This window comes from Oryctolagus cuniculus, chromosome 19, assembly GCF_051225735.1.
Source record: "Oryctolagus cuniculus isolate XC-2025 breed Fujian yellow rabbit chromosome 19, ASM5122573v1, whole genome shotgun sequence".
Taxonomy (NCBI): Eukaryota; Metazoa; Chordata; class Mammalia; order Lagomorpha; family Leporidae; genus Oryctolagus; species Oryctolagus cuniculus.
In genome coordinates this window covers 10,323,596-10,547,376 of record NC_142885.1, presented here as the reverse complement: position 1 = coordinate 10,547,376, position 223,781 = coordinate 10,323,596, and the positions used below count along the sequence as shown (strand labels likewise).

The window sequence follows — 223,781 nt, the reverse complement described above, 5'->3', positions numbered from 1 at the left end:
CAGCGGGACGCCCCTGCAGCCCCCTCTGTCCCCAGAGCTCTGACATCTGGACCCCAGCCCTGCTCCCAACCTGGCTGGGCACATGGCACTTGCCAGCCGCCCTCCCTCCCCAGCCCTGCTCTTCCTGACCCCGCCCCCCCCCACTGCTCTTTCTAGCACAGGGTCCGTGTCCGTCCCACCCCCACCCTGGGACACAGAACAGATGGGGCGAGGGCCACCATCCACACAGAACCTCACCGGGGGTGGCTGCCAAGTTCCATGGGTGCTGAGTGGTGGGGGTGGGGGCAGCCATGCCCCAGAGCCCGTGGCTGCAGCAGGAGTCCCGTTTCACCAGCAAACAAGCAGGCTGGGTCTCCCTCTCTCTCCCTCCTCCCCGCCCCGTCATCTTGGGGCCTGGCCCAGGGCAGCCTGGAGTCCCCTGTGCCACCTGCCGGCTGCTGTTGTCCGTCCAAGGCCTCAGCTCCCTGGATTCCGAGCCCCAGGCCGGGGCTGCACTCTGGTTTGGGTGGGCACTGGCGTGGGGCCGGCGGCTGGGGTCCAGAGGCTGCTGGCTCCCCTGGGGTCCCGGGCCTGGGCAGCAGAGAAGTGGTCCCTCTGTGCACAGCCCTGGGGCTCAGAGCTGGGTCTCCCTGCCCAGCCTGGCCACTGCTGGCTCTGGTTCCCAGGGGACGCCGCAGCCCAGCCTCCCCGTACCTGTCACCACCCCAGGAACGCGCACACAGTGGGGACAGCACCTGTATTGTCAGATACAGTAACAAATGTGACAGCACGCGGCCGCAGAGAGATGCACTCCGCAAGGAGCCACAGCCTCTCAGGAAAACCAACAGCACCAGGGAGGGACCGGCGCTCCGGCCACGGAGGGAGTTGCGCCCCAGGGTGGCGCCAGCACCTTTGATTGTGAGCCCCAGCACGGCCCAGCGGGAGAGGGACGCCAGGGCCAGGCGGGGCGCGGGGGACGCAGGGCCCACGAGGCCTTGAGGACCATGGTAGGAGCTGCCCGGGGCGGTGGGCCTCAGGCACTGTCCTCTCTCCAGTCTGTGGCCGACCTGGCACAAGGGGCAGACCCTGGGGATTTCCCAGGGGGAGGGGCGCCTCCCACACGCAGTCCCCTCCTCTGGGGTGGGAGGAGCTGGAGGGGGAGACTGGGAAGTAGCGGTGGGGACGCCAACTGGGCCTGGGGGACCCTTGCGCCCCCAGTGCCTGTCTCCCGTGGCCCCCAAGTCCACACGACTGTCTATTTAGATTCTCCCTGCTGTAGGCCTGGCCCCCCAGGCCCGTGGAGCAGACCCCAAGCCGGGGAAATGAGCCCACGGTGCAGGGTGCCACCAACCTTCTCCAGGGAAGATGGGAATCCAGCAGGGGCCGGAGGACAAGGCTTCAGGGGGCCCGAGTTCGAATCCCACCCCGGCCATCCTCTGTCCAGCAGCCCTGGCGGGGCGCGTGAGCCTGTGAGCCTCGCCCCGTAGAACACGAGGGCTACAAGGATTAAGTCAGGCGACTCGGCCAGCTCCTGGACAGGCCGGAGCAGCTGCGACTCCATAAATGACGAGAGTTAGGACGGCCCCCCACCCCGTGCCTCCCCAGGCCCCCCTCCCTGTCGCCTGCAGGGTGTGGGGGGACAGGGGGAGGGAGGGGCTCTCCCTGGGATGCTGTCCCCTCCAGTCCCTGTGCTTGGAGGCGCCGTCCGTCCCCAAGGCCCCAACACTCCTCGCAAGTGTCCACGCTGGAGCCCCAGCCCGCACGGGGTCTCCGGCCAGGCCCGGGGCTGCTCCTGGGGCGTGGGGCTCATTTCCTGCTGCTTGGTGGGTCGGCGCGCTTCTGCCCAGGGTCCGGGCCGAGCAGGGCAGAGAGGACGCCGTCGGACGGGGGGCCACCCCGCTTCATCTTGAGGCTGGCTCTCAGGGCCGCGTCCTGGCCGGAGCCGCCCTCGGGGGACGCCAGGGGATCTGCGAGGAGAAGGGGGGCTGCGCTTTCAGCACCCCGCATCGGTCCACTGCCCGATCCTCCCTACCCTCACCCCTCCACCCCTGCATTCCCGCATTCGCCCAGCCACACCCCGCAGGGCGCTCACCGTGGACCCCGATCATGTGTTCCAAGATGAGGACCCTCTCGGCCAGGATCTTCAGGGCCTCCCGCAGCTGCTGTACCCCCTCACCCTGGGGGGCAGGAGGCGGGGCGGGCATGGGGCCACCCTACACAGCACAGTCCCGCCCTCCCTTCCACCTCCCCCACCAGTCGCAGGCTGAATCCCTGCTGAGTGTGCCAGCCCGGGGGTCCCACCTCCGTCCACTGCCCAGGAGGCACCGGGAGCGTGATCCATGGCCCCATGGAGGAGCCCACGTTCCCGCCTCCCCTCCCACCACCCCGTGAGCCAGGCCGTGTGGTTACCTCGCTGGCTGCTTTCTCCCCGCCGTCGGCCTTCGTGGCAGGCTCGCCCTGGGGAGCAAGGGGGGCGGTCAGCACCATAGGGGGCGGCAGGTGGCTGTCGCCCTGCCCACGGCTGAAGACTTCAGGAAGTGCGGGGCACACAGGGCCTGCGGACAGGGCCCGGCCATGGCCTGGGGGTCCCCGCGTCGGTGCAGCCCGAGGCGGGAGCAGTCGCACTCGGAGCCCCGGGAACCTCATGCCTGGTGGGGCTCTGCTTCCCCGTCTCTGACCCGGGCCCAGGAAGCAGCGCCAGCGTCCCACGAACTGCCCTCCCTGTGCCTCTGTCTTCCCATCTCTAGAATGGGGACAGCGGCACCGAGCGCACACTTCTGAGGAGGCACACTTCTGAGGAGGTGTTAAGTCAGTACTGGGTGAGGAGGCGCTGTCCCAGGCACTGTCCCAGGGCTCCCCGCTGGTGGCTGTCCCAGGAGGCAGTGAGGCGGCGGAGGCTGGCAGCCCTGGGTGGACCTCCCGGCTCTGTCCCTGCCACGAGCTGCAGCCTCGGCCAAGGTAACTGACCGCTCTGAGTCTCTGGCCAAGGCTGATAAGGAGGTGCAGGCTTGCTGGTGGCCGGAAGTGAGGCCTAGGTGGACGGCAGTGCTTGCGGCCTGGGGCCTATCTCCAGGAGGGGCGGTGGTCCCAGGTGGGCTGTGTTAACCCTCCGATGTCTGGGTCCAGAGGAGGATGGGGCAGCCAGGGGGCATAGCCCCTTCACCCCAGGGGGGAGGAAGAGCCCTGGGAGCCATCACCCACCCCTCCACGGGTCTCCACCCCCCACCCCGACCCCCAGTTCCCAAGCAGCAGCTGCTTCAGGCCTGGGCGCAGACCCTGACCCACCTGGGGACACTGGGCTGAGCTCTGGCAGGGCTGCCCAGGTAGACCCCCCCCGGCCCAGCCCTGCTAGCCAGCGCCCTGGGCTCGCCTCAGAGTCCCCCTGCCCTGCCAGGGACCCCAGCGCCAAGCCCTCCTGCATGGCCCACGCTCATGGCTGGCACCACCCTGTCACAAGGGGAGTGATGCTGCCAGCCCCCTGGCAAGGGGACGGTGGGCAGGAAGGAGACACGAGTCCCCTGGCACTGTGCCAGGGACAGCCAAGGCCTCACCTGGGATCCGGGTGCTCCTGGGGGTCCCGGGGGGCCGTGGGGGCCGGGTGGACCTGTGGGACAGAGCTGCCGATGGGGATTTGCACCCTGTGGGCCTCTCCCACAAGCACCTGCCAACGGGGGTTCCCCCGGCCAGCGAGTGGAGGCTTAGGACAAACGGGGTGGGTATGGCACATGCCCCCAGGGAGAACAGCCCCCCCACCCCGGACCTGATCCTCCTATGGTCCTGTTCACATGGCTATGCCACCTGTCACGCCCATCCCACTCAGGGTCAGGACCCAAGTGCCTCCAGCAGCCTCTTGCCTGGACCCTCTGCATGGCCCCCTTGGAAATGCATGCCCGGCGAGGCCTCTCTCAAGGCCTTGGGCCCTCAGTCCAGTGCCTCTGAGCCCTCAGCCCCCAGAGCCCCCTGGGAAGCTCCCCTACTCCTGCTGCTGCCAATTGGACCTTCTCTGTCCATCTACCTTCCAGGCTAGCTCTTTCCTGTCGGTCCCAGGCTGGACGACCCCTCCTCCAGGAAGCCTCCCTTGCACCCACCCCCAGGCAGATTGTCCACAGTCCCTGTGTCTGTCTCCCCCAGAGGCCGGGCGGGGCGGGGCCTGCAGGGTCAGGCCGGGTCTCCTGCCACGTCTGCAGGCTCTGCACAGAGAGGCCTCTGTCCCCAAGGGTCCCCAGAGCTGCCAGGCTACGGGGAGCCCCTGCTGGGCTGCGCTCCATGAGCCACTCCCAGACTTGGGGAAGACACTGGGGATGGGCAGCAGGGCAGGACCCCCCTCCCGAGACACCACTGAGTCCCGAGTCCCGGGGGGGACCTCCAAGCACAGCACCCTCCTCCTCCCTCTGGGCTCACGTTCCAGACGAAGCCCCGCCCCCTCCCCCTCCCCCTCCCAGCCACTCTGCCCATGGAAGTGACTTTGCCCTGAGATGGAACTGCAAGATCACACGTGCTCCGGCACCCCGGGACCCCGAGAGCCCGCCCAGCACACAGGCGGTGGGGAAGCCGCCCCCGGGACACTCAGATCCCCCTCCGGAGGCCTGGGATCCAGTCCCGGCTCCCTGCTAGTGTGCACCCTGGGAGGCAGCCGTGATGGCTCCGGCACTCGGGTCCCCACTGCCCACGTGGGAGACCCGGATGGAGCTCCTGGCTCCTGGCTTTGGCCTGGCCAGCCCTGGCTGTTGCAGGCACCTGGGGAGTGAACTAACAGGTAGAAGACTTCTCTCTCTCTCTCTCTCTCTCTCTCTCTCTCTGCATTTTAAGTAAAATGAGAATGACTAACAATTGAAGAGTGAATGAGTGACGGAGTGGTGGCTAGGCCCGCCCACTCATTGGCCCGTGGGTTACCCAGCTGTGCACCTGCACAGGTGGTGCTGGGAGGGACAGGGGTCCAGGTTCCCCCCACCCTCCAGACACTGACCCCACATTGCCCCCTGGCCCAGGCCCCAGGAGGAGCTGTCCCCAGGGAGCTGGGGCCTCCTCTCGCACTACACAGGGAGCCACGGCAGGCCCAGGCCCCAGGCCCCAGCACCCTCTGGGGGATGGAGACCCTCGCCCAGCCACGTCCTTGGCCCCAGCTGCTGCCCTGTCCACTTGCCTGGGGGGCCAGGGGGGCCCCGGGGGCCGGGGACACCGGCCAGCACTGTGTCCATGACCGCAGGGGTCAGCTGGGAGTCGCCATCTGTGGAGAGAGCAGAGCGCCCGGCGATGGGGGGACGGCGCTGGCCGCACCGGGGGGGGGGGGCGGGGGAGGCAGGCCAACTGTCCATCAAGCTCCTTCCAGAACATTCCAGATGCCCCAGCCTTGCCCCAACGCCCTGGACCTGTGCTGTCTCCCAAGCCCCACCCCAGGACCTCAGCTTGTCCCACGCCCAGAGCCAGAGCACAGGGTCTAGGTGAGAGTGGGACCCTCCACACACAGAGGCCTGGCCCGGGCCTGGGCTGTGCCGTGGGCTCAGGGCCCCCAGCTCCCCTGCCTCAGCCCCCTGCCCCTCCCTGAACGCCCCCAGCCCAGTTCTCCAGGAAAGGGGCAGTGTAGACGCAGGGGGCTGAGCCCAGCCAGGGCAGCACTGGCCCCCAGACCAGCATTGCCTGTCGCTTCCCACGAGCGATGCTACGCCCACCACCACCCAGGGCGGGAACCCCGCCTCACCCCGCCCCTCCCTGCTGGGGTCAGCCCTGGCTGGGGCTGAGTTTCAACTCCACAGTAGCTTCCTGTCTGTGCCTTACAGACGGGGAAACTGAGGCAGAGTGGGCGGGGGGGCTTCAGGCTCAGTGTCAATGCTCAGCTCGGGGCCTTGCTGCCTGGCGGGAGGGGCTTGGGGGTCTCTGGATTTCAGGTTGATCCTGGGGCATGCACTTAGCCTCTGGGGCAGGGGTCAGGCTGCCTCCGGGGACCCCCACAGCCCACATGGGGGTGCCCAGGTCCCAGGCCCAGCTCGGCTTCCGATTCCATCTCCCCGTGATGCGCGCCCTTGGGGGCCCCGGTGCTCGGGTCCCCGTCCCCCCCGGAGCTCCCCAGAGGACAACCTGGCTCCAGCCCCCGCCCCCGGGCCCGGCACTGACCGTCGCTGTCGGGAGAGGGCTTCAGGGAGTAGAGGACGCCTTGGGGGCCGTCTGGGGGGAGGCCCGGGCTGCCTGCTGGGCCCGGGGGTCCTGGGGGGCCGGGGCGCCCCATCTCTCCAGGAAGCCCCCGGGGCCCCGGTGGCCCCAAGAGCCCTGTGACAGGGAAGAGAGGGAGGTGCCATGAGGCCAGGGCTCGGCGAGTTACCGACGGGGAAACTGAGGCCCTGGGCAGGTCAGGGCTCCACTCCTGGCTGCAGGGGAGGGAGGAGCGACTGTGGAGCCAGCAGGGGGCGCCCTCCCAGGGCGGGTACACTGAAGCTGGCAGCCTGCCTGGGCCAGCCCTGTCCCTGCCTTGCCCGGGGGCCACTCCCCTACAGGACCCAGGATGGGTAGGCAGGGGGGCGGGGGTCCTGGAGGTACCTCAGTGGCTGGAGGGAGCCCAGACCCTGGTGGCCCCCTACCTGCAGCTGCCCCAGGTGGGGAATGGGCCACCCCGCCCGTCCCCAGCCTGCCCTCCCCGTTCCCCATGGGTGCCGCCAGGCGCATGTGTGTCCATACCAGGAGGCCCCGCCGGGCCCTTCTCTCCTGTCTGACCTCGGTCACCTTTGGAGCCTGGGGGGCCTGCAGGCCCTGGTGGTCCCGTCTGCCCCGGGGGCCCTGGGGAGAGAGAATATGAGGCCCAGGCCAGCTCCCCATGTCCCAAGCCAAGGCCCCCGACTGCCGCCCGGTGCTGTCGGTCATGATGGCTTCCAGGCCGCCAGGTCTGCTCAGGGCCATGGCTCGGGTTGATGACTCTGCTCGGACCGACCGCCTCCCCGCTGGGTCAGGAACGGGCCTCGGGGCACAGGAGACCCCGGGAGCCCCAGAGGATGCATCCGCCCAGCCCCGCGCTCCGGGTCCCAACGGTGGACATGTGAGGGCCGCGCAGTGGCCTGGGGACAGCCCCTTGTCACTCTGGGTTTGCTGATGTGCTGGAGGGACCTGCGCCGGCCCTCAGGGTGCTGCTGGCTGGGACTGTGCCGACTCAGGCCTGGGAGGAAGGGCCAGCCAGAATGGAACCCAGGCGTCACCATTTGCAGGGTATGTGCGCCACCTGGTGGCCACTCTGAGAACTGCACTTTCCCAGTGGGAGACAACCCCCCCCCCACCTGGGGGGTTTTGGGATATCCCCCCCCACTTCAGCCAATTTAGCGGAACGAGAGACACCTGCCTCTCCTCCCCCCTGCCCTGGTCCCAGAACCCAGCACCAGAACCGGCAGACACATACAGGACTGGGGAGGGGGGGACTGGCCCGCTGACTCTGGGGGCAGAGCTAGGGGCCTCTAGTACAGCTGGGGACCAGGCAGGTGACAGGCCCTGGCTGCCGGACAACCCGAGCGGAGCCACTCATGTCTTCGAGCCACACTCGAAGGTGTCCCCAGACTTCAGAGCTGTGCTTGGGGGTGCTATAAAACATGGGCACAGCACAGGCGCCACCAGGTGCATCCCCACCGGCCTCCACCCCCGCTGGACTGGCAGGTGTGAGCCGGACACGTGCCTGGGGGCCAGCGCCAGCACAGGCCTAGCACGAGGCCGCGAATGGACGCGACCACTACTCGGTTTGCAGGGTTCATCGGGGGACCCCAGGAAGCATGTGGCGTGGGGACAGTGAGCCCCAGTCCCCCGCAGGGGTTGGGGCAGACCAGCGCCAGGACTGCACCTACAGAGGTGCCGGTGACTCAGCTGTGGCCGCCGGCTTCCCCCAAGGACCGCCAGCCACGGAGGCCATGACTGCCGCTTTGTAAGGCCTGGGATGTGTGTGCGTGTGTGGCCCCAGTGGGCAGCCCCGCTCACCGGCTGGGCCCGTGGGCCTTCTCCTGGGGGACCCCGGGTAGGCGAGAGGGATGGCGCCGGGGAGAAAGTCCTGGTTCCAGGGCGGGGCCGTGCTGCCCACGGCTGGCAGGTCGTTGTCCGGCTCTGGGGACCGCTCGGCCGCTTCTAGAAGCAGAACCTGGGAGGGAGAGGGGTCGAGGGTCAGGCCAGTGTTCGGGGCCACGTGTGTGCGGGGCCATGCGTGTGCAGGTCACGCGCCCGGTGATGCCTGCACTGCCCACGGCTGTGCCTGGGCCCTTATGCACCCCAGTGGGGTCTCAGCGCCCTCTGCCAGGTCCCTCGGGTTCTGTCCCTTGTACCTGTCAGGGGGTGAGAGCGACAGGGTGAGCAACCAACACACTTGCCCAGGTCCCCGCAGGGAGCGCTCGTGTGGGCATGGGCCCCTCGCTGCCTGGCTCAGGGCATAAACTCCGTGGCTAGGGCACATTTGTGTCTGGAAGGCAGGAGGGAGGGAGAGAGGGAAGAAGAAAGAGAGGGAGGAGGAGGGGAGAGATCAAGTGTCCTAGCCCCTCCCCTCCAGGGGGCAGGGCTCAAAGCCCACCAGACCCACAGCCTACACTCATGCTTGCTGGGGCCTGGGGTTCCCTGCTGCCCCCACATACGCCAGCAGAGGGCGCTGCGTGCCAGCGATGGCTGCAGGGCCACTCCATGGGCTGGGGGGTGGGGGGACAGAGGGGTCTGGCGGCCCAGTGACTCCTGCTGACACAGGGGACAATGAGCCACCTCACAGCCCTCAGACGCAGGCCGGGCCCAGCTTCTGTGGGTGCGCGGGGTGCAGGGCCCCTCTGAGCACCTCTTCCACTGACTGGGGTCTCCCTCTGCCCACCCATACCCGGGGCCACCTGAGTCCCTCTCCTTTCTGGTCCTCGTAGGGACCCAAGGGACAGGAAGGGTTCTGGTGGCCACATCATAGATGAGGCAGACCCGGAGACAGCCAGCGGTCACCCAGTGACGTGTGGACCTGGCCAGTGACCCCTAAGATGCCCGGGAGGAAGGGACGGCTCTGATCCCTGCCCCAGGCCCTGGGCAACGCTGGCTGGCCACGACCAAGACTGGGGCTGTGGGTGGTGGAGGAGCAGCCGGGGATGGGGGGACCCAGGGCAGTGGGTGGGGGCGGGGAGGAGGGGCAGCCACAGGTGCGGTCAGGTTGAGCTGCAGCGGGGGAGGGGCTGAGGATGGGGGGGCAGCAGAGGTTGGCTGGGGAGGAGGGAGGTGTGGAGAGCAGCCTGGAGGTCCTGGGGAGTCAGCCCTGGGAGGGCCCCCCCGTGGCCCCAAAGCCTGGCTCCCTTCTTCCTGGGCCCCCTCCCACGGAGCCCAGGGACCTGGGCAGAGGGGCCCTGGCCCTCGCCAGGGTCCCAGCCCTCTGGGCCCGGCTCTGGCCAGCCTCTTACTCCCACCCGGCATGAGCTCACCAGGGCGGGCAGCGTGGGTGTGGGCACTCAGGCCGGGAGAGCCAGACCGCAGCCTTGGAGCGGGGGCAGCGGCCCCAATGACGTCACTGAGGCGGGACAGCGCCGCCCTGCGCCAGGGAGAGGCCGAACTCTGCGGCTCGGGTGATGGCACGCAGGGCAGTCATGAGGTTGGGGGGGGGATAGGCAGGGAATGTTCCGGAGCCTGCTGGCTCAGGGGTCAGAAGTCCCTGGGGGACCAGCAGGGGCCCTGCTGGTCACCTGTCCCCACCTGCCCCTTCCTGCTTTGCCCCAGAACCCCCTGTTGTGCACCTGTGTGTGTCGCTCAAGCCAGTCACCATAATGTTTGCAACCGGGAGAGTCCCAGGGCCCAGTGCTGGCCCTGGGGACACAGGGAGTCTACTTTGGGAGTGCCTGGCTTTACATACTTCCTGCCTTTGAACGAGGAACACAGTGTGAGGATGTGGTGCCTTGAGGGGCAGCAGCCACTCTGTAGCCATGAGACATGGTCCAGGAAGTGGAGGGGAGGGAGGTGGAGAGCTCGGTGGCTGAGCCGCCCCCACCCCCCACCCCAAGGCCACCTGCCCCGGCTCCGCCTTCACCTGCCGGCTCCCCAGCCTCTGTGCTGAGCTCACCCTCCCCCCCAACCCGCTCCCAGTCCTCCTGGACTCCTGCAGACCCCCGCCTGCCCCCTGCTCATGGCCCCACCCCCTCCCGGTGGCCCCGAGGGTGAGAAGCAGGCAGGTGGGTGGGTAGGGGGGCGGCTCCTCTATGTCCCTGCCACACAGCCGAGGAGACAGACTGCAGGGGGAGAGGACCTGCCGGGGCGGGCATCCGGGCCCCTCCCCCACCCTGCTGACTCTGCCCCAGCCCGAAGGCCCCCAGCAGGGACAAGACCTCCCTTTCAGGGTCCCCCACCTGTTGTCTGTGCAGGATGCCAGGGGCCCCGGGCAGGGGGAAGCGTCAGGGCTGGAGGCAGGAGGGCACGGGCCAGGGCCAGGCGGGTGGGGCCAGCTGGCTCAGGGCCCCACCCATTCCCCTGGAGCTGCGACTTCTAACACCCACGGTGCTGGGCCGGGGCCAGACCAAGCTGTCAGCAGCCGCTCCAGCTGCTCGGTGCCAAACCACGCACGGCAGCAGGTGTGCGGCAAGTGCCAGGCCGGCCCTGCCTGCTCTTGGAGCTCAGGAGCCAGGAGCCCACGCCCACGCCGCTCCCAGCAGCGGGGGCGGCCTCGGCCTGAGGGGCGGCGTCCACCCCCTCAACCTCCCACCCCCCATCCCGGGCCCCTGCCCACTTGTACAAGGGTGACTGCCAGGACTTGCAGGAGCAGTCCCCTCGGTCGTCCAGAGCAGAGGGGGCCCAGGTAGCCAGGCCCTCGGCCCCGGGGCCGGGGAGCCCAGCACCATGCAGCCCGGCCACAGCCGTGCCCGCTGGCCCGGGACCCTCAGGTGTCTCCCTGTGCCACTCTCCCCACCCAGAGCCACCCTCAGCAGCACCCGAAGCCTGGGGCCCCCAGCAGGTGTCCGAGCCTCCCGGCCCCGCCCCCAGCCCGGCTGACCTTGGCCTCCAGCGTGGTCAGGCGCTCGCTCATGTCACTGAGCCGGGTGCAGTTCATGCATTCTGGAAGGGAAGAGAGCCCCAGCGTCTTCACCGAGAAAACTCCTACTCAACCTTCAGGGCCTTGTCCTCAGGACCCTCTCCTCCCCTCTGCTGTGCCTCTAAGCCTGCTTTCTATTTCAACTTTTGATTTGAATGTCAGAGAGACAGTGAATGAGAAAGGGAGATCTTCCAAAATGTCTACAACAACTGGGGCTGGGCCAGGCTGAAGCCAGGAGCCAGGAACTCCATCGGGGTCTCCTACATGGGTGGCAGGGATCCAGGTCTCTGGGCCATCGGCTGCTGCCCCCCAGGGTGTACATTAGCAGGGAGCTGGACCGGACGCTGGAGCTGGGACTTGAACCCAGGCACCTGATACGGTAAGCAGGCGTCCCAAGAAGAGGCTCAAACCACCGTGCACACGCCCGCCCCTCGGAGCCTCCGGCCTGAGCACCCATGGCTGCATCACCCATCAGTCAGCAAGGTGTCTGCTCCCCACTGAGCGCCAAATCAGCCCTGGGTGGCGGCAGCCTGGGGATGGCGGTGAGGGCGGGGTTTGTGCATTTTGTTGGCGGGTGAACCCTGGTGCCAGGTATGGAGCAGGGACTCTGATGGGCACGTGGCAGATGGGACTTGGAGAACCACGGTCAGGGGGAGGTGACCCGCACAGAGAGCCGGGCTGGGCTGCAGGGGGCCAGTCCGGTGGGGGAGGCATTGTGGTTGGAGAGAAAACACGCACCCATCCCTGCGTGAACAGGAGTGGAATAGGGCCAGGGCTGCCTGCCTCATGGCAGAACTGGGGCCCACTGGGGGGCCGCCGGGAGTGGGGGAGGGGAGACTGACGGGCAGCTGGTCGAAGGTTTCGGTGGGTGAAGGTCTAGGCCAGACATGCCTTTTTTCTCAAAGCGCTCCCCCGCAGCCACGGGTGCGGTCGGTGGGAGGGAGTGGCGGGCGCGGGGAGGCGGAAGATGAATTAGCCGGTGGGGCTGGTGACCCCTGAGGCGCGCGTGTCCCAGAGCTGTAATTATCTGATGAAGAAATAGCTACTTTGTAGAGACGCCGGCATGCCTCTCTCTCTGCTGCTCATCTCAAAGCTTCAGCCCGCCAGGACGCCCCCCCAGGCCCCCCCAGGCACGCAGCGGGCATGGTAGGGTTGTGGGGGACTCAGGAGCTCCTACTTGGCTTCTGGGGACTGGGGGGGTGGCTGTCACCCCCCGTGCTCCTCCTCCCTGCCCCCAGCCATGGTGATTCTTCCTCGAAAGACCTGGGGACCCAGGAGGGCTCTTGGTTGCGGGGGGCCAAGGCTGTGTCCCCCCCTCCCCGTTGACCTGGGTGCTGGCCACAGAGCCAGAGCCCTCCGTGGCTTGCTGGAAGTGGCTGGTGGGCTGCAGAGGCCCCGCCTCCCTGACCCCCTCCTCCCGCCCCGCCTCGCTTCTACCCTTGGCTGGGACAAGTCGGTGGCTTAGGAGCGTGGACAGAACTGCGATCCGCGAAACAGACCACAGACGGGGCGAGGCCTGCATGGTCCAGCGGCCGGAGAAACGGAGGCGGCGGCTTCCTGGCTTTAACACCCCTGTGTCCCCCTTGGCTTCGGATCCACAGGGCACAGAGGGAACGGCAGGTGCACGAGAGAGGCTGGTGTCCACCCAGCCAGCCCAGCAAACCAGGGGAGGCCAGAATCCCCGGGATCCCCTTAGCAGGCGCTCCAGATCCGGATCCGGCCGGCTGGGTTTAGGGCTCCCTCACCCCCACCCCCACCCCCACCCCCGTGGGTGGGCCCTGGAGACAGCACCAGAGAGGCAGCTCCTGGCCCCACCGGGCTCTGTGACCGGACGAGGCCCTGCCTGCCCGGCTTGGGGCCCTGGCTCCCCTCACTGAGACGCCGGCTGGAACTGCCCGGGACTCCGGATTCCAGCAGCCTGCCCCCGACCCCCGCAGCACTTGTCCTAACACACACGGGTGAGAAACAGATCCTTGCCCATATGGGTGTCTCAGACGCGTGGAGGTACCAGGCCCCCCAGCATGTGTGACGGGGCCGGGGTGGAGAGGGGGAGAGAGAGGGAGAAGGGGCTGTGCATTTACCCCTGGAAAGAGACTAGAGACTCAAGACCCACGTCTAACCCAACTCCTCTCTCTCTCTCTCTCTCTCTCTGCACCTCAGTTTTCCCGCCTGTAAAAGGGGTCTACACTGGATCGGCTCCACGCGGGGTCTCGGAGATGGGTCTGCAGGCAGGCAGCTTGCACATGGCGGCGTCACCAGTTGGCCACCCCCGCCGCAACCGGACATGGGTGGGGTCTTCAGAAATTCTATGGTAAATGCAAAGTATGAAAAACCTATGCGTGCATTTCATTTTTTTTTTTTTTTTTTTTGCACCGGATTTAACATGTTTGCCTTCTGTTTCCTGAGAGACTTCTTGGAAGGTGGTTGTAGGCACCCGGAAGTGGAGGAAAAAATCTGTAGATCTGGCTGCACCGCCAAAGCTCGGCCTTTGCAAGTTCACTGAATGCCAGGGTCTCAGTTTTCTCATCAGAAAAATGGGCATGACCGTCCCTCCCTGGCCCACCCCGAGAGGTGGACAGTCGCAGGCTGGGCCGTGTTGTGGGAGTGGCTCTGGGGCTCTGGGATCTGGGCTGGGGGGAGGAGGAGCTACTCCCCCACTCCACCGACCCTTGGGATTAATGACCATGAGCCCCAGGCACAGAACTCCTGCTTCAGCTTCCAGCCTGAACTCCCTGGCCTCCCGACAGCAGGAGCCAGCTCCCCAGGCTGCACCCTTCCCCACACACACCCTGTCGGTTCCGCTCCTCGGACCCCTGCCTGATCCAAGGCCCGACCCACTCCCGGGCCCCGAGTGAGCTCATCAACCAAGGGCGGATCTGTGGGGGTGGGGGGTGTCTGTGACTCAGCGCCCGCTGCCAGATTTCGCCGACACCTGGAAAGGCACGGGCGTCGCCCGGTGGTATCTCTACTTGGCAAACTGTTCCTGCTACAAACGTGCTGAGCCCACCTCTGGGCTGGGGACCCAGCCACAGGCCGTGTGAAGTGCTGTGCTCTTGGTGGGGCCCTGCAAACAAACACTCGTTCTTAGTCTGCTGTCACCGACAGAGGCGGAGTAATGAGGTGCCCGGGTGGCCCGGGTTCCGAGTGTGACCCTGCTGCGAGGTCACTCCCCCGTGGACCTCTCTTTCCAGGACAGCCCCAGGGAACAGTGCCGTCCCCACGAGGAGAGCAGGGCGCTGGAGACGCCCGGCAGAGCTGCGAGGGGGCCCCAAGCCCAGAGATGCCAGCGCACCTGCATGTGCACGCAGGCTGGGGAAGGCAACAGAGACCCCCGGGCACAGCGCTGTCACTGGGCGTGGCCCCTGCCGGCCCGATCTGCAGGAAGGGAAGAAGCTCCCGGCCCATCGGGTCCTAGCCCAGGCGTCCGGAGGCGGGGCCGGCCACAGCTGGTCTCAGTGTCTGCGGCTTGGACAGCTGGGCCGCAGCGTGGGAGGAGAGGGGAACAGAGCCTGCACCCCTCCCTTCGGCTGCTCTGAGCTTTAAGGAGATGGTGGGGGTGGGGGAGCGGGAAGCAGGCGCCTGCAGGGGTAGGGTCTGGCCAGGGTCCCTTCTCTCTCTCCCCTACCACCCCTCTTCCCTCCCCCCCCCAGTTCTGCAGGTCGAGCTCAGGAGCTGCAGCCAAAGGGGCTGCTTGGGAGGGGGCCCCTGAGTCCCAGGAAGCCGGGTTGGGCTCCAAACAGCGCTGTGAGTGCAGCCGCTACTCGGGGTCCTCTGCTCGCCCAAGAGGGGTTGGCAGTGACTCGCTGGGGCCCCAGAGCCCAGAGAGGCAGCAGCCCAGTCAAGCCGCGGGCGTGAGCCAGCATCGCCCTGCGGACGGGGCCGGAGACCCTGAATTCAGAGGTGCTGCACCGTGCCCACCCCACCGTGAAATGCCTTCTGTGTGTCCCGAGCCCATTCGGCGACTGAATCGTTCGTTTTCCTGCCGACTTCCTGGTACCCCGGGCCCCAGCCCACCCTTGGTCTCCTGCTCCCCGAGTGCCCCGTCCCGCAGTGTGGCTGGTGTTTCCGGCTTGGGCTACGGGGTCTTCCCTCACCCCAAGTTTCCCATCTCCTGAGCTCCGGTTCCTTTAGCCGGAGGCGCCGTACAAGGGGACCTGTCCGCCTGCAAGGCCGAGCCGAACGCAGCCACAACCTTGACCGCCGCGGGGAGGAGCTGCTGAGCGAAACAGAATTTCTAGCTCGTCAGAGGCTGCAGCCTAGGCACACTTGGGCCTCAGCAAAACCAGGGCCCCCCTTTCCCTGGCCCACGGGCCATCGCTTTGGAAGGATGGTCTCCTGCAGGGTTCAGGAAGTCACACGAAATCTATCAACCGCCCCAGCCAGGCCCTGGGTGAGGACCACGGCCAGGGGTCGGCAGGACGTGGAGCAGGGCGCTGGGGATGTAGCCTTGGTCCGTTTCTGGTCTCTCCATCTCTCTCCCCGTCACTCTACTTTTCAAGTAAGTACATGACTCCTACCAGAAAAGCAGCCCACTCCATGGAAATTGAACGCCCTGTTCTTGTAATATCCACACTGACGCCCCCGCGAGGTCAGAGCGCTCAGGGGGCCCCGCCCGCCCCCATGGTGGCGCCAGGGACCACCTTTATTTTTATTTATTTTACTTTTTAAAGATTTTTTTCTTTGAGAGGCAGAGAGACAGAGAGAGAGAGAGACAGAGAGGGAGAGAGAGAAAGAGAGGTCTTCCATCCGCTGGTTCACTCCCAATTGGCTGCAATGGCCGCAGCTGCACCAATCTGAAGCCAGGAGCCAGGAGCTTCTTCCGGGTCTCACACGTGGGTACAGGGGCCCAAGGACTTGGGCCATCTTCTGCTGCTTTCCCAGGTCACAGCAGAGAGCTGGATCGGAAGTGGAGCAGCTGGGTCTTGAACTGGTGCCCGCATGGGATGCTGGTGTCACAGGCAGAGGATGAACCTACAGCGCCACAGCACCAGCGCCGGCCCCGGAGGCTGAGGTTTCTAACAAGCAAGCCTTGGGGATACAGCCACACACAGCTGACGGCTTTGTGGGGCCTGGTGTGGCTCAGCCCGGGGGTGTCAGACCCCCGGCAGCTGGGAGCTCCTCGAGGGGTCTGTGTCCCTCACACTCGGCACCCGGCGCCCAGCTACCCAGTGCCAGGGCCACTCCTGTGCCTCTCACCCCAGTGGCCTTGGCTTTCCCACATCGAAGCTTCTGGAAGGGTCCTGAGCCTGCCATCAGATGGGGACCACGTGAGAGCCGTGCATTGCGCCCGTGCTTGGACCCGCCCCGTGCGGCTGGCTCAGAAGCCAAACGCAGGGCTGCACACAGGGCCCCCTCCCAGGCCCTGGCCCTGAACCTCAGCAGTCCCAACCTTCACCTGCTGGGAGGTGCCGACCTCTGCCCCACCTCAGCGCGCAGCAGGAGGCCGTTCAAGCTCACAGCCCCAACAGCTCAGTGGACAGCATTCAGAGCGCTGGACACAACGTGGTCAGTTGGGGCGCTGGCCCCTGCACGTCTCATAGTCCCAGGAGCTGAGACGTGCAGAGGCTTAGCGCGGACCAATGGTGAGACAGACGGAAACATTCCCTCTGCTCCAATCCCTGCTGCTACAGCCCAGCTCCCACCAGGATTGGAAGAACCTTCCAGAAACCTCCAGAGGGAAGGCACAGAGCCCCATAGCATGGATGGCAGTCCCGGCCTCTGCCATACAACAGCCAGATGCTCCGGCAGCCTCCCACAGGGGCAGGCAGGGCCAGGGGCAGCCCTGCTCTGCTACTGCTCCCAGCCTGTGGGTGGACAGCAGCTCCTGCTCCTGATGGGAGCAGGGGGTCTCTGGAAGTGGCCTCAAGGGGGCAGTGGCGAGCCACGTGCCCAACAGGTGCAGGTGCTCAGCGACTGGAGCCCATCCGGGCCTGGGGAGGGAGGGGGGCGTCAGGATCTGCCCCCGCCCCGGGGAGGAGATAGGACGAAGTTGTTAGAAGGCTGGAGGGGGGTAGCAGATGGGGTCTACATCTCAGACGAGGGGCTTGCCCACAGCTTCCGAACACATAGTAGGTTCTCGGCCCACACTGTGCACTCCTGGCCCCTGGCTTGGCACGGGGGCAGTCACAGCTGGCAGAGGGCACTTCCTTCCCCGCCCCCGCCCGCTGCACACGCCGGCCGTGGTGGATGAACGTGACGTCTCGCAGGCCCACACCTGACCCCGTGGGACCGGGCAGCTGCCCGGACAGCGCCTGACATCATCGGCCAGTCGCTCCCAGAGGCTAAAATTAGGCAGCAGAAACAGAGGGTGTTGCTGGATGTCTCCAAAGAAAACAGGGGCGAGGGCCTGGCGATGGATCGGGGAAGAATTTCTGTGAGTCAGCCCCGGCCTGGGACGACAGGCACGGTTAGAGGCGAGCCCTAACTGGGGACCCAAGCTCCCAGCACTGACCTACCACCACCTGCCCACAACCCCGCCGGGGACCAACAGAGGCCCACCAGGAAGCCCACCTGGTCATCATGGCCATTCCCTGAAGAGCTCGGCGTCACTGACCAATCAAAGGCAGGCCATGAGCACCACTGACCAATCAGGCACGAGAACACACGCTGGACCCGCCCCTGAAAACCTTCATCCTGAGCCACTCCGGGAGTCTAGGGATGAGTGATGGTGGCTCCTTGCTCCCCTGGTTCACTCCCCAAATGGCCATGGTGGTCAGGGCCAGGCCAAGCCGAAGCCAGGAGCCCAGAACTCCATTAGGGTCTCCCACATGGGTGCAGGGGCCCAAGCACTTGGGCCATCTTCTGCTGCTTTCCCAGGCGCGTTAGCAGGTAGCTGGATCAGAAGTGGAGCAGCCGGGACTCGAACCAGGGCTCTGATACGGATGCTGGAGTTGCAAGGGGTGGCTCAACCCACTGGGCCACAGCGGTCCCCAGTTCGGGGGTTCTATAGCAACTCCTCCAATGAGTTTGGGCGGAGCTGTTTTGAAATGGGAGCATTTGGTTTCTTAAGAGGGAGGAGGTCCCGACAAAGACCTGCTCCGCCTTGGAAATGAGGGGTGTTCATCCCTAAGGATAGCAGAGGAAGGGTGGGCAGGGAGCTGAGAATTTACAAAACACAAGACACGAGGCCCAGTGAGAATTCCACATCACAAGTTCAAGTGCAGTGGGAGATCACGGACCCCCTGAGGTCGTTGGAAGCAAGGTTCCCTGTGGCCCGGGGCTGCCTCGAAGACAGAGTACAGAATTGCCTCTGATGCTCTGCAGAGAGGGGTCCATGACCCCTGCACGTTAAGAGCACTACCCCAATTACACAGTTCAATTCTTTTTTTTTTTTTTTTTTTGACAGGCAGAGTGGACAGTGAGAGAGAGAGACAGAGAGAAAGGTCTTCCTTTTGCCGTTGGTTCACCCTCCAATGGCCGCCGCGGCCGGCGCACCGCGCTGATCCGATGGCAGGAGCCAGGTACTTCTCCTGGTCTCCCATGGGGTGCAGGGCCCAAGCACCTGGGCCATCCTCCACTGCACTCCCGGGCCACATCAGAGAGCTGGCCTGGAAGAGGGGCAACTGGGACAGAATCCGGCACCCCGACCGGGACTAGAACCCGGTGTGCCGGCGCCGCAAGGCGGAGGATTAGCCTAGTGAGCCGTAGCTCCGGCTCAATTCTTCTTACACTCTAGAAAAATCAAGGCCCAGGGAGGCAGTTATTTGCACAAAGTCACACGCAGAAAGTGGCAGGGCCAGCCAGGCTCCCAGCTGTTCATTGTTCATCCTCCCTCCCCACCGGCACCCTCGGCGGCCGGCACCAGGGGCTCACCAGGGGCTGGTCCACCCCAGCAGGTGCCCAGGCGGACAGGAGGAAACAGCACAGCAGGAAAGTCGAAGGCGGGTGGAGAAGACGGGGCTGGGAGGGCCTCCCCAGCTGTCCAGCATTGGGAGGCTCTTGGTTTTCCAGAAGGCGAAGCAAAGCATCTCATTTCTAGGCTAGGAACCTCCGGCTGCTCACTTCTGGCCTGAAGACCTTCATCAACGGTCTCCCAGGAAGGAGGCTGAGCCAGGTGGCAGCCCCGGCAGCCCCCGGCAGCACCAAAGGAAACCATCCCAGGGCGCCCCAGGTGGCCAGCGCGCTTCCCGGCCACGTGGGCCACTCTACCGCCCTCACATGGTGGTGGTGAGAAGTGCAGGCCTGAGCTGGCACGAATCCCCACCAGCGTCCCCACGCAGAGCTGAGCCCAGAGTGGCCTGCTTAGTTTTCTTTCCTGACCACAAAGGAATGGGTCAGGTCACGGCCAGGAACTGCTGATGGGTGGGGTCACAATGCTAGCCACACGGCAGAGTGATTTTTGAAAAGGACACCAATGCCATTCGCTGGTGAATCCAGACTTGCTTCAACAGATGGTGTGGGCACGCCTGGATACCCCCGTGCCGAAGAACGGCTGGGGCCACCCAGCTCTCAGCACGCACAGAGATCGACTCCAAATGGATCAACAACCTGAATATCACAGCTAAAACATGAAGCTCTTAGAAGAAAACACAGAGCGACATCTTCCTGGCTTTGAAGTCTTAGACGTGAGGCCAAAAACATGAGCAACAAATATAAACTAGACTCCATCAAAGTTAAAAACTCTTCAACATCAAAGGGTGTTCTCCAAGAAAAAGACAACCTGCAGAATGGGGGAAAACGCTAGCAAATCACACATCTGTTGGGAGCTTGCTACCCTGATTATATCTTATGTCAAACACCGAAAAGATAGCACAACTTACAACGGAGGAGTAGACTTGCATAGACATTTCACAAAGAAGATAGACGAATGGCCGGCGCCGCGGCTCAATAGGCTAATCCTCCGCCTAGCGGCGCCGGCACACCGGGTTCTAGTCCCGGTCGGGGCGCCGGATTCTGTCCCGGTTGCCCCTCTTCCAGGCCAGCTCTCTGCTGTGGCCAGGGAGTGCAGTGGAGGATGGCCCAGGTGCTTGGGCCCTGCACCCCATGGGAGACCAGGAAAAGCACCTGGCTCCTGGCTCCTGCCATCGGATCAGCGCGGTGCGCCGGCCGCAGCGCGCCGGCCGCGGCGGCCATTGGAGGGTGAACCAACGGCAAAGGAAGACCTTTCTCTCTCTCTCTCTCTCTCTCACTGTCCACTCTGCCTGTCAAAAATAAAAAATAAAAAAAATAAAAAAAAAAAAAGAAGATAGACGAATGGCCAACCGGCCCATGAAAAGATGCTTGGCATAAATGTCACAACTGGGTGTCACTTCACACCCACTTGGATGGCTGTAATTAAACAAACAAAAAACACACACTCTCAGAACAGAAATTAACCAGTATTGGTGGACACATGGAGAAATGGAACACTTGCATGTTGCTGGTGGGAATGTAACATGCTGTGGTTGCTGTGGACAAGGCTGACCACAGGGGTTGCCGTTGAGGTGGCCAGCATCCCATATGGGCGCTGGTTCGAGTCCCACTTCCCATCCAGCTCTCTGCTATGGCCTGGGAAAGCAGTAGAAGATGGTCCAAATGCTCAGGCTCCTGCACCCACATGGGAGACCTGGAAGAAGCTCCTGGATCCTGGATCCCACCTGGCCCATCCCTGGCCATTGCAGCCATCTGGGGAATGAACCAACAGATGGAAGATCTCTCTGTCTCCCTCTCTAACTCTTTCAAATAAATAAATCTAAAAAAAAAAAAAAAAAAAAAGACGATGACCCCACAATGCTACCCCATGTGTATGCTCAAAGGAGTTGAAAATGTGTTCACACCCTGACATGCACACACCATCGCCAAAGCTGAGACCCCAGATGCCCACTGCCAGATGAGTGGACGAGCAAACGGGAAAACTACTTAGCCCTGAAGAGGGAGGGAGTTCTGATAAGGCTGCACGGACGGACCTCCAAAATACGCCCAACACAAGACCTAGTGTGACTCCATATACACGATACAGACAGGTGACTGACAGAGGTAGCCGGGGGCAGGAAGGTGCAGAATGGGCACCGGGCTGCGCCCGTGGTGGTGGGAACGTTCTGGAAGCATGTTGCGTATACAACATGGGTTAAAAGAAGCGAATTTTTTAGAGTGGGTCATTTGACACAGTGCGCATTTTTCTTCACTAAGTCATTTTTCAGATAAACCAGCAACGCCTTTATAACACCCAGGGGAGTTGGGTCCCCCTCCAAGGCAGCTGCCCCAAGTGGGGCTCACGGCCACCAGCCGCTCCCCAGGGCTGAGCAGCAAAGGCAGGTGTGGCGCCCCGGCCACGGGGGGATGCCACGTTGGCACGACCGAGTCAGCACCCCACCGGAAAGGCGGTCGGCCCGAAACGCATCACTTCCGGTTTAAACGCCATCTCTTCCGGTTTAAATGGCCTCACTTCCGGTTTAAAATGGCCTCACTTCCTGTGTGAAGCTCAAACCCTTCTGGCCCAGCCTCCCGGTGTGGAATCTGCAGAAACGGCTGCGACCTGAAGCCAGAGCTGACCTGGGCCCCGTCCATCCCACGCACCTGCCGCCTCCTCCTCCCTCCCTGGAGTTCCAGGCCCTGCCCAGGTCCCATGGCCACCAGCAAGGCCCGGAAGAGAGAGTGCCACGGGGGTCACACCCTAGCCCTGCCTCAGGCCAGCCTGAATTCCTGTCTCTCCCTTACCCACACTGGGGCGAGCATGGGGGACTGAGCAAGCTAATTCACCCCAAGGGCCTCAGTGTTCTCATCTGTAACATGGGACTGCAGATGGGCCTGTTGTTGATGTAGTCGGTTTTTCCCTTTGGGCTCCCTCTTGTCATTTGTTCCACCTGTTCAATAAATGGCATTTTAATAAGAAAAGCTCCGTCTGCTTTGCCAGGTGGAACGGAGAACTCGTATAATGGTCCACGCCGCCTAAAATCAATATCCAGCAGGCTCAGAACGAGTCGCGCGGACTTTCAGCACAGGCCTTGGGGAGTTGCTGTTGGGAGAGGAGCATGCGGCCAGGGGCGTCTGAGGGAGCCAACGGCTGCTACAGAGCTGTGCCGCAGGGCACTGGGGGCTGGGGATGCCTGGGACCCTGGGCAGGAGAGGTTTTCTGAGGGCTGAGATGTGCTGGGAAGTGGGTGGGGTGCAGGAGAGGCGGGGAGGCAGAGAGAGAGAGAGCAGCACGGCTCTACACGGCGCGAGTATGAACGCACGCGGCCTTCTCCACGGCCCTACGAGGAGGGCAGGCCCACAACCCCACTGTGCAGATCAGGAAACTGGACACAGGTTAGGGAATCTGATGGGCGGTGCCTGGCAGAGCTGGGATTCTGTCTCCAAAGGCCATCTGCTTAGCTACCAGCTATGGTGCCTATGGAGAGCCCCCAACAGCTCAAAGGTAAGATGTGAGGGGGTATGAGAGGTGGGAAACAGGACGCTTGAGGCCACAGGGGATGGAGCCAGAGCCCTGTGCATGCACAAACCCTAGGGGGCGCTGTTGCATCACCAGCATGCTAGCCGCAGGCATGCATTACGAGAGCTGTCCAGCAGGTGGCAGTCGCGTGCCTCAAGGAAGCAGGCGCCTCTCCTCAGCCCTCACAAAGCCAGCAGCAGATGCGGGCTGATTGGCTGGAAACCCACGGTGGGGTCCCAAACAGGGGACGGGAGGGAAGGTTTCAATCCGGCTGCAGACAGCAGGCTCTCGGTGGGGAGGGGCGGGCGGGGGTGGCCCGGGCGAGAGGTGGGTGAGATAGAGCGAAGAGCAGCCGGGCGCTGGGGCTGTGTGGATGCGGCACCCGCAGGGCTTGGGCCTTTGTCTTCCAGGTTCAACAGCTGATGGCCAAGAGGGCGTTGCCCTTGTCCCTGCCCCAGGGGAGGGACAGTAACGACAGGCCGTGGCCATGAGTCCAGGAGGCAAAGGCACGGATCTCCCCCAGGACAAACCAATCGGAGACTGCCTGCATCCCGGCGTGGTGGCCCGTCTTGCAGAGACAGCTCTAGAAATCTGAGCGGGAAGGCTGGTGATGTGTGGAGCGATGGGTTAAGCCACAGCCTGCGACACCAGCAACCCATAGGGGCACTGGTTTGAGTCCCGGCCCCTCCACTTCCAAACCAGCTCTCTGTAATGGCCTGGGAAAGCAGTAGAAGACGGCCCAAGTGCATGGGCCCCTGCACCCGTGTGGGAGACCTGGAGGAAGCTCCTGGCTTCGGTGTGGCCCAGCCCTGGTCATTGCTGCCATCTAGGGAATGAACCAGCAGATGGGAGCGTGTTCTCTCGCTAACACTGACTTTCAAATAAGTAGACAAATTTTTAAAAAAATCAGAGTGGCAGCATAGTGAGGTCCAGGTGCTCCTCCCTCCCACCCGCCCCAGAAGGACCCTCAGTTGCTGTCTCCATGCTGCCCCAAGGTCTTTAAGCACACTCTATGAGAAGGCATTCATGTCTGGGGACACTGAGGCCAGGAAGAAGGGGACAGAGAGGCAGCGGGGCCGGGAAAGCCACGATCCCAAGAGTCTGGCCCCAGGACGGCTGGGCTCCTGCCAAGAGACCCCCACCAGCTCTTTGATGAACAGCCAAGAATGTTTCTCTCCGCCAGAGAGCAGCGCGCGTCCCTCTCCTCCCATTCATTTTAATGTGGTTTTCGGCATTGGTTGATGGTGAGCACTGCTGGGCGCAGCAAACATGTGCTTGCAATATGCCGGCGGCTGCGGGGATTCTGCCCCAGCAGGCGGGCGGGCGGGCGGGCGACTTCTGGGAGGACCAGGTTGTCGGTGACTCTCAGGTGTTTCGCCCGGACTCCCTTCGGTCCGCTGACCCAAGTTTTTCCCCGAGCCTTGAGGCAGAAGAGAGGCTGCGGCATGGGGCCCGGGAGGCCTGGCTCAGGGGCCTTGGAGGCAGGACAGTAGAAGTCAGGGCTCTCCGATCAGCCATCAGGGAGACGTGGGGTCTAGCCTGTCATCGTCCTGGGTTATCTCAGGCAAGTGCCCGTCCATCTCTGGGCTGCCGGGCTTGTTTCTCCATGTCTGAGAGAAGGAGTTGGGCTCAGCTGTCAGAGGTCAGTGGTGCTGGGGCACCCTGGGGCCTGGCTCTTGCAGCTCCCACCAGGGTGCCCCGAGCCAGAAGCGAGCCACGCAGGAGCCCCTCAAAGGCCGAGGGTCACTTGTGCTTCTCTGAGAAATGACGGAACCTCGTGGACCCCGAATGCCGTCAGCGCAGCCCCAGGCTCCAAGCCTCCTGTTCCCTGGGCCGGCAGCCGCGCCTGGCTGCAGCACGTAGGGTGGAGCCCCGGTGCCAGACCCCGCCTGTCCTGTCCTTCCTGCCCACCTCTCTCTGGTTCCACGAGGCGAGCAGCTCTGGCTGACCGGCGCAAGAGAGGCGTCCCAGGGGCACCAAATGAACAGAACGTCAACCTGGCTGCCGTGGTTCCCTATCGCATTGCTGAAGGGCAGAGGAAGGAAGTCACTCAAACTCACGCACAAGCTCGCAGGGGAGACCCAGCCCCACTCTCCATTCCAGCTTTCCCGCTAACGTGCACTCAAGTCCCCGGGTCCCTGCCACCCACGTGGGAGCCCCGGGCTGGAGTTCCCATCTCCCGACTCCGTCTGGCCCAGCCCCGGCTGTTGCAGGCGTCTGGGGGGCTGAAGCAGCGGATGGCAGATCTCTCTGCCTTTCAAACAAATGAAACCGAAAAGGGAAAAAGCAGCATTTGGGAGAAAATGGCATAGTTGTTTTTTACCATACGCATTTTTCCATGAGCGTTCTGAAAACCCTTCAAATGCACTCTGAGCTGGAGTCAACAACCAGAGAGAAGCTCCCATCAATGGGCTCCCCAAGGACGAGGACCCAGCCCTGGACGACGGCGCCAGCCCCCGGCTCTCGGCGCTGGCCAGTGCCTATGATCCCGGCATGAACACCCCTGCCCGGTGGCCCAGGCCAACCACGTCGCCTGTGCGGGGAGCTGGGTAGAACTGCAGACTCCCAGGCCCTACCCCAGGCCTGCCCAGCAGGAATCAGGGTGCTTCCTGCCTGGGGACAGCCCCGATGGGCACTGGCTCACGTCCGGTTTCCTGCCAGTGTCCCTGAGACACACAGGGTGTGACTGCCGCGCTGCCCCGTCGGGGAGCAGAGGCGCAGACGTCACAGCCCAGATCCAGTCCTGGGGCTCTGGGAGGAGGGCTGCCCGCTGGTGGGGGAAGAAATCACCAAGGGTGGGCGACAGGAGGGAGCCTTCAGGTGGGGGGCAGTTCACCCCAAGGAGGAGGAGGAAGGTGAGGAAGAGGAGCAGCAGCCACGGTGCCCATGGGGCCAGGCTGCCCAGGCGGGAGGCAACATCTGTCCCCAGGAGAGCTCAAGAAGAGGCGGGACAGCCACTTGGGGTCAGCACCCCAGCAGGCCTGCTCCCCTAAGATCCTGTGCACCGACGCCCCTGTGGCCAAGTCGCCCGCGGCTGAGTGCGCTGGACCAGGGAAGAGGACTCCCAGCCGGGGCCACACAGCTCTCTCTGGGTCCCTGGCACTCACACCCGGGGGCTGCCCCACCCCAGAGCAGCTTCGACAGTCCCTGGGGAGGCTGGGTACCCAGCTCTGAGGGGGGCTTATGGGGCCCGATTCCCTCCTGGAGCCTCAGTTTCCCCATCAACAAGGGCGGGGCGGGCCACACAACCTCCAAGACAGGCAGGGTAACAGCTCATGTGTGTTCTCCAGGGACCTGCTCTGAGCCACGATTGCAGGGCCGTGCACACGCTACCCACACGCACGGCCCTTGTGTGCACACAGAGCCTACACACATGCACACACACACAGCAGTGTTTGTACATGCACAACGTGTGTGCACAGGGCCCATGCAAACACACACATGCCGTGCAGACAGCATGCATGCACACAGCTCCTACACAAGGGCACACACACACCAGCCGGTGTTTGCACACACAGCCATGCACTCCACGAGCGTGCACCGCCCGGGATCTGAGCACCACTAATCGGACAAGGCCCTGGGGGCCGAGCCCAGCGCCCATCTTGGCTGAACAGAGCATGACCCTGGGCCAGGCATCCGGGAGAGCGACAAGGGCCTGAGAGAGGGACAGCTCTGGTTTGACCAGGGAAGGCTTCCTGGAGGAGGTGCCCAGTGAATCTGGGAAAAAAAGATGGAAGATTTTGGAGCTGAAAAATGGGCCCCTCCTGGCTTCATGTGCCGGCTGTCACAGAGCCAAGAAGCCCCTCAAGACCCAACATAACAAGGGACGGAGCTGGACGGAGCCCAGGGTCGGGTGTGGGATGCTTGGCAGTCGCCCGCCAACGGCTCCCGTGGCCACCGACCCACTTCCTCCCTAATCCTGCAGCCTTGCTTCAGTTGGCAAAGCCCTAAGAGCCTCGCTCGGGTCATCACAGCCTGAGAATACAAACAAAACTAAGAATACAAATAAAACACCTGCAGCTCTGAGGGTGCACTCCTGTGTCCTGTGGTCAGAGCCCGCACACCAGCAGGACACACGGTGCTGGGTACCCAATCCTGCTTCCTCTACGGCCTTGGGGGGGGGCGGGGCTTGGTGAGAGATCTCCCATAGTGCCTTGCAAGCGCTCACTAGAGCTCTGACTGGCACGAGTCAGGGCGCTGAACTGAGCGTCCCCACTACAGCAGCAAGCAGGCAAAGACCCAGGTAGAACTGGACAGAGCATCAGGGTGCCGGCTCCAGGAACCCATGAGACCACAGCCCCACCAAAGACGGAAGAGGTAGGCAGTGAGGGCTGTGGAGCTGGATCGGTAGGGTGGGCTGGGCTGGGGGGCCCTAGGAGGTGGCCGCCCCTCGCCGCCAGCCTGGGGCATGGGCTGTGATGGGGTGGGGGCTCCTGGGGCCTCCTGCAGAGCTTCATGGGCGTTCTCTGCAACTTCAGGACACCAGGAGCCTCCCTCGACATCCAGAAGGCAACAGGCTGCTGTGGTGGGGAACCAACTAGTACCCGAGCAGCTGTGCCGTCAGAGCTCTGCTTTCTCTTTTGTAATATTTATTTACTTTTTGAAAGAGTTAGAGAGAGAGAGAGAATCTTCCATCTGCTGGTTCACTCCCCTAATGGCCACAACACATGGGGCTGGGCCAAGCCAAAGCCAGGAGCCAGAAACTCTAACCCGGTCTCCCACGTGGGTGCAGGGGCCCAAGCACTTGGGCCATCTCTGTTGCTTTCCCAGGCACGTCGGCAGGGAGCTGGATCGGAAGTGGAGCAGCTGGGACCCAAAGCGGTGTGCATACGGGAGGCCGGCATTGCAGGAGGTGACTTAACCTGCTAGGCCTCAGCACTAGCCCCTCTCTGAGTTTTTCTGAGCACAGACCACCTCTCTGTCTAGATAGAGGCCATGCCCCAGCTGGCCCGGGTGTCACCTCGGCTCCTGCCCCACGTGGACAGCCAGGTCTCTCCGGAGAAATGACAGGTGCTCTCCCAGTTCCTGGAAGCTGCCAGAGAGGGTACGACTGGGCAGAGGACAGCAGGTGTCCTTCCCAGGAGAGGGGCAGCTCGCAGCACGGCAGCCCCGGGTGCGCAGATTCATGGCAGCACTGGGCAAGTAGCGGCTCTGGCTGTGCCCGCCTCAGCGGCACCTCACACCCGGCTGCAGCCCCCCGGGGAGGTCAGAAAGGATGGCAGGAAAGACAGGGGGCTGCAGCCAGCCCAGGGCAGTGCCAGTGGAGGAAGGGGGCAGGTCCACACGTCAGTCCGGTCTGGGGTCAGCCAGACATCACTGTTGGTGAACTGTAGCTACGGCCTGACCTGGCTGCCGGATGCCCCACTGCCTACCGGGAGCAGGGAGGCCACGGGAACGCCAGCTTCCACACAGGTGCTTTGCCCACACCCCCGAGTCTGGTTGCTAGGATACGGGCACCTGCCCCAGGAGGGGATGTTAATGACTTGTTTCCCTGTATCCCTTCCCCATCTTTAAGGCGCAGCACCCACTTCTTTCACGGACAGTCCTTCTTCCTCCTGCCTGGGGAGGTCTCACCTGCCATCCTCTTCGCTCTGCCCGCCTCCCTGGCTCAGTGGTCAGCCTGGGAGGCCATGTGACCTGGTTGGGCCAATCAGAATCTTCCCTGGGTGTGTGTGAGTGTGTGTGTGTGTTTGTGCGTGTGAGACTCCTGGCCATGCCCTGTGCTCCGGGGAGGGACTCCTCTTTCACTCGGGGGAAAGACCCGGAGACGAGAGACAGATCCTGGAAGCGGTGGGCAGGAAGCTGACTCCCTGGTCCCCAGTCTTCCACTTCGAGGCCGTCCAAGCAACCCTGGGCAGCTTGTCTGTAGGAGTCAGGTTTCGGCTGGGGGCTTGCACATGCATTCAGTCATCCCCGGACAAGCGGGGGCGGGGCTTCTCCCAGGGGGGGCCTGCTGGGGAGAGCCAAGGTCATCTCCCCACCGTAACAATCCCATCGGTGCTGAAGACCCTCATCAAAATTCCTCCTCGGCTTGCACAGCTGCTCTGTAAACATGATGTCATTCTGTCCTCCCAGCAACCCTTTGTGCGAAGCCTGATTACTTCCATCACCGACAGGGCTCAGGCCCGGGCCAGCCTGCCTCCTGGTCTGTACCCCTCTTCCTGCCCCCAGAGGCGCCTCCCCAAGCCTGTGGCCACGCTAGGGGCTCCGGGGCAGGGCGACAGGTCCAGCGACCTCCAGGGTCTCCGATCACCGAGAGGTCCCGTCTTTCTGAGTCCCCGAGCCTCACTGTTCCCATCTGCAAAGTGGGACAGTCATGAGCAGTGTACGTGCAGGAGCGCGTGTGGACAGCAACAGGATGCCCGGGAGATACAAGGGCCGTCTGTGTGGTTCCAAGAGAAAGCAAACCGCAAACTTCCCGGCCCAAGCTGCCGTGTGCTCTGGACACCCAGGCAGGGCCACCCTCGTGGCCTCTCCTCCTCTGCTGTCCTTTGGGCGACACAGGGTCTGAGGTCACCATCCAGGATGCCTGTTCCTCTTGTGCTCATTCATTCATTCACTTCCCAGGTTTCATTCATTCACTTCCCAAGTGTGTATGGAGCAAAGAGACACAGCAGGGACAGACAGACAGAGCTCTGGCGAGATCTACAGCGAGTAATGAGCTCAGGGGGGGAGGGGACGGGTGGAGTCGGGGGCACAGGGCAGAGCCACACTGCGGCTGGGAGGGCCGGTGGGGCAGAGATGGGAAGGGCAACCCCAGAAGTTGCCCCAGGACAGAGAGGAGCCGAGGAGGGGCAAGGTCCCCTTCCTTGGTGTGACTCCGCAGGGAGCAGAAGGACCTGGCGTGGGGGAGGGGCCAGAAGCTCCTGCTCTGTCCCCACCCAGCCTGTGACTCAGACCCCCACCTTGGGTGTGTGCAGTGTTAAACTCAGACCCCGAATGCACACCCGCTGGGCTTGCCAGGGCACGCAGACCCCGGGGTCACCCAGCGCCCTGCGTCCTGGGCAGAGGCGGAAGAGGGGCCGCCTGAGCCGCAGCCGCCCGCTCCCCGGCCAAGAGCTTCCCGGGAGGGAGCAGGAGTGCTCCCCGAATCTGGAAAGCATTGAGACCAAATGGCTCCATTTCAAGCGCAATTATTGCAAACCCTTCAGGGAATGCGCGCTCCAAAATGAAAACTCTCTGTCAAAACTTTCATGAATGCGCCGTCCTGGGCGGGGATCGGCTTACACCCCTCGCCCGCCCGACAGCACTCGATGGAGACCAGATTCTTGGTGTGTGTGTGTGTGTGTGTGTGTGTGTGTGTGTGTGGAGGGGGGTGTGCGGCATGGCGGGCCAGCCCCCGCCTCTCACCCCTCCAACCCCACCAAGGAAGACCCAGACTTTGAGCTCATGAGCTGACGCGTGGGTGTGGCAGGTGCACCCGTGGCGCGGGCTGGGGAAAGGCTCAGCCCCTGCCGATGCTTGTGCCGCACCCTGGGCTGCTGTGCACATCTGGGGCTCCTCTCTCAACCACTCAAGTGTGACCCAGACGGCCCCCCAGGGTAAGGTGCACACAGCGTGCGGCCTCGGGGTCGCTTTGCTGTGTTAAGGTTTACGGGGCCCACTCGTCTGCTCTGAGCCCCTGCACCGCCCCAGACCGTGCAGCCCAAGCTAAGCAGTTTGTCTGACCCGAGGAACCAGGAGAGTGAGAGGTAACAGCCATAGCCCCAGACAGGCCAGTCTAAGCCAGCAAGGGCGGGCAGCCCCCTCCTCGGCCTTTATACAACAGTGACTCTGAAAGGACCGATCTGCCCCTTGTTCTCTGGTTTCCGCTGCCTTCTGCCTTCACAGCCACCTCTTCTGCTCAGCTCGCTGGCCCACCCATTCCATTCATTCATTCGAGAGAGACAGAGATCTGGTTCACTCTCCAAGTGCCCGCAACAGCCAGGGCTGCGTCAGGCCGGAGACAGGAGCTGAGAACGCCAGCTGGGTCATCCACGGGGGTGGCAGGGGCCCAGGGACTTGAGCCATCGCCTGCTCCCCTCCAGGGTCTGCATTAGCGGATGGATGGAATGAGAAGCCCAGCTGGGACTCGATCCTGGGCACTCTGATAGGGGGACATGGGTGTCGCCAACAGTGTCTCACTGGCTAAGTGTGCCTCGTTCTATTTTATAGAGTGAGGTATTATTCGATTCTATAACAGCAAATAAAAATAAAAAAAAAAAAAAACAAGGAGGCCTTTACCTTTGCTGGGATTTTATCTTTTTTTTTTTTTTTTTTCTGACAGGCAGAGTTAGACAGTAAGAGAGAGACAGAGAGAAAGGTCTTCCTTTTTTTGTTGGTTCACCCCCACAACGGCCGCTGCGGCCGGCGCACCACGCTGATCTGAAGCCAGGAGCCAGGTGCTTCTCTTGGTCTCCCATGCGGGTGCAGGGCCCAAGCACTTGGGCCATCCTCCACTGCACTCCCTGGCCATAGCAGAGAGCTGGCCTGGAAGAGGGGCAACCGGGACAGAATCCCATGCCCCACCGGGACTAGAACCCGGTGTGCCAGCGCCGCAGGCAGAGGATTAGCCTAGTGAGCCGCGGCGCCGGCCTATGGGATTTTATCTTCTGACATCTGCAAGGCGGGACCTGCACGACTCAGGAGGCGTTCTAGGCTGGAAGCCCCAGGTCCTTACCTCCCACCAGGGATGGCAGCGGCACCGCAGGGACCCCCACCATGCCTCGGAATTCCCTCCCTGCTGCCCACAGTGTCAAGTTCAAGTGCAGCTGGGCAGGGGGCATCTCCACATCCACTCGCTGCCCCCCCCCCCCCAGCCCTGTGCACTGCTGTGCAGCCTACATCTCCACGTCTGCCTGGGGTGCCCCCACCAGGAGGACCCCTCCGAGTCATCGCACCTGGCCAGTCACTCCGGATCTTGCCCAGGCCACCTCTTCTGGGGCTCCCCAGGAAGCAGACCACCCACCCCCAGGCATAGCAGGCTTGAGAGCCGCAGCATCCACCCCTGGGGGACCGGAGCCACCAAGGCGGCGGCGGGGGGTGGGGATGGGGTCCCTCTGACCAGGCCCTTTGCTTCTGAGCCCTGACGGCTCCCGCTGGGCGTGGCCCGGCTGACTTGAGCCCTGGGCCCCTCAGTAGCAGTGCTCAGCTCTGGACGGCTGCAAATGACTGGGACATCCAAGGACAATTCTGCCAGGAGATGGGAGGCTGCTGGGGCAAGGCCACCGCCGGGTGCCACAGACATTTTTTTGGTTGCGTGCTTGGCGGTGCCAGCGGGGGCTGATGGCTCCTTTTCCCGGGGAGGCGCCCTGATGGCCCGGCGCCCCCAGGGGACCGTGTAACACCTCTATAACCCAAGCTTCAAGATCCTTTTCCTCCGGGCCGCAACAGCATCAGGTCGATCAGTTTCTGAGGCCACAGCGGCTCCTCCTGGCTCGTCTTGCCACAAGAGGGGCTTGGTAGCACCGGGGACGCCGGCGGGGGCTGGGACGCACACACCGCGGTGAGTCACGGTGTTCCAGGCGCTGGTGCAGAGACAGAGCCCCGTCTGCTACCTGCCGGGCTCCGGGGTGCTGAGCTCCCTTACCATGGAGCCACGTGCACACAGCTGCAGGGGCCTGGCATTCGTTGGCTCGCCCTCCCGTTCACCAAACTCGCCCAGGGAAGGCACAGCTTCTGGCACTGGGGAGGCAGACGAAGCCCCACCCTGGCCCTCGGGGACCCCGACGCTGGATTCCACTTCATAGCCAGGGCCCAAGGGTAGATATCAGGAGTTGGTGAGCACTGAGGGGGATTAGAATTCGGTCTTGAGGCCAATGCAGTGGCACAGGGAGTTAAGCTGCCTCCTGCAATGCCAGCATCCCATACGGGCACCGATTCGAGGCCCGGCTGCTCCACTTCTCATCCAGCTCCCCGCTAATGCACCTGGGAAAGCAGCAGAAGATGGCCCAAGTGCTTGGGCCCCTGCACCCACGTGGGAGACCTGGATGAAGCTCCTGGCTTTGGCCTGGCCTAGACCGGGCCATTGTGGCCATCTGGAGAGCGGACAGCAGAGGGAAGAGCTCTCTCTGTGTCTCTTTGTAACTGGTTTTCCAATACATAAATCAATCTTTTAAAAAAAGAATTCCGTCTCTGTTTGCCCCAGCATCTAACTGACCTTGAGCAGGATTTCTCTCCAGTGAGACAGGAGGCATCCTGGTGCCTGTGCCCTGGCCCCGGGAGAACTGACAGACTCCGCGCGCACCGCAGCCGCTAGCATAGACACCGCACATGCGCAGACGACCTTGAGCCGCCAGGCCCGCTGTGGCATCCTGCTCCCGATGCCTCGGCCTCCTACGGGAGCAGGATTTTCCCTGCAGACCCTGTCACACCAGATACACACCACAGGGGACAAGCGACCTGAGTGAGGGGCATGCCGGCCACACAGCTGGCACAGCCACCGGTGCTATGCGGCTCTATGCCACTGGCTGTGTGTAAGGGCTCCCACCTGGCATCTCTGAACACAGAAAGGGGAGTTGCTACGCAATCAGCTCTCGGGAGCCAGCAGGAGGCGGGCCCAGCACACAGGGGACAGCACCCTGCCGGGCAGAGCAGGACTGTCCCCATCGGACAGGGGAGGAGACAAGCCCAGAGGCATGGAGGCCATCTCCCCAGAGGTGCTAACGCCTTGTCTCTCTCTGCCTTGCCACAGGGCCTCCGGCAAAAGCGCTTTTCTCTGTTTTCAGAATGGCCCCCCGGACTGCTCAGGGCAGTACAGTCCTCGGGCTGCTGTGGCTTCGGGGAGCTGGCTGTCCCCCAGGTCTCTGCCCAGGGCTGGTTTTCAAGAAGCCACACCTCCCAGTAGCAAACGCATCCTTGTAAGCAAAGGAACAGCCTCCATTTCCCCTGCTGATGCTCCCGTCGGTCGGGCTTTCTCTAAGGACTGTCTGCAGCCCTGCTCTGGGCAGCTCCCTGCACCCTGGGGTGTCTGTTCTACTGGGGACCGCTCACTGGGCCCCCTCAGTCTCTGACCCTCTGCCCCATGACCCCAGGAGGACAGGACTGAGGTCTGAGCTCCCAAGCGGCGGCCACCTGGCCAGGGTGTGACCTGGGGCTGGCCACACCCACACCTCACAGGATGCCCACAGGTCAGCAGGACGGTGCTGAGGACCCTGGGCACTAACCCGAGCGAACTGGTGGGCTCTGGCGGCTGCCCGTGGGGTACACTCATGTGCTGTTGGGGTGATAGAAGACGGAGTCTATCTGGCCCCTAGCTCCCAGCTGGCCTCCAATACCTGAGACGACTCCCCGGCTTGTCCTTCCCCCAGCTAGAAACAGGGCTCTAGCCCAGGAGCCCCCTGCCCTTTATAATTAATTGAAGGGCCAGCACTGTGGCTCAATAGGTTAAGCCCCCGGTTTGAGTCCTCGCAGCTCCGTTTCTGATCCAGCTTCCTGCTAATGAACCTGGGGAGGCGACGGAAGACGGCCCACGTGCTTGGGCCCCTGAAACTCACATGGGAAGCTGGGATGGCTCTGCTGGCTCCTGGCTTCGACCTGGCCCAGCCCTGGCTGTTGTAGCCATTTGGGGAATGGACCAGAGGACAGAAGGTCCCTCTGTCTCTCCTTCCGTCTCTGTCACTCTTTCAAATAAATAATCTTTATAAAAAGATAAAATAATTGATTCAAATAAATTTCAAATCTTTAGAAAAAATCAAGCTAATTGATATTTATTTGAAAGGTAGAGAAAGAGAGACAGAGGGACAGGGACAGACAGACAGAAAGAGCTCTTCCATTCACTGGTTCACACCCCAAATGCCTGCAGTGGCCAGGGATGGGCCAGGCTGAAGCCAGGAGCTCAGAACTCAATCCAGGTGTCCCTCGTGGGTGGCAGGGACCCAAGTACTTGAGCCGTCACCTGCTGCCTCCCAGGGTGTGCCTTAGCAGGGAGCTGGAGCCAGACAGGGAGCCGGGACTCACACCAGGCACCCTGGTATGGGACGTGGACGCCCCAACCACCGCACCAAATGCCCACCCCTGCTGCCGGGTGTGTGAGCTGCACGCCCTCGCGGGGCCCCCTGGGGCTGCAGCGGGTGGGGGGAGGGGACAGGGGCATTCCCAGCCTCCACTGTGGGTCTGCACGCTGAGACAAGACAAACCAGGACGGCAACAGCGGCTGGGAAGGCTCAGGGGTCAAACCGTAGCCCCGCCAACCTCGCTGTGAAATGGTGACGCGGCCAGCGGGAGGAGACCCCCAGCCTGTGCGCCCAGCTCAGAGGAGCACGTGCTGACCACTGCTTGGACCACATCTGCTAGCGAGGGGACCGAGCCAGTGGGATGCCGGTGCCCAGGCAGCTTCGTGGAACCCAGGGGGCACAGGGGCACCAGAGGAAGATGGGATGGGGTTCACAAGCAGACAAGGCACAGCCGCTGCACCCATCCCCACCCCCACCCCCACCCTCGCTCACAGCACCATGGACAAAGTCCTCAAAGAACGCCCAGACACAGAAAGGCAGAGCTAGTCCAGAAGGGTGGTGAGCTAGACCAGGCACACACATCTAATGGCTCTTCCACCTTTCAAAGCCACCCATTGCATTGGGAAGACGGCAAAGCCTTGGAGAACTGCAGGGGCCATGGTGGCAGCACGGCGTGACTGTCCCCAGGGCCACCGAGCAGTGCACCTGAAACAGGTGAAAACCGTCGTTTTATCTCACGACTATCTCACAACAACTTCAGAAAGCAAGTCTGTGTTTTCAAAGCTTGTGTAACAGACCCCACAGCGGCACGGAGGGCCCCGGTGCATCCTGGGAAGTGGTCTGTCCTGCCCAGAGAGAGGCTGGGCACCCCTCTCTAAAGCTCACGGGGGCACCATCCGGTCTGGCTTCAGCCCTGGCTGGGGCCGGGCACCTGACATCACTCCATCCCCGGCAAGAAAAATCCGTGGACCTTTCTAGACACGCAATCCCGTGAGAACCCCGGCCTTGGCGACAGGGAATCCTGACCCCGCCCAAGGTCAGGCCTCCCTGGGGGCCTGGCTGCCTTCGAGGGCAGTCACAGCCCACAGGACCTTGCCCCACCCACCCCCCCCGGATCTGCCTTCCCTGCACACACACCCAGGGGTCAGGGCCCTCTCCTCCAGGGCCTCACAACTGCTGCCCAGTGTCTGTGCCCACGCCCAGCGACTCTGCCTGTCCCCAGTTTGGGGAACATCTGTGTCCCGCTCCCGCCAGTGTCCACTCTGCCTCCGCGGTCACCCAGGCCCCTCAGGCCTCCCCTCCCACGCCTGCCTGGAATTCTCTGAATTGGACGCCCTGGGCCCAGACTCCCTTCTTCTTGCTCCTGTGCCTGGGGGCCGTGGGGTCTGTCTGCTGACCGCGGGGGCGGGGGGACGCGGGGCTGCGATTCCTTGGAGATTTGCCCAGGCTTCAGAACTGGCAGTCCGGAGTCAGATCCCCACATCGCATAAATTACCCTGTTCTGATGTGCGAGGCCAGAGGAAGTGGAGTAAAAGACATCCTGGAACCCATTAGGGACCCGGATGGAAGACAAAGGGACGCTATGGGGCCGGCGTGCCTAATGGACGCTGTGTTGGCATCTCGCTTCCACCGGCCCGGCCTGGGGATTAACAACAGATGTACAACACCGAGCTCGATTTGTATGCTAATCTAAAACAACTGCCCGGTGGCAGGGGCAGGGCCGGCGGCTGGGGGTGCAGGGCTGTCTCCAGCCTCCCCTGCAGAGTTGCCTGAGGCGGGACCCCCAGCTCGGCATCGGAGCCTTGGCCGCCACTCCCCTGCACGTCTCTGCTGAGCCTGGCTGCAGTCCCCAAGAGCCCACTTCGGGGCACGCCTAGGGACAGGACGTGGTCGGCTTGCAGCTCTGGAGGGGACGTGGGGTGTAGAACTCAGCTCTGTTCCTCTGTGAGGCTGATGGTCTGTGACTGTGACAGCCCTATCCACCACTCCACCACAGTCCCCTTCCCAAGGTCCCTCCCCACCCCCCCTGTGCTCAGCATCTCAGACCCATCTCCTCCCCATCAGGGAGGAATGCTGTGTCCCTCCCACGGCAGGCGGCCAGGCCTGTGCCGGCCCAGGCAGCTCCAAGAGAGGGTGACTGTGCCCCACTATGGATCTTTCCTCACACCTGCTGAGGGCCAGGCCACCCATGGGGCAGGGGCTGAGCAGGGTGACAGCGGCCGGGACAGAGAAGGGAGGAACCAGGAGGAGCTCACTCTCGGGCCCCTGGGCTCCCAATTACACATCCCAGGGGAGGCTTGGTGGCCCCCGCTGCAGCAGCACAGCCTACGGCACAGACGGACCGGCAGCATCCACTGGTGACCTTGGACTGTGTCTCCAAGCACGCACGAGCTACAAATAAATAAATCTTAGATCACGCTAGTTACATGTATGCCGTCTCATGTCATCTCTCTAAGAACCCAGGGTGGAATGTGAGCTCCGCCTAGCACGAGCTCAGACGGGAGGGAGACAGCAGACCCCTGGGCGACTCCCACTGCCCGCCACATCTGTGCATCTCTTTCTCTCTCACAGTTGGAATATACAGTGAGGAGTCAAAGGTAGGAGACAACTTTTGGCTCAGCCGCTATTTCGCTGGGCGTCTTGCGAGAGCTCCCAGACATCTGAGCTATGGTGTCCTCATCGGCAAAGCTGCCTTGCGGCGTGGGGAATGGACTGCATGTGGTGTGGACCTTGGGGGCCGCTGGTTATAAAGTGAATCGACTTCTACGGTGCCCAAGGCAGAGGCAGAGAGTCAGCCGCCAAGTACTTCACTAATAAACTGTAGCTGTCTTTTGTGATATTTGGCATTTATTTTTTTAAATTGATTGATCCGAGAGACAGAGAAAGAGAGAGAGAGAGAGAGAGGCAGGCTCTGGGCTGTTGGTTCACTCCCCAAATGCCTGCAATGGATGCAGGCTGGGGAGTAAAGTGGGGAGCCAGAAACTCAGTCCAGGTCTCCCACTATTCCCTTCAGGGGCTGCAGAGGTGGGACGCTGGAGCCAGGCACGGAACATGGGCCTCCACGTGGGGCGTGGGCGTCCCAACCACCCCAAGGCTCCATTTTCTTCTTCGTCTCCTTGATGTGACCAGAGTCGCAGGACCAGCTCGCACCAGTAGGTCAGGAGAGGTCAAGAGGTTGCAGGGTCCCCCCAGGACCTCCCGGTCGTGCAGCTGTTGCAGATGGCACAGCCTGTAGAACTTCTGCCACCTGCAGCCTCCTGTGCCCCGTGATCCTGAGGCCTCCACAGACCTGCACTGGACCTGAGCCCACACCAGACACTGGCACTGGGGTTAACGCCCTGAGGCCTTGGGGCTGCTGCCGACCCCAGCAGGACCCAGCATCCTGACCATGGCAACACATTCCACCCTGGGTTCTAAGAGAGATGACATGAGACAGCATACATGTAACTAGCATGATCTAAGATTTGTTTATTTATATGAAACACTGAGTTTCAAAGACAGAGGGAGAGACAGAGAGAGAGAGACCTTCTATCCACTAGTTCGCTCCCCAAATGGCCAAAACAGCCACGGCTGGGCCCGGCAGAAGCCAGGAACCTGGAGCTCCATCCGGATCTTCCACCTGGGTGCAGGGGCCCAAGCACTTGGGCCATCTTCTGCTGCTTTCCTAGGTGCCTTGCAGGGAGCTGGATCAGAAGTGGAGCAGCCGGGACTTGAACCAGCGCCCATGCGGTTCAAGTGAACCAGTGCATCAAAGATTTCTTTCTCTCTCTGTCTCTCCCCCCCACCTCAGTCCCCCTCCTCTGTAACTCTGCCTCTCAAATAAATAAATCTTTTTTTTTTTAAAGGTTAATTTGGGGCTGGCACTGTAGCATAGCTGGTAAAGCCACCGCCTGCAGTGCCAGCATCCCATATGGGCGTCGGTTTGTATCCCAGTTGCTCCACTTCTGATCCAGTTCTCTGCTATGGCCTGGGAAAGCAGTAGAAGATGGCCCAAGTCCTTAGGCCTCTGCACCTGCATGAGAGACCTGGCTTCGGATCAGCGTAGCTCCGGCCATTGCGGCCATCTGGGGAGTGAACCAGTGGTGGAAGACCTCTCTCTCTGCCTCTCCTTCTCTAACTCTGACTTTCAAATAAATAAACTTTTTTTAAAAAAAAAGGATTAATTCACTTGAACATCATTGTATAGGCTTTTAGACAACACTAGAACATCTTATTTATAGATCTGAACATACAAGTATTTTGCCGTAAACATTTTCAAATCCATGCACCACTGCTTCATAGTACACATTTTCCATTACTATGAGAAAAAAATTTCTCCCCCAAAATAAAATCCTATGTGTAATCCCATTTCCCATGAACTTTTTGAAGCACTCCCATATGTAACAAAAGTACAGAAAATTGGGAACAGTACAAACCCACTTAAACTTAGTGTCCTGTCTGGGAAGGGAAAGAAGGCATGTTTCCCTAAAATACCCCGATTCTGGGTGACTTCAAAATAAAGAGTGAAAATAAAAACATTGAAGCAAACGGGACATAATGCAAACAAGTGTTTAATTTCTGTGTAGGTGTACAAGGATTTTATGGGGTGTTTTATGCACTTCTTAGTTCATTGGAAATATCTGCTACATACATTTTACACATTAAGAGCTGGATTTAGGGCTGGAGTGTGGCACAGCAGGTTAAGCCGCCACCTGCCAACACCCGCATCCCATATGAGCGCCAGGTCACGTCCCGGCCGCTGCCCTTCTGACCCAGCTGCGGGGGGAAGCAGATGATGGCCCCAGTGTTTGGGCCCTGCTACCCACGTGGGAGACCTCGATGAAGCTGCCGGCTCCTGGCTTCTGCCTGGCTCAGCCCTGGCTGTTGTGGCCATTTGGGGAATGAACCAGCGGATGGAAGACCTCTCTGTCTCTGACTTTCCTTCTGTGTAACTCTGCCCTAAATTAAAAAACCAACCAACCAACCCCAAACTTTAAAAAAGAAAAAACGAAGCAAGTACGACAGAATGCTAACTGCTTAATCTCAGCGCAGGCGTACAAGGCTGGCCAGAGGCACACAGGGACACTGGGCATGGCTGCCCGGGGCTGCGCCTTGTTTCTACAAAGCTGCACCCCAGATCCCACAGCTCGGCTGTTGTGGGCAAGAGGCGGACACATCGAGTCCAGCCAACCTCTGGGACAACACAGCTCCCTGTGAGCGCTGCTGGCTTTCCCCTGGGTGACCACAGGGCTCACGCTCGCTGCACCGAGAGAGGGCGGGACCACGTGTCCCCAGCCCGGGGACAGATCAGAGCTCACCACCTGACACGCAGTTTGTGTTGAGTACTTACTGCTTGTCCCACCAACGTGGAGTCTAAAACTCCTGATAGAAGCTGTGCACGCCCCACAGCCTCACCACAGAGCAGACAGCAGAAATACACGCACGCACACTACCACGCACACATGGTCAAACCACCACAGTCAGGCACAGACACCACACACACACACACACACACACCTCCAGCCTGCGACACTGCCTGAGGCCTCGGGAGACCCCGCCCCTGCTTCTGCCCATCGACGGAGCTCAGGACACTCAACCCCAAATGCCGCACTGAGACGTGGCCCCTAGAGAGAATTCTGCAGTGTCCCTCTAAAGCGGGGCACTCCTGGGGAGTCCTCCCTAATCCTCCCAAACCCCCTAGTCCCACAGGGACTCAGAGGGGAACAGGAGCGGGCCTTGTCCCACCCCCTGCCCCCAGATTCTTACTGCTGGGTCAGACTGCCTTTTCCAATCGCCCTTCCTCCCTTCCTCCCTTCCTCCCTTCCTCCCTTCCTTTTTTGACAGGCAGAGTGGACAGTGAGAGAGAGAGACAGAGAGAAAGGTCTTCCTTTGCCGTTGGTTCATCCTCCAATGGCCGCTGTGGCCGGCGCACTGCGCTGATCCGATGGCAGGAGCCAGGTGCTTCTCCTGGTCTCCCATGGGGTGCAGGGCCCAAGCACTTGGGCCATCCTCCACTGCACTCCCTGGCCACAGCAGAGAGCTGGCCTGGAAGAGGGGCAACCGGGACAGAATCTGGTGCCCCAACCGGGACTAGAACCCGGTGTGCCGGCGCCACAAGGCAGAGGATTAGCCTAGTGAGCCGTGGCGCCGGCCGCAACCCTGCATCTTCCCTCACTCACTCAGGCCCCCTTCTCCGGGTGTGGCGCAGGAGAAAGGCAGGCCCAGCTTCTGCTCCAGGCCCGTCACGGGCAGCCACGTCTAACCACTGAACCACCTGAACTTGTGCTCCTCGCCTGTACAACGGGAACACGGGGCCACCCGCCTGCTCCTCGGGGCTGCCGGGAAGGTGCCAGGAACAGCCGCGGGGTCGGAGCTCCGTCAGCCCCACGGCAGCGCATACACTTCCTGGGTACCCACAGGTGCGGGGCGCCAGCACTGGGCACTCCCCACCAGACCTCCTCACGGCCGCACAGGGCAGCAGTATTTTCCCCCACTTCGTTGAGGAAAGTCAAGTCTGGGAAATCAGCTAGCTTTTCCCAAATTTTATAGCTGGGAGCTGGTCGGGTCTGGGGGCTCCAAGCCCAGCCCCCCGCTCCTCTTCTGGGCGCAGTCCTCACAGACAAACAAGCAGCAGAGAACAGCTCAGGCAGGTCTAGACTAGCTGGGAGGACCCACACATAGGAGAAGAGGGGAACCCCGGGCTGGGACGAGCAACGCCGAGTGAGAGGCTCCGGCAATAAATAACGGCTCAAACGGAGCGGGGCTCAGGGATTCTGGAACATTCCAGCCCCACGTCGGGGAGAGGGGGGAGACGCAGGCCATAAAGAATATTTAGGAGATTCTTGTGGGAACCGCGGACGCAGAGCCAAACGCACCCCCTCTGCGGAGCCGAGGAAGGGGCCGCCCGGGGCCCCCCGGCCACACTTCAGCTGGAAGGAATGAGGCTCTGAGCGCCGATCCTGGTGTTTATGGCCCTGGAGAGCACGCGGGCGCTGTCGTCACTGGGATCTGATGGTGCAACAGCTGGCTTGCAGGCCAGGCTGTGCTCACCCCAGCTGCAGCGCGGGACCCCACCCCGCCACACGGTCCCCACGGCCTGAGGACGGCAGGGTTCCCGTTCCCGGCACACAGGCATCCAGTGGTGGGACACGGCCGCCCCCGCCCCTTCCTGCGACGGAATGGGTCCAGCCACGCAGACCCTCGCCCAAGGCAGCCTCCCACCCCTCCTCTGCCATCCACCAGCCACCTGCAAGACTGGGGAGCAGGTGGAGGCTGGGACGGGTGTCACTGCCGAGCACAGGGGCCTCCCCTGCCTCACGCCTAAAGCCCCAGCCGGGTGTCTGCAGCACCCCCACCCCCACCGAAAGCATCCAGTCCCGGCTCAAAGGCCTCCTGCCTGCGCTGTTGTCAGACACAAACACGTGTCTGTGTCCCAGGTGCCCAGCACCGAGCTTCTAGGCCCCTGGGGCTTCCTGAGAGGCAGAATCGCCTTTGGTTACTCGCGCTCATCAGACGGCTTGGGGGGGGGGTGCCTGGACGACTCAGAGGTAGGGGCTAGCGGCCCCCAGAGTCAACCATGTGCTCAGAGGGTGCAAACTGGCAGCCCCCGTCTGGAGAGGGGAGGGTGGCCGACAAAGCGGTCCACTGGGCCTTCTGTGAGGAAGCCCCACATAAAACCCGGACCAAGGGCTTCCTGGAGCCCCAGGGTTGGTAAGTGCAGGCACGTGTGGGAGGTCAGGTGTCCAGGGTGGGCAAGAGGAGGGACGTCACGTGTGGGAGGCCGGGTGTCCAGGGTGGGCAAGTGCAGGGACGTCACATGTGGGAGGCTGGGTGTCCAGGGTGGGCGAGAGGAGGGACGTCACGTGTGGGAGGCTGGGTGCCCAGGGTGGGCAAGAGGAGGGACGTCACATGTGGTAGACCAGGTGTCCAGGGTGGGTGAGTGTGGGCACATGTGGGAGGCTGGGTGCCCAGGGTGGGCAAGAGGAGGGACGTCACGTGTGGGAGGCCAGGTGTCCAGGGTGGGTGAGTGCGGGCACGTGTGGTAGACCAGGTGTCCAGGGTGGGTGAGTGTGGGCACATGTGGGAGGCTGGGTGCCCAGGGTGGGCGAGTGCAGGGACGTCACGTGTGGGAGGCCAGGTGCCCAGGGCTGGCGTGGAAGCCACCGCTTGCTGACCATGCAGCCCTTGCCCTTGGCTGTGCCTCAGCGGCTCCTTCACCGGAGAGCCTCGTGCTCCTTGGGTTCTCCGAGTTGTCCCCACAAACTGTCAGATTTGAGGCGGCAGTTGGGGAAGTTCCAAAAGCTGTGGATGTGGTCTGAGCCCACCCCCCCCACACACACCAGAGCCCACGTGTTGGGAGCCAAACCTCCAAATTCACAGGGCGATAGTACCTGGAGGGGGTGGGGGGTTGAGGTTGCGAGGGTGGGGACCCCAGGACAGCGGGAGTGGCTCGATCATAAGAGGAGGGGCCAGTGCTGTGGCACAGTGGGTAAGGCCACCGCCTGCAGTGCAGGCATCCCACAGGGGCAGGGTTTCAAGTCCCGGCTGCTCCACTTCCGATCCAGCTCCCTGCTGATGCACCTGCGAGAGCAGCCGAAGATGGCGCAAGTGCTGGGGGCCCCTGCACCCTCATGGGAGACCTGGAAGAAGCTCCTGGCTTCATATTGGCCCAGCTCTGGCCATTGTAGCCATCTGGGGGAGTGAACCAGCGAATGGAAGCGTGCGCTCTCTCGCTCTCTGCCTTTCTATAAATCTGCCTTCCAAATACATAAATAAATCTTTTTAAAAACTAAAAATTAAAAAAAAGAAGGGGGCGTGAGATCCCAGCTGGCAGCTCCGTCTCGGCAGGGGACGCCCCCTGCTGCCCCCTCCCACACCCTGGGACTTCCCAGCCAGATGAAGCGTTCTCCCCAAGTGACCAACACACTGAGAGGGTCAGCAGACGGGCGGGTATCCCGGGCAGCCCATGTGTGGCCGGCATCTGAAGTGGGGGTGGCCCTGCGGGACGGAGGGAGGCCTGAACCTGTGGGAATCGAATCGTGGACACCGAGCGCTGTCAGACAACCGGAGAGCTGGCGCTGGGACCTGCAGCTATGTCACTTCCTCGTCCACAAAGATAAGCCCCGAGCTGCCACCGCCATAGCTTCTGGCCCCTTAGAAAGAAGAGGCCTGGGTGTCCACAGGATGGCACTCCCGCCCCCGGTGCACTCCCACCGCTGAGTCCCCAGAGGCCACTTCTCACCAGGGGCGGCCCACAGGTGGTCCACTGATCCCCATGGCAGCTCCAAGGGGGTCAGGACCCAGAAACATCTGTGCTGCCGAAGTCTCTTTCCCACGCCCACTTCGCAGACGTGGAAACGGAGGCCCGGGGCAGCAGAGCAGAGCCCCAGCCACCAGGTCCACGGAAACCAGCCCTGGCCCTGCTGCCCCCGCGGAAGCCACCAGCCAAGCCCCAAACTTCAGCGCCGGGCTGGGGGGGGGGGTTTTGCCTCCAGGGCTCTGCCGGGTGCCTGTGCCCCCAGGGGCGGCCCAGAGGGAGTGGGAGGGAAGTGAGCCCCTTCCCTCCTCCTTCCAAAGTCTTCCCCAGCCAGCACGCGTTCAAGGCACGGCAATCTCCCCTTGTATGGCATAAGCACAAGCCAGGTTACTCTGTCTAGACACGGCACCACGGGGCCGGAAGTCACGGTAACCAGAGCTCTCACCTCCCCCCACCCCGGGGGGGGGCTCCATCTCCACAGCGGAGCTGCTAATGTGACCCCACTTCCAGAGGAGAAACTTCCGGTGGGTGACTCCCAAGGTCACGACCTCCATGGGAGGGAAGAGAGCTCTCGGGACACGCGGACAGAATGGCAGCTGACCACGCATTTGGTGCCCAGGGCCGGAGCAGGCAGCGTCCAGAGAGCAGGCAGGTGACATTTGTAAGCAGTTACAGTCCATGTAGCACTACAGCAGGTGCCCAAAGACGCTTGTCTCATAGTGCAGCCCAGCCCAGCCCAGCCCCGACAGTACAAGATGGCCCGAGTCCTTGGGCCCCTGCACCCACGTGGTAGACTCAGAAGCAGCTCCTGGCTCCTGGCTTCGGATCAGCTCAGCTCTGACCATTGTGGCCAACTGGGGAGTGAAGCAGTGGACAGAAGACCTCTCTCTCTCTCTCTCTCTCTCTCTCTCTCTCTCTCTCTGCCTCTCTTTCTGTAACTCTAGCTCTCAAATAAATAAATCTTTAAAACAAAATAATAATAATAATAAAGAAGCCAGCTCCACTCCCGATTCCAGGTTCTTGCTAACGCACACACTGGAGGCAGCAGGTAACGACTCAAGTACTTGGGTCCCCGCCACCCACAGGGGAGACCTGGATTTGGTCTGGCCCAGCCCTGGCTCTTGTGGCATTTGAGGGATGAACCAGCAGATGGAAGCTTTCTCTCTCTTTCACATTGAACAAAATAAAATAGGGGCCAGCATTGTGGCATAGTGGGTTGGTGGCTAACTTTTATGCTGGCATCCCATATCAGAGCCCTGGTTCAAGTCCCAGCTGCTCCACTTCCAATCCAGCTCTCTGCTAATGTGACTGGGAAGGCAGCAGAAGGTGGCCTAAGTGTTTGGGCCCCTGCCACCCATGCAGGAGACCTGGATGAAGCTCCAGGCTCCTGGCTTCAGCCAGGACCAACCCTAGCCATTGCGGTCATTTGGGGAGTGAACCAGCACTGTCTCTCCATCTCTCTGTCACTGTGCTTTTCCAATTAAAAAAAAAAAAAAAAAAAAACCAACTCACTGGGGAGCATGCCTGTCAAATGCAAACCATCCACCCTGCTAACTCACACACCCAAGCCATTGCTCCTGCTCGGAATCACCCCAGGGCACCAGGAGAGAAGCCTCCGTCCTGGCCACAGCCTGCCCGCAATCTCTCAGCCAGTCCCAAGGGGGTTCCTCTGCTCAGCCTTGCGCACACCAGGGGACCTCAGTCAAGGCTCCGGCCTGGGCTTCCCCTTCACTGCCCCTGCCCCTCTGTGCACCCCACGGCCCCATCAGAGGAACTGTCAAATGTCAGCCGCCAATCAAATTTCAGTGGCTGTCACCTGGGTGTGTTGTCACCTCCATGAATGCAAACCCCACAGGTGCAAATGAGGCGGTGAGCAGGGGCCTCCTGATTGGCTGGGGTTGGGACAGGGACGGGGGCGGGGGTGAGTGGGGCCTCCTGATTGGCTGGGGTTGGGGACGGGGGTGGGGGGTGAGTAGGGCCTCATGATTGGCTGGGGTGGGGACAAGGACGGTGAGTGGAGCCTCATGATTGGCTGGGGAGGGCACATGGACTGGGGGGTGTGAGCAGCAGCCTCATGATTGGCTGGGGTGGGGACATGGACTTGGGTGGGGGTGAGTGGGGTCTCATGATTGGCTGGGGTGGGGACATGGACTATCGGGGGTGAGCGGCGGCCTCAATCCAGGTCTGGCCGTCCTGTCCCCACTCCTGCCACAGCTGCCAGTGGGGTTTCCCACGTGCTCACAGGCCCCAGGCTCGGCCAAGTCTCTCCTTTCCGTGGGCCTCAGTTTCTGCATCTATAAGATGGGCGCATGCTGGCCTAATAATGACACTGGAGTGATGCGGCCCTGAGGACCCCGCGTGACCCTTCTCCCCAGGGACCATCCCCCACCAGCCTTGGCCAAAGCCCCGCTGCGGGTGCACAGCCCAGCAGAGCCCACACAGACCCTAACTCGGTGTCGGCCCCCACCTTCCGGACCTTCCTGTAAGTCCCCAGAGTGTAATCAGGCTCCCGTCTGAGGGCGGCCGGGCTCTGTCCTCTGACCCCGACCACAGCGGCCAGCCGGGTTCTGTCCTCTGACCCTGGCCATAGCAGCTGGCATCCGGCCAGGCTCTGTCCTCCGACCCCGGCCACAGCACTCAGCAGCCAGCCAGGCTCTGTCCTCTGACCCCAGCCACAGTGCCCGGTGGCTGGCCTCTGTCCTCTGACCCCGGCCAAAGCAGCCAGCTGGCCTCCGTCCTCTGTCCCCGGCCACAGCGGCCAGCCAGGCTCCGTCCTCTGACCCCGGCCACAGTTCCCGGTGGCTGGCCTCTGTCCTCTGACCCCGGCCATAGTGCCTGGTGGCCAGCCGGCCTCTGTCCTCTGACCCCGGCCAAAGCAGCCAGCCAGGCTCCGTCCTCTGACCCCGACCACAGCGGCCAGCCAGGCTCTGTCCTCTGACCCTGGCCACAGCGGCCAGCCAGGCTCCATCCTCTGACCCAGCACCGGGATAAGAGTTCGTCCTGGGAAGGACGGCTGAGCCCCCCACCCAGCCCCGGCCTCCAGGTCCATCGGGGGCGTGACCAAGGGCAGGAGACCGTGCCTGCTCCTCGCATTCTCCCAAGTAAGTAAAGCAATCTGTGTAAAAGGTGACGGGAGCGCAGGAGCCTGTGTCCCTTTTACTCTGTGCAGGTGACCCGGTGACGCGAAAACGGCGCGCTCCTTGCGGGGTTCGCAGCACATTGAGGTTTACGGTGGGCGGGGAGCGAGCCGCCCGTGCTGACGGACCCTGGGGTCTCTGAGACCCCACGTCAGGGCACTGAGAGCCACCGAGGGAACTCAGAGAAGGAGAGAACGCGGGTGCCTGCGCACTGCCCCTCCGCCTCTATGCACGGCCCCACCTGATGCTGCACACGGCCCACTCCGCCTCTGTGCACACACACCCCCCACCCCGCTCACGGCCACGTCCCCCCCCCCCGCCCCCGCACACGCCCCGCCCCTCTGCCAAGTTGGACATTCAGAGTTCCCCCACTCACGGGAACTTGCTCCCTGTGCGCTGTGAATTCGTGATGAGCCAGGAGCCGCATTGCAGTCGTAGGACTGACAGCGAGGGGGTCGCACAAGGCCCGTAAGGAGCTCAGACACCTCCTGCCCTCGGCCCCGCCCTCCACAGCAGGAGCTGGACCAGGTGCAATGGAGCGGACGCAGGCAGGGCTGGTGCAGAGCCGCACCTGCCGCCCGGAGCACGTGACCCGGGGGTGCCCCCTACCTTGGGGAGGGGGAGGCCGAGTGCTGGACCAGGGCCTGAGGGCTGAGGGGGACAGAGCCAGAGCTCCTGCGGGAGCCCCGGGGGCGCAGCTCAGGTGCCGCTCGGACGGTGCTGCTTGGATGCCAGGGTCCCGGCGGGGGAGGAGGGGGGCGAGCGCCGGTCTCGGCTGCACCCCGGCCCCAGCTTCCTGGGAGGCAGCAGTGACCCCAAGGACCCGGGCCCCTGTACTCGGCCAGCGTCCTGCCAGGGCACGCGGTCCAAATCCCCGAGTCCCCACAGCGCACGGGGAGCCCTGGGTGCAGCTCCTGGCTCCTGGCTCCCGGCTCGGTCCGGCTCAGCCCTGGGTGAGGCCGTCTGGGACTGACCCAGCGGATGGAACAGCTGTGTGTGCGAACTCTGTCTTTCCAGTAAATCAGCCTTTGCCAGCAGTCAGCAGCCCCTCACTGAGCCTCTCTGGGATTGCAGACAGCTGGGAGCCGGGCCTGTGCCAATGCACGACCCCGCCCCCCGCCCCCCGCCCCCGCCGGCTCAGTCAGGTGCCCGAAGTCACAGGCTCGGCCGTGACTTCGCCCCGATTCGGGGAGTGTGAGCTCTTCGCGGGGTGGTCCCTCACTTGCCAGTCTTCCAGCTACAGACTCAAGACCCCCTGCTCACAGCAGGCAGGGGGCCCTGCACCCCGCAGCTGGCCTCATCCCCTCCCCCCAACCCGGCCCACACACGGTGTCCGAGGAGCACCTGGCACAGGCTCTGAGGCTTCGGGCGGTGCCAGCCACTCTTCACCCCTGGTCCAGGAGCCCCGAGGGTCCCTGGCAAGCACTGGGCTCAGCCAACACCAATGAACTTAGGGGCCGGCGCTGTGGTGCAGTGGGCTAAGCCTCCGCCTGCAGTGCCAGCATCCCACATGGGCGCTGGTTCGAGACCCGGCTGCTCCTCTTCCGATCTAGCTCTCTGCTAATGGCCTGGGACAGCAGCAGAAGATGACCCGAGTCCTTGGACCCCTGCACTCGCGTGGGAGACCCGGGAGAAGCTCCCGGCTTCGGCAGGTCTCTGCCCACTGCCCTGGTGCTGACACACAGGACTCAGTGGGAGCTGTGCTGATCTCCACCTCACCTCACCCATCCCCTTCCTCCTTCCCGCTGAAGGGCCTGAGTCAGCCCCTTGAGCTCCAGCGGCTCCCGGCCTCAGGCACCTTGTAATTCAGGAAGGGCCAGGTTGGGGGGGAGTGGCGGAGAGGGGGACCCTGCCAGCACCCAGCCCTCGCTTCAGCTCAGCTCGGTGCCGCGGGCCCACAAGGCATCATCCCAGCACTGCTGACTGCATGGCTGAGTTAAGTGATTATTTGCAACCCAAAGAGGACTTTAAGCCGTCTACACTCGGAGCATGAGAAAACAGCATGCTCTCGGCTAAGAGACGCTTAAAGAGTGACTTCCTAGATGCTGCCGTCTAAGCTGACAAACACGAAGCTGACGCCCAGGCCTCTACAGCAGAGCCCGTCCACTGGGCAGGACCGCAGCCCCCTGGCAGTGAGGTCTCTCTGTCTCTCGCCCCTCGGGCCCTCCCCACCCGTGTCTTCCAGGTGAGCCCTCGTGTGCGTTGGCTCCACCTCCTCCTGCCCCAGAGCCACAGGTGCAGGAAATGGCTAGACACCAAACCCCTTCCCCCAGACACCGCAAACGGGGATCCCAGGCAGAGGCCTGGGTCAGACAGCAAGAGCCGCAGCTACACAGCCCATGTCGGGGACATGACACCTGCCCCCGGGAGCCAGAACTGCCCCAAGAGGCAGCAGCCTCGCCCGGCCAGCACACAGCCAGCGCCCAGAGATACTGCAGTTCACGCCCCGCCAGTGTCTCGCGCCCCCGCAGCCCACCATGCCCCGCCGGCGCCCCGCGCCCCCACAGCCCACCATGCCCCGCCGGCGCCCCGCGCCCCCGCACAGACTTACCCTCATCACAGTTGCTCCCTGTAAAGCCGGGGCAGCACCTCCACTCCAGCGCCGTCACCGTGCGGTAGGACACCCTGTACGTGGGCCTGATGAGGGTCCTGTAACTAACACAAGGACAGTGTCAGCAGGGTGCCAGCGCCGCCCACCCCCAGCCTGGACCCTCCAAAGACAGCACCCTGGTCGCCAGCCTGGGCTCTGCACTCTGCGGCTGTGTGGCCCCAGGCAAGGCGCCACCCGGTCTGCGTCCCCTACAATTTAAAGGCCGTTCCGGCCGGCCCTGCTACAATTTCCCGGCTGTGGCCACTGACCAGGAGGGAGTAGGGACAAGGGAGCCTGGGAGCCCCTGCCCAGCGCCCAGCCATGTGCAGCCAGGCCCCCAGCGCCAGTCTCCTCCCCACTGATTCATCAACGGACCCACGTTCAGCACCCGCTCTGTGCCCTACAGAGGTCGTGTACTCAAAACTGCGTCCTTGGCCCCGGGAGAGGGCACTTGTCCATGACGATAGGGCGTGAGACTCTCCCAGGAAGCAGAAGGGTCCAGCAAAGCGTAGAGGTCCGGCTGGCATGGCAGAGTGGGCTAGGTTGCCAATCGCAACGCCTGCGTCCCATACCCCAACTCTGGCTTGAGTCCCACGGCTCCACTGCCCATCCAACTCCCTGCTGATACAACAGAGGATGGTCCAAGTTTGTGGGTCCCTGCCACCCATGTGGGAGACCTGGAAGGAGTCCCAGACTCCTGGATTTGTCTGGGAGAGACCAGACAGACAGACGCACAGACTGCACTTCCATCTGCTGGTTCACTCCCCAAATGCTCCAAACAGCCAGGGCTGGGCCAGGCTGAAGTCAAGAGCTGGGAGCTGCATCTGCATCTCCCGCATGGGCGTCAGGAGCCCAGGTCCTTGAGCCATCCCCTACTGCCTCCTCGGGGACACATTAGCAGGGAGCCGGGTCAGAAGTGGACCACCTGGGACTCGAACTGGTGCTCTGATAACACCTGCTCCTGATTTCTTAAAAACAAAAAAGAAAGAAACACCTCTCGTTGGGGTTTCACAAACGTTAGAGCAAACCAGCTTCCCTCCGGAGACCTGTGGGCGGGGGGACTGCGTGCAGCTGGACGGGAACCTTGGCGTGAGGAGCCAGGAGTCGAGAGCTGGCCGGGAGGGGTGGCCACAGCTGGGAGTTGCAGGGAAAGCTGGGTAGCCCAGTGCCGGCGGGGGCGCAGGGGGAGCCGGGGGCATGGGGAGGGGGCGGCAGAGCAGCAGCAGCATCCTACTCCCACTCCCACACACACCCGGTGCACACACTCATGCCAACACTCAGGGCGTGCACCCTTGCCCACACACCCTTGCACACTCGTATGCACGCCTCTGCTGTAGCACAGGGCGCTGGGTGAGGCTGGTCCATTCCCTCGCAGGAGCCATGCCAAGGATGGAGACCACCAGCCCGGCCGGAACTGGCTCCGAAGCCCGGGAGGTCCAGTTTGTGTTTGCTCAGTATGGGGGAACACTTTTCCTCCAACATCTGCACGAGGGCACTGCCTCGGGACCCAGAACCAGAAGCTACAGCTCCACCCCCTGGGATGCTCATGGCTTTCTGAGGGCCACAGGGCTGGCAGCCCAGGAACCCGCTGGCCTGCGAGTGCAGGCGTAGAACGCACCAGCAGGTGGCGCTGCTTCCCAAGGCTCAGCGTGGGTCTCACCTGAGCGCCCAAAGCTGTCTCCAGGGGGAAGAACCCCAGGGAGTTCCACCTTCCTGCATCCAGGAAGAACTCCCGGCACCCACAGACCCAGTATGGTGAATACCCTCCCTCTAAACCTCCCACGGCTGCCACAGACCAGGCACCAAACCCCGAGTCAGCCGCGCCTGCCACTACCACCTGCAAGAGCCGCCCGTAGCCCTTCAGGCCCCAGTGCCTTTGCAAGTGCAGGCCTGAGAAAGTTCCCAAGGCACCTCCAAGGCATGACTCAGAGGTCCCCTCCTCCTCTGCCCCTGCCCAGACTGGACATCCTGGGCAGAGAGCATGGCCATCACGGATCCCCACCCACGTCCCAGGAACCCGTTCTGGGCAGTCAGTGGGAGACCCAGTGGACAAGGCATGCGTGGACTCTACTCTGCAGGGGTGCATGGCTGCCGGGGCCCCCAGCACCACTCCTGCTGCCACACGCGAACATGAGACTACACGCAGTGAGTGGCGGGAAGGGAAGCCATCCGCACACAACAGTGGGTCCTTCTGTCTTTGCGAAAACGTAATTCGCACACAGCAAGGAAGCTACGTGTCGTGTGTGCATTCCTAACCCCCACAGCTCTGCTGAGTGGCTTCCCCGGCCCCACAGGTGCCTGGGCGTCGGACCTCTCCCACCAAGGATGAGTCTCCGTGTACTACAGTTTCAGATAAAGGGACACTTAGAATTCCTGTTCTTTGCCTCCTATGATTCCTGCACTCCAAGACCATTCCTGCTATGAAAGGTCGTGGGATTCTGCTCCCTGTGATTGCTACGCCGTCCTAAACCCCAGGAACACACCCAGTGCACCCCAACCTGCTGACAGACATTGGAGTCGCTTCCCGTTGTGAGCTGTGACGGGCAGGAACACTGCAGACATTCCTGGACAAGCCGTGGTGGACAGACGGTGTTTTAACTCCTCCAGGCCACCCGCCTAGCTTGATGGGGCACAGGACAGACACGGAGCGTGCTTCCAAAGGGTGGTGGGAAAAGTAGAATTAAAAGACCACTGCGTTTTGGTGCAAAGACATTTGAAGTCCAGGCATAGTTTTTTTCACAACACACATTCCCTGTGAACATTTTGTTCGTATGCCTGGATTTCAAAAAAAAAAAAAATCAGTATAAATTCTCTTGTAATTCCATTGTCCACAGACTTTCTGAGGTGCCTTTATACATGTTTACCTTTACGGAGGGTCCCCAAAAAGCCTGGCGCCCCCTGGAAGAACAGCATCCTGGCTAGCCTCGGCGTGCAGGAGACCTGGCTGCCCATGTCCTTGTCAATGTCTGATGCTGTCAGTCGCTTTCCTATGTATTTATTTATTTAGACAGGCAGAATTAGACAGTGAGAGAGAGAGAGAAAGGTCTTCCTTCCGTTGGTTCACCCCCAAAATGGCCACTACAGCCGGCGCTGTGCCGATCCAAAGCCAGGAAGGAGCCAGGTGCTTCCTCCTGGTCTCCCATGGGGTGCAGGGCCCAAGCACTTGGGCCATCCTCCACTGCCTTCCCGGGCCACAGCAGAGAGCTGTCCTGGAAGAGGGGCAACCAGGACAGAATCTGGCACCCCAACCGGGACTAGAACCCGGGGTGCCAGCGCCGCAGGCGGAGGATTAGCCTAGGGAGCCGTGATGCCGGCCCGATGCTGTCAGTCGCTTTCAACTCAGCCCTTGCTGGGTGTAGGTAGCACCTGGCTGCAACCTACAATTCTGTGGACTAAAGTCGAGTCCCTTTTCACGCCTGGCGTTTGGATCTCTGCTCTATGAATTGCCGGTACAAACCTTGGGCCCATTTCTGAGCCAGGTTTTCTGTCTTGCCCCTTCTGACGGGGGTGACTTCGTATCTGTTTAATTATGTATTCTGCGTACTCACATATACGCTGGCACCTATACGGACATGTAGATGAAGAACGTTAAAAAGCAGATACACTGGCGGGCAGCTGACATGCGCTTAGACGCCAGCATCCCTCACGGACGGACGCACCTGCTTCAGCGTGCAGCTCCGCCCCCACACGGAGGCTCCCTGCTGAGCAGGGCCCTCATTGACTGTGGGAGCCCGGGCTGAGCTCCTGGCTGCACTTCCAGCCGGCCATCTGGAGAGCGGCCAGTGCATGGGCTCTCCTCTCTCTCTGCCTCTCAAATAAAAACAAAGAACCACCTGTGAGACCTGCGACTTGTCTTTTTCATTTTTTTTTTTTAATTGAAAGGCATCAGAGAGAGAAGGGGAGAGACAGACAGAGAGGTCTTCCATCTGCTGGCTCACTCCCCAAATAGCGTAATGGATGGGGCTGGGCCAGACCAAAGTCAGGAGCCAGGAGCTTCTTCCAGGTCTCTCGCGTGGGTGCAGGGGCCCAAGCACTTGGGCCATCTTCTACTGCTTTCCCACGTGCATTAGCAGGGAGCTGGATTGGAAGTGGAGCAGCCAAGATTCTAACCAGCAACCATAAGGGATGTCGGCTGACAGTACCACAGCGCTGGCCCATCTTTTTATGTTCTTAAAGGTGTATAAGACTTCAACAAGTTCGTGGAAAATGTGTGTGATGAAAAGACTAGTTTTAGGCTGGCGCCGCGGCTCACTAGGCTAATCCTCCGCCTAGCGGCGCCGGCACACCGGGTTCTAGTCCCGGTTGGGGCGCTGGATTCTGTCCCGGTTGCCCCTCTTCCAGGCCAGCTCTCTGCTGTGGCCAGGGAGTGCAGTGGAGGATGGCCCAGGTGCTTGGGCCCTGCACCCCATGGGAGACCAGGAAAAGCACCTGGATCCTGGCTCCTGCCATCGGATCAGCGCGGTGTGCCGGCCGCAGCGCGCCGGCCGCGGCGGCCATTGGAGGGTGAACCAACGGCAAAGGAAGACCTTTCTCTTTCTCTCTCTCTCTCTCTCTCACTGTCCACTCTGCCTGTCAAAAAAAAAATGAAATAAAAAATAAATAAATAAAAAAAAGAAAAGACTAGTTTTGAGTCTCAGAATTTTTTGGCACCACAATGAAGTTGTGAGTCCCTTGTTCATGGACTTCTTGAACTACCCTTGTATTTATGATAGGCCGTTTTTAACTCTAATGAAGTCTAACTTATCACTTAAAAATTTTTTACTACTGTGGGAGAGGGGCCATCTTCCACCTGAACTCCCAGCTGCCTCAGAGCCATGTATCAAAGACTTCCTTTTCCGTACTGAACCACTCTAGTGTCTTGCTGAAGGCCTAACTGTCAGGGCCGGCACTGTGGCGCAGCAGTTAAGTCTGTGCCTGCAACATTAGCATTCCACATCAGTGCTGGTTCGAGTTCCGGCTGCTCCACTTCTGATCCAGCTCCCTGCTAATGTGCCTGGGAAGGCAGTGGAAGATGGCCCAAGTGCTTGGGCCCCTGCACCCATGTGGGAGACCCGGATGGAGCTCCAGGCTCCTGGCTTCAGCATGACCCTGGCTGTTGCAGCCATTCAGGGAGTGAACCAGTGGATGTAGGGGCCCAAGCACAGGTAAAGCCGCCGCCTGCAGTGCCGCCATCCCATAGGAGTGCCAGTTCGAGTCCTGGCTGCTCCACTTCCCATCCTGCTCTCTGCTGTGGCCTGGGAAAGCAGTAGAAGATGGTCCAAGTCCTTGGGCCCCTGCACCCACGTGAGAGACCCGGAAGAAGCTCCTGGCTTCTGGCTTTGGCCTGGCCATTTGGACAGTGAACCAGTGGGTGGGAGACACCTCTCTCTCCCCCTCCCGCTCTCCCTCTGTGTGTGTGTGTGTGTGTGTGTGTAATTCTGCCTTTCAAATAAATAAGTAAATTTTTAAAATAAAAACTAGCACTCTTGAACCGTTTTTATGGCCGAATCTGGAGGGTGGGGGTGGAGAAGGGGCGGCCCAGTACGCAGCCTTCCTACGCACAGGTGGCCGGGCGGGCGCCACATGCCCTTCTCATTCACCCAGGCCTTCTTGGCCTTTCTTGGCAGTGGATGCCTCCTGCCCGAGGCACTCCTGGGCACCTGTGTTGGTCGTCTCGGGGCTGCCATAAAAATGCCACAGCCTGGGTGGCTTGCTCGCAGTCCCTCATGGTTCCTGGCTCGCGGGCTGCCTGGGAGAGGACCCTCCCGCGGGGCACCTCCTGGGAGGCGTGGATTCAGTTAGGCCAGCTCCCAGCCTCCGATCTGGCTGAACCATAATGACTTGTTCCAGGCTTCCTCGCTGGGGCGTGGGGGCTTCGACCCGTGGATCTGGGGGGCACTCCTGTATTAAACCCTAACAGCGCTCCGTATTTTTTTTATTTGGCTCACACGGGAGGGTTTTTACATCTCCTTCTCCCCTTGTGTGCAGCCAGAACCTCCAGCTCCGTTTCTGTTTCGGTTTTGTCCACGGACCTTGTTCCGGCCGGTGTTCTAAGCCCGCTCACTACGCCGCTGTGTTTGCCAGTCCCCCGGTGTCTACAAGTAAAACGGCTGCACCCTTTGCTTCTGATGGGCACACCTCTCACTCCTCGGCCCTGTGCTGCTGCCCGCAGTCAACGCAGAGCACAGGGACCACACACTTCCCTTTCTCACTCCCCAGCGCAGGGAACAAAGCTCCACCCACCAGGCGAGGTGTGGGCAGTGGGCTCTGTCACTATTCGACCCAGGACGTCCCCTTCCACGCCAGTTCGCCGAGAAGCCTTTGTCCTGTGTTTTATCATGAGTACATCTGGAGCCTCCTCCAATGATCTTTGTGCATCGACTGAGATCACTGTGTGGTTTCTCTATTCTGTTCTGGGATGAGCCACGTTAACTGACTTCCAAATACAAAGCCAACGTAGCGTTCCTGGGAAAAACCCCACTGGGTCATAAACGCATTACCCTTGTATCTCTCTCTCTCTCTGGATCCTTGTGTTTTGTTCTGAATTTTTATATCCATCTTCATCAAAGGATTTAATTGGAATTTTAAAAGATTTATTTATGTATTTGAAAGGCAGGGTTACAGAGAGAGGAAGAGAGAGAGAGAGAGAGGGAGGGAGAGGGAGGGAGAGGGAGAGAGAGAAAGAGAGAAATTTTCCATCCACTGGTTCACTCCACAGATGGCTACAACGGCTGGGGCTGGGCCAGGCTGACTCTTGGACCCAAGAATCCATCCAGGTCTCCCATTTGGGAGGGGGAGGGGAGAGGACAGACCTGTGGCTTAAGCTGCCCAGCCTATGGTCTTCTGCTGTAACAGCTTGGGCTGACCCACAGATTGATACGAGCACTTGAAGACGCAAACGCTAACACACGTTCGCTTCTGTCATCAGTGAGGACGACCACAAAGCGGGGTGTCACTTGGAAAGCGCAGTCCACAGCTGCTGCCCCCGTGGACAGTCAAGGCACAACCCCAGCCACGGGTTCCTGACCACGCTGACCTGAAGGAGCCGGCGGCAGGGGGCAGGGACGCGTGAGATAAGGAGGCGCCTGTACCGGCCACTGCTGCTTCCAGACTCTCTCTCCCGCTCCTGCCACCCCCCCCCCCGGGGAAGCAGTTCCTCTCCAATCAGGGCAGCCCCCCTGGGACCCACACCCAGACAACCAGCAACACTCCCCGGCGCCTGCCCACCTTCTGCATAACCCCTGACACGGAAGCCAGGAAGAGACCCACCCTCAAGGAGACGCCCCAAAGAGCCGGTGCTTGGCCCCGGGAGTCACCCCACCTGGTTCATGCCGGTGACAGCCTCTCTCCCTGGCAGTAACAGCGAGGGCCCAGGAGGAAGCCCTGGGCTGGGACCACACTGCCCTCTCTCTGCCGCCAGGACTTCAGTGGCTCCCAGGTATCGGAGACAATAACAAGATGGACCTCTGGGGCCTGAACTGGCCCCAAGGGGGAGATGCCTCGCCTGCCCCGGCCGACTTCCACAGACACCAGCCATCAGTGGTCCCGACAGACACCCGCCTCCTGCCGGACCTGTCTGTGTCCTCCTGAGGCCCAGGCCAGGGCTTTACCAGACTCCACACCGAGTCGTGCAGCTGCACAGTCCATCTTGTGGTTCTCGTGGGGCCTGCTGTCCTGCACCCAAGGCCATGACACTGGGACTGGATGGAAGGGGAGCCCCTCACTGGCTCACCCCGAGGGTTCCCTGTGCCCATTTTGCAGAAGGCAAAACCAGCTCAGAACAGGAAGGGGAAGTTAAGCGCCCACTGCATACCTGCGAACTCAGCCCACTCCCGCCTGTACCAGGTCCTACCTGTCCCACAGGTGCTGCTGTCCCCATGTCACAGAGGAGCAGGGTCTCTGCCCGACCTCCCTCTCCGCGTGTTTCCATGGGCTGCGGCCCACCAACTCCTGGATGAGTCCCAGTGCGCAGATGAGGCTTCCCCGGGATCCCCCACCCCCGCAGGGTATTTTTAAGACAGAAATGTGCCCCCTTGAACCCTTCCTATCTCCTCTCTAATCTTAGGACAAATCCCAGATCCCCGGTATGACCACACAGACTTGCCAGATCCCATTATGGTTCGCCTGGGCTACCTCCCTGCCTGACGCCCTCCCTGACCCCCCGACTCAGAGCTCCACCAGCCTGGGGTGGGGGGGCTCTGCATCCAATCTTCCCTCTGGCTGGGACACACACAGCCCCCGGAGCTTGGCGCAAGTGCTGCCTCCTCTGAGAAGCCCTCCCTGACTAGCCCACCCCCGGTCCTTCCAACCAGCCGCCGTGCGGGCCCCCTCAGTTCACTCTCCCAAAGAGCGTGGGCTTGTTTTCCAATGGTTCCACCCGTGCACCCATTTATCCAGCGTCTGCCTCTTCCAGCGAGCACAGGCCCGGCTCAAACGCAGCACAGATGTGTGTGCTACGAATGGGTGGCATGAACTTAAGTGTGTCCATGAGCACCGGGGCCCCCACACAGCCCCAGCCCGGGGCTATGGCAGCTCAGTGCCAGGAAACAGGGCTCCAGGAACAGGAGCAGGTCAAGGCCATTTCCACCGAGAGGCTTTGTGCATGGGGGACACCAGGGGGAGCTGTGGAGCCAGGGAGGTAATAAAAGGCAGCCGGCGCCAGGAGAGCCCAGGGCAGTTGTTTTGGTTGTATTTGGTGCACGTGGAGAGCACACTGCTTTGATGGGCCCAGGGGGCAGCTCTCAAGATCCAGGCTGAGAAAGTTCTAGAATGGAGGCAAGGCGGCCGGACCAGGGCTGTGGCTGCTGGACTGCCCGGAGCTGGCTTTCTGAGCCTACAGTAGGTGCCTGTTAAGGTACAGGAGTGCTAGTGGCTTCCTGTATTTCATATGTTAAAATCAGCAGCGCTCCGTTTCCCTCTTCTTTTGTAGAATTAAAAAAATAAACAGATCCGATGTGGTTTTCCCCGGGATTCAAAAGCCAGCCTTGTGTACCTGCGGGAGGGACCACCCCTCTCGGCCACCCAGGGCTGTGGAGCAGGGGGCCTTCCAGCCGGAAGACCCCGCCTGGGGCGGCAGGAGGCCAGGGGGAAGGGGAGAAAGGAAAAGTGGGTTCAGAGGCTGCTGGCTGAGAAACTGAGCAGAGGTGAACGGCTCCACTTCACAGAGGGCAAAACCGAGGCCCAGGAGTCGTCCAGGGTTCAGAGTCTGGGCTACAAAGTACGGAGACCACCAGATGGCGTGGCCACCTGTGTCCTTAACTGCTTGACACTGCCCACAGCAGGGCCTCGCCCTCTGTAGCTGCGCCCGCCCCGGACCCTCCAAGGGACCACAGAGAGGCCTGGCGAGACCCTCCAGAGAGCAGCTACCCAAAGCATCTCAGGGCTCAGTGGGGGCCGGGCACCCCCCGCGCAGGACGCCTCTGGCAGCCCAGGGGCGGCGTCTGCGGGAGCCGGGCGTCCCCTCCCTTGCTGGGCACTTGAACCTCACGGGCCTCACTCCTGCCCAGGCCCCCACTTCCTCAGCAGGGACCCCCGTGGGGAGGAACAGACCGGGAGGCGAGCGAGACAGGCCGGAGACTCAACAGGAAGCGGGAGTGGGGGTTTGGGGGAGGGAGGCAGGAGATTCGGACTCTCTTAATAGCAGCGGGGCCAGGAGGGAGGGGACGCGGCCGCCCCCTCCCTCCCCGCAGCTCTGAGGCAGCAGCCGGGGGTCCCTGGCCTCTGGCCTCCCCAGCACCCACACCAGTTGTTGCTAAGTGCAGATGCATGGGACCGCGGGCCCGGCGGGCAGCCCCTTCCTCCCAGGCCTCCCCTCCCACGCCAGCCCAGCGCAGGGGCGGCTGTGAGACAGTGGACGTGGCCCAGACAAGCCCCCGCTGCTGCCGGAGCGGGGGACGGGGGACGCAGCCTCCGTGAGCTCCTCCACCCAAACAGGGGGAGGAGGGGCAGGGAAGACAGGCCGAGCTCTAAGAAAGAACCCAAATCCAGGATTCGTTCTAGCCTCGCGGGCCTCCGTCCCCAAGAAGCAGGCAACCCAGCCAGAGGGGGGAGGCCTAGCCGTCTGGCAGGGGGGAAGGGAGGAGGCCGATGAAACCCCGGAGAGTTCCGGCAAACCCCACATCTGGAAAAGGTTGGCTCTCATGCCATCAAAGAACTCGCAGGGGCCAGGGAGCCAGCCGGGGGTAGGGGAAGCTGAAGCCGGGAAGGAAACTTAACCCCCACAGCCCTGGGTCAGGCCTTGGCAATCTGGCAGGCGCCTGACACCCCCAGGGCGAGGAACAAGGCACACGCAGGCCAGCACGTGCTCCAGCCCAGAGCCAGGCAGCGCAACAACACTCCCATTCTGCAGAAGGGGAAACTGAGGAACAGACGAGGGACGCACGGCTTGCTGCAGACACGAGAAAACGCCAGTGTATTGAAACAGCTCAGAGTGGGAACGTCACTGGATCCTCTTCATCTCACAAGGAGACGGACGCGTTCCGTCAAGGGACATTGGAGCACCTGCCTGCGCCAGACCCTCCCTGGGGAGGATGAGCCCGGGACGTGCAGCTCCTGCCTCCCAGGTGCTCCTGAGTGGGTTAAGGAGTCAGGTCCAAGGGTCCCAACGTCACACAGGTGGCCCTGTGGTTTGTCCCCCATACGGACCTCTGCCCTTGGGCGGCCCACACCAGCCGTGGTCACCCCCATCATCGCCCACCTTTAAAAACGAACGAGACGCCCCCTGCCTCCCAACCCCCGCGTCTCCCCTGGTTAGTCCGGGTCCTCATCTTCCTCACCTCCCCCTCCCATGCCCTCCCCACCTCCGCAGATCTGCGCTGGCCCAGGCCCCCGACGACCCCCACGCAGCAAGGCCCACGACCCGCGCGGTAGCTCCGGGGACTTCGCGGCCTCCAGTCCCCGGCCACCAGGGTCCCCGCGGCTCCCCCGTGGCCTCCCCTGTGCTGACGGCAGAGGCACGCCTGCGCCTGCGTATGCGCCAGACCACACCCTGCCCCCGCTGTGACGTCAGGGCCCTGCGTGGGTGCGCAGCCTCACCTGCGAACACCTGTGAACACCTGTGACGGCGCTGCTTTGGGAAGCTACTCAAGGGCACACCTTGCCTGCGTGCTCGTGGTACATCTTTCCTTTTAAAAGACTGATTTTTTATTATTTGAGAGACAGAGTGACACAGAGAGAGACAGAGAGAGAGAGAGAAATCTTCCCTAGACTGGTTCACTCCTCAAATGGCTGCAACCCAGGGCTTAGCCAGGCCCATGGCAAGTGCCAGGAATTCCACCCGGGTCTCCCATGTGGGGTGCAGGGGCCCAGGTACTTGGGCCATCTTCCACTGCTTTTCCCAGGTGCATTAGCAGGGAGCTGGATGGGAAGTGGAGCACCAGGGACTCGAACCGGCACCCATATGGGATGCTAGCACAGCAGGTGGCAGCTTTACCGGCTATGCCGCAGCTCTGGCCCTGTGTCTCATGACTTTAGATACCATCTGCACGCTGAGTGATCCTGGGTTGCACCACATCCTGAATTCTAACGCGTGCATATCCTCACGTCTCATCACCCCAACACCGGGTGTCCTGCTACAGTGGACAGCACGCCGTTGTTCAATCTGCCTCCATTCTCTGAGATAATAGCATAATGCACCTGTCACCACCTCTTAGAGTCCATGGGATTCAGTCTGGCCCTATCCTGGATGTCTTCCTAGTTCTCCACACCCTCTCCCTGTATCTGTTAGGAAGCACCTGTCCTCGTGGTGGCCCGTCTCAAGTGTCCCTTGGCCAAGCAGAGTTGTCCATTTCCCCCACTCAGGTCTGACTTCCCCCGGCGTCCCCATCCAGAATAACAGAACCCCCAGCCAATGGGCTGTTCACACCAGAAATCGAGGGCTATCCCCACCACCGAGTGGTCAGACTCTCCAGGGACCCCCCACTTCTCTCACTTCCCCAGCTGTCACCCAGCGTGAGCCACCATCAGCCCAGGCCCTGCCTGCGGCCATCCGTGATCACCGCGGCCAGTGGTCCTTCTCAGAGCCTATGTAGGAAGCTTAGAGAGAGAGAAACAGGACAGCAGGAGAGGGAAAGACACCGGAGACAACAGTGGAAAGCAGAGAAACTGAGCACCTAGAGTGGAGACAGAAACATAAATGAGAGTGAAAACATTGGGCGAAGAGACCGGTGGTCCACAGCCAGGCCTGAGCACCCGAAGCTGGTCTAAGGGGATCAGTGAAGTGACAAACATCCTGCCAGACTGACAAAGAAAATGGGAGAGAAGATGCCGATGACCACCGTCAGCGATGGGATGGCAGGTGTCACGCTACCCACGAATTTAACAGCTTAAGGTCTGGCGTGGTGCAGCGGGTTAAGATTGTGAGCACCGGTTCAAGTCCTGGCTGCTCCACTTCTGATCCAGCTCCCTGCTAATGCACCTGGGAAAGCAGTGGAAGATGGCCCAAGTACCTGGGCCCCTGCCATCCACGTAGGAGACCCAGATGGAGCTCCAGGCTCCTGGCTTCAGCCCAGCCCAGCCCTGGCTGTTGTGTCCACGTGGGGAGTGAACCTGTGCATCGAAGATCTCTCGGTCTGCCTCCCCCCACCTCTGCCTTTCAAATAAATAAATCTTAAAAAAAAAAAAAAAACATAGCAAAGCCTTACAGTTAATGTCGTGTGTGCAGTGAGCATTAGGTCTCGGGGTTAAGATGCCAGCACACCACGTGAGCGCGCCTGGATTTGATGCCCGCCTCTGGCCCCTGACCCTGGGAGCCAGTGATGACGGCTCAAGCAGTGGAGTCCTGGACACCCACGTGCGAGACCTGAACTGAGGTCCCAGCTCCCAGCTTCAACCTCAGCCCAGTCCTGGCTGCTGTGGCATTCGGGGAATGAACCAGTGGATGGGGGAGTTGGATGGGGGAGTTCGCTCTCACTCTCTCTCTCGTTCACTCCTCTGCCTATCAAATACACAATTTTTTTAAAACAACCCTGCACTTGAAATACTTCCTCCCAAGGATTAGGAACAAAGCAGTGTCTCTGCTCTCACCCCCTTTTTTTTTTTTTTTTTTTTTGACAGGCAGAGTGGACAGTGAGAGAGAGAGACAGAGAGAAAGGTCTTCCTTTGCTGTTGGTTCACCCACCGATGGCCGCTGCAGCCGGTGTGTTGCGGCAGGTGCACTGCGCTGATCCGATGGCAGGAGCCAGGAGCCAGGTGCTTCTCCTGGTCTCCCATGCGGGTGCAGGGCCCAAGCACTTGGGCCATCCTCCACTGCACTCCCGGGCCACAGCAGAGAGCTGGACTGGAAGAGGGGCAACCGGGACAGAATCCAGCGCCCCGACCGGGACTAGAACCTGGGGTGCCAGCGCCGCAGGCGGAGGATTAGCCTAGTGAGCTGTGGCGCCGGCTTCTCACCCCTCTTACTCAGCACAGGACCAGACGTTTAGCCAGTGCAGAAGCAAGGCCAGGAAGTAGAAGGCACACACAGGAAAAACAGGGCTCTCTGCAGCTACGGTGCCCCGACTGTCTCCACGGAAAATCTACAGAAAACCAACCCGACCCCCCCAGAACCAGGGAGTGACTTCAGTGAGGCCACCAGAGCCGACAGCATCTCTGCGCACTCGCAAAGAACACGGAGACATCGAAATCAAAAAAATACGACTTCTACTTTTTTATCCCCATCCCAAAAAGAACACTGTTTATAGCCACTCAAAACAATGAAATAACTGAGTATAAATCTTAGCAAAACAAGTATGGGACTTGTATGCTGAAAACTGTAGGAAATCAATGAACAAAGATAAAAGAAATTTGTCAAAAACACTAAAAAAAAAATGAATGAAGAGACATGCCACGTTCCTAGACTGAAAGACTCAACATACTAAAGACCTCCACTGTCGTCAGACAGACACCCAGGTTTAATGTAATTCCTAACTTAACAATCCCACCAAGCATTTCTTGGTCAGACAGACAAGATTATTCTAAAATGTATAGGACAATACAAAGGGGCAGCGCTGTGGCGCGCTGGGTTAGACTGCTTCTGGGATGCCCACATCCCATATCGGGGTGTTGCTTCCAGTCTTGCCTGCTTCCCATCCAGCTCCCTGCTAATGCGCCTGGAAAAGCAGCGGAAGGTGCCCCAAGAGCTTGGGCCCCTGGATCCGCATGGAAGACCTGGAAGAAGCTCCTGGCTTCTATCTGGTCAAACTCTGGCTGTTGCGGCCATCTGGGGAGTGAACCAGCAGAAGGAAGACCTCTCTCTCTCTCTCTGTCTCTACCTCTCTCTGTAACTCTTTCAAATAAATAAAATAAATCTTAAAAAAAATTAAACGTGTGTTCTACCTACTACGTGACACATCCGTTATGCTCCTGGGTGTGTACGTACGCAGGACAACAAAGACGTCCATGCCCGTAAGAACCTGTGTGCGAGTGTGTGCAGGGGTCCGGTTCACTGTAGCCCACCCTGGACACCATCCAGCAGTCCTTCAACGAGAGAGTGGTTACACTAACCGGGGGCAGCCACTGAAGCCGAAAAGCCCTCAGCGAACCGAAATAGAGGCACCTGTCGGGTGAAACCCCAGAGAATTAGGGTGGCGAAGACAGCCCTTCCCAAACAGGAACACCCTGTGTGATTCCATTGCAATGACAGCCTTGGATGGAACAAATGCAGAACTGGAGAACAGACCGCGGGGGGGAGGCCACCTGCGGGGCTGTGGTTTTGATCTACATATTTATTTATGTGAAAGGCAGAGTGACAGAGAGAGACCGAGAGAGATCTTCCATCCACTAGTTCTGCCCCTAAATGGCCACAAAAGCCAGGAGCCTGGAATTCCATCCGGGCCTCCCGCATGAGTACTTGGGCCACCTTCTGCTGTTTTCCCAGGCACATTAGCAGGAAGCTGGATGGGAAATGGAGCAGCTGGGACTTGAACCAGGACTCTGATGGGAGATGCTGGGGACGGCAGGTGGTGGCTTAACCTGCTGCACCACAAGGCCAGCCCCTGCGTTGACGGCCCCAACCAATCACAGCCAGATTCTTCCGGACTCCCCACCAGGACGCTGCCCTTGCAGTAACTAAAGGGATCAAGAGGCCGGGGGAGTGGGCACAGGAGGCGGACAGGTAAAAGTTTGCCAAGGTCATGGTCATTTTTTTCCAGGTACTTCTCGGCAAAGCAGCAAGGGGCTGTCACAGTCACAGGACAGGGCCTGCTCCGCAGGGGCTCAGAGCAGCAGGACGGATGGACGGATGGACAGGCAGACAGCTGCTTACGCTGGGCGGGCAGAAGATTCTGGAAGAACATAACTGAAGGACTCCACGTTCTGTCTGGCAGGGGTCGGGAAGTCTTGGTGACGCTAGGCCCTGGAGACAGCCCCAGTGGGAAAGGGGACAAAAGCGAGATGGGGTGGGGGAGGCGGCTGAGGGCCGTGCCACCCCAGGCTCCCGCCCCAGCCTGTTTTCCCACGGGAGCTGTGTGCACACACACACACACACACACACACACACTTGAAAGCAGCCAGGGGCTTCAAAGGAGCGCGAAGGCAACCAAAATGGGGCCGCACACAGCTTCGGGAGAGGGGGAGGCGACCAGAAACCCGAGCGCTACTGACTCAGACACGCGGAGGGGCTGGGACCACAAGCTCCGGCCCCGCTGGGCTCAGGGGACCGCCCGCGGGAGCCCCTCCACTGCAGCCCACACCGCAGCCTTCAATGCATCTTACAGCTGGGGAAACTGAGGCACGGAGGACAGATCCTGGCCCATGAGACGCTCAGGAAGTCTGCTGAGGGCTCTGGAAAAGACTGCCACTCTCTCCTTCCCTCTCTCCCTCCCTCCCTCTCTCTCTCCCTCTCCCTCCCTCTCTCTCTCCCTCTCTCTCTCCCTCCCTCTCCCCCCCTCTCTCTCCCTCTCCCTCCCTCTCTCTCTCCCTCTCTCTCTCCCTCCCTCTCCCCCCCTCTCTCTCCCTCTCTCTTCCTCTCTCTCTCCCTCTCTCTCTCCCTCCCTCTCTCTCTCTCCCTCTCTCTCCCTCTCTCTCCCTCCCTCTCCCCCTCTCTCCCTCTCTCTCTCTCTCCCTCTCTCTCTCTCTCCCTCTCTCTCTCTCCCTCTCTCTCTTCCTCTGTCTCCCTCTCTCTCCCCCCTCTTTCTCCCTCTCCCTCCCTCCCTCTCTCTCTCTCTTCCTCTCTCTCCCTCTCTCCCTCTCTCTCTCCCCCCTCCCTCTCTTCCTCTCTCCTTTTCTCCCACTCTCTCCCTCTCCTTCTCTCTCTCTCCCACTTTCCCTCTCTCTCCCCCCCCCTTTCTCTCTCTCTCCCTCTCTCCCACTCTCTTCCTCTCTCCTTCTCTCTGATAAGAGAGAACTTCTTCCTTTCCCAGGACCCTGTTGTGTGATGTCTGGAGCTGCCGCCGCCCCTCTGTGCCACTGGAGAACATCATGGTACACACACAGGGGCTGGTGGAGACTGAAGCCAAGGAGAGACCAGAGGGGGGTGCTGTGAGTGACATGCCTTGTATAGGAGAAGCCTGCAGAACAGGGACCGGAGACAAGAAAAGCACACGGAACTGCAGGCCACCTAGGGACGCAGGTGCCAGCTGTGCAACCTGCCCAGCCAGCAGCCAGAGTGGCTGCTCCCCGACCCCAACTCATTTATGAGTGACTGATAAGAAAAAGCGCACAGTGGGTTGCACATCCGCCTGCAGTGCCTGCATCCCACGTGGGCGCCGGTTCAAGTCCCGGCTGCTCCACTTACAGTCCAGCTCCCTGTTGAAGGCCTGGGAAAGCAATGGAAGATGGCCTAACTTGAGCCCCTGCACCTGCATGGGAGACCTGGAAGAAGCTCCTGGCTCTTGGTTTCGGATCAGCCCAGCTCTGGCTGTCGCAGCCATTACTCTCTCTCTCACTATCTGTAACTCTGCCTCTCAAATAAATAAATAAATCTTTTAAAATAAATAAACAATTAAGCTTTCCCTCAAAGACTCTTTTAAAAAGGAAAAGTAAAAGAATGTCAGGGCCAGTGCGGTGGCGTAGTGGGTAAAGTCACCGCCTGCAGCGCCGGCATCCCATTGGGCGCCGGATCGAGTCCCAGCTGCTCCACGTCCCATCCAGCTCTCTGCTGTGGCCTGGGAAAGCAGTAGAAGATGGCCCAAGTGCCTGGGCCCCTGCACCCACGTGGGAGACCCTGAAGAAGCTTGTGGCCCCTGGCTTCAGATCCACCCACCTCTGGCCATTGCAGCCATCTGGGGAGTGAACCAGTGGATGAAAGACCTCTCTCTGTGTCTCTCCTTCTCTGTCTGTAATGCTGCCTTTCAAATAAACAAATAAAATATTTTTTTAAAAATGCCTGCATTCCCACACTGAAGCCTGGGTTCAAGTCCCTATTCCAGCTCCTGACTCCAGTCCCTGTTAACGTGCACCCTGCAAGGCAGCAGTGAGGGTTCAAGGGATTGGGCTCATGCCACCCCCATGGGATACCGGCTCCCGGCCCAGCCTCAGCCTTGGGGACATTTGACCTAGCAGCTGGGATACTGCTTGGGGCAGCAGCATCCTATATCCGAGTGCCCGGGTTCCAGTCCCGCCTCCCGCCCTGATTCCAGCTTCCTGGAGGCAGCGGATCCCCACCACCCACAGGAGAGACCCACACTGCATTCGGCCTGGCCCAGCCCTGGCTACTGTGAATTTGCAGACGAGAGCTCTTCTACTTAGCTGTCCACCTTTCTGCCTCTCACTCTGCAAAGAAATTATTCTTTAACTATGAAGTTATTTGGGTGCAAAAAAAAAAAAAATCTCGTTGGCAAATTTTTTTTCCAGGGTACATGGAATATGTGTATCACTTAAAAAATATGGACAGGTCAGCTGGTGCCGCTGTTCACTAGGCTAATCCTCCGCCTGCAGCGCCAGCACACCGGGTTCTAGTCCCGGTCGGGGCGCCGGATTCTGTCCCGGTTGCCCCTCTTCCAGGCCAGCTCTCTGCTGTGGCCTGGGAGTGCAGTGGAGGATGGCCCAAGTGCTTGGGCCCTGCACCCCATGGGAGACCAGGAGGAAGCGCCTGGCTCTTGGCTTCAGATTGGCACAGCGCACCAGCTGTAGCGGCCATTTGGAGGGTGAACCAATGGAAGGAAGACCTTTCTCTTTGTCTCTCTCTGATTGTCTAACTCTGCCTGTCAAAAAAAAAAAAAAATATATGGACAGGTCGTTTAAAAATGCTTACAACCAAAATATATTCCTACTTCTAATTCCATTTCCCGTGAACATCTTGAATACCCTCGTGTGTGTATATATATGTGTGTACACACACACATGAGCACTTCCTGTGCATATACACACATAACATACATATACACAAATATGCATACGTGTGACACATGTAACGTTGTGCAGGCATGCCGCTCACTGAAGCATAATCTGTAATGGCAAAAACTAGGAAGCCACTTAAATACCCATTAGTCAGGATGTGGGAAACAGATAGTACCTTCTCACAATGGAGCACTACGCAGCTGTTAAAAGTACCCCATGGCGGCTTACTAGGCTAATCCTCCACCTTGTGGCACTGGCAGACCGGGTTCTAGTCCCGGTTGGGGCGTCGGATTCTGTCCCGGTTGCCCCTCTTCCAGGCCAGCTCTCTGCTGTGGCCAGGGAGTGCAGTGGAGGATGGCCCAAGTGCTTGGGCCCTGCACCCCATGGGAGACCAGGAGAAGCACCTGGCTCCTGCCATTGGATCAGCGCGGTGCGCCGGCCGCAGCCAGCCGGCCGCAGCGGCCATTGGAGGGTGAACCAACGGCAAAGGAAGACCTTTCTCTCTGTCTCTCTCTCTCACTGTCCACTCTGCCTGTCAAAAAAAAAAAAAAAAGTACCCCACACCTGTGGGCCCACTCATTTCTGCCTAGGACGGGCTGGCCCAGCCCTGCAGGGGACAGGAGCACGGGCCGGGGCTGCTGGGTGCACGCTGGTCTCTGGCAATGAAAGTGCAGCCAAGCCTGAGATGGCCCAGCCACGGTTGATGCTGTGTGTCAGTTTGGAGACACCAGCGCGCTCTTGGCATGTGGCGGGGTCCAGGACAGCGAGAGGGGCGGGGCCGGGGCAGGGTGGCAGACGTGGAGCTGATGACAGGGGTGGGGGCAGGGCGGGGCTAGCGAGAGTGAATCAGGACGGAGTTGCTAGGAAAGATGGGGAGGGGCTTGTGGGGGTGGGGCTAGCGATAGGATAGGGGCAGGGCTTGTGGCTCAGGACAGAGCTAGCGGTGGGGGGCGGCTGGTGAAAAGTCGGGATGGGGCTTGTGGCAGGTGGGGCTAACGAGAAGGGTGGGGCCGGTAGGAGGGTGGCTCGGTTTCCCAGAGCATCCCAGCCGCACATTTGGTTCTGCAGCCCCACAGGCTGCTGGTTCCCTCTTGAGCCCCACTGGGCCCTTCCGCACCCACCCGGTCCACTAGCCCACCTTGTCTGGGGTGGTCCAACCCCCGGCCCCAGCCTGTGGGGATCCCCCTCAGTGGGGGCAGGTCCCTCTCTTCCTTGGGCACACACATAGCCCCTACATCCTGTACACAGCAGGTGTGCCATAAGCCTGTACACAACCCTCATCTCCGGGCTCCAGCCCGGCCTCCCCCGGCGCTGTGCAGGGACACAGCGGGTGGGGCAGAGCAGGCAGCCCACGCGCGGCCGTTACCTCACGAGGCTGGCGCAGGGCCCCGGCCAGCGGCAGCCCTGGTACACGCGCTGCACCACCGTCTCCGAGCCATTCTGCACCTGGCAGGACACGGTCCGCGTCACCGTGTGATGGCACCAGTGCCTGTGGGGACAGCAACAGCCAGGTCAGCAGAGGCGCAGGGCTTCGGTCTGGCCCAGGCATGGCTCAGCCCAAGCTCACCTCCTCCCCCTGCCCTCTCCTGCTTCCACCCACTTCCAGCCACAGGCAGCGTCTTGAAAGCCGTCCCTGTCCCTGGCACCCCCGTGCTAGATTCCGTCTCAGGCTCTGCTTCCACGGGACTCGTCTGGCATCTGCCACCAGCCCCAGGAGGAAAAACGGCAAACCGACAGCCAGTGTCCTGGGGGAGAGAGCTGTGGCCCCCAGCAGGAGACGACCGAGCTGGGAGGGGACCGAGGCCAGCCTCAGAGCAGTGAACCTGACCATGGCGGGGGGCGGGGGGTGGGGGGTGCTGTGAGCGAGCCCGGCTCTGGTTTGAGCGTGAACTCCAAGTTTGTGTGTTAGAAACTTCATCCCCATTCTCGGTGGTGTCTCCAGGAGGGACCTTTGGATCAGGACGGCTCTGCTCTGGTGAGCGCATCCATCCACTTATAGATTATCCCGTTAACGAGCTATGGCTGCAGCCACTTTGGTCCTGTCACCTGTCAGCGGGTGACACCCGCTGACACCCTGCATCACCCCAGGCCCTGCAGAGTCCCGCCAGCAAGAAGCGCCCCCCATCACGCGGCCCCTCGGCCGTGAACCTCCCAGCCGCGAGGACCCTGAGCTGAATACCTCTTTATCCTTTAGGAAGCGGGCAGGCAGTTATAGCAACAGGAAACAAAGACCGCCCCTTGGGTCAGATCAGCCCTCCCCAGCAGGACATGGGTCTGCCAATCTATTGAGCAGAAGCGAATGAGGTCATGGATGGAGTCCCAGCTCCCTACCCTGGGGTCAGACCTCTCACGTGGCCCCCGTGTGAGCCAGCAGTGGGGTCAGCCCATAAGGCTGCCGGGAGGCAGACTGCTGCTCAGCCGAAGAGGCACCTGCTCCCAGGCAGAGCTGGCCGTGGGTGCACTGAGCTGCCCACGGCAGCTGTCATGGGTGTCCCGTCCTGGAAGGAGTGGGCAGGGGCAGGGTTCACACTGGGTAGGGGCAGAAGGTAAAGAGAGCCATTGAGCATTGTGGCTCAGCAGGTTAATTAAGCCACCGCTGGCAATGCTAGCAGCCTGTTAGACTGCCATTTGAGTCCTGGCTGCTCCACTTTCCAATCCAGCTTCCTGCTAATGCGCCTGGGAAAACAGCAGAAGTCGGCCCAAGTGCTTGGGCCCCTGCACCCACGTGGGAGATCTGGATGGAGTTCCAGGCTCCTGGCTTTGCCTGGCCCAGCCCTGGCTGATACAGCCATGTGAGGAGTGAACCAGCAGATGGAAACTCACTCGCTCTCTTTCTCTCTCTCTCCTCCTTCTCGTCATTGTTCTGTGTTTCGAAGAAATAACCATGAGTAAAGCAACTTTAATATAAAAAAGAGAGAGAGAGATGCAGGAGGATCTTGGGGACTCACCTTATTGGCAAAGAAGTGAAAGAAGTAAAAGTGTTTCAGTGAGAAGGGAACCTGGACAGAACGGGGTTCCCAGAGCACCTGCTGGTGCCAGGACAGGGGAGCAGGGCTGGAAGCTGAACCCCAGGCGCATCCAAGGACAGCTCAAGAGGACTTCTCCTCAGTCTATCTGCCATGCTGGAGCACTGGGTACAAACTGAGCCACTCCATGGACCAGCTCACCACCTCCCTGACAAAGTATCCCTATAGGGTCAGCGTCATGGCACAGCAGGCAAAGCCGCCGCCTGCAACACCCATGTGATCACCAGTTCAAGTCCCGGCTGCACCACTTCCAATCCCTCTCCCTGCTAATACGCCGGGGAAGGTAGAAGATGATGGCCCAAGTGCTTGGGTCCCTGCACCCATGGGGCTCCTGGCTTCAGTCTGGTCCAACCATGGCTCTTGTGGGCATCTGGAGAGTGAATCATCTGATGGACGATCTGCCCCCCCTAATAAATGAAAATATATAAATGTTTTCATAACAAATTGTTTAGAAAGAAGGAGCAGCCCTTCAAAGCTCCTGGGGCTGGAGCTGAGCCGAGAGCATCTCCCGTCCTGGGAGGCGGGGAGCTGCGCTGTGTTCAGGTTTCCTGTGGACTTGGAGGGAGAATTCCAAAGACTTTGTACCCCACAGGGTCCTGGGAATCTTGGTCCTGGGAATCATGCCCCAGCCCCGTGTCGCAGAGGAGAGCACCGAGGGCCAGAGAAGGGGAGGAAGGGCCCGAGGTGGCACAGCGAGCTGGTGACAGAGCCGGGAGCAAAGCCAGGGCTCCTGTTTCCAATTTCCTCTCTTCCTCCGGCAATCAACAGGGAGACTGGTTCCCAATGCTCAATCCAGAAAGGGGGTGGGGGGTTGGGGGGGCTGATAAGAATCTGTGGAATGCGGCTGCTCCAGGGCTGGCTGTGGACTTTGACATTGGATATCCAGCCGCTGCCACTGTGGGGATGGGGATGGCATGGACCCCAGCCCTGGGGCCTCCAGGCAGCACAGCCCCACTGGTCCATTGCTCCCCGGGTGTAAATGTGCGGTGGCCTGTGGCACACGGCCAGCAGCTGGCCCCGGAGTCTCAACCCCAGTACCTTGATTCCCCGGGCACCAGGGAATCCAGATGGGCGGACACAGCGCGTCCCCAAGGCCTGCTCTTCCTGCCTCCCAGAGGCAGTGAGGGTTGGCAGCTCATCAAAGCCCCAGCAGGTAGGGGCAGAAACAGGAAGTAATCACACTGCGTCCAGAGACAAAGAGTGGGCTTGGAGCCCGGGCATCACTGTGTGACCCCGCGCTGGACCCATCCCACTCTTGGGCTCCTCCTCCTCCTCTTCCTCTTCCCCCAGCCTCCTCTTCCTTTTGTTTTGCTTTTTTTTTCCTAGGATTTTTTATTTATTTATTTATTTGAAAGGCACAGTGACAAAGAGAGGGAGAAACAGAGAAAGAGAGAGAAATCCGCTGGTTCCCTGAATGGCCTCAATGGCCGGAGCTGGGCCAGGCCAAAGCCAGGAGCCAGGAACTCCATCCGGGTCTCCCATGTAGGCGGAAGGGCACCAAGCACTTCCGCCCGCCATCTTCCAGGTGCATCAGCAGGACCCGGATCAGAAGCAAAGCAACAAGTGCTCCAGTATGGGCTAAGCCCACTGCACCACAACGCTGCCTCCGCCTCCTCCCCTTCCTCCTCCTCACCCGCCCCCCCTCCCCGGCAGCAGACCTGGAGCTGGGGGAAACCATCACGTGCCGTCACACAGAGCAGACAGCCGAGCCCACGGCATGTTCGTCCCATCCATCCCTCCAGGGCCAGGCTTCCCTGCCCCCAGGTCTCCAGGAACCAGGGAAAGCCTTGCCCCTCCACCCTCGCTGGACAACAGGTGGCCTCCCAGGTCCGCAAAGTTGTCCCCAAGGCCGGGACTTGGGTGGGTACGGCGTCCAGCCAGAGGGACACAGATGGAACACACAAGCAGTGTCCTGGGGGGCGACACCCTGGCTTCCCGTCTCCCCTGCCCCCGGCCCAGGGCTAGCAAGGGGCACACGTAACTGACAGCACACATGAGCTGCTCAACTCAGTAGCTGAGATCTGGAACCAACCCGGATGTCCATCAACCAACGACTGGATAAAGAAAACGTGGTGTATGTGACCAGTGGAATACTACTCAGTCCTAAAAACAATGAGATCCTGTTTTTCACATCAAATGCCTGCAATCGGAGATCATCACGCTTGGCGAAATAAGCCACGTCACATGTTTTCCCTGGTCTGGGTAACTAATACACGGAGTACCAAAGAAACACAATTTGTAGGAGCAAAACGGACATTCTGAGATGTGACCATTTGTTTATAGCTCTGGTCTGTTCCCCTGAGCAACAGTGGCTTTTCCACTTACTACTTCTCAAATTCTGTATCTAGTGGACGGTTAAGCTTGTGCTTACAAAGTGAATTGAAAGCGTGTCATTGTCAAAATTAGAAGGAAAACAGGAAGGAGAAGAAAGGGTGGGAAGGATCTTTAAGCTCTTTATTTTTGGGTGGAATTTTTATTTATTTATTCATTTGAGAGGTAGAGCTACAGACAGTGAGAGGGAGAGACAGAGAGAAGGGTCTGGCTGCAATGGCCAGAGCTGCGCAGATCTGAAGCCACGTGCCAGGTGTTTCTTACTGGTCTCCCACACAGGTGCAGGGGCCCAAGGACTTGGGCCATCTTCTACTGCTTTCCCAGGCCACAGCAGAGAGCTGGACTGGAAAAGGAGCAGCCGGGACTAGAGCCGGCGCCCATATGGGATGCCAGCGCCACAGGCAGAGGATTAACCTACTGCGCCATGCCGCCAGCCCCATCTTAGCTCTTAAAACTGTATATGGAGGGGGTCTGCGCTGCAGCAGTCGAAGATGGCCCAGAGCTTGGGCCCCTGAACCCACACGGGGGACCTGGAAGAAGCTCCTGGCTTTTGGGAATGAACCAGAGATTTGGAGACCTCTCTCTCTGCATCTACCTCTCTGTAACTCTGCCCTTCAAATAAATAAATAAATCTTTTTTTTTTTTTTTTTTTGACAGGCAGAGTGGCCAGTGAGAGAGAGAGAGACAGAGAGAAAGGTCTCCCTTTGCCGTTGGTTCACCCTCCAATGGCAGCCACGGCCGGTGCACTGCGCTGATCCAAAGCCAGGAGCCAGGTGCTTCTCCTGGTCTCCCCTGCAGGTGCAGGGCCCAAGTACTTGGGCCATCCTCCACTGCACTCCTGGCCACAGCAGAGAGCTGGCCTGGAAGAGGAGCAACCAGGACAGAATCCAGCACCCCAACCGGGACTAGAACCCGGTGTGCCGGTGCTGCAGGCGGAGGATTAGCCTAGTGAGCCACGGCGCCAGCCATAAATAAATCTTTTTAAAAAAAACGGGAAACTGGACATGAGGTATATGCAACTCTTTGTACTGGTTCCCAACCTTTGTTTTGTAAATTTAAAACTATTCTGAAATAAATCGTTTAAGGAAACACTGCTAAAATAAATTAAAGCAAGGTTATTGAAAAAAAGAATGAAGAAGGTGGCATGGGCGGGGGCCCAGGAGGGACTGAGCCCACTCAGGGCTGCCCCCAGCCGGGGGTGCCCTGGGACCCAACCCTGCCTGCTCTCTGTGTTCCTTCAGAAACATGGGCCCTGCCCACCCCCCAGGCTGAGCTGGGCCGGCCCCACCTGAGCCAGGTTCCAGAAGGTTTTCTCCAGCTGCCCCCACGAGCCCACTGACACCCCCGGCTTCCCGCCCAGCGGCCTGGCCGCAGCCCACTGGAGAAATCGGAGCTGCCTGCCGGGGTCTCTTTGTTCTCCCCGGTGATTAAAGGCAGATGTGCCGGCAGTGCAAGGTGGCAGCACCCACCGTCCCTTCACCTTTCCCTGCAGACATCACGGGGGTCGACCACAAGAAAGGCCCGGACGCCGCGGGGGGTGGGGGTGGGGATGGCAGCTCCCACCCCCAGCCTGGGGCGAGCCCTGCTCCCAACGCTGATTAAAGGGCTTTCCACCCCAGGGACCCTGCCGCCGCCACCGCCGCCGTGGGTTCCCCCGGAGCGTCTTCCGGAGCCAGGGCCATCCCAGGACAGAGCGCAGCTGCCTGATGTGGTGCCACTTGTCTGTGGGTTTCGCCAGGGGATCAAAAACAGAAAAAATTAGATCCGTCGTGAGCTGCGGAGTGCTCTGAACCAGGCCGCCCCAAACATCACACATGAAAAGGCTGAAACGCGGTGCCTGGCCGTTCTCCTTTTAGAAGGATTTCTTTTAATCAGACGTGGGGTTAGAATTCCTGGAGGTAATGTTCTCTACCCCCCACGGTGTCCCCACCACCCCAGGACCTCACAGCAGGACGCTGGGAGCCCTGTGACAGCGAGACCACCAAGCTGCTCTGCAGGGACAGAACCTTCCAGGCCGGCGCTGCGGCTCAACAGGCTAATCCTCCGCCTGCGGCGCCGGCACACCGGGTTCTAGTCCCGGTCGGGGCGCCGGATTCTGTCCCGGTTGCCCCTCTTCCAGGCCAGCTCTCTGCTGTGGCCCAGGAGTGCAGTGGAGGATGGCCCAAGTGCTTGGGCTCTGCACCCCATGGAGACCAGGAGAAGCACCTGGTTCCTGGCTTCGGATCAGCATGGTGCACTGGCTGCGGCGGCCATTGGAGGGTGAACCAATGGCAAAGGAAGACCTTTCTCTCTCTCTCACTGTCCACTCTGCCTGTCAAAAAAAAAAAAAAAAAAAAACCTTCCAGCAACAGCCAAGCAGCCCCCAAGGTCCCTGGCTGCTTGATCCTGCAAGTCAGGACCAGGACACTGCACCCATTCTACAGATGAAGGGAATGCCCCAGAGAGAGGCCCCGCTCTGCCAGTTTCCCTCTGCTACTTTAACAATACCACCAACTTAGAGATTAGAAAGTGTTGTGGCACAGTGGGTTAAACAGCCACCTGCCGCCGTCCCACTTCCAATCCAGATCCCGCCTGGGAAAGTGGCAGAACAAGGCCCAAGTGCTTGGGCCCCTGCACCCACGTGGGAGACCAGGATGGAGTTCCAGGCTCCTGGCTTCTGCCTGGCCCAGCCCTGGCTGTCACAGGCATTTGGGGGAGTGAACCAGCAGATGGAAGATCTCTCCCTCTAGCTCTGCTTTACAAATAAATAAGTAAATCTTTAAGAGAAAAAAGAAAGAAAAAGGAAACGTATAATCTATCATAGATTTAAAAGAGGCAATCCTTAAATTGTGTGTAGCAGAAGCACACCCACCCCCCACCTGTCTGAGGTCCATGTGGGTTCACCCTGGCTAAGTAGTGGCCGCTCCACTGGCCCAGATCTGCATCTAAGCTTGCTTCCAAGTCAGCAACACTCAAAGCCAGGTCCACACGGGACCCTGTGTGTCCCCCTTGCTCCTGGCTTATGTCAGCCCTAGCAAAGCAGGCCAGACTCGTCTTGTTCTAGGGACATCTGCCTGGGGTCTCCCGCCTCCCTCATCACCTCTGACTCCCAAACTCATCAACCCAGAGCCCACAGCCCAACCCCCTCCTTTGCCAGGCACTTTCAAGCCAACATCCACCTGCCCTACTCCCTGCAGGCCAGATGCCCGACGGACTAGGGACACCCCCTGCACCCCGGAACCTGGTGCAAGGCTCAAGGCGGCCAGTCCGATGCCTGCTTGCCCTGCCTCGCCTGCTTCTCCCTGTCTCAGTGTGGCCCTGCCCACCCTGGGAGCCACAGCAGTCATCTTGGATCCAGTGGCCGTTCCAATCCCTTGCTGTGGCTACCTGGCCACTCCGTGCAGCCAGGACGAATTCACGGCTCAGACAAAACCCTTAGGGAGCATTAACGAGAACCAGAATCCCCCAGCAACCCCAGCTCAAAGGGGGTAACCGACTCCCTCCACTCACGGGCACACACAAACTGTTGCCAACCAGGGCACGCCTGCGTGTGCGTGCGCTCACATCCGCCCCGGCTCCGTCCCCCCAGCAGGCTGCTGTCTGCAGAGCCAGGCCTCCTGCCGGCCTCAGGACAGAGGCTTCCGTTAGCAGGTCGGGCAGGGGCAAAGGGCAGGGGCAGAGAGGAGACCCGAGGCTGGGAACCTGGCTCCTGGTGCAGCCGGGAAGCCACTGGGGGAGGAGGGAGGGACTCGGCCAGCAGAGGAGCGGTTCCTGATCCCCGAGACCGCCCTCCTGAGACATTTCCGGAGCAGCCTCCCCTTTCCACCCACTCCCACTTCAAAGGGATTCCCGCCCCCACCCCGCTAAAGCTGGTGGCCTCTGTGGCTTTGTCAAAGCGGCTCTGGAGAGCTGCCCTGGCGGAAGACGGTACAGCCAGGACCTCCCCACTGCGGCCGGACCTGCTCCAGAGGAGAGGCCGCAGTCTCAGTTTCCCAGGAGACTTTGGACCAAGCTCGCACTCCCGTGTGCACTTTTATGTGCACCCATGGCTGCGCTGAGGTTTGCAGCCCAGATGCTGTGAGGCATTGCTCCTGGTGCACGTCTGACCCGGGGGAGCTCCTACAGCACGGGGCAGCTGCCTCTGGCCACCCTGCAGTTCACAGCACCCAGTAGGTCCACAGTGCATGTGAACCTGAACTCCCTACACTCAGGGGTGGGGAGAAAGCCCCCTCTCTCCATCTTCCCAGGTGGTCTCCCTTCTCTTCCCCTCCCGAGGTCTTGTTCATGCAACCCTTCCTGAGTTAGCACAACTAACAATGCTGGTTGAAATATCAAGTGATGGGACCAGCACTGTGGTGCAGCGGGTTAAAGCCCTGGCCTGAAGCGCCGGCATCCCATATGGGTGCCGGTTCTAGTCCCGGCTGCTCCACTTCCCATCCAGTTCTCTGCTATGGCCTGGGAAAGCAGTGGAAGACGGCCCAAGTCCTTGGGCCCCTGCACCCCTGTGGGAGACCTTGAAGAAGCTCCTGGCTCCTGGTTCCTGGCTTCAGGTCAGTGCAGCTCCAGCCATTGCGGCTATCTGGGGAGTGAACCAGCAGATGGAAGACCTCTCTCTCTCTCTCTGTCTCTACCTCTCTCTGTAACTCTTTCAAATAAATAAAATAAATCTAAGAAAAAAGAAATATCAAGTGAAAAGTACATATTATTTAGTGTATTGCGAAGTTGGGGGATTCTTAAGAACCAGAAGCTAACAGATGGTATGAATTCAAGTCCCGGATTCCTGCACACTCCCCCCTTTCTTAGAAAGCTACTGGAGGGTCTGCTCCATCACCATGAGAGCGTAAACAAGAAACAGTGGAATGAGGGTCCGACACCACGGGGAGGCTTGAGGCACAGTAAATCTTCAGAACCTCCGTGAGGGAGAATCCAAAATTGTTGGTCTCACCCTCGGCCAGTCCAGACCGCAGCAGACAGCTCAGGGAACAACGCTGCGAAACTGGAGGACAAAGGAGAGGGCTAAGGATCATCCCCCTTGGGGCTGGCACTGTGGCGCAGTGGGTAAAGCCACAGCCTGCAGTGCCGGCATCCCATATGGGCGCCAGTTTGAGACCTGGCTTTTCCACTTCCAATCCAGCTCTCTGCTGTGGCCTGGGAAAGCAGTAGAAGATGGCCCAAGTCCTTGGACCCCTGCACTCATGTGGGAGACCGGGAAGAAGCTCCTGGCTCCTGGCTTTAGATCAGCGCAGCTCTGGCTGTTGCTGCCATCTGGGGAGTGAACCAGCGGATGGATGATCTCTCTCTCTCTCTTTCTCTCTCTCTCTCTCTCTCTCCCTCTGCCTCTCTATAACTCTGCCTTTCAAATAAATAAATAATCTTGAAAAGAAAAGAACAGAACAGGAGCAGCTGGGACTTGAACAGGTGCCCATATGAGATGCTGGTGTCGTAGGCGGTAGCTTTAGCTGCTGCACCCCAACACCAGCCCCACAGACTGCTCCTGCGTAGCGTTCACCACTGACACCTGCGGCCTCTGCCCCTCGTGCGGCTTTGCTCAAACCTTTGTGATTCCAGAACCCCTGTGGGTTCATGCATTCTCCTCTGTGAGACTGACAACCGGGACTCTTCTTTAAACATTATTTATATATTTATTTTTATTTGAGAGGCAGGGTCCCCATGCACTTATTCACTCCCTAAATGCTCACAACAGCCAGGGCTGCAGCCAGCAAAGCCAGGAACCTGAAGCTCAATCCAGGGGCCCCGCGGCACGGACCATCACCTGCGGCCTCCCAGGGTGTGCGCTAGCAGGACGCTGGCATCAGAGGCGGAGTCACAACTCGAACCCGCACGTTCCAGTGTGGCGTGCAGGCACCCCAGGCAGCATCCCAGCCACTGTGCCGGACGCCCGCTCCGTGGTGGTCCTTTCTAAATCATTGTGTAGCCCTGGCGGCCAACATGGTCCCTGGTAAATCACAGGACTAAATATCCCCAGAAGGCATGGAGAGCCCCTCCCTGGAGACCTCTGGACAAATGTGTTCAATGCAAAAGGCAGGCCCCAAGGCTAAATACACTGACCTTCCTCCTTAATACGCATGCTCTCAACTCCGCACAAGTGATCAACGCATAAGCACACAGCAAAGGGCAAAAGGAAACAGCCCCGGCCGGCGCCGCGGCTCACTAGGCTAATCCTCCGCCTGCAGCGCCGGCACACCGGGTTCTAGTCCCGGATGGGGCGCCGGGTTCTAGTCCCAGTTGCTCCTTTCCAGTCCAGCTCTCTGATGTGGCCAGGGAGTGCAGTGGAGGATGGCCCAAGTGCTTGGGCCCTGCACCTGCATGGGAGACCAGGAGGAAGCACCTGGCTCCTGGCTTCAGATCGGCACAGCGCCGGCTGTAGCGGCCATTTGGAGGGTGAACCAACGGAAGGAAAACCTTACTCTCTGTTTCTCTCTCTCACTGTCTAACTCTGCCTGTCCAAAAAGAAAAAGACCTCTATGTAAAACCTCAAAAGCCTTCAATTCTACGGAAGAAAACATGGAGAGAAATTTTATGATTGGATTTGGTGATGACTGCGCCGACCAGGGAAGAAAACCACAGTTAATCGGATGACATCCGTATCTAAAACTTCTGGGCAGCTCACAAACATGGGAGAAAAACGCTACGTCTGATAAAGAGGCCAGCGTCCAGAACGTGGCAGGAGCTTGTACAGCAGTAAACACAGACACACACACACAATTTTAAAGGGGGAAAGCACTTAACAGGCACCCAAGAGATCCAAGGACAAACGACCGATGTGAAAAGTCGCCCAGCACCGCTGATCAGCAGGGAGGTGCACCCAACACCACGATGCGGCAGCACCTCACGCCCAGCAGGCTGGCTGCTCCCAACAGAAAAATAATAAAATAAAAAATAGCACCGGAGATGACAAGCACTGGTAAAGGCGTGGAGAAACTGGTGGCCGACGCGCTGCTGGTGGGAAGGTAAAACGCTGACTTCCCAAAGACTAAAGATAGAATTCCCCGAGCTGGGCATCGTGGAGTAGCCACCTGCAGTGCCGGCATCCCATACGGCCGCTGGTTTGACTCTTGGCTGCTCCACTTCCGATCCAGCTCCCTGCTAATGCGCCCAGGAAGGCAGCAGAAGATGGTCCAAGTGCCTGGGCCCTTGCACCCACGTGGGAGACCTGGATGGGGTTCCGGGCTCCTGGCTTTGGCCTAGCCCAGCCCTAGGCATTGCAGCCATTTGGAGAGTGAACCAATAAACAGAAGATCTCTCCCGCCCCCATCTCTGTCTTTGGAACAAAAAAAATAGATCCTTAAAATGGGGGGGGGGGGGTGCTCTGGTGTATCGGGTGAAGCTACCACCTGCGGTGCCGGCATCCTGTGTGGGCGCCGGTTTGAGTCCCGGCTGCTCCACTTCTGATCCAGCTCTCTGCTGTGGCCTGGGAAAGCAGTGGAAGATGGCCCAAGTCCTCTGCACCTGCGTGGGAGACCCGGAAGAAGCTCCTGGCTCCAGGCTGTGGATCAACATAGCTCCGGCCATTGAGGCCAATTGGGGAGTGAACCAGCGGATAGAAGACCTCTCTCTCTCTCTGCCTCTCCTTCTCTCTCTCTCTGCCTCTCCTTCTCTCTCTGTGTAACTCTGACTTTCAAATAAATAAATAAATCTTTTTTTAAAAAAAAAAGCTAGATGTTATGTATCTCTGACCGCATTTTAAAATGTTTACAAAATGCCACAATCAATGATTGATTTCTTTCTACTTTTCCAGACTCCCTGTAATAAATATAATAAGAACAGGGGGATTAACTGTTTTTAAAAAAGGAAATAGGTGGATCCCCTTTCACCTGGACACCTGTGCTGGCCCCAGGAGCCTGAGCCGGGCCGCCCCTGCTTCCCGCAGCTCTGTCTACCTGACACCGACATTTGGTTTCCATTCCCAGCTTCTCACATCCTTCTTAGAGGCCAGATTGGTCTCAGGTCCAGCGGAAACAGAGCGGCTCTCAGGAGGGTTGGCTTGTGTCCCCGCAGGGGTGCATTTGGCCCGCAGGTGGGCAGGCGGGAAGGGGGTCTGCTCAGCCACCCTTGGCGCCCCGGAGCCCATCCACCCTGCAGGGCTGCCCACCCCCTGCAGCAGGGCAGACGTACTTCCCGGCACTCCTCGCGGCTCCCCACGGGCATGGCTCGCCCCGTTTCTAATCCCGGGCAGATCCTGTTTCCGAAGTGGAGGTGCCGTCCCCATGTGCAGCTGTCCCCAGCGCCAGCCCAGCAGACAGACAACTCGCAGCACCAGCCGCTCCCTGACAAGGCCCCTGCTCATGCAACAGGCTGGGTCCTCACGCAGCGTCAGGCAGGAGCCCCCAGGCTGGGGCGCTCCGGGTTTGAGCTCAATTGCAGCCTCCTGCCTCCTGTGTAACGTGAACCTCGTTTGCAGCCTGGGAAGTCAACACAGGGGTGCCCCGGGGGTCTGGCTGCAGCTAAATCCTGAGTGTGCCCGGTACTCAGCCCTGGGGTACCAGTCGGAGCAGACAAAGCCATCTAGGATGGGGTCCTGACCCTACGGGTGTGCAGCCCAGTGACAGAGCAAATACACACAACAGGAACAAAGCAGACCAGACCAGGAGACACACAACCCCGAAGAGCAAGGCCAAGTCCAGGGTGACACACAGCCCTGATCAAGACAGTGCATTCGATGCTCCCACAGCCCCGGGAACTGGCTGCAAGGAGTCCCATTTCACAGATGAGCAAGCTGAGGCAAAGTAAATATAACTTGCCTATGGCCAGAAAGGGAGCCAAGTTTGTCCGACTTGATAGTGCCAAGAGGGGACTGGCGTTGTGGCGTAGCGCACTAAGCTTACGCCAGCATCCCATATGGGCGCCAATTCGAGTCCTGGCTGCTCTACTTCCCATCCAGCTCTCTGCTATGGCCTGGGAAAGCAGTAGAAGATGGCCCAAGTGCTTGGGCCCCTGCATCCGCATGGGAGACCTGGAAGGAGCTCCTGGCTCCTGGCTTCAGATTGACTCAGCTCCAGCCATTGCAGCCATTTAGGGAGTGAGCCAGTGGATGAAGACCTTTCTCTGTCTCTCCACCTCTCTGTCTATAAATCTACCTCTCAAATAAATTATTTAAGAATCTTTAAAAAAAAAAAAAAAGTGCCGAGAGATTAGTCTGTGTTTGCAGATGTCTGGGCCGTCCACCCACCCACAGCCGGCAGACACCCACCCAGCATGAACCCCCCCTTAGTGTTGTCATCTATTTATTTGTGGCTCTCTATCGGCAGATGCTGGGGACACAGTGACAATCAAGAGTCCCCAAGGCTCCCTTGCTCAGAGGCCCGAAGGTCCCAGACAGTATGACTGTACCCCAGGCACTCAGCCCTAGCCCTACCTGTGACTCCCTCCCAACCGCACCAACAGGTGCAGGGGAGTCAGGGCCAGCCCCAGCCCTGGAGAGACAATGGACACCACCACCGGGACTGAAATCCCACTAGCACCAGCCTCCTGATGGCCTCCCACCCTGAGGCTCGGGAGGGGCTCCGCTAAGTGGGTTGCCCACATGCAGGCCCTGCAGCAGGAATAAACATGAAGTTAAAAGGTAACAGGCGGTGAGCAGGAAACCAAGACAGGCCAGGAGCAGTCAGGCAGGGTGTGGACAGAGCTCCCTCCAGGCCTCTCCTGCCACCCCGGCCGCCTCCCCAGGCAGGCCCAGAGCTCTTGCATGAAGGGTGTGGGGGTCTGAGCTAACGGCTACAGAACGAGAGACTGGCGAAGGCTGGCAAATCCCGCAGCAGCCCAGAGTCACGTGACTCCCAGCATCAGAGTCCAGGCAGCCCGAGACGTTCCTGGAGCCCAGGAATCAGCCTCCTCTTACCTGTTTGCTTCATTTCTCTAATGAGGCACCATGTTCACAAAGAGGGGGCGGGCTGCAGGCGCCCAGGCCCTCGGCAGGAGACACGGGGTGGGAGGAGCTGGGGGGAGACTCTCCTGTGCCCTCCGGGGCTCCTGGGGTTTCCTGGCTGTTGCCTGCCTGGGGCTCACCCTCCTTGGGAACACCCCAGCCTCAAGCCTGTTCCCGGGTCACATCCTGGAGGGACTGACTCTTGGGGCTGACCCTAGAAGCTGAGGTCCGTCTTGGGGGCGGGGATGGGTCCTCACCCGTCATCCCAGGCCTGGGCAGAGTCCTGCGTGCTGAGACTGAACCCACAGCCCCCTCCCCTTTATCTTTCTCTGGCTCCCTGCAAATGACCCTGGCCAGTGCTTGCACCCTGAGCTGATCCCACACGACCGGCTTCAAAGGGAGACGCCTCCAGGAAGTCCTCCGCATTTGGCCTCATCTGCTGGGCGGGAGAACACAGTCCAGATCCTCCTCCAGACAAAACACTGCCCAGGAAGGACTCTGCTGCAGCCACGTTTGCCTGTGAAGCCCCTCCCCGTGACCCCGTGGCCCCAGGCTTTGCAAGGCTGTGTGTTAGCACATCCTGCCACCGGGCTGCAATGCTGCAGCCAGACGCTGTCCTAAGCACCCTACAGAGGCTCTTCAGACGTTCTTAGAGGGGTGGGAGTTCGGGGCTGCAGATAAGACGCTGCGTGGGACACCCGCATCCCATATCACAGTGCCCAGGTTCAACTCTGGCTCTGTTTTAAGCATCTCGGGCTCTACCGACTGCACCAGCCGGGCTCTGCGCTGGCTCTGTGCTAAATCCCAGCTTCCTGCACCCTGGGAGGCAGTGCTGGCGGCTTAAGTGCTTGGGTCCCCGCCACCCCCATGGGAGACCTGGATGGAGCGCCTGGCTTCAGTCTGGTCCAACCCTGGCTGTCGTGGGCATTTGAGGAGTGAGTCAACAGATGGAAGAGTTTTCTCTGTCTCTGTTTCTCTCTCTCTCTCTTTAAAATACATTTTAAAAGTGTGAATTGGGAGTTTCTTAAATGGAATTACAGATTTATTTGGTGCAAAAATATCATAATCCATAAAATATATTTTCCATGAATTTTTGGAGGACCCGTCATATGCACGGATTTCAAAGTTTTCTGCACCAAAAGAAGTTTGCCTTTTAGTTCCGTTTTTCCACAAACACTTTGAAGCACTCTCATACAAACATTAACTTATGTACGTCCCAGGGCAATCTTACAAACGCTACAATCGCCCCATCTTACAGATGGAGAACCTGAGGTGCAGTGAGGAACAGGGCTGAGTACGCAGGGCTCCTCTCTCTGCCTCTCTAGGGGGACAGCTCCAGGCTCTGTTAAGGACCAACTCCCACACTTCTCCTCCTCCGGCCCACTGGCACGTGGGAAAGGCTGCTCCGGGCAGCCGAAAGCACGGCCAGCTCCACCCTACACCCAGACCATCCTGAGACTACGGAGCCCAAGCCTCCCGTCTACAAGGATTACGGAACTAACCTGGCCTGACTCCAGCTCATAGCCCAGTGGGCTCTGTCATTTACAAATAAAGATTTGAAAGGCAGAGTGACAGAGAGAGGGAGAGAGACAGGGACAGAGAGATCTTCCATGTGCTGGTTCAATCCCCAAATGCCACAACAGCCAGGGCCAGGCCAGGCCAAAGCCAGGAGCCTGGAACTCCATCCACGTCTCCCACGTGCGTGCAGGGGTCCAAACACTTGGGCCATCTTCTGCTGCTTTCCCAGGCGCATTAGCAGGGAGCTGGAGCAGCGGGGATTCGAACCTGCCCGGTGCAGGTGACGGTTTAACTCCCTGTGTCACAGCCGCCCCAAGTTGATCTCTTCCAGGTCTCCAAAGAAAAGCACCCCGGGCCTCATTTCTGGACGACAGCAAGGCTGGGACCCCTGGATGACTGGGGGTGGAGGAGGGGGGCATGTGCACACCTCCACGTGACGGACTGCAGGGTCCCCGGGGCGCCGTGTGCACACATTCCCGAAAATCCTCTCGCCCTCCCCTCCCCCACCCCAGGCGCACTTGGGCAGGGTCCAGCTCCGTGCGCTCTCCGGGCGGGCGGCAATGAAGCGGCGGCCCAGCTCGAGCCTGGAGAAGCCAGGAGCCGTGTTCCTGTGGCCCACTGCCCCTTGGAGGCGAGAAGTCACCGCCTCCATGGGTCCTTCGAGAAGCGGCTCCCGGAGATTGGATGAGGACCGTGCGCCAGGATCCCTTGGAACCGCGGGCTCAGAGCTGGGGGCCATAGCCTCGGTTCCCCGCAACGAAGAGGCCGAGGCGTGCGCTTATCCATCCGCCCGTCCCTTTGTTCATTGAGGCGCTCAACAAACATCCGGTGAGTGCCTCCTATGTGCGAATCCAGGGCGAGGTGGCAGAATATGGGTGTGAAGACTTCACAGCGGGGCCCTCTGTCCACAGGGCTGACGCCCACAGCATCTGCGGACTGAACCCCGGTCGGTGGCCAAAAAGAATTTCATCTACACCGAACACGGACACGCCCCTCCCAGCCACACCACCGACAGTCTGTCTGCCGACGCGGCGCTGCCCGCGTCTGAGGCTGGACGCGTGGGCACGTTCTGCACCGACACAAGGGGCTTGCGCATTCGCGGGCGTTGGCAGCCAGTCCCCCGCCCATACAGAGGAAGGGGTGCTGTCTTACGGGGGTGTGAGCTTTTCTGCCTTTTGCAAGAGTAGAAAATGCTGCAGAGACGTTGCAATGTTCCAAGGGAGCAAAGCAGCGGGCTCGGGGCCAGCCTGGGTCTGCAACCCAGGTCCCCGCCTAGCCCTGGCCCAGCAGCCCCGGCCAGCTCCGCGTCCTCCTCTCCCCCTGCTCCGTCCGCGGCCCTTACCCTGCTTCTGTCCCTGCTGCCCACCTCCAGGACTCTGAAACTGGCTCCTTCCTCTGCCAGCCTCCCCTGACCGGCAGAGCTGGCACGGGCCTGGCCGTGACCACGCCAAGACCCTAAGGGTCAAGCTCCCTAAGGCATCAGGAAAAGGGCCCACGTTCAACTCCAGAGGCCCAGGCTGTCCCTGCCAGGCCACGCCCCCGGCCCAGCCGTTCCAAAGCCAACCCCACTACCCACATACGCCAGGCCCTCCCCCCACCCCACAGCGGACCGCGTGCCTCCAACAATCCTGCTCACCCTACAGGACTCACCCCCAACAGCAACTCCTCCAGGAAGTCCTCAGGGTTTAGCCTCATCCACCAGGCCGGCACCTCCCATTCTAACAAACTGCTCCCCCAGACGAGGCCTCAGGGGCCTCCTACTTTTGTGGAGCCCAAATAAAGTGTTTCCTGCGCCCTTTTCTAAGAACCTCATTCATACCATAACTACGAAGCAAACGCCAGGAGCAGCCCCATCTCACAGATGAGAAGGGTGAGGCACAGAGACTCACGCGCACCACGCTTGTCTCACGGCCAATGCCACGTGTACCCATGGCTCTGTCTTCCCCTGGGAGGTTGGAGCTGCGATGTTTTCATCATAAAGAAATGTTCAATGCACTTACCCCACGCGTGAGAAGACACCACCTGAGACACCCACATCCCATTATCAAAGCCTGGGTTCAGGTCCTGGCTCTGCTCCCAATTCCAGTTCCCTCCTAATGCATCCTGGGAGGCAGCGGATGATGGTTCAAGAACTTGTGTCCTGGCCGGCGCCGCGGCTCACTAAGCTAATCCTCTGCCTGCGGCGCCGGCACACCGGGTTCTAGTCCCGGTCGGGGCACCGGATTCTGTCCCGGTTGCCCCTCTTCCAGGCCAGCTCTCTGCTGTAGCCCAGGAGGGCAGTGGAGGATGGCCCAAGTGCTTGGGTCCTGCACCCGCATGGGAGACCAGGAGAAGCACCTGGCTCCTGGCCACAGTGCACCAGCTGTAGTGGCCATTTGGGGGGTGAACCAATGGAAAAAGGAAGACCTTTCTCCCTCTCCCTCTCTCTCTCTCTCACTGTCTAACTCTGCCTGTCCAAAAAAAAAAAAAAAAATTAAAATCCAGGGACCAGTGTTCGCTGGCATCCCTGTATGAATCCCGGCTGCTCCACTACCCATCCTGCTCCCTGCTGATGCACCTGGGAAAGCAGTGGAGGACGGCCCAAGTGCCTGGGCCCCTGCACCCACGTGGGGGACCCAGATGATGGAGTTCCAGGCTCCAGGCCCAGCTGTTGCAAACGCTTAGGGTGTGAACCAATGGATGGAAGACTCTCTCTCTCTCTCTCTCTCTCTCTCTCTATATATATATATATATATATATATATATCCTGTATCTATGACCTAGATGGAATACAACAAACAAGGCTTCCACGTGGCCACAGCCAGCATTGTTCTGGGAACTGGTTTCCGACGTGTGTGCCTGCGCACGTGCCGGCCTCATGTTCCAGGCACTGAGAGAAGTTCCCAGAGTCCCCACGCTCAGGGCTGCCCTCCCAAGGCCACCCACGTAGAGAGGACACCCGCAGAGGCCACGAAAGCACACAGCCCCAGGCCCCAGCCACAAGTGGGTCTGCACATCCAAGTCTGCTTTTTAGTGTTCGAGAGAGAGAGAGCTCTAGATCCGCTGGCCCAATCCTCAGATGCCCACCCTGGCCAAGGCTGGGCCTGGACGGGAACCAGGAGCCCGAAACTCCATGCCGGTCTCCCACCTGAATGGCAACTTGGGCATCACCACGGCGGGCCAGGATCTACAGGTGCAGGAAGCGGAAGTCAGGAGGCGGAGCCAGGTGGAGCGCGCAGGTGACGTAACTGCTCCGTCAAAGGTCGGGTTCCCTCAGCGCCCCAGTTTCCCCCGATGAGCCCTGCCATTTAGGGGATCCGTACCTAGAGCCGCACCTGCAGCGTGACAGCAAGCCCTGCTGAACAACATGGGAGGCCCTCGTTCAAAACCTGGAGAGTGGGCCTGCTCCGTGGCGCATCCCACAGGGGCGCCAGTTCAAGTCCCAGCTGTTCCACTTCCGATCCAGCTCCCTGCTAATGTGCCTGGGAAAGCAGCGGAGGACCGGGCACCCACGCAGGAGACCCAGATGAAGCTCCCGGCTCCTGGCTTTGGCCTAGCTCAGTATTGGCTGTTGCAGCCGTGGGAGGAATGAACCAGTGGATGGAAGCTCTCGCTCTCGCTCTCTCCCTCCCTTTCTTCCCCCAAATCTTAAAAACAAAACAAAAAACAGAAGGCTGCCATTAAAAGTACTGAGACATAAGTCTTTTCCCCCTTCTCCTGTGGTTTCTCCCTCTCAGTGTGGTTCCCAGCCAGGAGCAGGGAATTCAAGCCAGGTGTCTCCCCTTCCCCAGGATACCCCCACAAGGGGCAGGGGTGGGGGGAGGGTCACTAGAAGTCCCTGGGTCACCCCCACCCCCGCTGCCTCCCAGGGTGCACAGTAGCAGGAACTGGATGGGAGGCAGAGTGAGATCTGAAACCAAGGCACTGGGAGGCAGGTTTCCCATCACCACACCCACCCCATCAAGTTCTAAACACACCCCGGGACTGCAGCAGGTGCATACCAATCCCAGCCCTCCCTGCACCCACACACGGCCACAGCCAGAGGTAGGGCAGGGCCGGAGAGGTGGAGGAGCAGGAGGGTAGAGGGAGAGAGGCTGAGAATTCCCCCCACCCCTGGGCAGGAGGCCCCACACAGGAGGTGGGCATCACCCAGGCTGGCACCAAGCCCCCCCAAGGATGCCTCAACGTCCTCCCCTCCCCCCACCGCCACCGGCACCACCAAATGCCACCCCCAAAACACAAAAGTGAGGCTAAGAATTGTGAGGATTTCCTGACGATGTCATTTCCAGGCACGGGGACCTGGGAGCCGTGTTGGAAAGGGGGGAGACAGACAAGGAGGGAGGGTGGCGGGGAGAAGGCGAGGACAGGGAGAGGGAAGCGTGTCCTCACAGCGGGGATCAGACCCTGCCCCAGTGGAGGGACTCACCATAGGGACTCTGGATGGAACCTGCCATAGGTTCTGACCTCTGTCTCTTCCCAGGGAGGACGCCGGAGCTGGGGACAAAACGCCCCTGGCCTCTGGGAGCCAAAGCAGCCCTGGGGTCTCCCCTCGCCCATGGCTCCTGTCCCCTCCAACCAACGAGCCGGACCTGCTGAGACCACAGAGTTGTCCTCGCCGGGGACCACAGCCACAGAGAGACGTGGCCTTGGCGGGGATGGCGGAGGCCACTCGGTTCTTCCAGCATGACGGGCAGCGCTGACGGCACCTAAGCCCTGGGCTGGTTGGGAGCAGGTGGCCGATGGCCCCCAGCGAATCTGTTACCCCAAATGGAGAGCCAAAGAAGTCACCCCCTGGGGCCGTGCTGTGTGACACGCGGGTGCGGTTTACTCCATCACTTTGGGGGGGGAGGCCATTCAGCTCCCAAGGACTTGGGGTGCACGTGTCCTAGCCTCTTTTCACAGGTGACTTTACACAGAACTCCCCTTAACCTTGGACTACAGGAGCCCCTCGCCCTGGGCCTGTGCCACTTCGGCCACATCCCCCCAACAGGGCAAGAAGGTGAGGGACACGCCCCCCCAGCCCACCATCCCCTTTGTAGACCAAACACAGAGATGCTGGGGCCAGGTGGCCACTGTTAGGTGAGGGTGGGTGGCCTGGGCTGGGACAAGGGGTGAGGTGGGATCAGACCGGAAGTGAAGGGGCGGGGCCCAGCACAAAAGCTGACAAGCCCTGGGCAGTAGGCAAGTGTCCTTGTTAAGGCGAGAGCAGACTACATACATAGATGTATGTTTTTAAAGACCTATTTTTTTTTTAATTTGAAAGGGAGAGAGAAAGAGAGAGAGAGAGACTCCCATATGAGTGCCAGTTTGAGTGCCAGCTGCTCCACCTCTGATCCAGCCCCCTGCTAACATGCCTGGGAAAGCAGCTGAAGATGGCCCAAGTGCCTGAGCCCCTGCACCCACGTGGGAGGCCCCAGGAGAAGCTCCTGGCTCCTGGCTTCGGCCTGGCCCAGCCCTGGCCATTGCAGCCAATTGAGGAGTGAACCAGCGGATGGAAGATCTCTCTGTGTGTCTCTCCCTCTCTCTGTAACTTTGCCTCTTAAATAAATCTTAAACAAGCAAACAAAAAAGACACGCCTGCAGCTCTTCCACTCTCCCTTGGAGAGGGGAACGTCCCCACTTCTGTGGACAGCTTTGTCCCCTCCAGCTGGAAGATGCGTGGCAGGGACAGGGCTTGGGGTTCCTGCTCCAGTTCCCACGCCTGGACCACTCAGTGCCATCTGGTCCCCTCCGAGGATGGATACGGAGGGGCGGGGGAGACAGCAGCTGGAACCCCTGGTGAGCATCTGCCGGGGCCAGGGGCAGTTGCCGACTTTAGTTTCTCAAATGCCTTCTCCGGCTTGGGGCAGTAGACGGGGAGAATGGCGTGGGGCCGGCCTGTGCCACCCGCCCAGGCGGGCAGCCCTGCATTCCCTACAACTCTGCGGCTGGCAGAAATCATTAGCAGCCCAGATGCAAAGCTGCGAAATCCCGCTGGCAATCGGGGGCCTGTTCCTGGAGCCAAAGTGGCTTCCACAGAGGGGTCCTAGGCTTCTAACAGGGGAGACCCCAACAGAGCACCCCTGGGTAAGGCAAGCTACCCATCCCCTGGAGGGTGGGTACAGGTAGGCGGCGTGTGCACACTCAGACCCCAAGGAGACACGACGCACAGCCATGGGGTCCCCTCGGAGCTGACGCTGCCACCAGCCCCAGGCTCTAGGCTCCCAGGATGAGGGCTACCTGTGACTGACAGCTCAGGAGACACAGAAAGTTGTAACGGTTGTGCGGGGTTTGGAACTCTGGGGAGCAGGCCACGCCCCCTCGACACCTCCAGAAGGAATCCGTTTTCCACACAGTCCTCACATCCTCCCTGCTCCCAGCCCGGTGGGAGGTGTTCCGGAAGATTCCCACATCTGTCTGAGCCTCTTTTTTATGTCTGAACCCTGGGAGGTCCTTGCCATCCCAAACCCCAGGGAACCCGCAACACCCCGCCAGCCACCCCGACACTCGTGGACTTGACCTCCGTGCGGAGTCTTTATTCTCTCTTCCTGCACTTTTTAATCACAAAAGTTACCCAGGCAGACAAGACGCAAGCAGGCAGTGGACAACAGGGTACATTTGTTCCTTGGTATCCATGGAGGGTGGGTTCCAGGATGCACCCCCCCCAGCCCACAAACCCCCATGGAGTTCAGAATCGGAGGATGGTAGCTGGCCTCGTGGCACAGAGGGTTAAGCCGTGGCATGCGACGCCTTCATCGCACATCAGAGTCCCAGTCCAAGTCCTGGCTGCTCCGCTTCCGATCCAGCTCCCTGCTAATGTGCCTGGGAAAGCATCGGAAGGTGCTCGGGCCCCTGCACCCACGTGGGAGAGCCGGATGGAGCTCTGGGCTCTTGGCTTCTGCCTGGCCCAGCCCCAGCCATTGTGGCCATTTGGGGAGCAAACCAGTGGATGGGTGACCTCTCTCTTTCTCTCTATTTCTCTACCACTCTGCCTTTCAAAAAAAAAAATAATGCTTACAAAACCTAAGATTCTCAAATTAAATGGTGCCGGGTTTACCCTGGAGGTACGCACACCGTGTGTAGACTCAATCATCTTGAGACAGCTTGAAGTACCAAAGACAACACAAACAGCTCTGCACTGCACCACTCGGGGAACAATGAGGCGAAAACCCAGTCTGTGCCTGCTCAGTACAGGTGCAAAATTTTTTTTCTCCCCAGAGTTGATCGCACCGGCAGATCTGGAGCCCTCGGGGGGGGGGGGGGGGGGAGTGCGGGGGGGGGGGCGGCGTTAGTGAGCATTCCCTGCAACCTCCTAGCCCAGCCGCAAGCCTCTCTGTGTAGCCACCTGCTGAAAAAGACTCCCTAAAAACTCCGTTCCAGGCATTCACACACCCAGGGGCGCTCTCCCTGCTCGATGTTCCTCAATAAGATGGCGCTGCACCTGCTGCCCTGTGGCTCTTCTCCCGCGGTGCCCGTGGCCACGGTGTTGGTTAGGGCCGATAACTATTTCCAAACAAAGCCAGGGAGAGAGAATCGCACACCAGATTTTTCCAGACAGGTTATTATTATTATTATTTTATCCCTGTCTCCTTCCCACAAGGCAGCGCCTGGGACGGGCCCCTCAGCCTGCAAGAGACGCCCGGTTCGGAGGAGGGCGGCCCCGGGCGCGAAGCTGCGGTGCGGAGCTGCCACTGACGGGACCGCACCCTCTCTGGGCCTAGGTTTCCGCCATCAATGGCAGTTCCATAACCCTGGGATGGGATTAAGGAGCCAAGGAGTGGGGACGGTGTGGGGAGCACACGGGATGCGTCGGCCCGCGAGTCGAGCTGCCTGCGTCCCGGTTGCCATTAAATGCGGGAGCTCCAGTTCAAGCGAGTCGCCGCAGCGCTGATTGGCTTCTGGCTGGGGGCGGGGGGTTCCAGGGTGGGCTTAGGAGACCCAGCGCAGACCTTCCCGGCAGCAGCCAGGGCGCCCCCTGGCGGCGATGGAGGGAGCGGCCGCCCACGCGCCCCCCGGCTCCTCCGCCGACCTGCGGCGGCCTCGCGGCCCGGGCTGGCTGGGGACCGGCAGCCGAGGCCCTCCTGCGGCCCCAGCGCCCAAGGGATGCACAGAATCGCCCCTCCGCTGTCTCCGGGTGGCCCCAGGGAGAGGCGCCCGAGCCGGCCCCCCACGGCCTCGCACCCCCGGGGAACCTGCGGCGCAGCACAAAGCCGCCGCAGCGCAGGTGAGCTCGGCGCAGCCACGTGAGCCGGAGACCAAGCGGCGGGCGCCCCCGCCGCACGCCCGAGCCCTTGCACTGGGCGCCCGCAGTCCGGAGCGCGAAACTCGGGAAAGCAGAGAAAGAAAGGAAGATAGAGTGGGCGCGGCCGAGACTCCTGCAGCCCGGGCCCCACCCTCAGACCCCCGCCCTGCACCCCCAAACTCCGCTGTCCCGCTTTCCAGGCATCCGGGGTCCCCAAAGGTCTCCGCCTCCGGTGCCGGTTCCAGCCGCCCCGGGTCCCCTACCCTGCGCCCCCAGCTCCCGCCGGCCCCGGTTCCAGCCGCCCCGGGTCCCGCGCCCCGCGGTTTCTGCGCCCCCAGCTCCCGCCGGCCCCGGTTCCAGCCGCCCCGGGTCCCCTACCCCGCGCCCCCAACTCCCGCCGGCCCCGGTTCCAGCCGCCCCGGGTCCCGCGCCCCGCGCCCCCAGCTCCCGCCGGCCCCGGTTCCAGCCGCCCCGGGTCCCCATCCCGGGCCTCCGGGCCCCGCCGCCCCTAGCCCCCCACTCACCGGCGGCTCGCGTAGCCGCTGCCGGGGGAGCCTGCGCCAGGCTCGGGGTAGCCGTGCGGCTGCTTCAGGGCTGCGGCCGGGAAGGGGTAGAGGAAGCCGGTGGCCAGCGCCGACCCGCAGAGGCAACAGCACGCCCAGGGCAGGAGCAGAGCCAGCTTCATCCTGACCCGGGGACGACGAGCGCGCCGGCGGCCGGACCGAACCCGCGGCCGCGGCCCGGAGCAGCGGGGAGGGTCTGCGGGGCGCCCACGCCTCTCCGACGCCGCCTTTTCAGCCTCGGCGGCGAGGTGGGCTCTGCGCCGTCAAAGGGGGCGTGGGGCTTCCTCCTTAACCCTCGGCGGCCCGGGGCCGGCGGGACGGCGGTGGCCCGAGCCAAGCCTTCCCGCCCGGGGGTCCCTGGGGCTGAATCCCCACCGTGCCGTCCCCATTTCCCAGAGGCTGAAACTGAGGCTCCAACAAAGTGAAAGCCGGGAGCTGGGATCTGTGCTCCTGATGAGGACGCCTGATGGGCCTGAATGCGCGGGTTCGAGTCCCAGCCCCGGATTCCAGCTCCTTGCTAATACCCGTTCTGGCGGGCGGCAGCAGCAGCAGGTGATGGCCCGAGGGCTGGAGCCCCTGCCACCCTGGGTCTCCAGGGTGGGTACGTGGGCCACCTGGATGGGGTTGCAGGTCCCGGCTTTGGGCTGGCCCGCTGGGACCGTTTGGGAATGAGCCAATGGATAGGAGTGTTTTCTTTCTCTCTCCCTCCCTGTCAAATGCAAAAATACAAAAATAAATGAAGTTTTACAACATTACGCTAGAAAAACCGCATGGTGCCCACTCCCCTTCATGCCATAGGGAGCCGGCTGCAGCTTCCCTAGGATCTTCTTCCCCTTCCATGCCCACCCTATCAGCTGTCTCCTGGGGAGAGGCCCCGAGCTCAGGAGGCACAGGTGGGACCTGGGCTCCATCCCCCGCTCGGCTCCCCAGCCTTTAAGCGCAGCCTGTCCTCCTGGTCCCAAAGGCATCCCGAGGGCTGAGGGGGCCCTGAGGCCGGCACTGGGCCAGCCGAGGGTGGAGAGATGTGGTCTGTAAATTGCCTGCCAAAGGACTGGGGCAGTACGTGGCCATGGAGCACAGCCTGGGGTGGGGAGTGTGGTGGGCACAGACCCCCTCCTGACTGGGGCCCACCTGTGTCCCTGGCCCAGCAGGTACCCGTATGGACGAGTCTAGGAGGGGTGGGTATTGTGGGGCAGTGGGTCAAGCTGCTGTTTGGGATGCCCAGATCCCATAGGAGAGTGTGGGTTCGATTCCTAGGTCCCGCTCACCAGTGGATAAACAAGCAGAGTTCACAGGAACTTGGAGTGAGGGGGCAGCGTTGTGGTGCAGCAGGTTACGCCACTGCATTCCATATTGGAGGGAGCCACAGTTCAAATCCCGGCTGTTCCGCTCCAGTTCAGCTCCCTGCTAATACACATGGGAAAGCAGCAGAAGATGGCCCGAGTGCTTGGGCCCCTGCACCCGCGTGGGAGACCCAGGGGGAGCTCCAGGCTCCTGGCTTCAGCCTGGCCCAGCCCTGGCTATTTCGGCTATCCGAGGAAGTGAACCTGCGGCTGAAAGAACTCTTTCTCCTTGTCTCTCCTCTCTCTGCCACTTCGCCTTTCAAATACATAAAATAAATCTTTAAAAAAAAAAAAAGAAACGAGACTCTAGGTTTAATTAGGTGCGAAAGATGTTGCAGTTCATGCCCAGGTTTGCACGACGCACAGTTTTCCTGGACTTATTGAAGACTCTTTGTATGCATGGACTTCAAACGATTTTGCACCAAAATCAGCAGCATTTCGTTCAGCTTTCTAGAAGCTTCCTGGACTCCCCTTGTACATATCCCAAGAGATCACAGGCAGCACGCTGTCCCCTCTCCCCCTGAGCCACAGCTCCCATTCCCTCCAGTCCCTCGACTCCCGACTGCTTTGAACCTGAAATTTCCACACTTCCCAGCAAGGAGAACCTGGCTTCCTTCCTCTCGCCTTCCATTCTTCCCTGGGGGCCTGAAAGATTTGGAGAATTCGGGTTACAGGGGGGTGGTTTACAGTGCCTCCCCCGAAAGGAATTTGAACCCTGCTCCTTGGGCAGTTGGCCAGCACCTAGTAAGTGATGAGGTCATCCCCTCCCCAGGAATGTGTCAGCTCCGTCTCCCACCTTCCCCACTGAACTCGAGTAATGAGATCTTAAAGACCAGAGGCATTCGGGCGCCTGCAAACCGGCTTCATCCTGCAGGCGTCACACGAACAGGAATTTCTTTGTGATCTTAAGTTCATTTCTGCTGGACCCAAGCTAGAGGGGCCCAGGGGACACGAGGAGGCGACGCCCTGTAGCTCAGGAGTCTCTGGGGGATAAACGTTGTCAGGGAGACCTCTCAGAAGCCGCAACAGGGACAGTTGTGCGACCTGGGTCCCTGTCCTCATGTCTGGGGCAGGACGGTCATCCCGGCCTCTGGATGTGCACCGGGGGACCTCTGTGTGCCCAGCACTTGCAGAGTGCAGTGAAAACTGCTGCAGATGCAATCACACCACCCTCACCTTCCAGGTGTTTCTTTGGGAAGGGACTGAAATGGGCAGCACAGGCAGTAGCTTAACCCGATGCAGTGCACCACAACGCTGGAGCTTTGGGGTGTGTGCTTCCTGCTGATGCACATGGCAAGGCCCAAAGTACTTGGGCCTCCAGCACCCATATGGGCGATCAGGATGGAGTGCCTGGCTCCTGGCTTCCACCTGGCCCGGCCTTGGCTGTTGCAGCCATTTGGGGAGTGAACCAACAGATGAAAGATCTCTCTCTTGGCCGGCGCCGCGGCTCAATAGGCTAATCCTCCGCCTAGCGGCGCCGGCACACCGGGTTCTAGTCCTGGTCGGGGCGCCGGATTCTGTCCCGGTTGCCCCTCTTCCAGGCCAGCTCTCTGCTGTGGCCAGGGAGTGCAGTGGAGGATGGCCCAGGTGCTTGGGCCCTGCACCCCATGGGAGACCAGGAAAAGCACCTGGCTCCTGGCTCCTGCCATCGGATCAGCGCGGTGCGCCGGCTGCAGCGCACTGGCCGCGGCGGCCATTGGAGGGTGAACCAACGGCAAAGGAAGACCTTTCTCTCTGTCTCTCTCTCTCACTGTCCACTCTGCCTGTCAAAAAATTTAAAAAAAAAAAAAAAGATCTCTCTCTCTCTCTCTCTCTCTGTAACTCAGCCTTTCAAATAAATAAATACATCTTTAAAATACAATAATAAAATAAACACAGGCATATTATTAAGTAAGAGATGTCATTTGCCTTTTTTTCTTTTTTAAAACATTTATTTATTTATTTGAAAGAGTTACAGAAAGGGGAGGAGAGACAGAGCGATCCTCCATCCACTGGTTCTCTCCCCAAATGGCTGCAATGGCCAGAGCTGGGCCAGGCTGAAGCCTGGAGCCAGAAGCTTCTTCCGGGTCTCCCACGTGGGTGCAGGGGCCCAAGCGCTTGGGCCATCTTCCTCTGTTCTCCCAGGCCATTAGCAGGGAGCTGGATAGGAAGTGGAGCAGCTGGAACTCTAAATGGCGCTCATATGGCCACATCTAACCTGCTGTGCTGCAACGTCGGCCCCAAATAAATCTGAAAAAAAAAAAAAAAGAAAAACCAGCAGTGTCCTTGACGTTCCCCCCAACAGACGCTGAAATTTCTGGGGGGCAGAGTCCCCTGCCTTTTCCCAGGAGGCCGAGGAAGCCAGCATCCGAGCCTCGGAGCCTGGACCCGGAGTTGTGTGCTGGCTGCTTCCTCCCGGCTCCTTGGTGACCGGCAGCAGTCACAGCCGCCCCACACCTGGCTCAAACAGAAGCTGAACCGATGAGGCTCGCTGCCTCCCAGCCTTCCTGTCCCCCACTGCTCACGACAGTGGTGGCTTCCACGGTCCCCATGCCACAGAAGACGAGAGAGGGGCCGCCTGCCCAGGGCCGGCTCCTCCCGCCGCGCTGTCCTGAACAAAGAGGGATCAGATTTCCGGACACAGGAGAGGAGAGCTCACGGAGCTCCATTTCCAGGCCCCTCTGATAAGAAAATCACACGCAGCATCCTCTTGGGCCGGCACAGAGCAGTTCCTCCCTTCTGCTGAAGTCAGCAACCGGAGCCACCGAACCCACGGAGAAGTAAATGCTCATCAAGCCCAAGCCAAGGTCAATACTGACCCCAGGGCATGATAAATCCTCCCGTTAATCTAAAACAGAAATCCCCTCCCCCCACCGCCACCCCCGGATGGCCCTTAAGGACACGGATTCTGCAGTCCCCCGCAGAGGTTCCGGAAGCGGGGACAGCCACGCTCCCAGCCGCTCCGGATCCCAGGGTAACTCAGGAATGGGCCAGGCTCCACTCCTGGTAGCAGAAGCGTCACAACCGGGGAGCCTCTTGGTCTCGCGTCAAAGTTTCTGAACTTGACCAGGGGACCACGCGAGCAGAAGGCGACTCTGAATTGTCCTCTCTACAAAATCCCATCCAGGCCCCGTCAAAGCGAACGGCTCAACGTTCTTGCCCACCTGCAGGGGTAAGCCGGGCAGCCCCCCCCCAAACACTGGCCGTGGGCTAGACACACAGACGCTCCCCCAGACGCTGGCCGTGGGCTAGAGACATTTTGCATGGCTACGATCATGGCCCGAGATCTCAAACAGGACGTTTGCAAGGGGCAAGGAGCGTTGAAAGCAACACTTTGAAAAGTGCTTGAAGGGAGGCCGGTGCCATGGCTCACTTGGTTAATCCTCCTCCTGTGGCACCGGCATCCCATATGGGCGCTGGGTTCTAGTCCTGGTTGCCCCTCTTCCAGTCCAGCTCTCTGCTATGGCCTGGGAAGGCAGTGGAGGATGGCCCAAGTGCTCGGGCCCTGCACCCACATGGGAGACCAGGAGGAAGCACCTGGTTCCTGGCTTCGGATCGGTGCAGCACCAGTCGTGAAACAGAGCCTGCCCGATGCCGACACCAACAACCCAGCTCAGATGTGGCGATGAGAGTGGTGACTTGCTGAGGGAGCCGCACACAGCTGCACAGGTGTGCGCCAGGTGTGGTGGAGAAAGGGGACTGGGCATGGCAAACAAGTGGCAACACTTGCATTGCCTTGTAAGCTGCACCCTACACGAGCAGGCAGCTGGTGGGGGGTTTGGACACGATGACGTCATACTGTGGTGCCCCCCCCACAAATGCCACCCCTGCTCTCCCACATCCCCTCCACTGCCTGAGGCTGCCTCTGTGAGAGAGGAAGGTCAAACCCGACAGAGCTGCGGGCCCATGGTCCTGGCTCTGCTTGCAATCCCAGCTGCCTGTACCATGCACCTGGCAGGCAGCAGGTGCTGGTTCAAGTGGTGGAGTCCTTGTCGCCCATGGGGGAGGCCTGGATGGAGCTCCTGGCTCCTGGCTTCAGCCTGGCTTAGCTCTGGGGGTATCTGGGGCGTGAACCAGCAGCTGGAAGATCTTTTGTTCTCTCACTCTCTCTCTGCCTTTCAAATAAAATAAGCGAACAATTTTTCTTAAAAATCATTTTTAAAAAGAGAAGAGCCACAGGGAAAGTAGGCGATGAGGGCTCTGGTCTCGCTTCCTCTTCTTGAAGCCCACCATGGGGCCCACCCCCATGACCTCATCTGAACTTTGACCTCCCAAAAGGGCCATCTCCTTGAATATGGCAGGGCCAGCTTTCAAAGCCCACATCCCTCAGGACAGCCCATTTGAGTCCTGGCTGCTCCATTTCTCAACCAGCTTCCGGCTAACGCACCTGGGAAAGCAGTGGAGGATGGCCCAAGTCCTTGGGCCGCTGCACCCACATGGGAGACCTAAATGGATTGCCAGCCTCCTAGCTTTAGCCTGGCCCAGCCCCAGCCATTGTGAGCATTTAGAGAGTGAATCAGGGGCCAGTGCTGTGGTGTAATGGATAAAGCGCTTCCTGCAGTGCCAGCATCCCATATGGGCACCTGTTCGAGTCCCGGCTGCTCCACTTCCAATCCAGCTCTCTGCTATGGCCTGGGAAGGCAGTGGAGGATGGCCCAAGTCCTTGGGCCCCTGCACCGCGTGCGAGACCCGGAAGAAGCTCCTGGCTTCAGATCATCCTGGCTCTGGCCTTTGTGGCCATTTTGGGAGTGAACCGGCGAAGATGGTGTACTTCCTCCCTCCCTCCTCTCTCTGTAACTTTCAAATAAATAGATATATTTTTAAGAAGAAAAAAGTGCTGGTAGGGAGGGAGTTTGCTGTTAGGAAGATCAGGGTACAGGAGCCAGTGACTGAGGGCTGAGAAATAGCAGGGCTGGCTTGGAACAGAAGCTGCGTGCCCAGCCAAACACGCCTGTGCCCCACCAGGCAGAAGCACCTGTGTGCAGGCCCAGACCCCCTCCAGGCTTCCCAGAGAGGCAGCTGTCCAGGTGCACCAGGGCCTCTGCAATGGGAGGTACTCTTCCCACCCCACCCCCACCCCCTGCCAGGGGACCCCCAAAGAGCCCGCTGTCACCTGAGCCTGGGTTGTCCTGTTTCAAACTCACAGTGAGATACAAACCCCATGGCGAGAGAGGAGCTTGTGCGATGAACAGGTGCAGGGATCAAAGGTCAGGGAGCTATCTCGGAGGGGCCTCCCTTTAGTGCCCTGTCTCTCGCCGTGGCTGGATCAGAAACAGAGCAGCCCGGAGTCGAACTGGCACCTTGATATGAAACACGGGTAATCCCAAGCGGCTTAACCTACTGTGCCGCACACCTGGCCCTACAGTGAGGATTTGCCCTGTCTCTCGCTGCGTGGTGCCCTGTGCAACAAAAGGCCATCACCAGATGGGACCGTGGACAGGAACCAGGAGCCCCCCTACACCCTACCTCCGAGGGCGCGTTGCTTAGCAACAAAGAATGGACCGAGCCCGAGCCCATCTGGGCCTCTGGCCCCAGAGCCCAGGAGAAACCCTGCAAGGAGGAAGTGGGTTGTGCTGTCTGGGGACCAGGGGCAGGGAGCAGTGGGGACGGGGAGCCCAGGTCTTTCCAAGGCCAGGTCCACAGTCAGGGGGCTGGGTGGCCATGGGCATCGCAGGGCCAGGGAGCAAATCCAAAGGCGTCTGTGACAGCTGACGCCACAGGGAGTACACAGTCCCGGAGGAGACGGTGCTGTCTTGGCTCAGTCAGAGGGGCTGCTCCACCCGGCCCTGTCTCCCATGGGCCCTGGGACTCAGCAGGGTACAAGCCGGACCCCTGGCTCCATCCAGGGTGACCACCAGCCTTAGTATGAAGTAGGAGAAGGTGGGAACACACAGCTCTTGTCGGCCACAGCCAGCGGGGCTCAGGCTGGGTTTCAGGCCTCCGCATGCCTTCTGGCCAGGTGGCCTTCTGCAAGGACCAAGCGGCTCTGTGGACCATCTCTGCCCCGCTGGGCTCTCTCCTGCCTGGAGGTCACCGCACAGCCACTGCCCAGGCTCAAGTCAAGGCCTGCTGCTCCCTATCCCAAGTGCAGTCTATTCCAGGTCGTTCTTTAATCTGTTCCCTACACACTCCCATCCCTGCCAGCTCCTGTCTCTCTGCTCTCTGCTCTTTCTTCCTCGTGGCTGCCAGGAAGCTCCTTTCTACACACAAGAGCGATCCCTTCACCCTGCCTCTGAAACAGACACCCCCTTCCTTACACAGGACCTGCTCAGTATCTCTGCCAGGCGTCTCCTCTCTCCCCCGACCCCTCCCAGCCACCCCAGGTGCCGAGGTGCAGTGCCTGCCCTGCCTCCCCGCTGGGGACCTGCTGCCGACTTGGCACAGGCTACTCCCTGGTCTGCAGTACTCTTCCACCCTCTTCCCGGGCAGTGTCCTTAGGGCTTAGCCCTCCTCCCATCCCTGCGACCACAGCCAATTCCCGCTGTGTTGTAAGCAGCGGAGTAAGTCCTGGCCGGTGGGGGCGGGGTCTTGAAGGCTCACTCCAACAAGATTGAAAGATTGATTTCAGGCCAGAGGTCACAGGTCACAGGTCCTAGAGAAGCCAGGAGCCGGGCAGCGGCAGTTTCCAGGGACTGGGCTCAACCAAGCAGGTGGAGGAAAGGCGGGGTGGGGAGAGAGACCCCATAGGCAAGTGCCCTTATACACAAGGGCAGGGTAAGCCAGAGAGGAGTTTGTGGCAGGGACCTTGTCACACTGGGGCACCTGGACCCTGCTCGCCTGGGCGGGGCTCTCACAGCCTCCTTCTGTGGGGCTGCTAAGACCTCTGGACAACCTGAAGTTTCAAGTCCTCACTGTAGGGCCAGGTATGCGGCACAGTGGGGTAAGCCGCTTGGGATTACCCGCGTTTCATATCAAGGTGCCGGTTCGACTCTGGGCTGCTCTGTTTCTGATCCAGCCACAGCGGGTGGCTCAAGAACTCAAGTCCCTGCCACCCACGTGGGAGACCCAGATGGAGTTCCAGGCCCCTGGGTACAGCCTGTCCTAGTCCTGGCTGCTGTGGCCATTTGGGAAATGAACCAGCAGATGGAAGATCTCTCTCTCTCTCTCTCTCTCTCTCTCTCTCTCTCTCTCTCTCTTTCTCTGTAACTCTGCCTTTCAAATAAATAAAATAAATCTTAAAACAACAAAGAGCATCATCAGTGAACTGTCAGGTGGGTCCGGTGCATGACCAAATGGAGACCGCCGGAGCGCACCACCCATTCCCAGGGGGACCAGCACCAGTCTAGAACCGTCCATCAGCCCAGCGAAAGTCTGCAGGAAGAGCACCCTCCCATTGTCCCACAGACGGAACCTGACGCCCCCTCCTTGGGCTTCCCAGAAGGCGTGGGATCCTTCCAAGCTAAAGACAGCCAGAAAGGATCGCAAGGATTCTTAACGGAACGCATTAATAAGGCCCGGGGCTGTGGTTGCAACAGAGACCCTGTCAATTCCATCAGGATCTTAGGGGGTGGGGGGAGGAGCAGGGAGGGGCCCCCTTGGCTGCTGTCACGCCCCTCCCAGAGTCACCCAGGGGCCAAGCACAGGGGGCAGTGCCAGCCGCGTCCTGCCCAGGTGGCTGCCTGCCCACTGGCCGCTGCTGTCTCCCGAGTCTCCAGCTCAGACACTACCCCCAGGGTGCTCTGGGCACCTTCCCCAACCTCCCCAAACAACAGCTTCCTTCTCTGCAAAGTGAAAAAAAAAAGTTTGCCCTGGGATCAGTGAGACGCTGGATCCACAGCACGGCCTGGAGAAGGTCAAGGTCACTGCCTCCCTCACTTCCTTCTCCAACCCGTCCGTACGTCTTCAGAGCAGACGGTTGTGAGCCTGGGCTGAGTGCAGCAGGGTAAGCCATAGTGTGGCACGCCAGCAGCCCATGTCCACGTGTCCATTTCAGTCCTGGCTGCTCCGCTTCTGATCCAGCTTCCTGCTAATGCATGCCGGTGGGGGGTGGGGGGCAGCAGATGACAGTGCGACTGCTTGGGCCCTGCCGTCCATGTGGGAGACCCAGAGGGAGTTTCTGGCTCCTGGCTTCAGCCTGGCCCAGCCCTGGCTGTTGTGAGCACTTGGGAAGTGAACCAGGGGAACCAGTGGATAGAAGATCTCTCTGCTCTCTTTCTCTCTGCCTTTCGAGTAGATGACAATAAATAAACATTTTTTAAAAAGGACAGCTCTAGAAAGGAGATCATGTGATTCCTCTTTGGGCCTTTATAGGAAGTGCCTTCTTGGGCCTCAAAGCTGGGCCCAAAGCCCCCGTAGGCCTCCTCCCTGGCCCTGGCTGCTCTCCCCCAACACCTGCGATGGCTCCCCATTGCTTCCAAAATAAAGGCTGAACTCTCCTTGGCCCGCCATTCACAGTGCCTCGTGATGGGGCCCCCCACTTCCAGAATCATCTCTCCCTAGAGGTCCACAAATCTCAGAGGGCGAGCTCTAGACACAGGGCCGGGAACTGCATGAGCTAGGACGCACGGCCCAGCACTCAGGGTCCAGAGGTCCAGGCTGCAGTTTCCGGGCTAGGGAGCTCGCGGCGGAGTTGGGGAGACAGGTGAGTGAGCCTGCAGTAGGAGCCGTGCAACGTGGCCGAGGGGTCTAGGAAGAGACAGCTGCTAGGTCGGCCTCTGGGGGCTGGAGGGAGCCTGTAAAAGCATGGGTGAGGGCCGGCGCTGCGGCTCACTAGGTTAATCCTCCGCCTTGCGGCGCCAGCACACCGGGTTCTAGTCCCAGTCAGGGCACCGGATTCTATCCCGGTTGCCCCTCTTCCAGGCCAGCTCTCTGCTGTGGCCAGGGAGTGCAGTGGAGGATGGCCCAAGTGCTTGGGCCCTGCACCCCATGGGAGACCAGGAGAAGTACCTGGCTCCTGCCATCGGATCAGCGCGGTGCGCTGGCCACAGCGCGCCAGCAGTGGCTGCCATTGGAGGGTGAACCAACGGCAAAAAGGAAGACCTTTGTCTCTGTCTCTCTCTCTCACTGTCCACTCTGCCTGTCAAAAAAAAAAAAAAAAAAAAAAGGTGAGCTAAATTCTGGGGATGAGCCCACAGCTAGGCGGAGAGGCGGGGGGGGGGGGCTTTGAAAATGGACTGAATATTGGCCTGGTTGCTCGCTTGATGGGGTGTGATAACAGCACAGTACTTGCAAGCTTTCAAATGTCCCTATCTGCTCAACACATGCGTTTAGTGGTGAAGTGACACGGTGTCTGGGATGTGTTTAAAATATGCCAGAAAAAGAATAGCGGTGCTGGTAGATAAAAGGAGACAGGCAGACGTTGGGGATATAAATTATCCACGTGAGCAAGTTAAGAAGAAGGTGGGGGCGGGCACAGGGGAAAAGGAGCAAGCCCCCCGCTGTTCTGGTGTGGGTGTGATGACTCCCCACCCAGAGGTGCTTGCGTTGGGAGCTCGGTCCCCATGGTGGCGGTGGTCCCTCTAAAGGCGGGGCCTAGGGGGAGGCGGTTAGCACCGGCTTCAGGAGGGGTGAGGGGTAAGAGAGAGAGTTGCGAGAGCAACCCCAGCATGGCTCTTTGGTTTCCACTACGATGCGATGGGACCCAGCCAAAGGGCCCTCCCCAGAGCCCACTGGTCTGGGACTTGCAGCTTCCAAAACGGGGAGCTAAATAAGCCTCTTTTTCATTTATTTATCTTTTAAATTGTTAAGCTCTTTCCTATTCATTTTATTTTTTATTTTTTAAATATTTAGTTATTTATTTGAAAGTCAGAGTTAAACAGAGAAGGAGAGGCAGAGAGAGAGAGAAAGAGAGAGAGAGAGAGAGAGAGGTCTTCCATCCGCTGGTCTACTCCCCAGATGACCGAGCTGCGCCGATATGAAGACAGGAGCCAGGCACCTCCTTGGGGTCTCCCACACAGGTGCAGGGGCCCAAGGACTTGGGCCATCCTCTACTGCTTTCCCAGGCCATAGCAGAGAGTTGGATCAGAAGTGGAGCAGCCGGGTCTTGAACCGGCGCCCATGTGGGATGTCGGCACTGCAGGCGGCAGCTTCACCCACTACACCACAGTGCCGGCCCCTTTCATATTCATTTTAGGTTCAAAGAGACAGACAGAGGTCCCTTTCACTCTCCAAATGCCCACAACAACCAGGGCTGGGCCCAAGCTGGAGCCACGAGCCATCCAGGGTTCCCACGAGGGTGGCAAGGACTTGATTACTTGAGCCATCGCCACTGCCTCCCAGGGTCTGCATTAGCAGGAAACTGGAGTCGGGAGCCAGAGCTGGGGATGGAACCCGGGCACTCTGATGTGAGCTGTGGGTGTCCTAACCATTAGGCCAGATGTTCACTCCCCTCTTTTGTTTGTAAATAGCCTGCTTTGGGTATTTCGCTATAGTGACGAAAGTGGACTAACTCTGCGGTCCTGTCAGTGGTTTGCAAGCTTCTCCCTGGTCTGGAGCAGTCTGGTCACCAGCTTGGTTAAGATTCAGGGACCGGTGTTGAGGGACAGCAGGTTAAGCTGCCCACAACACTGGCGTCCCATATGAGCACCTGTTGGTCTCTACTTCCAATCCAGCTCCCTGCTAATGCGCCTGGGAAAGCGGCGGAAGATGGCCTGAGTCCTTGAGTCTCTGCCACCCACATGGGAGACCCAGATGAAGCTCCTGCTTCCTGGCTTTGGCTCCTGGCTTCTCCCTAACTCTGCCTTCTCAAATAGATAAATAAAGTCTTATTTGTCATACCACCAAGTGACATTCTTTTCACCCGAATGATAGCACCCCCAAGGCGGGTGGTACCCCAAGTGGCAGTGGTGGGGAGTCCGGGTCCTGGCATCACACGGCTTCCATTCATATCCAGGAGGGCCTCAGATAGATGTCTATCAGACGGAGGTGATGATGGTCATTGTATAATAATTGCCACCTGCCTCGTAGGTTGGTGAGGCTTTGGAATGAGCTGACACCAAGCGCTTGGAATTGGAGCTGACCCAGGAGGAGGACCTGGGAAGTGCCATCCACGCAGACAGACAGCTACAGGACGCCTCGTGTTCCCGCCACCCAACGCCACGGTCAGCGTTCGCGCTTTCTAACGCATCCCATATGCACAGAAGAACCCCTCCAGTCATTTGGCCCGAACGGTGCTTTTTTTTTCTTTTTCACATGCTCCTAATTTTCAAATTAAATTCTCTTGTTTTCATGGTCTTTGTCAAAAACAATTTGATTAATCCCTCTCACCACTTGGAAAGCCTTCGGTTGGGTCCATAAGATCTCTTTCAAATCAGGACCTCCATTGGTCTTTCCCAAGAACTGGCTGATGACGACGCGACGTGCCACTGCCCCCCACTGCCCCGTGTCCCTGGGGACACGGGCCTGTCTGTCCATCCCATGACGCTGGCCGTGTGAGACAGGGCATGCCTCTGAATTATGAGCTGTGCTGGCACCCACAGCCCTTGCACAACAGCTGTACCGAGGGGAGAGAGTCTGTGTGAGACATTTAAAGGCATCCTTTCTTGACACACGACTCCTCAGACATGCACAGCCGCATTTAGCTAGTTGGGTTACCCCTGACTGAACTACACAACACGATCCGGCTGCTCCCTGCCTCCTCCGTGGTTCTAATTTGCGATGATCTTAAATGCCTTTCTCTGCAATTTTGCACGGCTGTGCAGAGAGACTGGCCCAAGAAACAGCAGGCGAGGCTGCAATTGGACCAGGTTTTCAGCTATAAAAATCTAACATTAAGGGGTCCCCTTTCTAGGTGCTAGGAATTGAGCTCAATACATTGATTGGCTTAGCATGTTCATTCTCACCAATGACTTCACAACCCAGGTGTTACAATTGTGGCCATTTTACAGACCTAAAAAATGAGGCACGAAGTGGTGAAGTTAACTGGTCCAAGGACATCCATCTGGCAATGGATGGATGGAGCCGAGCTTTGAACTGGGCTGTGGCTGCCGAGCCAAACTCCTTGTGCCCCCAGCACTGCCTCTCACTGTTGCCCCCGTGATAGCTGAGTAGCCACCAGATTATTGTAAAGTGCCTCTAGTGACCACCAAACTGGGCCAAGGCATTTCATGGTCATTGTTTTTGTTGCTGCTACCATTTGGTTTAGTCTGGTTTGGTTGGTTGGTTGATGCTCGGGTGGGTGGTTGATGGTTGAGTAGTTGTTGGTTGAGTGGATGGTTGGGTGGCTGATGGTTTATGTTTGGTTGGGTGGGTGGTTATTGGTTGGTTGGTTGATAGTTAAGTGGTTGAGTGGTAGGTTGATGGTTGGGTTGGTGGGTGGTTGAGTGGGTGACTGGTTTAGTTGAGTGGTTGAGTGGTAGGTTGACGGTTGGGTTGGTGGGTGGTTGAGTGGGTGACTGGTTGATAGTTAAGTGGTTGAGTGGTAGGCTGATGGTTGGGTTGGTGGGTGGTTGAGTGGGTGACTGGTTGATAGTTAAGTGATTGAGTGCTAGGTTGATGGTGGGGTTGGTGGGTGGTTGAGTGGGTGGTTGATTGTTGCATAGGTTGGTGGGTGATGGTTGGATTAGTGTGTGGTTGATAGCTGGTTGGTTATTTGGCCTGAATGAATATCTAGCTATGGTGTCAAGCAACTTCATGTACATTATCCATTTTATCATCTCAACAAACCTACACAATACAGGCAAATAACTCCTGTCCTACAGAGGTTCCGACTTACACTTACCCGAAGTCACTCTGCTAACATTTAGACAGAACAACAGGCACGGACAAGGACCTTCGGCTGATGCGCTAGGGAACCCAGCCTACCTTCCCCAAAACGTCCACCACAACACCCAAAGGCAGAAGACAGAGTTCACACAGAGCCTGGCCCTCTCCAGGGGCAGCCAGATGCGGGGGAGGCACGGGAGACCTGCTTCCCGCCCTGTGTCGTGCTGCCTCGCGCTGTCCCGACCTGCCCACTGCGAGAGGGAAACCATCTTCCCTTCCAGATCACGGTGGCCAAGGGCTTTGAAGACGAGGGATGCAGGGAACGCCCTGCTTTGGACTGAGTCCCAGGGGACTTCGGATGAGATTAAGGATGATGAATGGGGCTGCTCACGTGGCTGGGGCGCTTTGGGTACGAAAGCAATCATTTCCCAAAGCATTCCTCCTGCAGGCAATCACCCAGCCCTGCTCCACGTCGGGCGAGCCTCCCTTCCCATGCAGAAACGAACACTTTTGGGGTGAGCTCCCCGGCCCAGTCCGGCCTGGCCCGGCCCGTTGGCTGTGCCCTCGGCCTTTCTGTTTCAAAGAATGCCAGTACCCGCAGAGGACAAAAGACTTCCAGGTTGCAACCCATTCTTGCGACGATGCCCATCCCGGAGCACTGAGCCACATGTGTTCAGATCCGTGCTCTGTGAGCAGGAGGTGATGGAAGGGCCTTTTTATTCCCTTGAGTCGCAGGAAATCCACAATTTATTCTTTGGTAATAAAAACGGCATGTGTAATCACCAGGACCACGGAGGGCCAACGCAAATGAAAGATTTTTATGGCTGGCGGTTCTATTAAATCTTTTCAGCAATTTATAGAAAGGATTTGAAATATGTCAAACTTATTTCTTCACATTTTTCAAGTGGAGGTTTTATTGCATGGAGTTTGCAGTACCAGAAGAAAAATGACTCTGGGTCCATCCAGTCCTCGTCCTGCCAACGCTGTATCGCTCCCTTCAGAGCCGAAGACCGGGCATTAAGCCGTCGGCCGGCGACCTCCTCCAATGAAAATGCAAGTCATAAAGCAAAGAATGTCAATAATTTACAATCATAATAATCCCAAATTGATATAGTGCATCTAGCCAAGACACGTAAAGTCATTTCACTATTATTATTAGTATTAGTATTAGTATTTCTTGCACCTGGAAACAGAATCTAAAACCCTGTGGCAAGTCTCAGGGAACACTCATTAAGTCAAATATTTATAGAGTAGATGTTCATGTGTGTGTCTGTGTGCGGGGGTGGGGGGAGAAAGAACTGGCGTTTATTGAGTGTTTACTGAGTCCCGGGCTTAGAGCCGGGTCCTCATCGTGTCAAGAGCTCTCGGAGTAGGCGTGGGCTGTTCGGGGTAGAGCGCACAAGCCCCTCGGTGTCAGTGTGACAGAATAGCACCAGGGCCTCCACCCAACACAACAGCAACACTCTACCAGTCCGCTTTGTTTTTATTTCTATTTGAAAGTGGGAGTTACAGAGAGGCAGAGAGAGAGAGGTCTTCCATCTGCTGGTTCACTCCCCAAATGGCCACGACTGCCGGAGCTGGGCCAAGCTGAAGCCAGGAGCCAGGAGCTTCTTCTGGGTCTCCCGCGCGGGTGTTGGGGCCCAAACACTTGGGCCATTTTCTACTGCTTTCCCAGGTGCATTAGCAGAGAGCTGGGTCAGAAGTGGAGCAGCCGGGACTAGAACCGGCGCCCATGTGGGATGCTGGCACAGCGGGTGGCGGATTTGCGCGCTACGCCACCGCACGGGCCCCACACCAGTCCATTTTCTGTTGCTCTAACAAAACACCCGAAGCTGGATTCTTCCTCAACAAAGAGGTCAATGCAGTTCAAGTTTGGAGGCTGAAGCCCAGGACTGAGCGGTTTGCATCTCGGGTCTGCCGAGGGCCCCCTTGGCCGCATCACAGAGTGGCCGATGGCATCATCGCAGGAGCACATGCAGGAGGCGGAGTCGCCACGGCAGGACAGGGACACACAGGGCAGGGAGCGGCCAGCCTTGCTCTTTTTATAAAACCCACGCTCAAGGCTGGCACTGGGGTGCAGCGGGTTAAGCCACCACCTGCGGCTCAAGTCCCGGCTGCTCCACTTCTGATCCAGCTCCTGGCTAATGCGCCTGGGAAAGCAGCCAAGTGCTTGGGCCCCTGCACCCACGTGGGAGACCTGGATGGAGTTCCGGGCTCCTGGCTTCAGCCTGGCCCAGCCCTGGCTGGTGTGGCCATTTGGGGAGTGAGCCAGCGGATAGATGATCTCTGTAATTCTGCTTTTTCAAATAAGTAAATATTTGAGAGGGGGTGGGACAGAGAGATGTGCAGGCAGTGACCCCAAGGCAGGACAGGGAACCAGAGAGCAAGGGGGTTCAGGCTTGTTCTTTTTATAAAACCTACTCCCTCAAGGAACTCAACTCACTCCAGAGACCAGCATCAGTCCCTCCCAAGGGCACCTCCACTAGGCCCCACCTCTTAAAGGTCCCATCACCTCTTAAGACACACACCTTGGCTACCAAGTCTCCAAGACACCAAGCTTTGGGGACACCACATCCAACCCACGCAGGCAGGTGAAGAGGCAAAACTTGTCCGAATAGACTTGGTGTCTATTCCCCCACAGGTAGAACTGGAGCCACCGGGAAGCCTGCGTCCCTGACACCGATTAGGGCACAGAGTCCGTTTCCCTGGATACAGGGACGCATCTGACAAGGTAAGTGCCCCCTCCAGGCCGGAGAGGTTCCCCAGCTGGACCGGAAGCTTGGGGGGCAGGGGCGGGGGCAGTGCAGATCTAGGACCCCAGCACTTGCCCAGGTCCCTGGCATCAGTCCCCCCAAACCCTAGCTTGAGACCTAACCGCACATTTCGACACAAGTGGTGGTGCGGGCTTTATAAGGTGTGAAAGGGAACAATTAATTCGAGGCTCCTTGGATTTTCAAGCTTTTTCATTTTTTCATGCATACAAAAGCCATGTATGTGATATGCAAAAAAAAAAAAAAAAAAAAAAAAAGTAGGGAGAGAAATACGGAAGACCGGAAGACACAGCCTAGGTTATCAGTCATTTATTGTGGATTATCAAATGAAGTGACTCAGAGGGGGCGCTGGAGGTGAGCGAGAAGGCCAGGGAGCCAAGGCAGGCTGAACCTGCACAGGGCCCGGCCCGGCAGGGCTCCCTAACTTAAGGCTGACCCTAACGGCCGAATTTCGCCGCGATGGCTGCAGACGCCCGCTCCGCCAACACCCGAGCCTCGTTCTGTTGCTGCCGCCTTCTCGGCTGGGATCAACCCGCCCCCGGGACGGCCGGCGCCATGTCCGGGCTGCAGAGCAGGCCCGGGGCCCAGACCACCGGCCCCCCGGCCTGCGGGAGCGCTCAGGCCCTGCGGGGCTCAGTCAGGGGCCAGTAACCGCGGTCCGGCGTCCCTGCGGAGGCGGACCGCCCAGCCGTGCCCCTCCGGCCCACGCGCTGGGTCCGCAGCCACCGCCCTCTCCTTGGCCCTTGCCCGCCCACCTTCCGCCCCGTCCGCCCGGAAGTGACCGATCCCGTCGGCCCCTGCGAGGGGGCGCGGCCTGTCGCCCTGGAAACGAACCAGCCAATCAGAGCGGCGGGTTGTGCTCGCCCTGGCGACCGCGGTGCGCCGTGGCTCCTGTGGGCACCGGTGGGCTCCGAGGCGGCCGGCCGGGATGCTGAAGGCCAAGATCCTCTTCGTGGGGCCCTGCGAGGTGAGACCGGCAACGGCGAGCCGGGGGCCTGGGTTAGCGCGGGGCCGCCCCTTGCTCCGGGGACCCCCCCAAGAGGCGGAGACCCGGTTCCCGTGGCGGGCGCCGCTGGCCTAACCTTGAGCCCTGCGCTTGCCGCTGGTGACCCCGCGGGGGGCCCGGGGCCCTGGGCTTCTGCCTCTTTGCCTGGCCCCGACTTCGTCTCTAGGATGTGTCAGTGTGGTCTGGGGCGTTAGATCTGCGTGTGTGCCACGCACCACGCACAGGAAAATTCAGATGCATTAATGCGAAAATGCAAAAAAAAAAAAAAATACAGAAGAAGAGTACTTGAATATTCTCCTGCCGGGCTGGTGGGTTCTGCCCCAGAGTTTTTTTTTTTTTTTTTTAAGATTTATTTTATTTATTTGAAAGACAGAGTTACGGAGAGAGGTAGAGACAGAGAGAGAGGTCTTCCATCCGCTGATTCACTCCCCAGATGGCTGCAACGGCCAGGGCTGCGCCGATCCGAAGTCAGGAACCAGGAGCTTCTTCCAGATCCCCCACGTGGGTGGCAAGAGTCCAAGTACTTGGGCCATCTTCCGCTGCCTTCCTGGTGCACCCGTGGGGAGCTGGGTCAGAAGTGGAGCGGCCAGGACTTGAACCAGCTGCTGTCGCAGGTGGTGGCTTAATCTGCTCCACAGGCCAGCCTCTCTGGGAATCCGTTGCGGGGACCCAGGTGGAGAATTGTTTTTCGGAGGTGACATTGTCAGACTTGGGTTCTCAGGCCCTGCGGCAGCTGGGTCTTGTTCCCAGGGCGTTTGTGTCTGAAACGCGCTAACTCAGCCATCGGAGGGTGTGCGGGTATACAAGGCGCGCTCTCACCTGGAAACCCCACGGGGCTCCTGATGCTGGCTGCAGGCTGTGTACAGACACAGGGGGCAGAGCAGGCCTTCCCCGCTGCACCTGCGCTCAGGCCGCTCCGCTTCCAACCCGGCTCCCTGCTAACGTGCACCCTGGGAGGCAGCCACTGGTGGCTTACACGCGTGAGTCCCAGCCCCCCAGGTGGGACAGCCGGATTGAGTTCTGGGCTCCTGGCTCTAGCCTGGCTCATCTCCGGCTGTTGCTGGCATCTGGGGAGTGAACCAGTAAATAAATGGAAGATTTCTCTGTGTTTGTCTGTGTGTCTGTCTCTCTACCTTTAAAATAAGTAAATAATTTAAAAATAAATGAAGTCACCCAGGTGGCCAAGCCCGCACTGGGTTCTCATGTTGTCTGGGTCCCACACCAGACTGTGTGCGCCATATTAAAGCAAGACAGTGTGGTCCGCCCACAGGGACAGCCCTCTGCCCTGGCCATCTCAGCTGGGGCCAGTGTGGTCTACTCACAGGGACAGCCCTCTACCCTGGCCATCTCGGCTGGGGCAGTGTGGGCTGCTCACAGAGACAGACCTCAATCCTGGCCATCTCAGCCGTGGCCAGTGTGGTCTACTCACAGAGACAGCCCTCCACCCTGGCCATCTCTACCTGGGCTGATGAGGTGGTGGTCCACCCACAGAGACAGCCCTCCGTCCTGGCCATCTCAGCTGTGGCCAGTGTGGTCTACCCAGAGACAGACCTCCACCCTGGCCATCTCTGCCCAGGCCGGTGCGGTGTGGTCCACCCACAGGGACAGCCCTCCGCCCTGGCCATCTCTACCCGGGCCGGTGCGGTGTGGTCCACCCACAGGGACAGCCCTCCGCCCTGGCCATCTCTACCCGGGCCGGTGCGGTGTGGTCCACCCACAGGGACAGCCCTCCACCCTGGCCATCTCTACCCAGGCTGATGCGGTGTGGTCCACCCACAGGGACAGCCCTCCGGCCTGGCCCTCTCTACCCAGGCTGATGCGATGTGGTCCACCCACAGGGACAGCCCTCCGCCCTGGCCCTCTCTACCCAGGCTGATGCGGTGTGGTCCACCCACAGGGACAGCCCTCCACCCTAGCCATCTCTGCCCAGGCCGGTGCGGTGTGGTCCACCCACAGGGACAGCCCTCCGGCCTGGCCCTCTCTACCCAGGCTGATGCGATGTGGTCCACCCACAGGGACAGCCCTCCGCCCTGGCCCTCTCTACCCAGGCTGATGCGGTGTGGTCCACCCACAGGGACAGCCCTCCGCCCTGGCCCTCTCTACCCATGCCTGTCTCCCACCCCACCTGGCTCCAGGCCGGCTGTGCCCCCTCCAGAAGGGGGAGGGGCCCCGTGATGCTTTGCTTTCCTGCTCTTCACACGTGTGTCCCCTCGCCTTCTCGCAGAGCGGGAAAACAGTCTTGGCCAACTTCCTGACGGAGTCCTCCGACATCGCAGAGTACAATCCAACCCAGGGAGTGAGGTGAGCCCCGGAGCACCCGCCTCCCGAGCGGTCCCGACTGCCACCCTGCTCCTCCTCCTCCTCCTCCTCCTCCTCGCCAAAGCACCACAGCCGTAAGACAGGCGCTGTGCACTGTGGTTTGCATTTCCAGGATCGTGGAGTTTGAGGACCCACAGCTCGCCAGCAACAGCAAAGGCGCCGGCTGTGAATTCGAGCTCTGGGATTGTGGCGGTGATACAAAGTATGTGCCTTCTATGTATCCATTTTTTTTTTAAAGATTTATTTTATTTATTTGACAAAGTTACAGAGGCAGGTAGATACAGAGAGAGAGAGAGGTCTTCTGTCCCCTGGTTCACTCCCCAAATGGCCACAATGGCCAGAGCTGCACTGATCCGAATCTAGGAGCTTCCTCCAGGTCTCCCACGTGGGTGCAGGGGCCCAAGGACTTGGACCATCTTCTACTGCTTTCCCAGGCCACAGCAGAGAGCTGGATCGGAAGAGGAGCAGCCAGGACTCGAACCAGTGCCCATATGGGATGCCGTTGTTGCAGCCCACTGTGCCATAGTGCCGGCCCCGATTTATTTATTTTTAAGGATTTCTCAGGGGCTGGCACTGTGGTGAAGGGGATTAAGCTGCATTTAGGGAGCAAACCAGATGGGAGCGCTCTCTGCTTGGCTGTCTCTGTGTCTGTATCTCGGCCCTCACACAAATCAAAATGCATGAGCGAACACATTGGAAGTCAGGGGTGGACTTCCGGTGCAGGGGTCAGGAGGCGGCCCGGGGTGACTGCGTCCCACACCAGAGCGCCTGGGCTCCAGCTCCAGCCCTGCTTCTGACTCCGGCTGCCTGCCAGTGAGCGCCCTGGGAGGCAGCAGCCGCTGGCCCAAACACCTGCATCCCCACCACCGAAGCAGGAGAGCTGGCCTGAGTTCCGGGATCCTGGCTTTAGCTTGGCTCCGCCCTGCCTGTTACAGACATTTGGGGAGTGACCAGTGGATGAAAGACATTTCTCTGCCTCTCTCTGTCTCTCTGCATTTCAAATAACCAAAAAGTAAGTGATTAAAATTGTTTTAAAAACCAGCTGCCCCCAGGCCCTGCTGTGTAAACTTCAGGGACTGGGTTATGAGACAGTTAGATGGCGTCAATCCATCGGTCAATTACTACCGGGGTCTCCTTTTGTTATTTATTTGAGAGAGGTAGAGACACAGTGAGAGGTCCCTACCGAGTTTGCTTTCCAAAAACCCGCAGTGGCCAGGGCTGGCCAAGGCTGGGCAGGGGCTGAGGCCAGGAGCCTGGAACTCAACCCAGGTCTCCCGTGTGGGGGGCAGGAACCCAATCACTTGGGCCACAGCCCCTGCCTCTCAGGGCCTGGGATAGCAGGCAGCTGGCGTCAGGAGCAAGTGTCGGGTATCAAACCCAGGACCCCCAAGAGGCAGCTCGGCCGTCTTTTAAGATTTATTTTATGTATTTGGCCGGCGCCGCGGCTCACTAGGCTAATCCTCCACCTGCAGTGCGGGCACACCGGGTTCTAGTCCCGGTCGGGGTGCCGGATTCTGTCCCGGTTGCCCCTCTTCCAGGCCAGCTCTCTGCTGTGGCCAGGGAGTGCAGTGGAGGATGGCCCAAGTGCTTGGGCCCTGCACCCCATGGGAGACCAGGAGAAGTACCTGGCTCCTGCCATTGGATCAGCGTGGTGCACTGGCTGCAGCCGCCATTGGAGGGTGAACCAACGGCAAAGGAAGACCTTTCTCTCTGTCTCTCTCTCTCACTGTCCACTCTGCCTGTCAAAAAAAAAAAATGTATTTTATGTATTTAAAAGGCTGGATCACAGAGAAGTAGTGAGAGAGAGAGAGAGAGAGAGAGAGAGAGAGAGGTCTTCCACCTGCTGGTTCACTCCCCAGATGGCTGCAAGAGCTGGGACTGGGCCAGGCCAGAGCCAGGAGCCAGGAACCCCATGCAGGTTCCCCGCATACGTGGGCCATCGTTGCTGCTTTCCCAGGTGCGTTAACTGGATCGCAGGTGGAGCAGCTGGGACTCGAACAGGCACTGCGATGGGATGCCAACCTCTCGAGCAGCAGCTCCACCTGCTGTGCCACAGCCCCGGCTGACTGTTACCAGGCATCTTAACAGCTCGGCTAATTCCCCGCCTCACCCCTAGGGCGTTCTTTTCAAAGCCCTGGGTTTGTGTCCCAGCTGCACTCCTGACCCCAGCTTCCTGCTAACACGCTCCTGCGGAGGAAGGCAGCCGGTGACGGGGACGGCTGAAGCACGCGGGTCCCTGCCACCCACGTGGGAGACCTGGTTGACTTCCCGGCTCCCAGCTGCAGCCCGGCCCAGCCCCGCTGCGGGCACCCGTGGCGGGAGCCAGCAGATGGGTGGGCGCGCGCTCTCGCGCTCTGTCCTGGCCTTTACCCCGACGCTCCCCGAGCAGGTTCGAGGCCTGCTGGCCGGCCCTGATGAAGGACGCCCAGGGTGTGGTGATCGTCTTCAACGCCGACGTCCCGAGCCACCTGCAGGAGATCGAGATGTGGCATTCGTGCTTCGTGCAGCAGCAGCCCCTGCAGGACTCGCAGTGCCTGCTGATCGCACACCACAAGCCGGGCTCTGCGGCCCAGAAGGGAAGCCTGCCCCTGGGTGAGGAGACCGGCCGGGGCGCGCGCGCGGGGGCCACCTAGACACTGCCAGTGTCACCGAAACCAGCAGTTATTAAGCACCTACTGTGTCCCCAGCACTGGTTTTGCTCACCATGCAAACCAGAATTGCCCGTTTGGAAGAGATAGGACCAAGGCCTGATACCTTGAAAGCAGACGGTGGTGTGCAGGATGAAGCCGGCATCCCGTACGGGTGCCAGTTCGAGTCCTGGCTCTTCCACTTTGGATCCAGCTCCCTGCTGATGCACCTAGGGAGGCAGTGGGAAATGGCCCAAGCTCTTGGGCCCCTGCCACCCCGTGTAGGAGACCCAGTGAAGCTCCTGGCTCCTGGCTTTGGCCTGGCTCAGCCCTGGCCGTTGCAGCCATTCGGGGGAGTGAACCAGTGGGTGGAAGATCTCTCTCTCTTTCTCTCCCCCACCCCAACTCTGCCTCTTAAATAAGTAAATCTTAAAAAAAAAAAAAAAGGAGGGCAGTCTAGCTTTTCCGGTGTGTCAGTCTGCGTCCTGCCACCAGGGGGCAGTGTGGAGACGCCCGGATGAGGGCAGTCTAGCTTTCCGGGGTGTCAGTCTGCGTCCCGCCGCCAGGGGGTAGTGTGGAGACGCCCGGATGAGGGCAGTCTAGCTTTGCGGTGTCAGTCTGCGTCCCGCCGCCAGGGGGCAGTGTGGAGACGCCCGGGGTGTCAGTCTGCGTCCCGCCACCAGGGGGCAGTGTGGAGACGCCCGGGGTGTCAGTCTGCGTCCCGCCACCAGGGGGCAGTGTGGAGACGCCCGGATGAGGGCAGTCTAGCTTTGCGGTGTGTCAGTCTGCGTCCCGCTGCCAGGGGGCAGTGTGGAGACGCCCGGATGAGGGCAGTCTAGCTTTCCGGGGTGTCAGTCTGCATCCCGCCGCCAGGGGGCAGTGTGGAGACGCCCGGATGAGGGCAGTCTAGCTTTCCAGGGTGTCAGTCTGCGTCCCGCCGCCAGGGGGCAGTGTGGAGACGCCCGGATGAGGGCAGTCTAGCTTTCCGGGGTGTCAGTCTGCGTCCCGCCACCAGGGGGCAGTGCGGAGACGCCCAGATGAGGGCAGTCTAGCTTTCCGGGGTGTCAGTCTGCGTCCCGCCACCAGGGGCAGTGTGGAGACGCCCGGCTCCGCGTGGACGCGTTCCCCTGGGCACCCCCCGCTCCCGGGTCACCCCCGCGCTGGCAGGCCGGCCACGGGCCGTTACTCACGAGGACTCTTTCCCTTGGTAAGCGCCGTCCTTGAGCAAGCTGAAGCTGGTGCACTCGAATCTCGAGGAGGACCCGGAAGGGATCCGGGCGGAGTTCATCAAGTACCTGAAGACCATCATCAGCTCGGTGTCCGAGAACAGGGACCGCGAGGAGCTGTCCATCATCACCTGACCGCCGCGGCCACGGCGCCTCCGTCTGAGGACGTCCCGTCAGCCACTGAATTCCGATCCCCCGGCCCAGGGGAAACGGAGAGGCCGCCCCCACCCCACCCCACCCCCACCCCATGTAACTTTTGCCAAATACAAGTTGTGGGCCTGCGTTCCGGAGGCGGAGCCTGGGCCGCGGACACGGGTTTGCGTGCGGTTCTTGATCCGGGTTCACTCAGTGAAAGCCCAGTGGTGGGCGAGCATCCGCGGCAGAGAGCGCCTGGGACGGACGTAGCCCACCCGGGACAGACGTAGCCTAGCCAACCCGGGACAGACTTAGCCCAGCCCACCCGGGATGGACGTAGCCTACTCAACCCGGGACAGACGTAGCCTACCCAACCCGGGACGGACGTAGCCTAGCCCCCCCGGGACAGACGTAGCCTAGACCACCTGCGACAGGCTGTAGCCTAGCCCACCCAGGACGGACGTAGCCTACTTAGCCCACCCGGGACAGATGTAGCCCACCCAACCCGGGACAGACGTAGCCTAGTCCACCCGGGACAGACGTAGCCCACCCAACCCGGGACAGACGTAGCCTAGCCCCCCGGGGACAGATGACCCAAGTGCTTGAGCCCCTGCACCCACGTGAGAGACCTGGAAGAAGCTCCTGGCTTCGTATCAGCGCAGCTCTGACTATTGTGTTGGGGAGTAAACCAGCAGATGGAAGATCTCTCTCTCTCTCTCTCTCTCTCTCTCTCTCTCTCTCTGCCTCTGTAACTGTGCCTTTCAAATAAATAAATAAGTCTTTTTTTAAAAAAATAAGATAGTGGGGATGGCAAGAAGCGAGCGTAAGGTTTTCAGGTTAGTTCAGTCTCGGATAAAAATTTAGCCGAGACTACAACCCCCTTCCTCTTCTTTCTCCCCAAGATGGCGTTGGGGTGTCGGGAAGACGTGTGCTGTAGGCGCCGCTGCGCCCACGGCAGCTCGTCCAGCTCCTCCCTGGCCTCTTGTCCCCGGCCACCCTACCGGCCACCTTGCCCCAAGTCCGAGCTTTGGGAGGCTGGCGGCGAGGGCACACGGCTGGCTCGGCCGTCCAGGGTCTCTGTGTCCCCGAGGCACAGCATCGCGTTAGCAGCTCTGCTTCCTGGGATCAGGACGAGGTGTCTGGTGACAGCCACTCAGCCGCTGCAGCCCCCGTCCCCTGAGGTCTTCCCGGAGGAGGAGGAGAATGACCGGGCGGCCTGAGCCGGCCCAGCAGGCTGTGGCCTGGGTGAGGGCTGGAGCCCACACCTCTGCCCTTGCACCATCAGCAGAGGACTCCGCCGTGGGCCACGGCTGAGCGGCCACCCTCTGATGCCAAAGCCATGGCCACGATGGCCACGGCGCCGATGGCAGGGCACAGGAAGGCCATCTGCACCCCGGTGGGGGCAGAGGCTCCCAGGAGAGGGTCTGCAGGTTTGCTGCTGATAGAACCGGCGTCGTGTTTCGTGGAGCCCAGCAAATGACTGAATTCTGAGGCTCTTAGGCACCGTAAGGAACGGAGCACGGCTCCTGCCTGCAGCCTCCCCCGCCTCACCGCTGAGAATCGCACGGGTTTCTCCGTCCCAGCCGATGCTTAAAGAACCACACTCCTTCCCCAGGCACAAAACACGGGCTTCCGCGTCTCAAACGCCGTCACCAAGGACGTTAAAGAAACGCGCAGGGCGGAAACCCTGCTTTTGCAGACGAAGGGCATGGTTTCACCGTGGCTTCCTCAGCCGGACCAGGCTCCACGGTTCTCCCACGAGCGACAGTCTCGGCGGAGTCCTGGGACACGTTCTGAACGTGCACACAGCCACGTGTGACTTCGCCCCGATTCTAAAAGGCCCCGGGGAGCACTCGCGAGAGGCCGCCTTGGCCCTCTCTGAGCTGTCCTGTAGACACACAGAACCCGGTTTCCGACCCAGAAACCATCGCAGGCCCTTGCGGGGCTGCAGCACCGCACGACTCCGACTGCTTGGAATGCGTCGCCCTTTTTAGGGGGCGGGGGGGGGGTGTAACTGGTAGGAAGCAGTGAGTTGCGCTTGGCATAAAAAAAAGGTGTGGGGCCAGCGCTGTGGCGTAGCAGGTAAAGCCATCGGCTGCAGCGCCAGCATCCCATATGGGCGCCGGTTCAAGTCCCGGCTGCTCCACTTCTGATCCAGCTCTCTGCTGTGGCCTGGGAAAGCAGTAGAAGATGGCCCAAGTGCTTGGGCCCTGCACCCGCATGGGAGACCTGGAAGAAGCTCCTGGCTCCGGATCAGCCCAGCTCCGGTCATTATGGCCATTGGGGGAGTGAATCGGCGGATGGAAGACCTCTCACTCTCTCTGTAACTCTGCCTCTCAAATCAATAAATAAATCTTAAAAATTGGTGTCAGCGGTCTTGACGGATGAGGCATGAATGAGGAACGACCTGTGCACGATCAGCGGGTGATGGAGATGGCAGGTGAGGCCACACGCACACCTCAGCCCGGGGTGGGGGGACCCAGACCCGGGCCCACCAGCCGCTGATCAGCACCGGACACCGGACACCCGCAAGGCAGAGCGAGCGCCGCTCCCCGGGAAGCCGGCGCGCCGGGTACCGCTCCGCCGTCGCCAACGGCACCAGGGGAGTCACAGTACCAGGGACAGGGGGCAAAATGTGCGCGCGAGTGGACGCGAAGGCTGCGTCCTCGGCGTGCCTGGTCAGCGCCGCAGGTGACTACATTTCCCAGAATGCTCCGAGCGCCGCCGCGGGCGCTTCCCAGAGGGCCATGCGATGCCCGCTCTACCCGGGGAGGTCGTGGGATACGAGAGAGGTAAGCAGAAGGGGGCGTACTCCTTCAAGGCGGCCCTCCGGCCCGAGTGCCCGTTCCTCCAGTCTCTGGCTCGCTTCTCCGGCGTCCACTCTGCCGTTCGCGGGCTTCGTGGGCCCAAATGGCCTAGCACCGGTCTCCATGGCAACAGCACTCGTGGGCGGGCGCCTCCGGAAGTGACGTGTGTCCGGAGCATTGTGGGAAGGGCAGTCGGGGCTCGCGGCCTGTCCAAGCGCTTGTCCTTCTCGCGCCCCCAAACCAAGATCCGAGTAGCGGGGGTAGTGGGGCGCCTAGGCAGCCGTGCATGTGGGGGCGGCCACGTGGAGGCCCAGGCCTCGGAGAGCCCGGCTCGTCCCCGCCGCCGAGGCCTCTGGGAGTTGTAGTTTGGGCGGGAACCGGGCCCAAGCTCCGAGGCCCGAGCCACGGCCGTTAGCGTCCATCCTCGGTCACGACGGGCAGAAGCCGCCACTACGGCGGCCGCCGGGGCAGGGCGGGGTGTGGGCGTCGGTCCTCCTTCGCGCCCGCCGGGACTGGGCCTGTCCGCCTGGGCTCGCCGGGATCCTGGGGACGGGGCTGGTACCGACCAGAGGGTCCGCGGAGCGGGTGGGCGCGGGGCCCTGCGTGCGGCCCTGGTCTCCTTCGTGTCCAGCGCCCGGCGCCGGGCCTTTGCCGGCCGTCCTTTCGTCCCAGTTAGGAAATCGCGGGTGTAGTCGAGAGGAGAGTGGGTCTATAGGAGGCGAGGCCGCGGCACACAGCGCACAGCGGTGCACCTGCCGCAGTCGGGGGCGGGGGAGCCGCTGGAGAACGTTCCAGTCGTGACCGACAGTCCGTGTCTCCGCGGTCCCCTGCGGCGGAGGCCGGGCCCCCAGAACCGCGGGTGCGTCCCACCCGCAGCGCGATGTTCCATAAGTTACAGCAGCTGGGCGGCGCTTGGGGGGCCAGTCAGGCGCTGGGTTAGATGGCTCTGCCCGGCTCAGGCTGAAATGCGTGTGTCCAACTTAACCCCCGCGGTGAGTCAGGGGGCACCTGGAATTCTGCAGTTTTGCTCTATAAAGATAAAGAGGAGCGGGCATTTGGCCCGGTGGTTGAGATGCTGGCTGGGTATCAGCGCCTGGGTGCGCCTCCCGGCTTTGGTTTCTACTCCTGCTTCCTGCAAACACACATCCCGGGAGGCCCTGGCCCCTGCCGCCCACGTGGAGGACCATGGAAGATCGATCTCCCTCCCCCGTCTCCCAAATAAGTAAATATCTAAAAGAACTCATAAAAAAGAACCTTAGAGTCACACGCGGCAGGAGGAAGCCAGCGACTGGCTGCAGAAGGCCCCGGGGTAGGGGAGGGGGAGGGGAAAGGCAGCACGTGACACTCAAGGCGTGGAGGTCCCGCCCCCACGAGGGAAGCCCTGGTAGAGCTGCAGGCTCTCGGCTGTGGCCTGGCCCAGCGCTGGCCGTCGTGGGCATCTGAGGAGTGAACCAGTGGATGGAGACCCATCTCTGGGTGTGTGCGTGTGTCTCGCTAACTCTGTGTCTCTCTACCTTCCAAATAAATGTTTAAAACATATATGTGCGTTTCGGGAATCTTATGAAAAAGTCCAGAGCTCATGGGGGGGGGGGGTCTCCGGGACCAGGCCCTGCCGTGGCAGGAGCGAGCCCCCCCCACCAGGGGCCTCTCCAGCAGCGCAGGGGCCGCGTCCTCACACACGTGGACGGGATGGAGGAGGGCCATCAGCTGGAATCACCCACGCAGCAGAAGCTGGCGGTCAGCTCGCACTGCTCCTGCGAGGTTGCTGTGTGCCAGCAAGGAGCCCACGTGGGACCGCCCCGCCCCGGGAGCGCCAGGCCTGGGCACTGCAAGGAGCAGAGGTCACGCTGGGGGTGGGGCCAGAAAGCCAGAGTTTAAAAAGGCCCTCAGGGGCCAGCCCTGTGGCGCAGTGGGTTAAAGCCCTGCGGGTTCAAGTCCCGGCTGCGCCTCTTCCAATCCAGCTCCCTGCTATGGCCTGGGATAGCAGTAGAAGATGGCCTAGACGCTTGGGCCCTTGCACCCATGTGGGAGACCTGGATGGCGTTCCAAGCTCCTGGCTTTGGCCTGGCCCAGCCCCAGCCATTGCGGCCATTTTGGGGAGTGAACCAGTGGGTGGAAGACCTCTCTCCCTCTCTCTCTTCTTCATCTCTCAGAAACAAAAGGGGTAAGAAATGAAGTCCGATATGAGCTTGGGAGCCAAATTGTATTCATGTTAAAGCAACGGGTGGAGAAATAAAATGTATTTCAAAAAAAAAGAGGAGCCAGCGCTGTGCCATAATGGGCTAAGCCTCTGCCTGCAGTGCTGGCATCCTATATGGGCGCCGGTTCTAGTCCCAGCTGCTCCACTTCTGATCCAGCTCTCTGCTGTGGCCTGGGAAAGCAGCAGAAGATGGCACAAGTCCTTGGGCCCCTGCACCCGCGTGGCAGACCCGGAAGAAGCTCCTGGCTCCTGGCTTCAGATCGGCACAGCTCCGGCCATTGCGACTATTTGGGGAGTGAACCAGTGGACGGAAGACCTCTCTCTCTGCCTCTTCCTCTCTGTAATTCTGCCTTTCAAATAAATAAGTAAATCTTTAAAAAAAATAAGAAGTAGAGTGGGGAATCTCCGGGGGCTCGCGGGCACTGTGGGGCCCTGGACCAGTTGAGCTGGCTTGCAGGAGGACCTGGAGAAGTCCTGCGGTCCAGCCTGGGAGCGCCGGACCCTGGGCGCTTGGGTAGCAATACCTCTCTTGGCCACGAGGGGGCAGTGTTTGCTCACGAACCTCCCGGCACTGCCAGCTGCAAACAGTGGCCTGTGCCTGAGGCCCTGCCAAGCCAGGTGGGTCTGCGTGGGTCCAGGAGCGAGTGAGCCCATCCTGGCCGCCGGTCTCCTTTCCAGCACCGTTGCTCCAGCTGCTCCTCCGTGGGTCGTGAGTTTGAAAGCTCCCCGTTCACTCTTGGGGCACACCCACTGGAACTTGACACACGACCTCCCCAAGAGGGTGGGCTTCTAAAGAGGGAAAGGAGGAGGCCCTGTCCCTCCTCCTGCCCCTCCCCCCACTCTGTTTTACTCCGACAGCCCTGGGCTTCTTGCAGCCCACCTCCTGATTCCTGGAAGGGTTTTCCCAGTGTCCGAGGAGCCAAGACCCCTCCCGGAAGTCTGGGGCTGTGGGGTTCCCCTCTGGCCTCCCTTTCAAAGCCCCTCGCCCCCTGGAGACTGGGCTCCCTTCCAGTCCTAGACTCCTACCGCAGGACCTCAGCACGGCGCCCGGCACCCATGGGCGCGGTGACTATGTCCTAAGTGCAGGCACCGACAAGTGGAGGACGAGGGCGCCTGCCTCTCCCGTGCCCCGGGGCCGAGTCTGCAAAGCCAGGCCCTTTCCCGTCTTCCAGCCTTCCCTGGCTGCAAGCCCAGTGCCTCTCCTCGGCCCCTAAGCCCCCTGGGAGGTGCCCGTGTGGGATGCCGGTGCTGCAGGCGGCAGCTTTGACCTCTGTGCCAAGATGCACCCATACTTTGAAACGTCCTTGATTTCCCACAGTGGGATTTTTAGTTCCGGTTCCTGGGATGACCGGCCTTTGACTTTGTTCTGCCAACAAAATGCATGGGACCAGGGACAAAACCAACATGCTGGGGACAGCAGAGCGAGCCAACAGAGCCCGGGGACTTAAGGACTGTCGAGGAACAGGTGCAGCAGGTGGGCTGCCCGGGGGCAGGGGGTGGGGGCCCTGGTGGGAAGGGGCGGGTGGCAGGTGGGCTGCCCGGGGGTGGGGGGCAGGGGCCAGCATCCCCACCTACATTCTTCTGAGCTGCTTGTGCTGGCTGGAAGAAGCTCAAGGCGACTGGAGCTAACCCGTGGGAGGTGCGGCCGACCCGAGTGGTGCTTGGGATCCCCTTGGGAATGAGGCACCCTGGGTTGTGACCCTGTGCCGCCACCCCCTGCGGGTGGGCATCGCTTTCTGTCTATAGGAGAAGCCAGGGGCAGAAAGTCCCTTTTGTCTTGGTTAGAGAGTTAGGCTAGAATTTGGGGAGACGGCTAACCAAAGGGTTAGGTCGGGAGAATGGCAGCCAGCTGCCCTTGGTCCAGACCAGAGCAAGCCTCGTGTCCCCGTGCCCTGGAGCTCTGTTTTATAAAAACAAGGTCAAGGCTGGCGCCGCAGCTCACTAGGCTAATCCTCTGCCTTGCGGCGCCGGCACACCGGGTTCTAGTCCCGGTTGGGGCGCCGGATTCTGTCCCGGTTGCCCCTCTTCCAGGCCAGCTCTCTGCTGTGGCCCAGGAGTGCAGTGGAGGATGGCCCAAGTGCTTGGGCCCTGCACCCCATGGGAGACCAGGAGAGGCACCTGGCTCCTGCCATTGGATCATTGTGGTGTGCTGGCCGCAGTGCGCCGGCCGCGGTGGCCACTGGAGGGTGAACCAACGGCAAAGGAAGACCTTTCTCTCTGTCTCTCTCTCTCACTGTCCATTCTGCCTGTCAAAAAAAAAAAAAAAATACAAGGTCAAAGGATGTCCACCCACTAAGAAAAGTCATCTCCCGTCTCCCAATCCCAGAATCGTCTTTGGCCTGGGAGAGAGGTGGCCCTCGGAAGCCGGACAGATCGCCGAGGGCCGACCACAGATGTGTCCTGGTGGTTCTAGAACCTGGCTGTGCCGCCGAGCCGGCCCCTCCCAGCCGCTCCCCCCTGCAGCTTCCATCTTAGACGAGTCCTGCCCCCCACAGGCCAGAGCCGGCCCAGCCCGGGTGTCCGCCTCCTATCCCCTCGCTGGGCAAAAGCGCCCAGGGGGAGCGCAGGAGAATGGACCTGGGCTCACAGGTCCTGGGCGGCAGGAGAATGGACCTGGGCTCACAGGTCCTGGGCGGCAGGACCGTGAGGGGCGGTCCTGCCTCAACCTCCATCCTCGGGAAACCCCAGCTGTCCAATCGGCTCTGCGCCCCCCCCCACCCCGTCTCCAGCACCCTGACACCCGGGACGCTCAAGGCTCTTCTCCAGCATGAATGAGCTTTCCTGCCCCCCAAAGCCCTTGAACGTGGCCCAGTGCATCCCTGGCGTGGGAGTCAGCTGCTCAGGGCTGCTGCCTGCCCCACGCCCAGGGGTCCTCGCCACGGCGGGGGGTGGGGCGTTAGAGCGCCCAGGGCAGGTTCAAGGGCGTCCCTTCCAACAGGAACTCTGCTCCCAACACCCGACCACCCAGCTCCTAATTTGGATTAGGAGCTAAAAGAATGTAAGTGGGGTTTGCATATTTTCTCAGTATTCATCACACTCAGGGACTTCTCCAAACCAGGGTCCTGGTGGCCACCCAGAGGGGACCTCCTGGGTGTGGTCGCCAAGGGGCTCCAGCATTGGGACTTCATTCCCACTGTGAGGAGCTAAGAAGTAGGAACTTGAACACCCCCCACCCCCCACCCCATGACAGCAGCCTTAGGAGAGAGACAGAGACCCCAGGGCACACCAATGCACACGCCCTGCACCAACACGACCACCTGTTATAGAGAGCATCCTGCCCCAGGCATTTCGCTGTAGTAACACAGAGGGAGCCACACGGCACTGGGGGCTTCCAGGGGGCACTGGAAGCCCAGCGGTTACACACGTTCCAGCTGCGCACGCCATGCACGGAGAAGTGGAAACCACCGCACTCCCATAGTGCTCTGCGACCAGGGGCAGCACCGGGGCTTCCAAGGGGCAACCTCTTCCCCTGGGCCTCCTCCCCACCTGCTCCCTGCTCCCCGCCTGACCTGGGGGTGCTGCCTGAGGTGAGGCTGACAGTGGCACAGAGGCGCAGGGCCTGGGGGCCGCCTCCACTCACCTCTCCATCTGCCCCTTCTCGGGCCGTGGGCGGGAGAGGATCTGTAGTTACCGGGTTAGCCATCAGCTTCCCCTGGTGTGTTGCCTCCTGTGTTGATTTTCCGTTTCTCTTTCTTGATTGCAAAAGTTGTGCGTTCATTGGAGGTGTTTTGACCACTTCCACCACAAGTATCCTTCCCAAGGTGACCTTGGCCTTTAGAGTGCACGTGTGTGTGTGCATGCATGTGTGTGTGCATGTGTGTACTAATCAAAGATCGACACTTGTCTGGTCTACAGGTTCTGAATTTTGCATAGTGTTCCTGCTCTGCCCAGTGCAGGATCGTCAATATGGTAGCCCTTTTAAACAGTGCTTTTGTGGTTTCTTTTGTGTGTGTGTGTGTTGAAGTCTTCCATCCCTGTGGAATTTCCCACGGTGTGCAAAGTGAGGTGGGGGGGCCAGCGCCGTGGTGCAGTGGGAAGACCTCTCTGTCTCTCCCTCTCTCTGTCTGCAGCTCTGCCTCACAAGTAAATAAATAAATCTTTAAAAAACAGGAGGCAGGAGCCCCCCCCCCCCGCCCTGCCCACCCTGGGACACACCCACTGGGAGTCCCCCCCACCCAGGCTGAACTCCCCTGGGAACTTGGTTCTTTTCCTGAACTGCTGTCCCATGTCCGTGTATCTGTCTGCGCCAGCTCTGGCCCTAATTATTGGAACTGTTTCTGATTCGTTTTAATATCCGATGCGCTTAGTGCCCTCGTGAACTCTTGTTTTCCAAATGCTCATGGTGAAACAAAGACAAGTTGGAGGCCGCGCTGGCCAGGCAGACTCAGACCCACCTGGCCAAGAAACTGGGTGTGCTGAGGACAGACACGAGGGAAGCAGGGCCACACAGCCACACATATAGCCACACACAGAGCCACACACACAGGTACACACACAGGCACACACACAGCCATATACGCACACAGGTGCACACACACAGACACACACACAGCCATATACGCACACAGGTGCACACACACAGACACACACATACACAGAGCACAGAGCCACACTCATAGACACACACAGACACAGTCTCTCCCCATACACACATAGAGCCACACACACACAGCCACACACAGAGCCACAGAGCCACACACACACAGCCACACACAGAGCCACACAGCCACACATACGGCCACACACAGAGCCACACAGCCACACACAGAGCCACACACACAGGTATACACACAGGCACGCACACAGAGCCACATACACACACAGGTGCACCCACACAGAGCCACAGAGCCACACACAGACACACACATACACAGTCTCTCCCCATACACACACAGAGCCACACACACACAGCCACACACAAAGCCACACACACAGCCACATACACACACACAGCCACCCACACAGCCACACATACAGCTACACACAGTGCCACACAGCCACATACACACAGGTACACACAGCCACACACACACAGCCACACACACATGCACACACGGATACACAAAGGCACACACAGCCACACAGGGAACACACACAGGGCACACACACAGGCACACACATACACAGTCACACACACACACACACAGAGGCGCACACGCGGGCACGCAGGCACGTCAGATTGCACAGAGAGCTCCCGCGTGCACACGGTGTGTTCACGGCGCCTGCCGGTTAAGCGGCCTTTGATTTTGTCCAGGACGTCGTCCCGGAACGTTCTGTGCGGGAGCCACGTCCTCTCTCCATAACTACACAGACCCAGAGGACTCAGCATCCAGCCAGGTCCAGGTGCGACACACCGGTCGTGGAAGCAGAGCGCTGAAAAAGGCAGCCTGGTCCTGGGCAGACAAAGGCTCGGGCCCTACTACGTGGGGGGAAGGAGGTAGGGAGGGAGACAGACAGACAGACAGGGAGAGAGGGGGAGAGAGAGACGGACAGACAGGGAGGGAGAGAGACAGACAGACAGATGGAGAGAGAGGGAGAGACAGATGGACAGACAGACAGGGAGAGAGGGAGAGAGACAGATGGACAGGGAGAGAGGGAGAGAGAGAGACAGGGAGAGAGGGAGGGAGAGAAACGGACAGACGGACAGACAGGGAGAGAGGGAGACGGACAGACAGGGAGAGAGGGAGAGAGACAGACAGACAGACAGGGAGAGAGGGAGAGAGGGAGAGAGAGACGGACACACAGGGAGGGAGGGAGAGAGAGACAGATGGACAGACAGGGAAAGAGAGAGAGAGACAGATTGGGAGAGAGAGAGATAGACAGATGGACAGACAGGGAGAGAGAGAGAGATTGGGAGAGAGAGAGAGAGAGACAGATGGACAGTCAGGGAGAGAGGGAGAGAGAGACAGATGGACAGACAGGGAGAGAGAGAGAGAGATTGGGAGAGAGAGAGACAGATGGACAGTCAGGGAGAGAGGGAGAGAGAGATGGACAGAGAGGGAGGGAGGGAGGGAGAGAGAGAACTCACGACGGGTTCATTCACAGCCGGGAGTCTACACAAAGCGCCAGCCAGCTGGTCTAAAAATAGGCCGTGACAAAGCCTGAGGAAATCACCCAGAGACCGGACTGCATCTCCTCTGACAGTCAGCTTTCCGGAAAAGACGGACGCCGCCCCTCCCCCCAGGTCCTTCCGGCAAAGTCCCGCAACCCAGAGTGCTCCCCACGGCTGGCTCCGCAGGCCTCAGAGCTGCACAACATTTGAAATTCGCTTCTAAAAATGGCTGCCCCGGGGGGGGGGCCCCCCATGTCTTTGCCTCTCCCCTCCCGCGGCTTTGCCACACAGAGGCTCCATCTGCGTATCACGCACACGAACACGAGATGTTTGGGGAAATAAGGAAAAAAATCAAGTCGGAATTTTCCAGGGGAGATGAAGGTGGGATGTAAGCGGGGTCTCGGCGGGAGGAGGGGGCGTGGGGGAGCCACAGCGGGGCAGCTGGAGATGGGGGTGGCGCTGCGCCTCTCTGGCCCTCCTCTCCCAAACCCAGCAGACCGAGCCCAAGGAAGGACACGCTGCAAAGCTCCTGACCGGAGCTCCCGAGAGCTTGCCGGTCCCCCAAAACCCCCACGGTGCATGGGGAAGGGGGGCTGTCACGGCCAAGAGCAGCCTGCAAAGACACGGCAGATAAAAGGCCATCTTGTGTCCTGTGTAGCATCCTGGACCCGGTTAGGTAACAGATAAAGTGTGCACTTGATTTAGCAACGCATGAATATTGGTTCATTATGACAAATCAAGCGTTTCAGAGCCCGGGAAACTGGTATGGGTTGCATGGGAATTCCCTGTACTACCGTTGGAAGGTTTCTGTAAACATAAAAGTATTCGGAAGCTTTTATTCAAAAGTAAGCCAAAGGGGCCGGCATTATGGTGCCTTGAGCTAAGCTGCTCCACTTCCCACCCAGCTCCCTGCTAATGCGCCTGGGAAAGCAGCAGAGGATGGCCCAAGTGCTTGGGCTCCTGCCACCCAGATGGAGTTCCTGGCTCCTGGTTTTGGCCTGGCCCAGCCCTATGTATTGTGGCCATTTGGGGAGTGACCCAGCAGATGGAAGATCTCTCTCTCTCTCCTTTTTCCTCTGCTCTCTCTCTCTCTCACCCTTTCTTTCTTTCTTGATTTATTTATTTATTTGAGAGGCAGAGAGAGAGAGAGAGAGAGAGAGGTCTTCAATCCGCTGGTTCACTCTCCAAACAGCTGCAACAGCTGGAGCTGGGCCGATCTGAAGCCAGGAGCCAGGAACTTTTTCCGGGTCTCCTACATGGGTGCAGTGGCCCAAGCACTAGGACCATCTTCTACTGCTTTCCCAGGCCACAGCAGAGAGCTGGATCAGAAGTAGAGCAGCCAGGACTCAAACCCAATGCCTGCACTACAGGTGGCGGCTTTACCCACTAGGACACAGCACTGGCCCCTCATCCTGCCTTTCAAAAACCAATGATTTTTTTTAAAATAAGCTAGGGGCTGGCATTGTGGTGCAGTGGGTTAACGCCCTGGCCTGCAGCACTGGCATCCCATATGGGCGCCAGTTCTAATCCCGGCTGCTCCACTTCTGATCCAGCTCTCTGCTGTGGCCTGGGAAAGCAGTAGAAGATGGCCCAAGTCCTTGGGCCCCTGCACCCGCGTGGCAGACCCAGAAGAAGCTCCTGGCTCCTGGCTTTGGATCGGCACAGCTCCAGCCATTGCAGCCAATTGGGGAGTGAACCATCGGATGGGAGACCTCTCTCATTCTCTCTCTCTCTCTCTCTCTCTGCCTCTTCTCTCTCTGTATAACCCTGACTTTCCAATAAATAAATAAATCTTTAAAAATAATTTAAAAATAACTAAAAATTAATGAAGGCATTAGAAGAGATTGACGTCTAGAACCTTGGACGTCTCCTTTTCCACGCACCACCAACACGTAGATCTTCACACCGCTCTGTGCTGAACCCTCAGACACGACAGAAAATGTGGAGGCCAGGACCCAGGCTAAGGAGCGAATGCCCCTCCCCCGCCCCCATCAGGGCAGTGCCTGGAAGATGGGCGGACTGCCAGTGACCACCGCGTTCAGGCGTCCAGTCTTCCTGTGCAGTTGAGCCTTCGCGGTGGGGCCGAGGGGAGGGAGAAATCTTAGCCACTCCCAAGAAGGGCCTGGTGGCTGCCATGAGGCATCGCAAGGCGGCTGAGAATGGCACCATCGGTCGCCCGGGTGGCGAGCGCCCCACAAATAAGCGAGGTGCTCCAGGGCTCACGGCCGCCACGCTGACACATGCTATCTGACTCCCCCCCTCAACAAACCAGAAGACGTGCAACCGTACATGAGGCGTGGGTAAGTCAAGACATGAGCTAACAGCAAGGAATGCAGTGTGGACACTGTGGCCCGTGGGCTGAGCCGCCGCCTGAGTCTCCTGCACCCCGAATCGGACTGCCTGGCTTCAGTCCCAGCTACTCCACTCTGGGTCAGGTGGCTCAGTGGCTGAGCACCTGCCACCCACGGGGGACACCCAGGTGGAGTCCCACATCCCTGTCAAGCCCCAGCTCCGGCACCTGAGCCCAGTCCCACATCTTGTGTCAAGTCCCAGCCCCAGCATCTGAGCCAGCTTCCTGCTAAGGCAGTCCTGCGAGGCCACAGTGGTGGTTCCAAGAATTGAGTTCCTGCCACCCATGTGAGACACCTGGCATCAGCCCAGGGCAAACCCAGGCAGTGCTCGGGGAGCGACCTAGCAGATAAGAGCTCAGTTGCTCGCTCTGAGCGCGCGCGCGTGTGTGTGTGTGTGTGTGTGTGTGTCTGGTTTCTTTGCCTCAAATACCTTTTAAGGTCAGAGTGAACTGAACGAAAATTAAAATACAGAGGCTGGCGCTGTGGCATAGCAGGTAAAGCCTCCACCTTCAATGCCGGCATCCCATATGGGCACCGGTTCAAGTCCCGGCTGCTCCATTTCCGATCCAGCTCTCTGCTGTGCCCTGGGAAAGCAGTAGAAGATGGCCCAAGTCCTTGGGCCCCTGAACCCGCGTGGAAGACCCGGAAGAAGCTCCTGGCTCCTGGCTTTGGATCAGCCCAGCTCCAGCTGTTGTGGCCATCTGGAGAGTGAACCAGCAGATGGAAGACCTTTCTCTCTGTCTCTACCTCTCTCTGTAACTCTGCCTCTCAAATAAATAAATCTTTAAAAACATTAAAATACAGCATATCAAAATTGAAAGGACAATAAGGGGACACTACAGGCCAACTCTACCCATAGAATTGAAACCACTGGGACGAAATGGACCCTGAGAACCACGGAACTAACCCGAACTCCCTGAGCGTGGAACAGACAATTTGAAAAGTGACAGTTTTAAAAATGGAATCCATAGTTCTTTTTTTTTTTTTTTTTAATTAGCCTTCCGTCTCCTTGACCCCACACAGCGAGTGTGCGGGCTGACTCAAAGGACCCGCAGGACCCCACAGAAAGGAGTATTCTAGGTGGGGATTTCTCAGAGCAAGGCACACACAATGGCAGAGCGGCAGGAGGCAGCTATAGATAGGCCGGGGCTGGAGGGGCGCGCGTGCCCTTTCTTGTCCTCTCCGCGGGGGAGGTGGCCGCGGCTTTTCTAGGAGCGCAGCAGGGACCTGGTGATGTCCTTGTGGTAGGAGCCGTTGTCACCCTGGCACTGTGGACGCATCTGAGGCCTCTCAAACTGGAGCCTTGGTCCAAGTCCTGGTGGATTTGCTTCTGATCCAGCTTCCTGCTTGCTAATCCACCTGCCGGTGCCCGAGCCCCTGCTACCCATGTGGGGAGACCGGGATGGAGCCGCTGGCTCCTCGCCATTGCAGCCATTTGGCGAGTAAACCGTGGGTGGAAGGTATTTTCTCTCATTTGGGGAGTGAACTAGCAGATGGAAGATTGTTCTCATTCTCTCTCTCTCTCTCTCTCTCTCTCTCTCTCTCTCTCTCTCAGACCTGGAGCCAAAATTCTCAATGGGAGCGGGTCACTGCCATGTGACCAAACACAGCCCCAAACCTGGCACAGGGTTCACGTCGGGAATCTTTAGGTTTACGATAAACATGCTGACCACCGGTGCGTCTTGAGCCCACTGTTTGGGGAACAGAGGTTAACATCTTACCCAGTAGCTGTGTGAATGTTCCAGAAGCTTAGTTCTCTGAGTCAGGTCAAGGGTCACCACCATGACTTCAGAGGTAAGCGATAGGAGTGAAACCTCTTATCTCACACTCTCAAACAAGCAATCTCTGCACTGTGGCGTGGCAGGTTTATCTTCCACTTGCAGTGTGGGCATCCCATATGGGTGCCAGTTCGAGTCCCAGCTGCTCCACTAACAATCCAGCTCTCTGCTATGGCCTGGGAAAGCAATAGAGGATGGCCCAAGTCCTTGGGCCCCTGCACCCACATGGGAGACCTGGGAGAAGCTCCTGGCTCCTGGTTCAGCCCCGGCTGTTGTGGCCATTTGGGGAGTGAACCAGCAGATGGAAGATCTCTCTCTCTTTCTCTCTCTCCTCTGTCTAACTCTACCTCTCAAGCCAGATTGTTCCCCTGGAGAATTTGAATCGTGTTTAGCTGATTTCACAGAGCACTTCCCAACTTGTGAGGCCCTGTTCCCATGACAGTGAAACCAGCCGGAGAGCAGAGACCAATATCGCTCATCATCACAGATAAAAAATTCCTCAAGGAAATATTACCAAGGGGGGGTGCAGCGTTCTATAAAAATACTTCCATACCATACCGAGGTAGAGTTAACGCCAAAAACACATGGCTGGCTCAGGATTCAAAAAGCCAGGACGATGTGGTAGAGGCAGATGGACAGACGCGTGATAGAGTGGAATGGAGCAAGGAACCCCGAAATACACACCCTGCAGGTGCACCCGGCTGCTATCTAGCAGAGTGCAAAGCCGATTCCATTAAGGGAAGATCGTCTTCAGCTAACAGTACTGGAGCAGTTGGGTAGATACAGGCAAAAAGGACCTTGACCTTGACCTCATACCTTATTCAAAATTCAAAGCGAGGAGCAGCTAAGATACCACTTGGGATGCCCACAGCCCACGTCACGTTGCCCTGTTTGAGTCCGGGATCCTCCACTGCCCATCCAGCTCCCTGCTAAAGGCAGCCTGGAAGGCAGCAGGCGATAGTCAATACCTGGGCCCCTGCCATCCATGTGGAAGACTCAGATTGGATTCTGGGATCCTGGCTTCAGCCTGGCCCAGCCCTGGCTGTTGTGGCCATTTGGGGAGTGAACTAGCAGATGGAAGATTGTTCTCTCTCTCTCTCGCTCGCTCACGCTCCCTCTCCCTCTCCCTGTGTCTATGGCCACAATGGCTAAGTCTGTACCGAGGCAAAGCCAGGAGCCTGAGCTCCATCCAGGTCTTCCAAGTGAGTGGCAGGAGACCAAGCACTTGGACCGTCTTCTGCTTCTTTCCCAGGTGCATTAGCAGGGAGCTGGATCAGAAGTGGAGCAGCCGGGACTCGAACTGGCACTCAGACAGGATGCTGGTGTCACAGGTGGCAGCTTAACCTGGTGCACCACAATGCTGGCCCCCAATACCCCCCCCCTTTTTATTTTAAAGACTGTAATTATATAAAGTCCTGCACTAGATGCGTCTGTGTGTTGTCTTAGCGTGCCGAGGCCCACAGCCCAGGCAACGTAACCAGCAGAAGTGCATTCCCTCGGGGTTCTAGGACTGCAGGTCCAAGGTGCTCGGGCCAGGAGGTGAGTTCCTTCCGCAGCTGCCTGCCCCGGTGTGGGGACGCCGCCCTCCCCGTGTGTGTCTGCGTCCCAGCCCCCCTCTCCTAAGGCCTCCCGTCTTGAAAGGTGGCGCCGATGACTTCGTTTTAACCTAATTCCTCTTTAGAGACCCCCACCTCCAACAACGGTCGCGCTGGGAGGTGCTGGGGGTTAAGGCTCCAAGCTAAGAATTTTGGGGTGGGGGGGTGACCCAGTTCAGCCTGTAACACCCAGAAAGTTCAGGCTTTTGTGTAGGACAAAAACCTTCCAGATATATAAAACCTTCCCCGGGCTACAGATTTCTTCACGCGTCCCCACGGCTTTCATCCTCTCTCGGCTCCTCAGTCAATAGAAGCCTCGGTGTTTTAAAAATACCTTCGCCATTGTGTTCAAGGCCGTGCTGGCGCTCACGCACGTGCCTGGCTTGACACAATCTTATTTCTCCAAGAAAGCAGCCGCTGCTCAGCCCCGGGCCACAGGAAGGCCTCTGAGCAGTGGTGGGGGTTTCTTTTGTGGGGGGAGGTTTTGGGTACTACGGCCAACACAAGGCAGCTCCTCCCCATCCAGGACACACCCACCCGGCTTCTTCCCCAGACTTGGATACAACTTTGCACCAGAGTTACTTTTACAAAGTAACTTTCTGAGCCTGCACAGAAAGTCAGCTGACGGCTGGGGAGGGGGCAGCCGGTTTAGCCGCTTTTTACTGTAGCCTGCCCCATCCCACATCAGAGTGCCTGGGATGGAGTCCCACCTCTGCTTCCAATCCAGCTTCCAGCCAATGCACCTGGGAGGTGGTGGGTGATGGCCCAGGGGCTTGGGAGACCCGGATGGAATTCCTGGTTCCTGACTATGGTCTGGTCCAATCTCGGCTGTTGCGGGCATTTGGGGAGTGAACCAGCGGATGAAAGATATTCTTGCTCTCTCTCGCTCTCTCTCTGTCACTCTGCTTTTCAAATTTTTTAAAAATACGGAGACCTAGGTAGGCGTCCATTAGCAGTTAGTAAACTATGAGAGTTACCGACCACGTTAACACTTTGAAAGCTGAACTAAAGCCCGTCAATCCCTTCGTACCATAAAGCCCCAAGATTTTAATATAAAACAGGCAGCTTTTATCACCTTGGCATCCTCCTAACTGATCCTCCCAAAAAATGAAGATCATTCCACGGGGCTCTGAACTTGAGGCGTAAATGCCCAACTGTTACCCATCTGGAAGTCATCCTTAACCCCGTGGGAGTGGGCAGATCCACAGGACACAGCCCCGAGCCCCCCGGGGCTGGGAGCTTCGTAAAGAGACTCAAGGAGTGCCCATTTTGGAGGCTGGACATCCACCATCACGCAGCCCTCTCTGGCTGCCGTCTGGTGACAGGGGCCACAGGGTGAGCAAGGAAGCTACCAGGCTCACCCCCTTACAACAAAGGGCTCTCTCAGGAACGAATCCATTCCTGCAAGATCTGACCCACCCTGTGCCACCAGCAATGATCACCCAGACACCTGCGACTCGGCCCTCCCTCTTCTGTTCTGTTTTTTAATATTTTATTTATTTATTTGAGAGGTAGTTACAGACAGAGAAAGAGAGACGGAGAGAAAGGTCTTCCATCCCCTGGTTCACTTCCCAGGTGGCCACAATGGCCAGAGCTGCGCTGATCTGAAACCAGGAGCCAGGAGCTTCTTCTGGGTCTCCCACATGGGTGCAGGGGCCCAAGCACTTGGGTCATCTCCTACTACTTTCCCAGGCCACAGCAGAGAGCTGGGTCGGAAGTGGAGCAGCCGGGACTGGAACTGGCGCGCATATGGGATGCCAGTACCGCAGGTGGAGGATTAACTTTCTGCACCACAGTGTTGGCCCCTCCAGTCTCCCTCTTAAAGGGCCCTCCCCATCTTTCAGTGGTGTTTGGTTAAGGGGGGAGCTTCCGGGAGGAAGGCTGACCAAGCGGAAACACTGCGAGAAACAGGGGGCTCAGGGAAAAGCGCAGGTCACACAGAAGGATGTCTCAGGGAGATGCTGGTGTCACCAGTGCCCTAGCCCCCGGCCAGGAATCAGGCAACAATGTGTTTGTACACAGGATTTGTATACTGAAAACTAAAGGAAAGGGCTGGCGCTGTGACCTAGCGGGCTAAACTGCCACCTGCAGCGCCAGCATCCCGTCTGGGCACCGGTTCCAGTCCCGGCTGCTCCACTTCTGATCTAGCTCTCTGCTGTGCCCTGGGAAAGCAGTGGAGGATGGCCCAAGTGCTTGGGCCCCTGCACCTGCATGGGAGACCCGGAGGAAGCTCCTGACACCTGGCTTCGGATCGGTGCAGCTCCAGCTGTTGCGGCCACCTGGGGATTGAACCAGTGGTTGGAAGACCTCTCTCTCTCTCTGCCTCTCTTCTCTCTCTCTCTCTCTGCATCTCTGTATTAACTCTTTCAAATAAATAAATAAATCTTAAAAAAAAAAACTAAAGGAAAAAGAAAAGCTGGTTCAACTGAAAGGAAATAAACGCGTGTGAGCGACAGTGCTGGAGAGCCGAGCTGCTGAGCCCTGCACAGGCGGAAGGCGCAGGCGAGGTCAGCCCCACCCCCACAGCTCCGCCGTGCTGTGCTCCTGAGACTCCTCCTGCACAGCATGTTACGCTTCCCCCACAGATAAACTCATTCTAGGCCAGAGACGACGCAAAACTAAGTCGTGGCTCCAGGCAGCAGCACAGCAGGAAAGCAAAGACCTAGGTATTGTAAAAGTGGGGCCGGCGCCATGGCTCAATAGGCTAATCCTCTGCCTTGCGGCGCCGGCACACCAGGTTCTAGTCCCGGTAGGGGCACCGGGTTCTGTACCAGTTGCCCCTCTTCCAGTCCAGCCCTCTGCTGTGGCCAGGGAGTGCAGTGGAGGATGGCCCAGGTGCTTGGGCCCTGCACCCCATGGGAGACCAGGAGAAGCACCTGGCTCCTGGCTCCTGCCATCGGATCAGCGCGGTGCGCCGGCCGTGGCGGCCATTGGAGGGTGAACCAACGGCAAAGGAAGACCTTTCTCTCTGTCTCTCACTGTCCACTCTGTCAAAATAAAAAAAAAAAAGTGGACACCAGGGTCTACCGACTTATCATAACCCCCCCCCCCCCCGCCCCTGGCTGTTACCCGGATGGGTCTCTGCAGCACTTTCCCCATGTGAAATGCACTTATTGTGACAGTCGGAAATTTGCGGAAAATTGCGCTGTGGCAATGCCGGCATCCTATGCTGGTTGGTGTCCCGGCTGCTCCACTTCTGGATTCAGCTCCCTGCTAATGGCCAGGGGAAAACAGCAGAAGACAGCAGAAGCATCTGGGCCCCTGCACCCACGTGGGCCACCTGGATGAAGCTCCTGGCTCCTGGCTTCCGGCTGTCCCAGTGTAGCCGTCTGGGGAATGGACCAGCGGATGAGAGCCTCTCTGTCTCTCTCTGTAACTCTTTCAAATAAATAATCTTTTTAGAAATGTACACTCTTCCGTGCCTGCTCCTAATGCTTTGATTTTTAATAAAATATTTATTTATTTTATTTGAAAAAAAAAAAAGAGTTACAGAGAGAGAGGAGAGGCAGAGAGAGAGAGAAAGAGAGAGAGGTCTTCCATCCGCTGGTTCACTCCCCAGATGGCTGCAGTGGCCAGAGCTGTGCCAATCTGAAGCCAGGAGCCAGGAGCTTCTTCCAGGTCTCCCATGGGGTGCAGGGGCCCAAGCACTTGGGCCATCCTCCACTGCTTTCCCAGGCCACAGCAGAGAGCTGGATCAGAAGTGGAGCAGCCGGGTCTCGAACCGGCGCCCATATTCGATGCTGGCACTGCAGGCGGCGGCTTTACCCGCTACGCCACAGCACCGGCCCCAAGTCGATGAAGAGGGTCTTGGAAGCCGGGAGTGAGTGTGCTGGCCACGCGCATCTTCGGGACTGCCTCTTCCCGGAACCGCTTGACGGCGCCCGGGGCGGGTGCAGTAGCGGGGCTGCCCTCTGAGGAGCGGGAAGCAAGGCGCTCGGGGACCGTTCGACCTCCCCGACGGGCGGCCCCGGTGCCGGGCTCGCGCGTGCGAACTGGGGGCCCTCGGGGTGACCAGCTGCAGCGGAGACCCAGGGTGAGGCGGCGGCGGCCGGAGAGGCATGCTCGCGCAGGGTCTTTGTCTCGGGCAACAAGCCTGTGAACAAACCGATCACTACGCACTGGGGGTGGGGGTCCCCGTTTCTCGGAGTCAGGAAATCCAACGAAGCCGTCGCACGCTTCGGCTCGCTGCAGGCAGCGCAGAAGCCACGCCCCAAGTCGGGGGCGGGGCCCGAGTCCCGCCCCGCCCCGCCCCGCCCGCTGAGGGCGGTTACTGCGCAGACGCGGGCTCCTCGCGGCGCTCCGGGTCCTCCAGACCACCGAGCCCTCCTGCTAGAGCAGCCCCCGGGAGGCCGCCGCCATCTTCCCCGCCTCCGTGCCGGAAGTGCGGGCGTCCGGGCTGTGGTTACTCCGGCGTTCACCTGTCGGACGCCTCCGGGGCACCTGCCGTCTGGCGGGAAGGTGAGCGAGGCATGGGAGGAGCGTGGGACTGGGGGGCCGCTGCGGTACTCCGGCCCGGGAGCAGGCGTGAGCGGCGGTGGCGTGCCGGGCGGCAGCGGCGGGCCCACCCAGGCAGGTGGCCGTCGCAGGGACGTGTGCGTGCGGTGTCCGCTGGGTGGGCCGGAGAGCTGCGCGGGGAGAGAGGCACGTGCTGAGCCGCGCGCTCGTGCTGGGACGCGGGGGGCGGGGGCGTGGCGTCAGGCAGGTCCTCGGTAGGTGCTGGGTGGGTGGGCGCGCCTGGACGGACAGCGGCCGAGTGGACACACAGGTTACTGAAAACCGGAATCCCGGTCCGCAGGTGCGTGGCGGGGTCCCTTCTCCTGGGCTGACCCCCGGCCCAAGGCTGCAGGGCACGAGTGCGGGGAGCAGGGGTGGGGGCCCGGGGGCTGGTCCACCTGCTGGCGTTCTCGGGGGGAGGGGACCGGACTCCTGCGGCAGATGCCGGCGCGGGCCCGTGGTGCCCACGCAGGACAGGATCTGAGCGATACCTGGTCTTCTGTGGTTCTGAGAGTTACCCGGAGTCCGTGTGCCTGCGACCTCACAGCTGCGCGTCATCACTTAATAAAACCACGCCGTGGCGTTTGAGTCGTGCGTTCACCTGCACAGGAAACCAGGAACGAGTGTGTCGCTGTCTCCCTCTTCTTTCTCCCCCTTCCGTCGTCGTTTCGGAGGCGAGGACTTGCCCACACAATATTGCATGGTTGCTGTGTGTTGCCTCCTTGCCACAGTGACACCAGCAGTGCGTGTACACAGTTGCAAATCCAGTGTCCGCTGGCGCTAAGCACGAGCCGGCCACTGGGGGGCGTCCGAGGCACCAAAGGGATGCAGGCCCTGCCCTCCTGTGGCTTCCAGTCCAGGGCTGGGAGCCCTGTGGGATTCGCCGCAGGACCACGTCAACCTAGTAAACTCCCCTAAGACCCACGGGGTCTTCAGACCTCATGGAAAATGAGTGTCACCAAACAAAACTGCATGGGTTTGGGTTTCAAAAATTTTTTTTGCATTAAAATAAACTTTTTACTTTTTAAAGATTTTATTTATTTATTTGAAAGAGAGAGAGGTCGTCCATCCGTTGGTTCACTCCCCACATGGCTGCAACAGCCGGAGCTGTGCCAGTCTGAAGCCAGGAGCCAGGAGCTTCCTCCTGGTCTCCCATGCGGGTGCAGGGGCCCAAGCATCTGGGCCATCTTCCACTGCACTCCCAGGCACCTTGGCAGGGAGCTGGAAGTTGAACTGTGCTCATAAGGATGCTGGTGTCACAGGCGAGGTTTAGCCCAGCTACGCCACAGCACCGGCCTCAGTGTTGTACTTTTGGAAAAGGGGTTCCTGGGTAAAGCAGCCGCCTGCAACACCAGCACTGGTTTGTGTCTGGCTGCCCTGGCTCCCTGCTGGTGGCCTGGGAAAAGCAGTGGAGGATAGCCCAGTACCCAGATGAGGCTCCTGGTTCCTGGCTTCAACCCAGCCCAGCCCTGGCTGTCTGCGGTGAATCGGCAGGTGGGAGATCTCTCCACAGCCCTGACTTTCAGACAACTAAACCAGTGCCTGTTTGGGGTTTTTTTGTTTTTGTTTTTGACAGGCAGAGTGGACAGTGAGAGAGAGAGACAGAGAGAAAGGTCTTCCTTTTGCCGTTGGTTCACCCTCCGATGGCCGCCGCGGCCGGCGCACTGCGGCCGGCGCCCCGCGCTGATCCGAAGCCAGGAGCCAGGTGCTTCTCCTGGTCTCCCATGGGGTGCCGGGCCCAAGCACTTGGGCCATCCTCCACTGCCCTCCCGGGCCACAGCAGAGAGCTGGCCTGGAAGAGGGGCAACCGGGACAGAATCCAGCGCTCTGACTGGGACTAGAACCCGGTGTGCCGGCGCTGCAAGGCGGAGGATTAGCCTAGTGAGCCGCGGCGCCGGCCTGTTTGGGTTTTTAGTTAACTTGAATTGTCCCTAGGCCACCTGCTGCTGAAGGAAGGTAAGATGGATTTCGCTGGGACCTAATGGGTCGGACTTTCCTCCTGGTCCTCCACGGGTCGTGGCCCGGCTGCCCCTCTCTAGGAGGCGGCCGAGGCCGGTGGGGGGCGGCACTTGGGCGTGAAGGCCTGCCCCTGCGAGGTGGGCCGGGCTGCTCAGCCTGGTCCAGCCTCTGTCTTTTCTCATGGGGCAGAGGGAGCTAAGGATAGCAGCTTCCCAGGTGAGGGTTTTGGCCACATGTTTGTGGAACAAGAGCGGAATGGCGGGTGGAGGGGGGGGTTCTTGCCACACCCAAGCCAGAGAACGGGGTGCTGAGCTGGTCAGGAGTGCCCAGCAGGCCTTCCCGGGGGAGCCTTGGGGCTGAGGTCTCGGCTCTCGCACCCCCAGCCCCGCTGCCAGTCCGTGTCTGGGCCACAGTAGCAGCCTTTTGCTGGCGCCCAGCTTTCGTGCTGCCCCCGTGGTCTTCTCTCCAAAAGCGGCCAATGCGATCCTTTTACAAGGAATCGCTGCTCTCCCATCGCACAGAAAGTCAGATCCAGCGCCTGGCTAGCCTGGGAGGCCCTGCGCGATCGGCCCGCGGCCATCCTGCCGCCTCGCTCTCCGTCACTCAGGCTGAGCCCCGCGTCCGCCTGGTGCCCCCTCCTCGAGGCTCCTGCACGTGCTGGCGCCCCTGGCCTGCATGGCTCGTTGCCGCAGGGTCAGAACTGGGCCCCGGCGTCACCCCAACGACAGCCCCGTCCCGTCTGATTTCCCCACATGCACAACACGGCTGACGCCAGGGGTGTGGGTCACGGCCACACCACGCGGTTCTCTGCCGACACCAAGGGCAGCTCCGACCCTGTCCGTTGGAGTTGGCATCGGCTCCCACCACGGACAGCGCTGGGCCCGCAAGCCTGCTCCCAGCCCGCGTGCCTGTCCCGGGGCCCAGTATGTGCCCCCTGTATGCTGACTGCCGGGCTGTCAGTCGGGGGCTGCCACGACCCCAGTCTCAGGTCAAACAGACCCCATCCTGAAGCCATCCCTGCCCACCGGGGTTCCCTTGGAGGGAGCTCTGTGCGCAGGGCCCAGCCTCTACATCTGAACGGCACGCATTTCTCTCCCTGAGTTTCACGGTTCCCTACTGAACTATCAAGGCCAAACAGGGAGGGGTGACTCACAAGACCGTTAGAGCTACAGAGCAGCGGGCTTGCAGACCGGAAGGGCGTCCCCCTGGTATCAGCTGCATCTGCCTGATGCCGCGCGTGTGCACAAATATTTACCTTGCTGGGCGCTGGGCGCTGCGCGCTGGACGAACGAGGCAGCGTCCGCCCTCCTGGAACTTCCACTCCAGCGCGCACGGGAGCTCAGCCTCCCCCGGCCCCAGGTGGCCACTCGGGGACGCCCAGGAAACGGTTGGTCCAAGTACCACTTGGAAGTCGCACCCTCTTGCCGGGAAGGAGGCCCCCGCTAACAGCGTCCCTCGGGGGCACAGCTCACAGGTGCAGCTGTCCGGCCCTGGGACCCTGGTCCTGGCTGCGGCTGTGGCAGGCAGGGAAGCCACGCAGCCTCGGCCGTCCCTGGTGGCCGACAGACCCCTGCCAGGTCTCCCACCCTTCCCTTTCTAGTTTTGGCCCGGGGGCGACGTCCGCGGGAGAGGGCACAGGCGAAAGCTCAGCCCGGGCTCTGCAGGGTGCGGGGTGCGGGGTCCGCGCGAGCGCCCCCTTCCGGCAGGCTGCCTGGCGAAGGAGGGGCGGGGCGTCGCGGGTCCGGCCCGGGGGCCGCATCCGCCGAGCGCCGGAAGTGCTGCTCCGCCCCTGCCGCTGGGCCATGGAGACTGTAGCACAGTAGAGTCCACTGTGAGGAGAGCGGGGGCGGCGGCCATGGAGGCCGTGCTGAACGAGCTGGTGTCTGTGGAGGATCTGAAGGTGAGGCCTGGCCCCGAGGGAGGGCGCGGGGCGAGTCGGGGACGGGTCCTGAGGAGAGTCGTGTAGGGGCCAAACCCTCCTCCCAGCTTCAACTTTGCTAGGGGAAGCCGAACTACAGCTCCCGGCAGGCCTTGCGCCGTCCGGCTCCTACCTCAAGGGAGCTCTTTGCCGCAGAGGCTAGTGGGAATTGTAGTCTCTTCGGCCACCACACCTCCGAACGAAGACTTGGCGTCTAACCCCAAAAAGGCTGTCAGGTGCGGGTTGCCGCGTAATTTGGGAGGTCAGGGCGTCCCGTCGGTTGTGGGGGAGCACGGCGACAGCCATAGCGCGTCACACGTCACTGGGTCCAGCACGATGCGCTGCACGCCAGGCCTTGGCCTTTGTGGCCCCGGAAGTTAGACGAGATAAGGTGCAGAGCCGGCAGGGCGGAGCAGGCGGGCCAGCCGCCGACGCCGAAGACGCGGGGGCTGCTGACGGCTTGTTTACTGCACTGCCGCCGCGGTCAGCTGCTCCGGGAGCGGTGCCTGGAGCCGCCGGCAGGTGGCATCTCCGCTTGGCGCCGCAGGGGGGTGTGAGCCCCGGGGTGGGTCCGGGGAGCTCGCCTGCATCCCGGGTCCGAGAGGCCGGGTAGGGGCGAGGGGGGCGCCGGGCGTGCCGGGTACCAAGGCCCGAGGGCGGCGGGGAGGGGTGGAGGCCTAGAGAAGCAGAGCCGGGGATGGGACCTCAGCTCCGGATGCGACGTGACTGACACTCCTCACCTCCCCAATGGTCCCCTCGCGTGTCCCGTGGCAGAAATTTGAGAAGAAGTTTCAGTCCGAGAAGGCGGCAGGCTCGGTGTCCAAGAGCACACAGTTTGAGTACGCGTGGTGCCTGGTGCGGAGCAAGTACAACGATGACATCCGCAAAGGCATCACCCTGCTGGAGGGTGAGCGCGCCCCGCCCCCGCCCCCGCCGTCACTGGCCCTGGGGTCCCTCCGCGTGGACCCAGCAGTGCCCGGGGCGCTGCGGTTATGCTTGCGCAGGCCTACTGAGCGTGTAGACCCCCCCGTAGCACGGCTCCCTACACGTGGCTGTGGCCTGTCTACACAGCGGGGGGTACTCCTAGCGCGGGGCCGTGCGTGTTGGTTACACGCGAGAATCTAAGGGGCCTGAGCATCCACAGAGACTGGTGTCCGTGAGGGTCCTGGAGTGTGCCTCCCCCCACCAGGGCGCGTGCTCGGGCCAGGTCCTCTCCCGCATCACCGCTGCGCCCCAGCTGGTGCCCAGGCCCCTCTCCGAGCTGCTTCCTCAGCCCCCTGCCCCTTGGTGTAGGTGGGCCCGCGGCAGAGGCGCAGAGCTGGGCGGCCCGTTGCCCCGCGCCCCCTTTCTCTGGGTCCCTGACCGTGTACGAGGCAGCGGTGGGCGTCCTGGCCAAGGCTGCCGGTGCCCCTCGCCGAGCGCCCCTCTTGGTGCGGACGCTTCTTCTCCTGCACGGGGTTAGCCTCAGCGGGGCGCAGCCCTAGAACTGGCTGAGGGCACAGTGCAGACCCAGGACACCTGCTGAGCGACCAACCTAGCGCAACCCCCACCCCCACCCCGCCCCGGAAGTAGTGAGTTTGGAGCAGGTGTTCTGAATGGGGGGGAACAGCGTGTTTTGCAACAGCGATGGGGCCATAACCGTTTGGCCCCTCCCGTGTCCTGTCGGGTCACGTGCATTGACACGGGGCGGCTGTCGCGGGCTCCCGCTGTGGCTGCGGCGGGGGCGGGGGCGGGGGCCGGGGCCAGCCCAGAGCAGCAGCTCCCCCTCCCCTCCGCAGAGCTGCTGCTCAAAGGCACCCAGGACGAGCAGCGGGACTACGTGTTCTACCTGGCGGTGGGCAACTACCGGCTCAAGGTAGGCGGGGCGGGGTTACGCGGGGTCAGGCCTGGGCGGCCTGGTTATCTCCGCTTATCGCCCCCAGCAGGCGAGGCTGTTTGTGGACTCTAGTCCGCCGGCTGCGGCTGCGGGTGGGGCCGTAGGGGGAGGGCGCGGGGCTGAGGCGGGCACGCCCCCCGACCTTCCCGCGTGCAGGAGTACGACAGGGCCCTGAAGTACGTGCGGGGGCTGCTGCACACGGAGCCCCAGAACAACCAGGCCAAGGAGCTGGAGCGGCTCATCGACAAGGCCATGAAGAAAGGTGAAAGCTGGCTCGCCCGCCCGTGCCCGCTCCCGGCGAGGGGGGCGGCGGGCGGAGGCCCTGACGGCGCCCTTTCCTCCCCCAGACGGCCTGGTGGGCATGGCCATCGTCGGAGGAATGGCCTTGGGCGTGGCGGGGCTGGCCGGACTCATCGGACTGGCTGTGTCCAAGTCCAAATCCTGACCGAGACTGCATTGCCCGCTCTGCCCAGGCGTCCCGGAGCCGCGAGGACCCGCAGAGAGGGCCCTAGCCCCGCCGTCCCCTGCCTCTTCTCCCCCACACCTGTCACTCCTCCCCATGGCCTTCACCCTCCGCTGCCCGGGGACCTGTCCTTAGCCCCAGATCTTGTGCTCTGGGACGAGTGTGAATAAAATTGGGCCGCGGCCGGGAGCCTTCGTGTCGTGAGTTGGGGGGGCGGGCGGGAGCCACCTGGTGCAGAGGGTGAGGGGGCCTGTGGTCTGCCCGGTGCCCCCAGGCCAGTGTGGGCTTCCTGTGACCATCCCCCTCCCCCCGCCCCAGGCAGCCCCTGCTCTCCCGGGGACGCAGCGCGCGCACAGACCTGTAGGGGGCAGCAGAGGGCAGGTGCGCAGGTGCAGGCTGGGGTGCGCGTCTCCTCTGACCCACTGTGCTGCCTCTCGGCCCGCGTAGTTTTCCGCTCCGGGGGGGCCCCCACTCGGCTTCCTCCCCAACCCCCATCCTTCCCTCCCTTTGTCTTCCCGCACCCTCCCCTTCCTCCGGCCTCAGTCTCCCTAGGGCCAGAGGCCACTGGCAGGGGAGGAAGCGCTGGCCTTGGGCCTGGAGGAGGCACGGTCTGGGGGTGGGGGTGGGGGGCGGACGGGAATGCAGGGCCTGGCCTCACCCCACGCCCTCTCGTGCCAGGCTCCCCGTGGGCCTGCTCCGCCTGGCTGCATACCGCTCGTTCCACAGCCCCAGCCAGTGGGGCACGGGGGGGGGGGGGGGGCGGCCCAGTCACGTCCACTGGGTGGATGGAGCCCCAGCGCCACTCACCAGAATGAGGCCAGAGCTGTCCCGGCTTTGGCCTTGGTGCAGGCACTGAGAGCCCTCGCTGGGACAGGTGCGCAGCCTGGTTCGAGCTGGGGACCAGCGGTTCCTGATCCATCATAATTATCCGGCAGAGCCGGTGACAGTTCCTAATAACGATTGGTTAGATTAGTCACAGGGTCATGCTCCAGGCCTGTGATCTCCCGGCTTGGGGCCACTTGGCAGTGGGATCAAGTGCAATGCCGAGTGTCAAAGGTCAGAGAAGTGAGGGGGAAATTCAGGTTCAAGAAGTTGGGAGGAGAGTGACTCCCTGGTAGCCTCGCCCCAGCCCTGTGGCACGGCACTGGGGTGGTCCCTAGGCTCGGAGGGGCCCAGCCCAACAGGTTTGCCCTAGGGTCCCCGTTTGTGTCCGGCTGTCTGCAGAAGCGGAAACAGCCCCGGGCTCACGGTCAGGCCCGAGTCACTGCTCAGCGCCAGAGCCCACTGGGGCCCGGGTGGATGGGCCAGCAGAGCCGCTGCTCTCTGCCCAGCCGCCTGGCCCCTGGTCGACCTCCGCCCTCCCTGGCCGCTCCAGCGTCCCCACCCTGAGGACCCTGAGCGTCCAGGTTGTCCGCACCGTGCCTGGGCAGTGGCTCTGCCCCCGGGAGCTCACAGTGGGCCTGCTGGTCTCCCACGTCCACCTTTTCTCTCCTTGCTCCGGCCCCCGCGGAGAGCTGAGTCAGACGCGGCCGCTTCCCCTCGGCTCCCAGAGCCTCCCGTGGGGGCCCCTCCTTGGTCGTATCCCGTATCCGTTCGTTCGTCACTCCTGGGTAAGTCCGCTCCCCCCACCACGGGGCGGGGAGCCCAGGGCAGCCGGCGGCTGGGGGAGGGGGTGGACTTTTGGCCTGTTTCGTTTATTCCCTCCATCTCTGTGGCCACAGCTGCTGCGGGCTCGCCTCATTCCTCGGAGCTGCCAGGAAGCAGAGGCCGGAGCGGGGCAGGGCCACCGAAACCTGGGTCGGACCTGCAACCCAGGAGGAGGCGGCGGCGGCGGCAGAGGCGGCAGCTGGACTCCGGCCCTCCCCTCCCTTTCCAGCCTGCCTCACCCCCCAGCTCTGAACGACAGCCCGCCTCTCTGGGGCCCTAAGCCCCCCGGGGCCCTGCGTGTGCCATGTCGGTGGCAGTGGAGACATTTGGCTTCTTCATGGCGGCCCTGGGGCTGCTGATGCTCGGGGTGACCCTGCCCAACAGCTACTGGCGAGTGTCCACGGTGCACGGCAACGTCATCACCACCAACACCATCTACGAGAACCTCTGGTACAGCTGCGCCACCGACTCCCTGGGAGTCTCCAACTGCTGGGAGTTCCCGTCCATGCTGGCCCTGTCTGGTATGGGCTGGGGGGGGGGGGCTGGGGGCGAGGGCAAGGCTGCTGCCTTGGATGTGGCCTTGGGTACCACAAGGATACAGGAGGCTGGGCTCCAGCGGCGGGAACAAGGCAGCTGCAGGCAGGAGTGCTGGGGACGTAGCCTCGCCACGCACAGCCCCTGCTCCCCGGTCTGAGTGGGTGCGTGGCCCTGCCTTTGTCCTAGCCTCTCTGAGGTGGGACAGCCGCAGGCCTGGCCCCAGGGTGGTCGTGAGGCTTGTGTGCGTGGAACGTGGGGTCCGTGTCGAGGCCTGGTCCCAGTGCCGGCATGAGCTCACTGGGAGCTGGGGTGTGCACTCTGCCCGTACATTTGGGGTCCTCAGGTGCAGTCTGTGGGGTTCTCAGCGGCTGCAGCCTGCAGTGGTTGCCCCCTCCACCTGCCCTACCCCCGGCCACAGCATCCTCCCACTTCCTGCTCACTCTGCAGGCCAGGGTCTCCCCTCTGCCTGGGGGGCCAGGAGCCCACTGCGGAGATGGTCCCCACGCTCCCCCAGGCAGCTCCTCGCAGGTGTGGCCCAGAGGGGTCACGCAGCTGGGCCCATGATTGTCCAGCTGCTCTGAGCAGTGGGGGGTGTGGGGTCTCTCAGACACCCCCCCATTCCCACAATCCCCTGCAGGAAGCTTTCATTCATTGCCCGCAGTGCTGAGTGGCTAGAAGGGCCAGGGGAGGCGGCCAGCTGGGCCCGGGCCATCCCCGCCTTGCCTGCCCACCCGAGGGAAGAGGGCCCTCATCAGCCCTGCTGCCCTTGGCCCGTGGGAGGACCGGAGTGGGCGTGACGGGGGTGGGCCAGGCAGTGTGTGGCCTCCAGGCCTGGGCTCGGTACTGCCTGCGGCACCGTGTCCTCAGGGAGCCTGTTGCCTGGGCTGGGCTGGGGGTATTGACCTCACTTTACAGGAGCTGGGGAGCCTCCGCAAGTTCACAGCCTGCCCAGAGCCCCAGGGCCACTGGGAGGTGTGGGAACGCAGACTGTGGCCCAGGTCTCCCGCACCACGCAGTCCTCAGTACCCGGCCGAGCCCCTTCCTGCCTCTCCCATGACCACCAGCACTCCCTGAGCACTCAGGGTCTGGCTCGGGCGGGCGTGGCTGCAAGTCAGATCGCGCTCCCAGAGAACTTTGGCCCTCCTCCCTGCCCCCCAACTCGGCCACTTCACCTTCCTGGCAGGGACCCAGCCGTTCCCCTTCAGCACCGTGACTGCCCCACCCAGGAAGGGGGTGCAAGGTCCTGTGGAGGCCAGGACCTCCCCTCAGCGCTGAGAAAGGGGAAACTGAGGCACTGCAGGACTGGGTGAGGCCCAAGTATCCCACCTTCCCCATCAGAAACCGCCTCCGGCCACTGCTGCCCCCTACCGGCCACTATAGGCAGCAAGTCAGGTCAAGATGCCGGCGCTGTGCCACTCGCTAGGTGGGCCGGGGCTGCCTCTGCGACTCAGAACAGCGGCAGGTGCCAGGTGACGGCGCTTCGGGCAGGGGTCTAGGGTGTTGCTGAGCCGCCTGCTCTCGCTTGGTGTCAGTGGGAGAAGCCCTGTGATGGGGTACGCCAGGTGCGCCCGGGCGTGGCGGGGAGGCAGGCAGGACCCCTGAGCCTGCTGTGAGGGGCGCAGGGCAGGAGCTGACGGCCGTGTCCCCCTCTGCAGGATACGTCCAGGCCTGCCGCGCCCTCATGATCACCGCCATCCTCCTGGGCTTCCTGGGCCTCTTCCTGGGCATGGTGGGGCTGCGCTGCACCAAAGTCGGAGGCACCGAGCCCTCCAGGAAAGCCAAGCTGGCAGCCACGGCGGGCGCCCTGCACATGCTGGCTGGTAACGGGGCCGGGGTGGCGGACCTCGGCTGCAGACCCCGGCGCTGTTCTTGATGCTCGCCTCCCCTCTCTCCCTGCACACCCTGTCCTCATCCTTACTCCCCAGATCTCTGGGCCACCCGTCAGCGGTGTTGCTCCAGCTCCCTCTGTGAGCCAGGCGTGGGAGAGACTGCGCAGGCACGGGTCCGCACAGGGCGCCCAGGGCCATGCCACGTGTGCATCTCTGCACGTCCCCTCCCAGGAAGCCTGCTGGGTGTTGGGCGTTGAGCAGCTTCCAGAACTGAACCTAGGCTGGGGAAGGCCAGGTGGCCTCCGCGAGGGAAGCTTTGCTCTCGGGACAGCTGGGCCTCCAGGGACAGGTCGGGCTGGGATGTGGCAGATTGCAGGCGAGCGCCACGGGGCGAGTGCCAGGGGATGCCCGTCCCCCACACCCCTCACTCCGGCCCACCCCTGCCCCCAGGGCTCTGCGGCATGGTGGCCATTTCCTGGTACGCGGCCAACATCACCCAGGATTTCTTCAACCCCTTGTATGCCGGGACCAAGTGAGTGCGGGGGCCCGCCCTGGGGGGAGAGGACGCGGCCTTGTCCCTCAGAAGGCGCACAAGCCCGCGTCCCTACCCAGGTACGAGCTGGGCCCCGCCCTCTACCTGGGCTGGAGCGCCTCCCTGCTGTCCATCCTGGGCGGCATCTGCCTCTGCTCCAACTGCTGCTGCCAGCCTAGAGAGGACCCCACCACCAGGTGAGGGGGCAGGGGGAGGGATGCAGGGTGGGGGGAGCGAGGGCCTCAGCCCCCACTGAGCTGCGGGCCCCCTCTCCGACAGGGCCCAGCTTCCCTACAAGGCGTCCACCGCCGTGATGCCCCCCGCTGCCTCGGATGAAGGCGATAGCAGCTTTGGCAAATATGGCAAGAATGCTTACGTGTAGGAGCGCCAGCCTGCACAGCCGTTTCCCTCCCCACCTGCCCTAGCAAAGAGGGGCCCCTGGCCCCCAGGGCTCCTGGCTGGGGTCCATCCTCCCTGTAACCCAACTCAGTGTCCAGAAGCCACGCCCCAGTCCCCACCTCCCCAGCCAGAGCCCCGCCCCAGCCACACCTCCCAACCTGGAGCTCCACCCAGGCCAAGGACCCCTGCAGAAGCTGCAGCAGTCTCCCAAGGGGAGAGACGTACCCCCAAAAGCTGGTGGATTGTGTAAATTCATGCATAAATAAATGTATACTGTGACTGCTGGGGGCTGAGTGGACTCCACACTGTCCTCTGCCAATCTGGGCAAGTGGCATCCCATCACTCCTCATTCACGCAGGAGCAGAGAGGGGAGGCCCCCGCTCCAGGAAGCTGGGAGTGCAGAGGGACCCAAGTCACTCCCGTCCCTCTCACTCCGATCTCATGGTGACTCCAGGAGACACCTGGCCCAGAGCAGTGTCCACCCCAGCCCATCTGGCTATCAGAAGCCGCCATGCCCTTTGGGATTCGGTGTTAAAATACCCGGGCTGGCCGGCGCTGTGGCTCACTAGGCTAATCCTCCGCCTGCGATGCCGGCACCCCAGGTTCTAGTCCCAGTTGGGGCGCTGGATTCTGTCCCGGTTGCTCCTCTTCCAGTCCAGCCCTCTGCTGTGGCCCGGGAGTGCAGTGGAGGATGGCCCAGGTCCTTGGGCCCTGCACCCCATGGGAGACCAGGAGGAAGCACCTGGCTCCTGGCTTCGGATCAGCGCAGCACGCCAGCTGTAGTGGCCATTTGGGAGGTGAACCAATGGAAGGAAGACCTTTCTCTCTCTCTCTAACTCTGCCTGGCAAAAAACAAACAAACAAAACAAAACAAAAAAAAATTACCCTGGCTCAGTAGCTTCTAGCAAAGGCCCCGGAAGTGTCCACACTGGCGTATGCACTGCCCAGGGAGCCCAGACAGGGTGCTGGGCTGTGGGCAGGCTTGGCACAGCTGGGCCCACTTCAGACAGAAAAGCATGGACCCCAGACAGCAGCCTGGCACCCAGTGGGAGGAGAGGGGTCCTGGGCCCCGTCCCAGCGGGCATCCTCAGTGTTGACAGGGAGCAGCCACTAGGGGGCCCTGGTCTGACCACACCCCGCCTTGTCCAGCGTTTGCGCCAGGCACATCAGATTCACCTGTTACTCCTCTCCCAGCCCTGCTGACCCCTGCGTGCACACAGATGACCTCAACCACCTCTGACTGCCCCCTCTGCCCTGCGACCCCACCCCTCCACTAGTCACTGAGCCCCTGGATTCTCCCTCTTGGGACATTTGCACACCCACCTACCCCCTCCCTTCCCCACTGGCGGCTTCTCACCGCCCAGTCCACACCCCTCACCCGGAGGGTGCTGAGGACAAAACGCCCAGCCGGACACGCCCTCCTGCCTGCCTTCTGGCCCCTACGTCTTCCTGTTCTCTGCACAGACCTGGCCTCCCGCAGACCACGGTGCACAAGGTCTCTCACACGTTCACGTCCAGGCCCCTGCAGCCAGGCTCCACGCAGCACATGGCCACTGCCTGAGCTCCCTCGGGGGCCGTGCAAGCTGAGCCGAGGAGGAAGGAGCCGCAGGGCAGCTCAGACCCAGGCACAGTCCACCACCAACTTTTCACACGCCGTCTCCGAGACGGGACAGGCACCTTACCAAGTCACAAACAACTGACAGCGCCCAGCGGCTTCCCACTGGACTCCCTCACCAACCCCCACCTGCCTCTTCCGAGCCCTTCCCCTCTCAGGAAAATTAAGCGGAGCCCAGTCTCACGATCGGGCAGCTGTGTGTGTGCCTTAGCCTGCTCCTGGGGCTGAGCGTCGGCTCCTGGGGCATCCCGCATGGTCACCCACGGGCTACCGGGGCCGTGGGCACAGCACTCCCCCAGCGCACCCACGACAAGGCCCTGCCCTCAGAGAACTCCCAGCGCGCAGGATGGCAACAGCTGCTTGTCTTGGGGCAGCCAGCAGCGGCCCTGGGCGTCCACCACCATCACTGCTAACAGCATCCAGAGCCCGAGATTCTGCCTTGCACACGGGTGCTGGGGGCGGGAGCGCGGGCAGGCACGTGGGAGGCCGAGGGTGACCAGTGCCGGGCAGGCATCCCCATCCCCACGCCGGGGGCCTGGGAGGGGGGCGGGAAGGCTTGGCTCGCCCAGGCCTGCCAAGAGGGCACCTGCAGTGTCCTGTCTGGGAAGCATGGCGGCTTCAGGAGAGTGGATTTCCTCCGTGGCGGCTCAGGGACCCAACCTACAGCAAGTGTCCCTACTGCGGCGCGGAGGCGCACGGCCATCACCGCAGCTTTGGTCCACGTTCCCTTGCTGTAACTGAACACTACAGGGCCGGCAATTTACCAACAAAGCTTTGTGCAGCCCAGGGTCAAGGGGCCGCATCTCAGGGGGGGGCCTTCTCGCTGGGGAAGACCTGAAGACTCGTGGAGGTGCAGGCATCTCGCAAGGCAGAGCAAGCTGGTGGCTCAGGCGTGTGTTTCAATATCTGAAGGGCAGAGTGACAGATCGGCTGGTTCACTCCACAGACGGGCCAGCCTGAAGCCAGGAACTGCATTAGGTCTCCCAGGTGGGTGCAGGGGCCGTCCTCCGCCACTCTCCCAGGCGCATGAGCAGGGAGCCAGGATATGGGATGCCGGTGCTGCAGGCAAACCCTTCAGGGTCCCTTCTTAACGAGCCACTAATGCCAGTCTGGAGACCCCACCTCCCGACCCCATCTAAGCCCAGCCGCCTATGAAAGGTTCCATCTCCAAACACCATGAACGCCCAACTCCAGGGATTCGGGTTCCAGCACACGAATTCCACAAACCAAAGCACAGGCCCACCTGGCCCGGGCTGTCGCACGTTATGGGTCCCACGCCCGCCCGGGCTGACTGTGCCGCGCCTTACTTGATCAAGGTCGCTTGTTCAACAAAGGCTTAGGAAGCACCTGCTTTGCCACGTGCCTCAATACAGCAATTCCATGGGTGGGGCCTACGTGACAGCTCACCTGCCAGGCCTGGGTGCGGGAAGCTGTGACGTCACAGGAGTGGCAGCACCCAGGGCCGTGAGTTCCCCGCGCTGCTGCTACTCCACACCCACCGCGGTCCCCGGCACTGGGGCTCCCTCACACTGCCAGGCACCATCATCCTGTACCCGTCGCCCAGGCCTGCGTGCCATCCTGTCAGCCAGTCCGACTGCAGAAACACGCTCAGTAACCACCACACCAGGAAGCAGAGGTGGGGCTGGCAGAAGCGGACGCGGAGGCGTGGGTAGGACAGATGGCCACAACCACACTGACAGCGCTCGGCCTTTTATTAGAGTGGCCCTGCAGGCCCCCACCCCCAGGGCTGGGCGGGACCTGCCCCTCAGGTGGGCGGAGAGTCCCTCCATCCAGGGGGAGCCCCTCCTTTGGTGCTGCGGTTCGGAGCCCCTTCCTGGCTCACACGGTCCACTTCAGACACCTGTACACAGAGAGGGGATCCTGGAGGAGCCGCAGGGTCCCGGGGGCGGGACCATGCCCCAGGGGGCAGAAGGGAGCAGGGCTGCGGTGGGCGAGGTCCTGGGCTCACCTGGTCTCCTGATGGGTGCCCAGACAGCGCACGGTGCAGTACCGGGCCCCGCAGCTGACGCAAGTGTAGGGGGAGGGGAAGCCACACACAGCACAGAAGGGGCGCTGGGGCCGGGACGGGGGCCCCGCGCAGGCCGTCAGGTAGTTGGGGCCCTCGGCCACACTCAAGTTCTGCAGAGACAAGATGGGCAGGCTCGGGTCTCCTCTGCCGCCCATGCAGCATGCACCCACTGGTCCCCAGGGTCCCCCCTTTCCCGTGGGCTCTGCCCTCACCTGCTCCTCCAGCAGGGCCTGGAAGTTTTTCCGGAAGCGAAGTTTAAAATGATCACCGCGAGTTTTCTTCTTTTTCTTTCCTGGAGGTCAAGAGCAATTGGCTGCCGGACACCTGCCCCCCTCCCGCGGAGCCTGTGTCTGCCCCCTGCCCCCCCCACCCCGCTCCAGCCTGGCCGCTGTCGCCTCCCTGCCCCGAAGTCTACAGCTTTATGGTGGCTCTTCCTCGACACCCTCTATTCCACAGCCACGAGAGGAAACTGAGGCACGGGAGGGGGGCCATGGCTGTGGCCAGTCACCGGCAGAGCCAGGAGGAGCGCCCAGGCCAGCGGGCTCCCCCCCTCCCCTCACCGGTGTCGGCATCGTCATCAAACTGAGGCAGCCTCTTGCCCAGCTGCGGGAGCCCGGCGTGGGGGTCGTCCTGGAAGTTGTCATTCTCCAAGGCCTCGAGTTGCCTGCTGATGCGGCGCTGCCGGGCCGCCCGGTCCAGCACCCGCCGCTGCCCGGGGTCCTGGGAGCGAACTAGACAGGGCGGGGTGAGAAGTCACGGGGGTGCGGAGAGAAGTCACGGGGGTGCGGAGAAGGGAGAAGCTGGGGCGGCCCTGACTCTGCACGGGGCGGACGATGCCCGGGACTGGGGAGCCCCCCTTCTGTGTCAGTCACCAAGCTCCTGACCCCTGCACCTCCTCCCAGCCATCCCACTTCCTCCCAGCCAGTCTCAGCGCCTCGTGGCTGCTCCCACCCCCTGGGCCCGGCCAACCACACCTTTCCTGGAGGCCTCTTGCTGCTGGCACGGACCACACGACCAGGGCAGGGCCGGGTGCAGCAGCCACGAAGCCACCTGGGGCACCTGCAGCCCACGCTGCAGCTCCTGGCCTCGAGTCCCAGCTTCTGACCCGGCTCCCTGCTATTGCACCCAGAGGCAGCAGGTGATGGCTCAAGTATGAGGGTCCCTGCCACCCCCACTGGAAACATGGATGAGTTCTGGGCTCCTGGCCTCCGCCTGGCCCAGCCCTGGCTGTTGTGGGCATTTGGGGAGTGAGTCAGTGGATGGAAGATACCTGTCTCTTTCAAATACATAAAAATCCAAACAAAAGCAGCAATAACCAAACCCCACGACCGTGCCGAGGCGTCCAGGCTCCCTGGGACTCTGACGCACTTGGCCTTCCTGCTCAGCACTCGTTTCCTGCCTCAAGGGAACAGGCGCCCACAGGCAGTCACGCACACGCTCAGCCCCCTCCAACTGACCTGCTGGGCACCCATCCTCCCTCCATTCCCAGGGGGACACGCCTGTCTCCCCCAGGCCCCTGCTAAACCCGAGACCCTGCCTCCAGTTTGAGCCCAGCCCCTCCCTCTGGCACCCTCAAGCCCGCCTCCGCCTCCTCCTCTGGGACTTTCCCCTTTCCCAGGTCCGCCGGCCCCACAGCTGCCCCTCTTCTACCCCCAGCAATCCGACCCCCATTCAGTGGCAGCAGCCCAGGACCCCGAGCCCGCTGGGCACTCCTAGAGGCCGCCTCTGACTTGCACTCTGCAGCCCGGGACGCCCGGTGCCGACCACCTCCCTGGGCTGAAGGTGACACGACTCTGGCCTCGCTGCAGCCACACGCCTCCTCACGGCTGTCCCCAGCCTCTGAGCCACCTCTGGCCAATCCCCTTCCCTCGCCCAGCGGCTCCCTCTTCCTGAGACTCCCATTCCGACACAGGGACCTAGCAAACCTGATTCTCTCTGCCCAGAAGCCTCTCCTAGGCCCCAACACGCCGATGCTGCAGCTCAACCGCAAACACCCCCCCCCCCCCCAGCCCAAGTCTGCTTCTTCCCTGTCCTGGAACAGAGCCGCCTACACAGCACCCAGCCCGACGACTCCCCTTAACCTAATGCGCGGCCCACTGTGGCAGAGCAGGCTACGCCACTGCGTGCGATGCTGGCATCCCCTATCAGCATGCTGGTTCAAGTCCCAGCGACTCTGCTTCTGATCCAGCTGTCTGCTAACATGTTCTGGGAGGAAGCACATGGGAGACCCGGATGGAGCCCCTGGCTCCAGCCTGGCCCAGCCCTGCCCAGTGTGGCCATTTGGGGAGTGAACCAGCAGATGGGAAATCCGTCTCTATGTTGCCCTGCCTTTAAACAAACAAACACCTAATACCATATCAGCTCTTACCTCGTTCCAATAACGTAACACAAAATAACTCATGGCCAGAAACATGCTGTATGAGGCAAAGCCACTGTCTAGGACGCCAGCATCCTATATGGGCGCCAGTTCAAGTCCCGGCTGCTCCACTTCCAATCCAGCTCCCTGCTAATGTGCCTGGGAAAGCAGTGGAAGATGGCCCACGTGCTTGGGCCCCTGCACCCACATGGGAGATCTGGAAGAAGCTCCTGGCTCCTGGCTTTGGCCTAGTGCAGGCCTGGCTATTTCAGCCATCAGGGGAATGAACCAGACCCTCTCCATATAACTCTTTCAAATAAATAAATCTCAAACAAACAAACAAACACAACCTTTTTATTCCTTAAATATTTACCAAGAGCCTGCTAAACATATATTTTTTTAAATATTTATTTATTTAAAAGGTCGAGTTCAGAGAGGCAGAGGCAGAGGCAGAGAGGTCTTCCATCCCTGGTTCACTCCCCAAATGGCCACAATGGCTGGAGCTGAGCCGATCCAAAGGAGCTTCTTCCAGGTCTCCCACACGGGTGCAGGGCCCAAGCACATGGACATCTTCCACTGCCTTCCCAGGCCACAGCAGAGAGCTGGATCAGAAGTGGAGCAGCTGGGACTGGAACTGGCACCCATAGCGGATGCTGGCGCTGCAGGCGGTGGCTTTACCCGGTACGCCATTATTAGTGAAATGGCACAGTCCCGACACCATCCTAGGCTCTAGCCCCCTGCCACCATTGCTGGAAGCCAGGTGGCCACATGGCCCAACCACTGGTGCCAGTACCCCCATCCTAGTGGGATTCACTGTTCCTACTTCCCTGTCCCCCAAGTTTTAAAAGGACCTGGTCCTGAACACGTGGCTCTCTCTCTCCCTCTCCTGACCTCTGTCTCTCTCCTACGATCTCCACCTCCCTCTTCTCCTTCTTCGCCCCCTCCCTCTGGTCTGTCGGGTTTCCCCTAATAAACCCTTTCTCTTACTCCGGTGTTTGGTGTGCTTTGTGGCGGCTTTGTAGCCACAGTGCCAGTCCCTTAACAATATTGAGAGCACCAGAGCTAAGACCTGCGAGGTGCCGACCACGAGCCAGGCGCTCCCCGAGTTAACTGTGTATACGACGCCATTCCCTCCCAGCAGCCACGTCGGGGCTCTTCCCGCCCTGAGCTGATGGCCAGATGTTAGGAACTGCTCAGAACACAACCCCAGAACCGCCCAGCATCAAAACCTGCCCCTGGCCCCTGCAGCCCATGGAGGAGCACAGTCCAACGCGCAGCCAGGCAGCAGGGCCCACGCCGGGACAGGGATCTCCCAGGAGGCCTAAGCGTCGAGTGCCCTGGCTGGGGAGACGGCAGGTGCTTCAGCCCTGGGGGCCAGCCTCAGCGCGTCAGGGGCTGCAGCTGGGGAGTAAACCGGCGTCTCTTTCAAACAAATAAACCTGTACTACTTATCCTTAGATTTAGTTATTTATTTGAAAGGCAGAGCATGGGGGAAGAGAGAGAGGGAGGGGGAGAGGGAGGGGAAGGGGAGAGGGAGGGAGAGAGGTCTTCCATCTGTGGTTCACTCCCCAAATGGCTGCACTCGCAGAAGCCAGGAGCCAGGAGCTCCATCCAGGTCTCCCACATGGGTGCAGGGGCCCAGAGACTTGGGCCATCTTTGCCGCCTTCCCAGGTGCACTAGCAGGAGGCTGAACTGGACAGAGGGCAGCCAGCGCTCCAACCGGCACTCTGGGATGAGATGCTGGCATGCAAGCAGAGGCTTAACCACCACGCCAGATTCAATAAATAATTTTTTAAAAAAGAATTTGGTGGGGGCCGGTGCTGTGGTGTAGAAGGTTAAACCTCTGCCTGTGGCACTGGCATTCCATTTGGGCACTGATTCATGTCCCGGCTGCTCCTCTTCCGACCCAGCTCTCTGCTGTGGCCTGGGAAGGCAGTGGAGGATGGCCCAAGGGCTTGGGCCCCTACACCTGCGTGGGAGACCCGGAGGAAGCACCTGGCTCCTGGCTCCGGATCGGCGCAGCTCCGGCCATTGTGGCCATTTGGGGAGTGAACCAGCGGATGGAAGACCTCTCTTCTCTCTCTCTCTACAACTCTACCTCTCAAATAAATAAATCGTTTCAAAAAAAAAAAAAGAATTCGGTTGTTTTTATCATTATCATCATTAGAGGGGCAGACAAGGAGAGAGATGGGGAGAGCGCCCGTTCACCGGTTCACTCCCCAAACGCCTGCAACAGCTGGGGCTGCGCCAGGCCAAAGCCAGGCCTGGGAGCTCCACTCCGGTCTCTCCCAGCATTGGGAGACTGGGGACGGAGCCAGGGCCCAGAATCCAGGCACTCCACGGGCCGATCTGACCAGTCTTCGGACTCTCACCTCTCCCATCGGCAGCCACAGAAGCGGCCCTTCCAACTAGACCCGCACGGCCACCGCGGCAGCCACCGGGCACCCGTGGCTACGCCCTTAGCCCAGGGAAGGCGCACAAATGAGGCTCAGGCCATGATTCCAGAAGCATTTATGGGGCAGTGCGGTTCCTACCCCACCAGGCCATTCCCTGCGCGGAAGCCAGAACTGGCTTTCTAAACCAGCCACTCCCCTGCCTTCGAACCCTCGGCGGCTCTCCGCGGCCTCTCCCCGGGGGCGCCCGTCAAACGCCCCCTCTTCCCGGCCACTCAGTCCCCGCGCCCCACACCTCCGCACTACCGAAACGCAGCGGCAGGATTCCCCGAAAGCCAGCTTTGGGACAGCCAGGTCGCGTCGCCCATCCCCAAAGCCCGGCTCCGAGCAGACATCAACAGAACGTGAGAGAACGGGGGAGGAGGGAGGCTCAAGGCCAGGACCCCAGGGCCGGGAGAGGAACCTGAGACTGAGAAAACCCCGGGCTTGCTGTGCAGTAGAAAAAGGGCGACCTCCAGAGCCTCACGTACCCGAAGTTTTCTTCTCCACCATTTATGCCCCACAGCTGCCGGAAGTACCGACTGCGCACGCGTAGTAAACCAACCGCCTCGGTTAGGGCACATCACTTCCGGTGGCGTGTGCCTCTGCGCGTGCGCAGAGCAATTCCCTCGCCACTTTCGCTCCTTACGTGTTGTTCCCTTGGAGACGAGAAAGCTTTCCGCCATGTTTTTTAGGGGCAAAACCACTTCCGGCTTCGGGGTGCTTGTGCAAGTTTTGTAGGGGCCGCGAAATGGGTCGCTTTAAAGAGGTGATGCTGATGGGTTTTCGAGAACCGTTGTTTTCCGTTGGTCCTTCTGAAGAGGCCATCAACAAACACAAAGGCAGTCCCCGGGGGTGGGCGGAGCTGCGGAATAAAGTGGGTGGTCAGAGGGGGGCCCGGCGGACTTCTGCCCAGAGTTCCAGCCCCAGTCCCCGGAGCTGTCGCTCGGCGCGGGCTCCTCGGCCAGCCCCCTGCGCCTCCCCTCCCCGTCTTCCGCCCAGGACCCGCCCCCGCGGCTCGCCGGACCCTCGGCGAGGGGTCACTTCCCCTGTCCGGCTAGCAGCGTCCTCGCTCGTCCAGCGGGCCGCGCGCCAGGCCGGCTCGGACCCGACCGCCGGCCCCCGCTCGGCGCGGCACGCGCGCCCGCGCCCGGGGACAATCCTCGCCTTGTCCGCGGCGCCGGCGTCTCGACGTTTCCGTAGCCTCGGGTTACGTCTTCGTTCCAGGGCGGAGCCCCAGCCCGGCGTAGCTGCGGCCCGGCTTCCTCAGGACTTGGAAGCCAGGCGCGCTGCCCAGCCCCGCGTGGGCCCCGCTCCCCGTCATGGCCTCCTCCGGCCCGGGCCTCCGACTCCTGCTCTCCTTGCTGCTGCTGCTGCCGCCGCTCTCGCCCGCTGCTTCAGCCTCCGATCGGCCCCGGGGCGGCAAACCGCTCAACCCAGGTGGGAACCCGGCCGGGGGCGCGCGGGGGTCCGGCCTCCCCGCCCGCGAACGCAGCCGGAATCCCCGCGTGTCCGTCCTGCCCCATTCCCGCTGGGGCCCCGGTGCCTGGGCGGCAGGGGAGGGGGCGCTCCCCAGGGAGCGGGGTCGGGGAGGCGGGGAGGGGGGCCTGCAGGGAGTGGGTGGGGCTTGGGGCGGGGGTCCCAAGTGCCCATTCCTGGCCGATGACAGAGAAGCTGCTGGTGATCACCGTGGCCACAGCCGAGACCGAGGGCTACCGGCGGTTCCTGCGCTCTGCGGAGGTCTTCAACTACACAGTGCGGGTGAGGAGAGGCAGAACCCCCAGGACCCCCCCCCCCCGGGGGAAACCTGCCAGGAGCCCGCGCACTGCTGCGGCTGAGCCCCGCGCCTCCCTTCCCTGCAGACCCTGGGCCTGGGACAGGAGTGGCGAGGGGGCGATGTGGCCCGCACAGTGGGCGGAGGACAGAAGGTGCGGTGGCTGAAGAAGGAGATGGAGCAGTATGCAGACCGGGAGGACATGGTCATCATGTTCGTGGACAGGTAGAGCCGGCTGGGGTGCAGGAGGAGCCTGCCGAGGTGCGGGGCGGCCCCCTGCTCACGCACCCCTTCCGCGCCCAGCTACGACGTGATCCTGGCAGGCAGCCCCTCAGAGCTGCTGAAGAAGTTTGTCCAGAGCGGCAGCCGCCTGCTGTTCTCGGCCGAGAGCTTTTGCTGGCCCGAGTGGGGGCTGGCGGAGCAGTACCCGGAGGTGGGCACGGGGAAGCGCTTCCTCAACTCCGGTGGTGAGTGGCAGAGGGGCCTGGGGCCTGCGGGCTGGGGGCACCTGGGGGTCTTGGGGTCAACACCGCCGCTCTCCTCGCCCAGGCTTCATCGGCTTCGCCCCCACCATCCACCAGATCGTGAGGCAGTGGAAGTACAAGGATGACGATGATGACCAGCTGTTCTACACGCGCCTCTACCTGGACCCGGGGCTGAGGGTAGGGGAGGCCCGGGGTCCCGGGCTGGGCGAGAGGGGAGGGAGTGCGGGGGGCGTGGGGAAGGTGCCCACCACCGTGCACCCCCTGCAATGAAACCTTATCCCCTCCAGGAAAAACTGAAGCTGAATCTGGACCACAAGTCCCGCATCTTCCAGAACCTCAATGGGGCTTTGGGTGAGGAGGGGGGGAGGGGGGCAGATGTGGCTCCGTGCCAGCCAGGGGCCGGGGCAGCAGCGGGCAGCCAAGGGCTTTCCCTCTGTGAGCTCACCCCGTGCAAGGCTCCAACCAAGGGCAGGTCCCTGCAGGGTTGGCCATGGGGTTGGCAGGCACAGCCTGGACAGGGCCCCCAGCAGGGCGGGCATGGGGTCCCCTCCGCAGCCGAGCCTGGGGCAGCCCCTCCGGGGAAAGGAGGTCTGACACTCGGCCCTTCCTCCTCCTCCTCCTCCTCCCCAGATGAGGTGGTGCTGAAGTTCGACCGGAACCGCGTGCGCATCCGGAACGTGGCCTACGACACGCTCCCCGTCGTGGTCCATGGCAATGGGCCCACCAAGGTGCCCACAGGGACCTCGCCCCTTCTGAGCAGCCCCTCGGGGGGAGGGGACCTCGCCCCTTCTATGCAGGGGTGCAGGGGGAGAGCTCCCCCCCCGGCCCCTGCCTCAGCCCCTCCCTGCCTTCCCCCAACAGCTCCCACTGAACTACCTGGGAAACTACGTCCCCAAGGGCTGGACGCCCGAGGGAGGCTGTGGGTTCTGCGACCAGGACCGGAGGCCACTCCCGGGGGGGCAGGTAGGCAGGGGTGCCAGCTGCTGGGAGCGCCTGGCCCAGGCTGGGGGCACAGGGGAGGCCCTGAGCCCTACGGCGTCTCTTGCAGCCTCCCCCTGCGGGGTGTGCCTGGCTGGGGCTGAGGGTACAGGGGAGGCCCTCAGCCCTATGGCGTCTCTTGCAGCCTCCCCCCCGGGTGCTCCTGGCCGTGTTTGTGGAACAGCCCACCCCGTTCCTGCCCCGTTTCCTCCAGCGGCTGCTGCTTCTGGACTACCCACTGGACAGGGTCACCCTCTTCTTGCACAACAACGTGAGGCCATGCCCCCGGGGGCCGCCCTCTTCCCGGGCTCTGCCCCTCCCTGCCCACCCTCTCAGTGCAGCCCCTGACCCCGCCCACAGGAGGTGTACCACGAGCCCCACGTGGCAGACGCCTGGCCACAGCTGCAGAACCGCTTTGCGGCCGTGAAGCTGGTGGGGCCGGAGGAGGCCCTGAGTCCTGGCGAGGCCAGGGACATGGCCATGTGAGTGAGCCGGTGGCCCTCAGCTTCCCTGGCCCGGGGCCACCCCCACCTGTGCCCATCACACAGCAGAGGGCGCTAAGGGCCCGCCCTGCCCAGGCTCACCTGGCCGTGGGCCTGTCACCCGCAGGGACAGCTGTCGGCAGGACCCTGAGTGCGACTTCTACTTCAGCCTGGACGCCGATGTGGTCCTCACCAACCGGCAGACCCTTCGCCTCCTCATCGAGGAGAACAGGTGCGGCCCCGCCCCGCGGCCCCCCGGAGTCCCTCCCCTTCACTGGCTCGAGGGGTCCCCCGCGGCCTCACCACCGCCCGGCCGTGCAGGAAGGTGATCGCGCCCATGCTGTCCCGCCACGGCAAGCTCTGGTCCAACTTTTGGGGGGCCCTGAGCCCTGACGAGTACTACGCCCGCTCCGAGGACTACGTGGAACTGGTGCAGCGGAAGCGAGTGTGAGTGTCGCCTGCTCCCAGGCGCTCCTGCCACACTGGGGGTGGGGAGATGCCTCGTGACCCCCGCAGTCCCCGACAGGGGGCGTGAGTGTCCTGAGGGCAAGAATCGGGCGCTGACTCCAGCGTCCGGGCCTCCAGGGGCGTGTGGAATGTGCCCTACATAGCCCAGGCCTACGTGATCCGCGGGGAGACCCTGCGGACCGAGCTGCCCCAGAGAGAGGTGTTCTCGAGCAGCGACACCGACCCGGACATGGCCTTCTGTAAGAGCCTGCGTGACCAGGTGAGGGCTGGCGGGCGGGTGCCGGGGGCCGGCCGCCCGCTGCCGTGGCCAGCGCCCTTCTCACGCGTGCTCGCCGCCCCGCCCCCACCCAGGGCATCTTCCTGCACCTCAGCAACCGGCATGAGTTTGGCCGCCTCCTGGCCACGTCCCGCTACGACACGGACCACCTGCACCCCGACCTGTGGCAGATCTTCGACAACCCTGTGGTGAGTGGGGGCCGGCAGCCGAGGAGGCGGCGGGGGCTGCCTGGGCCGCATCTCAGGGTCCCCCCCATCCTCTGTGTCACCCCATCCTGCCCCCCCAGGACTGGAAGGAGCAGTACATCCACGAGAACTATAGCAGGGCCCTGGAAGGGGACGGGATGGTGGAGCAGGTGAGTCCTGTGGCAGCAGTCGAGCCGACGGGGCTCCAGCCCGCGCGACCTCCTCTGTGTCCGGGGCGTAGCGATCGGTTTATGGGTGAAACTAGGATGTCAAAAAGAGGTGCCTGTTGTGGAGGGGTGGGAACCTGGGGCTCCCGGACCCGCAGGCCGCCCTGCTCTGCCCCAGCCTCTCCTCCCTCTCCCCCTCTGCCTTTGCTCTGTGAGCACCCACCCCAGCGCTGCTCCTCCTTTCCCCGCCCCACCCCAGCCGTGCCCGGATGTCTACTGGTTCCCGCTGCTGTCAGAGCAGATGTGTGACGAGCTGGTGGAAGAGATGGAGCACTACGGCCAGTGGTCAGGAGGCCGGCATGAGGTGAGGGTCCAGGCCTCCCGGGAGGAGGGGACGCTGAGACCGGGGGCGATGGAATGGATGGGGGGGACACACGGGGAAGTGAGCCCCAGGCAGTACGCCTGCATCGAGGAAACGTCACTGGGCCGTTGGCCAGGACGTGCAGGTGCAGCGAGGCGCCAGGCAGGGCAGGCTCTGCCCTCCTGTCCCGAGCAGCAGCTGCCCAGCTTCCAGAGGCTGGGACGGGCAGCCCTTGTCCCTGCCTGGGGGGACAGGAGGGCTTCATGGGAGCTGTGAAATCAGGAAGTAGGGAAGGAGTGCTCCAGGCACGGAGAGCAAGCGTGTGAAGACTTGGGAGCATGGGGGAGGGGGCCTGGCCCGGGCGGGGCGCGGAGGGGCCCCGGCTCAGCGTCCACTGCCCCCAGGATTCAAGGCTGGCCGGAGGCTACGAGAATGTGCCCACCGTGGACATCCACATGAAGCAGGTGGGCTACGAGGACCAGTGGCTGCAGCTGCTGAGGACCTACGTGGGCCCCATGACCGAGAGCCTGTTTCCGGGCTACCACACCAAGGTAGGCCGCTGCGGCTGCCCTCACCGCCCCTGCCACCGCCACCTCTGCCCCAGCCTGCCAGTGGCCACCCAGAGCCCCATCAGCTCCCGTGTCTAAGGTTCTGTGGAATCCAGGTCCCAGGAATGAGACGGGGAGCGGGGACAGGGACCGGGCCAGAAGTAGGCAGGCCGAGACCCGGGGTGCATCGTGGCTTAGCCGCGGCGCCAGTTAGCAGTGAGACCTTGGGGGTCTCGAGGTGTGTGTGTGTGTGGGGGGGTGCTGTGCTCTCCCCAGCAGCCCCTCCCCCCATCCTCTGCTCTCTGCACCTGCAGGCCCGGGCGGTGATGAACTTCGTGGTTCGCTATCGGCCGGACGAGCAGCCCTCTCTGCGGCCACATCACGACTCCTCCACCTTCACCCTCAACGTGGCCCTTAACCACAAGGGCCTGGACTATGAGGTGAGCCCCTCCCCCGTCAGCACACACCCACGTGCATGCCCTGGGGCGGGGGGACCCTTACCCAGGGCTCCTGCCACCTCCCCACCCCGTGCCTTCCTCCCACGTGCACGCCCGGGACAGGGGGACCCTTACCCAGGGCTCCTGCCACCCCCACCCCGTGCCTTCCTCCCCATGTGCATGCCCTATGCCCTGGTGGGGGGGACCCTTACCTGGAGCTCCTGCCACCCCCACCCCGTGCCTTCCTGCCCCCTTCCCGCAGATGCCCCCCCCCCCCGTGTGGCACCACCCCCACAGCTCAGGTGTGTGCTCAGCCCCCTCGCCTGCTCCTTTCTCACTCCCCCCACCAGGGTGGCGGCTGCCGCTTCCTGCGCTACGACTGCGTGATCTCGGCCCCGCGGAAGGGCTGGGGGCTCCTGCACCCCGGCCGCCTCACCCACTACCACGAGGGGCTGCCCACCACTCGGGGCACCCGCTATATCATGGTGTCCTTTGTCGACCCCTGACACGCAACCACTGTGCCAAACCTTCACTGCCATGGTGCCTTCTCAGGGGAGCCCCAGCCGCAGCCCCAGCCGCCGGAAAGGGGCGGCCGCCGGTCTCCCCGCGTCCTGAATGTGTGCTGAGCGTGCCTGGGACTGATCGTGTCGTGCACCTCCCCCGCCCCCACCCTGCCCAGACACAGCCCCCTCCCTAGAGCCCGCAAGGGCTCCTGGGGAAAGGGTCTCCTGGGGGTGCCCTGGGTGATAAATTATTGAGACTGTTCCCTCCCACTAAAGGAGGATTTGTAACTCTGAGTCCGTGGGTTGTCTGTCATCCCCCCTTGTCTGGTCCTGTTCCTGCCCGCCACCCTGTCCCCTGCCCAGCACTGCGGGCAGAGCGCGGGAAAGGCTGTACCTGCCGGTTCAGGTGGAGGCCCCAGCCCCACGCAGGCCCCTGACCTCCCCAAGGATGGGTGCAGGAGCCAAGGACGGCACTGGCACAGGAGCTGCCCCCTGGACACGCACGTGCTCTGGACCTAAACTTGAACCTGGGCATGACCAGGGAACGGGATTCCCTGCAGGGTCATCATTGGAGAGCTTCCTGGCAGAGGGGGCTGTGAGAGGAGGAGAGACCTGAGAGCAGGGCTCCTTCCAGCCTCTGGGAGACCCCCAAGCCCTTGCGGCTCCCTGGGGGCTGCCCCTGGATCTCCTCTCTGTTCCCTGCTAGAGGCCTTGACGCCACCTGGCCCAGGGCGTTTTGTTGGTTCCGGACCCTTCCCCCTCCCCAGCTGGAGCCCCCTGGCAGGAGGGCGGTGCTGATGGCCCGCTGGGGTTATCCTCCTTTGTGGACGGCCCGTCCTCTCGCCCTGTGCTCCACTGCCTTCAGACCAGGCCCTGTGTTTGGCCATGGACTGAGCAGGGACAGGAGAACACTGCTCGTGGCAAGGCCTCTGGACAGGGACAGAAACTGTGTGCCCTGTGCTGCCCAGCACAGCCTGAACATGGGAGGGAGGCTTAGCCCGGCTCCTGCAGACCCCCACTCGTGAACAGGTACCACGGGGTGCTGGGCACTGAGTGTGGGGGTCACAGCCAGGCACACCACAGCTGCCCACCTGTTAGTTACTGCTCAGAGATGACCTTGGAGAATCACCTTGATGCCAGCGGGGCATGTGACAGGCACCTGCTAGGGGCAGCAGGCTTCCCTGCTGATGTGACACAAGCTGTCCTGGTGAGGATGCCCAGAGGCCACTATCAGGGCTGGGGAGGCCCTGGGGCAGGGAAGGACCCTCCAGGGCCTGTCCCCTGGCCTCGCCCCCTGCAGGTCCCAGGTTCTGGGAGCCACTTCCTGACAGCTCAGGGTTCAGGCTGCTCCTGTGCAGAGCACCGCCCTGCCTGGGGGGGGGGGGGACCCAGCTCCCTACTGAGCCCGAGGCCCCACCCCCCCACAAAGTTCAAATCCCCCCTCCCCCTCTCCCAGCTCCTGGCCCCACCCCTGGTATATCCGAGGGGTCCTATTGGTCACAGCTCCGTGAGCTCAGGTGGCCTTCCTTGCTGGGGCTCACAGAGGGGGTGGAGATGACCTGGGGCTAGGTCCAGGGGTCAGGGCCAGTGGGTGGGGCCACAAGGGAAGGTGCTCAAGAGCAGTGGGTGCCCCTGTGCAAGGCCCCCCCCAAGATGGCGGCCTCCTGCAGCCCCCTCCGCGGGGCTCTCCAAGTGCTCGCTGTCTCCCAGTGGGTCTTCTCCTTCTTAGCGCTCGGTGAGTCCCCAAAGCCTGGGGATGCAGGTGCCTCTGCCTCCCCTTTCCCTTAGGGAGGCAGCCCAGGGACCCAGGCCATGGAAGCAACCTGGGGAGCCTGTGGGTGGGTGGGTGGGGGTGGGGAGGGGACTTTGGCCCTGGAACCAGGGCAGGGGCAGAGGGACACTGGAATGCAGCTCCTGGGTTCTGAGTGCGCCCCCTGCTCCAGCCCAGGTGTGCCTGGTGGCCTTGATCTTTGTGCTCCTGAGCCGGGCCTGGACCCTTGGGGTCCTCTACCTGGTCTGGCTGTACTGGGACAGGGACACACCCAGGACTGGAGGCCGCCGCTCTGCCTGGGTCCGGGACTGGGCCGTCTGGAGACACTTCCGGGACTACTTCCCCATCTCGGTGAGGGCTACGAGGACGCTGTGCTGGGGGTAGGGGGCTCAGAGGAGACTGGGGAGCCCCCTCCTCCACGCACAGTCTCAGGGACGGGTGGGGCTGCCCCCTCTGCTCCCCAGCTGGTGAGGACGGCCCCGTTGGACCCCTCCCAAAACTACCTCTTTGGCTTCCACCCCCACGGAGTCCTGGCGGTCGGGGCCTTCAGCAACTTCTGCACAGAGGCCACGGGCTTCTCCCGCCTCTTCCCTGGGCTCCGGCCGCACCTGCTCATGCTGCCCTGCTGGTTCCACCTGCCGCTGTTCCGGGACTACATCATGTCCAGTGGTGAGGGCCTGCCCCCCTCCCACGTGTATGGGGCGGGGTTGGAACTCCAGGCCCCAGCGCCCCCTTCCGCGCCCTCCCCCCTCCTCAGTATCCCAGCATGAGGTGCCCCAGCGTCTGCCATCCGCCCAGGTCTGGTCTCCTCTACCAAGGCCAGTGCTGCCTATCTGCTGTCCAGGCCAGAGGGCGGCCAGGTGGCTGTCCTGGTCGTGGGCGGCGCTCTGGAGGCGCTGGAAGCAAAACCCGGAGGCCTGAGCCTGCGGATCCGCAACCAGAAGGGATTCATTAAGCTGGCGCTGGAGCAGGGGTGAGGAGCGGCGCGGGGCGGTGCGCCCAGCAAGGCGCCCACGTCTCGGCCCAGGCTCACCTGCGCCCCTGTTCCCCAGGGCCTCCCTAGTCCCTGTCTTTTCGTTCGGGGAGAACGAGCTCTTCCGGCAGTGCCCGAACCCGCCGGGCTCCTGGTTGCGCCGCGCACAGGAAGCGCTGCAGCCGCTGCTGAGCGTGGCCCTGCCGCTGTTCCACGGCCGCCTGGGGCTCCTGCTGCCCTTCCGCGCGCCCGTCCACACTGTCGGTGAGCCCCGGCCTCGCCCCTGCGGTCGCGCGCCGCGCCCGATCCCCTGGCTCAGGGCCCGCTGGCTGGAGCGCCGCCTGGTTCCCCAGCGCGTGCGTGGGCAAGTGCCCCAGCCCCGCACCCAGTGGCCGCCGCTCTTGCGACCCGCGGGAGGCCAGCAAGCGCGTTCCATCCGCAGTGGGGGCGGCGATCCCAGTGCAGCGATGCCCGCGGCCAAGCCAAGCGCAGGTGGACGCGCTGCACGCGCTCTACGTGGAGCGGCTCACGCAGCTGTTTGAGGAGCACAAGGCGCGCTACGGTGTCCCCGCGGACAGGCACCTCGTCCTCACCTAGCGGGACCTCCCGCCATCAGGCCCCTCCCCTCCCCTGGGCGACTGCGGGTGGGGGAGTGGAATTAAAGGTGGGAGAGACCCGTGTCTTTTCCGTGTCTGTGTGTTCAGTCGGGTGGTGCTGGGCCCACAGGGTCTGGGGGGCGGGGTCTCCAGGGAGGCTTCCTTTCCCGACACCCACAAAGAGGTCAGCACTCAAGGTCCTGCTCACCCAGCCTCAGCTGGGCTGTGGCCCCTGGGACCCAGTGTGCTGGTGGGCAGCTGCTTGGCCACGCCCACTGTGAGTTGCTCAGCCTCCCAGGCACCGCCCTGCCCCCACCCCTCACCCCCTCCCAGCGCTCTCAGGGGCCAGCCTAGACCTATGACCCAGGGCGTTTAGAGGTCAGTCTCAGAGGGAGCCTGGACACTCTGGGCTCCAGATCCAGGCATCTCTCCAGCCACACCCCGGACCCTGGGCCAGGGGGACACCTGTGAACCCTCGTGGAGCCCTGTAGGCAGAGGGGAGCTGCAGGGCCCTGTGCCCCCCACCCCTGCCCTGTGAAGACCCTGCAGAAGCAGTGGCTGGAAGCACAGGGCGCCTCCTATGGGATGCAGACATTCGTCCTCTAAGGTGAGAAGAGTGGGGAGGCGGGTGCCTGGGAAGAAGGGACTGGGAGGTGGAGGCTGTGCTGCCGTTCCGAAGCCTGGGCCAAGGCAGAGGAACACGCCAGAAGCATGCACCTGCCAGGAGATCCGTGCAGGTGGAGGGGGCAGGAGCTGGGCTGAAGAACTGGGCTTCCCAGGGGAACCCATGTTTCTTTCTCACCTTCCCCCAGTTTGTTGTTCCTTCCTTCTTCTCTTCTCCTCTTCACACCGCTCTGGTCTCGTCTGTTCCCTACTTGATATCCATCTACCCAGACCGGGACACACCCAGCCAAGGTGAGCTCTGGGCAGGGCTCCAGGTGGGGAGAGATGGGGAGGGTGCCTCTGGGACTCTGCCATCCAGAACTCTCTGCAAACAGGGCCAAGGCGGAAGGGGTGGAAAGGAACTGGGTGATCTGGAATCACCAAAGGGATTATCTTCTTATCAAGGTGATGGGTCAGCCTCCCCAGAGATGCCTCCTCCCCCTTCCCCACCCCACTCCCCCGCACTCCTCACCCTTCCCTGTCCTGCAGCCTGAGCACAAGGAGAGCTGCGGGGTCCCTGCCTCCACCCGCCTCACCTTCCTCTAGGTCTGGCTTGGCCTCCCTGCTGAGCCCCTGAAACCCATGCCCTGCAACCCCCAGCTCCCGCCTTGACCTCCCCTCCAATAAAGGCTGGTTCTGGAGGGGAGCACGGCCAGGCACTGCCACCCCGTCCTCCTGCTGCAGAGGGGCCGCCTGGGGTGGGTCTCAGCACCCTGCATTCTCCTGCCAGGAGAGCTGACTGTGCCCCAGGACCTGGGAGACATCTCTCCCTCGCGGGCCCCTGCTCCCCCTGTGAAGCAAGGCTGCCGCTTAGTTCAGAGCTGGCAGAATCAGGACAGGGTTGGGAGGAGACCCCGGAGGGGTGGGGAGGGGGCAGCTGGGGCAGAGCTGAGCTGGGTCAGGCCCAGCAGGTGCAGGGATGGGAGGACCCGGGGCAAGAGCAGAGAGAGCTGAGCACAGAGCTGCCCCTGGCCTCCCCAGCCTTTAGTGTCCTTGGAGCTGGGAGAGCAGCCGAGGCCAGGCTGTGTTTCAGCAGCATCCAGAGCCAGTGCCACCAGCAGGAGGCTCAGCCCCACAGGCCGAGGTGAAGATGCAACGGATGAAGACGTGAAGGCTTAGGACAGAGGAGGGCTCAGGGTGAGGGCCCGGGGAGGCTCCCACCCGTCTTCTCGTCATCAGTGTCCCCGTCATCCCTGCTGGGGCTCGGGGATATGAGGGCTGAGACCAAGGTCCCAGTCTGCATCAGCTTTGGTCTCTGTAAGCAAACACCTGGCGCTAGCCGTTTGTGAAGAGGAGGTTTATTCAGCGCGGTGTTGAGGTTCAAGGTCACGGTGCCCGTATCAGCTCCAGATCTGGAGCGTGGTGGATGGCGGTTATGTCAGGAACCAGGATTAGAGAGACACAGAGACTGAGTGGGCCCCACAATCCCATTCCGAAGCTCCCCCAAGGGCCCCAGCACCTCCCAGCAGGCCCCATCTCTTTAAGGTCCACACAGCTCCCAATACTGCCTCTCTGGAGACCGAGTTCCTGACACGTGCATGTAGGGGGACGTTTCCCTAACGTCCCCATCTCATTGAGGGTACTGGGCATGCTGTGTTGGGGTGGGGTGAGGCTTGGGACCCCCCCCAACAAGAGCAGCCCCAGGGACAGGTGGGGCTGCGCCCTCTGCTCCCCAGCTGGTGGAACTGGCTGAGCTGGATCCTCCTGGGCCACCTCCTGCCCTTGCTTCCTCCCCCGTGGAGTGGGGGACCCTCTGCTTTGAGGCCTCGGGCTTCTCGTGTCTCCCCCACCACCCCCAGGCCTGTGCTGCACCTGCTCAGGCTGCCCTGCTGGCTCCACCTCCCTGTGTTCTGGGACCACATCTTGGGGAGCGCCTTGTCCACCTCCCATGTGACGGGGGGGGGAGCTACTGCTGCCTCAGCCACTACTTCCGAGTGTGGTCTGCTCTCTTCTCTCCAAGCACAGGTGTAAGGTCCCCCAACCCGTGCTGTCCCTCCAGGTGTGGGCTCTTCTGATAAGGCCCACAGGTGACCGGGCGGGGGCACCAGGGCTGCACCTCGGGTACAAGCGAGCCCGAAGGGGCCAGAGCTCCATGTGCCCCTGCTCCCCCAGGGCCTCCCTGGTGCCCATCTCCTACTTCTATGGGGAAAAGGAGCTCCTCCAGCTGCTTGTGCCCTGCACCCTAAGTGTGCCTCGGGAAACTCCGCAGCCCTGAACTCCATCTCATGGCATCTGGCTGTGGTTATGGATGGGGGATCCTGGCGACCACTGTCCACCCACAGAGGGGTCCCAAGTCCCGGTGCAGCAATGCCCATGGCCCAGCCGGCCTCAGATGGATGTGCTGCACACACTCTACCTGGAGCAGCTCACAGAGCTGCACAAGGGGTGCAGGTGCACCACGGCGTCCACACAGATGGGCATCTGGTCCTCCCCTGGGCAAGGCACTGACATTGGCCCCAAACCAGCGCCTTCAGTGGGGGAGTGGAACTCAGGTGGGAAGGCACCTGTGGGGTCTGGGTGTCTGTCTGCACAGTGGGTGGTCCAAGATGCGTGGAAAGATCTGGAGAGGCTCCCCAGGGAGCCCTGAAATTCCCAGAGACCCCCAAAGAGGCCAGAGTGGGGTCCCGCTCTGTGCAGTCTCAGTCGGGCTCCTGGTACCTGGCACTGTCTGGGAGTAAATGGGGCTGAGCCAGGCTCTGTCCACTCCCTGCATCAGTTGCTTTGCACCCAGGTGCTGCCCCTCCCCCTGCACACCCTCCTCTCCCTTTCAGCTCCTCCCAGGGGCCAGCCCAGATCAACAGACTCAGGACATTGAAGATCAGCCCCAGAGGGAACCTGGACACTTCTAGGGCTCCAGACACAGGCATCTCGCTGGCCACAGCCTGGACCGTGGGAGAGGGGACTCCTGTGATCCCACCTGGAGCCCTGCAGGCAGAGGGTGGCACCAGGATGGCTGACTCCACATCCTCCGTGCCCCCTTGCCCTGTGAAGACCCTGAAGAAGCAGTGGCTGGAAGTACTGGGCGCCATGCACTATGTGCTTGCTTTCGTGGTCCTAGGTGAGAATAAGGGGGAGACAGAGGCGCCTGGGGTTGCTTGGTGGAGAGGGACCGGCTGGAAACAGCTGGGCTGCTGGCCGGGACACATGGGTCAAGGGACAAGGACAGGACCAAGGCAGATGCCCCTGCCCACTGTTCCATGCAGGTGGAGCGGGGCAGGAGCTGGGCTGAAAATCTGGGCTTCCCAGCAGAATTTGTTTTTCTTTCTCACCGTTCCCCAGGTCCTTTCTCCATTGTTCTTCTCCTCTTCCTCCTCTTCACAAGGCTCTGGTCTCTGTCTGTTTTCTATATGTTGTGGATCTACCTGGACAGGGACACACCCAGCCAAGGTGAGCTCTGGGCAGGGCTCCAGGTGGGGGAGATAGAGAAGGTGCCTCGGGGAGTCTGCCACCCACATCTCTGCCCGCAGGGGGAAGGCGGTGTGAGTGGACACGGCACTGGAGGATTTGGAAATATCAACGAGATTACTTTCCTATCAAGGTGAGGGGTCATCCTTCCCAGAGATGCCTCCTTCCCCTTCCCCACCCCACTCCCCTGCACCTGCTCCCCCTTCCCTGTCCAGCTGCCTGAGACCTGCTGCCCAGGCTCACAGAGGGGCAGGGGTGGAGAGGTGCACCTGAAGCCATCCCAGGGCCTTGACCTCTGAAGTCAGCAGGGGCAGAGGCAGCACCTGCAGCTGCTGTCTCCCCTCTCTGCCTCCCTCCTCTCCTGCAGCTGGTGAAGACGGCAGAGCTGCCCCCCAGCCAGAACTACGTGCTGGGGGCCCACCCCCACGGCATCATGAGCACTGCGCCCTTCTGTAATTTCCTTACTGAGTGCAATGACTTCTCCCAGCGCTTCCCAGGGCTGCAGCCCTGGGTAGCCACACTGGCCGGCATCTTCTACGTTCCCGTGTTCCGGGACTACATTATGCTGAGTGGTGAGCCTCACCCTGACAGGGAGGAAGCAGCCCCTGTCTGGACTGGTCCACACCCCCACCAACACCCTGCTTCCCCATCCAAAACAACAAGATCTGCCCTGAGCCAGGTGCTGCTCAGCAGTGGACTCACGTGGGGGATACAAGGGTTCGAATGTTCCAGAATTGGGGCTGCCCCTTCCCGTGTTACAGGGTGGGGTGAGGGAATCAGGAGCCACCGAGGGAGTGGTGACTGCTCCCCACTGCACATGACACAGGACTGCGTCCCGCGAGCCGTCACAGCCTGGACTTTGTGCTGTCTCAGCCCCAGCGGGGCCAGGTGGTGGTCATTGTCATCGGGGGCGTCCAGGAGTCCCTGTACACGGCCCCAGGGCGGCACTGCCTGGAACTCCTGAATCGAAAAGGCTTTGTGCGCCTGGCGCTGAGGCATGGGTGAGTGGGTGTGTGGGTGCCGATCTGGGCTGGTTTCCCGGTGCAGTCACCCATGTGCCTGAAGGTGGGGCTGTGGGTCCTGCCTGCCTGGGTCTCTGCCCTGCACTGTGCCAGTTTCCCAGGGTCCCAGCCCTTCTGAGCAGAGCAGGTTCAGACTGAAAACAGCAGGGCTCTTGGTTCCAGAAACCAAGTTCTGGTTCTCGCTCTGTCCTGTATCCAAGGCCAGCCCTTGGACTTGATCTTGATTTGTATACAGGGCTGACGCCTGCCTTGCCACGAGGCTGCAGCTGTAAACACTGAGTGAGAACATGAATATGCAAAGCCCATTACACAGCCATTGGTCAATACAGCTGAGGCTTCCTTCCAGAATGTTCTGTGCAGACATGGTCCTGTGTTTTCACAGGCACTGGGGAATTTGCCTCAGGAGTCAGGGGAGGGACCCATTGGCTCCCAAGGTGCTTGCTGAGTAGGCAGTCCAGGAACCTGACCCCTCTCCCCAACTCTCTCTCTTTTGCCCCTCCCAGGGCCCCCCTGGTGCCTGTGTACTCCTTTGGGGAGAATGATTCCTTCAAAAGTAAGACTTTCGCCAAAGGCTCCTGGCAGTACCTGTGCCAGGTCACCTACAAGAAGGTCACTGGTTTGCCTTTGTGCTTCTGCTGGGGCCGTGGTCTCTTCTCGCCCAACTCCTGGGGTCTGCTGCCCCTGCCCATGCCCATCACCACCGTGGGTGAGTGCCCATCTGCAGGGAGGAGGCTGCCATGGGTGGCATGGCCAGCGGCAGCTCTGGCTCATCCGTGTCTCCCTCCCCTGCAGTGGGCGGCCCCATCCCCGTGCCCCAGTGCAGCAGCCCCAGCGAGGAGCAAGTTGACCACTACCACAGGCTCTACATGGACGCCCTGGAGCGGCTGTTTGAGGAGCACAAGGAGAGCTGTGGGGTCCCTGCCTCCACCCACCTCACTTTCTTGTAGGCTTGGTTCAGCCTCCCTGCTGAACCCCTGAGCCCCATGCACTGAGACCCCCAGCTCCTGCCTTGCCCCGCCCCTCCTATAAAAATCCATTCTGCCAGTGAGCAGGGCAGGTACAAGCCACCCAGCCTTATTCTCTCCCCCTCCACCCAACCTGTCTGATAAGTCCTTGTCTGGCCTTTGGATGCAAAACCCTGAGCCCAGCCTTTGCGGATCTGTGCTCAGGACGGACTGTGGCGCTGGGACAGGAGTAAAAGGAGCTGCTGTGGCCAGGCGGGTGCGCCCACACCGCGCTGCAAGGAGCCTCGTGGGCGCCTGCCTGAAACTCGGCCGCACCCCTGCACCCGTGGGGCCTCTCCAGGTTTGGGAGAAGGAGCTCTTGAAGCAGTGCCCGAACCCTCCATGCTGCTGGCTGTGCTGCGCGCCACGAAGTGCTGGGCCACCACAGTTCCCAGGCCGCCTGTGCCCCCTGCTGCCCTTCCATGCCCATCCACTACACCAGTGAGCCCCAGAGTGGCCCTTCAGCTCAAGCAGTGTCCCAGGAGCCAGGCGGGGTCCCCGTTGTGCGCTGGCCGGACAGGTCCCCGAGGTGGTCCTCAAGCCTTGCTCTCCCGAGTGGTCCTTTGGCTACTGCCCCAGCGCTGAACTCTGGCCCCGCCTCTCCTGGCTGCAGGAAGGGGCTGCTGTGGTCCCTGCAGCGGCTGCGGTGACCTCTGTGCAGAGATGCGCGCGTACAGGGGCTGTAGGCAGCTGTGTGAGGAGGCTGGGGCGCTCTACCGCCTCCCTGTGGACAGGCATCTCCTCCTCACCTAGCCTGGTCGGAGTCTGGCCCCAATGGGAACCTTCCATGCTGGGGGCAGATGTGGGGGGTGGAGAGGGCCTGGAGGTGAGAGTGCAAATTAAAAGGTGGAAAGAGACAGGATGAGTCTGTGTGCGTGGTGCGTGCAGGCTCCCCGTGGAGCCTTGAAATTCTCAGACCATGGCAAAGAGGTCAACACACAGGGTCCGGGTATCAGCTGGGCTCCCAGCCAGGGCCACCTGCTTCTCTGTGCCCCGCATCAGTTGGCTCAGGGTGCCCAGGTGCGGCCCCTCCCCTGCACACTGGCACCCTCTCCCAGCGCTTCCCAGGAGCCTGCCCACACTGACTGGTGGTCTAAGATTATTCTGAGAACAGCCTGGACACTTCCAGTGCTCCAGACACAGGCTTCTCCCGAGCCACACACTGGACCCTGGGTGAAGAGACACTTGTGACCCCACCTGGAGCACTGCAGGCAGAGGGTGGCTACGGGGCCAGCCAGCTCCTCAGCCCCTGTGCCCTCCCGCCCCATGCACTGGCTGCAAACACTGGGCGTCCTCCACTAAGTGCTGGCTGTGCTGTTCTTAGCTGGCGGGGAAGACACGGGGGCCTGGGGCAGGTGGCCGTGCGGGTGGCCTGGACACCCAGGCAAAAGGACAGGGGTAGGACCACAGGAGACGCCACTGCCCGGTGGTCTCTGCAGGCAGGGGTTGTGGGGGGAGCTGGGCGCAATCACCAGGCTCCCAGGGGAATTCACTTGTCTTTCTCACCATCCCCCAGGCTCTTGTTCCTTCTTTCTTCTCTTCCTCTCCTCTTCACACGGCGCTGGTCTCTGTCTCTTCCCTACCTGATGTGGCTCTGCCTGGACAGAGCTCCAGGTGGGGAGAGGTGGGGAGGGTGCCTCAGGGACTCTGCCAGCCGCATCTCTGCCCACAAGGGGAAGGCGGTGGGGGTGGACAAGGAACTGAGTGATGTGGAAACACCAAAGGGATTACTTTCCCATCAAGGTGAGGGGTCACCTCCCCAGAGATGCCTCCTCCCCCTTCCCCACCCCACTCCCCTGCGCCTGCTGTCCCTTCCCTGTCCTGCTGCCTGAGACCTGCTGCCCAGGCTCACAGAGGGGCAGGGTTGGAGAGGTGCACCTGACCCCATCCCAGGGCTTTGACCTCTGAAGTCAGCAGGGGCAGAGGTAGCACCTGCAGCTGCTGTCTCCCCTCTCTGCCTCCCTCCTCTCCTGCAGCTGGTGAAGACAGCAGAGCTGCCCCCCAGCCAGAACTACGTGCTGGGATCCCACCCCCACGGGGCCATGGGCACCAGGGCCTTCTGTAATTTTGCAGCACCTCCCAGGACTGCCCTGTACTTCAGCCGTGGCTGGCCTGGCTGGCCTGCTCCTATGTCCCCATGTTCTGGGAGTGCATCATGCCTGGGGGCGAGCCGCCCCTGAATGGGAGGAAGCAGCCCCTGCAGAAGCTGTTTCTCACCACAGCAGGACCCTCTCCCCGCCTCCAGACTGAGGGACCTGCCCGGAGCCCTGACTGTGCCGTGCGGTGGGCTCAGGCTGGGAGCTGGAAGGTTTGGGGCTCCCCCTCCCTGGGCTAAAGGTTGAGGTGGGGGAACAGGGATGCCCAGAAGGGGCAGCGACTGCTCCCACCTACCTGGCCTCAGGACTGCGCCCCGTGAGCCGTCACAGCCTGGACTTTCTCCTGTCATGGCCCCAGCTATGGCAGATGGTGGTCATCCTGATATGGGCGCCCATGGGGCCCCGTCTGCGGCACCAGGGCAGCTCTGCTTGGATCACAAAGGTGTCAGTCACGGGTGGGTGGGTTTGCAGGTCCTGATGCTGGGCTGGCGTCCACTCAGCCCCCTGACCTCCCAGTTCCTGTAGGTGGCACTGCAGGTCACCAGAGCTGAGCAACTGGACAGTGCTGTCAGCTCTGGTGCCTTCTGTGATACACAGTGTTTCAGGCTCCCAGGCTCTGTGCCACCGCTCTGAGCAAGACCCGGTCACTCTGGAAAGAACAGGGCCCTAGGGCTTCCTTTCTCACCGTGTATGAGGCAAAGCCTTGGACTTGACCTTGACCTGCACACAGGGCTGACACCTACCTGTCTTGCCACCAGGCTGCAGCTGCAAAGACTGAGTGAGAACATGAATACGCCAAGCCCACTACACAGCCATTGGTCAAGACAGCTGAGGCTTCCTTCCAGAAAGTTCTCTGCACAGTCAAGTGGGAAGTGGCCTCAGGCATCAGCTATTTGTGATGAGAAGGAGGTTTATTCAGCTCACGGTGCTGGAGCTTCAAGGTCATGGTGCTGTATCAGCTCAAGTTCTGGTCAGGGCCTCTGGAGCGTGGTAGGTGGCCATTACAGCAGAGAGGGAGAAGAAACTGAGCCCCACAATTCCTTTCTAAGGAGCCCCCAAATGACTCCAGCACCTCCCACCAGGCCGCAGGTCTTCAAGGCACACACACCTCCCTGGGGACCGAGTTCCCGACACACAGATGTTGAAAGGGACAGAGACCACGTGGAAACCGCAGCAGAGCCTGTGTGTGGTCAGGGCATCCCCCGGCACCTGTCGGTCCTACTCAATCCCTGGCGTCTTCTCTGCACTTGGGACTTACACAGAAAGAACGTGTGGCCGTATCATGGGAATGCCACTTGGTCGTCCACTGTCCAACAAAATCTCTTCTCGGGAGATCTTCCCCTCGTCCCTGGGCCAGCGTCCGGGTGGCCTCTGGCTTGTCGGGGCCATTCCCGGGCAATGAGCTCCACGGCCACGCCGGCGGCAGCCTGGGGTCGCTTCCTCTGCTTGGAGTCCACGCTCCACCCTCGGTCCAAGGCTGGGACTTTGTCCTTCACGGCAAGGGAGGCTGCAGGACGCTCCAGGGCCTAGGAGTGGAGCTGTGGAGGGGGAGAGCAGAGAAGAGGACGTTTTTAATTTGGGGCGCACAGAGAGAACCTGGCAGACAGCGGCCGGGGGAGCGCCCACCCTCCGGTTCACCCCAAACGCCCACAACGGCTTAAGGCAGCCAGGGCTGAGGGGAGGACCTGGTGTCTCTGTCCAGGACTCCGTGTGGGTGGCAGGAACCCAACCACGGGAGCCATCCCCCTGCCTCCCAGAACCGTCATTAGCAAGGAGCTGGGTGAGGAGCTAGTGCCCACCAGGAACCTCATCCCAGACCTGGGAAAGTGTGAGGCCAAATGCTAGAGCCTGGTTTTCGGTCCATGCACCTGAAGGGTTTTCTCTGTGAGAGACCCAGTAGTTCCCAAGCTGAGCAGGATGGGAAAAGCCAGCTGGATCCTTGACCATGCATGACCTGGACAACACTTGGAGTTCAGACCCCACGGGGTCCCGTGTCTTCCTCCTTGCTGGGGCGGGAGCGAGGCCAGCCCTGCAGCAGCCACAGTGCTCCCGGCTGGACACTTTCCCCAGACACCGGGCCTGCCCCGAGCCCCCTGAGTGTGCAGCGTGGGCACTGAGCCCACCCAGGTGGCCTCCCCTTCGGAGGGGGCTCTCAGCCTCTCAGAGTCGTCCCCAGTCCTGTGTGCTCCCCTCCGTGTGTTCTCCCTGGGTTCCTCCCCCGAGGGGCAGAGGCACCAAGGTCAGGTGAGACCCCGCCAGCAGGCACTGCTCCCAGCCCCTGGGGTGCTGGGGGCCTCCCTGCACAGGTGGGGGTGGAGCCAAAGGAGGGGCGGGGCCTCTCTGTGGGCTAGGGGGAGGGTGAAGGGCCTCAACCTGCATTCCAAGCCCAAGGAGCCCTGGGTGAGGGGTGGGGGTGGGGAGGGCTCGGCAGGAGGCAGGACAGGACCACAGAAGGCAAGAGGCCCAGCTGGGACAGAGAAGCCAGGACGACCCTGCTGAGGACGGGAGCTGACCTGAGCCCAAGCCAGGCCCACGTGGGAGCTGCCTGGGGTTTGGGAAGCCAGCAGGGCCAGTTGATCCAGGAAGTGGGGACATCATGTCTGAATGGCCAGAGCAGGACACCCGGAGGGAGCGAGCTTCCTGGTTGAAGGATCTGATTGGGGGCAGAGGCCAAGGCAGGAAGCACAAGGGTGCTGGAGGTCAAGGCCGGGCCCTGCTTCTGGGAGAGACTCGTCCCTGAGTGTGTGCCCCAATGTGGGCTGCTCAAGACAGGGCAGAGGACTTCCTGGGGGCCAGTGAGAGGAGAGACAGACAGACAGACAGAGATGGACATGGAGGGGGAGGCCCACACAGAGGCGCCGGCGTTCCTTTAGGAGAGGCCCAGCCTCACACCCACCGTGAGAAGGATACTGGGGTTATATATATTTTGTATTTTTTTTAAAGGTTTATCCATTCACTTGAAAGGCAGAGTTACAGAGAGGAAGAGGCAGAGAGAGAGAGAGAGAGAGAGAGAGAGGTCTTCCATCCACTGGTTCACTCCCACGATGGCCACAACGGACAGAGCTGCATCGATCTGAAGCCAGGAGCCAGGAGCCTCCTCCAGACCTGCCACGTGGGTGCAGGGGCTCCAGCACTCGGGCCATCCTCCGCTGCTTTCCCAGGTGCATTAGCAGGAGCTGGATGGGAAGTGGAGCCGCCGGGACTCAAATGGCGCCCATGTGGGACGCTGGCATTGCTGCAGCTTAACGACACTGGGCCCAGATTTTTAAAGAATCCTTACTTTAGAGAGACATACAGAACTATTTACCGACACAATGAGAGAAAAATCTGCAACTGACTGTAAGGTGGTCGGTGGGGGCGGGAGGTAGCTACAAGACAACCAGGACAGCATTGATGGCAGTGGATCATCGCCGACGCCATGGAGGGCGTACCGGGGCTGCCCTGTTCTGATGCCTCTGTTTCTAAACAGATGACTCATTTTAGATGACAAAAAAAAAAAAAAAAAAAAAAAAAACTGCACATAACATGGTGTTTTTGAAATCCATGTTCTCTCCAGTTGTGTGTCAAATATACTCCCAACCAATTTTTAAAGATTATTTACTTATTTGAGAGACACAGACAGCGAGACACACCTGTCTCCCATCTGCTATTTTCTTCCTAAAATGCCAGTGACATCCAGGACCGGCCCAAGGCTGGGAATTCAGGCCAGGAACTCCAGGTGGTTGCTAGGAACCCAACTACTGGGGCCGGTGCTGTGGCATAGCCGGTAAAGCCACCGCCTGCAGTGCCAGCATCCTGCATGGGCACTGCTTCGAGTCCTGGCTGCTCCACTTCCAATCCAGCTCTGCTATGGCCTGGGAAAGCAGCAGAAGATGCCCAAGTCCTTGGGCCCCTGCACCGTGTGGGAGGCCTGGAAGAAGCTCCTGGCTCCTGGCTTCTGATTGGCCCAATTCAGGCTATTGTGGCCAACTGGGGAGTGAACCAGCGGATGGAAGTCCTCTCTCTTTCTCTCTTTCTCTCTCTCTGCCTCTCCTTCTCTCTCTGTGTAACTCTGACTTTCAAATATATAAATAAGTCTTAACAAAATAGAAAAAAGGGAAGCCAGCTACCGGAGTCACCACGGCTGCCTTCCTGTGGAATCCATCAGACCCCTGGCAAACCACACCGATATTGTCTGAGTAAACCAGCAAGGAGAGAACAGGACAGCCGCGGTGGCCTCTGTGTCCTGGAGACGTGAACCTGCGGACTGGGGGACGGGACGTGACATTCCAGCTGTGTCACACCGCTCCTCTGTGGCTGGCTTGGGGTTGTGTTAGGAGCCTGGGTTTCCTGTATCCAATTGGACGCCCTTGGGGACGTGGTCAGCCAGGTGTCACTGTCCCTGTCACCCCGTGAGCAGGACTCATTTCCCCTAAAGTCCCGCAGAGCCTGCACACCAATGGCTTTCCGTCCACGGTTGATGCATGAGGGGTGGAGACGTGATGTACAGTCATGCTGACTGGACAACAGGTGCGGCCAACTACAGATAAGGGAGCTGTGGCTCCGGGACTCAGCAGGCAGGGGGTGGCAGCCGGGACATCGCTCTTCTGCCAGGCTCTGCAGCTCCCTTTGCCGCGGGGCTCGGGGGAGGCTCTTGGCTCTCACTGGCTGCGGGCCAGTCACCTAACCCTGTGGTCTTTGGTCTCCTCCTTAGCTGCGAGGGCGCGGGCTGGGAAGGTGGCGAGGCCTGCCGAGTCAGAGCCGGGGAGGCAGGGGAGGGGAGAAGGCTCAAAGTGTGCAGGGACAAGTCCAGGTCCCCTGCGTGCCCCTGCAGAGACCTTCAGATGGATGGGGTGAAGGTTCAGGGGTCACAGGGAGAGTGGGGAGGGGAGGGCAGTGTGGAGGATCACCAGGGACCCACGGCGCCCCTGGCCCAGGGAGCACTGAGCACACACTGGGCTCTCCCAGAATAAAGCCCAGCTGCACCAGGCCACTCGCGCTGCAGGCAGAGCCACCAAGGACGTCCCAGCCGCGGAGCGCTGACCCTCGCTCTGTGGTTCCAATTGCAGTCAGTCCCCAGGGCCTGTCCCCCACTGACCGCTGAGGGCTGAGAGGGCAGGGGTCCTGGTTTGCGGGCAGAGACCCCGACTGTGGCCCTCACCACCCGCAGGGTCTCCCCCAAGTCACAGAGCCTCCCAGAATCGGCTTCCCTGCCTGTGATGACCCAAGTGTGCCAACTGCCGCGCGGCGAGGACCAGGCCACGGGGCTGAGCAAACATCCCGGATAGTTCTGCGGGTACAGGGCCCAGGGCCTGGACCCGCCGAGCCGGGCCTCACTCCTCTCACAGCTGGATCCCTCTCCCATCCCACTTCAGAGCCCAAGAGCAGCCTCACCGCACCCTGGAGCACCCCCGGGTCCAGCAGGAGAATCAAAGTCATTTTTGACCTCATCCAGCGCCCCTGGCCCAGGTGAAGTCGGGGTGGGTGGGATGTTGGTACCTTAGTAGCTGAGACTGGAAAGCTTTCCATTGGCCCAGGGCGCTCTGGAGGCGGGACTCATGGTGACATCTTCCTGCTGAGTGGCTTGGATAGGAGGTGGATGGGAATGTGAGGAAACTAATTTCTGATTGGTTGATAGAACCGGAAGTGGGTGTACAGTGAACCAATCAAATAATTTCCAGATGCAAAAGGAGCGGGTTACAGTCTGATCGCCTCTCCTTTTTATTTATTTATTTTTTTAAGGTTCATTTATTTATTTTAAAGACAAAGAGTTACAGAGAGGGAGGGGGAGAGGGAGAGAGAGAGAGAGAGAGGTCTTCCATCTGCTGGTTCACTCCCCAAATGGCTGCAATGGTCGGAGCTGAGCCAATCTGAAGCCAGGAGCCAGGAGCTTCTTCTAGGTCTCCCACATGGCTGCAGGGGTCCAAGGACTTGGGCCATCTTCTACTGCTTTCCCAGGCCACAGCAGAGAGCTGGATGGAAGTGGAGCAGCCAGGACTCGAACTGGCGCCCATATGAGTTGCTGGCACTGCAGACGGCAGCATCACCTGCTATGCCATTTTGTCTCCAGTGATTTTCCTGGGAACCTTGAACTTTTTCCATGTTACCCCACAGCACCACACACACCCCATCACCTGCAGTTGTGTGAAACGCTCAGTGGCCATCAGAGACGGGAGAAATCCTCCAGGACAAGGCTGAGTGACCTGTCTGTTCCTTCCTGGCCAGCCTGGACCTAGCGTTCCTCCTCCTGGCTTCCATCCTGTGACCCATGCTGTGCCATGGGTGAGGGCTCCAGGACAGGAACCCCCCGTCCCCATCACACGACCACGCCCAGTAGGATCAGCTCATCAGGTTATGGGGCTGGCACCTGGGAGCTGACAACAGGAATCTGGTGGGAGGGCCACACACCTGGGGGAGGGGCGTGAGAGCTGGGGGGGCCCCGCAGTAGGGTCCTGGGCTGACCTCAGCAGCCTTCACCACTCGGTCAGGTCCACAGCACTTGACAGCCAGCAAGGGGCTGTGTCTGTCCCTGAGCTGCTCTGACCAGGGGGACTGCAGGTGCGTGTTCTCAGCTGTGGGTGGGGCAGGCAGCCCCGCAGGTGTCGAGAGCCTGGGCCGCCTATATGGGAGACCAAGCTTATGCCGGAGCAAGCCCCAGCCACTGAGGGTGTTTAGGAAGTGAACCAAGAGGTAGCAGATTCTCATCAGCATCCTCTCTCTCTCTCTCTCTCTCTCTCTCTGCTTTACATCTCTCTCTGTCTCTCCCCCCTTCAAATAAATAAACTAATATTACAAAGATGCACAATTCCCACACAGTGCCTGGGTTCAATACACACCTCTGGCACCTGACTCTCATAACTGCCAGCTCTGAGCTAAGCAGCAGCCTTGCTTCACAGGGGGAGCAGGGGCCCAGGACGGGGAGACGTCTCCCAGGTCCTGGGGCACAGTCAGCTCTCCTGGCAGGAGAATGCAGGGTGCTGAGACCAAACCCAGGCGGCCCCTCTGCAGCAGACAGGATGGGGTGGCAGTGCCTGGCCACACTCCCCTCCAGAACCAGCCTTTATTGGAGGGGAGGTCAAGGCGGGAGCTGGGGTCGCAGTGCACAGGGCTCAGGGGTTCAGCAGGGAGGCCGAGCCAGGCCTAGAAGAAGGTGAGGTGGGTGGAGGCAGGGACCCCACAGCTCTCCTTGTGCTCCTCAAACAGCCGCTCCAGGGCGTCCATGTAGAGCCTGTGGTAGTGGTCAACTTGCTCCTCGCTGGGGCTGCTGCACTGGGGCACGGGGATGGGGCCGCCCACTGCAGGGGAGGGAGACACAGGTGAGCCAGAGCTGCTGCTGGCTGTGCCACCCACAGCAGCCTCCTGCCTGCAGATGGGCACTCACCCACAGTGGTGATGGGCACGGGCAGGGGCAGCAGACCCCAGGAGTTGGGTGAGAAGAGACCACGGCCCCAGAATATGTAGAAAGGCAAACGAGTGATCTTATGGTAGAGTGACTGGCACTGGTACTGCCAGGAGCCTTCGATAAAAGCCTTAGTTTTAAAGATGTCATTCTCCCCAAAGGAGTACACAGGCACCAGGGAGGCCCTGGGAGGGGCAGAAGAGAGAAGACACTGGTCAGGTTCCGGTCTGACCTCCCCCAAAGGGTACCTTGGGGACGGCTTGTCTCTCCTGTTGCCTCCTGAGGTCACTTCCCAAGGTGTTTGGAGACACATGATCATGGCTGCACAGAACATTCTGGAAGGAAGCCTCAGCTGTCCTGACCAATGACTGCAGTGGGCTCGCATACTCATGTTCTCACTCAGTGTTTACAGCTGCAGCCTGGTGGCAAGGCAGGGATCCGCACTGTGTAGAGGTCAAGGTCAAGTCCAAGGCTTCGTCTCCGAGATAACGTTACAAGGAGAACCCAGGGTGTCTGGAACCTGGAGCCCTGCTGTTTTCATCTGAACCTGCCCTGTTCAGAGCGGTTAGGAGCCTGGGACAGGGCACAGCACAGAGAAGGCACGCAGGCTGGAAGGAACCTCTAGGTGCAAGAGGCGAAACCCTGGGGACCCACAGACTCACCTGCAGGGGCTGGGACGCCTGGGCAGGGCAAGGCCAGCCCGGCCTTGGCACCTGCACGCCCACTCACCCATGCCTCAGTGCCAGGCGCACGAAGCCTTTGCGATCATGGAGCTTGACTAAGTGCCGTCCTGGGGCCGTGGATAAGAGTTCCTTGCCTCCTCCAATCATGATGACCATTGCCTGGCCCCGCTGAGGCAGAGACAGCACAAAGTCCAGGCTCTGGCGGCTCACGGGACGCAGTCCTGGGTCATGAGCAGTGGGGAGCAGTCACCACTCCCTCTTTGGCTCCCGATTCCCACACCCCAGCCGTTAGCAGGGGAAGAGGGAGCCCCACATCTTGTGCTTTCCGAGCTCTGGATCCCCATCTCAGTCCCTGCTGAGCCTGGTGATGCTGAGGGCAAGTCTGGTCCTGATGGGGGCAGGAGCTCCAGGGAGATAAGAGGGCCAGGGGCTGCTTCCTCCCCTTCAGCTGAGGCTCACCACCAATCATGATGTAGTCCCGGAAGATTGGGATGTAGAAGAACCTGGTCAGTGTGGCTATCCAGGGCTGCAGCCCCGGGAAGTGCCGGGAGAAGTCATTGCTCTCAGTGAGGAAATTACTGAAGGCTCCGGTGCACATGACCCCGTGGGGGTGGGCCCCCAGCACGTAGTTCTGGCTGGGGGGCAGCTCTGCCGTCTTCACCAGCTGCAGGAGAGGAGGGAGGCAGAGAGGCAAGGCAGCAGCTGAAGGTGCTACCTCTGCCCCTGCTGACTTCAGAGGTCAAGGCCCTGGGATGGGGTCAGGTGCACCTCTCCACCCCTGCCCCTCTGTGAGCCTAGGCAGTGGGTCTCAGGCTGCTGGACAGGGAAGGGAGAGCAGGTGCAGGGGAGTGGGGTGGGGAAGGGGGAGGAGGCATCTCTGGGGAGGGTGACCCCTCACCTTGATAGGAAAGTAATCCCTTTGGTGTTTCCAGATGGCCCAGGTCCTTGGCCACACAAATCGCCTTCCCCCTGGGGGACAGATGCAGGTGGCAGGGTCCCTGAGGCACCCTCACTATCTCCCCCACCTGGAGCCCTGCCCAGAGCTCACCTTGGCTGGGAGTGTGCCTGTCCAGGTAGATCCACAGCATGCAGAGAACAGACAGAGACCAGAGCCGTGTGAAGAGGAGGAAGAGCAGAAGAAAGACGGAGAAAGGGACTGCGGAAAGGTGAGAAAGAGAAATGAATTCCCCTGGGAAGTCCAGTTCTTAGCCAGCTCCAGCCCTCCTCCACCTGCATGGAACAGTGGGCAGAGGCATCTGCCCTGGTCCTGTCCCCGTCCCTTGACCCACATGTCTCGGCCAACAGCCCAGCTGTTCCAGCCAGTCCCTCTCCACCAAGCAACCCCAGCACCTCCGCCTCCCCCTTATTCTCACCTAGGACCACGAAAGCAAGCACATAGTGCATGGCGGCCAGGGCTTCCAGCCACTGCTTCTGCAGGGTCTTCACAGGGCGAGGTGGCATGGAGGATGTGGAGTCAGCCATCCTGGTGCCACCCTCTGCCTGCAGGGCTCCAGGTGGGGTCACAGGAGTCCCCTCCCCCACGGTCCAGGCTGTGGCCAGGGAGATGCCTGTGTCTGGAGCCCCAGGAGTGTCCAGTCCCTCTGAGACTGCTCCTTAAATGTCTGGGCTAACCCTGGGAGGGGCTGGAAGGGGAGGAGGGTGTGCAGGGGGAGGGCAGCACCTGGGTGCAGGGAGTGGTCAGAGCCTGGCTCAGCCCCATTTACCCCTAGACAGTCACAGGTACCAGGAGCCCGACTGAGATTGCACAGAACGGAACCCCACTCTGGCCTCTTTGGGGTCTCTGGGAATTTCGGGGCTCCCTGGGGAGCCTCTCCAGATCTTTCCACTGCATCTTGGACCACCCACCATGCAGGCAGACACCCAGACACCGCAGGTGCCTTCCCACCTTGAATTTCACTCCCCCAGCAAAGGCACCAGTTTGGGGCCAATGTCAGCGCCTTGCCCAGGGGAGGACCAGATGCCCGTCTGTGTGGACGCCGTGGTGCACCTGCTCTCCTTGTGCAGCTGTGGGAGCCATTCCAGGTAGAGTGTGTGCAGCACGTCCTCCTAAGGCCACCTGGGCTGTGGGCATCGCTGCACCGGGACTGGGGGCTCCTCTGTGGGTGGACAGTGGTCATTGGGATCCCCTGGTCTGCCTGTTTCACAGGAGCCATGGCCATGGAGTTCAGGACTGGAGCAGTTTCCCAAGAAACATCCTGGGGTTCTCGCAGGGCTGGACAATGCTTTCTCTGGAGGCGCAACCCTGAATGGGGAGGACGGGTCACAAAAGGGACCTCTGGGGCCGTCGCGGGGCTGATATGGGAACCCAGGACTTTCCAGGATTCTCTTGGCTCACATTCAGTGTGGTTGGCACAGAAAGGCGGCAGGAGGCCCAGGGGGCCTTGGGACAGTGGCAGGGTCATGCTCAGTTCGGCTGCAGGGTCACCTGGGCCTGGCACACCCCTGGAAGGCAGCAGGGAGCCCCGGGGGAGCAGGGGTGCGGCGAGCCCTGGTGCCTGCCCCTCTGCTCCCTCCCTCCCCCACTGCTCATGGCCTCCGCTCCAGCACTGGCCGAAGAATCCATTCTGACTGCAGACCCACAGGCACAGGGCTCTGGGTTCAGTCCCGGAAGATCGGGCTCAGCCACTTTCACGAGGTAGCAAGCAGAGACTGCATGGCCCCCACGTGTCCCTGTGGCGTTACTGGGTGGGGTCGGGGGTGGGGGGTTGTGGTGGTTCTAAGTCTCCTCTGAAGCTTCATCCCCCACCCCCACCCAGCACGGTGTTCCCGGTACCCTCGATGAGATGGAGAGCTTGTCACGGAAATGTCCCCTTCTGTTCATGTGTTGGGAGCTCAGTCCCAGAGAGGCAGTATTGGGAGGTATGTGGGCCTTAAAGAGGTGGGGCCTGGTGGGAGGTGCTGCAGTCACGTGGGTTGCCTTAGAAAGGGATTGTGGGGCCCCAGTGTCCCCCTCTCTGTGATCCTGGTTCCTGATGTATCACAAACCAACACATCCCAGATGCCCTGACAAGAACTTAGGTGCTACAGGCGGCATGGCCTTGAACCCCCAACACCGAGCTGAATGGCAGCAGCAGACCCTGGGAGTTGGGTGAGAAGAGACCACGGCCCCAGAAGATGCGGGGAGCTATGCTGGTAACCCTCTTGCAGGTGACCTGGCACAGGTACCGCCAGGAGCCTTTGGAGAAAGCCTTGCATCTGAAGATGTCTTTCTCCCCAAAGGAGTACACAGGCACCAGGGAGGCCCTGAGAGGGGTGAGGAAGAGACAGGACGCTGCTCAGGGTCCTGGTCTGGCCTCGCAAAGCCCTTGGGTCTGTGAGTCCCTCCCCTGTCTCCTGAGGCCACTTCCCAAGGTGTTTGGAGACACATGACCATGGCTGCCCAGAAAGTTCTGGAAGGAAGCCTCAGCTGTCCTGACCAATGGCTGTGTGGTGGGCTTGGCTTACTCCTGTTCTCACTCAGTTTACAGATGCAGCCTGGTGGCAAGGCAGACAAGAGCCCTGTGTACAGGTCAACGTCAAGTCCAAGGCTTTGAGACAGAGTTGGAAAGGAAACTGGAATCCGAGCCAGAGGCCCTGTCTTGCAGGCTGTACTTGCCCTCTGGGTGAGCGTGGGGGGCGTTTGTGAAAGCGTGTCCACGGGGCTAGGGAAGAAGGCATGCCAGGGCTGGCAGGACCCTCCAGGCATGGGGAACAGTCATCGCTCTGGGGACCCACTGTCCACCACACCTGTGACTGTTCAGGGAGAGCCCAGTCCAGCCTCGGGACCTGCTGCCCACTCACCTGAGCCTCAGCGCCCGGCACAAGAAAACTTTGCAATTCAGGAAATCCAGGCTGTGCTGTCCTGGGGCGGTGTACAGGGCCTCCTGGGCACCCCCCATCACAATGACCACCGCCTGGCCCCACTGGGGCTGAGACAAGACCTAGGCTAACAGGATACTATCCAGGGTCATGAGCAGTGGGTAGCAGTCACCGCTCCCTCTGTGGCTCCCAATTCCCTCACTCCCACATCCTGTTTCTTCCAAACCCTCCATCCCCCGATCTTTGACCCCTGCAGAGCATGGTTACTTCTCAGGTTGGGTCCCGTCCTCTGGGTGGTGGCCCTTGTAGTGGTGGGGAACGGTCATGCCAGGGACTGCTTCCTCATTCACTATGAGGCTCACCACTGAGTGTGAACATGGGACAGTAGAAGAGGCCGGTACTTGCGGCTACCCAGGGCTGCAGCCCCGGAAGGCGCCGGGAGAAGGCATTGCTCTTGGTGGAGAAATTACAGAAGGCCCTGGTGCCCATGGCCCCGTGGGGGTGGGATCCCAGCACGTAGTTCTGGCTGGGGGGCAGCTCTGCTGTCTTCACCAGCTGCAGGAGAGGAGGGAGGCAGAGAGGGGGAGGCAGCAGCTGCAGGTGCTGCCTCTGCCCCTGCTGACCTCAGAGATCAAGGCTCTGGGATGGGATCAGGTGCACCTGTTCACCTCTGCTCCTCTGTGAGCCTAGGCAGCAGGTCTCAGGCTGCAGGACAGGGAAGGGGGGCAGGTGCAGGGGAGTGGGGTGGAGAAAGAGGAGGATGTGCAGGGGAGTGGGATGAGGAAGAGGGAGGAGACGTCTCTGGGAAGGTTGGAAAATAATCCCTTTTGTGTTTCTAAATCACTTAGTTGTTTGTCATCCACACTGCCTTCCCCCTGCGGGCAGAGATACGGGTGGCAGAGTCCCCGAGGCACCCTCCCCATCTCTCCCCACCTGGAGCCCTGCCCAGAGCTCACCTTGGCTGGGTGTGTGGCTGTCCAGGTAGATCCAATCAAGCAGAGAACAGAGACCAGAGCCATGTGAAGAGGAGGAGGAAGGAGCAAGGGACAGAATGAAAGGTGGGAAAGAAAAATTAATTTGCCTGAGAACCCCTGTTTGCTGCCCATCTCCTCCACCTGCACTGGACTCCTGGCACGGGCTTCTGATCCTTCCCACCTTTAAGTCCACTCCTCCACACGCAGGCACCAAGAAGACTCCTTCTGGCCCGCAGGGGACACGTGTGCAGTTAAGTGTGGCGGTGTATCCATCCGCATGGACTTCTGCGTGTGGCTTGTGGTCCTCCACAGGTGCGTGAGTTGCTCCACAGCGCCCCACACGGCTGCTGTGTGCAGCGCAGCCGGCTCCCACCTGCAGGAGCTGCAGGGACAGAGCTCTGGGCCTGGACAGCTGCCCAGGTCTGGAACGAGGGACGAGGCTGTTCTGGGATATGCTGCCCAGAGCTAGGAGGCCATGCCCCCTCAGGGACCTTCAGGATAGGCTTGGGGCGGGAGCAGAGGGCGAGGCGTGCGGGGAAGGGCAGCAGGAGGCCCAGGCTTGCTGGAACAGTGGCCGCAGGACGTCCTACCCCCAGTGCAGCCACAAGTCCTGGATTCGGCAACTGCTGGAAGAGCTACTTCTCCCCAGAGGAGAAGACAGGCTCAGGGAGGCACGGGGGGTGGGGGAGCAGGGGCAGGTGGCGCCCTGCTGCCCCGCAGCTGCCCTCCCTCCCCACCAAAAACCCCGGGGGCACGGGTCATGGCAGCCCAGCGCCAACTTAACCAAGCACTTCTGCTCCACGAACCACAAGCTCAGGCCATCAGCTGTTGCCTCCAGTGCTTCTGGGAGCCTGCGCGTGACCAGGACACCCCCAGGCAAAACAGCAGGCAGGCAGGCAGCACTGGCCTTGGCTGAGACCAAATGAGGCAGGGGTGGGTGGGGGCGCTGGCAGAGGGTAGGGGCCTTTATGCCTGGGCATAAAGAGAAGAGGGAGGAGGAGGGTGGGCTGGAAGGCCGGGTCAAGGCGTGTCCTGGTCCCTGGACCCTTGGGGCTCCTAATGACCGTTCCCAAGGCTTCCAATTGCGTCCAAGCTTCTCAGCTTCCCAGGCCTGGCTCAGACCCAGCTCCCTGACATGGGGTGGACACCGGACTCGGGGGTATGGGGCAGGGGTCCTCATTCCCTCTCCCAGTGCTCCCCACTCCAGCCCTGGGGGTCCAGACAGAGACCATGTGGGGTGTAGCGGCTTCCTCCCCTCCCTCCCCTCCTTCCCCATTTCACTCCCACCTGTCCCCAGGGGCGATGCCCAGCGGACGCCTGCCAATCAGATGGCTTCCTTTGGAATATCTCCCTGCCCCCTGCTCCCACTAAGGTCCCCACATCGGAAACGGGACCCAAGGGAGACCCTCCAGGGCAGCCCTCCTGCACCACTGGGCCCCTTTGGGAAGAGCCCTCCCCCGGCCCTGGGCTGTCATCCCGCTCCCCCCACCTCTGCCCCCTCCACCCTGCATAGGGGGTGTGTCCTTGCTTTCCCTGTGTGGAAGCCTGGGGGAGGGTCTGAGCACTGCCGTCTTTTGGGGGTCTGCTGGGCCTGGGGTCCAGGGCGTCCTATCCGGGGGTCCCCAAGGGCACTCCTCTGGCTCCCTCCCTTACACCCTGCAGCTGACCCACTGTCGCCTTCCTTCTCCTCCTGGGGGTCAGGTCCTTAGCTCTGGGCTCTGAGCACTTTCTGTAGAGAACCTGCCCTGGGTGACTCCACCACCCCCTCCTGGACCCTTGCTAGCCCAGCTCTCCACTTCCTCCGAGGCCCTGCCCCCACGCCCACCCCCCTCATAAAATTCAAACACCGCCCCCCCACTGGTGGCCCCACCCCTGGCCATTTCCATGGGGTCCTATTGGTCAGAGCTCCGTGAGCTCAGGTGTCCATCACCCTTCCTTGCCTGGTCTCACCTGGCTCCAGCGTGCAGGGCAGCAAAGGGAGCAGAAAAGAGTCGAGGCCAGTGGCAGGGTCAGGGCGCTGAGGTTTGGGCCACTGGGGACGGTGCTCAGGGGCTGTGGCTGCCCTTGTGCGAGGCCCCTCCCCAGGCTGCTGCCTCCTGCAGCCCCTGCCGCAGCCCCCTCTCTGTCTCTCAATGGCTCTTCTCCTTTGTGGGGCTTGGGGACCCCAGATCCCAGGGATGCAAGTGGACCCAGCACCTGCCCCTCTGCCTCCACTTTCCCTTAGGGAGGCAGCCCAGGGCCCCGGGCCCTTGAAGCAGCCTGGGGAGCCTGTGGAGAGAGGTGGGGGTTGGGGTGGAGGGGACTTTGGCCCTGGAACCAGGGCAGGGGCAGAGGACACACCAGGCTGCAGCTCCTGGGTTCTGAGTGCGCCCCCTCCTCCAGCCCAGGTGTGCCTGGTGGTCTTGATCTTTGTGCTCCTGAGCCGGGCCTGGACCCTTGGGGTCCTCTACCTGGTCTGGCTGTACTGGGACAGGGACACACCCAGGGCCGGAGGCCACCGCTCTGCCTGGGTCCGGGACTGGGCCATCTGGAGACACTTCTAGAACTACTTCCCCATCTCCAAGACGGTGCTGGGGACACTGTGGTGGGGAAGGTGAGGCTCACAGGAGACTGGGCACCTGCCTCCCCCAAGCACGGCCTCAGGGACGGGTGGGGCTGTGGCCCCTGCTCCCCAGCTGGTGAGGACGGCCCAGGTGCCTCCCTCCTGGAATCACCTCTTCCATGCCCACCCCACGGAGTCCTGGTGGCCAGGACGGTGGCAGCTGCTACTTGGAGGCCTCAAGCTTCACTGCTGGAGGACAAGGCGGAGCCTGCCCTGGGGCTTTGGGGAGGGGGACTTGCTGGCTTCATCACCAGCCGCACCCAGCACTGCCGATCTCAGTCCAGGGGTCCCGGGGGCCTGGAGATGGATCCGCTGGGCCTGGGAGCAGCACCACTCCTGTCTGTGCTGAGCTGGCCCTGCTGAGGGGCTGCCTGCCCCACCCACAGTGAGAAGGCTCACCTGCAGTCCCACCTGGTCAGAGCAGCTCAGGGATGGACGCTTGCTGGCTGCCAAGTACTGCGGATGTGGCCGTGTTGAGGACCTCCCGCGGGCCCCCAGCTCTCACGCCGGCCTCACCCCTCCCCCTCCCCTCCCTGGGCCAGGGGTGAGTCACCGTGGCAGGTGGTGCTGTAGCCCTGACCTTCACCGTGGCCTCCTGAGGGTCTGTGCAAGGAAGCTCAGTCTATAACTCTGCTGTCTCAATCAACACATCTTCCAACAACAACAAAAGACAGCAGACCAAAGACGCGGATCAGGAAGCAATGGCACTGAGCTGCCACAGCTTAGAGGTAGCCTCAGAAGGACCACGTGGGACAGAAGCCCACAGCGAGTAGGGAGCAGCAAAGAGCGCAGAGCTCGGTCAGCCCAGCCTCATCAGGACTGGCGGCCCCAGTTCCCATTCCCACCCCTCACAGGCCCCACTGTGTTCCCATCAGCCCCTAGCAAGGCCTGGGAGGAGCGGAGGGAGAACCCTCACTCAGCTCCACTACCCCACCATGGCTGCATGCCCAGGTCCAGCCCAAGCCCCCTGCAGCCTCCTGTACCAAGGAGGGGGATTTGGACATGGGGACCAGGTCCTCCCATCCCTGCACCTGCTGGGCCCTGACCCAGCTCAGCTCTGCCCCAGCTGCCCCCTCCCCACCCCTCCGGGGTCTCCTCCCAACTCTGTCCTGATCCTGCCAGCTCTGAGCTAAGCAGCAGCCTTGCTTCACAGGGGGAGCAGGGGCCCGGGAGGGGGAGACGTCTCCCAGGTCCCGGGGCACAGTCAGCTTTTCTGGCAGGAGAATGCATCGTGCTGAGACCCACCCCAGGCAGACCCTCTGCAGCAGACAGGACGGGGTGGCAGTGCCTGGCCGCACTCCCCTCCAGAACTAGCCTTTATTGGAGGGGAGGTCAAGGCGGGAGCTGGGTGTCACAGTGCAAGGGGGGGAAGGGGCTGAGTGGAGAGGCTGAGCCAGGCCTAGAGGAAGGTGAGGCGGGTGGAGGCAGGGACCCCGCAGCTCTCCTTGTGCTCCTCAAACAGCCGCTCCAGGGCGTCCATGTAGAGCCTGTGGTAGTGGTCAACTTGCTCCTGGCTGGGGCTGCTGCACTGGGGCACGGGGATGGGGCCGCCCACTGCAGGGGAGGGAGGCACGGGTGAGCCAGAGCTGCCGCTGGCCGTGCTGCCCACGGCAGCCTCCTCCCTGCAGATGGGCACTCACCCACGGTGGTGATGGGCACGGGCAGGGGCAGCAGACCCCAGGAGTTGGACGAGAAGAGACCACGGCCCCAGAAGATGCAAGGAGGAAAACCAACGATCTTCTTGAAGATGACCTGGCACAGGTACTGCCAGGAGCCTTCGGAGAAATTCATACCTTTGAAGGTGTCGTTCTCCCCAAAGGAGTACACAGGCACCAGGGAGGCCCTGGGAGGGGCGAGAAAGAGAGAGGACGCTGCTCAGGGTCCTAGACGGCCACACCGGCACTCTGGGGCAAAAAGTCCCTCCCCTGTCTCCTGAGGCCACTTTCCAAGGTCTGGAAGCTCTTATGTCTGCCCGGAAAGTTCTGGAAGGAAGCCCCAGCTGTCCTGACCAATGGCTGTGTGGTGGGCTTGGCGTACTCATGTTCTCACTCAGTGTTTACAGCTGCAGCCTGGTGGCAAGGCAGGCGGCAGCCCTGTTACAGGTCAAGGTCAAGTCCAAGGCTTTGTCTCTGAGACAGGGTCACAAGGAGAACCCAGGGCTCTGTTCCCAAAGTTCTGCTGGTGTCAATCTGAGGCTGCTCACTGAGGAGGAGAAGTGGGCACAGCCAGGTCTGACAAGGTGGCATCAGGGCCGACAGGTGCGTCCTGGTGCGGGGTGTGCTGTCGGCTCCAGAGAGCACTATGTCAGCTGCGGGTATTCTGAGGTCTGACCCGGGACCCAGCCCAGCCTCGGATCTTGCACACCACTCACCCGTGCCTCAGCGCCAGGCGCACGAAGCCTTTGTGTTTTTTGAGTGCGAGGCAGTGCCACCCTGGGGCCGTGTACAGTGACTCCTGGGCACCCCCGATGACAATGACCACCGCCTGGCCCCGCTGGGGCTGAGACAGCACAAAGTCCAGGCTGCGCCGGCTCACGGGACGCAGTCCTGTGTCATGTGCAGTGGGGAGCAGTCACCACTCCATCAGTGGCTCTCCCAAGTCCCTCACCTCACCCGTTAGCAGGGGAAGGGGATCCCCACTCCTCATTTTCCAACCCCAGCCCACCCTGTGTTAAAGGAGAGCATGGTCAGTGCTCAGGACTGGTGTGGAGTCCTGGTGTGGAACGCCCTGGCCAGGGGCTGTCTCCTGCCCTTTAGCCTGGGACTCACCACCAGCCATGATGTAGTCTCGGAAGACTGGAAGGTAGAAGAGGCCGGCCAGTGTGGCTAGCCAGGGCTGCAGCCCCGGGAAGCGCTGGGAGAAGTCATTGCACTCGGTGGTGAAGTTACAGAAGGCTCCGGTGCACATGACCCCATGTGGGTGGGATCCCAGCACGTAGTTCTGGCTGGGGGGCAGCTCTGCTGTCTTCACCAGCTGCAGCAGAGGAGGGAGGCAGAGAGGGGAGGCAGCAGCTGCAGGTGCTCCCTCTGCCCCTGCAGACTTCAGAGGTCAAGGCCCTGGGATGGGACAGGTGCACCTCTCCACCCCTGCCCCTGTGTGAGCCTAGACAGCGGGTCTCAGGCTGTAGGACAGGGAAGAGGGAGGAGTATGGGGCAGTGGAGTGGGGTAGGGGGAGGTGTCTCTGGCGAGGTGACCCCTCACCTTGATAGGAAAGTAATCCCTTTGGTGTTTCCAGATGGCCCAGGTCCTTGGCCACACAAATCGCCTTCCCCCTGTGGGCAGAGATACGGGTGGTAGAGTCCCCGAGGCACCCTCCCCATCTCTTCCCACCTGGAGCCCTGCCCAGAGCTCACCTTGGCTGGGTGTGTGCCTGTCCAGGTAGATCCACAACAAGTAGAGAACAGACAGAGGCCAGAGCCGTGTGAAGAGGAGGAAGAGCAGAAGAACCATGGCGAAAGGGACTGGGGAATGGTGAAGAAGAAAAATGAATTTCTCAGGAACCCCAGTTCTGCAGCCACACCTCCCGTCCTCCACCTGCAGGGATCTGCTGGCCTGGGCAATCGCCCTGTCAGTCCCCGGGTGTCCAAGCCTCCACAATGCGATCTTCCCTCCAATGCCCTCTCCCCGGGCAGAGCCCCCATTCCCTTCCCCCTTATTCTCACCTAGGAACAGAAAAGCAAACACATAGTGGGAGATGCCCACTACTTCCAGCCACTGCTTCTGCAGGGTCTTCCCGGGGCCAGGGGGCACTGCGGCTGGGGAGACATCCATCTTGGTAGCCATCTCTGCCTGCAGGGCTCCAGGTGGGGTCACCGGTGTCCCCTCTCCCAGGGTCCAGGCAGTGGCTGGGGAGATGCGTGGATCGGGAGCCCCAGAAGTGTCCAGGCTCCCTCTGAGACTGATCTTTGAAAGTCTTGGCTCTGTCAGTCTGGGCTGACCCTGGCAGGAGGGGGTGCGGGTGGGGGTGTGCAGGGGAGGGGCAGCACCTGAGGAGGGAGTGGCTTTCCAGCAGGTCAGCCCGCCCACAGGGCCCAGGTGCAGGCAGTGGCAGCAGCCAACTGAAACAGGTTGAGCACTAGGTTGAGTGGTTCCCTCTCTTCAGATCTCTGGGAATGTCCGGTCTCCCGCAGGTGCCACCGCAGGCCCCAAGATGCCTGGGACCCCTCTCACCATGCACACCAACACACCAACCCCGGGAATTCTTCTCTACTTTACTTTTCCTGGTCTCCGTTAACCTGCAGCCTAAGAGGGGCCTCCCTGGGACCACAAGGTGGCCACCGACCACCTAGAAGAGAACCAGGTAGGGACACCATCATGGGCATCTGCTCCTGGAGCTGCTGCCTGAGCTACTCCGTGTGGAGCGCAGACAGCACGTCCACTGTGTCCTTCTGCATCCGGACTGACTGCAGGTGCACCAGCGGTCACCGGGATCCCCGGCCCCTCCCCACACCAGTAGCAAGATGGGGACAGATACAGGGCTGGGGCATTGGCCAAGCCCACCATGAGCCTAGGTCCAGCTCTGCCTGTGCAGCCCAGAGCAGGAGGTCAGTCCCCAGCAGGGATGGGGACAGGCAGCAGGGAGCCCATGGAAAGACCTCTCTCAGCAGGGGCTCAGAACCTCCTGCACCTGGCCCTCCCCAGCCTGTGGGTTCCAATGCGGACAGCTGGAGGCCCTATGGTGTAGCCAGGCAGCTCAGCCCTGTCCCTGCTGCCCGATCCTTCCCCACGGCCAGTCCAGAGCCAGGGACGCGGCTTAGCCGGGTGCTCCAGCATCCACTGCCCCAGTCCACTCTGAGTGCTCGTGTGCCAGGTCGGGGCTTGGGATTAACTTCCATCACCTCCAGCACCTCCCGCAACCAGGACAGCCTCTGAATGCCCCAGGCCCAGACAGCGGTCACACAGCCATCTTGGGGGGGCCTCACACAGGGTGAGCTCTTGCTATTCTTTTTTTTTTAAAGATTTATTGGAGCCAGCACCGTGGCATAGCAGGTATGGCCACAGCCTGCAGTTTCTTTCTTTCTTTTTTATTTTTTAACAGGCAGAGTGGACAGTGAGAGAGAGAGACAGAGAGAAAGGTCTTCCTTTGCCGTTGGTTCACCCTCCAATGGCCGCCACGGCTGTTGCGCTGAAGCCGGGGAACCGGGTTGATCCGAGGCCAGGAGCCAGGTGCTTCTCCTGGTCTCCCATGGGGTGCAGGGCCCAAGCACTTGGGCCATCCTCCACTGCACTTCCTGGCCACAGCAGAGAGCTGGCCTGGAAGAGGGACAACCGGGACAGAATCCGGCGCCCCGACTGGGACTAGAACCCGGTGTGCCGGCGCCGCAAGGCGGAAGATTAGCCTAGTGAGCCGCGGCGCCGGCTAGCCTGCAGTTTCGGCTTCTCATATGGGCACCTGTTCGAGTCTTGGCTGATCCACTTCTGATCCGGATCTCTGCTTTGTCCTGGGAAAGCAGTGGAAGATGGCTCAACTCTGTGAACCCTGCACTCATGTGGGAGACCCGGAGGAGGCTGCTGGCTCTAGGCTTCGGATCAGTTCAGCTCTGGTCATCGTGGCCAAATAGGGAGTGACCAGCAAATGGAAGACCTCTCTCTCTCACTCTCTGCCTCGCCTTCTCTCTCTGTGTAACTCTGCCCTTCAAATAAATAAATATTCCTTTTAAAAAATAAAATAAAGATTTTTTTAAAAAGCGAATACAGAGGCAGAGTTACAGAGAAGCAGAGGCCCAAGCACCTGACCCTTGGGCCAGGCCTGGGACGCCGAGTCCCCTCTGCATCCCCACCCGACCTGAGCCACGGCTCCCGGGTTCTGGGAAACACAAGCTGTGTTCCCTGGTGACCCCAGCAACGCCCCTCTGCCCCTCAGTGAGGAAGGGGAGAGCCACCTGCTCACTGGAAGTCGCCTGACCGCCTCAGGACCTCAGCCCTCAGCCTCCCCTCCTTGCTCTCAGGAAGGGATGGGGTGGGGGCTCTTTCCTAAGGGACCTGCATCTGGGGTCAGCTGGTTGGGGTTGGGGTTGGGGTGAGGGGGGCAGGGAGCTCCCAGGGTCAAAGCAAGCTGGTCACAGCCCTGGGCAGGACAGATAGGGCCCAAGGCTGGTCAGGGGCTCCAGCCAAGGCATGGCGGGAACTGGCCCCTTCCCACCCAGCACAGCGCTACACCTGGCTCCTTGGAACTCAGGTGCACTCAGGTGAGCAGGTGGGGCAGAGGCTCCTCCTGGACCCAGCTCCAGCCAGAGGGGCACCCCCTATCCCGCCCCTGCCCCTTCCTATCATCTCAGAATCAGGAAGTGTGCACTGGGACCGCTGGAAGACAGGGGAGGCCCTGGGCGTGGGCTGTGGAAGGCTTCCTGGGGGTAGATGGGGGACCAGGAAGTCTGTGGGGAGGGGCTGGTCCCCAGGGCCTGGGGGTAGAGAGGGGCCGTGCTGCGGGGTCTCTCTCTGCCCTTTTGACTGCAGGGGCACTTGAGGGGGTTAGAATGAGGGGAGGGTAATGTGAGGGTGGGTGGGAGCTTTGGTGGCAGGTTTCTCTGGACATGGGGATGCAGGTGCAGGTGGAGCCAAACACCACCAGAGGGGGAGGAGGGCAGCCAACCACCCGGGACCCGCAGTGCCATCCCCACTTGGCTCCGGTTCTCTGGCCATGGAGGGGTCCCGGCAGGATGTGCAGCCCCATTCCAAGTAGGGGGTGGGACCCTGCTCAGTCTGTTAGGTAGGAAGTCAGATAAGAGCTTCTGTGTGTGTGACGAAGGCCTTAAAGAAAAGATGTCTATGTCCAGCATATGCATCTGCATCTCAAAGTCATCCCAATAACACTTCAGGGGCAGCCAGTATTCGCATCCTGCCCTGCCCTGCCCCGTTCTACCTGATAACCTGCCAGGTGGGGGTCCCTGCCCCTTCTGCCCGACCATCTTCCACAATCTCCCAGATGCAGCCCAGTATCTGCATTTCAAATACCCTGCTCCAGACCTGGTCCGGATCCTGGGTTAGGACGGCGCCAGCTAGGCTTCCTCCTGCCTGATACCTTCTGGGGAAAATTCAGATAGGAGCTTCTTAATATTCACAGCCATAAAATCCTTTGTTTCAGGAGGAGATGTGTGAAGACAAAGACCCATCTCCTTAAAAACCCCCGGCCTCAACCAGACTGCGCGCTCAGCCCTCTGTCTCCCTGAGCCGCCCGCCTGCCTGCCCAGGTGTAATCTCTCCACTCAACCATGTAACCTCGCTCCTCCCCCCAGTCCAAGCGACTGGGCGCTCTCTCTCAGGTCCTGTCTGGAGAGGTGCACATCCGTTCTTACGGATGTCCCTGCCCTAATAAACTTTGCTACTTTACTTTTCCACTACTCTGTCTCACGCCTGAATTCTTTTGTGCGCAAAGACAAGAACCCTGCCATTCACTGGTAACATTTTGGTGACCATGAAGGGACTTTAAGAAGACATCAGAGGTCAGTATTCCATCCCTCAAGCGGAACTGGATCTGTGGGAATGACCATTGAGTGTCCAGCACCCCACAGCTCTTTGAGAATGTGGGGTCCCCCCGGCCATGGCTTAGCTATGGCTGAAACTCCAGTGGGATTGTAAGGAATGGGAGGGAAATTGGGAAGGGCAGTTGGCTGAGAGCCTGGAGACCCCATGAGTTCACTTTGGCTTCCTGGCAGCCAGACTGCGATCCAAGGACCAGGTCTCTCTCGGAGGGACACTTGTCACACTGCCTACTGCCACGTGAGCAGGGTCTAGCTTCGGTCGAGGCTAATATTGGCCCTCCAGGTAAACTTGGACAACTAGGTAGTGGGCGATCTTGAGCGATAGGAGTTTTCAAACATCCACTCAGCCCCCAGACATCAGGGCCTTTCCCTATGCTCTCCTCCAGCTGAGATTCGTAGGGGAAGGTGAGGGAAGTCGCCCACATCTTGTCCTCTGCTGCTTTCCGCCTTCCTCCTCCTCCCGGGGCTCCCTCCCCCACTCTTTTTTTCTCCTCATCTCCATCCCTATACTGCTGGCCAGGAGAAAGAGAGAGGAAAAATTCCACAGGTCTCTCTACCTAGGGAAAATCTTGATTCGATAACCCTTTCCAACCCGATAAATGTTTTTCCATCTTTGCAGCTTATGGTAGCTCTGGTGTGTCTTGAAAAGATTTTGTGTGCTGTTACTGTTGCTAAGCTTTGATTGGCTGAGGACTGGATCTAAAATGGAGCTAAAGTTAACTATCTGTTTTTTTTTTTTTTTTTTTGGACAGGCAGAGTGGACAGTGAGAGAGAGGGACAGAGAGAAAGGTCTTCCTTTGCCGTTGGTTCACCCTCCAATGGCCGCCGTGGCTGGCGCATCACACTGATCTGAAGGCAGGAGCCAGGTGCTTCTCCTGGTCTCCCATGGGGTGCAGGGCCCAAGCACTTGGGCCATCCTCTGCTGCACACCCTGGGCACAGCAGAGAGCTGGCCTGGAAGAGAGGCAACCGGGACAGAATCCAGCGCCCCGACTGGGACTAGAACCTGGGGTGCCGGCGCCGCAAGGCGGAGGATTAGCCTAGTGAGCCACGGCGCCCACTACTATCTGTTTTAATTGACTGAGTGTTTGCAGTAGTCCTGATTGATCTGGCTTTGGTTGAATTATAGCAGGTTCCCAGCACTCTTGGTGAAATGGTGCACCTACCCAACCCCACAGCCAGTCCTATTAGGCCCCGTAATGTGCAGTCTTCCCTGTAAATGGGGGACCAAGCCTTTCTCTGCACTCTATTCCAGTCAATGTGGCCTGCCGCACCCATGCAGGCATAGCCAGATATCTCTTGGGTGAGTGCTCCCCAGGGCTGTTTTTTTTTTCCCTCTCCATTTCTAATTCAAAACCCCTCCTCACTAGGAAGCAGGGTAGAGGGGTAATGCCTCTGGCTACTGCTGGCCTTACCTAAGAGAGCCAGAACCTTAATCCACTAACCCTTTCCAACCTGATGGATGGGCTTTTCTCTTTGTAGTTAATGGAAACCTAAGCAATGGGCTCATAGGCTGGTGATCAGCTCTTTTCTGTGCCGCTGTAGCTAACTTATCTGATGAGAGCTTTCACGTGTCTTGAAGGTTTCGCGTTTTTCTATTGACAGTACTGTCTTGATTGGGAAAACTGCAACGCAAAGTTGTTTACATTATTTGCCTATTTTAATGTTTGAGTGATTACCTAACTGATCAGATCTAGCCCACAGCCTTGGTTAAAATGCTCAGGTTAAACATAGTAATTTTTGGCTAAGCAGTTTGACTCTGACAGTTTAAATTCTAAACTGAGTCTTCCAACTTTGAGGCTTCCAGTTGGATCCCTGGAACTCTCAAAGGATAAGACTCTAAGTTTGTTAAAGTAACGGCTGTTTGAGTCAATTGAGATTATGTGAAATGTATTAAAATGTTGTAAATGATGTCAGATCTATGTTGTATTTATTCATGTTATTGCTTTCCAGCTAGAGTGGTCTCATGAAAATGAGAGTAGATTCTGTGTATACAAGCCTTTATGTTGTTAAGAAGAAGCTACAGAAAACGGAACTCCATCCATAATCCCAAAGAAGAATTTTTGGTATTTGCCTCTTGAGGGGGGAATGTTAGGTAGGAAGTCAGATATGAGCTTCTGTGTGTGTGACGAAGGCCTACAGAAAAGACATCTATGTCCAGCATATGCATCTTCACCTCAAAGTCATCCCGATAATGCTTCAGGGGCAGCCACTATTTGCATCCTGCCCTGCCCTGTTCTACCTGATAACCTGCCAGGTGCGGGTCCCTGCCCCTTCTGCCTGACAATCTTCCACAATCTCCCAAATACAGCCCAGTATCTGCATTTCAAACACCCTGCTCCAGACCTGGTCCGGATCCTGGGTTAGGACGGCTCCAGCTAGGCTTCCGCCTGTCTGATACCTTCAAACAAAGACCCATCTCCTGAAACCCCTCCCCACCAGCCTCAACCTGACTGGTGCTCAGCCCTCTGCCTCTCTGCTGAGTCGCCCGCCGGCCTGCCCAGGTGTAATCTCTCCACTCAACCATGTAACCTCGCTCCTTCCCCCAGTCCGAGTGACTGGGCATTCTCTCTCAGGTCCTGTCTGGAGAGGTGCACATCTATTCTTATGCATGTCCCTTCCCTAATAAACTTTGCTAATTTACTTTTCCATTACTCTCTGTCTCACAGCTGAACTCTTTTTTGTGCAAAGACAAGAACCCTGCCATTCTCCGGTAACAAGTCCACACTCAGGAATACTGCCCTTAACCTTGATGATCTGGGTCGAGCTAGGTCCAGAATGCGGACATCTGGGACAGAAAGGGTGCCCAAAGGGTGGACTTTGGGAGCACTGAGGGCACGGGGAGGTGGAGCAGTCGCGCTGTGGATCCTTCATCAGACATCAGACAGCAGCATCCCTGTCGGCTCCACTCCATGGAAACCAGGCTGGGTGGGAGATGCTCAGTGTGCAAGGGCCACGTGGGCATGGACACAGGGTGTGCAGGGAGGCACAGAGAGCCCCCCACACATTAGGAGAGACCAGGGCAGAAATGCGGGGAGAGGAGATGGGAGAGAGGAACCCAGGGAAATGGCCAGCAGGGCTGGAGACGACACTGAGAGGCTGAGAGCCCCCTCTGAAGGGAGAGGCCACCTGGGCAGGGTCAGGCCCATGCTGCACACTCAGAGGGCTCGGGGCAGCCCCGGTGAATGGCGAAACTGCACGGTGGGCAGTACAGTGGCCGGCGGGAGGCTGGTCTCACTGCTGTCCTGGCAAAGGAGGAAGCACAGAGGCTTTGTCAAGGCCCGGACTGCAAGCGCTCCCAGGCCAAGGTGCTCACCCACCGGCTGTTTTCTTTGTTGTTTTCCCCATTGCCTTAGCTTAGAGGATAAGGAGGCTCCCACAGGGACAGCCTGGCAGGTGCATGGGCAGAGAGCCAGGGCCTAGGGCTGCGTTTGCTTAGCACTAAGTGCCCTGGCCCAGCCTGAGAGCCTGGGTGGACACCAGCACTGGCTCCTGACCCAGCTCCTTGCTGATGACAGCGGGACCGGCTGCCCTGACTGGTTCCTGTCACTCACAGGGAGTCCTGGGTGGAGACATCGGGTCCTCGCCTCAGCCCCCACCCTGAAGCCGCAGTGGGCATTTGTGGACGACCCAGAGGACGGGGGCTCCCACGGCCATGGGTCCCTGAGCCTCTCAGATGAACACTGCATCCATTTTTACAAGAGCCAAGTGAGGACACAGAGCAGGCAGCAAGAGCACTGAGCTGTCACGGGGCCTTGAAGGGTCCCAGAGGGACGACGGGGACAGAAATCCACAGTGCACAGGGGACGGCAGAGTGCACAGAGCTCAGTCAGCCCAGCCACATCAGGACCCTTTTCCCAGTCCCGCCCTCGCGGGCTCCCACACAGCCCCTAGCAAGACTCAGGGAGGAGCGGGGTTGCCCTCACTCTGCTCCACTCACTCTCTCCAGCCCCACACCAGGCCCAGGCCCAGGCCAGAGCCCCTGCAGCCTCCTTACCATGGAGGGCGAGATTCGCACCCTGGGACCCAGAGTGGACACTTGATTCCCATCAGAGGGACGCACTTCCATCAGCAGATTAAATGACCGCAGTGCTTCTCGTCCGGGTGACCCCAGAGGCCAGGGCACCATCCAGCATTGTCCACGGGATGAGGGAGAATTGGACTGGAAAGGGAAGGATGAAGTAGCTGCCCAAGACATCCCGCACGTGCTGCATATTGATGTCCTGGGTGTAGACACAGAGCCGGGGAGCATGGAGGACACTCTGCCCACCCCCACTGTGCTGAGTGTCCCCTTCTATGTCCCTGTTGTGAGACCTTGGTCCCCAGGGAGACAGGCAGGGGAGGTGTGGATCCTTTGGTGGGAGGACCTGGATTCACCTGGTCATTGCATGGGCCCTCTGCGACCCCAGGCTCTCTGTCTCCATGTGACCTGGTTCCAGTGGAACTTCAAACCTGCCACTCGCCATGGAGGCATGAACATGACCTCAGGTACCACTGAGGCCGAGATCTGAACTTCTAACAGCGTTTCTTAGCAACTAGCTGTGACACCAAACTGATGGAGACTGACTCTGGGACCCTTGGTCTCAGTAATGCCACGCCGGCAATGATGACAGCAAGAGTGGTTGTAGGGGCATCCCTGGCTCTTATCTCTGCCCATCTCATCCTTTATTGGAGGGAGAAAGCAAGGTAGGGAGGAGTGTATCAGAGCAGAGGACGTGGGGTCTTAGTAGAAGGTGAGGCGGGTAGAGGCAGGGACCCCGCAGCTCTCCTTGTGCTCCTCAAACAGCCGCTCCAGGGCGTCCATGTAGAGCCTGTGGTAGTGGTCAACTTGCTCCTGGCTGGGGCTGCTGCACTGGGGCACGGGGATGGGGCCGCCCACTGCAGGGGAGGGAGACACGGGTGAGCCAGAGCTGCCGCTGGCCATGCCACACACGGCAGCCTCCTCCCTGTAGATGGGCACTCACCCACGGTGGTGATGGGCACGGGCAGGGGCAGCAGACCACAGGACTTGTGCAAGAAGAGACCACGGCCCCAGAAGATGCAGGGAGCTATGCTGGTGACCCTCTTACAGGTGACCTGGCACAGGTACTGCCAGGAGCCTTTGGAGAAAGCCTTGCATCTGAAGGTGTCGTTCTCCCCAAAGGAGTACACAGGCACCAGGGAGGCCCTTGGGAGGGGTGAGGAAGAGAGAGGACACTGCTCAGGGCCTGGTCTGCCCTCGCAAAGCCCTTGCGTCTGTGAGTCCCTCCCCTGTCTCCTGAGGCCACTTCCCAAGTTGTTTGGAGACACATGACCATGTCTGCCCAGAACATTCTGGAAGGAAGCCTCAGCTGTCTTGACCAATGGCTGTGTGGTGTGCTTGGCGTATTCCTGTTCTCACTCAGTGTTTACAGCTGCAGCCTGATGCTAAGGCAGGCATCAGCCCTGTGTACAGGTCAAGGTTAAGCCCAAGGGTTGCCCTCTAGATGGACTTTGGAAGAGAATCCAGCGCTTCTGAAACCAAGTAACACAATGTTTGAGTCCACAAGGACGGAATATGGGTTGGGGGCACTGCCAAGGGAGAGACCCAGGTCTCAGGACTGACAGGATCCTCCATATTCAAGTGACACTGCTCAGCACTGGGGACCCACAGCCCCACAGCCCCACCAACAAGGACCTGCTGTTTGGGTAGGGAGAAGCCATCCCGGTGTCGAGAGACCTGAGCCCACGCACCCGTGCCTCAGTGCCAGGCGCACAAAGCCTTTGCGATTCAGGAGTTCCAGGCGGTGCCGCCTTTGTGCCGTATACAGGGCCTCCTGGGCTCCACCAGGCACGATGACCACCGCCTGGCCCCGCTGGGGCTGAGACAGCACAAAGTCCAGGCTGTGACGGCTCGCAGGGCGCAGTCCTGTGTCATGAGCAGCGGGGAGCAGTCACCACTCCCTCGGTGGCTCTCAATACCCTCCCCCACCCGTTAGCAGGGAAAGGGAAGCCCTAACACTCCATCCCACATATCATGCCCATGTCCAGTATGTCCAACAGTCAGGGCAAGTCCAGGTGGCTACATTGGTGTCTCAGTGGGGGTGGGGCACACTCTGGCCTGGAGCCACATCCGGCCACACAGAGCAGGGCTCACCACCAGCCATGATGTATTCTCGGAACAAGGGGACATAGAAGAAGATGGCCATCATGGCTGTCCAGGGCTGCAGTCCCGGGAAGAGCCGGGAGAAGTCATTGCTCTCAGTGTGGAAATTACTGAAGGCTCCGGTGATCATGACCCCGTGGGAGTGAGATCCCTGCACGTAGTTCTGGCTGGGGGGCAGCTCTGCTGTCTTCACCAGCTGCAGGAGAGGAGGGAGGCAGAGAGGGGAGGCAGCAGCTGCAGGTGCTACCTCTGTCCCTGCTGACTTCAGAGGTCAAGGCCCTGGGATGGGACAGGTGCACCTGTCCACCCCTGCCCCTCTGTGAGCCTAGGCAGCGGGTCTCAGGCTGCAGGACAGGGAAGGGAGAGCAGGTGCAGGAGAGTGGGGTGAGGAAGTGAGGTGATTGAGGTGTCTCTGTGGAGGGTGACCCCTCACCTTGATAGGAAAGTAATCCCTTTGGTGTTTCCAGATGGCCCAGGTCCTTGGCCACACAAATCGCCTTCCCCCTGTGGGAAGAGATACGGGTAGCAGAATTCCCTAGGCACCCTCCCCATCTCTCCCCACCTGGAGCCTGCCCAGAGCTCACCTTGGCTGGGTATGTCCCTGTCCAGGTAGAGAACAGACAGAGGCCAGAGCCGTGTGAGGAGGAGGAGGAAGAGAAGAAGGAAGGAGAATGGGATTGGGTTGAAGTGAGAGAGAAAAATGATCTCTCCTCAAAACTGCAGGCTTCAGCCCAGCTTCCCCTCCCTGCACCTGCTGCAACACTGGAGGGGGCACCTCCTGGGGTCCTGTTCCTGCCCCTTGCCACCGTTGTCCTGAGCAGGGGCACTGCCCTCCTCCCTGCAGCCCCTTCTCCCCTGGGGCACCCAGCAGCGCTGCCTCCCCACCTCTCACCTGAGCACAAAGTCAGCACAAACTGCAGCGCACCCAGCTTTTCCAGCCACTCCTTCTGCAGGGTCTTCGCCTTGCAGCTGGGCATGGGGTGGCAGTGCACGGGTGCTGTGGAGTCAGCCATCCTGGTGCCACCATCCTCCTGCAGGCTCCACATGCGTTCACAGGTGTTCCTTCTCCCAGAATCCATGCTGTGGTCAGGGTGATGTCTGTGTCTGGAGCCCCTAAAGTGCCCAGGCTCCCTTTGGGACTGACCTTGGCTGTCCTGGTCCATCCGTCTTGGCTGGTCCCTGGGAGGAGCTTGGAGGAGAAATGGGTGTATGGGGGAGGGATTGGCAGTTGTAGGTGGGAGCTGGGAGCCAGTGTGCAGGGAGTGGAGAAGCAGAAGCCCAGTTGTCCCACTGGGTCTGGGCCCAGGCCTAGAGTGGCCTTTGCTGGACCCTATGCTGACCTCTTGGGGGTCCCAGGGAATGTCAAGGCTTCCTGGGTCCCTGGCACAACTTTGACCTTTTGCAAAATACACCCGCAGGTCTCTTCCTACTGTTCCTCCTACGCCCTCGCTGCGGTCACCCAGGGCTCTGATTGGGACCAGAGGTCAGGGCCAGTGTGGGTGTGGACCAGGTGCCTGCTGGGGAAGCCACAGCTCGCCTGTGCTCCTAGAACAGCTGTGTGGTCCTCTCTGTCGATTCCCTGCAGTCATCCACCTGCGCCCAACTTCTGCTGGCATTGCTGCACCCGGATCTTGTTCCCACTGCGGGTAGGTGAGCGGTTGGTGGCAGTAGGGTGGCGACAGAGTTTAGGGCTGAGCCAGTTGCCCACGACTGGCCCCATCAGCAGGAGGTCAGGCCAACAGATGTAGGAATCCGTAAGAATGGATGGGCTCCTCTCCAGATAGAACCTGACAGAGAGAGCCCAGTTCACATTTAGGCTGAGGCTTTTATGGGGATGGGTCTTGCCTTCCCGCCTTTTCTCTCCCCCTCTCCTTTTCCTCCCGAACAAAACACTTGTTGGGTGTAAATACAAAGAATTCCTGTCTGACTTTTCCCCCTGAAGTTATCAGACATGGGAAGGCTGGCTTGCGTCGCCCCCCTTAGAGGAAGGATGGTTATCAGGCCAGGTAGAAGGGGCAGGACCCCCTGGAAGGTCATCAGGATCCGGGCAGGAATTGAAGTGTAGATACTGGGGCTATACGGGAAGGTTATCGGGATGACTTTGAGATGCGGACGCTGGACCGCTGTAGATGTCCATTCCTGAGGCCCTTGTCACACACACATAAGCTCACTTCTGACTCCCTACCTAACAAATTTACAAATCCCTTCTAATTACAGACCCCCAGTTCCATGGCTCTGAATTTGCCTCCAGCACCTCCAGGGACCGCTCGGGACCAGCATGGACACCTGGCTGCCTCAGGCCGGGACAACAGACAGGCCACAGTGGCCGCGGGACAAGAGCAAGAAGGGCCCTGGGAAGGTTTGGCTGGGACCAGAAGCCGCTCCCTTGCCGCAACCGTGGGAGGATGAGGAGGCTCTCACCCTGGACGTGATGGAGCCAGCGGGGCAGCAGGAGCAGGTGCAGCTGCAGGCCAGGGAGGAGGTGGGAGGGGCTGAGGCCTCCAAGCAGAATCCTCTGCACCAGGAATCTGGGAGGAAGTTCCTGTTCCAACTGGGCCGTCCTCACCAGCTGGGGAGCTGGGTGCGGCCCCACCCGACCCAGAGGCTGAGCTTGGGGAATGAAGTAACTCCCCTGAGGCCTCACCCCCAACCCGACAGTGTCCTGGCACCCTCACCGAGATGGGGAAGTAGTCCCGGAAGTGTCTCCAGACGGCCCAGTCCCGGACCCAGGCAGAGCGGATGTGTCCCTGTCCCAGTACAGCCAGACCAGGTGGAGGACCCCAGGGGTCCAGGCCCGGCTCAAGAGCACAAAGATCAAGGCCGCCAGGCACACCTGGGCTGGAGGAGGGGGCGCACTCAGACTCAGGAGCTGTAGCCGGGTGTCCCCTCTCTCTGAGTGAGAGACACAGCTTCCATCCGCTGGTTCACTCCCCAAATGGCCACAACAGCCAGAGCTGGGCCGACCCCAAGTCAGGAACCAGGAACTTCTTGGGGTCTCCACGCGGGTGCAGGGGCCCAAGCGCTTGGGCCATCTTCTCCTGCTTTCCCAGGCCACAGCAGAGAGCTGCATCGGAAGTGGAGCAGCGAGGACCTGAAACAGTGCCCATTCGGATGCCAGCACTGCTTTACGCACTCTGCCACATCGCCAGCCTCCGCTGCTTTGAGCAGCTTCTCCTTGTGGCCCAAGCTGCTGGCCCTGCCCCCTGGACCTGCTCCAGTAACCCACACACCCGGTGTCCAGCACCTGGACCTGCTCCAATAACCCACACACCCGGCGTCCAGCACCTCGCGGTACCCAGTCACGGGTAGGGGGGCTGCAGGAGCTGGGCGAAGCTCCCCTCCAATGTCTGGGCAGGAGGAGGGAAGGGCCCCCGCCAGGGAAGGGGAGGGCTCTGGAGACGAGAACCACCCTGGGGCAGGTGCACAAGCCTGAGTGATTTTCTAAAGGCCTCCAACGGGGAGCAGATGGGTGCAGGAGGGGCTGTGCTGCGGGGTCTCCCCTCTGCTGTTTTCCCTGCCGGGGCACATGGCGGTGTTGGGGGGGGGTACAGTGAAGGGGTGGGGGGGTGAAGTGCGGATGGTGGGAGGGGGATTCCTGAGGAAGCCATCTGTTGGCAGGTGCCTCTGGACATGGAGTGGGGGGCAGGTACAGGTGGAGCCAAACAGCACCAGAGGGATGAGGAGGGCAGCCAGCATCCCCGGAGGGACCCCAGTGCCGTCCTCACTTGGCTCCGGGTCTCTGGCCACAGAGGGGACGCGGCAGGATGCACAGCCCATTTCCAACAGGGGGTTGGTTCCAGCTCAGTCCCGCACCCCGGAATACTGCTCTCAACCTTGATAAGCTGGGTTGAGCCAGGGCCGGAATGCGGACATCCAGGACGGAAAGGGTGCCCAAAGGGTGGACTTTGGGAGCACTGAGGGCACGGGGAGGCGGAGCCAGGGGCGCAGTTGAGTGGTGGGTCTCCCTGTGGATCCCTCCGCAGACATCCGACACCAGCGGCCCTGTGGGCAACACTCCATGGAAACCAGGCTTGGTCGTGATTGAGTCAGGCAGCAGGGGCCGCGTGGGCATGGAGATGGAGGCTGCAGGGAGGCAAGGAGAGCCCCCCACAACAGAAGAGACCAGGGGGAAATGCGGAGAGGAGAGAAGAGGGAGGAACCCAGGGAAATGGCCAGCAGGGCTGGAGACGACTCTGAGAGGCTGGGAGCCCCCTCTGAAGGGCGAGGCCACCTGGGCGGGGTCAGGCCCAGGATGTACACTCAGAGGGCTCGGGGCAGCCCCAAGTCTGGGAAAACTGCACGGTGCGTAGGGCGGTGGCCGGTGGGAGGCTGGTCTCACTCCCGTCCCAGCAAAGGAGGAAGCACAGAGGCTTTGTCAAGGCCCAGACTGCAAGCGCTCCCAGGCCAAGGTGCTCACCCACCGGCTGTTTCTTTACTGTTTTCCCCATTGCCTTAGCTTAGAGGATAAGGAGGCTCCCACAGGGACAGCCTGGCAGGTGCATGGGCAGAGAGCCAGTGCCTAGGGCTGCGTTTGCTTAGCACTAAGTGCCCTGGCCCAGCCTGAGAGCCTGGGTGGACACCAGCACTGGCTCCTGACCTAGTTGCTTGCCAATGACAGCGGGACCGGCTGCCCTGACGGGTTCCTGTCACTCATAGGGAGTCCTGGGTGGAGACACCGGGTCCTCGCCTCAGCCTTGACCCTAAAGCCACTGTGGGCATTTCTGGATGACCCAGATGATAGGAACTCCCACGGCTGTGGGTGCCTGAGCCGCTCAATAAACACAGCATACATTTTTACAACAGCAAAGCTCAGCTACCGCAGAGGCCATAATTAGAACATCTAACAGAATCTCTTAGAAATTGGCTTTCAGACCGAAACTGAAGAAAACTGACTCTGGGACCACTGATCTCAGCACTCACTCAGTACTGCCACACCCGCAATGATGACAACAAGAGTGGTTGTAGGAGGTCATCAAAGAAGGAGGTGCCTTTTTCTGAAGGGACGAGAGAACTTCCACTTTGACTACGACCTTGTCTAAATAAGATAAGAGTCGGTGAACTCAAAAGGCTTCCATAGCCTTGCAAACTCATGACTGTAGCCTAGGGAGATTACCGAGGCCATAAACAAGAGTGTCAATTTTTAAAGTCAACAACAGGAGTCACTGTGCACTTACTCCACAGGTAGGATCCTGTCCTTAATGTGCTGTACATTGTGATTTAATGCTATAACTAGTACTCAAACAGTATTTTTCACTTTGTGTTTCTATGTGGGTGCAAACTGTTGAAATCTTTACTTAATATATACTAAACGGATCTTCTGTATATAAAGAGAATTGAAAATTAATCTTGATGTGAATGGAAGGGAAGAGGGAGCAGGAAAGGGGAGGGTTGCAGGTAGGAGGGAAGCTATGGGGGGGGGAAGCCATTGTAATACATAAGAGGTACTTTGGAAATTAATATTCATTAAATAAAAGTAAAAAAAAAGAGTGAATGTAGGAGCCTCCCTGGATCTTATCTCTGTCCATTTCAGCAATTATTAGAGGAACCAAGAAAGGCAGGGGAGGATTCCAGTGCATAGGGCTTGGGGTCTTAGAAGAAGGTGAGGCGGGTGGAGGCAGGGACCCCACAGCTCTCCTTGTGCTCCTCAAACAGCCGCTCCAGGGCGTCCATGTAGAGCCTGTGGTAGTGGTCAACTTGCTCCTGGCTGGGGCTGCTGCACTGGGGCACGGGGATGGGGGCGCCCACTGCAGGGGAGGGAGACACGGGTGAGCCAGAGCTGCTGCTGGCTGTGCCGCCCACAGGAACCTCCTCGCTGCAGATGGGGACTCACCCACAGTGGTGATGGGCACGGGCAGGGGCAGCAGACCCCAGGAGTTGGGTGAGAAGAGTCCACGGCCCCAGAAGATGCAGGGAGCTATGCTGGTGACCCTCTTGCAGGTGACCTGGCACAGGTACTGCCAGGAGCCTTTGGAGAAATTCATACCTTTGAAGGTGTCGTTCTCCCCAAAGGAGTACACAGGCACCAGGGAGGCCCTGGGAGGGGCGAGGAAGAGACAGGATGCTGCTCAGTGCCTGGTCTGCCCTCACAAAGCCCTTGGGTCTGTGAGTCCCTCCCCTGTCTCCTGAGGCCACTTCCCAAGGTGTTTGGAGACACATGACCATGGCTGCCCAGAACATTCTGGAAGGAAGCCTCAGCTGTCCTGACCAATGGCTGTGTGGTGGGCTTGGCATATTCCTGTTCTCAGTGTTTACAGCTGCAGCCTGGTGGCAATGCAGGCATCAGACCTATGTATAGGTCAAGGTCAAGTCCAAGGGTTGCCCTCTAGATGGACTTGGAAGAGAACCCAGAGCTTCTGAAACCAAGGGACACAATGTTTGAGTCCACAGGGACGGGATATGGGACGGGGCACTGCAAAGGGTGAGACCCAGGTCTCAGGACTGACGGGAACCTCCATGTGCAAGGACACTGCTCAGCGCTGGGGACCCACAGCCCCACCAAAAGGGACCTGTAATTTGCATATGGAGAAGGCAACCAAGCCTTGAGGCTTGCTGCCCACTCACCTGTGCCTCAGTGCCAGGCGCACAAAGCCTTTGCGATTCAGGAGTTCCAGGCTGTGCTGCCCTGGGGTTGTATACAGGGCCTCCTGGGCTCCCCCAATCACGATGACCACTGCCTGGCCCTGCTGGGGCTGAGACAGCACAAAGTCCAGGCTGTGACGGCTCACGGGACGCAGTCCTGGGTCATGAGCAGTGGGAGCAGTCACCACTCCCTCGGTGGCTCCCGCTTCCCACACCCCAGCCGTTAGCAGGGGAAGGGGCAGCCCTAACACTCCATCCAACATCTCATTCACATGTCCAGCATATCCAACAGTCCAGGGGTGCACATGGGTGTCTCGTAGGGGTGGGGCACACTCTGGCCAGAGCTGCTTCCTCCCATTCAGAGTGAGGCTCACCATGCATCATGATGTATTCTCGGAAAAAGGGGACATAGAAGACCCTGGTCAGTGTGGCTATCCAGGGCTGCAGCCCCGGGAAGAGCCAGGGGAAGTTATTGCTCTCAGTGACGAAATTACTGAAGGCTCCGGTGCTCATGGCCCCGTGGGGGTGGGCCCCCAGCACGTAGTTCCGGTTGGGGGGCAGCTCTGCTGTCTTCAGAGGTGCTGCCTCTGCCCCTGCTGACTTCAGAGGTCAAGGCCCTGGGATGGGACAGGTGCACCTCTCCACACCTGCCCCTCTGTGAGCCTAGGTAGCAGGTCTCAGACTGCAGGACAGGGAAGGGAAAGCAGGTGCAGGGGAGTGGGGTGGGGAAGGGGGAGGAGGCGTCTCTAGGGAGGGTGACCCCTCACCTTGATAGGAAAGTAATCTCTTTGGTGTTTCCAGATGGCCCAGGTCCTTGGCCACACAAATCACCTTCCCCCTGCAGGCAGAGATACAGGTGGCAGAATTCCCTAGGCACCCTCCCCATCTCTCCCCACCTGAAGCCTGCCCAGAGCTCACCTTGGCTGGGTGTGTCCCTGTCCAGGTAGAGCCACAACATGTAGAGAACAGACAGAGGCCAGAGCCGTGTGAAGAGGAGGTGGAAGAGAAGAAGGAAGAAGAATGGGACTGTGTTAAAACAATAAAAAAAAGATTTCTCATCAAAACTGCAGGCTTCAGTCCAGCTTCCCCTCCCTGCACCTGCTGCAACACTGGAGGGGGCACCTCCTGGGGTCCTGTTCCTGCCCCTTGCCACCGTTGTCCTGAGCAGGGGCACCGCCCTCCTCCCTGCAGTCCCTTCTCCCCTGGGGCACCCAGGCAGCGCTGCCTCCCCACCTCTCACCTGAGCACAAAGTCAGCACATAGTGCAGGGCGCCCAGCTTTTCCAGCCACTGCTTCTGCAGGGTCTTCACGGGGCAGCGGGGCACCAGGTCTTGGCAGACGTCCATCCTGGTGCCACCCTCTGCCTCAGGGCTCCAGGTGGGGTTACAGGTGTCCCCTCTCCCAGAGTCCAGGCTGTGGCCAGGAGATGCCTTGTCTGGAGCCCCTGAGGTGTCCAGGCTCCCTCTGGGACTGACCTTGGCTGTCCTAGTCCATCCGTCTTGGCTGGTCCATGGGAGGCGTGCAAATAGATGTGGGTGTAGGGGAGGGGTTGGCAGCTGGTGGCTGAGAGCTGGAAGCTCATGTGCAGGGAGTACACAATCGAAGTCCAGTTGTCCCACTGGGTTTGGGCCCAGGCCGAGAGTGGCCTTGGCAGCACCCTATGCTGACCTCTTGGGGGTCCCGGGAATGTCAAGGCTTCCTGGGTGCCCTGGACAACTTCGACCTTATGCAGAAATACACCCACGGTCTCTTCCTACTGTTCCTCCTATGCCCTCCCCGCAGTCACCCAGGGCACTGGTTTTGATCAGAGGTGAGGGCCAGCGTGGGTATGGACCAGGTGCCTGCTGGGAAGCGAGGGCTCGCCTGTGCTCCTGGAACAGCTGCGTGGGCCTCTCCGTGTCGATTCCCTGCAGTCGTCCACCTGCGCCCAACTTCTGCTGGCATCGCTGCACCGGGATCTTGTTCCCGCTGCGGGCGGGTGAGTGGTTGCTGGCAGTAGGGTGGTGACAGAGTTTAGGGCTGGGCCAGTTGCCCACAACAGGCCTGGGAGGGCAAGGTGCAGCTTCAGGTGGGCCACCCATCAGCAGGAGTCAGCCCCACTGGGACCTGCAGTCAGACTCAGGGTGTGAGTGAGGGGGAGGCTCACGGATGGGCTGGGTGGGTGTGCAGAAGGGCGGTCAGGTGGTGGCAGAGCTGAGGCAGGGACAGGCTGGGCAGCCACTGTGGCTCATCCTTAGCAGGCACACCTGGGATTCCAGGGGGTGTTCGGGAACTCTGGGAGAGTTCAAGAGCAGACAGGTTCCAGGGAGGGCCTAAGGTAGCATGGGCATGGCTGAGCCCCTTCCCCCTCACCCCCAAGCATAGCCACTCCCTGGTCCTGCCACTCCTCACCTGTTCCATTGCCAAATTTACAATCCCTGCTAATTACAGACCCCCAGGTCCACGGCTCTGATTTGCCTGCAGCACTTCCAGGGACCGCTCCGGACCAGCATGGACACCGGACCACCTCAGGCCAGCACAACAGACAGGCTGCTGTCTTGAGCACCTTCCTCTTTGCCCTCCCCCCACTGCCCTGACTCCCTGACCTGCCCCCTCTATTTCCATCCCTCTGGTGCCCTGCACCCTGGAGCCATGTGAGCCCCAGCAAGGAAGTGTCATTGCCACCTGAGCTCACGGAGCTATGACCTCAGGACCTGGCAGAATGACCAGGGAGGGGCCAGGACCTGGGGGACGGGAAGGGGGGTTTGAACTTGTGAGGGGTGGGTGCTCGGGCTCAGTGGGGAGCCGGGCTAGGGCGGGGCTATGTACAGGAGTAGCCTGAAACCCTGAGCTGCCAGGAAGTGGCCCCAAGACTCTTGACCTGGGGGAGTAGGATTCCCTGGGAGCAGTCTCAGGGCTTCCCCCACTGTGGGAGTCCTCAGCACGTCACAGAGTGTCACTTCTTCTTCTTTAAAGATTACCTTTTGAACAGCAGGATTAGAGAGAGAGAGCGTCCATCTACTGTTCACTCCCCAGATGTCCGCAATGGCCTGAACTGAGCCCATCTGTAGCCAGGAGCCTGGAACTCCATCCGGGCAGGTCTCCCACATGGATGCAGGGCCCAAGCACTCGGCCATCCTCCACTGCTTTCCTAGGCTCATTAGCAGGGAGCTGGATTCGAAGTGGAGGCAGTGGTCACACCCCCAGCAGGTGCCTCTGTCACACACCCTCCTAGCCCCAGGGCGATTCTCTGACTACATTCACCTCCTCAGAGAGAACTGGGGGAAGGCAGCTGAGCCCTGGCTGTGGCCCCTCCCCAGGCCCCACACCCCCTCTCCTGTGGGGAGGAGACAGGGGAGGCAGCCAAGGGGCTGGAGAGAACCTGGAACACAGAGGGAGCCCGCGAGGCCGCCCCCTCGGAAGGATCCCCTGAGGTTGGTGTGGGGGCGGAGACTGGGAAGATGGCCTGGCCTGGAGGCAGGGGCAGCCCCAGAGGGGCCGCGGGAGCAGAGGGTCTGTGCTGCAGGCCTCCCCTCCGCTGAGACTTTAGCCGGGGACATGGGAGGGAGACTCCACAGGGAGCGAGCTGCTTGGCACTGGGCCCTGGGGACAGGTGGGAGAGAGAGGGCAAAGGAAGGGCCTGAAGCCAGGGTAGCCATGCGGCGCCTGAAGACAAAGAGTCTACCTGGGCGCTGGGTCCCCAGGCCCGGGCAGTGGGCCTGGGGGGAGCGCCACTGCTCTTCTCCTATGGGAGTGGTACCCAGATCTCCAGCCCTGCCCCCGAGAAGCCGGGTGGGGGGTAGGGGGGACGGTGCCCGTGGCTGTGGTCATCTGGGAGCCCCGCGGGTCCAGGGAGGATGACGTGCGTCTTGTCCTGGGTCCTGACTGGGACTTCGGATGCCAACGCCAAATGCATGACCCAGCTCCATGGGGATTAAGCTTGGGCTTTGGCGGCTCAGCGTGCAGTGCACACAACACCTGGGCGTGGAGCCAGTGGCTGCATGCAGGGCGGGATACCCTTGAGCGGTGGAGGGAACCCCGCAGAGGGGGGCACATCTGGGGGACCTGGAGTGGGCGGGACTTGCAAGGGTAGGGGCCTCCCTGGTACTGGGGGTGGGCAGTGTCCCGGGCATGGCAGAGGAGTCAGGGCTCCATGCTTGCTCCCCGCCTCCTGCCGGGGGGACATCTGTCTCCATCTGAGTTCCGCTGGCTGAAGTGGGAAAAGGGGAGCCTGGGGCCCCAGTGGGTGCGGCGCTACTGCTGCTCTAATGATGGGGTGGCCCAGGCTCTCAACACCTGAGGGGCTGCTGCCCCACCCGCAGCTGATAACGCGCACCTGCAGTCCCCCTGGTCAGAGCAGCTCAGGGACGGACACAGCCCCTTGCTGGCTGTCAGGAGGAGGAACGCTAGGCCCAGGCTGGCCAGGAAGGAACAGACAGGTCACTCCGCCTTGTCACGGAGGATTTCTCCCGTCTCTGATTTCCGGCAGTGTCAGCACACCGCACAATTCACGCCACTGCGGCTGGACGGGGTGTGCTGCTGGGCTGTGGGACAGCCCCTCACAGAGCTCAAGACTCCCAGGACAGAGTCACTAGTGGCCAAAGGGAGAGGCAGTCAGATTGTAACCCCGCCCCTTCCACCAGAGCCTGCCCCTTCTGCAACCTGACTCTTGGATTGCTCCAACATTCCCACTTCTTTCCTGGGGTGAGCAGTGTTGCAGAGCAGCCCGGACCCTGCTGGGGACACCTCATCCCAGACCAGAGTTCCTGTGCTCCACCGCCGCTTCCAGCTGGTGCCTCCCTGCGTGGCTACATGCCGATCCAGGTGGAGTCTGGGCTCCAGGATTCAGCCTGGCCCAGCCCTAGCAGTTGGGAGCATTAGGGGGGTGGAGCAGCCAAAGGGAGGACACTAAAACTTGTGTGTGTGTGTGTGTGTGTGTGTGTGTGTGATATGTAGGTGTGTGTGTGTCTTTCTGCCTTAAAAAAATGGGGACTGTGTGAGATCAGTGCAGGACGCCCCACTGCCCGTGATCCTGCCTGGGGCCTGGCTTCTGACCTAGATGTGTGTGTGTGTGCCTGATGATGTTCCTGGGCTGTGACAATGGACAGAAGATAACAGTGGGACACAGGTCCCAAGGGGAGGCGTGGTGCAGGAGCTGGGTTACACACTGAGGGCCAGGACAGCAGCCCAGGAGCTGTCACAGAGGGAGGACACCTGTCCGTGAGCCCCAGCCCCTCCACCTACTGACTGTGACCTTGACCACACCAAGCCTCAGTTTCCCCCTGGTGACAGGGGCCCACCCACTTCAGAGTCCGGTTTCCTCTTCAGCTCTTTTGAAACCACAACCCAGATGAGTGCACAGAGTCCAAGCACATAGCCCACGTTCCCACGGACGGACATCTGAGGGTCGCTCAGAAGAACGCCAGAAATGCAGGAGGCTCATGGCGCAGGGCCAGGGACAGGTGTCTTTGAGCTCCGGCACAGAGCTGCCACCAAAGCCTCCCCACTCTCCACCTGGCCTTTCTCCCCTCCCCCCTCCCCCCAGCCCTGAGCAGGCTTCTAGAAGACTTGCTGGACAAAGAGGAGAGAGGGCAGGGAGGAGAGGGAGCCTGCAGAGCCAGTGGGGGGATGGGGCCAGCAGGCTGCAGCCACAGGGGCAAGAGGGGGCACGGGTGTGGGCGTCTGAGCAGCTGTCTGGGGTGCTCCGGGCTTGGACAGCGAGAATCTCCCGGGGTGTGGGTCTGAGCCCAGGGCTGGTGCTGTCCCCTTCCACCCACCACCTGTGCCAAGCCCTACAAGCCTTGGGGTAGGCTCCCTGCTCTTTGTGGAGGGTGCCCCAGGGTGTTTGTTGGAGTCTGAGCTAAAGGTGATGGAGGCTCCTCAGCCCCACCCAGAAATGCAAATCACCTACCTAGGAAAACCTGTTGGACCACAGGAAACTCTCCCCAGCTGAGGAAACTCTGCAGTTCCCTGTGTGTTTCTCCCATTGTGGTCCCTACAGCAATGGCTGGCACCTGGCTGTCCAGCCTGCTGCTCCCTCGGGAGCACATGGCAGCAGTCACTCTCACTAAGGAGGGATCCCCACTACAGGATTAGGCGCGTGTCCTCCCTGCTGGGTGTCCAGCAGGTGGGCTCCTTCTCTGGTGAATTCTCTCACCACCCAGGATTGCACCCCCTGTGGTGTCTCATGCAGCTCAGCTTGAGCAGAACTGAGAAGCCCCACCCAGTGGTCTGTTTTAATAGGTCGGGAATAAAGTCCCCTGGCTCCTGTGGGCATCCTCAGGTTTCAGGAAAGGGGCATTTTGATCCACAAGTGACAGGACAAAATTACTTGGGGGCTTAGTGGCTTCCAGCTCAGCAGACCTAGCCAGCTGCCTCCCTATCCCACCTTATCCCCACCCCAGAGATCTGTGGCCCTTTACCTTAAGGGAGTCCAGGGGCACAAGATTCCATCTTCTCTATTTCCTGCTTATTAGGGTCTTGGTCCCTGTCTGTCCCAGGTCCCAGTCTGTCCATCTCATCGAATGGATCTGTCTCGTGAACCAGAATTTTGTCCCCAGTTACTGCCAATGGCCGTGGCCACCACACGTTCCTCTGAGAAGCTGTCAAATTCTGAAACATGCCCATCTGCCAATTTGCAGCTGGGATTCCTCATAGGAAAGGAAGACTATAATCCATTGCTTCCCAAGTAGTCGGAGCTGATACCCTGTCCCTGCCCGCATTACGTAACCAGCTAACTTGGAAGATTCTGCACGCCTCTTTCAGCGAACCTACTGGTGTTAGGGTGAAAGGGAGAGACTCCCGGGATCACTGCACCTGTCCTCCCTGTTCTATCAGGGTGTAACACAAGGCTAGCAGGTTGCCCATGGCTGCCTTAGATGGAGCATCCACAGACAAGTACTTGCGGTCACACTGGCCTCAGGTGGGCTCGGTGGCCCCAGGCAATAGACAGATTGTTTAAAATGGCTTTGTGAGGCCTTGCAGGAGCTCCCAGTGTTATGACAGAAGAACTCGCTAGGGCGTCTTCCTGCCAATAGCAGCTTCCTGAGAGAAACAGGAGAAGACGTGGGTGGAACGGGTCGGCCATGAAGCGCAACAGCCTGACCACGATAGCAGCGAAGGCTTTACTCGTCTGTTTGCTTGTTGAGCGGCATCTGAGGTCTGTGGTTGGCTCACACGAGTAGGCGGCCTTGTCCTCCGTGTGCATCTGTGGGACTCAAGGGGTAAAAGTTTAATCCTTGACAAATGCCCCAGCTTGGAACAGCCTGTCACTCGACTGCCGGAGGACTGCTCAGCGGCACCTGGTGAGAGCCCCGCCACTCGGGCTGCAGCTGGCCCGGGAGAGCCTTTTCCGCTGGTCTCTCATAAGACTGCGTCTCCTAGTGCTGGCACTGGGGCTGCTGGTGACTTTTGGGGTCTGGCCCTGGCAGGATTTTGCCCCCACGCCCCATCAGAACCTTCCACCGCTGACCTAGATTGATAACCTGCTTTATCTGATCTCCAGTTCTGAGTCAAAGGTGTCACAGGTGACAAAGGGCTTCCCATAGTGCATTTCAAACAGCCGAGTGGTGACCAATCTCAGGTGCCATTCTCATCCCGGGGAGGGGTCGTCTACGCCATGTGTCTGAGGTCTCCCAGGCCATAGCAGAGAGCTAGATCGAAAGTGGAGCAGCCGGGTCTTGAACCCGGCAGTCATATGGGTTGTCAGGGCTTCAGGCCAGGGCATTAACCTGCTGAGCCACAGCGCTGACCCTTCTCCCTCTCCCCTCCCCTCTCCTTCCCTCTCATTCTGCCTTCCCCCTCCCTCTCTTTCCCCCTCCCCCTCCCCTCCAATCCCTCTTCCTATCCCACTCCCTCTCTCCCTCTCCCTCCTCCTCCCCCTCCCCTTCTCCCTTTCCCTCTCCCTCTCCACCTTTCCAATAGAAATAAAGCACATCTTTAAAACAAAATAGCAACAAGAGACCGTGGCAGCAAGTGGCGCCCTCTGTGCACTGGAGACCTGAACTTGCTGATGGGGAGGAGGAGGTGTCAATACTCAGGTGTGTCCCAGCCCCACCTTTGGAAATGTGTGAGGCTGGGCCGTGTGTTGCTTTGGGGTTAGACAACCAGGAGCTTGGTTGTCCTCAGTCCCTTGGGTGACCCTGGAAAAGTGACCAATGTGGTGTCGCTGTCCCTGTGATGGGCTGAGCAGAACTTGCCTCCACAAAACTCAGGCAGGTGTGGAAACTGTCACGACTGAATAGTTGCTGGATTAAGGCTGAGAGGTGATCTGATTGTGGTGGGCAGCAGGTGGAGCCGGTGGGAGTCTGCGGGTCACAGACCGGGGCTTCCCTGGCCCAGTGGTTCTTGTGAGAGGGGTCCTTAATATTGGAGCTCAAGTTCTGCCTAGCTGCAGGTGCTTCCCACCAGCCATGGCCTCCACAAACAGCTGACGCTGAACCACAGCACTGAGCTGCAAGCTCCTCCCAGGTGTTTAGTTAAAATACTGGAGTGAAGACTGATATGAGCCCAAACGCAGAAATAGATTGGAGTCTCTCCTTCCTTCATCATAACTCACTGAGCTCCTTCCATGCGTCAAGAACCGAACTAAGTGCCAGAGGTACAGACAGCGTGTCATATTCGGCGAGGTCGCCCCTGGATTTCGGCAAGTAGGCCCCTCAGTGTTTTGTGTGCTGTTCGGTTCTGAGAGGGTGAGCACAGGACCCCCTCCTACGCCCCTTCCTTTGTCTTTGTCCTCTAAGTGACCCCAGCTTAGGCACACACGGCCCAGAATTGTACCCCACTTCTCGGCTCCTCCTTTTACTTTCGGTTTGCCCAGCGAATTCACATAAGGACTGATCATCCCAGAATTCAGAACCAAGTCATCTTCCCTCACTCGAGAGAGGTGACACTCTGGAGACGCTGCGTGGGCATACGGCCTTGACCTAACGAATCAAGGAAGTCCCCCACTAAGCACAGGACATGCGTATGATCTGATACACCACTGTCTGTTTGTCTAACGTAGGGACCCCTGCACAATGCCATCAGCCACTGAGGTGCTAGGAATTCGTTTTGTTATGGCAGCAGTGCTGTGGGTGTCTTTCCTTTGGCTAGAGTTGGCGGGGCTCGCTGCTCTTAAACACTCAAACATGGGAAAGAGACCCCCCTCTCAGGATCCCACACAGATTACCAAACAGAGTGAATCTGTGAGTGATAGGAGCCTGTCACTCCAGCCTCTGCCTCACATGCAACAGTTTATGACTTAGGGAGAAGGAGCTCAGACTGTGAAAATCACAATGTAGCCAACAATATAGCCAACAAGGTAGCAAACAAGGTAGCAAACAAGGTAGCGAACAAGGTAGCAAACAAGGTAGCGAACAAGGTAGCAAACAAGGTAGCAGACAATGAAGCAAAAAATGCAGAAAACAATGTAGCAAACAAGGTAGCAATGCTTCGTTAGCCACTCCCCAAATATTTGTGGGGTAAACACAGACAACCTCAAGGCAATAACCCACATGAGGTCATCCCATCCACACCCAGTGAGGATCCCCACATTTGTGACAGTCCCCAGGCACCCCAGGCTCTCAGGGCAGCCAGTAGACCACATCCCTCCCACATGTCTGCCATAAATGTAGGAGCGGATGCAGAATTCAGGCCCTGGATTCCAACGCCGGTAAAAAGGCTTCTGCTAATCAAGGGTCGAGGATATGCTTGTGTCTTTCCAGAGAATGCGGGATGGCCCATTTGGGTACCAGCCAGAAACATCAAGCCTGCAACTGTCAGCCAACCAGAACCAGCTGAACAAGGCTGAGAGTCCGCCTTGGTAGCAGACGCACCTGCCCTATCATCCTACCCTAAGAAACTGCCCATAGCCACATCCGCTACTGCTTTATACCCCCACTAGCTCTGGTCAGCCACTCAAACAGCCCACAGCCTGTGTGCGATCACGCCATTCCTGATAACCATTGTTCCTCATTCCTACCCCCATGTAAGCAAGCACTCCTGTGGTCCCCTGTTTTGTGTGCTGGTTAGTCAATGACAGGTAAGATCCCCTGGGGGACAACCTAAGACAGGCACAACCGCTTATGGAGACCACATACATGGAAATGGGGTCACCAATGGTATGGCCAAGAATCATGCCTCCCATTGCTCAAAAACTAAGGAAAAGGGGGAAATGTGGTGGAATGAGAAGGCCATGCCAGGATGGCCACTGGCATGTGAGCATCAGTTATTTAGGAATGGCTTTAAAACCCACCTGGAAACAGGCTTTGATTGGATGGGTTTGGATACTGCCTGCAACAGGCTGTGACTGGTTAGAGCATAAACTGCCCCTTGACCGGATTGGCTGCCTTGGCTATATAAGCTGCTGTAGCAACTGAAATAAATGAGTCTGGACATGCCTTGGGCCCTATCTCATCTGCCCAGGCATTAAGGAACCTGGAGCCCTTGTCTGTGTGCCACAGAGGGGATGGGCGGAGTGCCAGGGAAGGAAAGACGGGGTGGGTGGGAGTCCTCCCCTCCTCCCCGTGACCCTGGGAGCTCCCTGTCCCCACATCACCCCCAACCCCCACCACCAGCCACCTGACCCCAGCTGCCAGGCTCCTGTAGGAAAGAGCCTCCTTGGCCAGGGCTGTGGCATAGCAGGAAAAGTCACCGCCTACAGTGCTAGCATCCCCTATAGGCGCTGGTTTGGGTCCAGGCTGCCCCAGTTATGATATAGCTCTCTGCTATGGCCTGGGAAAGCAGTAGAAGATGGGCCCAGTCCTTGGGCCCCTGCCATCATGTGGGAGACCTGGAGGAAGTACCTGTCTTTGGATTGGCGCAACTCCAGAACTTGCAGCCATCAGCAGAGTAAATCAGGGGATGGACGACCTCTGTCTCTCTCTGACTCTCAAATCTGCCTTTCAAATAAATAAATAAAATCTTAAAAATTAAAAAAAAGAGAGAGAGAGAAAAAGAAAGAGCCCCCACCCCTGCCCCTTCCTGTGAGCAAGGAGGGGGGAGCTGTGGGCTGAGGTCCTGAGGTGGTCAGGTGACTTCCGGTCTGCAGGTGGCTCTCCCCTTCCCCACTGAGGGGAGGTGGGGCATTGCTGGGGTCACCAGGGAACCCAGCTTGAGTTTCTCAAACCCGGGAGCAGTGGCTCACATCTCCTGGGGATGCAGAGTGAACATGGCGACGTAGACCTAGCCCGAGGGTCAGGTGCTTGGGCTGTCCCAGGGGGCTTCGTGTGGGTGGGCACAGGGCTTGATGGTGGGGTGAGCAAGGAGGGGCAGGGCTCTGGGCAATCCTCCCTCTGGTCTGTCTCCGCTTCCCACGCCTGGGACCTTTCTCCTGGCGAGCACCCAGAGGTGGCTGTGCCACCCCTCAGGTGGCTGTGCTCACCCTCCTGGGGTGAGGAATGGGGAGGTAGAGGAGGGGGCTGGCAGGGCCCTGCAGAAGGAGGAGAGGTCTCCCAGGAGCAGGGCTCCATCCAGCCCTGGGCTCCTCCCAGACTTGCCCAGGACCCCTTCAGGATCCAAGGGACTGCAGGTCATGCTCCTTGTGCTGTCCCAGCCTTGCATGGAGCCCACTGGGCTGAGCACCCACCTGCTCCCATTGGTGCTGGACGATATACCCATAGCCCCGAACTGGGGGACGTGCACACAGAGTGGACTGGGGCAGTGGATGCTGGAGCACCCGGCAAAGCTGCATCCCTGGCACTGGCTGGCCATGGGGAAGGATAGGGCTACAGGCCAGGGCTGAGCTGCAGCCCAGAGCTTCCCTGTTGGCCACTTTGGAACCCACAGGCTGGGGAGGGCAGGTGCAGGAGGTTCTGAGCCCCTGCTGAGTGAGATCTTCCCCTGGGTTCCCTGCTGCCTGTCCCCATCCCTGCTGGGGACTGACCTCCTCCTCCCTGCACCGGCAAAGCTGGACCTAGGCTCATGGTGGGCTTGGCCAATGCCCCAGCCCTGTATCTGTCCCCATCTTGCTACTGGTGTGGGGTGGGGCTGGGGATCCCGGTGACCGCTGGTGCACCTGCAGTCAGTCCGGATGCAGAAGGACACAGTGGACGTGCTGTCTGCGCTCCACACGGAGTAGCTCAGGCAGCAGCTCCAGGAGCAGACGCCCACGATGGTGTC

At 60.7% G+C, this 223,781-nt stretch overlaps 13 protein-coding genes and 2 long non-coding RNA genes across 28 annotated transcripts; 7 read left to right on the top strand and 8 right to left on the bottom strand.

The window, feature by feature from the left end:
* Positions 1–723: 723 nt before the first annotated feature.
* Positions 724–93,199, bottom strand: COL26A1 (collagen type XXVI alpha 1 chain). Its single transcript, XM_089321071.1, has 12 exons — positions 92,913–93,199; positions 68,815–68,937; positions 49,176–49,279; positions 10,931–10,992; positions 7,924–8,080; positions 6,649–6,747; positions 6,091–6,243; positions 5,123–5,206; positions 3,471–3,583; positions 2,389–2,436; positions 2,072–2,156; positions 724–1,946 (listed from the first exon to the last, which is right to left on the bottom strand). The coding sequence occupies exons 1-12, from the start codon at positions 93,071–93,073 to the stop codon at positions 1,786–1,788; spliced, it is 1,350 nt and encodes a 449-aa protein (XP_089177197.1). The 5' UTR covers positions 93,074–93,199; the 3' UTR covers positions 724–1,785.
* LOC127488488 (uncharacterized) lies at positions 92,143–94,553 on the top strand. 2 transcript variants are annotated; one of them, XR_007916209.3, is made up of 3 exons: positions 92,143–92,370; positions 93,348–93,503; positions 94,209–94,553. It is a non-coding gene; the product is annotated as an uncharacterized LOC127488488 (long non-coding RNA). The 2 variants fall into 2 exon arrangements; XR_016225839.1 differs by lacking the exon at positions 92,143–92,370 and adding an exon at positions 93,063–93,199.
* A 15,070-nt stretch (positions 94,554–109,623) lies between these two features.
* Positions 109,624–122,389, top strand: IFT22 (intraflagellar transport 22). Of its 5 annotated transcripts, XM_070064307.2 has the most exons (6): positions 110,535–110,653; positions 112,917–112,993; positions 113,124–113,213; positions 114,871–114,968; positions 115,401–115,603; positions 116,851–117,176. In XM_070064307.2, exons 4-6 carry the CDS (start codon positions 114,871–114,873, stop codon positions 116,997–116,999), a joined length of 450 nt encoding a protein of 149 aa, XP_069920408.1. In that variant the 5' UTR covers positions 110,535–110,653; positions 112,917–112,993; positions 113,124–113,213; the 3' UTR covers positions 117,000–117,176. The 5 variants fall into 5 exon arrangements, 3 of the variants coding, with proteins under 3 accessions (XP_002722866.1, XP_069920408.1, XP_089177196.1); XR_016225837.1 differs by lacking the exons at positions 114,871–114,968; positions 115,401–115,603 and adding an exon at positions 122,164–122,389 and having other exon boundaries at positions 109,624–110,653; positions 116,851–119,791; XR_016225838.1 differs by lacking the exons at positions 114,871–114,968; positions 115,401–115,603 and adding an exon at positions 122,164–122,389 and having other exon boundaries at positions 109,624–110,653; positions 116,851–121,970.
* LOC138846966 (uncharacterized) lies at positions 115,756–116,955 on the bottom strand. The gene is made up of 2 exons (XR_011384504.2): positions 116,829–116,955; positions 115,756–115,868 (listed from the first exon to the last, which is right to left on the bottom strand). It is a non-coding gene; the product is annotated as an uncharacterized LOC138846966 (long non-coding RNA).
* A 14,847-nt stretch (positions 122,390–137,236) lies between the features above and the next one.
* On the top strand, positions 137,237–144,681 carry FIS1 (fission, mitochondrial 1). 2 transcript variants are annotated; one of them, XM_051837986.3, is made up of 5 exons: positions 142,016–142,135; positions 142,928–143,060; positions 143,932–144,008; positions 144,186–144,291; positions 144,377–144,681. In XM_051837986.3, exons 1-5 carry the CDS (start codon positions 142,091–142,093, stop codon positions 144,472–144,474), a joined length of 459 nt encoding a protein of 152 aa, XP_051693946.1. In that variant the 5' UTR covers positions 142,016–142,090; the 3' UTR covers positions 144,475–144,681. The 2 variants fall into 2 exon arrangements, with proteins under 2 accessions (XP_089177194.1, XP_051693946.1); XM_089321068.1 differs by lacking the exons at positions 142,016–142,135; positions 142,928–143,060 and adding an exon at positions 137,237–138,240.
* A 346-nt stretch (positions 144,682–145,027) lies between these two features.
* CLDN15 (claudin 15) lies at positions 145,028–149,720 on the top strand. Of its 3 annotated transcripts, none has more exons than XM_002722819.6 (6): positions 145,028–146,102; positions 146,214–146,660; positions 148,332–148,496; positions 148,956–149,037; positions 149,118–149,234; positions 149,317–149,720. In XM_002722819.6, the coding sequence occupies exons 2-6, from the start codon at positions 146,444–146,446 to the stop codon at positions 149,417–149,419; spliced, it is 684 nt and encodes a 227-aa protein (XP_002722865.1). In that variant the 5' UTR covers positions 145,028–146,102; positions 146,214–146,443; the 3' UTR covers positions 149,420–149,720. The 3 variants fall into 3 exon arrangements, with proteins under 3 accessions (XP_002722865.1, XP_089177193.1, XP_051693945.1); XM_089321067.1 differs by having other exon boundaries at positions 145,609–146,102; positions 146,214–146,589; XM_051837985.3 differs by lacking the exon at positions 145,028–146,102 and having other exon boundaries at positions 146,123–146,660.
* Positions 149,721–152,745: 3,025 nt separating this feature from the next.
* ZNHIT1 (zinc finger HIT-type containing 1) lies at positions 152,746–159,132 on the bottom strand. Of its 2 annotated transcripts, XM_008250714.5 has the most exons (6): positions 159,037–159,132; positions 158,519–158,734; positions 153,641–153,811; positions 153,293–153,372; positions 153,021–153,190; positions 152,746–152,912 (listed from the first exon to the last, which is right to left on the bottom strand). In XM_008250714.5, the coding sequence occupies exons 2-6, from the start codon at positions 158,553–158,555 to the stop codon at positions 152,891–152,893; spliced, it is 480 nt and encodes a 159-aa protein (XP_008248936.1). In that variant the 5' UTR covers positions 158,556–158,734; positions 159,037–159,132; the 3' UTR covers positions 152,746–152,890. The 2 variants fall into 2 exon arrangements, with proteins under 2 accessions (XP_008248936.1, XP_002722864.1); XM_002722818.6 differs by lacking the exons at positions 158,519–158,734; positions 159,037–159,132 and adding an exon at positions 158,361–158,397.
* A 30-nt stretch (positions 159,133–159,162) lies between these two features.
* PLOD3 (procollagen-lysine,2-oxoglutarate 5-dioxygenase 3) lies at positions 159,163–164,828 on the top strand. The gene is made up of 19 exons (XM_051837968.3): positions 159,163–159,309; positions 159,539–159,630; positions 159,732–159,868; positions 159,947–160,110; positions 160,193–160,305; positions 160,416–160,479; positions 160,759–160,856; positions 160,990–161,091; positions 161,252–161,377; positions 161,467–161,588; positions 161,716–161,820; positions 161,910–162,035; positions 162,174–162,315; positions 162,408–162,521; positions 162,620–162,688; positions 162,945–163,049; positions 163,451–163,597; positions 163,909–164,034; positions 164,382–164,828. The coding sequence occupies exons 1-19, from the start codon at positions 159,192–159,194 to the stop codon at positions 164,535–164,537; spliced, it is 2,226 nt and encodes a 741-aa protein (XP_051693928.1). The 5' UTR covers positions 159,163–159,191; the 3' UTR covers positions 164,538–164,828.
* A 1,246-nt stretch (positions 164,829–166,074) lies between these two features.
* LOC103345697 (2-acylglycerol O-acyltransferase 2-B) lies at positions 166,075–167,959 on the top strand. Of its 2 annotated transcripts, XM_008250711.5 has the most exons (6): positions 166,077–166,269; positions 166,478–166,656; positions 166,770–166,974; positions 167,104–167,278; positions 167,358–167,542; positions 167,721–167,959. In XM_008250711.5, exons 1-6 carry the CDS (start codon positions 166,188–166,190, stop codon positions 167,873–167,875), a joined length of 981 nt encoding a protein of 326 aa, XP_008248933.1. In that variant the 5' UTR covers positions 166,077–166,187; the 3' UTR covers positions 167,876–167,959. The 2 variants fall into 2 exon arrangements, with proteins under 2 accessions (XP_089177190.1, XP_008248933.1); XM_089321064.1 differs by having other exon boundaries at positions 166,075–166,269; positions 167,358–167,959.
* A 286-nt stretch (positions 167,960–168,245) lies between these two features.
* On the top strand, positions 168,246–174,830 carry LOC100340546 (2-acylglycerol O-acyltransferase 3). 4 transcript variants are annotated; one of them, XM_051837970.3, is made up of 9 exons: positions 168,246–168,481; positions 168,687–168,789; positions 171,309–171,595; positions 171,817–171,924; positions 172,005–172,075; positions 172,310–172,514; positions 172,769–172,943; positions 173,468–173,670; positions 173,757–174,830. In XM_051837970.3, exons 3-9 carry the CDS (start codon positions 171,487–171,489, stop codon positions 173,909–173,911), a joined length of 1,026 nt encoding a protein of 341 aa, XP_051693930.3. In that variant the 5' UTR covers positions 168,246–168,481; positions 168,687–168,789; positions 171,309–171,486; the 3' UTR covers positions 173,912–174,830. The 4 variants fall into 4 exon arrangements, with proteins under 4 accessions (XP_051693930.3, XP_008248934.3, XP_051693931.3 ...); XM_051837971.3 differs by having other exon boundaries at positions 168,372–168,481; positions 168,769–168,789; XM_008250712.4 differs by lacking the exon at positions 168,687–168,789 and having other exon boundaries at positions 168,262–168,481.
* Positions 174,831–183,154: 8,324 nt separating this feature from the next.
* LOC100340292 (2-acylglycerol O-acyltransferase 3-like) lies at positions 183,155–185,607 on the bottom strand. Its single transcript, XM_002722833.6, has 7 exons — positions 185,499–185,607; positions 185,174–185,281; positions 185,024–185,094; positions 184,585–184,789; positions 184,172–184,346; positions 183,425–183,627; positions 183,155–183,338 (listed from the first exon to the last, which is right to left on the bottom strand). Exons 1-7 carry the CDS (start codon positions 185,605–185,607, stop codon positions 183,184–183,186), a joined length of 1,026 nt encoding a protein of 341 aa, XP_002722879.3. The 3' UTR covers positions 183,155–183,183.
* Positions 185,608–187,160: 1,553 nt separating this feature from the next.
* Positions 187,161–192,524, bottom strand: LOC149120344 (2-acylglycerol O-acyltransferase 3-like). The gene is made up of 4 exons (XM_089321962.1): positions 192,504–192,524; positions 188,356–188,499; positions 187,927–188,048; positions 187,161–187,389 (listed from the first exon to the last, which is right to left on the bottom strand). Exons 1-4 carry the CDS (start codon positions 192,522–192,524, stop codon positions 187,161–187,163), a joined length of 516 nt encoding a protein of 171 aa, XP_089178088.1.
* Positions 192,525–192,916: 392 nt separating this feature from the next.
* On the bottom strand, positions 192,917–195,291 carry LOC100340033 (2-acylglycerol O-acyltransferase 3-like). Its single transcript, XM_002722832.6, has 7 exons — positions 195,183–195,291; positions 194,874–194,981; positions 194,722–194,792; positions 194,289–194,493; positions 193,892–194,066; positions 193,161–193,363; positions 192,917–193,074 (listed from the first exon to the last, which is right to left on the bottom strand). Exons 1-7 carry the CDS (start codon positions 195,289–195,291, stop codon positions 192,920–192,922), a joined length of 1,026 nt encoding a protein of 341 aa, XP_002722878.3. The 3' UTR covers positions 192,917–192,919.
* An 8,256-nt stretch (positions 195,292–203,547) lies between these two features.
* Positions 203,548–206,137, bottom strand: LOC100339783 (2-acylglycerol O-acyltransferase 3). Its single transcript, XM_089321961.1, has 8 exons — positions 206,017–206,137; positions 205,876–205,916; positions 205,709–205,793; positions 205,558–205,628; positions 205,116–205,320; positions 204,713–204,887; positions 203,965–204,167; positions 203,548–203,878 (listed from the first exon to the last, which is right to left on the bottom strand). The coding sequence occupies exons 1-8, from the start codon at positions 206,135–206,137 to the stop codon at positions 203,724–203,726; spliced, it is 1,056 nt and encodes a 351-aa protein (XP_089178087.1). The 3' UTR covers positions 203,548–203,723.
* Positions 206,138–210,713: 4,576 nt separating this feature from the next.
* On the bottom strand, positions 210,714–212,216 carry LOC100339530 (2-acylglycerol O-acyltransferase 3). Its single transcript, XM_089321959.1, has 4 exons — positions 212,078–212,216; positions 211,686–211,860; positions 210,955–211,157; positions 210,714–210,868 (listed from the first exon to the last, which is right to left on the bottom strand). The coding sequence occupies exons 1-4, from the start codon at positions 212,214–212,216 to the stop codon at positions 210,714–210,716; spliced, it is 672 nt and encodes a 223-aa protein (XP_089178085.1).
* Positions 212,217–223,781: the final 11,565 nt, after the last annotated feature.

Coding starts and splice junctions, on each gene's coding strand:
- COL26A1 (XM_089321071.1), bottom strand. CDS start 93,073: ATGAAGCTGGCTCTGCTCCTGCCCTGGGCGTGCTGTTGCCTCTGCGGG. Junction 10,993..49,175: donor AGGGAGCAACTGTGATGAGG/GTAAGTCTGTGC, acceptor CTTCCCTTCCAG/AATGCATGAACTGCACCCGG. Junction 5,207..6,090: donor GCCCTCTCCCGACAGCGACG/GTCAGTGCCGGG, acceptor CTCTCTCCACAG/ATGGCGACTCCCAGCTGACC.
- IFT22 (XM_002722820.6), top strand. CDS start 110,615: ATGCTGAAGGCCAAGATCCTCTTCGTGGGGCCCTGCGAG. Junction 110,654..112,916: donor TCTTCGTGGGGCCCTGCGAG/GTGAGACCGGCA, acceptor GCCTTCTCGCAG/AGCGGGAAAACAGTCTTGGC. Junction 115,604..116,850: donor GAAGGGAAGCCTGCCCCTGG/GTGAGGAGACCG, acceptor TCCCTTGGTAAG/CGCCGTCCTTGAGCAAGCTG.
- FIS1 (XM_089321068.1), top strand. CDS start 137,841: ATGCTCGCGCAGGGTCTTTGTCTCGGGCAACAAGCCTGTGAACAAACC. Junction 138,241..143,931: donor ACCTGCCGTCTGGCGGGAAG/GTGAGCGAGGCA, acceptor TCCCCTCCGCAG/AGCTGCTGCTCAAAGGCACC. Junction 144,292..144,376: donor CGACAAGGCCATGAAGAAAG/GTGAAAGCTGGC, acceptor TTCCTCCCCCAG/ACGGCCTGGTGGGCATGGCC.
- CLDN15 (XM_002722819.6), top strand. CDS start 146,444: ATGTCGGTGGCAGTGGAGACATTTGGCTTCTTCATGGCGGCCCTGGGG. Junction 146,661..148,331: donor GTCCATGCTGGCCCTGTCTG/GTATGGGCTGGG, acceptor CCCCCTCTGCAG/GATACGTCCAGGCCTGCCGC. Junction 149,038..149,117: donor CCCTTGTATGCCGGGACCAA/GTGAGTGCGGGG, acceptor GTCCCTACCCAG/GTACGAGCTGGGCCCCGCCC.
- ZNHIT1 (XM_008250714.5), bottom strand. CDS start 158,555: ATGGCGGAAAGCTTTCTCGTCTCCAAGGGAACAACAC. Junction 153,812..158,518: donor CGTCTCCAAGGGAACAACAC/GTAAGGAGCGAA, acceptor CGCCCTGTCTAG/TTCGCTCCCAGGACCCCGGG. Junction 152,913..153,020: donor GGCACCCATCAGGAGACCAG/GTGAGCCCAGGA, acceptor CTCTGTGTACAG/GTGTCTGAAGTGGACCGTGT.
- PLOD3 (XM_051837968.3), top strand. CDS start 159,192: ATGGCCTCCTCCGGCCCGGGCCTCCGACTCCTGCTCTCCTTGCTGCTG. Junction 159,631..159,731: donor TCTTCAACTACACAGTGCGG/GTGAGGAGAGGC, acceptor CCTTCCCTGCAG/ACCCTGGGCCTGGGACAGGA. Junction 162,522..162,619: donor AGATCTTCGACAACCCTGTG/GTGAGTGGGGGC, acceptor CTGCCCCCCCAG/GACTGGAAGGAGCAGTACAT.
- LOC103345697 (XM_089321064.1), top strand. CDS start 166,188: ATGGCGGCCTCCTGCAGCCCCCTCCGCGGGGCTCTCCAAGTGCTCGCT. Junction 166,270..166,477: donor CTTCTCCTTCTTAGCGCTCG/GTGAGTCCCCAA, acceptor CCCCTGCTCCAG/CCCAGGTGTGCCTGGTGGCC. Junction 166,975..167,103: donor GGACTACATCATGTCCAGTG/GTGAGGGCCTGC, acceptor CCATCCGCCCAG/GTCTGGTCTCCTCTACCAAG.
- LOC100340546 (XM_051837970.3), top strand. CDS start 171,487: ATGGCTGACTCCACATCCTCCGTGCCCCCTTGCCCTGTGAAGACCCTG. Junction 171,596..171,816: donor GCTTGCTTTCGTGGTCCTAG/GTGAGAATAAGG, acceptor ACCGTTCCCCAG/GTCCTTTCTCCATTGTTCTT. Junction 173,671..173,756: donor CATGCCCATCACCACCGTGG/GTGAGTGCCCAT, acceptor CCTCCCCTGCAG/TGGGCGGCCCCATCCCCGTG.
- LOC100340292 (XM_002722833.6), bottom strand. CDS start 185,607: ATGGCTGACTCCACATCCTCCATGCCACCTCGCCCTGTGAAGACCCTG. Junction 185,095..185,173: donor CAGGCACACTCCCAGCCAAG/GTGAGCTCTGGG, acceptor TCTGTCCCCCAG/GGGGAAGGCGATTTGTGTGG. Junction 184,790..185,023: donor GGGATTACTTTCCTATCAAG/GTGAGGGGTCAC, acceptor CCTCTCCTGCAG/CTGGTGAAGACGGCAGAGCT.
- LOC149120344 (XM_089321962.1), bottom strand. CDS start 192,524: ATGTCCAAATCCCCCTCCTTG. Junction 188,049..188,355: donor TTCCGGGGCTGCAGCCCTGG/GTAGCCGCAAGT, acceptor TCTCAGCCCCAG/TGGGGCCAGGCGGTGGTCAT. Junction 187,390..187,926: donor TGCCGGGCGCTGAGGCTCAG/GTGAGTGGGCAG, acceptor CACCCCTCTCAG/GGCCTCCCTGGTGCCTGTGT.
- LOC100340033 (XM_002722832.6), bottom strand. CDS start 195,291: ATGGATGTCTCCCCAGCCGCAGTGCCCCCTGGCCCCGGGAAGACCCTG. Junction 194,982..195,182: donor GTTTGCTTTTCTGTTCCTAG/GTGAGAATAAGG, acceptor ACCATTCCCCAG/TCCCTTTCGCCATGGTTCTT. Junction 193,364..193,891: donor CGCCTGGCGCTGAGGCACGG/GTGAGTGGTGTG, acceptor CGCCCCTCCCAG/GGCCTCCCTGGTGCCTGTGT.
- LOC100339783 (XM_089321961.1), bottom strand. CDS start 206,137: ATGGCTGACTCCACAGCACCCGTGCACTGCCACCCCATGCCCAGCTGC. Junction 205,917..206,016: donor TGTGCTGACTTTGTGCTCAG/GTGAGAGGTGGG, acceptor GGCAAGGGGCAG/GAACAGGACCCCAGGAGGTG. Junction 204,888..205,115: donor AGAATACATCATGGCTGGTG/GTGAGCCCTGCT, acceptor CTCATGACACAG/GACTGCGCCCTGCGAGCCGT.
- LOC100339530 (XM_089321959.1), bottom strand. CDS start 212,216: ATGAGCACCGGAGCCTTCAGTAATTTCGTCACTGAGAGCAATAACTTC. Junction 211,861..212,077: donor AGAATACATCATGATGCATG/GTGAGCCTCACT, acceptor CTCATGACCCAG/GACTGCGTCCCGTGAGCCGT. Junction 210,869..210,954: donor CGTGCCCATCACCACTGTGG/GTGAGTCCCCAT, acceptor CCTCCCCTGCAG/TGGGCGCCCCCATCCCCGTG.